Source organism: Setaria viridis, chromosome 5, assembly GCF_005286985.2.
Source record: "Setaria viridis chromosome 5, Setaria_viridis_v4.0, whole genome shotgun sequence".
Lineage (NCBI taxonomy): Eukaryota > Viridiplantae > Streptophyta > Magnoliopsida > Poales > Poaceae > Setaria > Setaria viridis.
In genome coordinates, this window is record NC_048267.2 from 44,005,488 (window position 1) to 44,256,901 (window position 251,414).

The 251,414-nt window shown below is 47.0% G+C and overlaps 36 protein-coding genes, 1 long non-coding RNA gene, 2 other non-coding genes and 4 pseudogenes across 43 annotated transcripts; 25 read left to right on the top strand and 18 right to left on the bottom strand.

The window, feature by feature from the left end:
- The first annotated feature begins 2,687 nt into the window (after positions 1–2,687).
- On the top strand, positions 2,688–5,833 carry LOC117857534 (uncharacterized). The gene is made up of 2 exons (XM_034740247.2): positions 2,688–3,133; positions 3,963–5,833. The coding sequence occupies exons 1-2, from the start codon at positions 2,859–2,861 to the stop codon at positions 5,335–5,337; spliced, it is 1,650 nt and encodes a 549-aa protein (XP_034596138.1). The 5' UTR covers positions 2,688–2,858; the 3' UTR covers positions 5,338–5,833.
- A 1,469-nt stretch (positions 5,834–7,302) lies between these two features.
- On the bottom strand, positions 7,303–10,102 carry LOC117857535 (uncharacterized). Of its 2 annotated transcripts, XM_034740248.2 has the most exons (3): positions 9,132–10,102; positions 8,816–9,036; positions 7,303–7,511 (listed from the first exon to the last, which is right to left on the bottom strand). In XM_034740248.2, the coding sequence occupies exons 1-3, from the start codon at positions 9,198–9,200 to the stop codon at positions 7,439–7,441; spliced, it is 363 nt and encodes a 120-aa protein (XP_034596139.1). In that variant the 5' UTR covers positions 9,201–10,102; the 3' UTR covers positions 7,303–7,438. The 2 variants fall into 2 exon arrangements, with proteins under 2 accessions (XP_034596139.1, XP_034596140.1); XM_034740249.2 differs by lacking the exon at positions 7,303–7,511 and having other exon boundaries at positions 7,781–9,036; positions 9,132–10,040.
- Positions 10,103–10,996: 894 nt separating this feature from the next.
- LOC117857873 (zinc finger CCCH domain-containing protein 12) lies at positions 10,997–16,977 on the bottom strand. The gene is made up of 7 exons (XM_034740768.2): positions 16,722–16,977; positions 15,995–16,155; positions 15,072–15,134; positions 13,432–13,551; positions 13,044–13,340; positions 12,390–12,686; positions 10,997–11,409 (listed from the first exon to the last, which is right to left on the bottom strand). Exons 1-7 carry the CDS (start codon positions 16,855–16,857, stop codon positions 11,206–11,208), a joined length of 1,278 nt encoding a protein of 425 aa, XP_034596659.1. The 5' UTR covers positions 16,858–16,977; the 3' UTR covers positions 10,997–11,205.
- A 7,621-nt stretch (positions 16,978–24,598) lies between these two features.
- On the top strand, positions 24,599–31,624 carry LOC117857686 (leucine-rich repeat receptor protein kinase MSP1). The gene is made up of 4 exons (XM_034740488.2): positions 24,599–24,805; positions 26,562–26,665; positions 26,877–26,961; positions 27,441–31,624. Exon 4 carries the CDS (start codon positions 27,463–27,465, stop codon positions 31,345–31,347), a length of 3,885 nt encoding a protein of 1,294 aa, XP_034596379.1. The 5' UTR covers positions 24,599–24,805; positions 26,562–26,665; positions 26,877–26,961; positions 27,441–27,462; the 3' UTR covers positions 31,348–31,624.
- A 3,673-nt stretch (positions 31,625–35,297) lies between these two features.
- On the bottom strand, positions 35,298–37,155 carry LOC117855037 (CRIB domain-containing protein RIC4). 2 transcript variants are annotated; one of them, XM_034737311.2, is made up of 2 exons: positions 36,295–37,155; positions 35,298–36,175 (listed from the first exon to the last, which is right to left on the bottom strand). In XM_034737311.2, exons 1-2 carry the CDS (start codon positions 36,416–36,418, stop codon positions 35,703–35,705), a joined length of 597 nt encoding a protein of 198 aa, XP_034593202.1. In that variant the 5' UTR covers positions 36,419–37,155; the 3' UTR covers positions 35,298–35,702. The 2 variants fall into 2 exon arrangements, with proteins under 2 accessions (XP_034593202.1, XP_034593203.1); XM_034737312.2 differs by having other exon boundaries at positions 35,298–36,172; positions 36,295–37,131.
- A 1,104-nt stretch (positions 37,156–38,259) lies between these two features.
- LOC117855717 (uncharacterized) lies at positions 38,260–39,724 on the bottom strand. The gene has a single exon (XM_034738094.2). The coding sequence runs from the start codon at positions 39,450–39,452 to the stop codon at positions 38,553–38,555; it is 900 nt and encodes a 299-aa protein (XP_034593985.1). The 5' UTR covers positions 39,453–39,724; the 3' UTR covers positions 38,260–38,552.
- A 2,938-nt stretch (positions 39,725–42,662) lies between these two features.
- Positions 42,663–46,316, bottom strand: LOC117859224 (protein XRI1). Its single transcript, XM_034742427.2, has 9 exons — positions 46,037–46,316; positions 44,927–44,982; positions 44,717–44,839; positions 44,120–44,208; positions 43,906–43,966; positions 43,717–43,819; positions 43,571–43,614; positions 43,401–43,481; positions 42,663–43,277 (listed from the first exon to the last, which is right to left on the bottom strand). The coding sequence occupies exons 1-9, from the start codon at positions 46,066–46,068 to the stop codon at positions 43,003–43,005; spliced, it is 864 nt and encodes a 287-aa protein (XP_034598318.1). The 5' UTR covers positions 46,069–46,316; the 3' UTR covers positions 42,663–43,002.
- A 2,293-nt stretch (positions 46,317–48,609) lies between these two features.
- Positions 48,610–50,753, bottom strand: LOC117858216 (small ubiquitin-related modifier 1). Its single transcript, XM_034741241.2, has 3 exons — positions 50,564–50,753; positions 48,990–49,139; positions 48,610–48,903 (listed from the first exon to the last, which is right to left on the bottom strand). Exons 1-3 carry the CDS (start codon positions 50,636–50,638, stop codon positions 48,832–48,834), a joined length of 297 nt encoding a protein of 98 aa, XP_034597132.1. The 5' UTR covers positions 50,639–50,753; the 3' UTR covers positions 48,610–48,831.
- A 2,421-nt stretch (positions 50,754–53,174) lies between these two features.
- Positions 53,175–55,165, top strand: LOC117858234 (uncharacterized). The gene is made up of 3 exons (XM_034741265.2): positions 53,175–53,628; positions 54,381–54,590; positions 54,725–55,165. The coding sequence occupies exons 1-3, from the start codon at positions 53,313–53,315 to the stop codon at positions 54,826–54,828; spliced, it is 630 nt and encodes a 209-aa protein (XP_034597156.1). The 5' UTR covers positions 53,175–53,312; the 3' UTR covers positions 54,829–55,165.
- A 313-nt stretch (positions 55,166–55,478) lies between these two features.
- Positions 55,479–58,930, bottom strand: LOC117858233 (protein CPR-5). The gene is made up of 5 exons (XM_034741264.2): positions 58,549–58,930; positions 57,507–57,563; positions 57,387–57,422; positions 56,639–57,307; positions 55,479–56,520 (listed from the first exon to the last, which is right to left on the bottom strand). Exons 1-5 carry the CDS (start codon positions 58,810–58,812, stop codon positions 55,984–55,986), a joined length of 1,563 nt encoding a protein of 520 aa, XP_034597155.1. The 5' UTR covers positions 58,813–58,930; the 3' UTR covers positions 55,479–55,983.
- Positions 58,931–59,327: 397 nt separating this feature from the next.
- TRNAA-AGC (transfer RNA alanine (anticodon AGC)) lies at positions 59,328–59,400 on the bottom strand. The gene has a single exon. It is a non-coding gene; the product is annotated as a tRNA-Ala (tRNA).
- A 3,247-nt stretch (positions 59,401–62,647) lies between these two features.
- On the bottom strand, positions 62,648–62,720 carry TRNAA-AGC (transfer RNA alanine (anticodon AGC)). Its single transcript has one exon. It is a non-coding gene; the product is annotated as a tRNA-Ala (tRNA).
- Positions 62,721–64,710: 1,990 nt separating this feature from the next.
- Positions 64,711–74,419, top strand: LOC117858793 (protein DETOXIFICATION 42-like; annotated as a pseudogene).
- Positions 67,027–68,592, top strand: LOC140223011 (uncharacterized). Its single transcript, XM_072294301.1, has 2 exons — positions 67,027–67,129; positions 67,760–68,592. The coding sequence occupies exons 1-2, from the start codon at positions 67,027–67,029 to the stop codon at positions 68,518–68,520; spliced, it is 864 nt and encodes a 287-aa protein (XP_072150402.1). The 3' UTR covers positions 68,521–68,592.
- Positions 74,420–76,503: 2,084 nt separating the features above from the next.
- On the bottom strand, positions 76,504–82,249 carry LOC117857684 (sucrose-phosphate synthase). Its single transcript, XM_034740487.2, has 12 exons — positions 81,541–82,249; positions 80,655–80,887; positions 80,378–80,441; positions 79,591–80,286; positions 79,314–79,445; positions 79,083–79,214; positions 78,682–78,858; positions 78,537–78,590; positions 78,379–78,441; positions 77,340–78,284; positions 77,119–77,246; positions 76,504–77,019 (listed from the first exon to the last, which is right to left on the bottom strand). The coding sequence occupies exons 1-12, from the start codon at positions 81,898–81,900 to the stop codon at positions 76,737–76,739; spliced, it is 3,267 nt and encodes a 1,088-aa protein (XP_034596378.1). The 5' UTR covers positions 81,901–82,249; the 3' UTR covers positions 76,504–76,736.
- Positions 82,250–90,238: 7,989 nt separating this feature from the next.
- On the bottom strand, positions 90,239–95,768 carry LOC117858481 (uncharacterized). The gene is made up of 4 exons (XR_004640972.2): positions 95,491–95,768; positions 94,596–94,891; positions 94,422–94,493; positions 90,239–94,340 (listed from the first exon to the last, which is right to left on the bottom strand). It is a non-coding gene; the product is annotated as an uncharacterized lncRNA (long non-coding RNA).
- Positions 95,769–97,583: 1,815 nt separating this feature from the next.
- Positions 97,584–100,616, top strand: LOC117857978 (uncharacterized). The gene is made up of 5 exons (XM_034740923.2): positions 97,584–97,772; positions 98,573–98,920; positions 99,055–99,127; positions 99,988–100,118; positions 100,211–100,616. Exons 1-5 carry the CDS (start codon positions 97,599–97,601, stop codon positions 100,427–100,429), a joined length of 945 nt encoding a protein of 314 aa, XP_034596814.1. The 5' UTR covers positions 97,584–97,598; the 3' UTR covers positions 100,430–100,616.
- A 4,530-nt stretch (positions 100,617–105,146) lies between these two features.
- LOC117857975 (uncharacterized) lies at positions 105,147–108,751 on the top strand. 2 transcript variants are annotated; one of them, XM_034740919.1, is made up of 5 exons: positions 105,147–105,357; positions 107,018–107,137; positions 107,241–107,354; positions 107,457–107,642; positions 107,751–108,751. In XM_034740919.1, the coding sequence occupies exons 1-5, from the start codon at positions 105,355–105,357 to the stop codon at positions 108,519–108,521; spliced, it is 1,194 nt and encodes a 397-aa protein (XP_034596810.1). In that variant the 5' UTR covers positions 105,147–105,354; the 3' UTR covers positions 108,522–108,751. The 2 variants fall into 2 exon arrangements, with proteins under 2 accessions (XP_034596810.1, XP_034596811.1); XM_034740920.1 differs by having other exon boundaries at positions 107,259–107,354.
- A 962-nt stretch (positions 108,752–109,713) lies between these two features.
- Positions 109,714–114,697, top strand: LOC117857974 (uncharacterized). Its single transcript, XM_034740918.2, has 15 exons — positions 109,714–109,891; positions 109,997–110,054; positions 110,157–110,212; positions 110,465–110,565; positions 110,716–110,785; positions 111,029–111,098; positions 111,470–111,526; positions 111,613–111,680; positions 111,754–111,834; positions 111,952–112,029; positions 112,128–112,283; positions 112,357–112,509; positions 112,698–112,762; positions 114,188–114,250; positions 114,351–114,697. Exons 1-14 carry the CDS (start codon positions 109,766–109,768, stop codon positions 114,189–114,191), a joined length of 1,143 nt encoding a protein of 380 aa, XP_034596809.1. The 5' UTR covers positions 109,714–109,765; the 3' UTR covers positions 114,192–114,250; positions 114,351–114,697.
- On the bottom strand, positions 112,913–117,880 carry LOC117857976 (probable auxin efflux carrier component 5a). Its single transcript, XM_034740921.2, has 5 exons — positions 116,846–117,880; positions 116,272–116,357; positions 115,601–115,758; positions 113,295–113,371; positions 112,913–113,201 (listed from the first exon to the last, which is right to left on the bottom strand). The coding sequence occupies exons 1-5, from the start codon at positions 117,544–117,546 to the stop codon at positions 113,129–113,131; spliced, it is 1,095 nt and encodes a 364-aa protein (XP_034596812.1). The 5' UTR covers positions 117,547–117,880; the 3' UTR covers positions 112,913–113,128.
- A 4,722-nt stretch (positions 117,881–122,602) lies between these two features.
- LOC117854782 (stearoyl-[acyl-carrier-protein] 9-desaturase 2, chloroplastic) lies at positions 122,603–126,649 on the bottom strand. Its single transcript, XM_034737034.2, has 3 exons — positions 126,309–126,649; positions 123,807–124,305; positions 122,603–123,490 (listed from the first exon to the last, which is right to left on the bottom strand). Exons 1-3 carry the CDS (start codon positions 126,434–126,436, stop codon positions 122,930–122,932), a joined length of 1,188 nt encoding a protein of 395 aa, XP_034592925.1. The 5' UTR covers positions 126,437–126,649; the 3' UTR covers positions 122,603–122,929.
- Positions 126,650–129,667: 3,018 nt separating this feature from the next.
- LOC117854781 (CBS domain-containing protein CBSX6) lies at positions 129,668–133,396 on the bottom strand. Its single transcript, XM_034737033.2, has 2 exons — positions 132,659–133,396; positions 129,668–130,771 (listed from the first exon to the last, which is right to left on the bottom strand). Exons 1-2 carry the CDS (start codon positions 132,979–132,981, stop codon positions 129,868–129,870), a joined length of 1,227 nt encoding a protein of 408 aa, XP_034592924.1. The 5' UTR covers positions 132,982–133,396; the 3' UTR covers positions 129,668–129,867.
- A 9,302-nt stretch (positions 133,397–142,698) lies between these two features.
- On the top strand, positions 142,699–145,297 carry LOC117857139 (uncharacterized protein At3g27210). Its single transcript, XM_034739642.2, has 3 exons — positions 142,699–143,203; positions 143,999–144,079; positions 144,702–145,297. The coding sequence occupies exons 1-3, from the start codon at positions 142,999–143,001 to the stop codon at positions 145,121–145,123; spliced, it is 708 nt and encodes a 235-aa protein (XP_034595533.1). The 5' UTR covers positions 142,699–142,998; the 3' UTR covers positions 145,124–145,297.
- Positions 145,298–146,079: 782 nt separating this feature from the next.
- Positions 146,080–148,608, bottom strand: LOC117857140 (transcription and mRNA export factor ENY2). The gene is made up of 5 exons (XM_034739643.2): positions 148,450–148,608; positions 148,204–148,291; positions 147,821–147,915; positions 146,819–146,895; positions 146,080–146,523 (listed from the first exon to the last, which is right to left on the bottom strand). Coding segments are annotated over exons 1-5 (339 nt in total). The 5' UTR covers positions 148,452–148,608; the 3' UTR covers positions 146,080–146,446.
- A 116-nt stretch (positions 148,609–148,724) lies between these two features.
- Positions 148,725–154,222, top strand: LOC117857138 (uncharacterized). The gene is made up of 16 exons (XM_034739641.2): positions 148,725–149,051; positions 149,141–149,255; positions 149,570–149,681; positions 149,815–149,859; positions 149,956–150,023; positions 150,206–150,260; positions 150,351–150,430; positions 150,535–150,618; positions 151,257–151,370; positions 151,600–151,718; positions 152,357–152,474; positions 152,559–152,689; positions 152,834–152,987; positions 153,098–153,177; positions 153,429–153,731; positions 153,976–154,222. The coding sequence occupies exons 1-15, from the start codon at positions 148,765–148,767 to the stop codon at positions 153,511–153,513; spliced, it is 1,647 nt and encodes a 548-aa protein (XP_034595532.1). The 5' UTR covers positions 148,725–148,764; the 3' UTR covers positions 153,514–153,731; positions 153,976–154,222.
- A 309-nt stretch (positions 154,223–154,531) lies between these two features.
- LOC117857137 (dynamin-related protein 3B) lies at positions 154,532–161,941 on the bottom strand. The gene is made up of 20 exons (XM_034739639.2): positions 161,360–161,941; positions 160,281–160,563; positions 160,170–160,198; positions 159,974–160,075; positions 159,370–159,438; positions 159,229–159,288; positions 159,029–159,142; positions 158,833–158,881; positions 158,588–158,697; positions 158,407–158,499; positions 158,218–158,310; positions 157,860–157,997; positions 157,374–157,484; positions 156,645–156,746; positions 156,495–156,537; positions 156,171–156,319; positions 155,947–156,093; positions 155,478–155,530; positions 155,269–155,368; positions 154,532–155,161 (listed from the first exon to the last, which is right to left on the bottom strand). The coding sequence occupies exons 1-20, from the start codon at positions 161,756–161,758 to the stop codon at positions 154,934–154,936; spliced, it is 2,472 nt and encodes an 823-aa protein (XP_034595530.1). The 5' UTR covers positions 161,759–161,941; the 3' UTR covers positions 154,532–154,933.
- A 2,210-nt stretch (positions 161,942–164,151) lies between these two features.
- LOC117855544 (uncharacterized protein At1g28695) lies at positions 164,152–165,903 on the top strand. Its single transcript, XM_034737925.2, has 3 exons — positions 164,152–164,562; positions 164,665–165,048; positions 165,243–165,903. Exons 1-3 carry the CDS (start codon positions 164,347–164,349, stop codon positions 165,726–165,728), a joined length of 1,086 nt encoding a protein of 361 aa, XP_034593816.1. The 5' UTR covers positions 164,152–164,346; the 3' UTR covers positions 165,729–165,903.
- A 312-nt stretch (positions 165,904–166,215) lies between these two features.
- Positions 166,216–166,769, top strand: LOC140222922 (uncharacterized protein At1g28695-like). The gene is made up of 2 exons (XM_072294047.1): positions 166,216–166,248; positions 166,410–166,769. The coding sequence occupies exons 1-2, from the start codon at positions 166,216–166,218 to the stop codon at positions 166,767–166,769; spliced, it is 393 nt and encodes a 130-aa protein (XP_072150148.1).
- LOC117856575 (uncharacterized protein At4g15970-like) lies at positions 166,406–167,240 on the top strand (annotated as a pseudogene).
- A 579-nt stretch (positions 167,241–167,819) lies between these two features.
- On the top strand, positions 167,820–170,221 carry LOC117858188 (uncharacterized protein At4g15970). Its single transcript, XM_034741208.2, has 3 exons — positions 167,820–168,240; positions 169,155–169,517; positions 169,636–170,221. Exons 1-3 carry the CDS (start codon positions 168,079–168,081, stop codon positions 170,140–170,142), a joined length of 1,032 nt encoding a protein of 343 aa, XP_034597099.1. The 5' UTR covers positions 167,820–168,078; the 3' UTR covers positions 170,143–170,221.
- Positions 170,222–170,353: 132 nt separating this feature from the next.
- LOC117856576 (uncharacterized protein At4g15970) lies at positions 170,354–177,604 on the top strand. Its single transcript, XM_034738911.2, has 4 exons — positions 170,354–170,995; positions 173,134–173,499; positions 173,606–175,480; positions 176,996–177,604. Exons 1-3 carry the CDS (start codon positions 170,789–170,791, stop codon positions 173,987–173,989), a joined length of 957 nt encoding a protein of 318 aa, XP_034594802.1. The 5' UTR covers positions 170,354–170,788; the 3' UTR covers positions 173,990–175,480; positions 176,996–177,604.
- Positions 177,605–178,212: 608 nt separating this feature from the next.
- Positions 178,213–179,568, top strand: LOC117856577 (uncharacterized protein At4g15970-like). The gene has a single exon (XM_072294294.1). It carries the CDS (start codon positions 178,972–178,974, stop codon positions 179,497–179,499), a length of 528 nt encoding a protein of 175 aa, XP_072150395.1. The 5' UTR covers positions 178,213–178,971; the 3' UTR covers positions 179,500–179,568.
- Positions 179,569–181,020: 1,452 nt separating this feature from the next.
- Positions 181,021–183,813, top strand: LOC117858568 (uncharacterized protein At4g15970). Its single transcript, XM_034741652.2, has 3 exons — positions 181,021–181,919; positions 182,101–182,463; positions 182,572–183,813. Exons 1-3 carry the CDS (start codon positions 181,665–181,667, stop codon positions 183,085–183,087), a joined length of 1,134 nt encoding a protein of 377 aa, XP_034597543.1. The 5' UTR covers positions 181,021–181,664; the 3' UTR covers positions 183,088–183,813.
- A 2,371-nt stretch (positions 183,814–186,184) lies between these two features.
- LOC117858210 (uncharacterized protein At4g15970) lies at positions 186,185–188,028 on the top strand. The gene is made up of 3 exons (XM_034741235.2): positions 186,185–186,560; positions 186,645–187,028; positions 187,194–188,028. Exons 1-3 carry the CDS (start codon positions 186,315–186,317, stop codon positions 187,680–187,682), a joined length of 1,119 nt encoding a protein of 372 aa, XP_034597126.1. The 5' UTR covers positions 186,185–186,314; the 3' UTR covers positions 187,683–188,028.
- A 1,976-nt stretch (positions 188,029–190,004) lies between these two features.
- On the top strand, positions 190,005–191,810 carry LOC117858185 (uncharacterized protein At1g28695). The gene is made up of 3 exons (XM_034741206.2): positions 190,005–190,357; positions 190,599–190,961; positions 191,042–191,810. The coding sequence occupies exons 1-3, from the start codon at positions 190,091–190,093 to the stop codon at positions 191,543–191,545; spliced, it is 1,134 nt and encodes a 377-aa protein (XP_034597097.1). The 5' UTR covers positions 190,005–190,090; the 3' UTR covers positions 191,546–191,810.
- An 841-nt stretch (positions 191,811–192,651) lies between these two features.
- LOC117856578 (alpha-glucosidase 2-like) lies at positions 192,652–200,828 on the top strand. The gene is made up of 22 exons (XM_072293942.1): positions 192,652–193,079; positions 193,486–193,559; positions 193,893–194,144; positions 194,382–194,556; positions 194,695–194,781; positions 194,891–194,959; positions 195,275–195,371; positions 195,640–195,722; positions 196,077–196,184; positions 196,391–196,512; positions 196,643–196,750; positions 196,842–196,915; positions 197,237–197,362; positions 198,365–198,432; positions 198,579–198,728; positions 198,834–198,884; positions 199,146–199,202; positions 199,290–199,436; positions 199,528–199,619; positions 199,944–200,053; positions 200,136–200,199; positions 200,298–200,828. The coding sequence occupies exons 1-22, from the start codon at positions 192,729–192,731 to the stop codon at positions 200,449–200,451; spliced, it is 2,619 nt and encodes an 872-aa protein (XP_072150043.1). The 5' UTR covers positions 192,652–192,728; the 3' UTR covers positions 200,452–200,828.
- Positions 200,829–200,971: 143 nt separating this feature from the next.
- On the top strand, positions 200,972–205,128 carry LOC140222812 (probable arabinosyltransferase ARAD1). 2 transcript variants are annotated; one of them, XM_072293944.1, is made up of 5 exons: positions 200,972–202,372; positions 203,731–204,027; positions 204,194–204,289; positions 204,368–204,451; positions 204,546–204,710. In XM_072293944.1, exons 1-5 carry the CDS (start codon positions 201,845–201,847, stop codon positions 204,558–204,560), a joined length of 1,020 nt encoding a protein of 339 aa, XP_072150045.1. In that variant the 5' UTR covers positions 200,972–201,844; the 3' UTR covers positions 204,561–204,710. The 2 variants fall into 2 exon arrangements, with proteins under 2 accessions (XP_072150045.1, XP_072150044.1); XM_072293943.1 differs by having other exon boundaries at positions 201,236–202,372; positions 204,368–205,128.
- Positions 205,129–208,113: 2,985 nt separating this feature from the next.
- Positions 208,114–211,302, top strand: LOC117854728 (exocyst complex component EXO70B1). The gene is made up of 2 exons (XM_034736957.2): positions 208,114–210,245; positions 211,063–211,302. Exon 1 carries the CDS (start codon positions 208,258–208,260, stop codon positions 210,235–210,237), a length of 1,980 nt encoding a protein of 659 aa, XP_034592848.1. The 5' UTR covers positions 208,114–208,257; the 3' UTR covers positions 210,238–210,245; positions 211,063–211,302.
- A 1,145-nt stretch (positions 211,303–212,447) lies between these two features.
- On the bottom strand, positions 212,448–214,722 carry LOC117854729 (SNF1-related protein kinase regulatory subunit gamma-1). Its single transcript, XM_034736958.2, has 4 exons — positions 213,692–214,722; positions 213,332–213,607; positions 213,080–213,237; positions 212,448–212,938 (listed from the first exon to the last, which is right to left on the bottom strand). Exons 1-4 carry the CDS (start codon positions 214,271–214,273, stop codon positions 212,659–212,661), a joined length of 1,296 nt encoding a protein of 431 aa, XP_034592849.1. The 5' UTR covers positions 214,274–214,722; the 3' UTR covers positions 212,448–212,658.
- A 163-nt stretch (positions 214,723–214,885) lies between these two features.
- LOC117854730 (probable mitochondrial import receptor subunit TOM20) lies at positions 214,886–218,605 on the top strand. Its single transcript, XM_034736959.2, has 6 exons — positions 214,886–215,128; positions 215,243–215,321; positions 216,319–216,488; positions 216,723–216,770; positions 217,084–217,164; positions 218,125–218,605. The coding sequence occupies exons 1-6, from the start codon at positions 215,027–215,029 to the stop codon at positions 218,260–218,262; spliced, it is 618 nt and encodes a 205-aa protein (XP_034592850.1). The 5' UTR covers positions 214,886–215,026; the 3' UTR covers positions 218,263–218,605.
- A 148-nt stretch (positions 218,606–218,753) lies between these two features.
- Positions 218,754–220,212, top strand: LOC117854731 (disease resistance protein PIK6-NP-like; annotated as a pseudogene).
- Positions 220,213–221,024: 812 nt separating this feature from the next.
- Positions 221,025–223,760, top strand: LOC140220151 (disease resistance protein PIK6-NP-like; annotated as a pseudogene).
- A 13,666-nt stretch (positions 223,761–237,426) lies between these two features.
- LOC117859326 (F-box protein At1g67340) lies at positions 237,427–239,432 on the bottom strand. Its single transcript, XM_034742558.2, has 3 exons — positions 239,033–239,432; positions 238,642–238,804; positions 237,427–238,515 (listed from the first exon to the last, which is right to left on the bottom strand). Exons 1-3 carry the CDS (start codon positions 239,284–239,286, stop codon positions 237,757–237,759), a joined length of 1,176 nt encoding a protein of 391 aa, XP_034598449.1. The 5' UTR covers positions 239,287–239,432; the 3' UTR covers positions 237,427–237,756.
- Between the last annotated feature and the right edge of the window lie 11,982 nt (positions 239,433–251,414).

The window sequence follows — 251,414 nt, forward strand, 5'->3', positions numbered from 1 at the left end:
ACATATGCAAACGCTTGGATCATTCTCTTCCAAGACTTCGAAAAAAAAACAGAGACTTGAGATTATTGGCACAAATAAATCATTGCAAGTTTGCAATTGCAACGTAACTCGTGTCATGCGCACATATTCTTGCTTTTTCTCGTGAGGGGGAAGGCACTCATGTTCATGTTCATGTATTATTATCTATCGTACTAGTGCAGATCATCCCTCAAAGATGGGGAAAGAAAAGAGAGATCGAGTGCAGATCGTATACGGCCGGTGTCTGATTCGTGATCACAAACGGTACAAACTTTGTATCCAAACCGTTGTACATACGCGTACTACGTATTTGTGTTGTCATTGTTGGCTTGTCGGTAGTGTTCATTGTTCATTGCAGCGCTCCTTATTAGCTGAAATGCATGCAAGTCTCTTGCATTGGTTAAAAATTAAGGGCAACCGAGCGGTCTAGGAGAGGGATTATTCAAGCACCCCATATACTTTGCGTACGTATAGTACATCGCTTTACTGCCGCCTGCGAGCTATCAATGTATTGTTTTTTGTCTCCAACGGCTACACCGTACATACACGTACACTAGACAGTTCAACAGGTTGCTCTGCATGAGCCCACATGGTAGACTTGCTAAGTTACCACTTACCACTAGACCTGCAACTAGTTCATAATCCTGAAGAAAAAGCGACGCAACCACTTTGAATGCGATTAGGGATGGCCAGATAAGATGGCCTTGGACTATGTTTTACCCCTTAAACTATGCTATTTGGTTCAACTTACACATAATGCAATTTATTTTTTTATTTCTCCATGCACAAGTTCAAATTTTAATTTGAGACTCTGTAAGGGTGGCAGTGGACATCGTAATCTATATTAAAAATATTTTATGAATTTTTCATCATTAGGTTATATATATTTTTTATCTTAAAAATAAATTTTATTATTTAATATCCTACCTATCAAAATAATGATAAAAATTTATGATCTTGCAAAATTTGAACTTAAGACTCCACCTGTGCATGGAGAAATAAAAAAGACAAATTATGTTAAGGTGTAAATGGAACCAAATAGTATAATTTAGGAGGTAAACTAAACCAAAATATAGTTTAGGAGGTTATTGGGCCTTTCGTTATATTTGAGGGGAGTAATTGGGCCTTTCCCCCTTCAAATATGAGGAAAGAGAGCAAGTGCAGATCGTATACAGTCAGCGTCTAATTACTCGTGATCACTTACAAACTCCATGTCCAATCCATTGTATGTACGTGTACTACATATTTGTACCGTGTTGTTATTGTTGGCCTGCCGGTAGTGTTCGGTGTATCGTGACAGTGCTCCTTAAACGAATGCAAGTCTCCTGCGTTGGTTAAAAATTACGGGCAGCCGGCTTGTCTAGGAGAGGGATTATTCAAGCACCCTGTGTACTTGCGGACGTGCAGCACGACGCTTTACTGCCGCCTGCGAGTTATCAATATACTGCCTCTTGTCTCCAACAGGTACCCGTACGTACACGTACCATACCACTAGACGGCTCAACGCCTTGCTCTGAGCCCGCATGTAGACTTGCTAAGTTACCATTTACCACTGGACCTGCAGCTACTTCACGAGATTAACAGCTAGCAATCCTGAAGAAAAAGCGACGCAACCACTTTGAATGCGATCAGGGACGGCCAGGTAAAGATCTGGGGTGCGCGAGCGGCTTCCTCTTTACAGGGCAGAGGCGCACGGCCGCTGCCTGCATGGGACGAATCCACCTCGGCACCTCGCTTTGCCGGCGTTCGTGCAGCTTCCGTCGCTCTGGTTGGTCTCGGTCCCCTCGTGTGTTTGTGCGCTCGATCTGCCACCGGTAAACAACTGTGCATCGTTGGGAGGGCACGGGGGACAACCCCTTTTTTCCTGCAAATTCCATGTGCCATGCTGCCATCTTTGTTTGCAAGTACTGAAGTACAAACATGCGTTGCCTCAGTATTACGAGTGGATGGCATTATGGCAAATGGCATGAACACATGCAGACTCCAAGGCCCAAGCTAAGCTAGATACGGTCATGTTCTAATGCTGAAAACTTGTTTTTGTGCAGCTAATATAGATCCAGTTATCATTGCTGTTATTTTTTGTATAGCCTTTTTTATTTTATCTGTATGGAAGCCTTGTGTCAAAAAGAGAGCATCTAGCTAGGCAGCGTGATTTATTTATTTAATTTAATCTGCCGAAGAACTCTAACTGACTGACCTCGCGCTAATAACCAGCCAAGTATCATGGTCTGATCATTACGGGCATGTTACGCCGAGAGGCGCAGACGCGACCAGTCGCGTGACCGGATGAAGCCACGCACTCGCCGACGACCCCACCGCTCAGCGCCGCGGGGAGCCGCTCGTGGTCCCACCTGTCACACTCACGCGCCGTTACAACCTGTCGGTGCGCGTAGCGGAGGTGGAGGCTCCCTCCCTCCTGCAGTCCTGCTGCTACTTCCCACCCGAAAACGAAACCGCAGCTCGCTGCGCCACTCCCTAATTAAGGCCCCACTAATTAAACCCTGCCTTCCCCGCTCACGCTCTCCTACTACCGACATGTGGGGATCCTGATACATTGGACCCACACGTCATGGGGTGTGGCTGGGTCTGCAAGGTGTGGCTGATCCCCGCCGCAGAAGGTGTCAGTGTGGTCAGCAGCTTTAAAATGAACCCAGCCTCAGTCCCGATGGAGAAGAAAACAAAACGGAACAGCCAGTGGAAGCCGCCGTGCCGAGGCGGACGGGAGGCTACCAACTCCGCCGCAGCCGCCGCGGCGCAGAGGAATGCGGCGAGGAGCGGTGGGGCCGCCGCTGCAACGGTAGCTAGCTGCTGGGCTCGGCTCGGAGCGCGGGAGGGGAGCAATGAGGGTGTGGAGGGAGGGTGCGGGGTGGTGCTTCTGCTCCGGCGGCGGCGACGACGGGGGGCGGTCGGAGCGGGTCAAGGCGGCGATCTTCTCCGCGAGGGCCTCCGCGCTGGCGGCCATCAATGGGCAGGGGCACGGCAGCGGGAGCGGGCTCCTGATCCACCGGAACCTGCTGCTCACCACGCACGGCAACCTGCCCTCGGCGGCCGCCGCCGAGGACGCCGAGGCGCGGCTCGTCCACGGCCGTCTCGTCGCCCGACTCGAGCCTCACAGGTGCGGAACTCTTCTTCCACCTCCTGACCTGACACCTTCCAAGATCGCTCTGCACTTGTCTACGATTGCTTGTGCTTGTGTGGGATCGGAGGCTTTGGTTATCTGGCTCTTGCAGTGATTGCAGTGTGATTAGCCTGAGATCCGCCCGCTCCGCCTGCGGCCGAGCTAGCATGACGAGTCGCTGCGAGCGGAGCCCCACGCGGCGGCATTCGGCGGATTCGTCGGTTGTGGTGGGCGAGCTGTTGCTAGTGCTCATGATTAGCCGTAATGCGGCTGATCAGGAAAGGGAATTGCTTCTGAATTGTGGGGTTTCTGTTGGGTAGTTAGTAGTAGCAATCTTCGATGTAATGATAGCGCCATGAGCAACACCTCCAGCAGGTGCCCACAAAGATGGGCGGTGTAAATGGTGCCTTTTAGTTGTAGCAATGGGCCCTGGTATTTTGGAGAAGGTTTGCATAGACCTTTCTTGGTTTTTGTTGAGTATAGTACTGTTTAAAGTTTGTTTCTTTTCTTCCTGAGAAAGTCTTTTGAGGGCATCCAAGAAATTTTTTGAGTTATGACACCCACAAGCGATAAGTGGTTCATGATGGAAAAAAGTCAGCAACCAGCAATCTTGGATCATGAAAAGTTCAAAGCGCCCTGTTTGTGCATTTTATGTCACCTCAGATGAACTTTGCTCCTCAGTCAGAAACTGGGTCTGAAAAGCTGAGCACATTACATTTGTATTCTTTTTTTTTGCCTCAATAAATTCTACATTATAGCCTTCCCACTACTTGTTGTTTATGAAACAAGCCTGATGTTCGTCTGAAATGATTTTCTTTTTGCACAGATTCTTCATTACAAGCTCAATTCTTGACCTTACAATAGTGGGTCTTGATTATACAGAAGGCGACTCAAATCTGCAGAGTCAGCAACCTCACTATTTGAAAACATGCTGCAAACCAAGCCTAGATCATGGAAGTGCTGTGTACCTACTGGGACATACGGGGAAAAAGGAACTGGTGATTGGTGAGGGAAAGGTAGTTATTGGCACAGACAATCTCATAAAGCTCGCAACAGATGGGATGACATGGTGCCCTGGGTCTGCCGGTTTTGATGCCCAAGGGAACCTAGCTTTCATGATTTGTGACCCAATGAAGCTGGCCTCTTCTCCGGCTGCAAGATCATCCTCAGCATCCTCGTCCTCATCACATTCGTGGAAGAAGGACCACCCAATGCAATTTGGGATCCCCATATCTGTGGTTTGCGATTGGTTGTATCAACATTGGCAGGGCAACTTGGACGAGGTTAGCAAGCCAAAGTTACCTCTTGTTCGGTTGATGTCCAGCAGGAGTGATCACTCAAGCACCTCATTCACTCGTCGTCATGTGTTCAAGCCTGACGACGAGAATGATGATGCCTCTGTTTGTTCAAAGCCTAAACATCAGCAGGCATCAGGAAGCTCAGCCACTGCAAGGATCTCGCATGAAGCGAATCCTCTAGTTGATCTGCGCACTAGCAGCGAGCAAGGGATTGCGACGCCAGAAATATATGAATCGCCAAGGCGAAGTTCTTGCCAGGCTCACAAGGATGCTGCACCAGTTCAACTTTTGGACATCAACTTCCCGCCCAGGGCTCCAAAGACTATCTTTCTACCACTGCCTCTGAAGCAAATGCTTTCCGATGAGAACAATGTCGAAACATCCAGGCCAAAAAACCGATCGAAAGGCAATGGTTTCCCATCAGGACTGATATGGCACCGTAACAGTGAGGCTGAGTGTAGGGACCCTCCAGTAGCTCTTCGGCATGAGGATTGCAGCAGTGAGGGGCAGTCGAGCTCATCACCTGTTGAGATACTGGAGTATGGAGGTCAAGATAATTATAGCAGCGAGGAGGAAACAATGTACTCAGCTGAAACCATGGAAAGCAGGAACATTCCAAGCCCCAGGGAAAAGCATGTGGGGAGGAGCCAGAGCTGTGTCACCTACAGCAGGTGGAGCTCTCCAAGAACCTCGTCGATGCAAAACGGAACCTTGCGAAAGCAGCATACACTGATCCCTGTGCGGAAGACACACTCGCAGAACACCGCTCTGCCGCAGAGGAGTCATGACTATTTAAGCCCAACGGTCTCCTCAGCTATGAAGAAGAGGAATTCCATGGAACAGCAACAACCCACAAAGCCTCGTCGGAGCGCTGTTCAGTCTTCGCCAAAATGGATGTTTTGATGGTTCTGCACATCTGGATTTGTGGGTGGTGACGATGAACAAAGATTTGCCGTTTTGGTGGGAATCTATTGCTCCTATGTTTCCTTCTCAAAGCTTATCTGTAAGTCGATGCTGTCTTCCTTGCTTTCTCTCTATATGAGACTCTATGCGCAGAATGGCTTGGATAAATAAAGAGAAACAGAAAGGAAAAGAAAAGGCAGAAAACAAGAAGAAAGATTACAGATCAAATGTGTTGAGGGCATCATGTGTGAGCTCGCTGTGAAGTGTTGTTATCCTTGTGTGTAGACTGGATGTCTGGATAAGAACTGTTACAGACTGTAGTATTCAGCTTACGGATTTTAACTAAACAGTTTAATGATGATATTTGTTTCTTTTTTTTTTGTTTTATCCATGGACATGAGGACTATAATCATTTTGTTTGCTGTGGCATTGCGGTGATGTGTATGTCCTGAATTGAAATCAGGAGTCTTAATAGGTTTGAGGGTTTGGCTACCAAGTGAGTTTTTATTTTCCCTTTTCACTTTACTACTTGAAGCAGATACTGCTACAGATCTGAATACTTTTTTTTTTTACCAGGCTACAGATCTGAATGCAGTTGAGGCTTTAGAGTAGATAATATTGTCCGTAATGCGTTGGTAGTGTGCCAGACTACAGCAATGTAAATAGCATTTATGGTGAATAATGTGGCAGAGTTCATTGTGGTCCTCTACTCCTCTCCTGTTTGCAGTTCAACATAATAGCTTGGGGCTGTCACCATTAGTCTGATAGGATCACTGACAGCCGGACGCCACCTGACTGAACCTGACGGAATTTATGTACGCATTTCAGTCATTTAGACTGAAATTCATCAGCTTCCTCCCTCAGAATTCAGAAATCCCTGGCTGAAAAAATTCAGCTCCTACTGTGATCAGGCACCCACACCATTGGTTTTGCGATGCCTCTGCTTTGTGTACGTGACGAGTGCTCCATTGCATGACCTACAGGATTTTGCACAACCGACAGGCTTGATTCATGAACCGTGATGCTGCGATGAGCATCTGGGACTCTGGGTTGCCTGTGCGACGGCAACGTCAACAATGCCAGGCAGGCAGCTGGACCAGTCACGACACACACCAAGCACGAGAGGTCAGGAGTCAAACCTGGGCAATGAATCCAACTAGCATGCATCGGCACTGCCTCCTGTCGAGTAATCTGTCTCCAGGCTCCGTTGATGCCCTGCGCACATGGAAACGCTGCTGCCACTCTGTCCCACAGGGACATAGCACGCTCAATCATTTCTCCATACAATGCATCTTCTATTCTTTTCACATTACATTTATACTTATATTCATATATGTCAGCGTATCACGCTCATTCATCTCAACATTTAGGAGTCACCTTCACATAAACACCTGCATATGTTTCCCGAAACAAAGACACATCTCCGTAGCATCAGAGTATAATTTACCCCAAAGGCTCACACAGCTAAGCATATGAATAGCTTACAGGTTATTCCATGCAGAACGGAAGATAATGAATTTGGGAATGAGATGAGATCCATCATGCTAGCTTTTGCAGCTGAAAGTCATTGTGTAATCATGAGCCTTAAACTGAACCTTTTGTATCATGAACGAGATTAGATGCAGGAGTTGCAATGAGAAGAAAGGCAGAGGTGGTGTAGTAAGATGCAAGTTTGAGTACTTCTGCAGCCAACGATCAGAGATGAGAAGAAAAGTTGCATCTTGATTACTTTGGAAAGATTTGCACATGAGCTAATCATTTCTTATGTGACTCAAAACATCACTTATGGGCAACTTAGGCGCTACTTTTTTTTTCTTTTCCTTTTGGCATGTTTCTGCCTTTATCTTGAACATCCTGAAGGAACTCTCTTTTACGAAAAAGAACATCACAATTTGGAAATAAACATATATTCGTCTGGAAAATGGATTTCTAAGTTCTAGCAACATATTAGCACCATCAGCCAGCTGAAATGTCAGAAGTCTTTTCTTTGATAAAAAGTTAAGCCATTCCATACAGAATTTTTGACAACATAATTAAGCAAACAACAGAATTTTCTCAGTCAACTTCGAAGCATGGACATATGATGAATGTTTATGCATATTCACTTTGGCAGGCAATTATACATCCTCTGTGCAGGAATGGAGGTGCACTGCCACTGCAACACCGGAGTCATGCTGCAAGTTCCAGAAATAACTAAGCTTCACCAGCAAAATAAAATTCATAGCTAAACTTAAGGTCAATTTGAAATGCACAGGGCATTATGCAACTTTTCTTCTAACAAATTGACAAGCAGAATGTCTTTAAAACTGGGTAATAGTAGAATAAATGTGAATTGGTCAGACATAAAGCGCACTAACAATATTTAATTAGCGTGTGTTGTTGATGGGCAAATTGAAGAACATGACTTGTAAATATCCCACATATTTCAAAATTGCCAAATCAGTGAAAAGAACATGGTTCCTGAAGCATGACTTATATCAGCATAGCGTGTAGCCATAATGTAGGATCTGTCAAATATCTTGTGAAGACAGAAAAGAGCAAAGGTGGGGAACAAATACAATAGATTAGCTGATAAGGTCCGGTCCATCCAGTCACTCTGAAAAAGAGCTGCCACGATTTGACGAGCCATCACATTCCACAACACGATCGGGGGGTGTTTGGTTCCGCGGACTAAAGTTTAGTCCCTATCACATCGAATGTTTAGATACTAATTAGGAGTGTTAAATATAGACTAATTACAAAACCAATTGCACAGATGGAGGCTAATTCACGAGACAAATCTATTAAGTCTAACTAATTCATGATTAGCACATATTTACTGTAGCATCACATTGTCAAATCATGGACTAATTAGGCTTAATAAGGCTTAATAGATTTGTCTCGCGAATTAACCTCCATCTGTGTAATTGATTTTATAATTAGCTCATGTTTAGTCTTTCTAATTAGTATGTAAACATTCGATGCGATAGGGACTAAACTTTAATCCGTGGAACCAAACACCCAGTGAGACGCTAGGGATGGCATCCACTAAAAGGCACTAAATCCCGAAACCTAAAGAAACCATTATTCCAGCTATTAACTAGCCACTATCAACAAGTAGTATCCTAGTCAGACATCCATGTGTCGTGTCCAAATGGATAAACAAAATCCCACAGGCAGAGGATAGAGATTGCTGAACACCCTAGCAGTGATCTCCAAATCAAACCAACCCCGTCCCTTTTTTTTTCCTCTCTCAAACAAATCTAGTGTAGCAACTACACCACGTAATAATGATCACATCAAAATACTAGCTAGAAGTAACAGCAATTGCCACTTAACTAAGCAGGTGGGGAATTTATACATATTCCTTACTACCCCACTCTCTCAACTCTTACTCTGACCAATTTAATGAATCCCGCGGGCGACAGCAGCAGCTGAGCAGCCGCGTCAGAGGTTGCATCCGAGGCAGTCGCAGGACTTGGGCATGAAGGAGCAGTACCCGAAGGGGCGGTTGGGGATGTTGCAGTTGATGGCGTAGCAGCAGGGCGCGAGGACGCAGGTGTGCCTGTCCCCGCCGCAGCAGGTGCAGGGCGCGCAGAGCTGGAAGCTCCCCCCAAGCCGCCGCCGCGTGTCGTTGAGCCCGAGCGCCATCGCGCCCAGCTCCCCCTCCGCCGGGGCCACCGGCACCAGCCCCCGCCGAGAAGGCGCCGCTCCCTGTGCCTGCGCGCGGGGCAACATGACACAATGTGAGCGGAATTGCAGGAAGTCCGAGCCAGATTCGGGGGAGATTCGGCGATTGGAGAACGCTGGCGTACCTGGGAGCTGCTGGAGGCCGCGGCCGAGGAGAAGAGCAGAAACACGAAGAGCGGGAGGAGCTTGGGCATGGCTGCTCGGCTAGGGTTTTTGTCCTGGGTTGTCGCGGTGCGCTGTTGCAGCGGGGATTTGGAGTGAGCGAGGAGCGGGTGGGATGGATGGATGGAGGAGGGAGGGAGGTTGAAGGAGGTGGCGGAGTGGGGTTGGAGGGAGGGATCGGGAGAGGGAAGCTAGCTGGAGGAGGAAGTGAAGTGAAGATGTGAAAAGGCGAGGGGCGCCTTGCCTGCCTCGGCTTCTTTTCGGAGAAAGCGAGGGCCGCCGGCTCGGGATGGGAGATTTGGATTTGGAAATGCGCCTCGTCGTCTCCCCGTGCGCACACGCACCAGCTGGCGTCATGATCTCTTGGCGTTGCGAGGGTTGATGGCATTTTGAGGAGTTACCGCAGTGCTGACCTGACCCAGCGCCAACAGCGGTGGCACGGGATGGAGAAGGGCGCTCGAGCCTCGAGGACTCGATCGACGTGCTTCAACGCTCGACGGGGGATCGAGCATAATAGGTTACAGCAACATGGTTGGGTGACATTTTACGGGGATGCAAGATTGCAATGCAATGCGGGAGATTCCTGCAGGGTTTGACGGCAAATTGCTAGTGGTAGTGCTATCAGATGTAGACGAAGAAGATGGGGTCCGACCGTCCGAGTCGCAGTGCTGGTACACACGCGTGAGCTTGATGGACGAATCTGTCGGGACCTTGGTACCGAGCAGGATCCGGTGGCCGGTCCTGACAGTCCGCTGGATTTACCAGGTTACGGGGAGGGAGATCCTCCTCTGCAATGATTCCGCAGGGTGATCTGCCTGTCCAGTCTACTGCCACGCCTAACTGTACAACCAACCCGAACGCGGGACCAAGATCACAACAGAAACATCCCTTTTATCTTGTCCGTGTGGTTTGATTTCTCGATGCTGCCATGCTGGAGATGTGGATCATCTTTTGAGTCTCAGTGCTTCTTCTTTTTTTTTTGATAAAGAGTCTCATTGCTTCTTTGGTTTGAGTTGCTTATTATAAGCAACTTAAAGTTGCTTATTTGAAGTTGCTTATTTTTAATATAGCTGTTTGGATACCCTTGCTTATGAGCATTGAATGAGGTGGATATTGTCATATTTGCCTCTTGTGTTGCTACCCCTCTCTGCCTCCACACGCTTCTTCTTTCCTGCACACGCTTGATCCCCGGGGTCGACGGCGGGCAGAGAGTAGCAGCAGGTGACCGGTGGCGGCGGCGGGGCGGGAGTGGGAGCGGCGGGCGGAGGCTGGCGGTGGCGGCGACGGGGCAGGAACGACGGGCCAGGGCGGGAGCGACGGGCCGACGCGGGAGCGGGGGATCCGGCGACGGGGAAGGGGAGAGAGAGAGGAGTAGAGTGCATTGAATGAGGGCAGAAGGTGTAAAGTGCACCTTTTAGTCCCCATAAGCAACTCTTGTGTTGCTTATTTGCTAAAAATAAGCAGCCCCATAAGCAACCCAATAAGTAAGGGTGATTGGTTTCATAAGCAAATAAGTTACTTATTTTAAGTTGCTTATGCATAAGCAACTCAAACCAAACAGGCTCTCGGTATTGCACTCTTGCTGTAGGCTGTAGGGATAAACTGTTCAAAGCAGCAAATCAACATTCACAGCGAAGAATGAATCCAGGTACCTGCCTAGTGTTGCCACGGCCCGCAAATGCAGGTTTCAAATAAATCCATGCGATGGTATAATTTGTAATATTGCAGAAGAATGATCACCGGCAGGCTTCGGCTCCTTTTTTTCGGAGCATTTCCTACCTCGCCAACTGTTAAATAGTGCAGCAAAGTCAAATAGTGCAGGCACACGAAAACTGGAACTCTTCCTTTATTCAGATTGCAATAGGTACTCCCAAAGATCTGGATTAACAAAAAAAAAAGGGCTGTACATCTCCGGTAGCAACTCAATTTACAGAACTTGATTCCGGCGGGGAGTTAGGAGAAACATTCACAGCGCCTGAGACGACGCGGTGGATTTTATACATCACAAGGTAGGTCAACAGAAGAAAAAAAAGGCGTCTAGGATGCGTATCCAGAACCAGATGGGGATCCCAGAAGGCGCCGAGCCATAGGTACATTAGTTGAAGCGGATGCAGGAGAAGCTGATGCTGAGAAACCATAAGCGTAGACTCCCATTGGAGCGGTCATTGGATGGTCGAACTTACAGTTGGCTCCAAACTTGCAGATGCCATAACGTGAATAGAATTTGCAGAGTTCTTCACCCTGGAAAATAAACATAGGATGGTGTATCAGCCTCTCAGGACAATCAAAGGCAGTAGACCATTCAAGGAAGTGCAGCAAAAGGTCTAGCTAAAGCCTAATCATGAGACACTATATGTAAGCAATACCCACTGTTCATTCAACAACTTGTATGTTACCAAATCAATAAACAGATATACTTAGAGTGTGTTTGGTTGCATGCACCACTTGATGTATGCATGGATGATCCTAGATGATGGAGTTCAATCAATTTGCTCGTACCATATGGTTCACTCTTATTAGTAGAATAATGTATTAAGTGAGATGGCTTCATCCTGGATGGGTTGATACAATTCATCCAACAAAAAAAAAAGGATCATTATTATTTTGAACAATTCCATACATGAACAAATGGTATAAGCAACCAAACACACCCTTAATACCTGCCCTAGAAAATTAATAACTTCTGACAATGCTCTATTCAGTCCAGTCATCAACAATGATGCTTGTCTACAATAGTGGGCTTAGTGGCTGAGCCCTCAAAAGTTTTTTATGATAAAACAGAGCTCAACCAACACATAACAAGAATGGTCTAATAATGGTATCTCGAATCTGCATCTTAAGCTTCTTCAGTAGTGTGCATTTTTTGCTACGAGAACAAATCAGACATCATTTGCAGAAAAATCATGCCACTGCAAATCAATCATCTAGCTGAGAAACAGCATGTACAAAACATCCTTCATTTTCTTATCTGCCACAAATCAGCTCTTTATACACACGCAATACATCTTTGATTTTAAAATTCTCGGACTGCAGAACTGCCAAGCAGTTACATAGATGAATATTCTCAACAAGGATGTGATCTGTGAGAACAGCATCCGCTGCTTCTCTCCCAAAAAGAGAGGTACAGCCATCAATGAATGCATATGCAATACAATTGACAAAACGTCTAAACGAATGATAAATATAACAGAAACAGTGAAGGGTTGTGGTTAATGACTTACTGGACGAATTGGAAGACCCATTGGACTTAAGACACAATCTGGAGGCGGCAGTGATCTCACCCTGGGATGATGGAACTTGCACACTGCACCAAATTTACAATCTCCTGTCTTCATGTAATATTGGCATTCTGGTTGATCAGGTCTCTCAGGAAATACATTCTCTCTCTGCAGCGCATATTGAGGCACAGGAAACGAACTAGATCTGTAGGGTGATAACATTCCCTGGTTTCCTGCGCTAGGTTCCCCTTGTTGAGAGGTTCCATAGGTTTGTTGAGCCCCTGGTGACTGCAGTTGACCCTGAGAAGATGATACAGATAGCATTTGGCCCTTTAGAGACAAGTAAAATCAGAAACTATCTACTACCCTAAAATTGGCTCCAATAATTTATGTAAGAACAGGTTTCAGTGTCACAAATTATGAAACAGATTAGAGAAAATCATTGCCTGATATGCAATTTGCAGAAGATCAAATAAGTGGGAGAAACAAGTTCAAATAGCTACAGACAATACTTTTGCACTCCCTATTCTTCTAGGGAATCTCTCAAGACTCCGTGTTTAACAAAGTTTTGAAGGAAATTAGTAGAACCAATTAGTGCAAATTGCAACTGCTTCATGATTTAAAATTGCACTGCATTACTAGAGCAAATGAACTTACAGGATATGAATTCCAGCTTGGCACTTGAACAAGACCCTGAGGTACAATCATTGGTGCATAATTTGAAGGACTTTGCCATCTGGGGCTTGGGATATAAGAAGCTCGTGGAAAAGCCCAACTTGCCATAGTTCCAGTATAGGATTGCGGACCAGCGCTTGCAGAGGAATGTACAGAAGGATAAATAGGAGAACCACGTGAAGAAGGCACCGCATTGAAAAGTTCCGGATGGTGGAATTTACAAGTATTTGCATATTTACACTGTCCTGTTTTTAAATAATATGCACACTCCTTTTCGTTCTACAAAAGTAAAGTGGACTTCTTTTCAGTACAGCAAGAAGAGACAAGCATAGAAAAGGAAGGATGTATAACTGCCAGCAAACGAACGAACCGGGCGGAGTGGATATCCTAATGTGTTTAGCTGCACCCTTCCTGCAATTCCAGCCTTTTCCCTGGGATGGTGAAATTTGCATGTTGGGCCAAACTTGCATGTTCCGGTCTTCAGATAATACTACATGAAAAATGTTCAGAAATTTTCAGCTTCGATCTTGCACAAAGTATAACCTAAAGATTGTACGATCAAACACAAATACCCAGGGAAATGTCAAGACTAACAGAAATACCCAAATGACTAAAGTATGAGTACAATCACAATCCAGATTATCGTTCAGAAATCTGAAGACTATGCCTCAGTTCCATTCTAGCTGCATGAATAACTAAGGGACCAGAACATTGATCTCTTCTGATCTTGTCTATAACTATATGAATCTTTTAGCTACATTGATATTCTTGTCTCTGCTTCTTTTTTAATTGAAAGTGTATGAACCAGCTAAGCAATTTCTTAAAATCATCCTACAAGAAAAACAGAACAGATTTGGTCAGTGACCACATAGGTAGTGATTGGTAGGCTGCACTAGTTGCTAGCCATGCTAACTTTAACCCAGGCCAATTTTGACCAGGCTAAATCAATGCAAAGTGCTCGTGTTTGGTTTGGTGGCTAAAGATAGCCTGGTTTGCTATGCTCATGTTTGGTTGGCTGCACAATGTGATAAGATGACCCTGTATTTCCTGGAGTTGAAGTTACCACCCATATCTCTCCCTCTTCTCTCATCTGCCCCGTCCTCGCTTCCACCTAGACGTGCCCCGCCACCGCTGACAGGCTCCTCGGTGCCCCATCCCCTACCTCCATCATCACCTCCTTCCCACTTCTCCTCCTCCAGAGCTCGCTCTCACTCATGCGGTGGTGGAGGTTGCGGCGAGGCCTTCAGGTGGAGGACTTGAGGAGCTTCGGCGAGGCTCAATCGAGTTCGAGCACGGCCCAATCGAGCTCCGGCGAGGCTCAATCGAGCTCGAGCACGGCCAATCGAGCTGGGCACAGACAAATCGAGCTCCAACAAGGCTCCTCCTTCATTAACGGGTGCTCGTCTCGCCAACCGAAGCGCTGCTCCCGCGCCGGCCGGAGCGCCGTGCTCCCACAGCTCCACTCCCGTGGCAGCTGCATCGCCGCTCCCGCGCCTGTTTTTGCTCCTGCGCCGACCCAAGCGCCGCTCGCGCGCCTGGCTGCGCTGCCGCGTCGGCTGCAGCGCCGCCGCCACACGGGGCTCCGCTGCCGCGCCGGCCTGCTCAATGGTCGGAGATGGAAAAAGGGGAGGTGAGGTGAGGAGATGGGAAAGCTACGGGAGGTGATGAGAAAGCAGAGCGCCAGAGCCATAGCTAAGCCAGCCTGCATTGCTGTAAGCGGATCTCATTCTTGTTTCCAGTAAGCCTGGCTAGTACCCCTCCCCTACATTAGCTAAGCCTGGTTAAAGGTCTTGTGCATGCTACCAAACACAGTGAAGCTGCATTATGGGAGCCTGGATAGGGGCTATGCACCCTACCAATCACAACCATATGGAACTGTCAACCACAAAACCATTGCCACAAGTAATACTTTCATGACTAAATCATGTTTCTGAAAACAATTACCACAAGTAACACTTTTATGACTACATCATGTTTCTGAATGATAGAAGTGTTAGTTATCAGAATTACCTGACATTCTGGCTGTCCCACTCTCTCAGGATATTCTCCCTTCATTCTGGCAGAGGCAATAGCCTAAAATTAAACAGATTCAACCTAATTTGAGAACAAAAAATGGGATATAAAGTAAAGAAACAACGATTAGTTCAATAAAGATGTAGATTTTACAAGGAATAACTAGCACCAACCAATGCAAAGCATCAGTAAAGAACACAATATCATAGCTTGCGGAGTAACTAAAAGCAAACTATAAGACAAATAGCTGCCTCTGTCCCATTAACTTTGCTAATATGGAATTGAGTTATTCTGGCAGATTGGGAGAAAACTGACAGCCACAGACAATAGATCATAAACTATGCTTCAAGATCATATCACCATACAAATAGAAAAAAAAAACGAGTCACATGGGACAAATAGCACCAAGCTCACCATAACATGAACAGATAGAAAGAAGGATGGAGCACAAGGGAAAATTAATCATATTGACACCCTGCAAGCTAAAAACACATATTATTCTGCATTATATTTACAAATTGTTTTATCTGCAACACACCACAGGACTAGCAGATAAACAGAAACATCAAACAGCACATAAGACAGGTAAGCACCTCAGGCAAAACCTTATCACCAGCCTACTGAAACCTATATCTTTGTGTGTTTCCCAATGGAAAAGCTTTTAAATATCAAGACATGCCATCACAGCTTTGCTTTTCAAACATTGCTCCTTGCATTTTGTTCAGTGGTGCAACATTAAATACATCAGAGAAGGACAAAACTTATAAAGGCTTTGGTCCAAGGGCAAATTCTTCAAGACTACACATGGTTCTACAAATAATGCTGAAAATGTACATAATAACAGGACGCCGGATAATAGCAAAATATCTGGTGATCCAAGAAATATGGCACATAAAGAGTTTGTAAAAGAAGATACTCACCAGATTCCTATCCGGAGGGTGATTGAACCTGCAGCTCATGCCAAATCTACACAATCCAGTCCTGAGGTAGTAAGTGCAGTCCGGTTCACCCGGCCGCTCAGGATATGGCCCAGGTTGCATAGTGGCACCGCTGTTCATGGCCATCTGTTGCCACATCCCCTCTGCAATCAACATTGCACATACACTCACAACTTGACTATAAACCAGTATAGTTTGAAAAACTGAGATCAACATGTGTGTAATGTGAAATTTTCACTTTAGGTCTCTTTGAGTGATGAAGCCATCCACATTTTTTCCACCGACGCTATTCATGCAAAAATAACCTCCAGACAAGAACTAAATCATCAATACCTTATAGTTGTTCAGCAAATTTCTAAGAAAGCATCCGTTAAATCCAGATGCTAGACAAGCTATAGCAAAAGGTAGAATCCTTATAAACTAGTCACAGCATCACACGGCAAAAACCCCAATTGGCCCAATTCCACGCCGACGCGAAGATCAGGCACCATACAAAACTGCAGCTCTCGGCACCGCTAAAGTAACTGGGATTAGCAACCCATGGTTGACAACAGAGTATTCCAGGAGCAACCAATGATTCCACCGAAAAACATACGGAAAAACAGAGCACCTGAGCTTAACCTACACGGGAAATTAAGCATCGAAACCCCAATTCACCGAACCGCACCACAGTTGGAGCGCGAGTGGAGAGAGGAGATGAAGCCCTAACCTCCATAGAGCGCGGAGGGGTCGGGGGAGGACGTGTCGGCGGCGGCGGTGGTGGCGGAGGGCGGAGGAAGCGCGGGTGCGGAGGTGGCGGAGACCGTCACCGCCGCGGGAGCGGATGCCCTTCCGGCGTCGTCCATCGGCGGAGAGTGGCGGTGTCGACTGCCATCACGCGATCAAGGCGGCGGGAGGAGCTGCAGCTGCCATCCCTGGGCTCCGGCGAGGGAGGGGAGCAGCGAGTGATCGGTGAAGAGAAGAGAAGAACAGAGAGGAGGGCCCTGCCCCTCGTATTTATTTCTCTCTCTATTCTCTCTCCACCTTTCGGAGCCGCGGTTTGCTACGTGCACTCGCGCGTGGCGTTGTAGTGCAACACGCGCCTCCTTTCTTTTGGGTTGGCACGGGAGAGTGTTCATGGCGTGTTTGGTTTATGTCATTAGCGCGCCGAATACCACATGTTATTGCAGCAAACCGTGGGCGGGTTTGATTCATGTCATTAGCGCGTCGCATACCACACGCAATTGTAGCATAACGCAGATGGGTTTGGTTGGTGCCGTGGATTTAGCGCGTCATATTGCTAATGCAGCCACATGGCTCATTTCGAGCGTCATTCGCCGCAGCTTAGCCGCATCCGCCGCATAGTACGACGTATTAACATCAGCATCCAAAACATGCTTCTAATCTTTGTTATTTGATTTAAAAATAAGTGCGGTTGAAAATATTGATGAAAAATAAAATTACGCAACTGTAGTGCTTGTCATTAACTTTTAAGTGTTAATTTAACCTAGAGAATAAAAAGAAAGAGTGATCAATAGAGTTGGAACAGTTCCAACATATATCAATAGAGTTGGAACAGTTCCAACATATATTTCAATAGTAAATTGTAGAGTGTAAAGTGATTCCATCTCATGAAGTTTATTTATGGAATATGGAGTTTTTATACGTGCTTTTTCAAGTTAAGTGGCAATTATCACCATATTATGATGAACAAAGTGAGATAGATTAGCATTGGACCTTGATTTAGGCATCATCGCTCGATTATCTTCAAGATATACGCTTGGTAGAGGCGTCATAGGGTACAAGTGGATTGTTCTAGTTCATAGATATAATTTATTTTCATTCCATCCTTCTACTTTAAAATTTTAGATTAATCTACTTTGATGCATTTCCGTGTTTTTCGTTCACTAATAACCCAAAGAAAAGGAAGACATGCATCCCATGCTCAGACCATATCACCAATTACTTTCTCGTATAAAAAAGTGTCTAAACCCCTATTTACTTCATATACGCGGAAATAACTTAGGCAAGACAAAACTACAATATTAACGAACAACAAATGAAAATGGAACGGTAAAATAGGCATTTCGATCCATGAACTTTGCACCAAGGGTCAGGTTCGTCCCTCAACTTTTATATTTGATCAATCTAATCCCTCAACTTTTATTTTTGATCAAACTCATCCTTTTTGCTGATATGGAGCTCCATATTAGCATGACACTGATGCAAAAAGTCCTTTATACCCTTAGATCCTTATTTCCCTCTTCAATTTTCACTGAAATAAATATGAGCATATAAGTATGATCCAAATGTGGAGCATGTGTACCGTACCGTAAGTATGTGAGCACATGTCAATTTTAATTTTAAAGCATGCTTACATATACTGAATTGTATATATACCAAAATAATATAAGTACATACTTGTTTGATTACATACATTTTGCATATCAAATTCTTATAATATGCAAAATGTACGTAATCAAATAAGTATGTGTGTGTGTATACTGCGTATATGCATGATTTAAAGAGTATGAGTAGATATTTAGAAATCATATTTTGTGTTAGTTAAAAAAATATATTATTGTGTGTATGTATTAAGGGAGTATGAGCACATACATGTTTGACCTACAAGAGCCAAAGGGTAAAAGTGACTTTTTGCATTAGGCTCATGCTAATATAGAGCCCCATATAAGCATAAGGACGAGTTTGATAAAAAACAGAAGTTGATGGACTAAATTGGTCAATCTAAAAGTTGAGGGACGAATTTATACCCTAGTGCAAAGTTTAAGGACCACCGTGTCTATTTTTGCCAAATGGAATGTAAGTCCATTTCCCACAAACCACGTAACGAATCCCGGTGGTGCACGAGCCGACGTGCAGCTAGCAATTTTGCAGTGCTCTTTTGTATGCATCTCGCAGTGCGGGGCTGCTGCTCATTTCCGCCTTTTCTTTTCTTCCTTTTCCCTTTCTCCTCAAGCTCGGCCCCGGCTTTTATGCGTTCGTTTCCTGGCCATCTTTTTGTTCGGGTGTGAATTGTGAGGAGAGGAGCAAGGGCATGCGACCGGAGTGACCTCAGCCAGTCGTTCCAGCTTCCCTTCCCCTTTTCCCCCGCCGCGGCCCCTCTCCCTTCTCCCGGCTTCTGGCTTTTTCCCCTTTTTATTTCCGCTCGATCGATGCCCGCGTATCTCCCCTCCGCTTTCCAATTTTCTCCCCCCTCTCCCTTTCGCTCGTGGTCACCGACCACTTGTGTCGTGTGCGATTCCGGCGGCTTTGGGCCTACGAGCCCGGTCCTCTTCCTACGGCTCGGAGTTGGAGGTGAAGTGAAGCGAAGCCGAGCTTGCATGCACGCGACGCGAGTGCCGCGCGTCGTGCTGTGCGGCGGTGGTCTCCACGGGCCTGGGTGGGAGTCGATGGATGCGCCATGTCGCCGTGCCGCTCGCTGCGGCGGCGGTCACTCGCGCCGCCCGACCGTGGTGCTGGAACGCTGGATCACACGGGAGCCGGACGCGTGCGGCACATCAGATGCGTGCGCGCGCCACTTCCGAAGGGAAAAGTGCGGCGGCACCGCGGCAGGCACGAAATCTCGCGGAGTGGATTTCGTCTTCCTGTGCCTTTCGCATCCCCTTCGTTTCCTTCACGATCACAACCGGCGAAAAAAAAGAGAGAAAGAACAATTGGGTGGGTGCTAAATGTCGCATTGGTGACTAGGTGAGGCCCATGGGCCTAACAATTCTATTGTCCGTCCACGGAACATTCTTTTGGGTGCGAATAGACCATTTTACAACCGCAAACAACTATTTGTTCTCGCTAATAAAAAATGTTCCGTACGAAAAAAATAAGTGTTGAAGAAGAAAGAAAAGCTTGCGATGTGTGGAAAAAAAACATATGACAGTCACATATGCGACAGCTAACAAGCCCTTCTTGTGTAGCGGTTTGCGATATGCTCCACGACCAGGCATTCTAAAACAATAAGAGTGAACATGCAAATATTTTTGGAGACCCTAAAGATAAAGATGGACAGACAATTCACTCGAATTGCATTTGCAGCCTTTTCGGAGCACGTCGTCTCCTGCAAGTCCCAACTTTAGGATCGTGTTATTGGAATGTTCTCAATTAGAGTGGATCATATAGGTTAGTTACACCTCAATCTCATCGATTTTTACATGACGTCTCTCGCATTAGTTTTTCTATTTACAACACATGAAACCTCATTATATCAATATCGTGAATATATAAGGAAAGGACAACATCTATAAAAATAGGGCACATGCCCTCCTCCCACAAACCCCAAGTCCCTAACCGCCGTATATGGATCGAAATGACCTTATGGGTTTCAACCTTCGACGCCCGTATCCGAGTCTCATCATGTTCACGGCACTGTGGTGCCAAGTGCCAACCCCAACATACCCAACAAAGCTACCCTCGTGGAGTGGATTTCTTCTTCCTGTGCCTTTTACATCCCTTCAATTTCTTCTTAAACACAATTTTGGGAAAAAAAATAATTTTAAGTGGCTACAAGCCCTTCTTATACGGCGGCTTGCGAAATGCTCTAGAACCAGCAAGAGTGTGGACACGCAATGTTCTTTTTTGAGACTCTATTGCCAAGGTTACAATGGAGATGTCAATCTCTGGTTGAAATGGTAAAGATGAATATGTGGACCAACCCCCTATTCAGTGCACGTGGTGTCAGTGTTTAGACCCGGCAACCTACCGATGGGGCATCTGAGGTAGTGTTTAATGTGTGGGGCTTGCCGAAGACCTGGAACTCGAAAGTGAACTCGAACACACGATTTAGACAAGTTCGGGCCGCTTATGTCGCGTAATACCCTACGTCCTCTGTGTTGGTTGGATTGTATTGATTGATGATGTTTGAAGGGGGTCCCTGCCTCGTCTTATATTGCCGGGAGCAGCATTACAAGTCGGTTGTTTTACAAGAGTACTAGTCGGATTCGACTAGAGAGTCCTACTCTAATTGCTACGAGTATTTTTCTAATCCTCGACTAGTTCTTGTCCTTCACGTAGATCACGCCGTCCTGCTTCGTAGTCTTCATGTCCGACATGTCTCGGTGTGCAGCTCCGTATGCAAGACTGTCCAAGCCTCCCGGTGGACCTATAGATGTATGGCTGACATGTGGGCTCATGCAAAAGCCCAACAATTCTAACCGGGCCGAAACCGACACTATTCACCCCCGGCGTTGGGCTTCACCGCCAAGCGAATCGATGACGAAAAATGATGGGCCCCTCTCATCAATCAACTCTTCTTGTCAGGCCGCAGGCCGAGAGAGAGAAATGGAGAGGGTAAAATGGTAAAATATGTGAGAACAGCATTAGTCTACGCTTGTTATTAGGGCATTCACAAACATCGGTTCTGCTGCCATCACACCAGGACCTTCGTATTAGTGGCAGTATAGCGCCATTTTTACTGGTTTAACTGCAGCAGATACCGTGGAACTCGCAGTCCGGCACACTTGTCTCGGCCTCAGCTCAGGTCTGCGCATTGCACTACTAGACACGAGAGGACGTAGTAGAGCAACAGCAAGCACGACAGGGGCCAGATTCGATTCGATGGCACGGCATGGGCGCATGGCGCTCGCCCTGCGTCCCTTTCCCGTGATCGCGGTTGCAGACGGGGCCCCCACCTCACAGGCACAGCGACTCGCGCGCGCCCTGTGCGCAACGCAACATGGGCTACATGGCAACATGCCACAAGCTGGCACGTGCCAGCAGCCAGAGCCCGGGGACGAGAGGAGAGAATCTCTCCCCCTCTGGCTCTCTCTCCTCTGGTCTCTCTCTGCACGAGGAGTCGAGCAGTTTCCCAGTTCCCTTCCGTCCCGCTTCTGCAACTGCAAGCCTGCACTAGCCACCAGCTGCACTGCTCGCCGCAGAACCCTGAACCCCCTGTGGCCCCCGGCCTGGAGTCCGCTGTGGTGGGGACACCGGGCAGGCGGGCTCCAGCTTTTCGCCATAAAGAAAGAAGACTCTGCCGTCCCATCGGCATCCCTGACCATGCATGAGCTCGTTCAGTACGGGAAAACATGCGTTAATCAGGATTAATTAGCGAATTAACCTTATTTATGTAATTATTTTTATTATTAATCTATGTTTAATCCTCCTAATTGTCATCAAACATGATCCGAGTTAAATTTTAAACATTCCCTCAAGCCTCGTGGTTCCACGGCACGCCAACCACTCCCACCCAGGCACCCACGGCAGAATTCTCCGCAGGTTATCCATGCCGTCTCCGTCAGGTCCGGGCTCCGGTACATGCAGCCGATCACGAGCCATGAACACAAGGCCCCAAGTGGCCAAGCCGTGCGCACCGCCGCGCGTCGCGTGGAACGGTTAACTCTTGTTCTGGTCCGGCCGTGAAAAATCTGATGGTCCGCCTGCTGCGTGGCGTGGCGTAGAGTGTTGAATGCGTGATGGAGGGGGCCAAGGCCAAGCGACAGGCGTTGAAGCGGAGTGGAGCACGTAAAGCTGCGGGGGACAAGCCGAGGCAGAGACGGCAAGCGTCCATCCGTCTCCCTCCCTCGTAGCCCTCGTCCTCTGCGTTTCATTTTCATCGCCACGCGCCCACGCCGCCCTAGTTCCAGAAGCAGCGGCAAAGCCGGCAAGCCATTGCCACCCAAGAGAGAAGGAACGACCGGGGAGCTCGTGATGAAATGAAATGTGGATGCATAGGGGTGTTATTCAGCTGAACTGGTTAACTTCGAAGCTGGAATGTGTGAAATTTTGAACCAAGTCGAATTGTTCCCGGTGAGTTCTGGTGGCATCTTCTCCGTAGAATTCTTGCCGCGCAAAGGGCATCCATGATCCATCCAAGGGACATCAACACGAAGGAACAATCATGCGTTCAGTGCCAACCTTTTTTTATCGTCATGCACGATAAAGAGATAAACTGGCAGTAGGCCAGGCCAGCAGCAACTGAAGATTAGATCAAAGCAAGTCCAGTCACAGTCAAAAGGGAGAATAGATCAAAGCTGCTCCGAGCCGTATGATTGTGCGACCCACCCGATCCGTGCCAAGTGCCATCATGAGATCGATCGCTGCCGTGCTACCCAGTGGACCCTATCGGCTATCGTGGCCGCTGCTGCTCTGAACCGACCGGTCCCGGCTCGAGCTGACCCGACCTGGCCCCGTACCCGTGCTGCACCGCACCGCACGGCACAGTGCCCGTACGCGATCCCATCCATCCATCTGCCCGTCGGACGGGTCACGAACCGTTCGGTCCCTTCGCGTGCTCGCCTCTCCGTTCTCTCCCACTGTGCGGCTGCGCCCCGCTTGGCGCTTGCCTTCACGGTTACAGCTTCAGTTCAGTTCGGAGCAGGAGCTCTCTGGCCCTGCCGCGATCACGGGCTCGGCCGCCCGGCGGTGCCCGTGAGCCTGTCTGTCAGCTGGGTGAGAATCTGCGCGGTGCGGTGAGGTGGTGTGGTCCTCGGCTCTGGGCGCGCGGGCGCTTGGCGTGTCGATATCACCCCGGCAAAATGAGGCAAGGGGTTTAACGAGCTAGGTGCCGGTGGCAGCACCTCCAATTAGTAACCAGTGAACGTGGGCGACGCAGCTGGAGCTTTTGACCTTTGAGATTTGGAGCCCTTGGAACTTTGAATTGGGGGGCTTCTGTTTTTGTGGATGGACCAGTGATCTGCATGCGTCAAGCCGATTTGATTCTGTATCTATTCAGAGCGAAGCCATTTTTTGAAGGGAGGTGGCTAGCTACTCAAGTCCAATCAGATACGTAGTTTCTTTTGCGGCTCCATTTGTGCTCAAATTCTAGTTTTCCGAGTTCAATTCAAATGCATTTTGGTGAGCAAGAACGTACGGTTCTGTGATGTGAGGTGACGTTGTTACGATTGGGGTCACAGTATTTTGTCCCATGCGTGGCGTGCGCACGTTCATGACAGTTACTTTGGCTCTAAGAAGAGACGAGCAAAAGATGCTGACAAGAAGACACTACAATCAACTACTTTTGTTCTTACCATTCAATGTTTTTGTTCAGGTTGTGCTTAGTTTATTTGACTGGAATTCCAGAAGAGACCTGCCAACGCTGTTATTAAATGTACCATATACTAGAAATAACGTCATAATACAAGATAACTCCTCGTTGTTGTTGGGCACAATAGGTGATTGCAAGACAAGGGGAAAAACAATGATGCAACTAGAGATCCAAGCGTAGCAAGATCGTAGTGTCGCATGGAGTCATCTACTCATCTACCCGTCTGTTGCTTTTTTTTACAAATATGAAACTTTTGAACAAAAGAAATAGAGAAAGTATTAACGATGGACCATGCATAATAATGAAATAAACACGTGCACAATTAAAATGGCAACCCTGTATAATCACCTAATCAATCATGTCATGCCGTGCTAAGCAGTTGCGTGTAGTGACTCCGGGCAGGAGAATGAACACGTATCACCGAACTGTGGGAACGGAAGACCACCAGCTAGAAACAAAACAAATGCTAAAAAAAAAGAGCTAGAAACAAAACAAAACATAAAACGGACGCGACCGCGCCTGCGGCTTTTTACCGAAAAGGAAGGCGATAAGCACAAAAAAACGAACGCGAAAGCCAACACCAAAAGGCAACCAGGAAAACCCACCGGCTTTTCCTGCCCAGCACCGCCTCCCTTCCCTCTCCCCCCCTCGTCGCCTCGCGCACGCACCCTCCCAGTCCCCAGTTCGTGAACTCCCCCACCGCCCCGTCTCGCCGCTCGCGCCTCACGCCTCCCTCGTGCCCGCGCCACGCCCACGCCCCGCAGGAGCACACGGCACCGCCGGCGGCCGGCATTGCGGAGTCCCCGCGACCCCCGGCCGAGGTAACGCATGATCCTCTCCTCTCCTCCCCGCTTCTCCCTCCCTGCTCGCTACTGCTGCGGCGCTACGAGGCCTGCGATAGACGCTGCGGTGTGGCCTTGCGTCGTGTGTGCTCGTGGTGGTGGCGTTGTTCTGCTACCGAGTTCTCTCGCCTGGTTCGTTCTCGTTGCATCCTCCCACTTGTTGGTGTGCTCTGCGCGCTTGTTCATGTCCCGGGCAGCGACGGAGTGCGGGGAGGACGATGCGGTGACATGGCACTGCCGCGGCGTGGAATTCTGCCGTTGCAGTCGTCCGGTGGCGCCACCGTCGGGCTTGATCCGGATAAAATCGTTGGGAGAGGAGTAAAGGGTTCAGACGATTTGGGCGCTGTTTGTACTTTGTAGCCTTTTGTTTCTGATGATTCTGTTCTTCGTGGTCTAAGGTTTTTTTGGTTTAATTCTTTTGCGATTTTTTGGCTTGGGAAAAAGGCGTTCCTTTTGCTCCTCCAAATTCCGCCCCCATTTCGCTCCCCGTGCCGTGGCTTCAATTCCTTCGTGCTGTCTCGGGCTACGTGCTAGCAGTGGTAGTACTGGCTGTTGTTTTAATGGAAATGCTGCTATTGAATGCGACTATTTAATTGTACTTGGTTGGTCAGCACACCCACACTCCCCACACGGACCCATAAACAAATCACAACCCAAATGATGGCCTAAATCAGAGGGGAAGAAACATACCCCAGCCGTCATGCCAGCAGTAGTTTGAGTATCTAAGAACAGGTCATAAATTAGTGGGTTTATGGGATTAACAGTTCATTAACCGGGTCAAGACAAAAAAAAGTCCGTGTCTCACTTGCAAGTTTCAGATAGCCCCCTGAAATTTGTAGCCACTGTGGCTATTTACATTGTCTGTTGATCTGGTCCAATTCTGTTGCTGGCTTCTTCCTGTCAGTGGGGACTGGGGAGGTGGGTTAAGAGATTCTTGTGGGGTTGTCATGGGGTTGAGTTTGCGGAGATTCTTGTGGGGTTTGCTATGCTTGCCTTCATTTAATCTGCAGCGGCGCAGGAGTAAATGACATGCCAGTGTCTAGTGTTTTGTCCACTTGAATTTTGCGGGTGCCTAGTCACTTGTGTTGGAGCTTGCGGGTGAGGTGAGATTTCAGGCAAGATGTTGTGTGTGGGGGTAGGCTTTCCTGTGCCCTGGAGTTTGGAGAGTGTGGTTGCTTCTTCCGAGCTTCTGTGGGGGGAGGCGGCATGCCTGTCCGCCTTTATGATGATCGGTTGGTTTTGTTTCATCTGATTAGATGTAAAGCTGTAGCACGCTGGATTTTGGTGTGAGAGATGGTGTAGTGACCCTTTCTTTTCTTGTACTACTAAAAAATAGTCGAGGGCTTATGATGGCTGCATTCATGGGCTTCTTGTGCCGGTCTGCCCTGGTTCTTTGGCTTTAGGGAGGGGTTTCCGTAACTTCTGCTCTTATTCGTGCTGATCTGAGATAGGGATAGACATGATGATGTTGTGCCTTTTGGGGGCCTAGCATGGTACTACTGCTCTGTATCTTTGTGGGAGAGAGGGTGTTAAACACAGCGCCATGGGCATTTTCCAAAGCGTCTTGACTAGATTTTCATACTCTGAATTTCTAAGGGAGATTGATATTTATTTTGGAACTTTCCGCTTATACTGTGTGATGCTCTGATTGAAGTAGGATGGGCGTATTTGCTACCTGGTACCTTGAGCTGATGATTATATGAAGCTGAGTGTTCCATCCTTTTGTTTTCTTCAGGGCATGTTTCTGGGAGATCATAACGCCCTAGATTGATTATGGTTCGTCTGTTGCACTTCTTTGGTAACTTGTGAGAACAGGAGAAAAGAGCCATAGTTCCAAAGGTAATTTGGTTAGTTCCTTCTTTTGAGCTGTATGCTGGTAGTTGTGGAGTTGTCATTGTGTTATGCACCTGCAGTGATTGATAGGACTCTGTTTGATGTCTATCATTACCTCTATTATTTTAAGAGGAAGCTATCAAATGTAATGACTTTCAACCAAGGCTAACCATCATATATTAAGTATATTGACATGGCTTTGACCTTTTTCGTCCAGGATGTGTATTAAGTATACATTGTCGCTTGGTTGTTGCTCCTTCTCTTCTGCGCCACTTGAAGGAAGAAGACTGTGAAATTAAAAGGTATTGACATGCAATTACTGTTCCATTTTGTCCAAAAGTGCATTCAGCTGTCTTTCAGTCTTGCAAATTTGCAAACATAGCTAGGGAATTGCATACATACAGTTCTGGCATTACAAAAATTAGGCATTATATGTTCAAATTCTAAACTCTGAGAAGGAGATAAACAAACATATTATTAATGGTCTCCTAGTCGTTTTAATTTGTCTGTGCTCTTCTTTTATGACCAACATAAGAAGAAATCTTAATGTTTTGTTGGAGGCTTTTGTTCTTGGACATAAACTAGCTATTCGTTTTAGGATCTGGCTGGTCCAAAACATTTGAAAACCAGATTGCCTCTTTATTTGACTTCTTTTGTATGTTGAGGAAAAGGTCTAGAACATATTATGTCCTGCAGCTCATGTTACATTGACATGATAAAATTATGCTAGACTTCTGTTTGGATCTTTTGCAGTAATAACTTGACTATTTTCTTCTTGCAGATTACAATCAAAACTGTTGGCAATGGGATCCCATGGTTTCTTCACCTTGATCCTACTTGTATGTTTTATCTCAAGCTCTGCCCTTGCTGGACATAGTGATATAAGTACCTTGGTCAACCTGAGGGACGCGATCACTGAAGGGAAAGGATTTCTCAGTAACTGGTTTGATTCAGAAACACCCCCATGCAGCTGGTCAGGTATAACTTGTGTGGGGCATGCTGTTGTGAAAATAGACTTATCCTCTGTGGCAATTTATGCCCCATTCCCGTCATGCGTCGGGTCGTTCCAATCACTTGTTCATCTCAACTTCAGCGGTTGTGGGTTTTCTGGTGAGCTTCCAGATGCTTGGGGGAACTTGCACCATCTCCGGTACCTTGATTTGAGTCATAACCAGCTTACGGGGGCCCTTCCTGTCTCATTATATGGACTGAGTAGGTTGGAAGAACTGAAGCTTGACAATAATTTCTTTTCTGGGCAATTGAGTCCTGCAATTGCACAGCTTCAGTACCTTAAGAAGCTATCTGTATCCATGAATTCCATCTCTGGTACCCTTCCTCCAGAGCTGGGCAGTCTGCAGAATCTGGAGTTCCTGGACCTTCACATGAATGCATTCAATGGGTCAATACCAGCATCTTTGGGTAATTTGTCTCGGCTGTTGCACCTTGATGCAAGCCAGAATAATCTTGGTGGGTCAATATTCCCAGGAATAACTGCAATGGCAAACCTTGTGACAGTCGATCTCTCTTCAAATGCCTTGGTGGGGCCACTACCTAGGGAGATTGGTCAGCTACAGAATCTTCAATTGTTAATATTGGGACATAATGGTTTCAGTGGAAGCATTCCAGAAGAGATTGGTGAACTAAAGCTGCTGGAAGAGCTTATACTCCCCGGATGCAAACTCACAGGTATCCCTTGGACAGTTGGTGGTCTCAGAAGTTTAAAGCTACTCGATATATCAGGGAATAATTTTGATACTGAACTCCCAGCATCTATTGGCAATCTGGGAAATCTGTCTCGTCTACTTGCAAAGGGTGCTGGGCTCAGTGGGAATATTCCGAGAGCACTTGGTAGCTGCAAGAAGCTTGTGCATGTTGATCTGTCTACCAACTCCTTTTCTGGCTCTATACCTGAAGAACTTGCAGGTTTAGAAGCCATTGCCAATTTTAATGTGGGACAGAACAATCTGTCTGGTCAGATTCCAGAATGGATCCGGAACTGGGTGAATCTTCGCTCCATATCGCTGGGGCAGAACATGTTTTATGGACCCCTGCCAGTGCTGCCATTGCAGCATCTGGTTGCTTTCTCTGCGGAAACCAACATGCTCTCTGGTTCTATTCCTGTTGAGATATGCAAGGGCAAATCGCTGCAGTCGCTGATATTGCACAATAATAATCTGACTGGGAATATCATGGAGGCATTTAAAGAGTGCAAGAAACTTACAGAACTTAACCTGCAAGGAAACCATCTTCATGGTGAGATACCCCAGTACTTGTCTGAGCTACCACTAGTAAGTGTGGAATTGTCCCAAAATAACTTAACAGGGAAGCTGCCTGAAAGTTTGTGGGAATCATCGACTATTCTGGAGATCGCACTCAGCTACAATCAGCTTACTGGCCCTATACCTGAAAGCATAGGTAGGCTCTCCAGTTTGCAGAGGCTACAAATCGACAGTAACTACCTGGAAGGATCTATCCCGCGGTCAATCGGCGCTCTAAGAAATCTGACAACTCTCTCTTTACATGGCAATAGGCTGTCTGGGAACATTCCACTAGAGCTCTTCAACTGCACAAACCTTGTTACCCTGGACCTGAGCTCTAACAATCTGTCTGGCCACATCCCAAGGGCCATATCTCAGTTGACATTTCTTAACACCCTGAATTTGTCTAGTAACCAGCTGTCTGGTGCTATACCTGCTGAGATCTGTGTCGGATTTGGGAATGCAGCTCACCCCGACTCGGAGTTTACTCAGCATCACGGCTTGCTTGATCTTTCATACAACCGATTGACCAGTCATATCCCATCAGCGATCAAGAACTGTGCTATGGTTACAGTGCTAAACCTGCAGGGAAATATGCTGAGTGGCACCATTCCACCAGAGCTTGGTGAACTGGCAAATGTTACAGCCATCTATCTTTCTGATAACACATTAGTTGGCTCGATGCTTCCCTGGTCTGCACCATTACTACAACTGCAAGGCCTTTTTGTCTCTAATAACCACTTAGATGGCTACATTCCTACTAATATTGACCAAATACTTCCCAACATTGCTAAGCTAGATTTATCAAGTAATGCATTTACTGGGACTCTACCCGAGTCTTTACTGTGCGTCGATGACCTGACCTATCTGGATGTTAGTAATAACAGCCTCTCTGGACAAATCCCATTCTCATGTCCTAAAGAAAAGGAATCCTCAAGCTCACTGATATTCTTCAACGGAAGCAATAACCATTTCTCAGGGAACTTAGATGAGTCTATTTCAAACTTCACAAAACTGTCTTCTCTCGATATCCACAACAATAGCCTCACTGGAAGTTTGCCTTTTTCACTTTCTGGTCTCAGTTATTTGAACTATCTTGACCTCTCAAGCAACAACTTCCATGGCGCCATCCCTTGTGGCATCTGCAATATATTTGGCCTCACATTTGCCAACTTCTCTGGTAATCACATTGGCATGCACACCTTAGCAGATTGTGCTGCAGAAGGCATTTGTACTGGAAATGGTTTTGATCATAAGATGCTTCATCCATCTGATCGAAGAGTTCCAAGAGGAGCAATTGTTTGTGTTAGTATAATCATTGCCATTGTTGTCTTAGTGGTTCTGGTGGTTCTTGTGAGATGGAAGCTATTGAGAAACAGACCATTGGCTCTTGTACCTGCCAGCAAGGCCAAGGCTACTGTTGAACCAACCTCAAGTGATGAACTCCTAGGGAAGAAGTTTCGAGAACCCCTGAGTATCAATCTTGCAACATTTGAACATGCACTTTTGAGGGTCACTGCAGATGACATTCTGAGAGCCACAGAGAATTTCAGTAAGGTGCACATCATAGGGGATGGTGGGTTTGGCACTGTCTACAGGGCAGCACTTCCTGAAGGCCGGAGAGTCGCAATCAAGAGGCTTCATGGTGGTCATCAGTTCCAAGGTGATCGTGAGTTCCTGGCTGAAATGGAGACAATTGGAAAGGTGAAACATCCTAACCTTGTTCCTCTACTTGGCTACTGTGTGTGTGGTGATGAAAGGTTCTTGATATATGAGTACATGGAGAATGGGAGTCTTGAGATGTGGCTCAGGAACCGGGCTGATGCCATCGAAGCACTTGGATGGCCAGACCGCCTGAAGATCTGTCTCGGTTCTGCCCGTGGGCTTTCGTTCCTCCACCATGGCTTCGTGCCCCATATCATCCACCGTGACATGAAGTCAAGCAACATTCTATTGGATGAGAACTTTGAGCCGAGGGTCTCTGACTTTGGCCTTGCAAGGATAATCAGCGCATGCGAGACTCATGTCAGCACTGACATCGCTGGTACGTTTGGCTACATACCTCCAGAGTACGGCATGACAATGAAATCCTCTACCAAAGGTGATGTCTACAGCTTTGGTGTTGTCATGCTGGAGCTTCTCACTGGACGCCCACCTACAGGGCAAGAGGAGGGGGAAGGGGGTGGAAACCTAGTTGGCTGGGTGCGGTGGATGATTGCACATGGTAAGGAGCATGAACTGTTTGATCCTTGCTTGCCAATATCAAGCTTGTGGCGGGAACAGATGGCCTGTGTGCTTGCCATTGCCCGGGACTGCACTGCTGACGAGCCATGGAAGAGGCCAACCATGCTGGAGGTGGTGAAGGGCCTCAAGATGGCCCAGACAATGGAATGTGGACCTCCGGTGGTGACAATTACTAGGGACGTGTAATGCCGGAGGTGAATGTTTTCTTGCTATTGATGTAATAATGTAAGTTCCTTGTAGCTGTAGAGTGAGCTGTCCGGTGGCTGTAATGAGAGAAACTAATGCTGCTCATGTTCAGGCTGTAGTTACTCATGTAACCTTTTAATCTGGCCCCAGTCAGTTTCTTATCTTGTATTCAATTGGCAGGGTGTGTTTCATAAGCTCAGAAGCTGCAGTGGCTAAGTTTTTCGTTTTCCCTGTGTTGAATTACTTAATAGAATTGACAGTACTAGATTCATCCTTATTTCTGTCAGATCCAGCTCCTGTTTTTTTTTCCTCCATTCTACTTTGTTGCCGTTTGTGCCGCTGCTTTGACTGAAAGTACTTCTTGCTGTTTTACCTGTATATACTTGAGTGCTAGGTCATTTTGACTTTATTAGATTCATAGATTTTGCTATCTACTGGGATATACCCTATGTCAAGATGCATAATAATATCTATGCATCTATATGCATCTTGAAAAGCCAAAACGGCCTATAATTTGGAACGGAGGGAGTATTACAAAACTGCTAGCACTATGCTCATAGTCCTTGCTCAGATTCAGCTCATGCTGTTTCGTCCTGATTTCCCAGGTATTGTTACTGGTGCTACTGCTGTGTAGGAATTATTATGCAACTTTGCCGGGCTGAAGCAAAAAAATGATTTAAGGACCCAGGGAGATGAGAATGAAGCACCGAAGCGGATGGACAAGTAGAGCACTAGCAGCGAAGTGAGGAAGTGCTCTTGTCTGTATTCAATCTGGCTCGGCGTCTGGGACCTCTACATTCCCTGAATCATGCAGACCACTCCACTGACTGCTGTGGTATTGGCAGGCGAAGAGAAGTGAATGTCCTCAAGGCTTCAGGGAGTCGCTGGGACAGCTGGGTGATGCAGCAATGGATATTTGAGCATTCAGATAGCTCGGATCATGACTCCAGAGTCATGACTGACTGGAGGGTCGAGCTTGATATTCAGGTGGCTCCGGTAGCTTACGGGTTGGAGCAGACCTGGAGATGCAATCTTACATTGCGGCAGCTTATATGCTTATTCACCTGGCGAAAATTGCAGCATCTGATGATGTATCCTGAAAGCCAAAAAGGAAAGGGGACAAATAAAGGCAAAACAAGGGCAAATTCGGGACAGGTCAAATTCTGCGGAGGCAAAGCAAGGCGGCCGAAACACAGCCGATTGCATCAGTGGGCTGGAATCATTTAGGCCCAATTAAAACCCACTGCAAATCCACTAGAGTCAGGCAAGCGCTCGCTGTGCTGCAGCTGCTGTAAGAAGATCCGCTCCCGCTCAAAATAATTTTTTTTTTGTGCTCGGTGCATGTTGAACTCAACTAATAAAACAAGAAACGGGTCAACAGGCAGGTGATAGATTAATAATCTGTAAACAAATGCCGTAGACAAAGCAAGCAATTAGTTCCGCAGGCGCGCTGGTAAAACACACACGGCGACCAACTAAACAAAGAGACGAGCGGCAGCTTTGTTGCGTATCCATGTGCGCATTGCGGAAGCAGACGGCATCGACCTGAGGTGGCAGCAAGACCAAGCGGTAGCCAACAAACGCCCGTGCCGGGGACTCAGTTTTTTTCAGAACAGGAACCGATGCCGCCGGCTCGAACAACAGACAAGAGCGTGGAGCTGCAAGTAGCCAACTCGGTAGCAGCTGGGACTGATTGAGCTTGACTGCTTGAGTGCCACAGGAGGAGGTAGGCAGGTCACCAAACCCTGAAAGGCCTGAAACCCATTGCCTACTGCTGCTGCTGATTGCGGCCACGCACGCCCACTGTTCCGTGGGACCCAGCGGTATCGTTATCGTTCGTTTCGCCTCGGCAAACAAAACCGCTGATCAGTGGGAGCAAGTGGTAATGGTAACTGGTATCGATATCGTACGATCGCATGAGACCCCAACGGCTGAGATGCACGCATCTGCAGCGACGGACGACGCTACAGCCCCGTTCCGTACGAACAGGGCACAGCCACAGCCCACAGGTACGCGTGTGATCCTACACGTGACCGGTCGTAAATGAAACGCGTCTGAAACCGGGTCACATGACGTTGGACGCGCGCGCGCGAGCGCTGGCCACCACCACTCCCCGTCGCGGCCTCGCCCATGGCCCGTTGCCTACGCGAAAACCCCCGTCACCCTGCCCCCGGATCGCGTAGCATCTGCCCTGACCCCCCGGCCCCGAGCGTAGCAGTGGAGTGTACTCCACACAAGTCCGTGTCTGATCGTATCGGCCGGCCGGCCGGCCGCCGGCCTAATTAATCGGCCACCAAACAAACCCTTCCTTCCTGGGGCTGAGCGTGAGCGCGGGGCCTGATCGGGAGGAGGGGGACGGCGAGTTAAGAGCGGCCGTCGAGGGTCACGCAGCGCCAGCGCGGACGGACGACGGCGCGTCCGGCGATGGGGTTTTATTGCTGTCACGGACACGTACGCCTCCGCAGCTCCGCTGCCCCTACGGGCGCGCGGTTTCCGTTGCGGACCAAATCCAGCAAGTACGGGACAGCAGCGCATTGGGGGGACGGGAGAGTACGGGACCATGGAAATTGAACAGTGCCTGTCGCCCGGACCTGCTTGGCAGTGATGTCGAAAAAATACCGAAATTTACAGATTCTCCGTGCAAGCATTGGTCGGTAACTTTGTGCAAGGAAAACTGTGAGATTCTAAATTGGGATCTGCTCTGCTCGCCGGAATGAGGACGGAGGAAGACGGCTTTGATTAGTTGAGGCGTCCCAATCGGGTCACGTGAACCGGAAGCGTCCAAGCCAACCAGAGCGAAGGCGGTGGTATGGCAGCACGCCATGCATTTGGAAGGTTTTGGGCCTGTGAGCGCGACGGGCACGACGCTGCCGCAGATGTCCGGGAGGAGCCAGCACTACTGGCGGGGGCAGACTGTTCTATCCTATCCAGTTTTCGCGTCAGATGCCAAGCTCAAGCCACGGACAGTTCGGATTTATAAGCTGGCTGAAAAGTTGAAACGCCTGATTTGTTGTGAGAGAAAAACACTGTTCAGTGACTGATAAGCTGGCTGAATAAGCTGAAGCGAACAGACCCAAGCCACCCACCCTAGGTTGCGATCACTGGCAGTTTGTGACCACGATGTGACCTCTGGGGTTTGCGCTTGTAGCGGCGAGCACTGGAACGTGTGCTTCGGCATGATCCTACATGCATGGTCAGGTCACGGGAGTGGACTTCAGATGCTGCAATGCTGCGTGATGGGTACAACTACAAGGCATAAAATTGGAGTGGTAAAACTCACTGGAAAGCTCGTGAATAGACATCCTGTGCAGTACACGAACTTGTACGAGCGGACAAATCGCCATGGGAGTTCTTCTAGCACTAGCACACACAGAGGAGGAATATTTCAAATTTGGATTGAGCCATGAGCCTGGAGAAGTCACCCCTCGAGATCAGAAAACCAGATTCCACACCCCAACCGCAAGCCAGAAGCCGGAACACGCACTCGCTCCCATAAACGGCATGCATGCATGGGCGCCGGCGCCCAGAGGATAAACAACGCCGCTGCTCCTTGGAGCTCACGCCACATGATCCGAACCGAGCACACCACCACGACGACCACACCTGGTACGTACATCCCCTGACGCACTGACTGACCCCTGGCCTCGTGACCGCGGAACAGTGGCCGTGCACGCGCGCATTCACGACCCCTCACATGGACGAAGCCATCGACGCGGCCGGGTGAAAGGGACCCGAGCCGAGCCGAGCGAGGCCAGGCCGGCAGCGGCAGCGCACGGCCGGCCGGCGCCGTGGACGCAAACCGCCGAGACGCGCGCGGCCGCGGATCACATGCGCGCGGCGCGCCCGAACCCGCGCCGCAACAGTCGGCTCGGCAGCCTAGCCCAACCAAACCCAACCACCGAGGCAGACCACAGAGTGAGGGCAATCGGACAAACAATAAACCCATGGAGTACCGTGTAAAGCGAACAATTAAGATTTTTTCGTAATGGCGGTAGTAAGGAACAGGAGGAGAAGTGAAGGCAACAAGTAGCAAGCCAACAAGAAAAATCCCCGGGGAAAAAGTGGGCTACGTACAGCGCACCAGCAGCAATGGCCAAAGCACAAGCAAACGAAGCATGCACCAACTCCGACGACACGGCGACGACCAGGACGGACGGAGAACGGGCGGGAGGAGGAGCCGAGGAAGGCAGCCACGGAGCCACGCACCCCAGGCGCTCCCTCGCTCGCTCGAGTCCGTCCCCACCCTGCTCCACATGGGGACGGTCGGAGGTGGACGGCAGAAACGGACGACGGCCTGTGACGACTGACGAGCCGAGAGCGTACCATGTACCTACTCCCCCTGGCTTGACGCGGCGCTAGCTGTGGCGCCGGTGGGGGCCGCTGGTGCCGGCGGCGGCCTGGGCGGCCATGGCGAGCTCGAACTGCCGCATGTCGAGCGCCGGCAGGGGCAGCGGGTACTGCTCCGGCGGCTGGTGCTGGTGCTGGGTCGCCGGCGCGGCGGCGGCCGAGGTGGACGCGGACGCGGACGAGGAGGAGGAGGATGCCGGTGGTGGGGGCGGCGCGGCGCGGTTCCAGGAGCGGAGGCTGGTGGTGGTGCTGGTGCTGCCGTCCCAGCCGATGTGCGCCACGTGCTTGACGTCCGTGGGGAGCCCGATCACCATCTCCCGTTCCTCCTCCTCATCGTCCTCGTCGTACACCGCGAAGATCTGGGACAGGTTCTTGAACCCGCGGAGGAGCCGCGCCACCAGCGACTCCCCCTTGCCCGCCGCCGCCGCCGCCGCCGGCCTCGCCGACGCGCCGCCCGGCACGACCCCGAACTCAATCCCTGCTACATGTCAATCAAATCGAGAAGCTTCAGTAACTTGCACGCGACACGCATGGCGGCCAGGCGGCACGGGAAAGAATCAAAGCTGCTTGTTCCTGTCAATTGGCACAGCACGCACGTACCTTGCGGGTGGGGCTTCTTGCCGGCGTGGCGCGCGGTGTCGACGACGTCGACGCTGGAGTGGGAGCGGCAGCCGGAGGAGAAGGGGATGGCGATGAACCGTCGCGGCGGCTGGTCCTTGCTCATGGCAGGCACTGCTGCTGGATTATCCACGTTTGGACAGCCGCGCGGCGCCGAACCCAACCGGAACTGCCCCTTGACCTGCTGACTGCTGTTGGAGCAAGCACCAAGCCGAGCAGATAGCAGCAGCGGCAGCCGGGCAGGTAGTGAGCCTTTACTCCAGCGAAAAGGGCGCGTTAGGTCCGCACGCGCGCGCCGCAGCACTGGCCCCGCCGGCCACTGGTCGCCCGCCAAGTTCGTTGCAGCGCAGCGCAGCAGGGGAAGAGGCGAGCGGAGCGGAGGAGGGCAGCCGAATACTATAGGCGTAGTAGGCGTAGAAGTGGTGGCGCCACTACCATGGCATACAGCCTACTGCTCCTACTTCTATATTGACGTGGCCGCGGCGCGGCGCGGTGTGTGCCACTGCCAGTGCTCTCCTCTGTGGGGGTAGGAAAGAGACGGGGCGCGGCGGGGCCGGAGTGGTTTGCGGATGGGGTTTGGGTTGGGTGGGTTGGTGTTGCTGTTGGGTTCGGTACCCACGCCACCCGAACCCCAACGCCTTTGCGCCGGGTGCAATTGCGATTTGCAAATGCCGCAGCGGGCAGGTCGCGGCAGACATGCGCACTGATGGGCGGATGGGCTTGGTTGGGTGTGCGCGCTGCAGCCGGAGCGAGCGAGCGGCCGCCCCGCCGGCGGCTCCGTTCGTGCGCCTGGGACGACCTGGACCAGCGCGAGCGCCCAACTGCTCCTCCACAGCCCTCGCATCTCCTCTCTCTCAGTGGCCGCCGCTCCGTGCCGTGGAGAAGGGCATCAGCAGAGTCTCCCGAAGTCTGAACCTTCGGTGGACCAATGCGGCGTGGACGCTCCCGTGGTCCTGGCGGTGTGACGGTGTTCATGTCACGTCCCGCGATGTTTCCAGATTCCAGCTTTGCCAGTGGGCCATTGGCACTGGCTACGGGGATGGATTTCCGGTGTCGTTTTACCTTGCTAATCGGCCTGCTCTTGTTTGTACTCGCGTACATCATTACTGAATACACAATGAAAGAAAGTCCCCGTAACATGAGTGCGATCGTATTATCCGTTTTGGGAGAAGTTCAGGTATGATAAAGACCTGCTACGCAAGCAAGCAGACGAAGTTTAGACGAGTTCCTTCGATAGACAAGGGGATACTGTTCAACGAAAGGAAGAAAGAATAGTGGCTCAGTATCTTTGCTTCTCTATGGAAAAAAAAATGAAAAAGGAATACAAGACAACCAGGATCCAGTAACAGTAAACTGTTGACTACCTCATGGGCTTACCCACAGCGAGATGGGCCGGAAAATTATGGACAAAAAATTTGTGGAGCAGCATGAAGCAACCGGGCGGGCTGTGACTTAACTTCTCTTGGGCCTAATATAACACTCAGATCAAGGGAAGGGCCCATTTGTTTCGAATAGTGTGTGTGATTGTGTGAATACGCGCATCTCTCAATCTCTTCTCCTCCATGTCACGTGGACTCTTTTACTCTGCCATCCTGCCCCCATTTCGGTGCCGTATTTTTCTTCGGAAGAGTATGCATAAGTATTGGGATGAACTGGTGGTGTTAAGAAAATGCACAACAGGGGTCGTGACTCGCGAGAAGACAAAAGCTGAGAAGATTAGGCTTAGAATTGGACCGTGAACAAAGTTTTGTTATCATCAGATGGTGACAGGAACAATTTGGCAGTTCAGTTCCAACATCCAACCAAGAAAAATAAGGACAGGGTAGATGCTCATGTGATCAAACAAGCGGATGCTTTGGAATAGAACAGGTATAATCATTGGCTCTTGGTGCTGGTTAGTCAAACCTAACAATCACTCTGAAATGTAGCTATACTGCTATACACGCATTGCGTAATGTCATTTTTATTGCATCGTAACATACTTGAACAATCAATCACATCCCAAAAAAAATTGTATGAAGCAGCAAACACCAGTTTTGGTGTTCGCCAGCTCAAACAGCTTGATCGATCATTTGAATTCACCTAAGGGTTTCAACTTCACGGATTCCATAGTGGCGGCAATTCACCGCTCACTTCCTCCTCTAAGAAGAAGCACAGGAAGATCACGGTGAAGGTGAGGATGCGATGGACGTGAAGAGAGCCTAGATAATATATAAGGCAACGGCGGCGAGCTCGATCCATCAGAAGATGTCGAGGATCTCCTGGATGAATCCGTTGCAGAGCGGGCAGTTGCCGCGGCTGACCCAGAGCTCGCGGGAGCAGAGCCGGCAGAAGGTGTGGCCGCAGGGAATGAAGGCCGCGCCCTTGTGCCGCACCATGCACACGCAGCACACGTGCACCATCTCCTCCTCCCGCCCCTCGCCGTCGTCGTCGTCGTCGTCGCCCTCGCCGTTCTTCCGCGCGCCGCCGCCGCCGCCCTCGTCGTCCTCGTCGTCGTCCCACTGGCTGTCCGACTGCTCCAGCAGCGCCATCAGCGACATCTGCGCCGCGGGCGCCTCCTCCTTGCCTTCCTCCTCCTCCTCCTCGTGTCCCTCATCATCCTCGTCATCGTCATCTTCCTCCTGGTCGTCGCCGCCACCGTCGTCGTGGCGTTCCTCGTCGAGATCGCGGAAGTTGTACGTCGCGGGGCGCCTGGAGCTGGACCGGGAGGAGGCGGGGCCGACCCGGGTGGACGCGACGCGCGAGAACGTGGGCGTCGCGCGGAGCGAGGGCGCGCGGGAGAAGGTGCGGGAGAACGCCGCCGCCGCCTCGCCGGGGGAGTAGTTGTACCTGTTGCTGCGGCTGTTGGCGCTGCTGCTGTTGCTGAGGTCGCCGCTGTTCGTCGGGGCATGGGCCGCGGGCGCGGGCGCGCGGGGCTTGGGCGGCGGCCATGCGGCCGCCGCGCGGCGGAGCCGGAGCCGGTCACGGAGCGGCTTCCAGCCACTCGTCCCGCCGCCGCCCGCGGCGTCTCCGGCCGCGGGGCTCCCGCCGACGTCGGCGTCGTGGGGGATCTTGAGGAAGTCGCGGATGGCCGGGTCGGACGTGGACAACTGCTCGGAAAGCGTCATGGTCCGCCGCATCTCCGGCCGCCGGCCGTCCATCTCTTCGCTAGGTCGCCGCAGCCGGTTGGTGCCTGGTTCGCGTCGATCGGGGGTGTTGGAGGCGAGTCGATAAGGTGGCGGTAGATGCGGGGAGGTGGCGTCTTATGGCCGGGTTGGATCGCGCGCGAGGAGGGGGGGAAGGAGAGAAAGAGCCAGAGAGGCGTTGTATTTGTACAGGGCAGGTTGGAGCGGGTCTCGCGGGCTTTTTAAACGGGGGCTAAACAATTACCGCAACGTGCGGGGGATGGGGCCACAATTACCGTGCTGCCATACTGCCATGCATGCGTAATCGCCGGCCTTCCTTTTTTAGGGTAGGGGAGTTCTCAAGATGTGTAGCACCATGCACCAATTTTGGGAGCGTCTGGGCTATTTGCAGCACCAATTTTAGGTGCCATATAGATCTGGAATTTCAATTTTCGAGATGATTGAAACATATGTTGGGACTTGGGACTGACAATAAACCAGAAACGCACCCAACTTTTGGTTTGTAGACACTCTCCTTGGTGAGAATTTTGCAAAAAACAAAAAGAACTTGACAATTTTTCTTTTGATTAGACAGCATGAGCTGGAAATTAAAATAGGCCTTTTCCTGAATCTTACTTGGTTACATATTTCTGTTTGCCACCTGCCAAGCTATGAATTTGAATCTACCCACAGTAAATTTCTAGTGTTCAGAGTACAGATGATAATCCGAAGAAGAGTAAGCATTTCCTGAAAGTAAATTTCTTGTGTTCACAGTAAATTTCCTGAGGTGGCTACTTGAACGGATTATGCGCGGTGCGTCTAAGCAACGGCATGTCGACAACGGGTACTGGTTTTTCGTTCTTTACTGTTAACCACGCATAAGAGTACGCTGAACCTCGAAATACGTCACAATTTTTTAACCGCTTTGACAGTGACAGAAAATAGTAGAAAAGAACAGATTGTACCACCCTAGTTCTTTTACGATTTCCTCAATCCAAAACTTCGTCAAAATTAAATCTTCGTGCGTGCGTGATTCTACCATTGAGCGTAGCTGCTCAAGTTTATGAACGTTTAGTGTCGCCGACTCAACGATGAAGTCCAAACAGGGGAGATGTACACTCGAAGCTCCCCATTCGTCCTCCATCAGAGCATCATGATAGCTGTCCGGTTTGGTGTTTGGTTGGAGAAGGACGACGACGACGACGACGACGACGTCGCTGCTACCAGATAACCTACCCGCATTATGTATTGTAGGTGGCCGCGTACGTGCGCGTGTTTGGCGGTATGTGCGGAAGCCTTCGATTTTGATAGGTCTGGCTGGCCATTAGAAAAAAAGAAAGCTCATAGACCCGCTCTGCACGCTGCCCTGCTGCTGCACTGACGCTAATCAATCCCTCTTGCAGATTGCTATTGCAACCACTCCAGTTGACCTCTCCACAGCTACTGATCGGGTAAGGCTTATTGGCACGGCCGGATCTTCACTGTTGAGGTGTAATTGGGGAGCGTGAAGGAGTTAGGTGAGGCGGCGTAGTCTGCAAGAGAATTTTACTTGCCATCTCCTGCTGCCCCGCAGTCTGAACTGAACGTCTGTCAGGTCCTTGCACATGATTTGCCATCAAGGTATTTTCATTGCAACATAGGGAAATAGGGAATCATTAGCACCAATGCACTATACTGGTTCACGAGAGCGATGATCCGAGCGACAGTGTTCCATGTGAGATGATGATTGCAATTTGGAGTGCCAATAATGCTCCGCGCTACGAAACAGAACAAGACCGTGCACTGGAGAAATGCCAAAACCAGCATTCGGATTGGATCCGGCGGAGCAGCAAAGTCTCGGCTGGGGCAGCCCTTGTTCTTCGCAGGAACGACACGAGGCGCCATGATGAGGAAGGAGGAGGGGACGGGTGGTTGGGCTGCCCCGGCACCTGTCGCTCCGCGCGCCCGGGAAACGCTGCGCCACCAACAAGCTGTGAGAGTCTCCACCGCCAGCCTGTGGCCGTTGTTGGCCGGGTTCGTTGCCTCCGCCTCCTCCTCCTCCCCGACGGCAACGGCGACGGCACGTGCGAGCTTGCTGTTATGGGCCGGCAGGGAAGCCAGATCCCGCCTCGTGTTCCCCCGTAGCGTAGAGCTTTGGCTGTCGTCTGTCTCAGTCTCGCAACCAAGTTGTTGTCATATCTTTAGAGGCGCCAACGACTTTGCTGCTGCCACTTAGTATGGATTGGGAAGAGATCCGTCAGCGTCTGACGGATGGGTGTTTAGTTGTTTGCAGAAATATAGTGAGTGGTATTTCCGTGTCCAAACGGCAACAGGTGGCGGCTACTTCAACTGACATGGCAGCACTGTCTTGCAGCTAACGGAAATGTTGTGTGATTTCATCGCTAATGTCCTGTTGCTAAGCCTTTGACAATGGCTGACTAGAAGCCAATAAGCCATACGCTCTTTGAGCAAGAAAGGAAGAAAGAAAAAATAGGAAAGGAAAAGGAAAAAAAAGGAGTGGTCACGTTTCAAAGAAAAGAAAGAGTGGTCGTATCCAAATGAAATTGAAACAGGACAGTTCCATTCAACCGGAACGCAGTGGCAGTAGACATACGGGCGCGTCAATCCGTGCCGCTGTCGCTCCCAGGTCCGGGCGTCCGGCCTTGCGCACGGCATCGACGGCGATTGGCGACCGTGCCGGGGCCCGGCTCGCCCGCGCGGCGCGGAGCTCAGGCGCGGGCTCCCGTTCGCCCGGGGCCTCCTGACGAGCCCTGCCCTTGGGCTCCGGCTCGTTCGTCAGGTGCAGTGTGCACCCAGCACCAGCAGCGTCGCTGTCACAAGGCCAGCAAAGGACACCAGCGCCGTTGCCGTGCCGTCGCCCGGACGACGAGCAACAGATGGACCAGCTATCGTTTCGCCAGGGATCCGGCATAAGATCTTGGGCGCACTTGCGAATCCTGACAGCCGCTCGCAAGCCAAGGACACAGGACGGGAGACGGGACCATGGATGCGTTTGCAAGGCTGCAGATGTCTCATGGACCGAGTGCCTCACACTGATCCAATCCGGACTCTTACCGATGAGCAGTGACACAACAGCGGCGAGCAGCCTGTGGGCAGCCTTGTTACTCTCCTGCTATGCTGGGAGTCCTTGCATTGGACAGACATGAACATCTGAAGCCATTTGAAGCCGTTGGACATCACATCTGATCAAGTTTCAGACATGAACAGAACAGCCCAATCAACAGGAAACAGAAAGGAAGTTCAGTCTGTCAGGCTCACATCTGGCAGATTTTATATAATATCACCAAACCAATATGTCCATACTTATCAGGTTACAACCAACTATTTAGCCTTTGAACAACAGAAAAACAAGCACACTTGCGACACCCCTAGTACATGCGTACACACACGCTCTATCTAATACCTATCCCATAAAAAGAAACAGCAAGCACGGGCAAATGCTCCCCAAGGGGGGAAATGTTACAATCACTCTACTAAGGCTAAGGGTATGCATTTCTTCGGCCACAGACCAATTGGGGGCAAACCCAGAGCGCCAGAAATGCAAAATCAAATCTCCTACTGGGCACCGTGCATCGCAATGGTCAGCTTAGCCTATGGTTCTGGTGATCGTGATGCTTCCCTTCCCCCCCTCGGTGTGGATCTTCGTCTTGTGGACCACGGGTTTCCCAGAGATAGCCGAAGCTTGGTGCGAGTTTGGTTCCTCGTCGTTCTTGTGCTTGATCTTGTATGGCGGCGGGGCGTGGATCTTCTCGTTTATGTCATTCAGCGTGATGTGGCCATTGATACTGCATGGCTTGATAAGCTCGAAAGGGAAGGCCACTGACGTTCTCACCTTCTTTGCTCTGATGATATTTCTTCCAGCTATGGAACAGATAAAAGTGAACGAGTTCAATAGGCAGGAAGTACGACCGATATGCAATGTTCTTGAAAAGGAAGAATAAAAGCCACGGTGCTTTAAGCAAACTGTACAAGAGTTAGGCACACCTTTCAGAGGTGTAGGTCCAGCTTGAGCAGGGTTGTTGCGAACTATGATAGCTTGTTCACAAGGCAAAGAATTCTGATGCACTGAAAATAAGCATAGCATTGATTTTATCAGCAACTTTGAATCTGCTATAAACGGCAATACTGAAAACTCATGAGAGGTTTGTACCAACCAGAGATATCGTTGACTTTTTCCACAGCAGTAGCAGGGCTAGTCCTGTTAAGGAGGTTCAGAAACCATAAGAAGCAATATTGAATCTTCAATGGCAATTAATTAAACAACTAATAAAGCCAAGCACTTATGGATCGGATTACGTACATTTCTTCAGCTGGGAGATGAGGCTCGCTATCTTGTGAGCAATTAACTAACCATTCTTCTGGCAGTTCATCTGTCCCGTCAGAGTTCAATAAACAGTTGGCACCTGGAGTTACCACTATAATTAGGAGGAACGGGAAAGAACGCACCCAGACTAAACACCAAAAGCCTAACAGAGATGATTGAACATACCTTGAAAATCCATCACTTGCAGACTTTCTGAAAGCCCACCATCAGTAATAGGACAGGTCATCTGGAATAAGAAAGGCATTATACCAAAGAAGTCAATACAACATACCACTGCATCTAATAATCAAATTGACACAGTTGCTGACAATAAAAACACTATGAAGTTCACTTCATTTTAAGAAGGGGGGCATTGATAGATCCATCATAGAGCATATACCTCAATATTTTCAGGACAGAACTGCAGCATGCGTCTGCGTTTAGCCTGTAAAGTTTCCTTCCCTTCTTCAAAGTCCTTGACGATGATATCTACATTCAATCTTAACTGTTTCAGAAAATGCAACTAATATTGAAGCACATTTTCAGTGTTTGACAAAAAGGCCAGACGAAATATAATTAGGAAATACCAAGTGGAATCCATTGCTATAATTAGATCACATCCTACATAATTGCATATAGGACAATTTTAACACGGGTTCGAAGTAAACATGTGCAAGAGGGAAATGACAACCAGCTGACTTTTTATTTTATTAGTCATTCTGCTTTGTATATGTACACTTGTGGAGTTACAAGTTACTATGGTTATTACGAGGTAGCGTCATTAACACAATTTCAGAGAGCTGAGAGAATTTGATAACATTTTTTTCTTGAACACAATTAGATAACATATTAACGTGCAACTGGTTGTATGCAGACTGGTTCAGTACAGGTCATTGGCAATTGAAAACCATTTATGCAGATAACTTGGTGAAATTGTTCAGAATATACATTTAAGGTGATAACTGTTGATTTCATAACCATGAGAACAAGACATTACCTCCTATATCACAGAACTGAAATTCAAAGTCTGTACAATGTTTAATTGGAGTTTGCTCATCAAACATGCTCCAATCATCACCCACACTGTTGCTTGCTTCAGCCCACAAACTGCTGCAGGGATCTGCCAAATCAGAAATACAAGATGCTCAGCTACTTTGGGTAGATACATATTTAGGGCAGAATGAGTGATGCAAAGTGTGGGGCAAACCAGCTAACAGATCTTTCTGCAGACAATACTCCTGACTTTGCCATCCCCAAATCTCTCTGTAAGAAGTTCCACAATGACAAGCGCAGTTAGAAGTGAGCAGTCATGCACAGACTTGAAGAAATTTTCAGATCAAGGAGTGAAAGCACAGAGTATAAAAGTCTGCCCAATCTAATGTTGTATGAAGGGTAAAAAATTTTACAGTGAATGATACTTAACACCTGAACTCAATGTTAAACTTGGGGAATATAGCTTGTAAAAATTTTCACAGTGAAATTATACTGAAAACCAGAACTCGATGTAAACTTGGGGAATATAGCTCATAAATTTTTTTACAGAGTTATATTGAACACCTGAACTCAATGCTAAACCTGGGGAATATATATAATGAACTCTGCAGCTGTGCTAACTACTGACATGAAAGGCAGAGACACGGTACAATTTCCATCTTGCGGACAAGTCAACATTGCTAGTGTTTCTTGTGGAATGCAAGAATTTTCAGAAATCTCAGACAGCAGACTTGTGCCGGGCAAAAGCTTGTGATAATAATCTAATAATGCAACGGAATATAACAAGAAAACCATAAATCCTTGGATAAGTAAGCAAATGCATAGAAAGTGCTAGCCAAAACAAGACCACACAGCACGAAATTTCTGATGAACACGACGAGCAGCAACCCGTAGCTAGGGTTTAACAGCAAAAGCCCAAAACACAAACAACTACTACTAACTGAGGCGCCGCAGACCACAAAAGGAGCCAACGCCACACCAAAAGCTTCGTACAAAAGAAAGGAAACCACGATCCTTGGCCCCCATAATTAGAAGTCTTTACCCCTTCTCCCTTACATCATCATCATACGCTACATAAAAATCACCGAAAAAAGGCGCAGTTGGTAGCAACTTGCACTAGTACTGCACCCAACATCCGTACCAAAGAGGGCGAAATTGGGGATCAACAAGGGCAGGAATCGAAGCGGAAAACAGAAATAAACCGCGGTTTCGTCCCCCAGCCCAGCCACCAAAACGCCGCCTTTTCCGCGCCATCCCGCCGTACGACCCCGAATCACGCGCGACATGATTAAGTATAAGCCCGGAGAGAGGGAGAGCAGCTCACCCCTGATCACCAATGGCGCCGTCGAAATCCATCCCCGCTCTCCGAGGGCCACGGATTGGATCCAGGATTCGGAGCAGCTAGCACTCCATCCACAGACAACGATAGCGACGAAAGGTTCTCCCTCCCTCCGCGCCAACGAGGGGGGGCAGGTGAGGAGGAGGAGGTGGAAGAAGAAGTGGGGGGTGGGCAGTGGGCAGTAGGCAAGGCAGTTTCAGCGCTCGCCGCTCTCCCTCCCTCTGCCTCCTGTCCCTTTCTCTCTCTAGACAAGTCCAAAAAACCGATGCTTTTATCTCCTCTCTCACTCTATATATAAATTTGTGTGTGTGTCTCTCTCTCCTCTCCCTCTCCAATGCGACAGCACAGTCTGCAGCGCAGCGGCACGGAGCCCGACGGAAACACAACGAAAGCAGCAAGGCACTGATTATCTTATGACTAATCCCAGCAACCGGTCCCTCCCCCGCGACGCGATGATCCTGCCGCGGACTTGATTAATTTAACCACACCTAATCGCGATTATTAAAAGGCGGTTACCGGAGCATTTGCAGGAACGCCCCTCGCCACTCGCCAGGCCGTGAAAATTGCCGAGGAAGCTGTTGACTGGGCTTTGGAAGCTTGCACGGGAAGGAAGCCAAAGCCCAAAGCAAATCCACGGGGTTTTATTTGGTAATTCTGGGCAATTACTGCTGGTAACAAGTTTCATGTACATCCAAAGCGGAAAGGGAGAAAATGAATCGAACGCTACTCCGTTTTAGTAAATGTTTTAGTGAATGCTACAACGTGTTAAATAATGATGAAATTTATTTGTCACGGCAGAAATGGCATGAGCAACAGTAAATGTGCAAGCGTCAGAGGTAGATCGGGGCATTAACTGCGGACCCTGAGAGCTCATGTGATCCGGAGCATTGAAGACGACGCTGTTAGGTGGGCCCGCTGGATCCATCTATTCCGTGGCCCACATGTCGGGAGGAGCTCCCTCCCTATCCCGTTGTGTTGTTACAGGCACATGGAGGAGCGTTGTGGCGTGAACAAAGTTCGAAGAATGTCAGCCCTCTCATTCGTCAGGCTCTGATTAATCAAAGGTTATCCGAAATCGCTTTAAGATTGGGGGCGAGATAAAAAAAAAGGGAAGCAGTAAGCAGTCTTGGCCGTGCGTGATGAGCTGGCGCGGATAGAAAGCGTACTTGCAGTAGTAAAACCGCTAGTACTTGTGCAGGTCGGTCAAAAAACTGTTAAAAAGGTGGTGCGGGCGATTGGGTTTGGATCTTGATCTCGGTTGTTATTACTGATGGGGTGACGGATCACAGATCTGTTTACCGGCGAGGTTCTTGACGGGACCATACGGCCTCGTGGATCGTGTGGCTACCTTTAATTTTCTCACGATTACACATGTCGGATCGCCGGAAGTATTCGCGAGGCGTTCGCCGGAAGTACAGAGGATCACCGTTGCCGTTTGCAAAGGAGATCGGACGCCGTGCGTAGAGATTAGAGGAGTATACGATAAATTCTAAATTCGGTGCATAAAAATTGGGAGTGTCTATAGCTCACTTAGGTGAACAGAGACTCCTTACATGAATTTCTGAGCTATTGGATTTAAAACCAGCAGCTTAGATCCCTCCTATCTCTCCATTATCTCCCCTTCCCACCCTCTTCTTCAGCCTCCTCCCCCCTCTTCTTCTTCCTCCCCCACCCCTCCGCCGCCCGCCGCCCAGGCCCTCCCCTACCCCTCTGGCGGCGTGGAGCTCCGGCGAACCTTAGCCCACCCGCGCCGGTTGCCTCCTGCCCCTCCCGCCGCTGCCTCCTACCGTCACCGTCACCATCGCCGCCCCCGCCGCCGTGCCTCGCCGCCCCCGCACCCACCACCTCCACTGAACCAGCCTATTAAGGCCGGCGGTGAGCAACCCCACCCGGCAATCCCCGAACCCCTAACCCTGAACCCCTAATCTCGCTGGAATCTCATCGGAGTTGGAGAAGAAAGTATTTACTACGAAATCAAGGGAAATTGGGATTTCAAGTTCTTACTATGAAATCAGGGGTTGGGACGGATATCATGATTCCTGTACGATGAGTTTTACATACGGTGCATAGAGATTGGAACTTCAGTTCTTACGAAGTTCGATGAAATCAGGGGTTGGGACGGTTCCTTATCCTCGTTCTGCACTCGCAAATTCCGTGAAATTTGTATTCATCCTACCCTTGCTATTACGTTTTCCTTTCCTAATACTAATATCCCGTAATGGATCGCATCAGGTGTACCATCAGGAGTACGTATTATATCCCCAACTCTCCGCACTTACAGGAGTAGCCCAATACAGACAAAAGTCAGGTGGCAGATCTGCAGGCAAAATAACAAACAAGCCATGGTATCCTCATTGCCTGCTCACGGTAATCACAGGCTTATCAACATCGAAATCATAACGGTGACACGTGCAGCTCACGATCTCCAACACCTCAGCAACAGAAAACTAACCATGACCCTCGCCTCCGTGCACAGGGCGTACAAAGAGGCTCCGCAGAACGGATGGACGGCAAAGCAAAGCTCGCTTCGAGGAGGCAAAACAAATCACCGGCGATCATTGGGAGTACACACAGGGCAAGATATATTAGGGGATAGATAAACGAGTCACAACACGCCAGAGTATCGAATTTCTTACTAAACAAGACTACTGATGTCCTTCAGCAATGGCACACGGAGAGCCAGAGCCTCACAAGTTGCCTCTCGAGACTTCTTTAGTTTCACTACGGAGGAAGGTAGAGCGCACGGCAGCGCTGCAAAAGGAGGCCGCAACAGGGGGCTTCTAAGCGCTAGGCACGTAGCCTCCGGTCTGGTGAAGCATGGCGTCGATCTCGTCGCCGTCCTCCATCTCCAGCTGAACAGTAGAGAAACAAAACATCAGTTACGCATTCATCTCTGTGTTAAGGGAGTTACTGCGAGCGAGTTTGCAGGCACACGCACCTCATCAGGGGTCTGCTCACCGCGAAGCCTGCGGCCATCAAAAAGGAATGCAATGGCATTCATGTCCACAGACTGGCGGTCGCAATAGGCATTCATCAGCTTCTTCAGCTGGGTGGACCTCTTGATGCGGAAGAACACCTCGTTGCCATCCTATAATACGAGAGTAAGAGACATAAAAAACTTGGCAATGAGAAATCAGAACATTGAAACCTAAAACAATCCAATCTGTAATGTAAAAATGCTGCAACATCCAACCTAATCTTGATCAGTAAAGGGAGAATGCAATCTTAATCTCCCAAATCAATTGATCGTACTAAAAAACTTAGTTAAATGCAAGTTTCAACTTTTTCATAAGACACATGCTTGGATTTCTGGATAATGCTTGAAGGATGTCTCAAGTTAAAAAAGAATAGCCAAGCAGAATACTTATATTATAAAAAAAAGAGCTCCACGACACTAAGTATAAACAAAGTTTTAATTGCACATGCTGAATGCCATCCAGCAAAACAACACAAACCCCAGACCGACTGAAACAGGTCAGTGTTGGATAAATGTTTCAATTGCATAGTAAATTAATATAGTCCAGGTAAACTAACCAATTAGCAAGCATGCAAGCTGATGTTCATCAGGTAAACCACTTATGAACAGGCAACTTCAACAATTCTTGAATGGATTGCAACAAGGGTTTCAGTAACCCAAGACTGACAAAGCTACTAACACTTCAAGCAACCTGAGCCAAGCGTGGCATAAAAAAACTAATATACAGGTGCAGATAATAATAACTAGTAGCCCACATCCCATACAACAGTATAAACAAGTATGATCCTAAAAACACAAAAAAAATATCCAGTGCTAAATTTTCCCAATCATGTTTCAACTGTTACAAATATCTACATAAACATAACAGAAGAGGATTCTGATAGAGTTCGGATTACATATTGACTAATCAGTTGAGTTATGCATATCAAATCGAATTAAACCACCTACACAAATGAGTACTTCAAGAATTAACAACTGCACAGAGGATCCGATCAACAGAGTTAATAACGCTGTGAAGTGAAGACCGGGGTAAGGTAAATTACACGTGAGACCAAGGCACCTAACTTTATAGAGTTCTAATTGCTGCTGTTAACAAACATCTATCAAAATTTAAAGATGAGCAGTGTGGCATTGTCCCTAGTACAGATAGACTAATCAACAATTGATGCCCTGTTCATACAGTTATTAATGCCAATAGTAGCAATCCAGTTAAAAATGGGGTCAACACAAGTCAATCTAAAACACAGAAGTGATTGATCGCGACTTGGGAAACTACATGCAAGGCGCAATCGCCGAGAATCTAATAGCACGGAGACTTGACACCCCTATCAGTCCCCAAATTCACGGAAACCCTAGTGATCTAAGCAACCACTACATCGCGATGATCGCCGCAAGGGCGAGACAGAGCCACCAAAATCGACTTAACCCTAAACAATCCTAAGCAACCGCTGCATCGCGACGATCGCCACAAGGGCGAAACAGAGGCTATTCTTTCGAAGCCGAAGGAGATTAGGGGGAACCGTCGCCGCGCATACCTGTCCCTTAACCTTGAGGTTGATGTGGGCGCCGCCCTCCGCCGGCTTCTTGTCCTCCTCTCCGTTTCCCGACATCGTCGTCGAAGGGCTCCGAGCGCAGCGGCCGTCAGATTTCGCGGCGGATTCCGGCGATCGATTGGTGGCGGCCGGAGCGGGTTGCGGGTGGGGCTCTGTGATGCGCCGGCGGACGCGGCTTCTTATAAGACGGCTGCCCACAACCGGATTTGATACGAGGTTCACGTCCGGATCCACCCTGCGCGGCCTCGTGTGGCCCGCGTGTACCTGGCCGCGTCCGCGCGCGAGGCTGTTCGGGATCCGGATCGGGTGCGGCCGCCGCGCGCCCGCCGGTTCGTGGGCCGGTGCGGTGCGTGGGTTGCACGCGGACGCGAACCGGGTCAATGGTCCGTGTGGGGCCCGCCTCGCGCCTGTACAGGTGTGCGGCGTGGGCGGGGAGTTATCCGGTTGGGTCTCGTCGCTTCGTCCTGCGGGGCGCGCGCGCGCGCAGGGGGGCGAAGCGTTCGGTGCGGCGAGACGTTTGCATCTCTTGGTCGTGCGATCGAACGGATGCGTGGGGCGGAGTGGATACGAATACGATACGACGCGGTTGCTCGTTAGAGGAGGAGGTTTAGAACGTCAAAGCGTATGTGCGTACATGATTGTACCTGTGGCCACATGTTTAGAAGAACACAAATTAAAATTGTTCACTTCAAAGGCACCACGGCATACAATTATTATCGCCTCCACAGCGGCCGCGCCTTCTTAATAGCCGAATTGGCTAGCTAATTGTTTTTTTAAACTAGCTAATTGCTTTTATTGACAAGAGTCACCGGACAAGAATCTCTTCTTTTTTACTCTAGCAAAGAAAGAAAAAAGAACGATATACCTAACACCTCTCTATTTGTGTATCATGTAATATGGTCACCGCGCTGTAAAAACGATAAGATGTTGAATATAAAAACCATAAAAATATAATAAGATTTATTAAAAAATAAAATAGAGATGGTGAATTACATGGAGAGTGACAATTCTGCATTGACATATAACGGTAAGAAGTTCTTTATTTTTCTTCATCTCGTCCCACTATCTTTTCTCCATAGAGGCATCCAGCAGGCAACAGCTAAAGGGCGTTTACACTCTACCAAGTTAGTTCATATGGTGATAAGCTGTAGAAAAATAAGATAGCTGGTGGCAGATGCCTACTTGCAAATGCTAGGTAAAAGGGAGGAGAAATTGCAAGTGTTGTGGATAGGGAATGGGGAGGGGGGCTCAAGCCCCCATGGCCTACTGAAACTTGTGAGATTAACTCTTTTTTTTTAAAGTTGGTGAGTGACTAGGATGAAATAGTAATGTCATGAGTAAAAATATGTTGCTTGTTTCATCCTCGTCGACGTTGCAACTTTAAGAAAACATCAGTTTACAGTAAATCAAATACATCAATACATCAGGTAAAATTTAGCTTGCTATGTTTAAAGTTAACAAAGTAGTAAATTGTACACCTAGTGGACATAGTAGAATATCAGGGGCCATTCTCATGTTAAAAAAAAACGAAGCTTCTTCCCGTTCTTCTTCATCCCGCTCTCTTTTTTCACGGAGCTCCAAGCATGAAGACTCTCGCAATACTCTTCTTTATCCGTAGAAATAGGTATGGTCATGATCTATATAAAAAAAGATAAATGGTGAATGTCCAGTTGCACGTGGCAATTCATGTTGGCAAACCATGGTAAATGTGTGAAACTGCTATAAAGCTTAGCTTAGGACCATACATCTGAACTCGTTGCCAGCATTAATGCGGACGATTCTTATGCTAAGTCGCTAAGATATTACCATATCAGATATAACTTTGTCATCACCCAACACAATGTGCATAACTTTTAAACTCCAATTTCTTAAATGCTACTGGGATCAGCCATGTAACCACGGCAACGACACCGTGCGATGCGCTTGTTGTACTCTTTGTTTCTTTTTAAAAAAACAAATTACTCCCTTGAAAATCCAGATAACCCTCTAACTATATTTTGGTTCAATTTACACCTAAACCATGCTACTTGGTTCAACTTACCCTGTAATACAATTTATCATTTTTGTCTTTCCAAGTTGAATTTGTCATTTTTGTCTTTCATAAAAAAATTCATGATATATTTTTTAACACGCCTTCCGTGTTTACTATTATCTTGCAAAATTTGAACGGAAGACTCCACTTCCGTGTTTACTATTATCTTGCAAAATTTGAACGGAAGACTCCACTTCTGCATGGAGAAAAAAAGAAAAAATATATTTAGGGGCAAATTGAATCAAATAATATAGTTTAGGGTAAACTGAATAAAAAATACTGTAGGGCTATTCAAACTTTGATAATACTTAGTAATTTGAATTTTTCTCTCTCGCGTGAGTTGGAACTTGGTTAGCGTTCTCGACGAACATGTTGGTTAGCGTTCTCCAAGGCCCACAGATTGTGTGTTAAGAGAAAAAGCCCATATGCAGGTAGGATTTGCGGCGGGCCGGGCTTACTGGCTGCCGCCGCCAACAAACGCAACTACGCAAGGCCGGACCCAGCAGGATTTAGCGACGGACACGGAGTCCGAGTCCGACCGCGCGGCGACTCTTCTAGATTTCCACCGTCCCACCAAAGGAAAGAGCACGCATCAGCAAGCAGAGCAGAGGCAGCGACCAGAGTCCAGACCGTTCTCCGCGCCTCTCCCCGCCACGCCCACGCGCGCCGCACCCTTCCGAAGCATCGTGCTCCTCCGCGATGGGCTCGCCGCCTCTCACCGTGCACCTCCGCCGCTCGTCGTTTTCGTCGCCGCCGGGTGATACCGTGGCGATCGCGGTGGATGGCAGCTCCGGGGTGGACCTGGCCCGTGTCGGCCTCGCGCTGGGGCTGGACCCCGCCTCCGTCCGCCCCAACGGCTACTTCCTCAGCCGCGGCCCTGGCCACGTCTGCTCCGCCGTCACGTGGCGCGCGCTCCTCGACTTCTTCGCCGCGCGTGGGCTGCCCACCGGCGCCGACGCCGCCGCGCCCGTCGCCGTGGACGGCAAGCCTGCCGCCCCTCCTGCCTCGACCTCAGGTGCGTTCAGCCGTTCAGGCCGCCCCCTCCTTGACGAACAGTCAATCCTTGATTGATTATTGATACGATTGCTTGGTCGAGAAATATGGAGCTATGGATGTTACAATGTGCGGTCGGGGTTCTAGAATCAAAAGGGATGATCGATGCCCGTGAACTTTTGTCTTGTATAGTATTCAGGATCGTTCAGATTCTATGCCTGGTTGATTCTTATGTGATCTTGTCAGCTTCATCCATCAATAACACCAACCGGGTTAAAGAAATTTCTGCTACTTAGATTTCAAACGGATTGGGGATTGAATACCACCCAAGTTCCTGAAGTTACTGGACTGCTCTGATGCTGCTAGCCTGCAATGGTTGAGATTGAGATTCTAGGTTTTATTCATAAGCCTATCAGTCCTGTCGATTTTCTTTGTTAAAGTCGATTCTGAATTGACAAGTAACATACACCTTGTTTTGGACAATCTTAGGCCAGACTAGAAAATACAAAATAGCTGACACTCGTCTTGTTTCAGTTTTCAGTATTGTTGATTACACGTAGTTTCAGTTTCTTTTTGGCCTCATGTAATGGGGATGCAGCAATTCTTCGTTAGTTTTTATCAAGTGTCACTTGTTGATCTGCAAATTGTTTTGTCATACATATTGCATATTTGCACGAGCATTTGAATATTATGGCGTATAATGCACTAGGGTGGAGATCATGTCAGACATTCACACAGTCGTTTAGTCTGAATCCGTGACACTGTATTATCCAGATCCTACAACACTCGTGTGCTCAAAGCGAAAATCTGGACTGGAAGTAGAAAGGCGTCCCAAGAAGAGCAAGCCTCAAGAGAACAGACCGGCTCTTTCAAAACGAAGGGATGATGTCCTTAGCGAAGAAATCGTCCTTAGTTTGAAGAGAAGACTCAGATTGGACGACACAATTCCAGCGAAGAAGATTAAGCAAGTAGAGTACGGCTCAGGTGAGTGACAATTGCCAAATTCTCAAGTGTTGACTAACTAGTGATTCATATTTATATTCCTATACAAGCCAGAACATATTCTAAACCCTTTTCTGTTTGCTCCTGCATTATTCGGTGATGAATCGACGGAGCAGACACACAGCAGCCGGTTAAATTCTCTTGCAGCTTTGTAAATGCAAATGGAAAGCGGCCACGGGATGAGATGATCACCTCACTTTCATGTAAAAGAGTTCGGTGATGATGGTGACAAAGGAGGCGCACAAGTCTTTGAAAACAGAAGTCACGCATCGGTTCACTCGAGACATCCTCTGGAGCTGAGGTAAATTGACATGCCCTGTTGTATGTTCCGGAGGCCATGTAGTCTTCAACGAAGAGCCATGGATTTTTGTTCGGAGGCAGCTGTTGTATGCTGTAACTGGAAAAATGTTACCTGTGAATATCACAATGCTTGTTATTAACTGGAATTACCTTCAGAATCCTAGCAGTAAGACGTGCAAGTCCATTTGCTGCTTGACAGCAGCTACAGTGATGTTTTAAGGCCACGTACTGCGGTACTGGCATGCTTTAAGGCCATATATGACGTGTCGTCAGAACTTGAATTATGTTATTCAGTTACAGCAACTCCTCCATCAGTTCTATGACATTTAATAACAGGATCGGTGTACGTGGTTTGAACAAAGCGAAATACATACATCAAATCTTCAGCAAACTCAATTCTCGAAAAAAAAACTTAAGCAAACTCACAATAATGCATATTTGGAGCCAGAATGCAAGTGCATGTAAAAATTAGTAAGTAGATGAACACATTCAATGGATGCACCAGCTTGTCAGTAAAACTTCAGGGTGAGTTCACTCAGGCCCAGAGATCTCCTTCAGCACACAACTTGGTAAACCAAGAGCCAGATTAGCCACATTGAGTACGCGTCCACCACTATAAAAACCTGACCTCTTGATATTTACAATGAACAAACAAATTATCAAGCTACAACAAAGACAACAAAAGGATTTTGCAAGACCGACAGAGTTTCCAACTGGTGGACAAAATCTACAGCCTACACTCCTCTGATTCGAGACCTTGCATTGTGAAACCAAAATGCCTATTGCAAAATGAGCCACTTGAAATCCAGTAGATGCAAGTTTTGACCTCAGTGGAAGGATGAAACCCATCCCGTTATATTAGGAAAAGTGGGAGTGCGTTGAGTTGGACAATATGCTTGTTGCTCCTGCTGAACTACGAATAACTTATCTTCCCTTATTCAATTGTGCCTTGAACTCCCATCCAATAAGTTTTTTTTCTATGAAACTATCCAATAAGTTTTCCTTGCTTAATTCTGAATCTTTCCATGCATAGCTGACACAAAAGGGGTGATCATGCCATTGCGACCAAGATCTTTCAGGCCTCAATTTCGTCACCAACAAAGATCGATTTTAGTTCTTTTGTGAAATGATTGAACCAGTCTGAAAGAGAAGCAAACGGCAGGAAACCAGTCAAGGCTGGGATAATAAACCCCAGCACAGCATAAAATACCCACCGACGAATCCAATATGGGAACCAAACAACTTCCTTGCTGTGAGATACTGATATAGGACCATGAAGAACACGGTACAAGACAGATGGATAACAATTTCCAAGTAGATGGATGGAACAAAGAACCTCCCAGCATATGAGCCAGATGTTCCCATCACCACCAAGAGTGTTGGCACAGAACCTTCCAGCAATGCCGCACATAACTCCCAAAAGAATGAAGTTGAAAGTTACTGGCATATTTGATCCAGACACCGCAGAACGCTGGAATGCTAGCCAAGCAATTGCCATAATCATTACTATGCCAAAGCCCATACGTGTTGCTGCTATGAAATGACATCTTAGGAAGAGCAACCCGGAATTGAAATTTGACACTGAATTTGGCATCCACCATGATTTAGGTCCCTGCATGAGGGGCAAGAGAGAAAACCTTTCTGATTACCACACAGGTTTGTTATGATTGTATTGTTCATTGACCACCGATGCAAAAAAAAAAACAAAACAAGACAGATGATAAGCTTACCCTTGAAGTGGCTGAGCATGCTGCTGTAATATCAGTTATTCTTTGGTATGAATAGATATAAGTTCCATAACCAAAGCATACTGACATGATAATCACTGCACTAACAAGAAAATCTATTAGTGTCCTCAGTATTTGTGCATGCCTTGTGTCCTGCATCTGAGTCTTGAATTTCTCCCCTCGGAAGGAAGCTTTCTGAAATCCCAAGGATATTTTCATCTTTTCTAACATGTGTGAGTAGGAGTTAAGTTCTAGTTGAGACTGTTTTAATTGCAATTTTCTCATGCTAAGGCCTATCTCAAATTCCTTGAGCTCGTTTGACCGTGTTTGCTCTTTTAAAGATCTCTCAAATGCATTAAGGATGCGCTGATCAGCTTCAGGAGAAGATATGCCACGAGTGCGGCGAGTCAGCTGCTGATTGCTTCCAGCATAAAGAACAAGCCGACTTTCCACTGAGTTCAAAACATCCTGCCTGATTTCCTGTGGGGGATTTTGTGGACCACCAGTGCTCAAAATGCTTGCTGCTGCAGAGTCTTCATGCTTAGAAGAACATTGGGGAATAGGACTTTGTTCAAAGACAGGCATCTCATTAACAAGATGAAGCGTCGTCAGTGTGCTGCTGAATGATTTCTCAAAATTTTTCATAAAACTCTCTAACTTATCACCATATATCTAGACAAAAGGTAAGTGAAAGACATCAGGAATTTTAGTAAAAACTGAGCTGTGCGATGATAAAGGGAACTATGCTTACATTTCTCAATGATTCCTTCACAGCCGATGTACATATCTGCATCAATAGTCCACACTCAGTTTCAGACTAAATTTTTTTGTGGTTTTGTATATACTTTTGGTCGAATTGTAGTACAATAACCTTGGAAAGGAGTGCAGGTTGTAATCTTTCCCCTGAATGATTCTTCACATTGACAACCTGCAGTAAGTGAAGGCATCTCCTTATTGCCATGAACCAAAAAAGACTTAACTAGTGCATAAAATATGATGTGATCATGCTAACATCAAGCCGTATGATGGTGAATTGGTGAAATATAGGATGTGCTTTGTTTCACTCTGTGTGTATTGATGGTGTAGCTATGCATGTGAACTCAAGAGTGGATGAACACATGACACATTCTGAGCAGATAATCACAACGATAGTTCATAGGATGGGTAGGAGAAAAGGCATCACAAAAATTTTAGTGGTCACTATGAATTTGCAATGTAAACATGTTTGACTTTAAATTGGTCAGCAAATGTTGCGATACTGATTTTGTAATACTACTTATTGTGGGAAAGCACTAGGTCTGCATAGCCCATACAGGCATAACAACAATTATGCTCCATTTCTCTCCTCTTTGAACCCATAACCAGTGAATATGAAAATTGTCTCAGTTTTGGCACTTCCCTGCATTCATGTGACTGTTTTGAAGCAGAAAAGGGTAATTCTCATGATCACTAACATCGAAGAAGGCACAAGTCATACAGAAGGGGATAACAATTAATTCTGTCGACCTGGGTTGATATTCAACTCATCCACTGGCCTAAATAGGAATCTAACTAATATCCAACATCCTGAAACAATGACAAGCAGGGGTCAGGGGAGCTATCTGGCAACTAGCAAACGAACCCGAATAGCTTCGAATCCCAAGCTCACAGAAACGCGAAAAAAATGACCATTTCTCAGCCACCGGCCCCAAGCTGCCACATCTCATTTGACGCGGCATTGCTCAGTACAAACTACTACAATCACAACGAAAACGAAATTGATTTCGGTAGTTCACCATGCGCCTCTTTCCGATTTGTAGCTATGCCTCGTCGGTAACAGCATCGCAATTAAGTACTACTAGAACGCTTGTGAAAGTAAAAATAAGGACACAAACATCGCTCGAGCCCTGACGATCCCTGGAAATGGAACGCACCTGCGCTAGGACGGCCGCGAACGACATCCCCAGGGGCAGCGCGAGGTCGTCCTGCACGCCGGCGCCGCCCGCGCCCCTAGCGGGCAGGGTTGGTGGCTCCTGCCGCCTTCGTCGCAGCCGGAGCCGGACCCCCCTGCGCAGGCGGGTGGCCCGGGAGGCAGAGCCGCCCGCGGAGGAGGCCGACGCCGCCGAGGAAGACGCAGCGTCGGCGTCGGCGTCGGCGCCGGAGGGGTCGCCGGATCGGTGGAGCCAGCCCGTGTCCATCTCGGCGGGGGGCCTGCGGACGGAGCAGACCGCAGACGGTGACCTTGTGGGGGGGGGGTTGGCCGGTGGCCTTCTGGGGTGTTCCTTTCTTCAAGGCAGGCTCCTGTCCCGTGATTCAGTTCCGTTTTGACTTCCTCCGTTGGGACGAGGACGGACGGGCGTGGGAACGGGAAAAGGGTGCGCCGAAGCGGCGTGGGAAATTACCGCGGGCGGCCGAATTAGCCGTTGTAGTAAAATTCTTGGAAACTTATTACAGCTCGGCAATTTGATTTTTTGAATTTTTTTTAAGATTTTGTCATTTTGGGAAAGGCAAACGGCGGAGAAGGGGAACAGGCACCGCGCCGAGAGACGGAGAGGGTGGCGCAGGTCTTGTGTTGATATGGGCCTGCGCGTGCCTGATCCGGCGGCCCAACGCTACTCCGGGCCCAGATTGCGGGCAGCCGGCCGCGTCCAGACATTAAAATTTTCTACTGGTTAGATCCAAAAGCGAAGAGCTACAAAAAAAATTATAGCAGTGGAGATGCGGGGTATCGATCCCCGTACCTCTCGCATGCTAAGCGAGCGCTCTACCATCTGAGCTACATCCCCAATGATGTCGGCACAATTCATAAAGTTATTCTAGTACGTTTATTATATAGATTTTTCCTTTGGCCACCGACATAACTACAACCTCGTAATCTGTGTATAAAAGTTGTCATGCAATGAAAGTATGTAGAATTATGATGTGGATTGCGAGCTAATCCATGGGCCACAATATATGGAATTATTGAGGGACATACGGCATTTGTGTGGCACCATCTATTTTAGCTTATGAAGTAATAAGAGATGCCCTAATCTCTTCGATGAGTAGACCAATGCTAGGATCAAAGCATATCATTACTGGTCACAACCACTTCCACTAGGGCCACCACAGGCGATGTTAAAGCCAGGCCCGTCAACGTTCCCACCAAGAACGGCAGCGTTGCAGCACTTTGGGCACCGTGACTCCCAACCTAATGGGCATGTCTTTTTTGTCAATCCTGTTGGCACCGATCGCTAAATATGCCTTTAATACGGCCGATGCATTATTGCCTTGCGTACAGCCATTGCCCATAAACCATATTGGTGCGTGCAAAACCATATTGGTGTGTGCAAGTCATGAGGTCTCGAGTTGTGCACCGCACCACCTACCTCATTGATATAGCTCTCTGGAAAGAAGGTCGGGACCAGAGTGTATCGGAAGTAGCCGATAGGTGTTTCATTCAAATATACTCACCATCGTTGCTAACCTGGAGCCTTGTGTATACTCATGGTGATGTAGGCAATGGCGAGGGGGGGGGGCAACGGTCCCCTCTGACTTGTAATTTTCCATTGAAAATTTTGAATTTTATCGAATTTTAGCATTGTTGGTCCTGTAACCATAGAAAAAAAATAAGTTCTTGGCTTCGCCCTAGACGCAGGATACACCATCATATGTTATGGAGGAGCGATGATCTTATTAATCGTAGAACGAACCAAGGGTAATGGCAAGAGAGGTTGAAGCACTTCCTCCGCTTGCCACCATCAATGTGCATGCAGTCAGGTCTTTTATTATTTGTGGAAGATCAATTTTTACATGGACAAATTAGACCCTATTCTTAGTAACTAATTGTGCTAGTGTGTTACGCACTAGAGGTTAGGATTGTCATTTCCAAAGAAAAAGTTGCTGGCCTGCATGTGCACGAGTACACGGCGTACCTTAGGAATTCTATCGGGTGCTTGTGGGGTTGTTTCACGTGCGTGGTATATACTAGTATATACTCCCTCTATCCCAAATTATGATTTGTTTTTGTTTTGACTGTTTTAGATACATAATTTTTATTATGTATCATTTTTATTATGTATCTAGACATAATATATATTTAGGTGTAGATCAAAAGCTATGTACTTACAAAAGCCAAAACGAATACTAATTTGGGATGGAAGGAGCAGCTCGCAAGACATATCAACTGTTCTATGGATACGTAAGGAGAGCACGTACCATAATTAAGCTCGGCATCAATCTGGTTGGTGGTATTTGGCAGGAATTCTCCAGGCGACCAACCCAATTCCTATCCACGGTTCCAGCGATAAGGCGATGACAGTGCTGGTAGTGGATGACTCGACTCAATTTTGGTCGGCCGCTACGATGGCAGCAACGGCGATGCGCCGTGGTAAGGCCAGTCCAAATCAAGCACCACGGCGAACTACAAGCACACGTATGGATCCACGCGATAAAATGAAAATGAAGTGAGATTTTAAGTTTTAATACCGAAGGCAAACCTAGTACTACCTCCCCTCTCCTTTATTTGACGCCGGCTAGCTCAAATTTGAGCTAATGAACGTAAAATAAACAAGAACGGAGGGAGTAGCATTAATTAAAGATCAACAGTCAACTTTCATGTAATCAATCTTGTTAACTAATAATATGTAATTCTTTTGACAGCCTAAGTGGTAGGAAGCTCAAATATAAAAGATGGGCTTTTCTAAACAAAAATAAATATAGAAGGTGGTAGTAGCTCCCACAGTTCCACTCCTATGCCATTCGTGCTCCAAAGGGTGGTGCAGTACCGCGGTCAGGACCAGATTGGCGGCGAGGCGGCAATCGGTAGCTGCAATCTCTCTTTAATTAGGGTTCGTTTGGTAGGGTTGTGGCTGTGGCTGAAACGGCTCCAGCTGTGGCTTTTTTGGCGTAGTAGCTTTTTTTAGCTCCAGCTTGTTTGGTTGGAAAAATGTTTGGCAAAACGGCTTCTCTTGGTAGTTTAAAATGGATAAGAATATAAAATGTTCATGATGCTCCTCTCTTTTTTCTTTCATTTTTTCTCATCTCTTCTTATTCTTTTTTTCCTTCCTTTTATTCTCATCTTATCCATTCATCTCTGCCAGATGGCCATCCATCTCTATCCTTTCTGCTCCCCGCCGACTGTCCTGCCTCCTGTTGGCTACCTCACCCCTGCCGCCGTCGAGCTCTCCCCCGCCCGCGACTCATCCATGCCGCTGTCGAGCTCCCCCCGCCCCCAATGCGCCCACGCCGCTGTTGAGCCCCGCAGCCCATTCACCTACGACTCGACGACCTAGTTGGAAAGTCCTGCTAAAGGGGACCTTAATCTATTCAAAGTTGCGTTGCAGCCTCGCAGCTAGCTGGCGCGTAAATCGATAATTAGCTTGGACGAATTGGTAGAGTGTATGGGTTTGTAAAAGAGCGTAATCTGAATTTTGTGGTTATTGGATAGGGGGTACTTTAGGGTCGGTTGCCGTTTTTCACTCTACATGTACGCACACATATCTTATGCTAATTAGTCTATCTACACTACTAGAACTAGTTGCCTGTATCTACTCAAAGACACCACGGTAACAGTTGTATCGAGATGGGATTGTGTGCATGCCTCCGCGTGGACATACAACCCATCACCATGTACCCGCCACAACGGCACGACGAGGAGATGACGAGCGGCCTAGCGGCGGCCGTGGAGGGGCTGGTTGAAGAAGCTAAAGCTCTTCTCAAGGTTAATGGAATCTGGTTATTAGCTCAGCGATCCGTTATTGTCGCAGCTTTATAGGCGGGCCGCGGGTGGAGTTCTGGGTGACGAAGCGACGCCAGCTCGCAGCCGCTCTATCGTGTGCCATTACATTGCTCGTGTAGTCGTGTGGGGTTGGGGTCGGTAGGAGTTGGGCCTGCGGTTAACACATTTGGATGCCTTGCTGTGTAGTTGTCAAGCATCCTTGAGAGTTCCCGCTGGCATTTTTGTAACTGCTCAAACTAACGTATAGCAAGCCCTTACTTTCGATCTGCTAAGCTGTATGAGGTGAGATTTTACAAAAATAAAAGAAAATAGAATGGAGATGCGGGGTATCGATCCCCGTACCTCTCGCATGCTAAGCGAGCGCTCTACCATCTGAGCTACATCCCCTTGTCCACTTGGTGATCCGCATTAATTAAATTTATTGATTATTTCCAATTGGCTAGTCTTACGCGGCGCCATCGGTCGTCTTCGATCCCGGGCTCCTTTTGTGCTTTATCTTGGTCTCGAAGCACTTGCATGACGACGACCTAAATCATTTGCTGCTTTGTGCTTTGCATGTGGCGGCCGTCAATCTAAGTGCAACTCGGCGGCAGTCCAACACGCTTGGCGTCGATCGATATTAAGCGGAGAAACAAGCTAGCAGGAACGAAGCTTCCTCCTCTCGATCGACCTGCTTTTGGCTCGTTGTTTACAGGAGAGAATTTTGGATGCATTGTCACAGCGGCATAGGGCGGAGCTTCAACTTCTCCAACGCCACCAGAGACACAGAGGGGATCTGAGTCTATCTCCGTCAGCTACTCCGCTTATGGCTCTTGGGCGGTCGAAAAAGCAGAGGAGAAACGTTGGCCGAGGGCTGTGATCTGAGCCAGGCGCTATCTCAGCGCGGCTCGCCCTTCGCCCGCCCGGCAGATCCATCGCTTACCGGGACTGCTGCTGCTACGGGCGACCAGGGGAAATGAAGGAAGACAAAACGTAAAGAAACGGATGATTATTCCTCCTCCCGCCGAGATCCGACGTGGTGACGCGGCGTCCGTACGTGCTGCCGCGGCGGTCAAACCGATCGCGCCACGCGTCCCTGCCCACCCGGCTGCCCGTACGTATCGGGTAGCGCCTCCCTCTCTCTATACGCATGACCGGGCAGCTGGATTGCAGCTCGCGAGGCCGGCAGCCTAGTAGGTTTGGTTATTCTAGTCTTAACTGAGTAGCCAGGTCGAGCAGGGCTGATCCGGGGAAGGCAAAGCAAGCCAGAAGCGACGCTCATCGGCCCGCCTGCAGCCGTACCGCGCCTGCAGGGGGAGGGGTTGCCGTGGTGCCCCCACCCTGTCCCCTGTGTCATTCTGTTTTGACCAGAAAATTAGAAGGAAGACCACTGCTGATATCATTTTTAGTCAACCGCTTTGGACTCTATGTGCTACTTCATCACCTGCATTCGTTTGGTTGTGGCTTTGCTCAAGCGTGCTTGCATGATCATATTGCACTAGATCGACGGTGGCCTCTCTAAATAAACAGTAAAAATAGCTAGGGACGTTATCATCTCACTAAACTTATAAGATGATTTTACGGTAGACCAGACCAATAATCTACCGTGGAAAAAGCTGTGGGCTCACGAATCGTAGTCACACCATGCATCTCCCTGCCACATGTCGGCACACCGGTAGGTAGCAGCTAGCAGTGCACTAGGGCTCCTCCATTTCAAAACGACCGGGCGTCATCTAGTGCAGGGCATGAGGGCACACCAACGCACACTCTCTCTCCATCTGTCAGAAGATCTCCACCAGCTCGCCGTGATGACGCCGTCTATGTAAGGATCATGGGTGCTCAAGGCTTGTCCATCACCGCTTGTTCGCTTCACCTACATCGAGCTTCCTCCCCATTTCTGCATTTCTGCCTTCATAAGCATCTCCATCCTTTCTCTGACTGATCACTAGCATTATCTTGGAACAGGACACTGTCAACGTCCACGCATTTCGTCAATTGTTGGTACTACTCATTCATCTTCTTTGAAAATTACTACTCATGCATCTGAGTCATAAACTATACATCAACCATAATTTGTTTCTCTGAACAAGTGGGCTGGGCGGGTGAGACAGTCGTTGTTAATTTCAGAATCCGGGGATCTGATGATGAGCCGGAGCCCCGATTTCGATTAGCTAAACTTGCATCAATGTATAGATCACAAGTCCTTGTTAATTTGATACGTAGATGTTCAGTAGAAGAGCAAGTGGGTGGTGAGATCAATGGTTGTTTTTTCTTGAAAATGCTGTGATCACCAGTCGTTTTTAATTTGACGCTCACATGCCTGCATGGAATCGAGAAGCAGGGGCTTTCAAGCTTGAGAGATCGAGCAGGGGGTTCCATTCGTGGACCAACCGAACGCATGGAGGAGCACCAGTCAGCGGCTCACGCCACGCCCGAGGCCGAGCAGCAGCCGCAGGTGGAGCTGGCGACAGCCGTCGCTCCAGCGGCGGAAGAGGACGGTGATGGGCCGGCCGAGGGTGGGGACGGCTCGCCGGCGGCGGCGGAGACCGCATTGCTTGGCCGGCCGCGGCGGACGGGGCTTCACCTTCTCGTCATGAACATCCGGAGCGTGTTCAAGCTCGACGAGCTCGGTGCCGAGGTGCTGGGCATCGCCGTGCCGGCGTCGCTGGCGCTCACGGCCGACCCGCTCGCCTCCCTGATCGACACGGCCTTCATCGGCCGGCTGGGGTCCGTGGAGATCGCGGCCGTGGGCGTCGCCATCGCCGTGTTCAACCAGGTGATGAAGGTGTGCACCTACCCGCTCGTCAGCGTCACCACGTCCTTCGTCGCCGAGCAGGACGCCATCCTCAGCAAAGGCGCCGCCGCCAAAGTCGTCGACGGAGAAGAAGAAGGGGAAAATCCAGGTCAGCACGCTGCTGTTGCCGCCACGGACCCGGAGAAGCAACAGTCACCTGAAGAAGCCGCCAAGAACGGCGACTCCAACGCTGAGCCCAGCGAGGCGCCGCCGGCCGAGCTCGCCGGCGCCGAAGAATGCGCCCCGGCCGTCATTGGCCGGAAGGGCTGCAAGAACAGGAAGTTCGTGTCGTCCGTGACGTCAGCGCTGATCGTGGGCGCGTTCCTGGGCCTGTTCCAGACCGTCCTCGTCGCTGCCGGGAAGCCGCCGCTGCGCCTGATAGGCGTCAAGCCTGTCAGTCACTGCGGCCGCAAACGGCGGCGACGTCCCCAGATTTGTCGCTGCAACCCATGCGAAATTCTTACGCATCAAGTGCTGACCAATTTTCAGGGTTCGTCGATGATGATCCCCGCGCTGCGCTACCTGACGCTGCGCGCACTTGGCGCCCCGGCGGTGCTCCTGTCCCTCGCCATGCAAGGCGTCTTCCGAGGCTTCAAGGACACCAAGACGCCTTTATACGCCACCGGTAAGACTAAAACCACCATTTCTTGAGCTTGCATTGAGCACCAAACCAATGTGGTTCGTTCCATTTCTTACCGTCCAAGACGATTGTTAACTAATACGGTTCCCTGCTAATCTCCATGCTTTGAATCTCCAGTGGCTGGTGACCTGGCAAACATCATGCTGGATCCGATCTTGATATTTGGCTGCCGCATTATGGGCGTGATCGGCGCAGCCATTGCCCATGTTTGTTAGATTAATCTCCTCCCCAATGGGCCCAAAGGCCCATCGGGACCCTGATCCGCGCCCTGATCGGGGGCGCTCACCCTAGCATTGGGTGGTGGGCCCCTGTCGCGCTGCGCTATATAAACAGGGTGGGGGCCTCGGCTCGGCTCACGAGGTTCGCCGTAGCCAGCCGCCCCACCGACACACCTACCGATCTAGGTTTTGCGCAGTAGCGGCGGGAAGTACCACCGCCACCTCACCGGGGATCGGACTCGGCACTGCGCGTCGCTGCCTTGCACAGACTTCCCCAAGCGAACCCGTGATGGCCAGCAGCTCTGCTACTTCCACCCCTAGGGGTGAAGGTATTCCTATCTCTCTCTCTCTCTCCCTCGGCACACACCAGAAACACCAAGTCCCTCGTGTCGTTTATGATCCCGACTAGATATGCATCTAGAGATCCTAGGCACGAGTCTAATAATGGTATCAGACACCTCACTAGAAGCTCTTCTAGATCGGGAAAAAGAAGTAGATCCAAAAAGAAACAGAAAAAGTAAAACCCTAACCCTAGATCTAAATAAAAGAGGGACGAGGAGCGGCTTACCTGCCGCCGACCTCACCGCCGCACGTCCACCGACGGCGAGCGGCAAAGGCCGGCCGAGCCTCGGGCTCGCCGGGGAAAAGCTCCACCGGAGCATCCGCTCGGGGCTCGGGGGGGGGGGGGGGGGGGCACAACCGCACCACCAAAGGACCGCTCGACGGCGGCGCGCCCAACCTCACGGTGGACGCGCACGCCGGCGAGGGGACCCGCGGTGGCGCCGGCCCTCCTCCATGGTCGCCATGGCCCTCTGGATCTCGTTTTTTTAGGAGGCTCGGAGGGAGAAAGGGGGGAGGCAAGAAAGAGAAAGGGGAGGGGGCTGCCGCGGCCGTGCGCCGGCGGGGCCATCCCTCCACCACCGCCGCCGCCGGCCATCGCCGGGCGCGGGAGAGACAGCCCCGCCGCCGCCGCCACGGCGGGAGCTCGCAGGGGGAAAAGAAAGGAAAGTAGCTAGGGTTGTGGGGGAGCCGGCCGTTCCGCCGGTTTTTGATCCGCCGAAAATGACGCTCGACCGTCGGATTTGGACGGGCGGTCGAGATCGTCCGGGCCAGATTTGGCCCAGGCGGGAGGAGGCGCTGGGCCGTTTCCGTGGCCCAGGCCCAGGTTGCGGCCTGCGAACCGCAGTCAGGCGTCACGAGCGAGCAGAACAAGCTTCGGGCCTGCAATTTGGCAGGCCGCCTTAGCGGGCCGGCGACGTCGCGCGAGCAGGCCGAGGACGGAAACAGACTGTGGGCTGTTTTCGCGATTGGGCCGAAAATAGAGTTTTGCACAGTAACGTTTGAAAATTAGTTTTTTCTATTTTCAGAAGCATTTAATTGATGTTTTTTTGCATTGTTTTGATCTCTAATCTAATTTGAACCAACGGGGTAATTTGTATTAGAGATTAATAAAGTTTACACAGTGGTTTTGCTTCTGAAAATAGAGTTATTTCACAGTTTCCGCTGCAAAAGTTAAATTTATTGCTCTATTTAAATTTAATTTGAACCAACGAGACAATTAAATTTGTGAGAGCATGATAAAGTTAATTAGATTATGGTACTGTTATTTTCTGACCAATGTTGTTAATAACTGTATCATGATTTAAAAAGTTTTTTGATGCTTTTATTTCTATTTCTGCCCAACGGTGATATAGTTTTAAATTGCATAAACAATTGTATGTTTTATTTTTTGACCAACGTTGGAAATAAATCATGCAATTATCGTTATGATCTCACCTTGGATTGCAAATTTCAGGATCATTCAACTTAATGGCTTGCCTCAAAGAGATACCCATTCTGAAAGGCAGCAACCATACAGAGTGGAGGAAGAAGATTGAATTCTCCTTCGTTTGTGGAGAAGTTGACTGGGTGCTGACTACACCGCGGCCACAAGCTCCAGAGAAGCCAGTGAGGGCTGAAGGTGATGATGATGCTACATGGCAGCAAAAGGAAAGGGACTATGCTCCACTAGAGTTGGTATATACCCTTGAAAATAAACAGTGGACCACTGCCAACAAGAAATGTATGGCTTTGGTAAAGAATACGATTGAGCCTGCAATTTTGGGCTCGATCACAGAGTGCGACTCCGTCGCAGAGTACCTCGAGAAGATAAGGAATCAGTTCACTGGTTCCTCAAAGATATATGCTACCCAGCTATTCAAGCAGCTGGCCACAGAGAGGTACAATGGAGGAGGGACTGGCATAAGAGATCACATCTTGAGGATGTATAACTTGGCAGCACAGTTGAAGCCAATGGATCTTGAGCTCAAGTCTGGGCACATTATTCACTTGGTTTTCGCTTCCCTGCCAAAAGAGTTTGACACTTTTGTTGTCAATTATAACATGCAGCCAGAACAGTGGGACATGGAAAAAATGATAGCCATGTGCGTGCAGGAAGAGGATAGAATTAGATCCTCATATGGGGGTTCATTGCACTATGTGAAGGATAACAGGAAAAAGAATGCTAACTCCTCTTTCAAGACACGAGGAAAGGCTCCCATGCAGCAGACTGACTAAAAGCCTCTCACAGTAGACAAAGATCAATGTGTACACTGCAAGAAAGAATGTCCCGACTGGTTAAAGTTGATAATGGCAAAAAGAGGTGAGAACACTATCTCCTTTGTAAATGAATCCTTGTATACACAGTATTCCAAATCTACTTGGTGGATTGACTCAGGTGCAACTGTTCATGTTGCAAATTCTTTACAGGGATTCCGTTCGACGAGGACTACGCAAAGAAGCGAAAGATGCGTTGAAGTCGCAAATGGAGTCCAAGCAGATGTTGAAGCTGTTGGCGATGTCTCTCTAGAGCTAGTTGATGGTTTCATGCTTGTACTTAGAGATGTACTTTATGTTCCTTCGTTACACAGAAACTTGATTAGCATTTCACGTATGGACCATGATGGATATGAATGTCATTTTGGAAATGGAAAGTGTGCCATTTGGTTTGATAATGCATGTGTTGGTGTTGCCATCCTTCACAATGAGTTATATTTATTATCACTGCGTGAAAAAGTAAATTCTGTGTGTGATGTGAATATGAATGTATCCTCGTCAGAGAAAGAAACAAAGAAAAGAAAGAGAACTCATGAAATATCGTTGAAATTATGGCACTGTCGTTTAGGCCATATTTCGAGGGGGAGAATAGAAAGACTAGTTAAGAATGAAATTCTTCCTCAATTAGAGTTCTCAGACTTAGAACAATGCGTTGATTGCATTGAAGGAAAGTTTGTAAAGCAAATTAAAAAAGGCGCTAAACGTAGCACAGGAGTTTTAGAGATAATCCACACTGATATTTGTGTACCATTTCCTGTGAAAAGCGTGGATGGCTATGACTCGTTCATAACATTCACAGACGATTACTCCCGTTATGGCTATATTTATCCAATTAAAGAAAGAGCAGAAGCGCTGGATAAATTTAAGATTTTTAAAGCTGAAGTTGAAAATCAGCATAACAAAAGAATGAAAATAGTAAGATCCGACCGTGGGGGGTACTATGGTCGACATACCCCATTTGGCCAAGTTCCTGGACCTTTTGCAAGATTTTTGCAGGAAAATGGCATAGTAGCCCAGTATTCTATGCCGGGCGAGCCTCAGCAAAATGGAGTAGCTGAAAGGTGTAACCGTACACTGATGGATATGGTGCGCAGCATGATGAGTTATTCCACCTTACCATTGGGACTGTGGATGGAGGCGTTGAAAACCGCCATTCACATTCTAAATAGAGTGCCAAGTAAATCGGTGCCCAAAACACCGTATGAACTATGGACGAGAAGAATACCCTCACTAAACCATCTGCGTGTGTGGGGGAGCCCAGCTGAGGCCAAAGTATTTAACCCAAACATTGGAAAGCTAGATCCCAAAACAGTAAGCTGCCACTTCATTGGCTATCCGGAAAGATCAAAAGGTTTTCGTTTCTACTGTCCAGACAGATATACAAAGTTTGTAGAAACGAGACACGCGATTTTCTTAGAGGATGAGATGGTGAGGGGGAGCATGGTGGCTCGAGAGATTGATCTTGAGGAGAAGCGGGTGTGTGCACCTAATCCGATGATTCAGGAACCATTCTTCTCACTACCTGTAATTCTCGCACCAATAGTTCCTGAGGTCGAGGTGCAAGCACCTGCTACAGTACCTGATATTGTGGTGCAGGCACCTGCTGTGATTCCACCCGTGGAAATGATGAGTGAAGTTTTGGAACCTGTCCTTCAGGAGCCAATTAAACTCATCATTACACACGAGGAAGAGTTGCAGCAGCCACCTCTGGATGATGTGCCACAAGCAGAGGCACAGAATGTGCCCGAAAGTGAGGGGCCTAGAAGGTCTCAAAGAGTTAGAAGATCAGCCATTCCTGATTACTATAAAGTTTATAATACAGAAGAAGTTCATATAGAAGGTGATCCCACTTCATATGAGGAAGCCATGAAAAGTGTTCACTCATCAAAGTGGCTAGAGGCCATGGAAGATGAGATGAAATCAATGAGTTCCAACAATGTTTGGGAACTTGAAGAGATTCCTAAAGGAGCCAAAACAGTAGGCTGTAAATGGGTCTACAAGACTAAACGTGACTCCAAAGGGAATATAGAAAGGTATAAGGCGAGACTTGTGGCAAAAGGCTTTACACAAAGAGAAGGAATAGATTACAATGAGACTTTTTCTCCTGTCTCATGTAAAGACTCCTTCAGAATCATAATGACACTGGTTGCACATTTTGACTTAGAGTTACATCAGATGGATGTAAAGACGGCATTTCTAAATGGGGATTTAGAAGAAAATGTCTACATGAAACAACCCAAGGGTTTTATCATGGAAAGCAAAGAGAATATGGGATGTCGTCTAAAGAAATCCATTTACGGATTAAAGCAAGCCTCTAGACAGTGGTATCTAAAGTTTAATGATATAATCAAGAAATTTGGGTTTCAAGAGAATATAGAGGACAATTGTGTCTATGCAAAGTTCAAAAATGGGAAATACATTTTCCTAATTCTGTATGTGGATGATATCTTACTTGCAAGCAGTGATATCAGTCTACTGCAAGAGACAAAGAAGTTTTTGTCCTCAAACTTCGATATGAAGGATCTTGGTGAAGCATCATATGTTTTGGGCATAGAAATTCACCGAGATAGACTGAATGGGGTTCTTGGATTATCACAAAGGGCATATTTAGAAAAGGTTCTAAAGAAGTATAATATGCATGCGAGTAAGGCCACACCTGCTCCCATAGTCAAGGGCGACAGTTTTGGGAATTTTCAATGTCCCAGGAACCAGTACGAGATCGATCAAATGAAAGCGGTTCCATATGCTTCAGCTGTCAGAAGCTTACAGTATGCTCAAGTGTGCACTCGCCCTGACTTAGCTTTTGTCACCGGGGTTCTTGGTAGATATCAAAGTAATCCAGGTGTAGAACACTGGAAGATGGTAAAGAAAGTATTGCGCTACGCGCAAGGCACAAAAGAACTCATGCTTACATATAAGAGATCTGATTCCCTAGAGATAAAAGGGTATTCAGATGCAGATTTTGCGGGAGACAAAGATGATAGAAAATCCACGTCTGGATACGTATTCACTCTCGCAGGAGGAGCTATCTCGTGGAGAAGCTCAAAACAGAAAGTAACTGCATCATCAACGATGCATGCGGAATTCATAGCATGTCATGATGCCACGGGGCAGGCGATGTGGCTAAAGAAATTTATACCCGGATTGAGATTGGTTGACTGTATTCACAGACCACTAAAGATGTACTGCGACAATGAGCCAGCAGTATTCTATGCTCACAACAACAAATCAAGCAATGCTTCCAAAACCATTGAGATAAAGTTTTATGTTATGAAAGACAGAATCCAAGATCGCACTATAAGTCTCGAGCATATAAGAACAAAAGATATGCTTGTGGATCCGCTCACGAAAGGCTTACCACCCAATGTTTTCAGAGAACACTTAGCCGGCATGGGTTTAAGGGAAAGCCTATGATTCCTGGATTGTAAAAGGCCCAAAAGAAACAGAATTGTTTCAAAATAGAGAGGTGTGTTGTAGCTGTTGATTCTATCGGCAATTAAGTTGTGACGATGAGGCATGCTCTACATATTAATCTACGATGAAACGAATAAAAGCGAAAAGTGTAAAGTTAAAAGTAAATGATGAGATCAAGGGGGAGAATGTTAGATTGATCTCCTCCCCAATGGGCCCAAAGGCCCATCGGGACCCTGATCCGCGCCCTGATCGGGGGCGCTCACCCTAGCATTAGGTGGTGGGCCCCTGTCGCGCTGCGCTATATAAACAGGGTGGGGGCCCCGGCTCGGCTCACGAGGTTCGCCGTAGCCAGCCGCCCCACCGACACACCTACCGATCTAGGTTTTGCGCAGTAGCGGCGGGAAGTACCACCGCCACCTCACCGGGGACCGGACTCGGCACTGCGCGTCGCTGCCTTGCGCAGACTTCCCCAAGCGAACCCGCGATGGCCAGCAGCTCTGCTGCTTCCACCCCTAGGGGTGAAGGTATTCCTATCTCTCTCTCTCCCTCAGCACACACCAGAAACACCAAGTCCCTCATGTCGTTTATGATCCCGACTAGATATGCATCTAGAGATCCTAGGCACGAGTCTAACAATGTTCTCTCTCAGGAAGTCCATCGATCTCAGCATGCGTCGTGTCGTGCCGACATGAGTTGTGGCGGCACATCCGACCGGCAGAGGCTGACAAGGGAGGAACTGTATGCAGGTACCTGATAACGCTGATAATGCTGAGCAAGCTCGTGAGGAAGGTCGATGTCGTGCCGCCCAGCCTGAGATGCCTCAAATTCCGCCGTTTCCTTGGATGCGGTGAGCATTTGCATTTGAATTCATCATCTACGAGACGAGATCGATTGACATCAAAGCATATGGAGTATGTTGTGAGGTGGTCTGGTGGTTTTTGACTGTGGAGATTAACCTCTAGCTCTAATCATCGGCTATTGCAGGATTCCTTTTGCTGGCCAGGGTGGTGGCCGTGACGTTCTGCGTGACGCTGGCGGCGTCTCTGGCCGCTCGCCACGGGCCGACCGCCATGGCCGCGTTCCAGATCTGCTCCCAGGTCTGGCTGGCCACGTCCCTCCTCGCCGACGGGCTCGCCGTCGCTGGCCAGGTTAGCAAGCTCTTCTGTTCTGCACTTGTGCTGATGACCACAACCAAAGCAAACACTAACTGGCCGAGTATGTTCCATCGCCATGGCTGACTTGTTGACCTCTGCTTGTGTGGCAATGCAGGCCATGATCGCGAGCGCCTTCGCCAAGAAGGACCACTACAAGGTGTCCGCCACCACCGCCCGTGTCCTGCAGCTCGGCGTCGTCCTGGGCGCCGTGCTCACGGCCGTCCTCGGGCTCGGGATGCAGTTCGGCGCCGGCGTCTTCACCAAGGACGCCGCCGTCACCAAGACCATCCGGAAAGCCGTTCCGGTAAGAATCACCCAACATTACACGGTAACCTCGGATCGATTAGGCCAAACTAATCAGCACTACGCTTAATTATCTCGGATGGATCCATGCATGGCAGTTCGTGGCCGGGACGCAGACGCTGAACACGCTGGCCTTCGTGTTGGACGGCATCAACTTCGGGGAGTCGGACTACGCCTTCTCCGCCTACTCCATGGTCGGCGTGGCGGCCGTGAGCGTCCCGTCCCTGATCCTCCTCGTCGCACGCCGGCTTCGTCGGGATCTGGATCGCTCTCACCATCTACACGAGCGTCAGGGCCCTTGCCAGCACCTGCAGGTAAGCCCGGTAGCCCACTCCACCATGCACCGAGCCACCGATGCACGATCCGATTCACATGCGCTCCAGGAATCGAATTGGGGGATTCATGGTCATCTTGTTTCAACAAAATAAGTAGATTAATGGTACGCGTCTAATTCCTCGCGCATGCAGGATGGGAGCAGCCTGGGGGCCATGGAAGTTTCTTCAGCAGTGAGCAGTCTTCGGCCCACTACTATTGCACGTAGCCATACTAGAATACAGTATACGCGCCTATGCATACCTGTGGGTATACGTGATGTACATGTACACCTAGACTTGTACACTTGCACTTACATATAGTATGCTCGAGGATATAATTTTCCATGGATGTATATACCCCGGCCGTACGTGTTGACACGGGTGCTGTGTTTATGACATGTGAATATCCATCCGTACTTGCACGTTCAAGCAAAAGGAAAACCAAGACATGTAGAAGGTTATATATAGGTGCATTCGGCAAATAGAAAAAGGTTGTCGATCATTTAGATGCAAAAATCAGATTATATACTACCCTCTAGTCAAATGAATCATATTTTATAAACTAATCGGCAAAATTCCGAGGGGAGGGGCACATGCCCTGCAAGCAAACAATTAAACTAGGTTAATCATCAACTAAAATTTGAGAAAATCTGGCTAGATTTAGTGTTTAGAGGTTCAAACTAATGTTACAGACTTACAGTCTTAAGTATGTGATGATATTTCATTTTCTTTTTCTAGTATTTGCAATGTAACTCGAACTAGATCTGAAGATATGAGTGCTTTGCATAAGGATGAATTCAAATATGGGAGTGTTTGTACTTTTAGAAGTGCTAAATGTGGATTAGCTTAGATAGTGGGCATGATTGTTTCTTTTACCGTCACTAATATTAATTCTATGTTTTTGGATGATATCACTTCTATTGTTCTTTCATTGCCCTATTCTTTCAAAGGTTTGCAATCCATGTGGAGTAGATGTGTACAAAACACCGAACGACCATTTGTCACTACACAGTTCGTTAATTAATCCAAGAGTCACACACAAGAATTACAATCGGTGCCGGTGCGTGCTTACATGCAGCCGAAACCAAGATTAATCGAACCAAAAAAATGAATGAAACACAAGACCAATTCAAAAAAAATAAATAATAAATTAATAAGCACGAGACTCTGACAACCCAGCAGCTACGCCGATGGAGCTCTCCGGTTGACGCGATCCCACGGTCGCACGCGTAGTGAGGCCATGAGTGTGGATCATCGTGACCGCGCCGATTAGACGCCCTTGCCACCCTTCCTCTCGGTGTCGTGTGAGTTCATGCTGAAGCTGTTGAGCGTGCGGCCGCCGGCGGCGTTGAAGCTGAAGCTGTTGGTCTTCTTGCCGGTGGCGGCTGCCCCGGTGGCGTTGACGGGCGCCGCGTGCTGGCTCAGCAGCAGGAGCCCCATCAGGGCCACGCACAGCAGAGTCATGCGCAGCTCACCGGACTTGGACGCCATCGCGGGACTGGCACGGATATGACGGGATTATTGGCAGGGATGGAAGTCTGATGTTTATTCGGATGGATCGCGGCTTGGTTATGGTGGAGATGGTGGTGTTCTTGGAGGCTCTTTTTATAGCGTGGGAGAGGGGAGCTGAGCGGTGGCGGGGAGAGGTTTCAGGGGCAGCGTCCGTGATGCTGCGGCGTCGCTCAAGAGTAGGCCCGATGCTGTGCGTTGGCCTACTAAATTTGGGGGACCTCACATTCAGAATTAGGCAATTGGCATACGCATCGCATGCGTGGGTGGGCTTTTAGTTTTAGACTTCTACTAGTTTTTTTTTCTTTTTGAATTTAGATGCATGGCGATCGTATTGTCTCAACTTCATTACTAGATTCTGCATCTCTGTACAACTGTGCTGTCAATCGCAAAACTCAGGAAGTACCAAGGCATTGCCTTTTCTTATTCTTTGTGGAGCAATCTAACACAATGCAGGGGCATGGCACTGCCTCAGAAGATCAATGTCCAATACGCTCTTGAAAATGGGAACAAAGTTGTGTACTACAAAAATCTATTTCAGCACTTTGAGTTACCAAAAATAAACAGAACTATGCAAAATTCAGCAATGGGCCAGGTTAGCTATTGCTTACCAAATTGTTTTTTACTATTTGTTTAGGATATGAATATCTGCAGTACCTCTAGCTAATAGTACCACTGGTGAAGAATCTAATAGTGTGTTCTCTTGTGTATTCAAGAGAGAAAAACAGTACTGATGTAATGTTTGAGGTGCCTTCTCCAATCACCAATTACAGAGTGTGGGCCCGTGAAAGGGAACGACCAGAAAGGACCCTTAGAGCAACTCCAAAAGGCTGCTAATCTTACCCCCAATATCCTTTTTAGGGAGAAAAAGAGAAAAAACGAACTCCAACAGTCCACCCAAACCACCGCGTATATTTTAGCGTTGGCGTTCCTCCCCCAATCCTAATTCTACTGTATGAAGCGTTATTTGTGGTCTGGGGTCGGTTGAGGCATTGTTTCTTTTCCACCTCTTGCCATCCATTCGGAAAAAAAACAGAAAGGAGGAAAAGGCTATCGACGGGAACAGTTACAAAAACAGTAGTATAGCATAGTGACTCTTATCATTCCGTTTACTTTGCAAATACCAATTATCATTCCTTTTCCTTTAACTGAATTTGCAGATAATCGCATTTCTGACTAAGTACTGAAATTATGATAGTTAGAACTTGGAACTTTTTGAGAAACAGTAAACAATCTTTGTATGCTCTGAATACAGCTATTCAAGAAGAATAACATTATTTAATCACTGTTCACAATCAGGTGAGCCACCGCCCACCGCCCACCAGTAGTAAAATTAGCAGTGTCCTAGTTATTTTTCACTGCAAGACATACAGTCACGGTACTTTGCACAAGTTATGTAGTGAAGAAAAAGGTCAAAACGAGTATGCCTTTTCAGTTATGAACAGCAAGAATATATCAGAGACCAGCCTTCCTAGCAGCAAATTTACGTGCTGCTGGTAGTCTTAGAGACCTGCTTTAGAGCCAGAATGATCTCGTCAGCTTTCAGATCTGTGTAACAAACCAAGGGGCTCTCGGATGGAACCACGTCTGTCCTCTGGTAGCTTCCAGAGCTCCTCAGCAGTGCTTCCGAGCCCTTCTCAGTGACACCCCGGAGGATCACCGTCTTGTGTAACCCAGATAGCATCTCTTCAGCATCGGTGTCGCCATGTTCCCCAGTGATCAGATACATGTTCCCCATGAACAGACCCCAACGAACGAAAAGATACCTGAAATTGAATTTTCGGTAACAGGTTGACAGGCAGGCTATCTACTTTTGTTGTCCGAAATTCTACAGCAGCTTCGAGTTACACACTGCATGCTCTTACCTGAGTGCCTGTGATCTTGATGCTAGCAGAGGGACGACCTGAAGTCTTGTCGAGTTCCTGCAGTACATGATGTGGCACCGGAGACCACGCATCCTCAGCCTCTCCCTCATCTCATCGATTGTTTTCACCTAACCAGTCAAATGGAATTCGAATTCATATATACAGCAATAAGTTATAAGTAGGCATTACAGATATACATGCAAATTAAAGAATTGGCCAACCTTTTTGGGATCTTTGATGAGGAACGAGACGCAGTGCGGATTGCTGGACGCCACGTCCCGCTCGATCACGTCACTTGAACCATCCTGTGCAACCATGAGCTTAGCTATGGTCTGCTTTGCGCCGTCATGGGACCACCGGTGGCTGATGTGCATCAGGTAGTCCTGATCTGGGCGCAGCTTTCCTTCAGCATCGATGCAGTGGGCTGTGCCAGGATAGTACACCTCGCTGCCGCTGCCACAGATGAGCGCGTCGAAGTCGGTCGCTGGGATCTTGCCGAGTTGCAGAAGCTGGAGCGCCTCGGACAACGGCATTGCAGTCGACAAAGCAAACCCTGAGATCTTGGACATCTGGGAGTCCGACCGGACCGCTCTGAAGACCTCCTGGATCACCTGCAGCATCTTCTTGCTAGCGCGGCCATCGTCTTGGTAGCAGTCCACGGCGATGACGAACAGGCGCCGGCGACGGCGCAGAAGCGGGTACTTGTTCACGATGCTGCCGGTGGCCTCAGCTGCATTCTTGGCACTGTCGACTGAGGACATGGATGGTGGAAGCGCTGACGACTTGTTGATCTTGCTCATGATCCTCTGCACCTGATCCTGCGGGTCCGATGAAGGTGGCTCGTTAATGCACAGGGAGCTCTTCTCTCCGTCGATGGACAGACGGAGCGACAGGTCCTGGGCGTCCATGGAGTCCTCCAGGAGCTCCTCCTCATCCGCACCGGCGTCTGCTGGTGTGTCCTTCAGCCACCTCGGGTTCCTTAACCGGCACCCGGCAATCCTTGTGAGGTACGTGCGGCAGTGCTCCGGCCACGAGTAGAGGTGTATGTTGCGCAGCCCGTTCCTCCGGCATTCCTGCCACAGGTTCTTGTCTGCTACAAGCTTCAATAGCGCGTCAGCAATGTCATTCTGGTCGTGCGGGTCAACTAGCAGCCCATTGTTCAGTGCCTGTCAGTTCCATGTACGCACTCATTTAGCATTGTTTGCAAAAGTGAGTTGCAGTGGGCTTCCCCCAATTACTGTGCGAAACATGAATTCTCACAGTTGTAATGTCGACCGGACCGCCGTTCTTGGTGGCAACTATGGGGAGTCCGTGTGCTGCAGCCTGAAAGCCACACAATGTTTCAAAGTCAAATTTAATTTATCCCCTAAAGGCTATAGAAATGGGAAATATTTGATGGTTAGAATACAGAATCTTACCTCGATCAAGGTAAGACCAAATGGCTCGACGAGAGCAGGGTTGATGAAGACGCCCTGCAGGGAACAAGCAAGCGGCAATATACCATTGAGTAATGAGTAGTGTGAGTTGCCAAAGCTGAATGAAGATTCATGGTATGCAGCAAACCTTCATTTTGGCCGCAAGGCGGTAGATCTCTGGAACATCAGCCTGGTTGTGATGCTTGGGAAACGCCACACTTCCGTACAGATCATACTTGTCGATCAGCTTCAGAACTGTGGTGAGGACACTTGCGTTGCCAGCAGACATATTGTCGATGTCATCTCTGTTCCCCATGATCAGAGTCTGAAAACAGAGGAAATTCCTTTACATGGCAAACAGCAGGTTTCATGTACTTCCTACATTGTGATCATGATGGATGGCACTTGATATTTAAAAAATTTGAAGTACAAACTTTATTTGTTTGGATTGTACTGATAAATTTTTCCTTTTATGAACACGGATGCAGATGAATGCACTACTGAATTTTAGTTATGAGAAAATTCTACTTCAGATTAACTGTTTCTTACAAGGTTTGCAAGTTCCCTGAGTGGGCGGCACTCTCCAAAGGCTTTGACGAGAGTGGTGATGTTCTTCTTTGGGTCAGGCCTTGACAGTGCCAGGATCATTGGCTTGTGAGGATTTGTTAGGAACCGCATCACCTGCCACAAGCAGTTGCAATGCAGCGATTTTAAGATTTATACTACATGTGAAAGGCAATTGCTGTAGGTCTGCAGATTGATTTGGAATCAAGCACCAACCTCAGCCCAAATTGGGGGCATTGACTTCGGTGAAGCGCCCTCCAAACTAACGATATCATCTTTGCTGTCACCATCTCCATCAATGTCTTCTGGAACCACGACGTTGCTGAAATCCATTCCAGGAGGGATCACCTGCCAATAATAATATTCTCCAATCACCACAATACAGATGAAATAGGTAATTCTTTTGTTAATCACATGAGTCGCCACAAGTACCCAATTTGCCGGATGATGAACAGTGCTTACTAATTGCTACGACTGAGTTTTGAATACCTACCACCATCCTAGGCATGAAACGGCCATGGCAGCTAACTCCGCGCCTCGCCCGAGCCCTCAACACTTTCTCAAGCTTGACATCGAATCCATCGTATAATCCCCATTGCTCATCAATCTCCTGCCTTGTACTCGTGATGACAAGCTCTGACGCATCCAAGGCCAGCTCCTCACCCTCAATACGCCTCATGATCTTGTAGGTTGAATCAATCTCCTCTTTGGACATGCGCCCTTGCTTCAGCAGTTGCTCCAGCTTGTTCCTCCCAAGGGAGTGACCAGTGAGCACCATTGGTACATTCAGTGCCCCGGAAAGAAGTGCAGCAACATCTCCAGCGTCAGCATAGTGGCCATGGATCACATATGGCAGGACTGGCCTCCCACCATTGCCAACCTGGTCTCCCAGAGCCTTGGACATGTTCAGGATATGTTGAAGAGCTCCGTCGACAAACTCTTGGAGGTAAGGCCACAGTGCTTCCTTCTTGAGATACTTGTCCTTTGGCCCGCACGGTATACGCACAATGTACGCTCCGCCACTCTCACCCAACCCCTCTCCATCAACGGAACCAGTGGTTAACATCTCAGTTGGCTCTGCATAACTCCAGTCCACGTCAGGAGAGGACACTTGACGAGTGAAGAGGTCTACCCTATAAACGCCAGGCATCATTGACAGCGCTCTAGCGAGTTCCACAACATATTTCACCTGTGATGTTGTAAGATCAGTGACTCTCAGCCATCAATCTTGGTTCAACAGGAGGACAATCTCTTCTGAGCAAAAGAAATATGATGTTTACCTGGCCACCTGTATCTGAATCCCGACCTAGTTCCATGTTTTCACCACGGACAAGACCATGCACACTGCAAAAGAAGAATGCTGTTATTTGTGGAACTCCATGGATTAGCCAAGAGGATTAGTTTATCCTTAAAAAAATTATCAATATTTTAAGTAGTCTAAACTCTGTACTAGGACGAGAGCAATCAAATAAAGCTAGATTATTTTTCTTTATGGGGCTTTAGCAATTTAGGATAATATACACGGCAGAAATATGCAAGTTCAAATGGTGTTAAGACCTGATGAGAACAATATAAAGCTTCTTCTCCCTATTGTCATCAGACCAGACAGTGAGGTCAGAGAAGTTCCTCTGGAACTTCTTCTTGGCCGTTTCCACTGGCGCCAGCTCGCTGAGGGTGTCCCCCTTCTCGCCTTCTGACAGATCCTCGGCCAGGTCCTCCGTTGCCTCACGGCGCCCCTGCTCCTGCTCCTTCCTCCTTGCTATCATTCTCTGGAAGCCCTCAAGTTCCAGCTGCTCATCGCAAAACTCAGAAGCATCAGCAAACTAATAATTTCAGTACAAACAAGCAGAACAGTATCAGCCCACTTGTCGGCCACTTCTTCAAAGAAATTTAATACGCAAAGCTTTTCGAAATTGAAAAAAAAAATAGAACTCTCTGCTCTCGCAGCCAGCAACGTGAGTTCGACTTCGGCAAAAGGAAAAGGGAAAGCAAACTCAAACCGTGAGCATACCATGTCGGCCTTGATGCATGCTACATGATACAGAGAGATACTTTTCTATGTACAACAGTGAGACAGGGGAGATCCAAATTAAAGTTTCTTTTTAGATGTGACATCAGTTAAGTACACAGTTCTGAATTTCTGAAAGCACAACACGCCATGCAAGCCTGATCTATCATCACCCTTAAACATCAATAAAAGAAACTATCAGAATTTTCCTCAAATACTATTTAATTCGCGCATGCAGGGTGCGCTTCAATAAGCATCTCCGCAACGAAGAGGAACACTGCAAATTTAACGGAACGGTGACCAACCCACGGGAAGGAAATCGCAGAGACACGAGGGAAAAAAAAAGAAAGGAACATACAGATTAGAGAGAAAAATAACACAAATCCAGAGATGAAAGTGATAAAACAAGCAGAGGGAAGAAATAGGAATCCGGACCTGCTTCTTCTTTCGCGCGAGGTGCCAGATCCGCCAGCACATGTTCTCGAGCCTGGTGCTGCGCTCGCGCGCGTTGCGGGTGGCGACGACCTTGATCCATGTCCGGTGGAGGTCGCTCTCGTCGACGCCCTTGACCACCTCCTCCACGAAGTAGTGCGTGGGGTTGAAGTTCATGTGCGGGCCGCGGGGGCTGGTGGCCCCCGTCGGCGACGCCCCCGCCGCCAGCGACTTCGGGTCCCCGCCGCCGCCTCCCACTCCCACTCCCCCTCCCCCTCCTCCTCCTCCGCCGCTGCCTCCCGCCGCGGTGCGGCTGTCCAGGATCGCCTCCAGGTACCCATTGATCCACTCATTCCCCGCCATCCCCTACTTCTCGCTCTCTCCTCCGCCTCTACGCCGCTCTCTCAGATCACTACAGGAGCATTAACCCAACCGCCCACGCCTCTCTCTCCCTCCCACTTTTGCGTCTCGCGTGAACCCTTCCTGGCCGTTGCTTGGTTTCCTCCTTTGGTGCGGCAGGGAGAAAGCGCCCCGCCTGGTGTGGCGACACGAGGGAGAGGAGAGATGGCAAGTGTTAACCGGAAGCGATCAAGAGAGAGAATGGGGGAGGAGGGGAAAAGGCGCGCACGTCCCGCGCATCGGAGGACAGAGGGAGAGAGAGACAGAGGAAAGGCTCGTGCCGTCCATGCGGTTGCAGTGGCCGCGGTTGTAGGGGCCTTCCGATGCGGCGGACGGAGGAGGAAGGAGCGCGGGGGATGAGAGGAGAGGAGCGCGCAGCGGCCGACACGTGGCGGGACGTGGCCCCCCTGGCTGCGCGGGCCCGCTCGATCAGTGAGGCGACGCGCCGAAGCCTGGGCCCCGCCGCCTTTGCCTTGGCTTTGATCTGCGCGCCCGGTGGTTACGGTTTTACCGTGCCACAGTTGCCGTTAGGATTTACGCGGTTGCCGCACGCTCGTGCGGGTGATGCTGACGTTGGTGGACGCGCTGCGTCACCCGGCCAAATCCTTTCCGCAACCACCCATGCAGCAGGCGCCCGCTGGAGGCCGAGCCGGCCGCCGAACGCATGTCCTGGCGGCAGTGACGCGTGCATCCCCGACCACGGGCGTCTGCCTCCCTCCCGTACAATATCCACAGGCGCTGCGTTGTATTCCACGTGACCACGTAGGCGAGGATATATCATAATATATATACGTATATATATATAAATAATATGAGACGGGACGCGACCGAAGGATGATGATGAGAAGGACATGGCGGTGGGCAAACGTCAGGGGAGCGCCGCCGCCGTCGCCACAACTTTCGCGCGTTTGGCCCGTAGCGGTGAGGCGGGCGGGCGGGCGGGGACAAACCGCTCGCCGTCGCGGCGGCGTCGCCTCATGCCCTGTCGCGCCGGCGCATCGCTATCCCTCCTCATCTCCGTCGAGCGAGTACCGCCTCGGGACACTCAATGCACGGCGCTGTCGCCGGAATATTCACCGGATATCCCATTTTCTTCGACAGGAAATACCGGGCTGAGACTTATCGGTAACACGGTACATGTACCTGTATACTATAGGTGTGTATTGTGACGTCTTCTTATACGAAAGGCTACAACAACAGCATGTTGGCGCTTCTACTGTACGTGGCCCAGCTTGATGCACACATGGGCCAGGCCGTGCCAAATAAGCCTCGCGGTTTCTTCGACCCAAGAAGAAGAGTCTACTAGTGGGCCAACACCAGGAACGGGTTGGGGGACGAGCGATCGACGTATCTGTGGGCACGTTTGGACGTGCTAGTTTAGTCTATATAAAATTTAGCACTATCCATTAATATTTCCGTTTGGAGATAGGACTGATAGAACTAAAGTTTATGAAATATCACTTTTGTCCTTTTATCTCCTCACCTTTTTTCCTTTCTCTATCCAGAAAAGTGGGGCATTGAGAAGATGATTGCGATGTGTGTGCAAGAAGAGGAAAGACTTAAGGGCTCACATGGTGATTCTATCAACTACCTAAGCTAAAATAAAATTAGGAATTATCAGAACAATAATTTTAAGCCACAAGGGAAACCTCAGTAGAACAATACCTCTTCTTCTAAGGCACATGGAAATGCTCCACTGAATCATCACCATCAAAGATCAAACCATGAACAGGTGGTGGACAAGGATACTTGCAAGTGGTGCAAGAAGAAGGTACACTACCAGAAGGATTGTGTAGAATTCCTAAAATTTTTGTGTAAGAGAGGTGAGGATCTTATTACATTCGTAGATGAAACCTTGTATTTAAGTTATGCAAAATCTAATTGGTGGATTGATTCAGGTGCAACTGTTCACATTACAAATTCATTACAGGGCTTCCATACAAGGAGAATCCTGCAAAGAAGAGAAAGAAGCGTCAAAGTAGCAAATGACGTCGAAGCTGGAGTCGAAGCCATTGGAGAACTCCCATTAGAATTAGCAAATGGTTTTGTACTTCGTTTGAGAGATGTTTTTTATGTACCCTCTTTGCGTAGAAATTTAATAAGTGTATCGTGCTTGGACAATGATGGTTTTGGTTGTCATTTCGGTGATGTACAATGTAAAATTAAGTTTAATAATAAGTTTGTTGGTCTTGCCTTCAGACAAGACAAGCTTTATTTGTTATCACTTTGTGAGAATGTGAATGTTGTAAGCACTGACAATGGGAATGCCTCCTCGTCTATGAATGTAACAAATAAGCGGAAAAGAATTGATGATGTATCTTCGAAATTATGGCACTGTCATTTAGACCATATTTGGAGGGGGAGAATTGAACGGTTAATTAAGGAATCAATTCTTCCACCTTTAGAATTTTCAGATTTAGAGCAATGCATCGATTGCGTTGAGGGAAAGTTTGTTAAAAAAATTAAGAAAGACACCAAACAAAGTACAAGAATTTTAGAAATAATTCACATAGATATCTGTGGTCCATTTCCTATGACATCTGTGGATGGTTATGATTCTTTCATAACATTCACAAATGATTATTCACGTTATGGTTATATTTATCCAATTAAGGAACGTTCAGAAGCATTGGATAAATTAAGATATTTAAGACTGAAGTAGAAAATCAGTATAGTTTAAAGATTAAGATAGTAAGATATGACCATGGGGGAGTACTACGGTCGACATACCCCATATGGCCAAGTTCCTGGACCTTTTGCAAGGTTTCTACAGGAAAATGGCATAGTTGCCCAGTACTCCACACCGGGCGAGCCAAAACAGAATGGAGTAGCTGAAAGACGCAACTATACCTTAATGGATATGGTGAGGAGTATGATAAGTTACTCCACTTTACCGATTAATTTGTAGATGGAGGTGTTAAAAACCTCCATTCACATTCTTAATCGAGTTCCCAGTAAGTCATTGTCTAAAATACCGTATGAGTTGTGGACTAGACGAGAGCCCTCACTTAATTATTTGCGTGTGTGGGGTTGTCCAGCTGAGGCTAAAGTCTTTAACCCAAATATTGGAAAATTAAATCTTAAGACAGTCAATTGTCATTTCATTGGCTACCCAGGCAAGTCAAAAGGTTATCGTTTCTACTGTCCTGACAGACATATCAAGTTTGTAGAAACAAGATACGCTGTCTTTTTGGAGGATGAGATGATAAGGGTCAACAAGGACCTCGAGAAATTAGCCTTGAGGAGAAGCGGGTATACGTACCTACTCCAATGATTCGAGAACCCTTTTTCTCAATACCTGTTGCTGTTGCACTGACAGTGCAAGACACTATGGTGATCAGCACCTGTTGTTGGTTCTCCCGTAGCAATAACAAATGAGTATGAGGAACCTGTCCTTCAGGATTCTATAGAACCTGTTGTTACACATGAGGAAGAGCTGCAACAACCCTAAATGGAGGATGTGCCAAATGTTGAGGCCCCCAGAAGGTCTCAAAGAGTTAGAAAGCTAGCTATTCCTAATGACTATGAAGTCTATGTCAACGAAGAAGTTCAAATGGAGAGAGATCCCACCTCGTTTGAAGAAGCCACGAGAAACGCTCACTCATCAAAATGGCTTGAAGCCATCATCAAAATGGCTTGAAGCCAGGGAAGATGAAATGAGATCTATGAGTAGCAACAAAGTCTGGGATTTAGGAGAAATTCCTAAAAGAGCCAAAACAGTAGGCTGTAAATGGGTCTACAAAACAAAATGTGACTCCAAAGGGAATGTCGAAAGATATAAAGCAGACTTGTAGCAAAAGGCTTCACGCAAAGAGAAAGAATAGATTATAATGAGACTTTTTCTCCAATCTCAAGTAAGGATTCTTTTAGAATCATAATGGCTTTAGTGGCGCACCATGTTTTAGAATTACATCAGATGGATGTAAAGATGGCTTTTCTCAACGGAGATTTGGAAGAAAATGTTTACATGGCACAACCCAAAGGTTTTGTCGTTGAAGGAAAAGAACGTATGGGATGCCGCCTGAAGAAATCCATTTATGGATTAAAACAAGCCTTCAGACAATGATACTTGAAGTTTGATGAGACAATAAAAAAGTTTGGGTTAAATGAGAATGGGACAATTGCGTTTATGCAAAGTTTAAGAGTGGTAAATTCATTTTCCTCATCCTATATGTGGATAACATCCTACTTGCTAGTAGTGATGTTAGGCTGCTACTGGAGACGAAGAAGTTATTGTCCTCAAACTTTGATATGAAAGATCTCGGTGAAGCTTCATTCGTTTTAGGAGTTGAAATTCACCGAGATAGAAGAAAGGGGGTTCTAGGATTATCGCAAAAGGCATACTTAGAAAAGATTCTGAAGAAGTATAGTTTGCATGCGAGTAGACCTACACCTACTCCCATAGTTAAGGGCGATAGATTTGGAAAATTTAGAGTCCCAGGAACCAATATGAGATCGATCAAATGAAAGCAGTTCCATATCCATATGCTTCAGCTGTTGGAAACTTAATGTATGCTCAAGTGTGTACGCGTCCTGACTTTGCTTTTGTAGCCGAGATACTTGGCAGATATCAAGATAATCCAGGAATAGATCGTTGGAGAATAGTAAAGAAAGTATTGCGTTATACGCAAGGCACGAAAGGCCTCATGTTAACGTACAGAAGAACCAATTCCCTTGAAATAGAAGGGTACTCAGATTCAGATTTTGCGGGAGATGTAGACGATAGAAAGTCCACATCAGGTTATGTATTCACTCTCGCAGGTGGAGCTATATCATGGAAAAGCTCCAAGCAAACCGTCATAGCATTGGCCACGATGTATGCCGAGTTTGTAGCTTGTTGTGAGGCCACGGGGTAGGCAAAATGGCTGAAGAAATTTGTACCCAGGTTGAGAGTGGTAGACAGCATTCAAAGACCAATTAAGATGTACTGCGACAATGAGCCAGCAGTATTTTATGCTCACAACAATAAGTCAAGTGATGCTGCCAAACACATTGACATCAAGTTTTATGTTGTGAAAGAGAAAATTCAGGATCATACCATAAGTCTAGAGCATATAAAAACAAAAAAAATGCTCGCGGATCTACTCACGAAAATCTTACCGCCCAATGTGTTCAGAGAACACTTAGCCGGCATGGGTTTATGAGAAAGCCTAGAATAAGAATCTATTTCAAAATAGAAAGTTGTGTTGTAGCTGTTGAATCTGATAGTACGTAACTGACTATTATGACAAGACATGCTCTCTACACTGATTTGTGATGAAATGGGTGCTAAGTTAAGTTTAAGACTAAGTTTAAGTATGAGGTGAGTGTTAGAGTGATCTCCTCTCTAATGGGCCCAACGACCCATTAAGCCCTTGACTCGCGCTGATCGGGGGCGCCCACCCTAGCATTGGGTGGTGGGCCCCTGACACCTGCGTCATATAAATAGAAGTGGAGGTTGGGGCACACGGTACGAGGTTCACCGCGTCGCCAGTCACCCACCGACAAACCCTAGACCGATCACGGGTGGCGCACCAGTGACGGGAAGCTCCGCCACCGCCACATCAGCGACACGACATGGCACTGCGCGCCGCTGCCTAGCGCAAAGCTCCGCCACCGCCACGCCATGGCACTGCACGTCGCTGCCCTAGACCTTCACCAACAGAACCTGAGATGGCCAGTGGCTCTGCCACTTCCACCCCTAGGGGTGAAGGTACCCCATCTCTCTCTCTCTCTCTCTCTCTCAGTTAACATGAACGTTATGAACACAAGGTTAACTAGATATCCCAGCTAGATGTGCGTCCAGAGATCCTAGGCTACTCCCTAACAATAGTACCAGAGCCTATCTAGAAGTAGATCTTAGATCGGGAAGAAGAAAAGAAAGCAAATCGAAGAAAAATCGAAAAAGAAAAGAAAAAGGAGAACCCTAACCCTAACCCTAGATCTAAACGTGGGAGAGTCTTACCTCTCACGCCGCACCCCTCACCGTCGCACGTCCAACGACGGCGAATGGCGAAGTCCAGCCGAGCCACCACTCAGCAAAGAAACTCGACCCAAGCCGCCGGAGCGCTCGCTCGGGGCTCAGAGCTCAAGGGCACCACCGCCGGACCGCTCGACGGCGGCGCGCTCATCCTCGGGTGGACGCGCGCGCCGTGAGGGGACCCGTGACAGCGTCGGATCTCCTCCACAGCCGCCATGGCCAAACCCTCAGGATCTCGTGGCTCGGAGGGATATGGGGAGGGAGAAAGTAGAGAAAAAAGAGTGGGGGGAGGCGCCGCGGCCATGCGCCGGCAGAGCCATCCCTCAACCGCCGCCGACAGACCTTGCCGAGCGCGGGAGAGACGACCCGCCGCCGCGGCGCAAGCTCGCGCGGGGGAGAAAGGAATAGGGCTAGGGTTTGCAGACGGATCGGCCGTCGCCGGTTTTGGTCTGGAGAAATGAACAAAGAGCCGTCCATCAAGATGAGTGGCTCAGATTGACTGGACCGAAATCGGCCCAGGCAGGAGGAGGCGCTGGGCTACTAGGCTCGCGACCCAGCTGGGTGAGCGGCTAGTAGGCCGGGCTACGCGAGCGGGCCGAGCGCGGGAATGGGCTGTGGGCTGTTTTCACTACTGGGCCGGAAAGACAATATGCACAGTAACGTTTCGCAATTTTTTTTCTATTTTCAAAGGCATTTATTTGATGAATTTTGTACAGTTTTGATCTCTATTCAAATTTGAACCAACGGGATAATTTGTCTAAGAGAATAATAGAGTATTAGAATGGCTTTGCTTTTGAAAATAGAATTATTTTAAAGTTTTCGCTGCAAAAGGCTTAAAGTGTTGCTCTTTTAAATTTAATTTGAACCAACAAGATAATTAAATTTGAGAGCATGATAAAGATAATTTTTTCTTAAAGAATTGATTATGATGCTGTTATTTTGTGACAATGTTGTTAATAATTGTATCATGATTTAAAAAGTTCTATGCATTTATTTCTATTTCTGCCCAATGGTGATGTAGATTTAAATTGCATAAACAATTATATGTTTTATTTTTTGACCAATGTTGAAAATAAATCATGCAATTGTTGTTATGATCTCACCTTGAATTGTAACTTTCAGGAGGATTCAACTTAATGGCTTGTCTCAAAGAGATACCTATTCTGAGAGGAGACAAACATACAGAATGGAGGAAAAAGATTGATCTTGCCTTCGTTTGTGGAGAGGTTGACTGGGTGGTCACCACACCATGGCCAATACCTCCAGAGTCGCCAGTGAAGGCTGAAAGTGATACTGATGCTGCATGGCAGGAAAAGCAAAGAGATTATGCTCCTTTAGAGTTGGCATATACTCTCGAAAACAAATAGTGGACCACTGCCAACAAAAAGTGTATGGCCTTGGTAAAAAACACGATTGAGCCTTCCATTTTGGATTGTAGAGTACCTTGACAAGATAAGGAATCAGTTCACTAGTTCCTCAAAGATATATGCTACCCAGTTATTTAAGCAGCTGGCTACAGAAAGGTACACTGGAGGAGGAAATGGCATAAGAGAGCACATCCTGAGGATGTACAACATGGCAGCTAAGTTGAAGCTAATGGATCTTGAGCTTAAGCCTGGCCACATTATTCATCTGGTTTTTGCTTCCCTGCTAAAAGAATTTGATACTTTTGTTGTTAACTGCAACATGCAGCCAGAACAGTGGAACATGGAAAAAATGATAGCCATGTGCGTGCATGAAGAGGATAGAATCAGATCTTCACATGGTGCTTCTTTGCACTATGTGAAGGATAACAAGAAAAAGAACACCAATGCTAACTCTTTCTTCAAGGCACGTGGAAAGGCTCCCATGCAGCAACAGCATCACCAAAAGCCTCTCATAGTAGACAAAGAGAGGTGAGAACATTATCTCCTTTGTAAATGAATCCTTGTATACACAGTATTCAAAATCTACTAGGTGGATTGACTCAGGTGCAACTGTTCATGTTGCAAATTCTTTACAGGGATTCCGTTCAACAAGGACTACGCAAAGAAGTGAAAGATGTGTTGAGGTCGCAAATGGAGTCCAAGCAGATGTTGAAGTTGTTGGCGATATCTCGCTAGAGCTAGTTGATGGTTTCACGCTTCTGCTTAGAGATGTTCTTTATGTTTCTTCATTACACAAAAACTTAATTAGTATTTAACGTTTAGAGAAAGATGGTTATGAATGTAATTTTGGACATGGCAAGTGTGTCATTTGGTTTGATAATGCATGTGGTGGCGTCGCTACCCTGCACAATGAGCTTTATTTATTATCGCTGCGTGAAAAAGTAAATTCTGTGTGTGATGTGAATGTATCCTCATCAGAGAAAGAGACAAAGAAAAGAAAGAGAACTCATGATATATCATCAAAATTATGGCACTGTCGTTTAGGCCATATTTCGAGGGGGAGAATAGAAAGACTAGTTAAGAATGAAATTCTTCCTCAACTAGATTTCTCGGACTTAGAACAATGCGTAGATTGCATTAAAGGAAAGTACGTAAAGTAAATTAAAGAAAGGCGCTAAACGTAGCACAGGAGTTTTAGAGAATCCACACTGATATTTGTGGACCATTTCCTGTGAAAAGCGTGGATGGCTATGACTCATTCATAACATTCACAGACGATTACTCCCGTTATGGCTATATTTATCCAATTAAAGAAAATTGGAAGGGCTGGATAAATTTAAGATATTTAAAGCTGAAGTTGAAAATCAGCATGACAAAAGAATTAAAATAGTAAGATCCGACCGGGGGGGAGTACTATGATCGGCATACCCCATTTGGCCAAGTTCCTGGACCTTTTGCAAGGTTCTTACAGAAGAATGGCATAGTAGCCCAGTATTCGATGCCGAGCGAGCCTTAGCAAAATGGAGTAGCTGAAAGGTGTAACCATACAATGATGGATATGGTGCGGAGCATGATGAGTTATTCCACTTTGCCATTGAGATTGTGGATGGAGGCATTAAAAACCACCATTCACATTCTTAATAGAGTATGAAGTAAGTCGGTGCCCAAAACACCGTATGAACTATGGATAGGAAGAGTAGCCTCACTAAACCACCTGCGTGTGTGTGGGAGCCCAGCTGAGGCCAAAGTATTTAACCCAAACATGGGGAAGCTAGATCCCAAAATAGTAAGCTGCCACTTCATTGGCTATCCTGAAAGATAAAAATGTTTTCGTTTCTACTGCCCAGATAGATATACAAAAATTATAGAAATGAGACATGCTATTTTATTAGAGGATGAATTGATGAGGGGGAGCATGGTGGCTCAAGAGATTGATCTTGAGGAGAAGCGGGTGTGTGCACCCACTCCGATGATTCAGCAACCATTCTTCTCACTACCTGTTGTTCCTGCACCGACGGTTCCTGAGGTTGCGGTGCAAGCATCGGCTGTGATTCCACCCATGAAAATGATGAGCCTTCAGGAGCCAATTGAACCCATTGTTGCACATGAGGAAGAGTTGCAGCAGCCACCTTAAGATGATGTGTCACAAGCTGAGGCACAGGATAAGCCTGTAAATGAGGGGCCTAGAAGGTCTCAAAGAGTTAGAAGATCAGCTATTCCTGATCATTATAAAGTTTATAATACAGAAGAAGTTCATATGGAAGATGATCCCATTTCATATGAAGAAGCCATGAGAAGCACTCACTCATCAAAGTGGCTATAGGCCATGAAAGATGAGATGAAATCGATGAGTTCCAACAAAGTTTGGGAACTTGAAGAAATTCCTAAAAGTGCCAAAACAGTAGGCTGTAAATGGGTCTACAAGACTAAATGTGACTCCAGAGGGAATATAGAAAGGTTCAAGGCGCGACCTGTGGCAAAGGCTTTACACAAAGAGAAGGGACATGTTACAATGAGACGCTTTCTCCTGTCTCATGTAAAGATTCCTTCAAAATCATAATGGCATTAGTGGCACATTTTGATTTAGAATTACATCAGATGGATGTAAAGACAACATTTCTAAATGGGGATTTAGAAGAAAATGTCTACATGAAACCACCAAGGGTTTTATCATGGAAGGCAAAGAGAATATGGGATGTCGTCTAAAAAAATTCATTTATGGATTAAAGCATGCCTCTAGATAGTGGTGTCTAAAGTTTAATGATACGATTAAGAAATTTGGGTTTAAAGAGAATATAGAGGACAATTGCGTCTATGCAAAGGTCAAAAATGGGAAATACATTTTTCTAATCCTGTATGTGGATGATATCTTGCTTGCGAGCAGTGATGTCGGTATGCTATTGGAGATAAAGAAGTTTTTATCCTCAAACTTTGATATGAAGGACCTCAGTGAAGCATCATATGTTTTGGGCATAGAAATTCACCAAGATAGAAAGAATGGGGTTTTAGGATTATCGCAAAGGGCATATTTAGAAAAGGTTCTAAAGAAGTATAATATGCATGCGAGTAAAGCCACACCTGCTCTCATAGTCAAGGGCGATAGTTTTGGAAATTTTCATTGTCCCAAGAACCAATACGAGCTCGATCAAATGAAAGTGGTTCCATATGCTTCAGTTGTCGGAAGCCTACAGTATGCTCAAGTATGTACTCGCCCTGACTTAGCTTTTGTCACCGAGGTACTTGGAAGATATCAAGATAATCCAGGTATAGAGCATTGGAAGATGGTGAAGAAAGCATTGCGTTACGCGCAAGGCACAAAAGACCTCATGCTTACGTATAGAAGATCTGATTTCCTAGAGATAAAAGGGTATTCAGATACAGACTTTGCGGGAGATAGAGATGATAGAAAATCCAAGTCTGGTTACATGTTCACTCTCGCAGGAGGAGCTATTTCGTGGAGAAACTCCAAATAGAAAGTAACTGCGTCATCTACAATGCATGCAAAGTTTCTAGCATGTCATGAGGCCACGGGGCAAGCGATATGGTTAAAGAAATTTGTACTCAGATTGAGAGTGGTTGATTGTATTCATAGACCACTAAAGATGTACTGCGACAATGAGCCAGCAATATTCTATGTTCACAACAATAAATCAAGTAATATACCAAAACGATTGAGATAAAGTTTCATGTTGTGAAAGACAAAATTCAGGATCGCACTATAAGTCTTGAGCATATAAGAACAAAGAATATGCTTGCGGATCTACTTACGAAAGGCTTACCACCCAATGTGTTCAGAGAACACTTAGCCGGCATGGGTTTAAGGGAAAGCCTATGATTACTGGATTATAAAGGGCCCAAAAGAAACAAAATTATTTCAAAATAGAGAGGTGTGTCGTAGCTGTTGATTTTATCGACGATTGAGCTGTGACGATGAGGCATGCTCTATGATGGATGGAACAAATAAAACGAAAAGTATAAAGTTAAAAGTATATGATGAGATCAAAGGAGAGAATGTTAGATTGATCTCCTCTCTAATAGGCCCAACGGCCCATTGAGCCCTTGACTCGCGCCCTGATCGGGGGCGCCCACCCTAGCATTGGGTGGTGGGCCCTGTCACTTGCACCATATAAACAGGGGGGGGTCGGGGTGCATGGTACGAGGTTCACCGCGTTGCCAATCACCCACCGACAAACCCTAGACCGATCACGGGAGGCGCAGCAATGACAGGAAGCTCCGCCACCGCTATGCCGACGACACGACACGACACTGAACGTCGCTACCTAGCGCAGAGCTCCACCACCGCCATGCCACGGTACTGCGCGTCGCTGCCCTAGCGTAGACCTTCACCAACAGAACCTGAGATGGCCAGCGGCTCTGCCGCTTCCACCCTACGGGTGAAGGTACCCCATCTCTCTCTCGGTTAACACGAACGTTATAAACACACGGTTAACTAGATATCCCGGCTAGATGTGCGTTTAGAGATCCTAGGCTAATCCCTAACAGTGAGATCAAGGGGGAGAATGTTAGTTTGATCTCCACCCCGACTCATCCCAACGACCGAGTCGGACCCTATCTCGCGCCAGATCGGGAGAATGTTAGTTTGATCTCCACCCCGACTCGTCCTAACGACCGAGTCGGACCCTATCTCACGCCCTGATCTGGGGCGCACAACCAATCCATGGTTGTGGCCCCCGTCGCGCAGCGCATATAAAAGGAGAGGTGGGGGCCAAGGGCACGCACGCCCAAGTTCGCTGCCGTGCCCTACTCGCCCATCTACAGAAACCCGATCTAGGCACTGTTAGCGGCGGAAAGCTCCGCCGCCTCCTGCTACACCACCCTCGCCACGCCGTCACTACCGCCATTAACGTCGTCATCGTCAAGCCACCGTCACCTTCACCGCCATGGCGAGCTCCAGCACCAAGACCGATGGTTGACCCTCTGATTCTCTCCCTCCCTCTCTCTGTTTTCTCTAATGTAGATCTATGACAATGTTTTAATCTATGAACCCATCACTTGCCATCTTCATCGTAACAGCTCTTACAAAATCACGGGGAGATTCCTTTCTTTTCACTCCTAGGCTGTATAAAACATAACTTTATTAAATAATCATCCATTTTATAGAAACATGCAATCAGTGGCGGAGGACAGAAAATAGGTACCTCTCAGGGAAGTATAGGTGCACATAATCACAAATCACAGTCTTCATAGCATATTCTTCAATTGGTGCCTTGCTGCATTAGATAAGGCATCAGAAATGCATTTGGGAAAATGTTCCGAAACAAGAGAATATAAATATTGCCAAACAAGAAAATGCAGAATTAAATACAACGTACCAAATTTTCACACAGGCCTCCAAGTACTGAACATCTTGTGCCAGGTCAAGTGGTAGATAGAGATCATCATCTTGATCAAGGTTTGAACTTTTTCATTGAAAAGTGTTCTTGATTCATCAAACTTTTTATTCAGGATAAGATTCCCAATTCTGGCTTTGTAAAGTGTGTACACGAGACCCGAATGAGAGTGGAACTCAACTTGGACATCTTTCAAAAACTTCTCAATATAAGTTTCAAGCCCTTCCCAGTTCCTGTTAGCAAGATATGTTTCCACAGTAGTGACCTCAAACTTTAAACTGGAAAATAGAGTGTATCAGCCAAGTCGATTGAGTATATGACCAATATTATAGCCACAAGTTCTTGTGATAATATCAAAAAGGCAAAAAAAATCAGTTCCAATTAAAATTATCGTTCATTAGGGCAGCAGGAACATGCTCAAGTCTGTAAACTAAACTAAATACACAGATTGCATTAAAAACGTTTAGCAAAATCTTATTGGAATCATAAGAATTCATCTATAGAAGTTCACACGGCGGTTTCTCCGCATAACTAACAAGAGACAACTGAACTTTTAATGAACTATTAAAGAATCGCCTGACATGACAAGCAAGTTCACACAATCACACCACGGTTTCATCGCATGACTAACAAGACTACTGAACTTTTACCGAACTATTAAAGATAGGCGTGAATATTGCATCTAAACGACTGACAAAAATGATGGCACTCTCATAAGGCCACGCCTCCAATCCAAACGACCGACAAAAGTTGCCACTGAACATTAAAGGCAACAGATTAAGTTCCTGGCTACTCTAGATATCAACGAATGAAGTCAATTGAACACTGAAATTGAACAAATTAAGCCACTCGTATATACAAACTAGAGTCAACTTACATATCCGGTGAGGCGCCAGCCATGATTGTAACCCCAGGGTCCCTATCATACAAGTCGATCAGGAACCCGGAGACTGAGGACCCGTCGGCCATGTCCCCGGTGACTGGGGTCGAGGAGGATGGCGCCGCGAAATCCTCCTTCGCCAACGCCGCCTCTTTCGACGTCGCGATCTCCTTCGCCAGCGCAGTCGCCGACTTGACAGCTGCCGCCCGCTCCGTATCCTTCCGCTTCGCAATCGCCCTCGCCAACTTCGCCCTCTCGCTCGCTGCAGCAATCGCCTCCCCCGCCAACTCCTTGGCTAGGTTTCATAATATATAGGACTGTGAGGGGATAACAGACGGCCGTGATTCGTAACCCTGATGATCGACGGTTAAGCCGAGACCGTCTAAGCTGTCTCGTGGGCTGGGCTGGGCTGGAGCTGAGAGCTGACTACATTATCAAGCCTTTTCAGCCCAATTTAGGCCACAAAGACCGTCCGAAGATTGCGATGCAGCCCAATCATGTCTCACCGGTCAACGCACGTCGTCATAGTCAGCAGTGTGAAAATGGCAAAAGGCTACAGGGTGGTGTGAAAACACGCTTCGTTTGTTTCTCTCAAAGTCAAAGCGACCATCGTGGCAAGGTGGCGCGTCCATGGTGCGAACCTGAATAAGCAGCACGGCCACGGTGCATTTAGCTTGGTGTCACCGGTGGGTGACTCTACTGCTACTGGTCCAACAGCCCAATAGGGCGTACGTGGCTAAAGGCTAAAGCTATTATGTTCGACTTCTAGTCTTCTACTAACAACGGATCTAAAAAAAGACTTCTACTAGCAATGCGTTTGCATTGTCGTTCGATGTGGAATTGGGCTAAAGGTTGTCCCGTCAATTCGCTCATTGAGCCAACCAAACTCCTCCAAGCGAAGTGGTGAATATCTAATACGGAGTAATCTCAAAATTGTGAATAAGGCTCACTTGTTTGTGATGGCAAACAAGAGCAGATGCAAAGTGCATCACCTATATCGACAAAAACAAGCTGAGAAGATGAGAATGGCCACTTTTTTTGTCGTTGTAGTGATGGCTTATGAGATTAGCCTAGGAGCAATACTTTAGCAACAAATAGCTCATATAGAACGTGTCACACTGCCGTCGGAAATGATATACCCACGAATAAAACATATTAACAATATTCTGGGAATGGCGGGCGCCTTCTCCAGCTACTAAAGTCTGTAATATAACATCGTGGACAAGCCTCAAAATAACACATTGGTTAGTTGGGGGGGCAAATTATTTTTGTGAGTATAAAAAAGTTGGGATGGATCTAGAAAACTAAGGTACATGATCATCACCTAAAAAAAGACTATATGCGTATTTGGCTTTTTATCGATAAAGACCAAGCTAAGCACTGATAGTGCGATTGAATTTGGCTACTTTTTATTTGTAATTAAATGGAGAAACTGTGAAACGTCCTAAGAATCCGGTAACGCCCCCAAAACTTTCCGCATCACATTTTTAGCGATTGTGATTTACAGCATAAGCAAAATTTCTCATCACCCAAGTTTAGCTTAGTTTATTTAGAAAAAAAAGTTTAGCTTAGCTCCCTCAGTCCCCAAAAGAATGCAACTCTCGCTTCTCGAGGAGTCAAACAGTTTCAAGTTTGACCAAATTTATAAAAAAATACTAACATTCACGTTTCCAAATAAATTTATATAAAAATATATTACATGATTTATCTTTCAATATTTATTTTGTATAAATTTGATCAAATTTAAAATTAGTTGACTTCCGTGAGTTTCATTCTTTTTAGGATGGAAGGAATACCTTTTTAACCCACACCAGATGAGCTCAAGTAAACCCTAAACCGTAAACTGGATTCTGAGCCGAACCTACCCAATCCAACGTGACAACGTCGAACTGCATGGCTGTTCACTGACAGTCCTGGGTCCACATTCAGTCACCAAACAGCCCCGTTCATTTCGCACGTAGGCGCTGGCATCACCCTGTCTTCCAGATTTCCACCGCGTCGCTCACCATCCCCACGTTATGGTCACCTCCCTCCATGCACCGGGCGCACGGACCGGACCGTATACGCATGGATCTCCGGCTTCTCCGCGCAGTCGAACGGCCAGGATGAGGCTCTTGCAGACCCGGTGCACGGACCCGCGTCAGCCGCGTCTGGTTTCTTATTTAAATCGCCAAAAGGTCGGCGGGCAGAGGAAAAAGCCCACTAGTCTTCTTGCCAGCTCGCAGCCGCGAACCCTAGTCGCTCCGCGCGGCCCAGACGACGAGCCCGATTCGTTCCTGGTAATTCTTCCCTCCCCCTAGCTGTACCTGTATCCTTCTGTACGGATTGGGATTTCCCCCAATTTTTTCTGATTTTTCTGGGGTCGGATGGTGCCGGGGGCCGAGGAAGTGTTTGGATTATGTCGGATTTGGGGGATTTTGGACGATTTCTGGACGAAAGACGGGGTTTTGGGGGGTGGGGGGGGGGGGGATTTAGGGTTCTCTCTCGGCCCAAGTGTTTTGGGGTTGGGGAATTGGGGAAAGCGGCGGAAAGGTGCGATTTTTTTAGCCCCTTTTGCTGGAAGCGGTACCTGGAAGGCATTTGGGCGTAAAGAGGCCTATCCGAAAGGTTCGATCGAGTTTATGGATTCCTTTTTGTTGGTTGGAGTTGGTCTTGTAGGGGGAAGAGTTAGAAGATGATTCATTTAGACGGTTTGCAACTCCGTCAGGTGTAGTTTATTTCAGTTGTGGTCCATGTATGTTGTGTATGCCAATTCCTGTAGAGAAGATGGGTAAAGGATGCTTCCATTGATACTGAATTCTGTTCTATACGTTCTTAAATCATGTTAGGTAGGTCGTATCATGCCATTGATTCTGAAGTTTGTTTGATGATCTTTAGAATACAAATTTTTTTGTTAAATCATGTTATACATACTGCCTCCAAACCATAATACTTGATGTTGTAGTTCATTTTTGAACTAACAAATGTCAAATAAAACGATATGGAGGTAGTAGAATTTTGTTCTATGTTCTTTACCTTTTGTGTTTCAGAACTGTTGGAATTGTGCTTGTAATTGATTCTGAAGTTTACAAACATACAGTGTTCTATTGGCTTCGGTCAAGCCTGTATCTTTTACTGCAACACTATGAACTCCCCTGGTGCTGGAAGGCGGATTCAGAAGAGGCGACGAACTACAACAAAGTCTCTCTCACAGCTTTTGGACCTGAACTGTCCCCCTGCTGAAGGGGCTGAGGGGGGTTCACCTTTCAGCAGTTTGCCTGTCTCACACAATGAGGCTTCCAGCAGTATGACTGTACAACTCAACCAGGCTTCCAGTAGTATCCCACCGGCTACTAATGAGCCACACATTGGCATGCATAGTTGCCCCATCGATGTTGAAGCCATCGATGATGATGTTGTTATCTATTCTTCAACATCGCTCCCTCAAGTATGTTCTTCAGCCTTGTTTTAGTGTCTATTTGTAGATTTGCATATTTATTTGAGTCCTTTTTTATTCTTATATAATTGTTTAAGGAGGAACAATGACAACTGATAATCAAGTTTTTTGCCTTTATGTTTCAGGCAAGACAACAGTCGACCAGGCGTATTACTGTGATATTAGATGATGATTCTGATACAAACCCAGAACCAGCAGGTTTGATGATTCTCCAGCATGATTTTTTTTAACCATTCCAGTCATTCGAATGCAACCGTCTAGTTGTTTTGTATGAAAACTCGTAATTTCATTTTTACACATAATAATTTATACTTTTGCTCTTCTGGACTTCCCTCCTCTACATTCTCCAGTAGTTGTGATATTTTGTCTGCTATCAGTAGGTAGCATCATGATATAGCTTCTGTTACTTACAGTTCAGCTTGCTAAGCATAAAAAAAATCTGGCCTGTGTTAGTATCTCATAATGTAACTCTTTTTTCTTTTAATGTGGATACTTGTTAGCTGCCCATGTAACAACGGGGTATTGTTGGTATGGCTGATATCGTCCACACGGTTCACTTAGCATGTTAGCACTTCATGGTATTGCAATCGCAGATGTTTTTCAGTGGGCTGAATTTGAAACTAAAATTTGATACCTCCAAAAAGTCTTGGTTGGGATTGTTCGGTTGTTCCACTGGAAGTTGAATAGCACGAGCATATTCACATAACCATTTTGTGTCGCATTAGTGGTGTTGGATATCAATGTATACAAGAACCATTGTAGTAGAAGCTGTGTGTCTATGGAGCACAGTTTTCCCATTTCAGTTGGTTTAGACTGCCTTGTAATTGTGGTTTGCCTGATCAGTTGTGCTTGCACTAAGTATTTAGGTAATATGACATGATCATAGTGTTAGTAATGCATTTCCTTGTCTAATAAAATAAGTGCTAAATATCACCTTATAGATTTTCTGTTCTTAATTTTGCTCAAGTATGCTAAGCATGAACAAATGGAATCTAAGAGACTTACTCTGTCTTTCTGTTTCATATCTAATAACTTGGTGCATGTTGCATTCTTTTTAGGGGATGCTCTTGATGAGCATGTGAACACACTGCTATCTCTGGGCACCAACCGCAGGCATGAGCCTCCAAGTGCAACTAACACTTTTCCTGTAATAAGTTTAGTGGACACTCCAGAAGTCAACTTCTTCAAGGTAAGAATTCCAGTGTGAACTTGATCTATGTAACATCAGTAAATATCAGCTCTGTATCGATCGCTTAAACAATTCTACCAACATCCACCCAGGCACCCCCTGAACCTGTGAAGGAGGTCCCGAAGGAACCAAAGTTCACCTGCCCGATATGCATGAATGAGCTGACGGAAGCGGCATCCACCGTCTGCGGTCACATTTTCTGCCAGAAGTGCATCAAGGCTGCCATTCAGGCTCAGAAGAAGTGCCCTACCTGCCGAAGGACCCTTAATAAGAACCAGCACCACCGGGTGTACCTCCCAACGACGGAGTAATCCGGTGCAGTCATTCTGGTACAAGTTCTGCAGCACGCCTTCACCACATTGTGGCGATTGCATGTCAGAGCTAGTTAGAGACTTATTGAAAGCATAGAGTATTACAGCGATTTAACAAGTGGTTTTGCCCTCGGCATTTGGGACATCATACCAAGCTGTATCGTCAGTAAAGTAAATCCTTACATCATCTGGATATGGGTGTTACTATTATGGTCGACGCAGTATCTTATCCTTTCTGTTTGGGATGTGAATTGTGATGCGATGTGAAGTTATACCGGTGCATCCCCTGGAATATGGCCGTATGCTCTGCTTGTGTGGGCTTGGCCTGATCTGAAGTTTTGGGCTTGGATATTGTCAAAGCCGGACCGACCTCCTCCAATGGGCCGGGAGAGGGGTATGTTGCAGATGTATCCACAAGCTATTCAGCCCATTACCTTTCTGCTAGCATCATGATCGAAAATTGCCATCCGTTTATCTCAGAGAGTTGTACTAAAAAAAAAAGTTTATCTCAGAGAGAAAAATTGGTCTTGTTTGGAACATCGAAGTTTTTGGTTCTCCTCGATTCATGTGAGATTATATCATTATTTTCGAACGATCTATGAAATTCCTACAAAATCGCTGCTGCGTTTTGGGTTTTTGGCATCTTTTGCTAGCATCACAGCTCGATCCAAATCAAAGCAGAAGCAATCCATCGATCAATCATCAGTCAGCTGCAGAAGAACCTCAGACCCGTGACGCTGCCCACTGATTTGATCAAAGGCGATCTCTTGCGTGCCTGAACAATACGATGCATTACCGAGACGTCTTCATCGGCGGGTGCTTGTCAGTTGCCGTCAAGTTTAGCCCGAAGCAAGGGGCACTCACTCGGTGGGCGCGGGGATAAGGAGGGAAAGCGGTGGCGGAAATGATGCCGACGTTGACGCCCGCCACCACGCGGCCACCATCCCACCAAGCACGTACCCATCGCCCGTCTTCCTCCTCCGCCCATTTGCGTCAGCGCCCCCAGGGTAACGCCTCCCTCCCTCGTACAGCCGCCTTGGCCTCCCTCTGAATTAGAAAAATACCTGCCGTATCCTTGCAAATCAAATAACCAATCAAGTAGAGCGGGCGCCAATAGCATCGAGTGCACCATTTCTTTAGTAATCGGGAGCGCTTTATTTTTTTCCAGAGTGGTTTGGGCAGTTCTGTACTGCTACTCTGTTTTTCTAGTCTAGAATAAAAAAAGTTTGCTTTTGGGATTTAGACAGCTGCTGGAAAAACTTTGGGGATTCGAAAAGTATTAGCGCCTTTTCGAGATGCAAGATAAATATTCTGAAGAATATCGATTGATCGTTTTGTCAGTGTCAGGTTATTAACTCCAGAAGCAGCGAAGCACACAGCTAGAACTGGACTTGTTCTTCCATGGCTGGCTGTGAGCTCTGAACATTTCAGTTGAAACACTGGTCAGGATAGAGGCATGTTAGCATGTAGAAATTGCGGCATGCCACGGACATCTCGTCGACTCCCATCGTGCATGCAAGTCTCCTTTGGCTGCTTACCAAGTCAACGCACGGCGTGTGCCGGCGCAAGCACGTTGTGTTGGAAAGTTGGAATATCGGGTTGGGCCTCAACAGTCGTTAGGGGGCGTTGAATGGACGGAATGATTATGTTTTGAACTTATTTTTCAGGAAAAAGTAAAGTGCCTATGCAAAATTCCATGAACCTCCTGTGAATAAATGATGCCTTTTTTATTTAAAATAGTAATGCTCCTTCTGTGCTGTGGAATTCAAAATTAAGAATCGCCAAAATTTTGGTAGTCTCCTCCATCACTTGTTGGTTGAACTATCGTGGGCCTGTTCGCTTCAGCTTATAAGCCGGCTGAAAAGCTGAAACGGCTGATTTGTTGTGAGAGGAAAAATACTGTTTGGTGGCTGATAAGCCGACTGAATAAGCTGAAGCGAACATGCCGTATGATTTTTTTTCGTCTGTTCCGATGCCTTGGGAGACAATGATACTGTTTGAGTTATGGCAGCTCCAGCCCCAGTTTATGTACTTCAATTGAACGACCTCCCAACCAAAGTTGCAAAATTGTCTCGTTCCGGTGCTGACGCGTGGCTGCTCTACCCTTTTGCATGCTCCTACCTACTTGTCCACAGCTCACAGCTACCTATTCAAAAGTCACAGCTCAACCAAACACACCCTTTACCACCGATGGAACTGCTTCATGGTTGTCCAGGTCCCTGCCAAAATTAAAAGTAATTTCTCAGCTAGAGTGCTCATTGCCAGCAAATGATTGTTCTGTAAGTTTTTTTTTTAGGTTTAGAGACACGAATTTCATGATTCCATATGTTCTAAGGGAAATCTGCAAAATTATCCTGATTTAACTTTTATGCTGTCAATCTGAGAACCCAGCAGGACTGCAGGAGTGTTCATATCGCTGATTTTTTCCCTCTTTTTTTTTTCTTGTCTCATAGCTTGATTAGGGTCGATTATTCATTTTCTTGATGTCGACATGTCTCCACCGCAAGCGACGACTGACGGGGACATAACAGAATACACGTTGCATGCCGGTCAAATGAAACAAAATACAACATATAGAAAATAAAGGTGATGGCTGAGAGATGTGTCCTTTTGAAGACGATGGGAATAATTTCCTTTGGTATATTTTCATTCTGCATATCCTCATGTCACAATGACTTCATCTCAGTGGTGGAGATAGCTTTCTCATCCAACTGGGTGTGTTTAGTCTACTTGTTCTAGCTTTCTTTAGATAAAATGTATAAAAAGTTACTTGTTCAAGGTACAACTTGAAAAGGTCACAACTTTATGCTTCCTTGAGGGGCCTCTAGCTCTAGCTAATAGTATTCAATCTTATCATTTACTGTGGCAGAAAGAACCGCTGCTTGCAGATATATATATTTTTTGCATGAATACGATACTTTCACATCTTTATTACAAAATTACTGAACCCATGTTGACTCATCGTATAGTTTGTGATTTGTGTTAATTTGTGAAATTGAGCCCTCAGATTTAGTTTATTTTATATCACAATTTGGAAATTAGCGGAGGAGCCAAATCTTGAATGCCTCTTGTGGGGTTCACCTTATAATAACTCCTTCCTCGACCACCAAAACTAATCACACACGTGCTTCTCAAGATTTCTAGCTGACAAATTTCACAATATATAGAAAAGTTTATTGTTGTGATCACAACAATTTTGGAACTAGCCCTAATTACTTGCTTTATTATCCATTTATTAGTCCCCAAAATTTTGACTGGTTTAACCTCTTAAACTATTTACTCGGGCCAAATTGCCCTGTTATGATTTTTTAAAAATTGTTTTTTTTTGCCAGAATAGCATCATAGGCTTCCGTGACACAATAGTATGTTAGGAACTTTCATGACTATTTTCATAGAATGAGAGCATCAGATACCGGTTTAGATATGAAAAAATGAATGAATAAATAGATAATGTAATGCTTTTGTAGCGTAGGGCATCATAGAACACTAGAACTTAACCACAATATATGAGGATAAACTAAACAAAGGCAAATTTCACTTGGGATGAACGAGTCTAGTTTGAATAGTTTGGGACTTGGGAGGTTAATTGACTCATCATTTTGTATGAGGGGTTAAGTGCACAAATAAGATAGTTAAGTAAAATAGGCTTTTTTATTTGAAAAAAATGGAAAGGTGGTCATATATCAAAGATAACGAAGGAGATCTGTACCTTTTCCTATTCTATTTGTTCGAACATTATTGTTACTGTTAGAAAGGGACTAATAGGCGTCTTGGGAGAAAGCTGATGAGGCACGGGTCCTCGTTGTAGAATGTGGCCTGGTGCTATCCATTTGACTTCCACGAGTGGAATTCCGGCATATTTCGCAATCATTCCCTTGGCTTTCGCAAAATTTGTAGGGTACGCTCACTCCGCTTCTGCAATTTATATGACTCATCTCTTTTTTTTTTTTGATAAATTTATATGACTCATCTCAATTTGTTAAGGGAAGCTACGGGTACGGCTCTAGCCTATATACTAAATAAACAGTACAACTAGTTCCGAAGTGGAATAGTGGGTAATTGATGGGAAATGAAATATGCAGGTGCAAATTCATCTCTCAACTTTGACTCCGCTTTTCTAAAAAAATAACTTCATATGAGTAAATAACTTAGATATATTTTTTATGTATTTTACTTGTGTTTCAGAGTCATAGATGCAAAGAGTACGTGTACTTCCCAAAGCCTTAATATATTCCTCCATTAAAGGAGAAGGAGACACATCTCTAGTAGATATAATTTACTATTTGTTAGTATGGTTTTGTTCCAGGTGGTACAAGAAAGTAAGGACATATGATTAATAAAATGTTAAGACACAAGATCTGCCGGTGTAGTTTCTCGGTGTGCGTGAGTGTATACATGAAATCTCATGCCAATTTGTTTAGAGAATTGTAAATACATAGAAAAATACGCATATGATCTCTTTAATTTACATGCCAATCAACATATATATTTTAAAAACAGTTGATAGGTATCCGATTAGCTGCGCCAACAAAGACTACCAAAATCAGGAGTGTACTGTACTACTGTGTAGTCTGTCCTAGTCTACTAAAACAAGACTTCAACCCAAAAGTACTTATTAAACAAACAAAAGTGGAATCTCATAAAATCGAAGAAGTATCAGGGGTGTAGTAGAAAAACGCACCAGTAGCATGAAATGAAACTGAAAGCCACGAGGGGCTAGAGTACTAAAATATCCCTCCATTACTCTCACGGTGCCTCGCATCCCAAACTCCTCTTCCTCTTCCTCTTCTTCGTTTCCGATTCCAGCTTCTGTTTCGCCGTCACGGAAATTCCGATTGCGGCGCCGTTCCGGATTGCTCACTCCAGCCCGCAAATGGTCATCATCATCGGCAGCAGCTTCTCGAAGAATTCATGATCCTTCAGCGATGGTATGGCGATTCCCCCGTTCTCCTCTGTTTCTCTCTACCTCGCCAAAGCCTCCATGCGATTTCTTCATCGGTCTAGCTTCTCCTACGGGTGTTTCGATACGAGTTTGATTGAGAGATGTTTTCTTTTGGGAAGATCATGAGAGTTTAACCGCCTCCGCTACTGTCGCTTCTTTTGGGGTTTCTTCGGATTGGAAGTCGCTCTGCTTCCGCTACTGTCGCTGTTTTTCGGTTTCTTCGGATTGGAACTCGCTCTGCTTCCGCTGCTGTCGCTTCTTTCCGTTTCTTCGAATTGGAACTCACCAGGCTTTAGCAAGTGCTGATTCTGGAATGAATTTATTGCCAGAATCCACTGTTTGATTGCTTTTCTAATGGTGAAGAGTTTGCCGGAATCTATTCGATTCGCTTCTGCAGTATGTTTGTCCTGCTACTATTTTATCATTGATTTGATAAACCGAATCCACTGAATTCCGTTCAGAGAATGAATTTTTACGACAATCAGGAGAAATATTTTCTTCCGATGACTGTTATTGAGCAGAAATTCACTATTCTATCCTCTGCTCCTTCCATTTTCATTTTGTTTTCCCCCGTTGATATAGTTGTTAGGTTCTTGAACTGGCAAGTTCATTATGGGGTGTTAGTTTAATGAATCAGAAACTGGTCTCCACAAAAATGTTCTGGCTTGCTGCTTGTGGGGGCGGAAGTTGAATGAATCAGAAACTACTTTCCTGCTTTAATTCGACAATTTCAGTTAACTCTGCTTTTTCTGCATGAATATGGGGTTCGTTTTGTTTTCTTCTTGAACAGGTGCGTTTTGTTAAAGTTTGAATTATGTGGTTGCTTCCTCCTCTTTGTAAGCGCTGTTTTTCACCGTGCATCAATGACCCCCTTTACCCCTTCAGTTTCATAACTTTAACTTTTTGGCCACGAAAACCCGTGTTAACAGTTAGGCATGCTTTATCAGTTAGCTCGACTGCAATTATAGAACTAATTTCCTTCTATTATAAGTAACTTCCATTATGTTGCAAAGTTCAAAAAAAAAAGTTTTCTTGTCGCAACTTAACCCGGTTTGTTTCTCCACACTGTTAAATTCTTGATTCCAGTATCTGAAACCTGTGCTGAACTGATTATAACATCATACTCCCTCCGTCCCAAATTACTATTTGTTTTGATTTTTCTAGATTCATAGCTTTTGCTATGTACGTAGATATATGATATATCTAGATACGTAGTAAAAGTCATGTATCTAGAAAAGTCAAAACGAATAGTTATTTGGGATGGAGGGAGTATTTCTGTTTGAAAATTGAAGTAGCCGCGCACCTGTGCATGTCTTTTGGATGCTTTCCCTCCCTGAAGTCTGAATACAGCTCGTGCAGCAGGCTGGGGTTGCTGAGTTTTTAACCCTTGTTAGTTTCTTTGCGTAGAGGTCACACTTGCAGTAGATTTCAGAGTGAGTTTTAGCATAGCTTACCTTCCTGGAATGGGTTTCCCGGGAATATGAGTTTGCCTCATTCTTCCTGAACCGATTTCCTCCTTGAGAAGTCCTTGCTTCCTGGTCAAGTCTAGTTTTCAGCAGTTCAGACATGTTGAATCTTGATGCAATGCAATTGCAACTGCATGTACGATGTCCTCACTCATTGTTCCTTCTGACGACCTGCCGCAGGGTCCGATCTCCAATGATACGTCGCATAAGAGGTTCTTCAGCATCGCGCCACGGGCGGCACTGATCTTTTTCGTGCTAATATTCGTCGCAGGCGCAATATTCACGCTTGATCACAAGGAGGTGCGTTCTGGCAGCTAAGCATGTTTCTTTATTTCTTGGATGTTTTCAGCAGGTGTACACTCTGAATTCTGGAAGCTCATTCCTGCTCAAAATGTTTCTTCAGAACTTGTCGATATTGCAGTTGCAACGGAAAGAAGTGTTTGCAACTGAGGAGATCAGACCTCCAGCGACGAGCGAGTTGCATGCTGAACCAACAGAGGAACCCAACATCTGTGAGGTTAAAAACATATCCATTTGCTGATATTATTCATGGCGATTTAACACCTGAGAGTAGTACAAGAGCAGTTACTGAAGAACTCTTATTCTGAAAACTCTGCAGAACCAATGCAGACCTTCAGGCAGCGAGGCCTTGCCAAGGGGCATCGTGCAGGACATGTCAAACTTCGAGATGGAATCCCTGGGTGGCAACCCTGACCGGAGGAAAGACCGCAGGCTGTCGAAAAGCCTCCTCGCCATCCCCGTCGGCATCAAGCAGAAGTCCGTCGTCGACAAGCTTGTCTCCAAGGTAACCTCCGTCTGAATTGCGATACATTTCGTTGCCCTCAATTGTTCAGCCCTGCTGCTTCATGTAGTAGCACCATGCTCTTGCCTGACTCAAGTGATCACCGTGTAGTTCCCAGCTGCCAACTTCATTGTGATGCTGTTCCACTACGACGGCATGGTCGACGGTTGGCGAGACCTCAAGTGGTCCGACCGCGCCATCCACGTCGCCGTGCGCGACCAGACCAAGTGGTGGTTCGCCAAGAGGTTCCTGCACCCGGACCTGGTGGCAGAGTACGAGTACATCTTCCTCTGGGACGAGGACATCGAGGTGGACAGCTTCGACCCGCTCAAGTACCTGAGCATCGTGAGGAGGGAAGGGCTCGAGATCTCGCAGCCGGCGCTCGACCGCCGGTCGCTGATCCACCACCGGCTCACGGCGCGCGCCCGCAAGGGCGACGTCCACCGGCGGTTCTACAAGACGAACGGGCACGGCCGGTGCTACGGCAACAGCACGGGGCCGCCGTGCACGGGGTGGGTGGAGATGATGGTGCCCGTGTTCTCGCGCGCGGCGTGGCGGTGCGCGTGGCAGATGATCCAGAACGACCTCATCTACGCGTGGGGGATGGACTACAAGCTCGGGTACTGCGCGCAGGGCGACCGGTGGCGCAACGTCGGCGTCGTCGACAGCCAGTACGTGCTCCACCGGGGCATCCCCACGCTCGGCGACGGCGGCAAGGCGACGGTGACCGCGTCCACGTCGACGTCGTCAGCGACAGACCGGCTGGCGGTGAGGCAGAGGTCCTACACCGAGCTGCAGGTGTTCAACAGGAGGTGGAAGGAGGCCGTGGCGGAGGACGGGTGCTGGACCGACCCTTACCCGAATCCCGCAACCAAAGGCTGAGTGGCTGACCGTCCGACGGGAACGAGATAGCTTAAGCAGGGAGGTACAGTAGTCAGTAGCTGTTACATTGACGTTGCCTAGATGATAGATTATACACACCATATTTACAGGTTCAGAGAGCTCAGAGCAGGGCTCATATATGATGTACAGATTGTTTTTTTTCCCTCTCTGATCTCCAAGGGAATAAGCAAGCGTGAATAAAAAAAAGATTATGTGATTTTTTCCCCTTACTTTTTCAGTAGTGAGATGATGAATGCAGTTTCGACATTTAAAAAAAGTTGACCAACCTAAGAGATGCTAGCTTCATATGGAGAAGAATATTTTGGTACAAACGAATTGCATATTCTTTTTTCGAATTTGGTTAAAAGAATTTCGCTCGTACAATATTTATCTCTTTGATATTTTGTTTCTGTGTGAAACAATCAAGCAACCTGTGCCTTTGCTATTCGTCGGAAAAAACTTGTTCCTTTGCTGACCTTTTGTATAGGAAGATCTGCAGGCTGCATTTCCACAATCCCTTACAGCTCACATCATTGATCTGAGATTAGTAGCTCTAGCTGAAGTCAGATGTTCTCGTTAGACATCATCAACGAGACAAACGACGATGCAGCGGAGCTCACGGGGGGAAGCAACACCGGTGACTAGAGAGAGCTTTACCAAGTGAAGACAGCCGGACGCAATATATCGCTGACAAAAAAAGCAGTTTCTCACTTTCACTTATGCATCTTGTTTCTCTCGAAAACATTGATCATCCAAAGATTGTGATCCAGTAAAGATTTGTACATCAGCATTTTGTTTTGTTTGACTGGGTTAGTTATTGGGCTGATTCTTTCCCAGTTACTTAGTGGGCTAAAATTGTAATGGACTTGTCTCGCCTCTGTCCTGTAACTGCCACGCAGATAATCCGCAGTGGCCCATACGGCCGGGCCGAACCGGACCAGGCCACACAGGCAGGACACAGCCAGGCGGCGGCGGGTGTTTGTTGGGCCACTTCCTTTTCGATTCTGATGCTACATATTGGGCTGAACTGTTTCATGGGCCTAACCGTGAGGCTGGCTATCCGTCACAGGATGGCCCACAAAGAAAAATGGGCTGCAGGAGGTGACAGTTGGGGCCCAAGCCCAACGGAGGTTGGAGCTTGTGGCGGAAGGCACGCCAACCAAGCAAACCCTATCCCCTGTACGCCTCCTCCCTCCAAAACACCAACGGAATCGGATTCCCCATGGCAGCATCCACCACCTCCCATGGCGCCGCCGCTCGCCGTAGTTGGCCCCGCCTTAGCCGCGCCGAGCTTCCGCACCGCCCTCCCCTTCCGCCTACGTCCGCGGAAGATCCCCTCTTGGCGCCGCGCGGCCCTACCCAACGATGAGGTCTCTCACGGCCCCAAACCCACGCGCTGATACGAGCGGATCATGTTTCCATGCCGCATTTGTGATCGGTGGTTTGATTTTATCGTGTGTTGACGTTCTGTATAGGATTACTACTTGATCGATGCGGAGGAGTCCATTGGGGACGGCTTCTCCTTCAGTGGAGGTTAGTGCTTGGGAATTCTGAGATTTTATCAAGCGGGTTCCATCCATTCGGGTTGCTTAATATTGTTTTTGTTTCGTTCTCGTTAATGCGTTATTGGTTCAGGGAAGTACGGCGAAGGACCAAGCAAGTCGGACGAGTGGTTTGCTCAGGGGAAAATGGTATGATGCTACTCTGTAATTGGTGAATGGTTCCATCTGACATTAAATTTCACAATCGGAAGCTGAGAAATGGACACATGTTGGTGCCTTTACCTTTGTAATTTAGTCAGATGCCATGAATTTCTGGTTTTATCAAGTGCCTGCAGGGCGCATTTAGATGTTCATTTGCGCGCGCGCACATGCCGGTGTGGTGTGATTTGTTGTGGTTGCATTAGGTGACTTTTGATCTGATCACGTTGAATTGTAATGCAGATAGATGCTTACCCAGTATACGGAGACAAAGGAAAGGCAAAGGACCCCTTCTTTGGCCTGACGATGGGATCAGGATCTCAACCTTCAGATGATGTATTCAGGTGAATTGAGCTATATTGGTTAGCAGGGTGTCAGGTACAAAAATGTGTATCGCATTCAATCTTGTACTTTTATGCCGTGTGTCTACTTTCTTGAAGCATGTTGACACATTACAGAAGACAGCTCTTGTTTCCATTTTCACTGTGATGCAGATGGTTCTGCGTGGAGGCTGGGAACTCTTCTAATCCTAAAGTGCTTTTAATTCATGGCTTGCCATCACAGGTGAGGTTTTATCTGCTTATTGCTTATTTCTTGCATGATTAACAAACTGGTAGATATGACATATGTCTTTACCTCAGTTTCATGTATCCTACTGAAGTTTGGCTAATGTCAGAACAACAAAATGATGAGTCTATAATTGAATTAGCACTTTTAAGTTCTTCAAAACCTGCGTTTGCTTTATATGATCCCTTACCGAAAGTGGCTGAACTGATTTATATGATTCATAACCACACTTGGTTACAGGCGTACTCTTATCGCAACGTGCTGCCTGTACTATCGGACAAATATCATGCCGTTGCTTTTGATTGGCTTGGTGAGTTACACACATCTCTGCTGTTTGATCAATGCAAAAGGGTCTGATCTGGCATGTGGAAAAGAACTCACGCATATATTGGTGTTGCTGTTGGCACAAAATGTTCCGGAAAGTATTGACAGTTTTGGTTGATGAGTATATACCAACACAGAGTCGTCACCTGTACCAAATATCATCTTTTGGCATGAAAACTCAAAAATAAGCCAGCATTTGGTTATAATCTGACACCCGCAAATTCTACCAAAATCATGCAGAAGCATTATAACCTTCTAAAAACGCATAAATCTTGCTGCTCTGTTCTCAGCTATTGGGATTGGGGGCAGAATGGTTTTATTTATCTAATTTGAATGCGAAGAAGTTTATATCTGCAGGGTTTGGATTTTCTGATAAGCCTCAACCAAAATATGGTTTTGACTATACACTTGATGGTAAAATGATCGAAACATACTGATAATTCTGTTTCAACCAAATATGCATACTCAGCAACATAATGACATCAACTCCTATGTTTCAGAGTATACTGCGTCCTTGGAATCTCTAGTCAATGCTGTTGCTCCTGATAAGCTCTCTATTGTTGTCCAGGTTCTTCTCATTGTGACAGTGTTTATGTATGTATCTCTATGATCTTTGTTGCATGAGAATGTAAATTTTTCAGGGCTACTTTGCTCCAGTTGCAGTCAAATACGCTAGTGAATATCAAGACAAATTGAACCATCTTGTTCTAGTTAACCCACCGGTTAGTTCTTTTTTGAACTAGTGTATAGATTATGCAGAGACTTACATTCATAAATACAATTCTTCCTTCACAAGCTTCATAGTCGTACACTGATCTTAAAATATTTTTATATTATAGATAACTGATAAACATGTGAGCCTGCCATCTCCCCTGGCTTCATTCAGCAACTTCTTGTTGGGAGAGATATTTTCTCAGGTTAGCAGACATCATGTCATCTGAGTTTAGCCCTATGTGACCGATTTGGGTTTGCGACTTTGCGTTCGGATGTAATTCCTTTGCTTGAATTCTTTCAGGATCCTCTCAGAGCTAGTGATAAGGTATTGACTAGTTGTGGCCCATACATGATGAAGGAGGAAGATGCTATGGTGTATAGAAGACCATACCTTGTCTCTGGTTCCTCTGGGTTTGCACTGAATGCAATAAGCAAGGCTATGAAAAAGGACCTTAAGGTGGTTCCCCATCTATCTCATTGTGTTTGCTTCATTGAGTTTATATGTTCTTAATTGGATGCTTCTAACACAGGCTTACATTGAATCCATGAGAAGCATATTAGGAAGTGATTCGTGGAAAACAAAGACAACAATATGCTGGGGCATGAGAGATCGTTGGCTCAGCTATGATGGGGTGGAAGAGTTTTTTGGTGGCCTAAACCAGAAGATTGTAGAGCTGCCAATGGTTTGTCATGAAATCTACTATTTTCAAGTTTAATAATTTTCATGCTTGTTTGTGGCTAGGAGTGGTGTGGTTTGCGCTGCATCGTAGGGACACACGTGTTGTGCATGAATGTCTAATTCAATTTCTGGATTTGTTTCTTCATTTCATATTGTATTAATTCATATTCTCTTGTGCAATGACTTATGCAGGCAGGACACCATGTGCAGGAGGATCGTGGTGAAGAGTTGGGCAATATAATAAAAAGTATATTGAGGTAATCCTGTTTTTGTTTTTCTCCTCTGGTATGTCTTCAAATGAGCAAACTTAGGTTGGCAATCCAGTTAGGCAATAATGAAATATATTCATGCCATTTTTTTTGTAACTATCAACTTTTCCTGCCTAGACTGGCTCGGTGATAACAAACTCAAAACCAAATCTGCTTGCTGCACATTCATTTTAATAACAGAATGAATAGGCATTCTTCTTACATAATACATGTTAAAACATATTTGATATTACTCAGTAACTCTTGCCGTTTTATGCAATGAGGAAAGAAAGCAGGAGGCGTTTCTTAGCACTTGTTGTCAGCTTCAAGAGAAGAACGTATTTCGTCATTAGGCTTAAGGCTATGCACCCTCGTCTATCTAATTAACTCTAAAACAATATAAAAACCAACTAGCAATGGCAAGGAGACAAGCATCCCAAAAATAACCCTGCAAAATTGAGCAACAATATGGTTAAGACTGAGAAATTGCAGGAGCAAGCCTTCGACAACCACCAAGGTGTAGCAAGATCAAAATACTTACGCCGTACTGAGAACATCAGCATGCAACCCATATTCTTTTGCAAATATAAATGATGTGATGGATTGAGGTACTGCAGCCTGCAGAATGTTTGTACAAATGTTAGGCTATGCACAAGTTCCATACTTTAGGCAGAAAAAAAATCTCAGGAGATTAATATCATACACATGTGCTCTCATTATTCACTGGAAACAAGAACACACTGGGGCACCAAACCGACTCTCAAAAAATAAACTGGGTTTGATGCTTAATATCGGGCCTACACAACCGTAGCATCAGCTACCAGCTGATAACCTTACCAAACCTTGGTGCATGTTTGAAGGCCACTTTCGAAGTAATGCTTGCCTAGGTAACTCCAGCATGACAAGCAGAAATAATGTTTATCTTTGAACATCTGGAAGCTCCTATCTCCCCAAAGCAAAACTGATACCATTTTACATTCTTTTATCATATTATATATAGGGCTAGAAGTGTCTAAAGTCTAAATCGGGTATTATGATGGAATGACAGTGACATCAGTCAAAGCGGCAAACAGAACAAATTATTCTCTTCTGTTATTTGACCGTGCTCCACAATAAAAGAAAAACTGCTCCCCCCAAGAAAGCAAACCAAATATTTTGATCAAGTTGAGGTTAGTTCATCTCCAGCTAAATGCGCATTAGCTGGCATGATGAATAGATATGCCCTGGTGCATCTTACAAGTGGAAGCTCCACAGCAGCAACTACTGGGTTTTAAAACCTTAAGCAGAATTATGTCATTGGACTTTATATATATTTCTCTTAATATATTGGAGCTGGTGTTTAATTAATATAGTTTCATCCTCATTATGCATCTGATGAGTGGTTGGTGATGGCTTCCTGAGTTGATGCTTCTGACATGGCATTTTGCTTAGCAGATGACCACGAATTGTGTGGGGACAGTCTCTAGAACATGCCAAGAACAGTTGCGCTACGCTGGTGTAATGATCATGCTGCACTTTCTTGAACAAAGTTCTGTTTGCTGAGTACGTTTTTTAAAATGAGATGGATTTCAATGATGTTTTCTCTTATCTCCGGCAGGAGTCAAAATGTGGCAAAGCAGTTTCAAAAAAAAAAAGTGGCAAAGAAAAGTGAGGCTGCACCGACCCATTGAAGGCCAACCCTCCGGCTGGATAGGTTTATTATGAAAACACTACCTAAAGTGACGTTCTACATCTTTGGACAACAACAGCAATACCGGTTTTGTGTTCCATGTTCTCGGAATAGGATTCATGCATATGGTTTAGTGTTGGAAAATTTAACGTTTGACTTATTTTTCTGCATGATATGAAATTATGAATGCTCTTAAACAAGATCAGGGTAACCAATATATTTATACTGAAACGATGATGATAACAACCGTTATCTGGAATGCGCACTTGCATAAACATCTGGAGTTTGGGACTAATTAATTACTCTGTTATTGCGCCTTTGGGCACGCTTAGTTTATTAAGCTACATATAAGGTTCATGTTTATGGCTGTGGAAGCAACATTGGTCTTAAAGCACAAGTGGGTAAGGTTAGTGGTGATGTGCTGTCCTAGTGCTGACAAGCTAAGCTCAAATCTCTCGTAGTGAAGTCTGGTTTTCACATCAGATCCTCCATTTGTTGAGGTATCCTTCTTTTATCTCGTGGCATTGCCTCTGATTTGCTGATGACCTTTATTCTTGGCACGTCTACACAAAACGGTCGGGCGGCTTGTGTGATAGTAGTATTTTTCTGGGGATGCAATCTAATGTCGGTGAAATGCAATCATGATGTATGACCTTGGGAAATCGTCTTTTTTTTCAAGATAAACTACTATATCCAAAAATGAACTAAATATCTAGAAAGGTCAGTGATTTGTTCGTGCATGTGCCTATCAGTCGTGCGACGCGACGCTCAATTGGGACAAGGGACGTTTGTCAAAAGTAAAGTTGCGAGACTTGGGTCTAAAGTGTTGCTAAAAGTTAGGATTACACGCCTACAGAAGATCGACATCATCATACCATCAACTCTACGTAGCAAAGAACCGGCAGAAACTGCATCAATGTAACGTAACTACATGTGCAGCTAGCATAGCAGAATCCTGAGGTTTTTTTAAAAACAAATTCATAAGCCTGAGGTCCCCATATTCATAAGCAACTTCTTACTCTGTTTACTAGATCCATATTCATAAGTGAAACCTTTGTGCAGATTTCTTTCTTAATTATGAAGGGTAACATATAACTATTTCAAATTTCAATGGTAATCCAAAGAGACGAGTACTAAACTTGATAAGGCATAGCTAGTGAAGTGGCGAGCCAGCCTACCTGTATGATGGCGACGCGGAGGACGTCGCCGCGGAGGCCGACGGCGATGGAGCCGATGGCCATGGCGGCCGGGCCGAGCGCGAACTTGAGCACGAGGCCCAGCGCCGCAAAGCACGGCCCGCACGCCAGCACCTTCTCCTGCTGCGCCATGAACAACCCTGCATGCGATGCAGCCGAAAACGACGTGCACGCCGTCAGAAAGTTACCAGTCACCAATCACTGTGTTACGAGCAAACACTTTGCTTGCCCATGTGGTAAATCTGTTCACTTTTCACTTTCTTTTCAGTCAGGTTATTGCAGCACGAAGCAGATAGAATTTATGCCCTTTGCTCGGTTCCTAATCTGCTCTCTTTTTAGGGGGATTACATTATTCCTTGTATATTTCGGCGATTATCGAATAGAATATGTATTTCTGGCTGAAGTATAGGATACGAGAATTAAACGGGAGTGGGAATAATGAGTCATTCAAGAAAACGAAGATGTAGTGTACATGTATGGTCGACATTAAGCATTATATTTGCTACTAGCTTTGCTCTCTGAATATTTTTGACAGGTCTTATCAATATTATTCTGTCCTATCCGACAAACTGCTAATTAGTTTGCTAGTGCTTAATTGTAGCATGAAATATACGCACATATATGTTTTGCGTGTAGTCAGCCAGTGTACTCACCCATGCTAAACATGGCCATTCCTGTGCCCGACTTGGACATGATGAGCACCGAGCCTTCGAAGGCGCTGGGCAGCTCGAGGTGCAGCCTGTTTGATTCAGGGATCGACAACAATATTCCATTGTCAGACATATGCATTTTCAGAAAAAAAAAACTGATATATAAACTTGGTGTAATAAGCTCGCATCTATATCATGCATGCATTAACAGGAGCCAAGAATTAAAGAAACTCAATAGTAGTATTAGTTACAGCACGATGGATGTGGAGCCGGCATTAGCTCGAGCATCAGAGCAGCATCACCATATGCATCTAGTGTCACGTCAGGTGTGCTACACGTCAGATCACAATTTCTGGCAGCTAGCTACCTGGCTACCACGCATTTCGCACTAGCCAAAGCCGGCCGGCAAACCGAACAATCCCTGAGCAACAAGCCATCGATCGAATCACGCATGTAGCATGCATGCATATGCATGTACTGCGATAACCTAGCCTTTTCCAGTTTGCATATATGATGGTTCGTTGTATTAATTTATATATATGTTATATATATAAGTATATATGTACACGTGCGTTACCTGTTGGCAACGCAAGCCCAGGTGATGCCGACGAAGCTGGCGTAGGTGTTGGGGTTGCGCGACAGCTTGTGTGCCACCACCTTGACGAGCGCCCAGAGCGACGGCTTGCCGCTGGCGACGGGGACGACGACGACAGCGGCGTCGGCGGGCGCGGCGTCGGCGCTGGCCGCCTCGACGTCCTTGACCGGCGGCTCGGCGGCGACGTACATGCCGATGGCGGCCTTCCTGACCTCAAGCACGAAGAGCAGGAGCGTGAGCCAGACGATGGCCTGGAAGACGGAGAGCTGGACGACGAGCTGTTGCGCCCACTCGCCGTACATGGCCCGGGCCAGGGGCACGCCGACGACGAGCGAGTTGGTAAGCGTGGAGAGGGAGAAGCTGGTGATGGACCAGCCGGCGGCGGAGCCGGCGCCCTTGGCGGCGGCGAACCGGGCCCAGACGGCGATGACGGCGACGATGACCGCCTTGGAGATGACGTCGGCGGCGACGGCGCGGTAGTTGACCTGGAACGGGTCCGTGTGCAGCGTGAACTCGAAGGTGAAGAAGGGCAGCGCGAAGAAGGCCACCAGCCGGTTCACGGCGTCGCACTGCTCCCGCGTGAAGATGCGCCACCACCGCACCGACCCGTACCCCAGGAACAGCGCGAAGTAGAGCGGCACCGTCGCCGCCACCACCTTGTACACGTCGCCCCACCCGATCATCTCGTCCCGCGTACGTGTGCTTCGATCGATTATATTCTCTCTAGCTCTGCCTCTCTCTCCTCCGATCCTCTCTCTAGCTTGCAGTGTAGCTGATGAACTCGATCGTAGCTAGCAGAAAATTGAGCTATGTGTATGTACTTAGTCGATCGCAAAGGAACAGTGCGAGTGGATCTGCAGTGTGAGGGGCAGCGTGTGTGGGGTGGCGAGTTTTATAGAGCGCGAGCTAGAAGAAGGGAAGCCGAGGACGTCAGGTGCATGCAGCTAGCGTCAGAAACAAGGGACACTTAAGCTAGGGGTGCATGGGTCGGTGGATCGTGGCCGTTGAAATGAGAGCAGGGAATCATTATCAGCGATAAGCACGAAAGCGATGTGGAGGTTAGCAGAACCGCGATGGGAGCTGAAGCTAGCTCTAGAGAGTCTCGGCTCTGAGATAAAGTTGACTAGTGTCTTGATCTATTTATAATGAGTGATTGACTGGATGATTTGAGGTTTTTCCAGTTCAGTCCATATTTCATATGTGCATGTTTATGCTAACGACTAACTGGAGGTGTTGTGTTGAGTATGTTATGTTGTGGTGTGTGTAAAACATATCTTGTGTGTTGTGTCTCTTGGCTTGTGATGTGCAGGTGTAGGATGCGACATGGCGGTCGACGATATGAGGTGAAGGTCAAGCAAAAGGTTTATTTCGATGAACTTAGGGCTATGAAGGGTGGACACGAGTAGACTTGGACCGAGGGACCCCAAGAGTCCGGGTGGAGTCCTGGTCGATCCACATGGTGCACAGAAGAGCAAGAGTACACAAACGGGATGGAGACGGTGTCGGTTGAGTCAAGCGGGATGGAGGTGAGTCGAGTAGGCAGCCCGGGAGCGGAAGCGAAAGACTTAGAGGCATCGAAGGCTTGACGGAGGCTGGACACGCGTCGACATCGATGAGTCACGCCTTGCGGGGCGTGCGAAAGGGTTTGACCGGTTTGACCTCAAAACCGGGGGTGAGTCACGCCTGCGGGGTGTGCAAGAGGGTTTAACCGGTTTGGCCTCAAAACCAGAGGGCGAGTCCGGTGCGGTCGGACAGCGTTGAGTCGGAGGATGCGTGGCACCATCGTGAAGCTTGCGTCGAGTCGAAGCGAAGTCATGAAGACGTTGGGTCCGTCCAATGTACCGATAAAAAGTTGAATGGTTTTATCCCTGTGGGGTATTTGAGTTGTACGCTTCATGTAAGGGTATTTTGGTCATTTTTTGGATGCCTGTATATGTGGAGAGGGCTGCTGGGGGCAGCCATACATCTCTAGGGCTCTTTGGTGGTGGGCTTCTCATTTTGTTTTGTGAGAGCCTTTGATATTTGGTAGGTGAGAGAGGGAGAGAGATGAGTGGATCTTTGATTTGATCTTTTTGCCATCCAATGCTTTGATTTGGCTAGGAGTGGCTTAACATGGTGGAGTAATCCAAAGATCAATTTCATGCCATCTTATTCCATCCTCTTTGAATCTGAAATTTATCTTTTTGTATTTTCGGAGGTATTTTGAGGGATTTTTTGTTCTTCGTGTTTGGCTACGAAATCCGTAAGATTTGTTGGGGGCTTTTGTTGCTAGGACCTTGTGAGCAACTTTGAAGTGTTTCGCTCCTCCAATCCCTCTCGGATTTAGCTCGATTTAGTTTTCCCAAAAACTCTCTCTTTCTTGTGTTCTTGGCCAAGCATATGAAATTCATGGTGAAGTCTTGATCTTCTTGGAGAGATCTTTTGGACAAAGATTCACCATATATATGTGAAGCTATAGCTGAAATTTCGTTCGTCTTGAACCCTGTTTGACTCAATTTTTGAGTTCTTGGAGTTTTTTTAGCTCTTTGTGCCCCTCTCCAAATTCTTTGAATTTGGTGAGCAATTCTTGAACTTTTTTAAGTGAGCCTTTGGGAATAACCTTGGTACGTTGATGTGAACCTACAGTTCAAATTTTGTGATTTTTGAAGGTCGTTTGATCAAGTTTCGAATTTTTTCCAACTTCTTCACTCTGGCTGTTTTTGGAGTTGCGGAAATTTCGGAGATTTTTACGGATTCTCCAGAGAATTATCCGAAAACTCCATAGGTGCGGATTCTCCGGAGATTTGTGCGGAGTTTCCGTACTTCTATGTTGATTTTCGAACCTCTTCTTCCGACATTTGCTTGGGTTCATTTCTACTTCCGTTAGTCTTTAAATTGGTTCCTAGCATCATTCCTAGGTCCATTAGCTCTTGCATAGCTAAGGGAACTTGATATCGCTAGAAGAGAGATTTATGGATTGGTTTGGGATTTAAGCCGAGGTGCGAAATTTGAATCGGCTCCCTCCAGATGTCCGTCATGGTCCTTCAGTTTCTGGTGGCCATGCCGTGCCGGTCGATGGAGCACGTTAATGGGAGGTTGATGGAGAAAAGAGAGGGAGGGAGACTGAAATGGGCAAATGGCCATACGTGCACGCGCAAATTCAGGAGTGCGCGCGTGACAGTGGCCGAAAGCCGAGTCTGATCCGTGCATACACGTGTGGTCTCGCTAGCTTTCGGTCTCATGCTAGCTCTCTAAGTCTCTAAGAGTGGCGACCGCCCGGTGAACCAACGCGCGTGCGTGTGTGCTTTTCACATTGTCGTGATCTCGCGCTAGCTTCCCACTGAAAATATCAAGTGTGTTCTCGTTCTGAAGTATACTACCGCTTCATTATCCTACTGGAAAATAAAGCACTAAAGCACACCCAGCTCGCTTCCTACTGAATTCATTCTCTGAATCTCTGACGCTTCAACATCGGGGTGGTCAGTATTGCTGCAAAAGCGCCCTACGACGAGTAGTAGTATCTCTCCTGCAGGTAGCCAAAGCAAACCCTAGCTAAAATTCTCGAGCGCGCACATATTCGCACGTACTGGAGCAGAGACAAGGAGACGTAATCGTGTGGAGGTTCACCAATGCATCAGGGGAATATATTGGCTAAGCAAGGAACTAACAGGGTACGTACAGTGGTTAATTATTCACTTATTCTTCTTGCTAGCCCTTGCATGTTGTCCAAACTATTGTTTTTCACTGTTGGTACTTCGATCATGCCTGCATTTTTTTTCCATGCGACAAAAGGTAAATGGCATTGATGTGTCACTTGTATTGGCTTTCAAGAGTGATCTGGAATATATACTCGTATTGCAATTTTATTTTATTTTCTTGTTGTTACCACACATTACAATCTGTCGACAAGTTAAGCTACATATATGCGCATGCATATGCCAAACTATATCAGGTATAGCATATATGCTTACAGGGGTGAATCAGAGAATTAATTAGGTAGGCACAAAGGTTCTAATTATAATGTATAACGTAATTACTATTGGTAACAGGGATAGAAAATAGTAATGCTAAGGAAATTCTTCAGAAAATAAAGGGCCGTTCAGATAAGCTCAATGGAAACTACTATCATAATTACGGAGACTACGGTAGAGTATAAAGTTTTACTGGTATAATTGCTCTGTGTGGTTGGAGCTCTAACTTTTTATTACCTCATATGAATTTTACTCAAAAATTTAAAATTGACTACGAATCCAATACAAACAAAAAGATTTGAGACATGTGAATTTTCTTACGTCATATACCCACTATCCTAAAGGCACAAATATGGAGACCTTTTTTTTTATCCGTCGACGTGCATTCTTTTTTGAGAGAACGATTGAGGGGATGAGTATACCCATCTGAAAATTTACCACTGATCCACATAAGAGATTAGCTTCTGCAGCCACGTAAAGATCCACCTTAATTATCGACCATCGATGATTCACCCGGCCTAATTCAGGAACCAACGTAATAATATTCTCCTTTTTCTTTACGAAATAGGAATACTTTATCAAACGAAGTAAAGGAAGAGCAAGCTAGCTAGCGATGTCCACAATATATATTCCCAGTCCCGGCCCGTTATCCCGAGAGGATTAGGGAATTAATCCCCCCCCCCCCCCAAAAAAAAAATTAATAAAAAATAAAATACATGCATGGAACCATTTGCTGACGCCTGTAGGCCACATGATGGGCAAGTTGAAACATCTGGTTACGCAGGAGAAGAAGCTTCAATCCGTCTCAACGCATGTCCCGTTCCCGTCGATAGATTAGCTGCGATCGTGCAGCAATTGCAAATGCCCCCGGCAACTTGCGATGGGCGAATGGCTTCCTCCTCTTCGATGGCGGAGGGAATTTTGCCTCGAGCGCCGGATCATGCCCCCTGAATGCTTCGTGACAGCATCCGGCACGATCGCGCAAAGGAATTGTTCGGCTTGTTCCTTTTCTTCAGGTGGGGCCAAAAGGAGCCTTTTTCGGAGCCCCTCTGTCAGTGCCTTCTAGTAAAGAGCTTGTCAAGCGCGTTCAGTCATTCAGATTGGCTGGCTGGATTGCATTTCAGTTCACCGACTTCTTAATTTACCAGCATTTTGAAGCTTTACCCAAAAGAATACGAATTTCGCATTTTTTTAGCAAATACTTGCACTCGCAGAATTTGGAACAAATGCATGGTCTCAAAACAGAATGTGAAGGAGTGGCAAGCTAGCACAGCTCAGTTGCTGCAACCTGCAAATGGAAAAGGTCAGAAGCCGTTTTGGCCTAGCTCTGCTCCACCTCCACTTGTACTGTATACGGCTGTCATACGAAGGGAAGCGAATATCAACTGCTGAGACAGCATATTATCTTGGTACAGCATTTCGTATATTTCAATCTGTATTCTGCATAACCACATGAGTGAGAGAGAGAGATGTGCAAATTAATTTGTTTTTTTAAAAGAATTGGGAAACATATTGCATGGAACCGTTTTGATCGGATAATATTCTCTTCTCCATAGACCAGAGTCTTGTCGATCTGATATTCTAAAGAGCCTTGTCAGATCTCTCAAGTGCACTAACAATGGTGTCCGTGTAGCCACATCTCTCGATGCAGCGAGACAGCAACGACAGACTTATGCAGATACTAAACTACCACTGAATGAACTGACTGGTGAATCATATGCCGCTTATCTGCAGACAGAACGATAGTTACATTACATAGTTGGAGCTCATTGTTTGCAAGATTTCAGGCTGGAACACGAGAAGCAACAGAACTTCATAGCCCACAAAATTTCAACAGATCTGAACAACAGAAATAACATACTGAAACACACCACGGGCGACAACAGCATGCTCGCTCCATGTCCATTTCCAGTTCATGCGGCCATAGGGGGTTGTACATTAAAGCAAAAAACAAAGCTAGAACACAGACCAACGTTCTCCTATCCCTCTACGAGATGTCACCAACCAACAGATGCTCCCAGACCATTTGGTCAACCTCAAGAACGATGTTGTGCGCCACACCAGAGGTCATCTTCGAGTTGCGTGGAACTCATGCAGTCGCAATGACACTCCCCGCTTACAGTTGGACTTCCCTACCATACACCCAGCTGAAAGGCATCGTTCCAGCTTTCTTGGTTCTGCTCTGGGCCCTCTCGTCCAGCCTCCTGATCCTTGGAGCAAGGGTGCAAAGGTAGTCCTGCGCCTTGTTACCCTCACCGGACAGGCCACTAAGGTCTGCCACCTTCCACCTGTTGACAAGGAACTCAAGGATGTCGGCATAGTCCCTGGCGGTGTACACGCCAAGCCTCTGTGCGACCATGGAGAAGTGCTCAAACAGCTTGTCGTCCTCCCCGTCGAACATCAGGTGGGCAGGCATTGAGATCTTCTTCTTCATCATGTCAGCCAGAGCAACCACGGTACCATCAGGGTCCATCTCAAACAGCTTCTCAACAATCTTGGTGTATGCTGTTTCATGTCGCTTCTCATCCGAGGCGATGATGCCACAGATTTGTGCGAGCTTCAGGTCACCATAGTCCTTGGCATGGCGAGCAGTGTTCCCATGTGAGATGAAGGTCGCACGCTCTTGGAAGGAGGTGTAGATGAAGCCAAGATAAGGGTTGTTCTCAGTCCTAGGATCCTGAAAAGGGCAAAGTAAAGAGAGTATACATTAGTTATTTATAATCTGTAGCCAAGACAGACAAAAACTGAGCGAGAGAGAATTAACTAATGACATAGCTGAAAGCTGAACCACAACTTGACAATTTCACAACAGAAGTCGCTCAAAAAGCATGGCGCATGGTGAATAACTATCAAAAGAATTTCATGAAAGAATCAAACTCTCAACTAGCCAAAATAAACGCTTCAGAAGCATCAACAGCTGAATGAACATGCCAAGGTTCTATAAGACATGTTAAATAGGCAAGAAAAATTGGAAAAGAAGAAGAATATGTTACCATTCCAGAGCCAATAAGATACTGAATTGTCTTCTCAATTTGCCTCATATCCACCCTCCCAGTGAGGTACAGATATTTGTTTAGGAGATCACCATGCCGGTTCTCCTCAGCAGTCCATGCCCTTGTCCAAACTGCCCAGGCAGTGGGGCTTGCACCTGTCTCATCCCTGACACCATCAAGGGTGTTAAGCATAGTCTGGTATGTTGGAAGCGCCTCCTCAGTAATCATGTCCCCAACCAAACAAACAAGGTAATCATCAGGGATTTCCTTGGCCCGTTCTCTGAGTTCCTTAACTTCATCATGAAATCCTTCAGATGCTGGGTCAGGGAGGAAATCCTGTGGCTGCCAACACTTCTCGACTGGCTTAAGATGTGTCAAGAGGTTATCTCTAGCCCAGTCATCAAGAGACTTGAACATTTCAATCTTCTGAGGTGGCATTGAATGTGTAACCTGGACATGTACTTCCCTGGGAGGAGCAAATGGCTTCTTATTCTCAACCCTGGAACAGTTTTGTGGAAAAGGGTTTGATTAGTTACCAGTTACATGATGAATCCATCCTATTCCCGTACTATGAAACAAGTTTAGACTTCAGGATGTGGACACGGTCAAAACTGGTAGCAAATCTGGAACAAGTGAGCTTGTGGTTATAAAATCCAGCCAGATTACATGCACACTACAAATCACTAATGAAACGACCAAAAGAAACATCTAAGCCCCAGCAGACCCGTGGAGATGATCATCACTACTCTCCAATTTGTTTCCACTGAGCATATTTATATGCACTCAGAGATGCAGACCGCTTTGCTGGCTCATGTTAGCATGTATACGGTATGCTCATGCTAGTGTATGGTGAACCACATGGTTCATATATGGCATAAACAGCCATACTTGTTCTCCTTTGTATTGAATATAAAAGCACTGTGCAAGCAAGACTGGCCTTAAACTAATGAATGGAATGCACATGAAGAGTAAAAGTCATGACATAAAAACTGAAATCCAGTAGGAATTAAGCTGGCACTCTTTGCATTGGAACTGGTTGACTATAGTTCTCTAACCTTCCAGCCAAATCTATCACAAAAATCTACATGTGGCTCGAAGTAGTCTTGATTAAGTTAGAATTAGCAGTAAAACCCACTTCTATTTACAAACTTCACATAGCAATACCCCACCGATCATGGATTGTGAACCACCTCTTGATAAGAAAATAAATAAATTTGTCCTGGATAGAATCCTGGATGTGCTTCCATTTTCAAATTAATATGCCTATGATATGGCAGAAGCAGTTTGTTATATTCCACCGTAAGAGTGTATTTATTGACTTCATAAACCCCGTCATCCCAAGCAGATGAACAAAAAAGAGCTGTCATGAATCAGCTACCTAAGAGCCCAATGGTCACCGATCATGGATTGTGAACCACCTCTTGATAAGAAAATAAATAAATTTGTCCTGGATAGAATCCTGGATGTGCTTCCATTTTCAAATTAATATGCCTATGATATGGCAGAAGCAGTTTGTTATATTCCACCATAAGAGTGTATTTATTGACTTCATAAACCCCGTCATCCCAAGCAGATGAACAAAAAAGAGCTGTCATGAATCAGCTACCTAAGAGCCCAATGGTCCTGTGGGGCAAATCAAATTAAATTCCACCAAACTACGCCACCGAGAACTGTACGGGCTACCAAATCGACCAACCTCGACAACAAACACACATCTTCACCTCCGATGCAAAACTAAGAAAACCAAGGTGAGACACCCTCATGGCTCTTGGCACTCGAACGGCAAACTTCTATAGCCAGTACAACCACTCCACAGTGCAGTGCAATTAAACGGTGATATGGTACCCTGCCTCCAACAATTCTAGAATGCAATCATTAAGAGGTACACGGAGAGGACGAACTGCCAGGGTCCCCGGTCAAGTAGAAGGTCCCAGGAAAATTTAATGCCGAGGAGTAAACACGGCATCAAAAGAAATCTGAAAGGGACCGGCACAGCAGAAAGGGGCTCGCCTTCGCTTGCGGTCGACGGCAAGGCAACCGAACGCTCAGGAGCCGGGACGGCGCCGGTCCCCCGCCGCGCAAAGAAAACGACCTACCCATGCAGAATTTAATGGCGCGGCTGCGACCTTGGCGCCTGATCTACGAAGGCGTCCCCCATGTGAGGGCGTTGCCGCCACCGAGACCGGTGGAGCTCGGCGAGGGCAGGAGCGAATCTGACAAAGCCTGACACGGGCGCCAACCCGGAACGTCGGGAAGTAAAAGGTGAACAGAGAAATCGAATCTAATCCGACATTGCACGCGGAGGCGGCGGAAGACCTCGCGAGAACGACGGGGTAACCCCCGCGGATTACCAATCCAAGCACGAACGCGCCTAAATCGTTCGGCGCAGACACGTCGCCGCTGGACGGAGCAGCCGGTCCGTCCAATCCGAGGAACCAACCAATCCATCTATCAATGGGGGGAACACGAGCTCAGAGAGAGACGAAGGGGGGCCGGGCTTACTGGGTGGAGACGGTGGAGGCGACAGCGAGGACCTTGACGCTGCCGGCGCGGCGGCGGCGGCGGGTGGCGAGGGGCGGGGAGGTGCAGAGCGTGACGTCGTTGAGGCGGAGCGCCATCCTGGAGGCCATCGGGGGGAGCCGCTCGCTCAGTCCGCCGCCGCCAAGGAGCCGGGCGCTGCTGCTGGTGGTGCTCCTCGTAACCGAGATTGGGATGTGGGTGGTGGTGGTGGCAAGAGCGAGGGCGAAACAAACGGCGGTGCGAGAGATGGGCTGCCCCCCCGTGCGATCTCCACCTCAGGTTTGGGTTTCGCAGAGGGGAGGAGGGAGCCACCACCGCTGCGAGACTACTGGATGCCACTCGGCACGGGCCCATATTTATGTCTCTTTCTACCACTGGAATTACCGATTCGCCCCTCTGGTTTCACTTTCCAGTAGGAGGCCGCTCTAGGACTCGGTAGTCACCAAGTTGTTCTTTTCTTCACCGAGGGAGAGCCTAAACACTTGTTCGTAATTGCTTTGAGTGAGGATTAAGAAATGAATGGAAGCACGCGTCCTTGCTTCTTAAGAGACAAGCCAACGAGGCCTTAGGAGTATCGAAATCCTCTAGATCCTAGCAGATGTTCGCTCCTGCTTTCACGTTAAATAACATCTAGTCATCAACGATGGACACATATGCACATAACTACGTAGTTATTTTCTTTGGTGGCACACGGCGGTCTCTTGATAATATAGGCCCCCTCCAACATGATATGACTGGGGGAGGACGGGACTTACGGTACTTACGTAATTTTGTTTGGACCTATGTTGATTTTCATACCTAGATCCAGGCTGCAGGCTGTAGTCCGGATCCTAGATCCGCCACTGTAAATAAGTGATGTTTTAAGTTAGCTCAAGTTATCATAGGAATGACATCTCTTAGATATCTAGGAATAACTTGAGTAACTCTTGAAATGTACTTTGACTGATATCGTTAATGAAGTTGAATTTTCATGTCACGTGAGTGTGGAGGATTACACTGAATTTTCATGTCATGTTGGTTAGCTAACAAAAACATGACGATCTTTGAAATGATTGCACATGATTTTAGTCTTGCACTGGATATCTCCGCTAAGCGCATTTATGGTAGCTGAAAAACGTGCGGTCGTTGTGCAGTCCTTGCTGGAAAAATCGCCGTCCCTAGGCTCTAGCACCGTGGAAAAAAAAACGTTTGGAGAACGGAGAAAAACGTGACGAGGTGGGTGGGATTAATGGATTATCTCCAAGACTCCAACGAGTGCTAGATAAGATCGCCTTTGACGATATCTGAAAAGCAAGTGTGCTGCCTTTAGTTTAACAAAAAGCTCACTCCTACTTTTTTTCGTTCTAAATTGTACAAATTATAATTTGGAATAATTTATAATTTGAAACGAGACCCTTCTCGTGGGGTAAAGTCGCGAGGGCACCACCGGAATTCCCCGCTCGAGAAGAATCCCCTGCTACTGGAAAGTCGCACACGCCGGGCCCGTCCAAGATTTCGTTTTACCGGCGTGCACCGTGCGAGAACGAAACCGCCGTTACCACGGCCCACGGAACGGGCACGGCTCGCTTCCCCGGTTTCGTCCGTTCGCGCTGACGCACGGGGACGTCGTCGAGACGGGGCGCGCGGTAGTGGACGAGTAGGTGGCGGGCGGCGGGCAGCGCCGCGCGATTTGAGGGTGCTTGCGAGATAGACTTTAACCCTATCACATCGGATGTTCGGATATTAATTAGGAGGACTAATATGAGTTAATTACAAAACTAATAGTAGAACTTCTAGGCTAAATCACGAGACGAATCTATTGAGCCTAATTAATTTATCATTAGCGAATGGTTACTGTAGCACCACATTGTCAAATTATGGACTAATTAGGTTTAATAGATTCATCTTGCAATTTAGCCTAGAGATTGTGTAATTAATTTTGTAATTAGTCTAGATTTAATACTTCTAATTAGTGTCAAACATTCGATATGACGGGAGCTAAATTTAGCCCCCTCCTCCCAAACACCCTAGGCTGAAGGCTCTCCGGGCGTCGTCTCGCTGCGGGCTGCGGCGCAGTCACGTCACGTCTCGCCGCGGGGCACGCAGCCCCATGCCACGCGCGGGGCAATCGGCGGCGGCGCGGGTGCCAGCCAGAGCCGAGCCACCGCGGACGGACACGAGGCACCCCGGTGATGACAGGTGTGCGGTGGCGCTGCCTCTGCGGGCAGCCCAGCCGCGCGGGGCAATCCTGCGTGTGCGTTGGATTTGCCAGCCGCGCGGGTGCTCGGCGCGGACGCCGCAGCAGCAAGAGGCCAAAAGGGGCGCGGGGCCAGAAGCAGTAGATGCCAGCCAGCCCCTGGCCGTGAAAACAAACGTTTGTTGCCCGCGGAGGGCGGTCGGAGCCGAGCGGGTGCCGTCCGTCGATGAAACCGAGGCTGGAGGCGACGGATCGGAGAGGGAGAAACCCAGAGGGAAAGGGAATGATGCGGATCCCGTCCACGCCACGCCGGCGCAGGCAGGCGCACCCAGATCGCGACGCGCGTGCGTGTGTGTGCATGTAGGACACGCTGCTCCGGCTCCGACTGATGAGCACCAACTTCCTGCATTGACTAGTTCTGTTGCACTGCTGCCATGTCCTGAATGGCTGAACCGTACGCTGCCGGTGGCCGGCGAATTGGGTGAAGTTAGTACTTGTAATGGGGAATGAAGGCTCTCTGAATTCCAACCTACCTTTTGCAACTCAAGAGGAAATCATTTGTGATGGAATGGTGGACCGACGTAGCAGGAGTGATTTCGATCGAACAGGTACAAACTGCGGAGGCAGGTGTCGTGTCACAAATAGAAAGAAAGTTACTTTAAAAAAACAAACAGAAAGAAATTCAGAATTGCGCTGCCATCTGAGGAACCGACGGCCCAAAGCTTTCGGACCGAGCCACAGACAACCCGAAGACGGCCCAAATGACTCCTCGCCTTTTTTTTTAAGAAAAAACTGCAAGTGAATCTTAAGCTGTGCTCACGAATGCACCATCGTTTTGTATTTTTATCAGATGCAACCAGGGGCGGATCCATAACGGGGCTGCGCCCCGGGCTGAGCTGTTGAATCACACCTAAAATAGTCTAATTTTGTCTCCTAAACCTCATTTTATTAGGCTAAACAGCACATAGGTTAAAGGGACTCCATGATCTCGCCCCGGGCTGCAGCCCGGGTCCTGGATCCGCCCCTGGATGCAACCATGGAGAAGAACTTCTCAGGTACTCAACTATACATGTGAAAGCCGTTCAAAAAAAAATTATACATGTGAAAGAGTAAGGTATCATCCATACGTACATTTGGCAGCTGCAGGGGAGCATGCAAAATGGTGTAGGCTCCCAGGCAAGTCCTAAACTTTATTCGAATGCAAACAATATATACCACAAGTCTTGCGCTACGCAGACCAAGAATATCTAAAAACTCTCCAGACAAACCAACAGATCAGACGACTACAGTGTACAGTTCGGTGCGAGGCCGTGCACCGGGGCTGACCACCAGGATCAAGTCTACTGTACAATACAGTGCGGTGCATCAAGAAGACGGTGTCGGGCTCGGGGAGGCGCTTCTGGTGGCGGCATAGAAGATCTCGGTGTAGCCCACCACGCCGACAAGGACGCCGTCCTCCTCCGACTCCGCGTCCGTCACCCAGACGTGCGTGGCCCGGTGGGACAGCATCTGCGCCATGACCGCGGCGAGGGTGCTCGTGCTCTTGCACGTCAGCGGCGTGCTCCTGCCCCGGTGGAACGAGCTCCGCGTCCGCCATGCCGACATCTGGTTCGCTTGGAAACCGATGCTCCTGCTGCTGAACTTCTTCGCCCTGGGCGAGCGCCCGGGGCTGATCTCTTCCACCGGTGATGATGGGCTGATGGGAGGCTCCGGGAGGACAGAGATAGGCGTTGACCCGTTCTCGTCGGCGCCAATGACGAACTGCCCGGCTGACAGGTTTGCCAGAGCCCATGCTGCTGAAACATAGTCACATTTCCACAGTTTGTAAGTAGAGATGTCTCCTAGTATCTTACGGGTTCCATCTGGAGTCGTCTCCACTACGGCAACGGCGCATGGGTCTTGAGGGATCTTCTGAATTGCTTCCATGGCGGGCGCAGATGCTTCTACGTAACTGTAGTGTGGGTTGATGGCTCCAAGGGAAGATATCTGAGTCAATGGGATGGGCGCGAGAGCACCGAGGCATCCAATTAGAAACCGGAGAACATCTTCCCTTGAGAGGCAGCAAAACTTGTCTGCAGAAGCAGAACCAGTAGACGAGGACAACTGCCTGCTGCTGCTCGCTGCGCTTGGAGATGTTGATTCCATATTCTTCAGCCATTTGCCATTATAAAGTACTGAAAACCTCTTGGTAATGCCTTTCCAGCTCCCACTCTTGCGAACAAGGAAGCGCTTCACTCCGTGCCTCATGAGCTCCAGCGCGTCAATCAACCTTCGAAAGCAAAAGAAACTTATTTGAGTAACAGGCAGTAGAACACAGTACATTTCGAAAGGATCTACTTTCTTGAAAGTTAAAAAAATACTATGCAGGGAAATATGATATAGATAGACTCTTTTTCTGAAACGGATAAAACATCACCGGAAATGCAGGTTCAGGTTGCGGAAAGATTCAGAAGTTCTTTCCTTTTTTTGCAATCGAACTATTTGGTGTTTTGGTTACCTGTCAGCATACGAGCTGTTGTCATTTCTGGATATTTCCGAATCACTCTGACACATGATTGGACTGCATTGCATTTGCCATGCACTCATGCGTTCATGTATTTAACGTTATTGTATTTACTCATGTATCTACCTTCCTGTTTCTGGCATTACATTGTGCAATGGAATCATGTCCCCACTTTGTTCCTCTTCAGGCAAATAAAATCAGAAAGACAAGTGATGTGCCACGTGAAACCCCATCCGGATTGTGTGAGTTTGGAAGAACATGCCAAACAACTGGAGTTGTCCACATCATATTACAATACGAAACTGCTGTTTTCTGTTTCATGAAGAAAACTTGCACAGTTCAGCACCGGATCGTTGGGGTCCGTCATTATACTGAAATTGTAGCTACTGACACTAAATATCTTGGTGTTTACCTAACAACTGAACTACAATCAACAGATAAGAGAAGTATTTGTGAGGCTGACAATTAAGGGTTTTTTTTCCTGATATTGTGCCATTCAGTTGCCAGTTTGTTCTTAAGATATAAGTTCAGAAGTCAATAAAAATTCAAGCCATGCCATCTCAATTTACCAGCGCATGCAGTAGGATACACGTAGCACAAACCTGACCTATTTATAGTGTTTGACAGTTTGAGTAATCTATTTTCATGATGGACTAAATAATCTTTTTAGTGAACAAACACTTCTACATTACACACATAGCTGTAATTAAGGTAGCTGATTGCCTTTCATGGATGACTTTGCTTTGCCTATCAAAGGAAAAGCCTAAGGCTTCTGTGACGACTGATCCAATCTACATGGCCACCAAGGCACCTATACAAACCAAAATTGAAAACCTAAAAGAGACCTCTACATTCATATTAAATCTTAAGATCAACCCTAAAATCAAGGATCAAATTTAAAGCAAAATGAAAGTCATATTCAACTGTCTGTCTAAGAGATGATGAATGGTTCTTTAGTGCTGCCTCAAAAGCAACCTGATCTGTTATGTGATGTGGACTACATTGATATACTAGCAAACATGACGTAACAGACTTCATCCGACCCTCAGAAACCATGACAAAAAGAGGAAGGTAGGCAGCTGCGGTAGTCAATTAGCATCTGCATTCAGCTAGAGCAACCTGGCAACCCGATCTCAGGAGTAATTTAACCACAAACCCATGTGATCTGTAAAAAATCAGATGGGCCTTTTGCCCGCATCTTCCTCCAAAGCTGAAGCTACTATACTAGTAAGATTAAGATAAGACAAAGATGAACCACAGATCACACTAAAAAAAGGCTAAAGCAGGAGCAGTGAAAAGCAGAGATTGATCCACAGAGCAGGAGCCGCAGTAAATAAACTAGAACACTTACGGGCACCACCTACTACGTGAGATTGCATCCTATGCCTATAGATAGAGCAGCATAAAACCAAAACATGGGAAGAGTCCATTCCGCTCACGGATCAGTGAGAACACATGGAATCGCGCACACGTATTGATCAGTTCAACACTCCACCGCGTATGATTAGAGATCGGGCATCATAAGCATACCATTGCTAACGAATCAGTCGACGCACGCGTTCGAAGCCGAATTTTGTGGATAGATAAGCGCTCGAGGACAGAAGCTAGAAGAGATCGCGCATCGACAAACCACGGATCAAGCAGAGACCTCACCTGGTACCCGGATCGATCTCCCTGAGCAACCCGGGGTTGGGCTGCACGACCTCGCCGACGACCGCTCGCATGGCCCTGTCCCCGACCCCCGCGGTGGCGACGAACGCGGCGATGTCGAGAGCGGAGATCATCCCGATGAACCTGACCCCGGAGGGCGGGTCCTCAGGCGCGGCCCGCGGGCGCCAGACGGGCACGGCGCCCTCGGGGCTGGAGGCGATGGCGCGCGCGGCGTCCTCGAGCGTGTCGGTGTCGTGGAGCTCGGAGACCTCCGGCTTGCCGCAGGTGAGGTCGCCGACGACGTGGTGGAAGAAGACGGCGGCCATGGGGGCGCGCGCAGGTGCCGGCGTGGGGCGCTATAAGAGCGAGTGGAGGAGGAGCAGGTGGAGCAGGAGGCTGGAGGGGCCGAGGCTGGGGCTGGGGCCGCCTCCTGCAGCGGCGAGGAGGGAGGCAGATGAGGGGGAGGAGGGGCGGTCACCGGCGGCGCGGGTGCGGAGATCGCCGGCCATGTCGGAGGGAGGGAAAGCCCATTAAAAGCCGGGGTCAGGAGGAATTGCAGGCGGCGGAGTCCGACGAGCGCTGCGCTCTGGTGGACGACGAACGATGGGAGGGAGCGAGACGAGCCGAGAGAAACACGGCCGAGCGCTTCGCGGAGGTGGGGGTGGCCGCGCAGGGGAAGAGAAGAGATTAGAAGAGGCTGACAAAGTGTGCGGGTGGGCAGCTAATGCGGGGTGCTTAAGCTTAAGCCTGGCTCATCGAGCAGTTTCTCGAGCGATTTTTTAAGAAGCCGTGCCAAAGGATCAACCTCAAAATGGGTCACAAGCGGAAGCCGGGCAGAAGCCTTGAAAATCCTGCTCTCTGCGTTTCTCTACCGGGGAGGAGCAAAAATAGTGGCTCATGCCGGCTCCTTCTCGTCCCAACAGGTTGTTTTCCATCTTTGTCCCCGAAGGAGGAGCAATGGACGGTGCCGGTGCAAGACGGACGACGATGGTGCGAAGTCCGGCTTGGGGGCAAGCGTGGCCGGTGCAGCACGCTCGCCGTAGCTGCTGCACACGGCGACGACGCGGCGGCAACCATGGGGCCAGGCGCGGTCGGGGCAGCCAGCGGCATGGCTGAGCGGCGCACCCGCATGGGGCTACGGTCGGGGCAGCTGGCGGCTCACAGGCACAGTTGAGCGGCGCGTTCGCGTGGGGGCGCGACGTGGGGGCATGGCTGCTGCCTAGGTCTGGGCGCCTGCTGAGAAGAGAGGGGAGGCACCTGAATAGGGAGAGGGAGAGGCCGACCGGATAAGGAAGAGAGGAGGGGAAAAGAAAAAAAGGGGATGTCGATGTTTTATACCCGGTTACCTATCGAGGGGTATCCCGAGGTAGTAGATTGGTTAGTGAAGGATCGTCAGACCTGAAACTTTAAGGTAAAAGCGAGGACACAAGATACAGATTTATACAAGTTCGAGCTGCCAGAGTAGCGTAATACTCTACATTCTGTTTAGGGTGTTGTATATTGCGCCCTGTGCTTGGATGTTGTTTGGTGTTGAGGATTTGGTCCTCTGTTGTGGTTCTATAAGGTCTTCGTCTCTGTTTGTCTACCGATCTAGTTACCCCTGCCTTCCTTTATATACTTCAGGAGTGGAATTACTAGTCGATTACAAGGAGAAGTCCTAGTAGGATTAGTAGGATTACAGGATATAAGTCCTAGTAGAATTACAGGGAATTCTAGTAGGAGTCCATCTTCTTCCTTCCTTGCGAGTACTGGGGATCTATTCCCGACAAGCCTCCGAGCGCTTCATAGTCGAATGCAGCAGCCTTCGAGTACTTTTCAGATCCTCGCCGAGTAGTTTAGGTGCTCTTCGAGTACTTTGTCTGGTTGAATCTTCAAAATTCCTCAAAGCTGCATGAGGCTATGGTGTGCTCAAACTCTTGATCGTCTTGATTTTGTAATTTTCATCTTTGGAATGTAATACGAAGGGTGGCGGAAGTCGCACTCCATATGAAGTAGCCCCCCAGCCTTAGATTGAATCAAAGAATCAGACCGAGGGTCTATAAAATCTTGAATCTTGTTCTTTCATCTTGAAAAAATCAACTGCTGTATGTAAGCCCCTGAGCCTTGGAATGATTAAATAATCAATCCGAGAGTCTTTAGTCTTCACGCCAGTCATCTTTTGAGCGGCGTCTAAACCCGAGCTTATACGCCAGGTGAGCCGTGGAAGCCACGTTTAGTAGTTATTTGGCACTTAGCCTCCGAACTTGGAAGCTAGTTTAGCCATTTGAGATATTCCGAGTAGTAATTGCCGCTTAGCCCTCGAGCTTGGGAGCTAGCGGAGCTATTGTTGGTATGCTGAGCGTCCTGAAGAGTCGTCGCCGAAGCTTGACCTGCAAGAAGAGATGCATACGTTATATAGTATATTTGTAGAATTTGGAACTACTGAAATTTATTCAGTGATGAATATAATGTTGTATGTCATGCTCTTATTTTGACCATATTTCTCTCGAGTAGTTAGCCTATTACGTTTAGACTCTCAGTCCCTATTTAGCCATTGCCACTGTGTGTGAGATCTTTGTCTCGTGTACGCGTACTGACATTGCTGCTATGGAAATCTTTGTCTCGCGTCCTAACATTTAGGCATGACAGAAGATCCGAGGTTTTCACGAATTAAGGCATGTTCTGCTCGAGGATATTAGTGACCACTAAGAGAAGACAGTGAAAATAAGTAGTCGGCATTGCGACAAAAAGACTGCGCAATTGCGCGTAAAGTAGTCATTGAGACTCTTCTGCTTTTTTGGCGAGGAGAGCGCTTGTTGCTGTGCATATGATTTGTGTCTCCTTAGGGTGTAGCCGCTGCAAGCCTCCAGCACTCAGTGCACCAAACCCGTGACCGTAGCCTCCGAAATTTGATATACCAAGCCTGTTGGCAAAGCTTCCGGAAATCAGTGCACAAAACCTGTGGCTATAGCCTCTATAATTCGGTGTACCAAGTCCATGGCTGTTGGTTCACATGCCTAGGAATAATTGGCAAAGTGTAGCTCTGGAGGGTATTTTTCCATCGAGAGGCGTACACAAAAAAGTACTCGGCGTGCTGCCCTGCATAGCTGGAAAAATTATATTAAATAATTAAAAAAGTGACTTAGCTTGATTCATGGATGATTGTCGATGAAGTCGTGTCGATTGTTGATAAAGCCAACTAGTTGGAGTCGATTCCGACTAATTGTTGATCACGTGGAACCCGCCCTCGACTAGTTTTCTAATCGAGACGAGTAGTCGAAGTAGACTGTCCTCGACTAGTTTTCTAGTCAAGATGAGTAGTTGAAGTTGTCGTTGGTGACTTGATGCGGCCGGACGTCAGGGTAGCAAAAGTAGTTGATTGCATCGTCGAAGAGTTTTTGGTGTTGCCACGCAAGCTAAAGTCCTTCTGGTAGCTTTTTTGGCGTGTGCATAGCTAAATACACCATTGATTTCCAGCGCCATAGGGAACAACGACATCTGTTTCTTTATTTTGATGCTTGGCGTGCTTTTTCGACTCCGATCAACAAAGTTGGTCTCCGCTTCGGACTCGACTAAGGAAATCGATTCCCTGTAGGATTCTGTCTTGACACCGTCCAATTCTATTCCATCTCGATCTTGATGCTTGGAGACAATCAGCGGTAGGTGAATTACTCCACTCCACGCTCCTTTTCAAATTGGAACTCGGCGACTTGCTTCTCATCGAATAGATTGATTTTGAAGATGAGATCCTTCAAGCTCGCCCGATGATATCGATGATCACCCCTACCTAGCGCGCCAGATGTCGGTGTTTTATACCCGACAGCCTATCGAGGGGTATCACGAGGTAGTGGATTGGTTGGTGAGGAACTGCCAGATCTGGAACTTGAAGGTAAAAGTGAGGATACAAGACATGGATTTATATAGGTTCGGGCCGCCAGAGTAGTGTAATACCCTACGTCATGTTTGGGGTGTTGTATATTGCACCCTACGCTTAGGTGTTGTTTGGTGTTGAGGATTTGATCCTCTATTGTGGTTCTATGAGGTCTTCATCTCTGTTGGTTTACCGATCTAGATACCCCTGCCCTCCTTTATATACTCCAGGGGGTGGGATTATTACATAGTATGAGTCCTGATAGGATTACAGGGGAATACTAGTAGGAGTCCGTTTTCTTTTTTCCTTGCGGGTACGGGGATCTATACTCGACAGGGGAGAAGGAAAGAGAAATAAGAAAGGAAAGAAAAGAAAAGTGTAATGAAGAGAAAAAGAAAAAGAAAAGAGGAAGAAGAAACAAGAAAGATAAGGGTACAATGGATATTTCACATCTTCTTTCCAATCTAAAAGTTAGGAGAAGCTATTTTAGCAAATATTTTTCTAACAACACAAACCAGAATCAGAAAAGGCTGCTTTATCAAAGCAGTCAGAGTCAAAGCTATTTTCGCACGAGCTGAGAACCGTGCCAAACAGGACTTTTGGCTATTTTCGCACGGGCTGAGAACCGTGCCAAACGGGGCCTAAATTGGCTCCGCGCTTTAAGATTCGAGCCACTGGCGTTTCCTTCTTTCCTTTTCTTTTTTGCGATCCAGGGAGGGATGGAGTGGGTGTTGATTTGTTTTAACGGCTTGACGATGATTTGTTAGAAATTCATCACATCAAGGCTCTAGAGCTTTCGCTTTTCTTCCTTCGCGAGGTTACTGTACGTTTGTACAACTAACTCCAATCATTTCCTTTCCATCTTGTCGTCTTGTTATTTCTGTATGCCCGCCCCGCGGCCCCCCCCCCCCCCCCCCCCCCCCCCGCTCTCGTTGTGCACATAAAGTACACTATCGCCATGTCCATGTCATAAAGTACAAAAACTGCCTTTCTTGATGGATAAATAGTTTCGTAAAAAATTACCATCCAATTCATCTCTATTCTCTCTTCCTTTTCTCTCCCTACTATCTGGTTATCTCCCTTCTCTTTTTACTTGGTTCACGCATATGCAGTTTCTTTCTTTCTTTCATGAAAAATCATTTTCATCTTGTCTCCAACTCCTCCGAGGATGTCTAAAAATGCCTTTTCTTCTTCGGGATCTATTAATGCTTCTGAGGACGTCTAAAAATGCTTCGGAAGCCAAGAATTATAATAATTGAATACAATACAGACAATCAAGTCAAACGTATCATCGCAACTCGCATAGGGATTGATAAATACTCCATCTGTTGCAAATTATAAATCGTTTTGAGTTTGCTGGATCGATATATTTTACTTGCATCTAGGCATAGTATATATTTAGGCGCATAGCAAAACTTATGAGTCTAGAAAAATCAAAATGATTCATAATTTAGGACGGAGGGAGTAATTAATTTTAAGGCTATATCTGAGCGTTACCGTCAAATGTTGTTTTCATCAGCATTGGTGCAAAATGCATGTTACTATTGCCCTCCTAGCGTTCTTATCCACCGGTTAATGTTATGTACACAATATACTTTTTAAAGTTAGTGCTCCACCATATATATAGCGAAGTATATATTTTTACTATATGATAATGAAATATATTTCAGTATATGGTAATGAAATATATTTTTATAGTGCATTTATTTAATGGTATAATATCTTTTGTTATAAATGCAGTTAAAGTTAGATAAACTTGATTTAGAGTAAAATTAAAATAAATTATAATTTGAAATGGAGGAGTATAAGCTGCTTTAGTGCATCAAACCTATGTGCGAACGTGGACTTGAATTTATTTGCCAAAACCTATCGTTTTCGATGGTTCACTGTCTCTCCGTTGGCCTGTCGAATGGCTCGATGTACGTCAGAGGCTCAGAGCCGATAATAGTCGCCGGCAACTCATTCAGGAACACCAGTTCGGTCTGCGGCAACGATGGCGTAGCTAGTTTCGTACGGATAATTCCTTATACTAGGAAGAAGATCGCTCGATCCGGGAAAAGGTATTGTACTTGCAGGATGACTCGCAAGTGAAGAAGAAGTCTTCCATACTTCCCCGTCTATCGCTCAGCTACATAAAATAAAGCATGATCCAAGGAAATTGGCAACAAATCCTTCAATCGTGGATGCATAGTGCATGCCGTCAGCCAATCATGCATGATGATCGGGGCAGTTTGGTGCGAGATCCGCCCCGCGGCGCGCCGAAAGGACGCTTTTTTTCCGATCCGGCGGTGCTGACTTGTCACGGATCGATCCGCCGACGTGGGGCCGACCGTACCAGAACTCCGGCAACCAGCGTGGCGTTCTTTCGTCGGAAAGAAACAGAGCTACGGACGGACCTACGGTGTTTTGTCCTGTCATGCCACCTGACCCGACCTCAATGCATGGCCCGGAGGCAAGGCATCGGTGGGCACGACGGTCGGACGGTGATAGCCGGCGGACGGATTGTGCTCCGGCGGTGATCGCCGTCAATCGGATCCGGACGTGTGCCTGGAGAATCCGGCGGCGGCGGGCGGGTGGAATCTAGAAGCCGGCGGAAGCAGTGGCCGTGGACGCGCCACGGCGATCCCGCCTGGGTCCGGTCCGATCCCCGGAACGAACGGTGGCCACACACACCACCAACAGCCGACGTGCCCGGGCACGTTGAGTGAGACGCGCCGCAGCAGCCACGCACGCGGGCTGGATGCCGAGCCGCTCGCCCGCGCTCCTCGGCCGGCAAGAGGAGGTGGATCCGTGGAAGCAGCGCCGGGCGGGCGCGGGCGCGGCGGGTGCGTGGTCACCACTCACCAGACACCAGCAGGCCTCCGGGTCCAGTACCGCACTGGTTGGTCAGTGGGTTGGCGCGGAAAACGGGCCGCTATTTTGATTTGCCCACTGGGGGAAAACGGGCTATATTGTGGGCTGGTTCCCACTAGGTCGGAGGCATACCCGTGGAGGCCTGTGGGCCTCATTCTTCTATCCATGCCGGCCTCAGTCGTACTAGGCTTGAGTGAGGATACTCAAGTCTAGTACGAGTTTTTTTTTTGAAGGGTCCCACAAAAAAAAACTCGTAACTGAGGAGGATACAGCTTCTGCAGTGGTTATTATGCTGCTAACACTTTGATTGAGATATCACCACCTGATCACGACCAGTTGGCAACATGAAAATTGGAAGCAAACTTGCAGATGACCGTCCTGAGTCTTGACCAATCGAGCACTGCATCAACCCTGATCCAAGAGTTCAGTCAGCCACTGTGTCAAACCGAGCACTCGAGATCTTTTTCGCTCAAGGTCCCTCTCAGCCTCTTCCCTGACACGCAGGTTGTTACTCGCCATCATGTCACCCATGAGCCAATCACAAGACGATTGGCCTTTGAATCCTACTACGAGACATGGCCATGTACACGATGCGTCTGCAGTCTACACCCTGACGTGCGCGGAAGGAGAACATGTAGACGAGGGGGGGTCGTTTTCCATCATCCAGACGCACCTGCCCCGTCGTATCATCCGACCTAAATTATGCCATGCAAGTGGGTGGTGGCATGCGGCATGGCACCCTCTTGCTCGTGCTCCCTTCCCTTCCTAACCCTTCGCTATACAGACGCAGGCAGGATGCTAGCTGCCTCTGCCCGCGTGTGTCCATGCCCGTCTGCCGATCGATGAATCCATCGCTCTGTTCACGTCAGTCCATCGACTTCTTTTTCGTTGCCGAGGACTTGACATCATTCATGTCGCTGGGTGCTTCTTCGACGTGTCCTCTATGATTTCTGTCTCGACGACAACACGGCCGCTTATCTGGTTGATCATCCCCTGCTTGTGCGGCGACGACGATTTTGAGGTGATTCTGCATGATGGTATTGGGATTGATCCTGGTATTTTCTGGACTCAATAATGGAGACACTCCATCTTAGACGTGTCGTTTATTAATTCTAGAGAGTTTAATTTGATTCAGTTAATGTTCTTTATTGGAAAACGGTGTAGTCTCTGTCAGCATGAGAGCGAGTTTATATCGCTCTCCTTTTTTATCTAAAGAAAAAGAATTCGTGTATTTTTGTCTCAAGAGAAAAAGTGAAGGTGTCAGGCATATATAATTGTGACAGCATGCCCTTTCCATGTCACCTAGTAGAATTTTCTCCTCCATGTTGGTTCCTCTATTTTGTCCTTCACATTCTGAGCGTGGAGATGGAGACAAAAGGCGCTCCATCAGCAGCCAGCATTATTGTATTCTGTCACCGCCCAGTGGAGATTGCCGGGCCTCTAACACCTTACACCTAAGAGGATATCATTGGCTACTCTCTTCTGAATCTTTTGGCAGTTTGGCACTAAACACTGGTGAACACATCGACAGGTCTATGATTGAGGCAGGTTTCCAGTGTGCTCACCACTGTTAGCACCACATGTCAACAGGATAATTTCGTGTCTTTTGTTTTTTTAAAAAAAATCGAGATAGGAAAGCTCCTCGAATTGGATACTAGCTAGGAAACTTTAGCAGTGTCACATCGAATGTTTGGATGCTAATTAGAAGGATTAAACATGAGCTAATTATAAAACTAATTGCAGAACCCTTGGACTAATTCGCGAGACGAATCTATTAAGCCTAATTAATCCATCATTAGCAAATGGTTACTGTAGCACCACATTATCAAATTATGGACTAATTAGACTTAATAGATCTGTCTCGTGAATTAGACTCCATCTGTGCAATTAGTTTTATAATTAACTTATGTTTAATACTTATAATTAGTATCAAATATCCAATGTGACAGGTGATCAAACATCTCTACCTGTCGTACAGGTAGTCCTTATCGACAACCTTAACTGTGGCGCCGTATCGTTTAGGACAATCAGTTGACATTGCAGTTGCAGGCAAAAGACCATTCAATTTTTCTACCGTGTTTAACGCTCAGAAAGAAACCTGAAAGATAAAAGCTCACGTTTCTTGTGGCCTGTTGGTAACTCTGAACTTTGAACAAACACAACGAAAGTCTATGTTCCTTTGATGTGTGAAAAGTTAATGAAATTAAGGATGCAACAGGACCCAAATACAAGTGATCATCCCACCTCTACATCGACCAGCGTCTCACATGAAGAGAAGAGGCACGACACGAGCGAGAGCGATGTCTGAAGCTTGAATTGATCAGGGAAGTGAAAATATCGATGCTGCTCTCTGCTAAAAAACTGCAGGAACCCGTGGCCCATGCCCAAAGATCACGCACATCTCGCCAACAAGTCTCGCTCTCCACGCCCAACGTCGTGGGTGGACGTCGCGCTTGGGCGAATCGGCGTGGTTCCAAAATGTCACGGTCTATCCCCCGCCCTGTCGCCATTCCGCTCAATAGGACAGAGGGAGGACCCCGCTGAAACCTGACAAAGAAATTTGTAAACTTCGCTTTCATGGTGTATCACCTGAATGAACTGCTCCCCTATTTTTCTCGAATTTATCTGCTAGCAGCTCGTTTGTAATTTGTTGAAAGGGCGGTCTTTATGTCACATGCATATCTACCACGGATTTGTAAAAGGTTTTGCTATAACCAAGGATTTGACACCTTGGTCCGGTTGTCAACACTCACGAGCTAAAGTTACTTTGGACATCAACACGGTCTTGGAAATACTATAGTTGGGTCACCAATTCATCCAATTTTATGTTCGCAAATGTAGTAACATGACAATCAAACAAAAAATAGCCCTTGTGAGTCGGATTAGATACGGTTCGTTGTGTCCGGGATGAAAATGGCGGCCGAGGGACAAGAAACAAGATATTGGAGAAGGAATTCCACGTCTTTGCATAAAGTTCTTTTTTTTTCTTTCGTAGAAATGTGTGCTTTGACCAGGTCTCAAGAATTTTCATGTTGATTGTTGGATGATCGTTTTATTTGATTTTTTGCCATGTTATAGGTGTTCTATGGATATTGTTGATGTTTTGTTTATTTTTAGAGGAAATATTGTTGAGGGTGTGCTTCTATATTTTATTTCGTGAAAAAAAAGAGCACAGTCGAAAAATACTCTATCCAACTCCCAAGGTCCATGTAACAAAGTCTAATCTTATTCCCTCATGTACTATAGAAAAAAAAAGAAATATTGTGAGCTATGGAGTACTACCATTAATTATTTCATGAATTAGGACGCCACGCTTGGCAGTTTCAGAATTGAGCCTCCCCAGGTCTTTCCCACGCCCGTATCTCAAAAAGGAGAGGCATGGCCGCCCCGGCGTCGCCGCACTGCTCCCACTCCCAGTAAAGAAGCCTACTCCCCTTCCCCTCCCCTCGCCTTCTCGCCTTCGTCTTCTTCCCCGCACGAGCATCCGCCTCTTCACCTTTTCCTCCCCCACGTTGATCCTCCTCTCGCCCCCTTTCTCGATTCTTTCTCCGTAGGATCTTTCGCTAGGAGTAGCCTGCCTCGTGTGCGCGCTTGAACGGACATGCTTATTGTTGCGGCTTGAAAGGGGAGAAAAGCGGGGATGGGTTCTTGCGCTTCGGTTCAAAACAAGGATCCAGGCTTCCCCAAGAAGCAGTTTCTTGCGTCGCCCACCAAGGCGAAGGCCGCCAACGGCAAGGGCGGCGGCGGCGGCGTTGCTCCGCTTGGCGATGGCTTTGGTGATCTCAAGTCCAAGGCCGAGGGGGAGCAGCAGCGGGTAGGTTTTGACCCCAAGAGCCCGGATTCTGGTACGCGTGATGAATCTTTGCTTTCTTTGGTTGTTTTCTGAAGCGAGGTCCCGATCTTTATCTTTTCAGTCAGTTATTACTATAGTTTAGAGAGGATCTTTGGAAGTAAAGAAGCAGATGGGCAGTCAGTTCTTTATATGAAAAGGGACTTTTTGGGTTCGTTTATTGATTTATTGGGCTCTGGAAGATTTGATAGCCAAGTGTAGTGTTATCGCTGCATTAATCTCTTCTGGAGATCAGTTAGCTTCGTATTTTTGCATGGGCTGACGATCTTGAACGGAAAAGGATATTTGTTGATATACTGACTGATTTTGGTTTCTTTTAATGGAGAAGGAGTTTTAGCTGTGACAATTTGTTCTTGAAAATTTAAAGCTTTCTAAATGACGTTGCTCTCTTCTATCCAACGTAGATTACTCTATTGACTGAAGGCTTTTTACAGCCTGATTATTTCTGTTGTTTCGTTAGGATGGAGGAGTTTTTTTTTGTGCGTGTAAAATTGCTGACTAAATCCTAAATTGAAATGGCACACGGCTTTGTTGAGCGAATCAAGATCTTGCCAATAACCCTTTGAATAGCTTAGTTGCAATGGGCTGTGCTTCAATGTTTCTTTTCCCAAAAATCAATTGCTAGCTCTTGATGATTCTGAATTTCGCTTAGTTGAAATTGTTATCTTCACTGGTACACACTCATATACCAAGCTGGTTGAATTTATCTCTCCGCTTAGCTGAAAGTACAATAACATGAATACAGGGACTCTTTTAATCAAGAGTGCAACTTATGGAATTTAATTTGCAGGCAGCAAGGATGAAGTGTTCTTCGAGTCTCGAGCTTGGTTAGATTCGGACTGTGAGGATGACTTTTACAGTGTGAATGGAGGTAATCAAACAGTTGACATGTTTAATTGGTAACTGCCTAAAGAAGCTTCAATGTAGTTTTAGATAGGCATAGACATAGTTTTCTTCTATACTTGTGTTGTGTGCAATTGTCCTGGCCCATCATACTGTGATTACTTTTGCACCAGTGCTTTAGTTTATCTTACCATTCCCTTTTTTAGGTTGTCCTATTATTATATCAGTAGCATGTGCATGTGGATTGTTCCACTTGTTGCGCACAAATTGCATGTGCTGTGATAGGTTCTTGATGATGCAACCTTTAATTGTCTCTAGAATCTAAGGGGCCTAATTTATACTTTGATTGGCTATCGAAACAAAAAGGCGATGCCTTTGATTTTGTCTTTGGGCACTATCATGTTTCTTAGCATCTAACAGTTATGGACATGGACCCCCACCTTAAGTTTCATAACCTATCCCATGTGGTCCTTACCAAATCACTCTAGCAATATCCTGGAAACATAACACATTCATTCATGGGCTTTGACGTTGTAAGGAGAGTTCTGATGCATAAGTTCAATAGTTGAACAAGTAGATATCCCTATCAGCCCATGTGATGTGATTTGCTTCAGTTGCTGCATAATCTAAGTTGTGCTTTTCTTATGCAGATTTCACTCCATCTCGTGGCAGCACACCGAACTACCAACCTAGAACGCAAACAGTGATGACCAACATCTTTCAACCGGACAATTCAGACAAGTCCAAATCACCAGAACCTTCTCCAACTGGCAGGAGGAAACTAGCCGAGCTCCTGCAGGAGGCGATGCAAAATGGCCCTGAAGAAAGAACCGATGTCAGCAAGAATGAGAAGCAGCAGTTGCAATCTGTCGCTGCAGACGGGAAGCCGGTGTCTGAATCCACATCCAGCTCCGCTTGCAGCACGGAACCAACGCCTACCGTGGTCGCCAAGAGCCGGAAGGAGAAGGCATGGTACTCCGGGCGCTGTTGCCTGCCGAGCTTTGTTCATAGCCTGACCTTAGATGAGAGTGAGAGGGGGCAGAAGATGAGCTCTAGGCCATGTGCTATTTGACAGTGGTGCTCCAGTGCCCTCCTGCCCTGAGCTGTATTTAGCACGATATATTGCCCGATCTGGACCCTGAAGCTACTGTAAAGAAGTGGGGGAGTATTAAGAGTACTATATCCTTGTAGGAATCAAGTGGATAATAGCTACCCGTTAAATTGATGTGCACTGCATGTTGATCAACTGCAAGAGTAGAACATCTACCCTATGCATATCTTCTCGAATCTTCATGGATATATATATATATATATATATATATATATATATATATATATATATATATATATATATATATATATATATATTTTCAGATGTCAACTGCCAGCATAGCTAGGGCATGTCAGCATGTGACATGTGGGATACCATGCCTTTCAATAGTTCATATAACGTGATTGAATTGTGATGCCCTATTGGCACTTGCATGATTGACGCCAAACAAATGTATTGCTCTATCCTGTATCAAGTGTACCTTTTTGTTTGCCCCTCGGATATCTGCAATGGTCATGGCATAAATTGAGAACTTTATCTTTCAAAAAAATGGTCCTGGTGTCATGGATCAAGCCGGGTGCGTGTTTTGCAGCACACTGATGGAGCTTGTGACAAGGACAGGCTATCTGCTCAGAATGTGGAAGATTACACCTCTGCGTTCGTCATTCCTGTTCTTTCCTAACCACCAAACAATGATTCAGGGATAATCGTCAAAGCATTCATGGATGACTAAACGACCCGCAAATCCTGTTGTCCTGACATGCAAGTCTGAATGGACCTGCAGATATTATACACATCATGGACGCAGAACAGCAAATTCCAACACAGAAGTGAGCAGCAGCCATGAGCCCATAAGATCAAACATGACAAGGCAGACAACTCATGCGACGAACGAATGCCAGGCAATATTATAGCATCCACGGGTATCACAACACAATGACAAAGTGGAATCTATTCACGTTGGACCCCACTGAAGATGACCCAATCAGGTTTCACATGATGCACATTCATATTATCATTTATATCAAGATATTTCAGTTTTCTAATCCTGAAAGCAAGCATCAGTTGAGCAATGACAACACAATGCAGCATTACACGCTGAGGTTCCTTTAACAATACAATATTCAAGGATTACAACTCCGTGTCTTGGTACACCTGAAAATCGCACCAACTGCCTGTCTGACCAAGGAGCATGTGGACAGCATCATGAAGATCGCCCTGGTTCGTTTTCATGCTCACACTATTGCCACATGCACTGTTTTTTCTGCACCTTTGGTCCCAACAAGATCAACCTCCCAATATTCGTACAATGGTACATGTTGCTCTAACCGTCACGATAAATGACTACCGAAGTGAGGTAGACATGAGGAAGGACCGGATACGTTGCAGCAGTTCTGCCTTCACTGAATCAGGCACTGATGCTGTTTCACATGTGAAATAAATTGAGAGCGCTGTAAGAGGGGCCACAGCAAAGAGAAACATTTTTTCTCGACCAGGAAAGTACAAGTGTAAAACTGCCCAACAATGGGCATTTTTAAGGGCAAAAAGAAAGAGGATGAGAAACTTTCAAGCATTACGAATTGTCCATTTGTTTTGTTCCAAGTCTAGTCATAGTACGCAAAGAAAGATGAAGGCATATGAAGAAACACTCCAAATTGTATTTTTGAAATCTAGTGAAATCAGTGAACATAATTCCAGGCACAAAAGATCACTTACCTCTTCCTTTTGGAGTAATAACATGAATAAGATCATCCACTGTCACATTATTTCTTCCTTTCTTCCTTGCATAGGCCCTACACACAAGCACATAAAGGAGATGTAAAAAAACAAAGAATGATGAGCACAAGGAAAGATATATATTCACCAGTTAAAACCACACCTATTCCCAACCTATGGAATGTGTAATATAGCACTCATTTCAGATGCTCTAATGTGGCAGCTTGGGGTTTTGAAGACTTCAGAGTTAGACTAATTTGATTAGCATAGAATTTGGACAAAGTTAGTAAAAGAACCCACTTTCAGCTGGAACCTGTCAGCAAAAGATTTTAACATGCAATAACTGTACACGTAAAAGAGTATGTGCTAAGTGGGTTCTCAGAACCTCTAATACTTGCGACAGGTTCATCTGAAAAGAAACTTTTTGCAGGAAACATAACGAACAAAGAAACAAATTGCACATGCTGCATGGATTGTTATAACTGCAGTAGCCATCTACTAAAATAATATTTATTTACCAGAAAAGTTTGAAAAATTAACAGTAAAATGTTTCCATGGAAACCAACTTGTGTGCGCATCAGATTTTACAAAATAACCAAATTTATCAGGGAGTAACAGAACCCCTGCAAGTTATTTTCACGAGGAAACTACTTGCTTCTGCTTCAGAATTTAGCTGTACTTTTGACAAGATAGAACTAAGGGTTTTGACAGATTAACGTGTACCTTTCATGCATTTTCAGTTATAATTCATCAAAGTCAGTTGAATTGAAACAATAATTGGTAAGTTGGACACAAACATCATGCTTTCTCAAAAAGTCCAAAAGTTTGCTATGCTTAAATGCACAGATCAGAACCCTAGGAATATGAAGAATTTGCTCACCACCGATTGAATACAAGCATATGAATGCGATTTATTACTATGAACCATTAAACATAATTTGTCAATAACAAACATACACCCAGCACGAATGATATTTGAGTTTAATGCGTGAGAAGCCAAACCTGCATAGCGCCTTCATCTCATCCCTCCAGCCGCACTCGACGAGCCGCTCACGGAGGAGCTCCATTAACTTCTCCTTCTCCCCACTCTCTACCAACTTCACAAACCAAAACCCACCTCATTGTTACCACACCCAAGGAACAACAGCTAAGATAGAAACAAAACTAATAGCTTCCTCTTCGTTTCAACTACCCCAGAACCTCCTCTTCCCTTTCAACCAAACCCTAACCAAATCTTACTGAGACTAGCCACTTGGACCACTCGCCAGAAGCTAAAACTCCAGCTCGTGACCATCAAGGCCTCTAGTTTCGAGGCAAATAAATAAGAAAGCCAGCGGTCCACGATTTTCCTGCTCGATTTCAGCAAAGGAGATGGGGAACAGTACCTTGATGTTGATGACTTCTTCGAGGGAGGGCTCCTTGTCCCGATCCTGCTCCGCGCTCGGCGTCGGCGGCCGATTAATCGACGCCCTCCTGCAAGAAACCATCGCCCCGCCGCATCACAGTCAGAAAATTTTCTCAGGAGAAAAAGGACGGGAGCAGAAAATTTTCGAGTAACCATTGGCAGAGCAGTTTGCAGATCAATCTAGATTGCGCATACGAACAGCGGACGATTGTATTGAGCCGCTTACATGCTTCAAGTCGGGTTGATGCGCCCTCCTCTTGCTTCCTCGCTGCTGCTTTGTTTCTTCGTCGTCGTCGTCGTCTTCCTCGGGTTTGTGGTGGTGGAGTTCGTCCCGTCCCCTCATTATGTTTAGGCCTTTTGGGAGTTGGACGAGTGGTTGCTGGGCCGTATCCGCGAAAGAATAACCAGACCTGGGCCCCCACTGAAGGCTAAGCCCACTGAAAAATATCTGTGTTCCGGATAATCCAAAGAGGACTCCTCTTATCCCAACCCCATTTGCCCCTCTTCACTTCCCGCCTCCCCACCTCACCGCCGGCGAGCGATGCCTCCCCCGGCGGGGCTGCTCCCCTGGCCATCGCCGTCGACGACGCGCCTTACCACTCCAACCCCAACTCGCCCTCCTCCTCGCACCACCCGCGTCCGCCCGCCTCCTCCTCCTCCCCCCTACACTCGCGTCCGCCTTCCTCCCCCTCCGCCTCCTACAACGCCACCACCGCCTCGCCTCGAGCCCGCCGCGCAACCAACCACCGCCTCCACCCCACTGCCTCCCTCCACTGCCTCCACCGCGTCTTCGTCGTCCACCTGCCTCGATTGCGTCCACTTCGGGAAGTGCGTCTCGCTCTCTCCACATTGGCACCTACACTGCTACTCGGAAAGCTCGCTCGCGTGAGTTAATTTGTCGTTGACTCAATTCGTAGGTGCTCAGGGTGCACGCACGAGGTGGACCTCGACAAGCCGCCGGTGCTGCAGGAGGTGGAGAATTTCTTCAAGGGCCACGGGGTCGGAGATTTCACCTTCAGCAGAGGCAGGCTGGTACGTGTACCCGATTCAGTCATGTTGCTTCTGAAAACTCGTGCTGCATCCCATCCCAGTCCCCGTGCAGTTGTATGCTGTTTGGGCGGTGTGTTGGCGTCTGCTCCAATTTTGTAATTAGCTTAGCCATTGTGAAGCCTGTAATATAGTCGTTTTTGTGGTTCTCGTTCAAATTGGAACTCACTTTGGTGTATCGAACCTCGAAGCTAAAATTTCTTCCATGCTTGAAAGTGTATATTATCTGGCCAACTGAAGTGGACATGTTGTTACTTGGGTGCTTTTGCTTCTTGCTAAATGGACGGCTGTGTTTTCAGTCCCAATGGCGGTGCCGGGCAAAGTTAGCAGTTCGTGGAACACCAGAGAACCCGTTGATTGGTTTATACCAGGAAGGGACGCATGTTGTTACAGATATTCCAGAGTGCAGAGGTTAGCAATCATTATTTACTTTATCATAAATTCGTAATATTATTTAAAGAAGTTATCGAAACTCGTTTCACCTCTGGCCCTACATATTACTGTTGTTGCAATATAAATCCATTTTATTTTCGCAATTTTTCAGCTCACCACCCAAGCATTAATGCTGCTGTTAAGCTGCTAAGGCAAGGTATGTTACCATTGTAGCTTCATGCTTTCTTCAATGGATGTGCATAAATACTGTCTTCAGCCTTTTCAAGTGCGGCTTAATATATTGGAGTTGTAGGTATATCCGAGTTGAATATCCAACCATTTGACGAGGACGCTGGAACTGGTGAACTCAGATATGTTCAGGTAATTGTTAGTTTTTTTTAAAGTAACACATAACCATATGAATGAAACTTTAGGTTTTTCTAGGCCCAGCGTTATACTCCACCCGTGATTGTGTAACTTCTGATAGAGAATTCAAACACCATATAGAGTGTAGCTGGCTTCCCTGCTGCAATGGAATTTATTTCTTTTGCCATGTTCTCCAGATGGCTGTGACAACATACAACACATCTATTCCAGTTGATAAAAGATATGAGCAAGGTTAGTCTGATTCTCCAGCTGTTCATTTGCTGAATGCGTGTTCATTGATCTCCATGACCAAAGTGGTTGAAAAATCTCATTGCCATGCAGGGAGAGTCCAAATTTCGTTAGTTTGGAATTCAAGAGATGAGCGTTCCCAAAATGCAGAGAAGTTGGCTTTATTGATAGAAGTAAGTGGTTGAGACTGAGGTTCTGCAACACATGCAGCCATTTCTTCACATTCCACTGCTTTACCTGTATTCTTAAATCATGGTGAACATGCTTCTTGTGACAGTTCTTGTGGAGAAATGGTGGGCCAAAGAGTAGTGTTCATCTGATCCATTCCATATGGGCCAATTTTCAGACATCAACCAGCAATGTAAGAGACCTTTCTCTTAGTATTTGTGAATGTAAACCATGGCTACACTTCTTATACTGTTGCATGCAAATAATACGTGTCCACTGTTTAGCATTATCATTACAGTCACTGTAAATGTGGTTTCCTTTCCATCGAAAAAGAAAGTAATTGTAGTTTTCTGCAAAGGAAGACAATCAAATAGAGTGAAGATGAAGTTAGGACTTAAGAGTAGATAATCCCTATGGACTTAAGGTAACCACGCCACATCTCAACTAATCAAGATATCATTGCCCCACGTATAAGCAGCAGCTAGTAGAATTTCAGCTGGAATCAGATCATGTCCTTGATTGGAGTTTCCAGGTGTACCAAGACCACTTTTCCTTGTCATATAGGATTGCCATATGCTAGCAATCACATTTATGCAAGTTGTATGTATATGTACGAGATGCACAGAGCAGGTAAAAAAATCCTGTTGGATTAGGAATTGTCAAAATTTCAAGGCTATGTTGTCCTTCCTTCTTGTTGTTACTCTTAACTGTTTGCCTTGATCAAAGATTAGCTGCCAGATCTGTTGAGAAACCAATTTGTTCACTTCAGTTTGTGATTTTCTTTACTGGAAAAGGGAGTTTTTTTTTCATAAAAATGTGTCGCTTCTGCAGATAATTTTTGGGCACAAATGGAGACATCTCAAAGGGGAGAGAGACCTGTGGGAGCGTTATGGAGGAGTTGATATTTCGCTGGACCCATGTAGCTTTGGCCAGGCTAATACTCTGGTATGTCCGATTAAATCATTCCTACTGATGTAGAACTTCACCAAGCATAGCATGCTCAATTTCCTGACTAAATTGTCTTGGCAATTTGATTCGCTGCAAGCTACTTGATACCTAGAGAACTCCATATGCCACTTGTATTGTTGTGTACTTGCGCAAATATCTCAAATATGTTGAGCTATAGTTTCTTGTGCTGTTTTCATGCTAACACAGTGCTTTGTTTTGTTTGCAGTCATTTAACTCTTTGCTGCATAAGCTGAACAAGTATGTACCGCGTGGTTCAACAGTTGTTGATTTGTACTCTGGTGCTGGTGTCATTGGACTATCAGTTGCTGCTTCAAGGAAATGTCGGTGAGTAGATAAATGCATTCTAAAAGGGACATATGTTATTTCTGTTTTGCATGTGATATATCACATATGCTGGTCAGTACAGATTCAATGGTATGCAGAGAGCCACGTTTCAATATGCTTTCACGTACTGAAATATTTGCAACCTGATGTGATGTCTTAATGCATGCATTAATTCTAAGATCTTTTGCTTCCATATGGTTTCAATATATCCTTTGTTGTCAGGACTTTGGCATCGCATTATATGTGTTATTAGTGGTAGGCAGCTAAGCAAGCCAAAACCAGTGGTAAACGTTACCGAGCCTGGTCTTGCTCAGACTTGATTTCCAAAGGCCTGGGCTGAATAGGCCAGAGCTCAGAGCCCAAGTCTGGTCCCCCCTTAATGTGATTTGGCCGCAAGCCCAGCTTTTTTTTTTGGAAACCAATTATTGGCTAAGCTATAAGCATGAGAAAGCAAACTAGTTTCCTAAGAAATATTTTGTGAACAAATCTGACATTTATTAATATTTCTTTTGGGCCTTATGCTGCAGTTCAGTGCTGTTCATATCCAATTGGACATATGCCTACTTTCAGCACATTATTTTAGGTTGCATGCTTTCCTATCTAGTGTTTTTCATTAAAAAAAGGCATTCCACTTCCAGGTCTGTGAAATGTGTTGAGATTAACAAACAATCGAAGATGTCTTTTGAGAAATCAGCAAGCCGACTTCCAACGAACCTGGGTTGCACCATCACTTGGCACAATACTGATGCTTCAGTTGTAAGCAGTCAATCTTGTCTTTCTATTGCAATATATTATATTTAGGCATTCACTGGAATATGCAATTCTGCATTATGGCACCAGGAACCTGTTCACTGGCTTGAAGGGTCAAGTGTCGTTATTGTGGATCCTCCCAGGAAGGGATTGCACCCATCTGTTATCATTGCTTTACAGAAAGTTGCGTTGTCGGAGCGCAAGGCATACAAGGCTAAAAGGTGTAGCTTGCAGCATTAAATTTTGTGTGCCTTCATGCTTTTACCTCCAGTAATATGATAAATATGCGTGCTAATTTTCTGCGATTCAGAATACCTTCTCCTTGAGGTAACATTATTAATAAGATATTAATTTTATGAACACAGTTCACTTGCAAAGGTTAAGGATGAGAAGAGACCATGGATCTTACGGGCAAGGGAGGCTGCTGTTCATGTTGATAATACAACGACAGAAGACAGCAGTGAAATCTGGCCTGAAACCCTTATATACATTAGCTGTGGGTGGGAAAGTTTTAAGAAGGTGTGACCCGAAACCTGATTTAGTTATGTAACTTCTAAGCAGTCCTCAATTTTTACCCTTTGGACTCAGTTATGTTACAGTTCTGGTATTTGTAATCATTTCCTCTGCAGGACTGCAAAAGCTTGATATCCAGCAAGGCCTGGCAGTTGGAGAATGCCCATGCTTTTAACTTCTTCCCTGGCACAGATAGGTAACTATTTCTGCTACTTGACTAGAAAGCACTAAACTACATTTTACTGCAACAGATATCCTTATGCATTGCGCCAAAGTTTTGGGTCATTATAGACTTGAATTTTCTGTACTACAGTTGATCATTCTTGTGTGTTGTATTCGTATCTGGAATTTTCAATGAACTTTGTCATCGGTTCATAGTTAGCCAATGTGCTTTGTGATGTGTATACCATCTACTTTGAATTGCACTAAATGAAATTGCTAATGCAGCATTGAAATCCTCGCGATCTTCAAACGGGAATCAGAAGCTGGTCAAAAGAAAAAGAAGAAAGCAAAAAGGAAGAAGGCCAAGTAGACTAACAGAAGGCTGACCGTACTGTAACTGGAAGGCTGACGTGGTACGGCCATAGATTTTCATGCTGTGGGTTTTGCAAACCTTTTTTGAAACGACAGTTTTGCAAATCTCTAATGCTGGTCCAGAAGAATACTTTCATTGGTGCTCTGAGGAATTTTACACGCTCCAAACCAATCAACTCAGTGATCTGTGACTAGCGCATCGTAATTGGACACAAGGTAACTCGAGAAACTTGCTCAATTATACAAGTCTTCCTGAACAGGAAATTCTATAGCAATCGGAAACTTCTATTCTGCAGCACGATTTTTTTTTTAAAAAAAACAGACATTTGTTTTGGGGGCACCGAAAGAAGCCCCTTTTATTCAATTATGAATATTCAACTTTTGATTTGCTATATCTAATAATTTAAATGTAGCCGTTCCAAAGGGCCAGCTTTATCAGATTGCGTTTTTGTGTGTTCAGGTTAGGCTAGGGTGCTCATGTGCGAAATGACTGTCCGCACCTCCTAAAGCAGACAACTCAAGGCGGGAATTTCAGACGGCAAGGAGTCCGTATGTATAGATACTGCTAAATTGCTAATAGGCCGTTTGCCTGAGTTTGCAGTCGCTTAATGTAGTGTGTTTTCTTGAATGTTTCTCTGTAAATTCTTCAGACATTGTATTGTAATAAACAATTTTGTACTTCTTTCGAAAGGGTAATCCTTTGCACAGTTGCACTCCTTTATTAGTTTAGGAGTATAGATACTCAAAGCAGCACTGCGCCGTGCTTGAGGACCAAACCCGAACGCCACTTCGTTTGTTATCTGCAGAGCTATACATCAGCCGTTTCAATTTAGACTCCGCAAGTTTGCAATGACACGATTTGAACTATTTTTGCTTCCGTTTCACTTTCACTCATCCTGGAGTTAGTTCGGTTTCACAAGTACATAGAAGCATTATGTTAAAACAAAGAACATTATTCGCCAAATCACAATGCTCATTGACAATCACATTATTAACAAAGGCCCAACAAATCAAAATAACGAAAAAGGTAAACAAATTCTTGCCACAACTTTTTTTGCACCACCATACCAGCCATGTCATATTTTGCACGGCAAATCCGTGGTAACATACAGGCACTTGGCACTACTACACCTAGCAGAACTTTCCATAGCTTCTTCCATGGGTCCGAACAAAACTATACCCATCACCGATATCATTTTACGACGAAATGACTGGGCAAAGATATTACTGTACAAAAAGCGAAATGACAAAACTCGCACCATGTCAGGCTTCATCGGCGCAGCGCTACAAAGAATATAACTAGAAAAAACATATATCTATGGGTGCCAACAAACTCGATGCAGAATAGGGTGTGCTTGCAGCACATCAGTTGGTTTTGGTTCAATAACCAATCTGGGAGGCCATGGCAAAAGGTGACATCAAAAACCATTGCCACTCATGTTGGGATTGAAAGGGGGCTGCTCCCCGGAATGGTTGGATCTCCTTGACCTTGATTGCTTTGGGGTTGAATATGGTGAGCTTCCATCATTGAATCCATGTAGGGATGAAGAAAGCCCATGGGCCCTTGGTAGACCAATCACATCAGACTCGAGGGAAAAGCCACCCCTCTCGACTGCCTCTGCGTCGAGTGGTATCTCATCCAAAGTCTGAATAGTGCAGAAGAAACGTGAGGCAACAAAAGCAAAGTGCTGGTGAGATCAAGTGGCACCAGAGGGACTTTTGAATGTTGGAATTAAAGAGTCACGAAACATACTTTGTAAGCTTGCTGAAGGACCTTAAGATTTTCACGTATCTGCTTCCTCTTTATGGTTATCTCATCAGGTTCTTTGAGCAAGTCCTCCAAGAGATCTTCTCTGGATTCGGCAATAGAGAATATTAATTGTACCGTAATAGCTTATAACTTTTATTTGCTTACATAAAATAGAGTTTCTTAAAACAAAGAGTAAATAAACATTTGCCTACCTATAAAGTTTTGTTATAAGGTAATTATGCAGCGCCCTTTTTGTGTGGTTAACCTGCAACAGAAATCAATGTCACAGATAAGTGAAATGAAAAGGGCAAAGATTTACAAGACAGCTTTCTCAAATCCATCCCTCGACACTAAGAAGTCTGGAATTCTGGAGCAATCTGCTCGCTCAAATGCAATGTTTAGCGCTGATAAAGAAGAAACCAATCACTTAATGAAAGAGGAATTGACATCAATGATCATCATGATCAATCCAGAAAAATAGTGGTGCTTAACACTATCCGATAAGGACAGCAGTGCTATTGGTATGTAACCATACTTGGTATAGTTTGACACCATGAATTCAGTGTTCAGTAACATTCCATTCTAACTAAGCCTACGCATGCAATAGTACATGGATTGCATAAGAAATGAACAAACACAGAAATAGGCATCTTGTGGACAAATAGGTCAGTAATCACATACCAGGAAATGCATAATTGCTTTTGGTATGAAGTCCTCCACATTTTTCCTCACTATATTGTAATATGACTTCAATAGCAATTTTGTTATTGCTATTTCGAGTGCCTCCTGCTCAGACTGGTGTTCTGATGGTTTCAGGACAGCTGGTGGCTGTTCAACAAGGGTCTCCCATCAATCACTCAGTGTATGTGAATAGCATTAATGAGAAAATAAATAAGATACCTCACCTCTCTTAACTGTATCGTGGAGAATGAATGCTCCAGGTTGGGTGTAGGTACAGAATAAGATCTGTTTGCTGAGTTATCTTTTGCAGAAGCATGCGTTCGGTCCTCATTGGAAGTAAATATTGAATTCCAAAAGGATGTGCTTCCACTACCTAAAAGATACCAGGTAATTGGACACAGATAAATGGTTTTGAAAACACTAGGATGATAAAAGATACCAGGTAACTGGACTGAGATACATGGTTTCGAAAACACCAGGCCCAAATAAAAATGCACAGGGAAAGAATCACCAAAAAAACCCCTCAAAGATAGAAAAAAATTCCTTACCAGAAGATCCTGGTCTGTCAGCCTCAGCAGCAGGCCTTACACCCTGGTAAGTTACACGACAAATGCAGAGAAAGAGTCAAGATACAAGTGCCCAAAAATTCCACCAAGTGAACAGACGGATAACTGCTAAAAGAAGATGATGAGAAAAACCTGGATGTGGTCAGTAACCACTCCATTTACACTTCTACCCAATACCGCACGCGATTTTTGAGTTTTTTCAGAAGCTTGCACCTTATCAGCATCTACTCCATCCTGCAATTCAATATTCTTATAAATACTTGTGGATGGGGATAATGAATCGGTAAGATGTGAGCTAACTTGCAAACATCATCTGAGAACTTATGCCTCCAAAAAAACTACTTCCTCCTTTTTAAAAATATATGATGTTTTAGCTTTCCCTAAATGTAATAAAGTTAAATCAGGAGTACGTAAGAGAAACCACTCTTTCTGCACAATAAAACTCCAAAGGTGCATGTGAGTAATAGCAAACTTGGTGGATATCTTCATAAAAGTAATACAACTTGGAAAAAGCATCCCAAAGATAAATAATAGGCTTTCCCATTAACAAGAAACAGCATGTGGTCACAACTCCAATTCTTCATTCTAGCACCACGAGTTCTAGCATGGCCGTACAAGTTTGCTTAGACGTTTGCCCAAACCCATTCCAAAGGGAAAAGACATAGTTGACTTTGACATCAGTTTATTGATGTCCATTATGATTTGAAGCATAAAAGACTATCCTTGTCATGCACCATTCCAAAAAAAACAAGAAAATTCATAGACGTGGAACATGTGATGTTACTATGTTCTGGCCGATATTGATTTGAAAGGTCGCTCGTAATAAGATTTGTTATAACAGTAGACACAACAGATGCATACCTTCCTTACCACCGCTGCTGACATTTTAGCAGCTTTAACTTGCTGTTGTGCTTGCTCAACAGCCTTGCTGCCACCTATAAAATTTGGGTGTGATGTGTTTATGTAATCCTCCTGCACAATTAATACCATCACTAGTGAAGAAAAACAAGAAAGATGTATGAATGCAAAGAGTCAGTAAATAATCATGCAGATGATTGCACTCTGTTTGGAAAGGTCGTTTTAGGATCCTACTCCCTAGGATTTAGTACAAAACTAAACTAAACCCTAAAAATTCCTAAATCAATCCATGTTTTCCAGAAAGGCCATTAGAATAGCTGAAATCGCACAGATTTACCTTATTGTTCTTAAAATAGTGACACAATTTGATGAGATCAGGAATAATTCTGAAGGTTCAGAACTTCTGATGATGGATGGGCAAGCATATCAAGTTTCAGCAGGTACCAGGAAAAATTTAAGTTAATAACCAAATAGCAAGAGGGTATGTACCTCCATCTCAATAATGTGTGCTATCATACTTTCTGCTGGCTTAAGCCCATCCCGCAAAAACTTCCCAATCACTTCATCCATGCTTCTGCGAAGTATAGGAAACTGCTGCAGCTCTGTTGCAAGGCAGCGATGGCTCATCTACAGCAAAAGAGCAAAGTTATGAGAAATAGCAATAGTACAGCAGTATGGTAGATAACATTGTGCATATAGTGCTCAAACAAGCACACATTTCAGTCTTCAAAAGGTACTGGCCTGGCCCATTTTGGGAGAATTTTCATGCCTTCTAGATATATCAAGAAATCATTACAGTGTAAGCTGTGTAATCCAAGGCAATCTGTCATGCCATAGAAGTACATACCTTTACTAGTTCATCATATATGAACTGTGCACACTGTAGACTTGGATCAAGCAATCTGCTGATCTGCCTACGTACAAGGACTTCAAATGGTACCTAAAGATTGTTAGAAAAAGAATTGTCAGCTAAACTGTCCAAAGACTAACTGTATGTCTCTATAATGCATGCAAAACAGAGGCAGGTGCGTCTTACTTCAGGTACAAACAAAGCGCTTCTAGGACCAGTTGCATTTTGGATAGCCATGCGGATATCTTCATCGGTAACATCCTCACAAGGGTCAACCTCCTGTAGAGACAGATTTTATACTCATGTTATCGCACATATAATGAAAACCACTAGCATAGAGAAAGAGAAAGAAAGCTTAACTACACACCTCTAAGCTTTTGACAAAGATAGACTGAAAAATGTAATGGATTCTTGCTCCACCAGAAAGTTCAATGGTCGATATATCTTCATTTTTTCCTTCGACCATTGAAGAGAAAGCTACAGGATACAAAAGTTAATAACAATTTCGTGTTTAAAAATAAAGACACACCACAGGAAAGTAATAGGCAATTCTATCTATTAGAGGTATACATAGTTTTCCATAGTAAAAGATGGCCATGGTTCAGTAATTACCTTCACAGTACTTAGCTAGGATGTTCAAAAGCTTAGCACCTTGCCCAGCCTGCAACCATGAAACAAATTGATGGGCCATCACAAGGAGACAAAAAGAACAAGAATAAGGATGAGCCAGACTTGTTTTAACAAGCACCAGTCAAGTAATTAAGTTTATGTTATCACTTTATCCAAAAGAGAGTTAACAAAAACAGACCTTAGAGTCAACAGGATCACCATACACAGCAAGCTCCTTAGCAACAGCGGTCAATTGACTGCTTATGCGTGACTTAAGCCCCGGCAGAACTGTTTTTATATGTTGAACCAGAATCTGAAACCATACAAATGGATTTAGTTTCAAATTCAAATCACAATATACAAGCTGGATTACAATGGACATCTCATTCACGACCATACCTGGTTTAGCTTCTTTGCTAATTGTGGTATACCACAGTACTGGGTAAGACCATGATATGCCTAAGAAGGGGCAAACAGATTCCTTCAATATGGAAAATGCAATATGAAAAAACAAAAAATCGCAACCGTAGAGCAGCATACTGGTTGAGTACGGAAGAATTTTTCTTCGCGAGCCAGAGCATCCTTGATACTGAGGTCTGAGTTGATATCCTGCATCATTAACAAAGGTGTAAATAAAAACCTTTTCAAAAAACCAATAAAATGCATATATTTGATGAGTAAAGCAAGATTTGGATAATGATCGTTCATCTTATTAACTATATTAACTATATAAACATAAAGGGTTCTTTGATAGTTTAATAAAGCTATACTCCCTACGTCCCAAAATACTATTCGTTTTGGCTTTTCTAGATACATAACTTTTAATATGTATCTAGACATAATACATATCTAGGTGCATGTCAAATGCTATGTATCTAAAAAAACCACAACAAATAGTAATTTGGGACGGAGGGAGTAGTTTCCATCCACTCTACATCAGTAACAAGAAGGCAGAAATGCCACAAATTGTTGCCTGAATGTTCCAATAATCCAAGTAATGAACGATTGAACAATAAATTGATAACAAAATCGAACTATTTCAACAAGATGGCAATGGCAACAGCAGAATCGTTAATGCAGTAGAACCCTTCAGTTAAGACAGACTTGTGTGAACTGATGACCTTTCCAAGATAGAGAAAAGTACCTGCTGACTTCGGTTGACCACGCCAACATAACCAAGTTTCAAGGGGATAACGTTTCCCAGCAGAAAGTTGCGGGCATCAGTGCCCCTGTCCATTATGTCCAACTGGAAGAAATAATAACAGACAAAACCGCGATGAGTGGGACTCATGAGATACAAAAATAATCTGTAGCTTAAAAATTAAGGCTCGGGAACAAACCTTTGTGATAACACCAATTGTTCGAGAACCTACGAGAACAATAAATCAGTCTAATAAGATACAATTCTGAACTGAAATGTTCTAGACATGGATTTTGCAGGGCACACATACCATCAGGATCAGCAACCCGAGCCATTTGAAGAGCATCAGAATTTGCTAAATCTGCATTTGCTGGTGAAACAGCTAAGATGATACATGTCTTGTGTCTGATGTATGACATAATCATAGTCCTTATTCTGGCCTCAATATCAGTTGGTTGGTCACCAACTGGCACCTTAGTAATACCAGGCAAATCGACCAAAGTAATGTTAAGAACATTTGGTGAAAAAATCTTCAAACGTATCTGCCTATCTGATACACCCTTGTTACCACCCGCCTCCCGGTCCGTTTCTGCCTGCATAGATGCAGAGGAACATTTAACAATGGAGTCGTAGAATCTGCGGAGCACTTATCACTTTACCCACACTAACTAAATAAAATATGAAAATTGAACTAAAACAATATACCAAACAAATAATGTTGCTGTTCTATCAAACACTGGATGAACCCAACAATTCTGTACTCCCAAATTCCAGTTCACTTATCCATATATCTTCCTAGCAGACACTAATAGCAACCTAATTTGTATTGCAAATAGCATCAAAACCTATATATCACATGAAACACCCGATGATCCAAAGAATCTCAACATCCAAACAAACTGTTAAGACACCTCAACAAGTGCCAACCTGAAGATGACTGAGTAAACATAAGATACAATATGACATACTGTAGTCTGAAACAACCACAAAATCACCCAAGGAACCAGCAACAAAACAACATCAACACTACCGCTAAACACCAGAGATGATGCCACATAACCCAGCATTGCCATCGTTACTGTCCTAGAGCACCACCTCACAACCCAAAAGCATGTTATAAGTTATTAAGACAGTACCAAATTGTGTTTTAATCCACATTATTCAACTCATGCGCAAATCATAAACCAACTCATGATTCATCAAAACAAATGCAGTCATGACACCTAAACAAACATCTCAAACATAGCGAGCAGCCACAGCACAATATTACTGTCACTAACTCCCTAGCAATAATACTATCCACTGAACGCATATGGCAAAACAACTGGTCATTCCAAATCCCAACGGGCCCAATCACCCCACGCGGCGGTGAGGGAAGGGGATACCGACCTGGATCTCACGCCTGATTTCTCGAAAGTCGTAGAAGCGGCGGCCCGAGAGGTGCAGGAACTCGCCCCACTCATCGGCCTCGGCGTCCGTGGGTCGCCGCGGCTGGTGCACGAGCTGGAGCACGAGGGGGCGGCGCGTGCAGATGTCGGAGCCCCGCGGGAGGAAGTCGCGGCCGACGAGCGCCTCGAGGACGCTGGACTTCCCGCTGCTCTGGCTCCCCACCACGGCCACCTGCGGCAGGTCGATCGTGGAGCTGCTCCCCAGCTGCGCGAAGATGTCCTGCAGCTTGTTGACGATCGGGATCACCGACGAGCCCACCGCGGCCGCCGCAGCGGCCGCTGCGGTCGCCGCCGCCGACGGGGCGGCGGACGACGCGGAGGAGTAGTGGTCTTCGGCCATGGTCCGGTGCGAGCGGGCGAGCTCCGCCGCTAGGCTGGCCTAGGGTTTTGGGGGAGGAGGGGAACGAGAGGCCGGGAAGGGGATCCCTAGATCGAGAGCTTTTCCTTTTTCCTCTTCTAATTTTTTTCGATTTCGGGGTGGGGGATTTCAAATCGAGTCGAGAGGCGTCGAGGGGGGGATTCCGGATGCCGGGGAAGGAGACGTGCGGGCAAATTACGTTTGTAGCCCCCAGCTTCTTGGCTTAGGGAACAAGAAGAACGTGCTCCTCTTTGTAGGCATGGAGAGTGGATTCCGGTACAAAGACGCCTGTCGCGTTTTACTGTTTAACTTGAACTCAAACTGATGTGACCGTGTTTTCTTGTCGAGGAAGAATTGCAAAGGTGAATAGGCAATCGTGTTTTCTTTAAATTATACTCCCTCCGTTCCAAATTATAAGTCATTCCAACTTTCTTCGAGAGTCAAAACATCTCAAGTTTGACCAAATTTATACAATAAAGTGCTAACATTCATGATATCAAATAGGTACCATTAGTTTCTTCCTTAAATATATTTTTATAATATATCTATTCGATGCCATAAATTTTTGTGATTTTCTCTATAATTTTAGTCAAACATAAAAATGTTTGACTCTCCAAGAAAGTTAGAATGACTTATAATTTGGAACGGAAGGAGTACACGAACTACCGTTGTGCACGATCAGGAGATCAATGTGCTTCTTAAGTTTGATGGACTACGTATCAAGGTGCAAGCATCTTTGAATTTATGTGTGTGTCAAACTCACAGGGGATTGTACTTACTATGTCACAATTTTTCTACTGCAGATTTTACAAGTCATCAAATAACGCAAAATTTTGAAGGGTAAAACGGTAAAGGCCAGTTTACTCGTTTCTTGCGTGGCCCCGCCGAGTCTCGCCGACTCGCCGGAGCAGGGGCACGGACACGGACTCGGGGCGACCGAGCAGGTGAGCGCGACGTCCCCGCGCCGCTCGGGTAGCAGGGATGCGGCAGGCAGGCACCTAGCGCCATCCTGGCCGTCCAGCGAGAGAGTGGCCACGCGATGGCCGTCCACTTCAGGAAGCCCGGTACGAGGGCGGCGCTTGCCTTGGGGAGGGAGGGACATGCACGACTGCACGAGGCGGCAGTGCGGCCACTGGCCACCAGCTGCGTGTGGCCCTCCACGGCACGTCGGCACCACGGCTCCAGCCAAAAGGGCCCTCTGCCGGTGGGGGCCCCTGCACTGACACGCGAGCGAATCATTTGGGAAACTAGTAGTGGTCAGCGGCGCGCGAAGCTTGGATGACTTGGCACTTGGCACCACCGCACCACTTCTTTGGAATTTTGCCGCTTTATTAAGGGAGTCGATGGCCTGCGATGAGTGGGCCGCTTGGTCCAGTTGGAGTGACAAAAGTGAGCGCCATTGCCTGTCATCAATGGGCTGCACGGCTGCACTCCAACGTGGGCCAGACCTTAGTTGGGTCAAGTTATTTAAGAAAGAAACCCCCAACGGCGAAGTCCCGGCCCGGCGGGAATCTTTGGGTGCGTTCTTCCCACAAGCCTTCCGGAACCAGTCAATCGTGACTTTCTACCGCTACTTCCATTAAAAAAAAAAGACTTTCTACAGCTACTTTCCTCAAGGTCAGTGACCCGCGAAGAGGAAAAAAGAGACTGCCCCGGAAGATGAGTAGGTCACCAGCATCTCGTCAACGCACGGTGCCATCCGAGTTTGACAAAACCGATCAATAATTTAGCTGGAAACTAACAACGAACAAGCTCGACCGGAATCGCCCACAGTTAGAGGACGAACGTTATCTTAGCGATGTCCGGGCTTCGATCAGCACGGGCCACGTGAAATCTGTACACGATTAAGGAGTCGTTAGCGAAAGGAACTGAAGATGCTAGTAATAAATCACCAGTGGATCGATCACACGTGGTAGCGTGAAGCGCTGAACAAATTGAATTGTCTGTTGTTTATTACTCAAAAATATAGTATAAAAAATATGTTTTTGCACTTGCCAAAAGCTCTTGGAAGCAAAACACTGATGACTCATGCATAGAATCTTTAGTTACTTTGAACCCGCGTAAAGAATTACCATTTCAGAGAATGTACAGCACGGAAGGCTGCAACATTTGCACTCTAAAGAATGATGGTTGGTGGCGACGTACGTACAACATACCCAGACACCCAGTAGGAAGTTTCTGAATCCGATGCACATGGACCAACAGCTTCCAGGCTCAGATTACTGAAGAAGCGCAGAACGTTTCCATGATAAGGCCGAGAAGGTTTGACCCTCCACATGAGCATTAGAAATGCACATGTAAGACAGCGAAACATAACCGTACACCAATATCCTACACCGTGTGTAGCACAGCAGAATCGGTCGCAGCGGCTAATGTCATCCTCCTTGACAAGATCAACACCCCAACACACCAAATTGTTAAGTTTCTTCAGTAGGATTTTTTAAAGGGAAAGGAAAACGAACCGAAGAATACTAGACCAAGCAGTTTCCCTCCACGGCACTCCTCTCTCTGCGCCCCTTCTCTGCTCTTGGGCTTCTCTCGGCGGCGTTGGGCAGCAGCTCGATCTTGCGATGGGGAGCCAGCAGAACGCGCTTCACCAGCTCGTGTCCTTCATTCTCGGGGCGTCCGCCGCCGCCGTCCTGCTCTTCTTCCTGACGTCGGCGAGCAGCGGCGCGCGTTTCACGGGGATATCGAGCTGGGCCAATGGAACCGCGGAGTTTGATGCTCCCGCCCAAGAGGCGAATCCGGCAAGAGAACCTCCTGCTACTGCTCAAGCCGAAGCCAAGGTTAATCCATCAGACCAGTTCCGAAAGCAGCAATTTTTGTTGATTTTTTATCCGTTTCTTTGCATCTGATTTTTTTTCTTCCTTTTTGGATCATCGATCCAGGGGTCGCCGGCGCCGGAGCAGCAGGAGGACGAGCTGGAGCGGCTGCTGCGCGCGGTGGCGGACGAGGACCGGACGCTGATCATGACGTCGGTGAACGAGGCGTGGGCGGCGGAGGACTCGCTGCTGGACCTCTTCCTCGAGAGCTTCCGCACGGGCGAGCGGATCGCGCACTTCGCGGAGCACCTCCTGGTGGTGGCGCTCGACGGCGGCGCGCTGGAGCGGTGCCGCGCCGTGCACCCGCACTGCTACCTCCTCCCGGCGGCCGCCGGGCGCAACCTCTCCGACGAGAAGGTGTTCATGAGCAAGGACTACATCGACCTGGTCTGGAGCAAGGTCCAGCTGCAGCAGAGGATCCTCGAGCTCGGCTACAACTTCCTCTTCACGGTACGTACGCCCGCACGCGCCAAGCAGTTGGACTTTGAACAGTTGTCTTGGTCCAATCCAATGTGCGCTCATTTACAAAGCTACCCTCCCCGATGTTACCTTACCTTCCTCTGATCAAAAGACTGAAACTTCTTGCATGCATTACATAGTAGCTTATATTACAGTGCGTTAAAAAAAATAAGTTGGTTGTGCAGGACGTGGACATCCTGTGGTTCCGCAACCCGTTCGAGCGGATGTCAGTGGCGGCGCACATGGTGACGTCGTCGGACTTCTTCTTCGGTGACCCGTACAGCCCGATGAACCTGCCGAATACGGGGTTCCTGTACGCCAAGTCGAGCCGTCGCACGGTGGGCGCGTTCGAGGCGTGGCACGCGGCGCGCGAGTCCTTCCCGGGGAAGCACGAGCAGCAGGTGCTGAACGAGATCAAGCACGAGCTGGTGGCCACGCGCGGCCTCCGCATCCAGTTCCTGGACACCGAGCACAACGCCGGGTTCTGCAACAACACGCGCGACTTCAACACGCTCTACACCATGCACGCCAACTGCTGCGTCGGGCTCGGCGCCAAGCTCCACGACCTCGGCAACCTGCTGCGGGAGTGGCGGGCGTACAGGCAGATGGACGAGGAGGAGCGGAGGCGGGGGCCCGTGCGCTGGAAGGTGCCCGGCATATGCATCCACTGATCGGTGTGTGAGGCCACCCGGCGGTACGTGCCTACGTGGTAGCGCAGCGTGGATCAGTTTGTATTGTAATTTGTGCTTGTACAGATCGGGGGAAATGAGATAGCGTGCACTGTTCGCTTATTCTTTGCCGAATATCGTTCATGTTCAGTAAAAGAGCTATGTGGATTGCAGTGGAGGGAGATGACTTCTAGAGAAAAACATAGTAAATGCAAACAATTGTTCTAACTTCATAACGAAATTGTTTTACTATCATGAAAAAAATATTTCATCCAAATTTAGTCGGTCAGTCTCGTGCGCTACCCGCAATACCCCCTCCGGTGTGGCGGGGGCGCGAGCACGGTTCGTGCTGAACCACGAGTAGGCAGGCCATTTTAACGAGATCAAGCGCGAGCTCGCCCACGAGCTGGGCGTCGTGCATCAAATCTCACAAGCGACGGCGGTTCAGCGCCGGCCGGAGACGAAGAGGTTAGGTTTTGTAACTCTCGCAATGCGTGATATTTCTATGGGCCGCAGCGCTTCTGTGAGCCAAGCCCACACATCCTGGGCTGTCTGGCGACGGGTTGAAGTACGACTGGGCCATGTTTCTGTGGGCTGCATGCTTGACTTAATTCGATCGAGCTGCTGCCGAGTGCCGAGTGCACGTCGGTGAACGAGGGGTGACCTCTTCGCCTCTTCCGCGAGAGCTTCCGGAACGGCGAGGGCATCGAGCACCTGCTCAACCATACCCCCATAATAGCCGTCGCCGTCGACGCCGGCGGCTTCGATCGACCGCTGCAGGGCCGTGCACCCGCACAGCCGCACTGCTACCTCCTCGAGGTCAGGTCCGCCAACGTCAGCGCTGCCAACCTGTTCCTCAGCAAAGGCTGCCTCGAGCTCGTCTGGGCCAAGCTCTCGCTCCAGCAGCGCGTGCTCGAGCTCGGCTACAACTACCTCTTCACGGTCGGCACCTACGTGATTCATTTGACAAAGAACCCATCTCTGAATTGGAGTCTGGAGTCTCTACAAGTTAAATGCATGCTGATCGATAGAATCATCATTTGAGTAGTACGTGCAGGATGTGGACGTGATGTGGTTCCGCGACCCGTTCCGGCACATCAACCTGTACGCCGACGTGACCATGTCGAGCGACCATTTCTCCGGCAAGCCTGAGTCCCTGAAGAACACGCCCAACACCGGCTTCTACTACGTGAAGTCGACGGACCGGACGGTGGAGATGCTGCGGTGCTGGCGGGCGGCGCGGTCGCGGTTCCCGCCGCACCACGACCAGACGGTCTTCGACAAGATCAAGCGCGAGCTCGCGGGGAAGGTGGGCGTCCGGATCGCGTTCCTCGACACGGCGCTCTTCGGCACCTTCTGCGAGCTCCGCGACGGGATCGACGGCGGGCCGGGGTCTGTACGATGCACGCCAACTGCTGCTTCGCGGCGTGGAAGAACTACAAGGGCCTGGCGCCCGCGGAGAAGAAGAGCGGCAATAAGGCCAGGTGGGCGTACCCGAGGGCCGAGGCGCTGTAGACTGTACGGCGGCGCGCCTCGCCAAACCGGCGCCGATCAACCAGGCCGGTAATTGCATAGCTAGCAAACGACCGTATGTATGTAAAAAATGACCTTGAGAATTTACATGGTACATATATGAAAGCAAATTATAGAGGGAAAATTCACATTGCAATTCGAACTGAACAGGCACGTTTCGTGGAAACGCTCTTGTAACTCGATTTGGTAAACCCACACACCAAATTCTGAGACTTTCTCGGTAAGTTCAAGATGGATGCAAACTCTGACCTGACTCTATCGTTCGAGATGCTCCCCTAAGGCTGTAATAGGAGTAGTTACAAGAAGATAGTCCAAAGTAGAAACTTCACCTGAAACGTACACGAACACACGGTCCCATGGACCAAATGTTCTTCGGAAGTACTGTGAATCGTTGACAAGTAAATGGACCAAATGTTCTTCGGAAGTACTGTGAATCGTTGAAAGTAAATCCGGCTGGGTACCTGAACCTTCACCGGCCGGCCGGTCAACTCTCATCACGCTGGACACAAGGAAAAAAACGCACGTCCGAGGACGTACGCCGCTGGCTGCCTGGCAGCATGCGCCTGGCGCGTCGAAATCTTTGCGTGGCGTGGCGGAGCACCCGTCCTACTGGAGGCTGATCGCACGTTGTTCCTTTGAAAACGAATCCACGTACGACCCGATCAGCGCCCGGCCGGGCGTTTAAGTGTGTAGAAATGGAAATGGAATAGTAGCCGGGGAACAAGTGTGTATACATATTTTGTATGCATATCTTGTGTTCTTGCAGATCTCGGCCACCTCGCCCAGTTGCAGGTCGCGTGGCTTTTCTTTTTTGAGAGACATGGGGCTGGGGTTTGGGAGCAAGGAGGCTGGCAGCCACGCGGTGTCCTTCCTCCTCGGCGCCGCGCTGCCCACCGCCCTCCTCTTCTTGCTCGCGTCCGACCGTCTCGGCGAAGGCCTGTCCAGCATCTCGCGCGCTCCGGCGGGCGACGGTCCAAATGAGGTAGGGCGCACCTAATGTTATATTGAACTCCATGACCATGAGACACGCCCCAGCTTGTATGCGCGCGTCATATGCATCGGCAACTTGTTCTTTCACTTTGCATGATCTTCTTTCTTGTGGCCAAAGCCCATCTATTACCCTCAGCAATTTTATTTGTCTATTTAACTCTCGAAACAAGATATCGACTCCATTTACTCCGACGAACAATAATTCAAACCGGATCAAGTCACTCCCTAATGAACTTTGTATCTTTTTTGGTTTCTCCTTGTACAAGCTATATTTTGGGTTCAAAACTGGCATCATTAATTACTATGTCACAATTTTTTTTCAGAAATTGCCCTATTATTTTTATCAACTGGGACCATGAACATACATGAGAAATAACAAAAAGAAGTCGTCAAATTATTTTCTAACATATATGATGCAACTCATTATAGGATGAACTGGACCAATTTGAATAGTTTGAAATCTGAGGGAAATGGATGTTTTCCTGTTTTTGAGATCATTTCATTTTGCATGATTTTGTATTACCAAGATAGCTAAACGAGACTTAGTTGACTTGTGCCTGTACTGCATCCTGGTGCGTTTGCGGATACTGTCGTACTAGTGATGGCATGATGCTTTTTCCATTTGAATGAGTTAGATTTAGAGAGAGGGCAATGAACCTTTTCACCGAACGAGTTGGCCCAAATCAATGGGTCAGCACTCATCAGCCAGCAGAGGTTTTAAGTATCGAATGAGTAAGTAAGTAGTACGTCGTCTTCTGTTTTTCGGCCGGTATGTTAGTAAATGGGCCCTTTCGAGACAACCGGAGGGCCCAGATTTAGATAATCGCATATGAAAAAAGCCACCGTAACTGTAAATCTTGTGTTTTAATCGGTCTAAAACTATTTATTTTAATATTTCACATGCAGGTCTTATTCAAGGGCCTACCCGAGCTGCTACCAAAAGTGGCCATGGAGGACAGGACAGTGATAATCACTTCGGTGAACGAGGCATGGGCGCAGCCCGGCTCCCTACTCGACCTCCACCTCGAGAGCTTCAAGAACGGCGAGGACATCGCGCACCTCCTCAACCACCTCCTCGTGGTCGCCCTCGACGCCCGCGGGTTCGAGCGCTGTAAGGCCGTGCACCCTCACTGCTACTTCCTCAACGCCACGTCCGTGGACATGAGCTCGGCCAAGGCGTTCATGAGCCCGGACTACCTGGAGCTCGTCTGGACCAAGCTCACCTTCCAGCAGCGCGTGCTGGAGCTCGGCTACAACTTCCTCTTCACGGCAAGACCATACTCCAGCACTTGTATTTTCCATCTTTATTTTTATTAACCTGCAATTTGTGAATGCAAATCTGAAGACCAATCGATGGCTGATGCATAGTACACTGCTGATTGATCAGGACTGCGACATGGTGTGGTTTCGCAACCCGTTCCGGCACTTCCCCGTGTACGCCGACATGAGCTGCTCGTCGGACGACTTCAAGCCGTCGCGCGCGCCGCTGGACAACCCGCTCAACACCGGGCTCTACTACATGAAGTCGACGAACCGGACCGTCCAGATGATGAAGTACTGGCGGGCGGCGAGGGAGAGGTTCCCGGGGCAGCACGACCAGTCGGTGTTCGTCAACATCAGGCACGAGCTCGTGAGCAAGCTGCAGGTCAAGATCGAGCCGCTGGAGACGGTGTACTTCGGCGGGTTCTGCGAGTACCACGACGATCCGGAGAAGGTCTGCACCATCCACGCATGCTGCTGCATAGGGCTCGAGAACAAGGTGCACGACCTCAAGGACGTCGCCGCGGATTGGAAGAACTACACCAGCCTGACGCCGGAGCAGAGGAACAAGGGTGGTTTCAAGTGGACGTACCCGACTAGGTGTCGGGATTCCATGGGGTGGCGTAGGCCTTAGAGACGTGAAAACCTGAAGCGGAGTTCATATAATTTAATATTAATACTCCACTCTTTAAATTGTGAGATGCTTTTGGTAACTTCGTCAATTTCATGATCAACTACCTAGATGATCAACAACCTAGTCGAGACTCTTCAAAATGCTCGTAAAGGTAAGTTGAGAGTGAGAGAATTCATAGGACGGATGCGCATGCGTGTTGAGTGTTTGTGTAACTCTGCATCGTGTTTTGGAAAAAAAAAATCATGCTACTTCGCTCCAAACTCATGGCATACAAACTATATACAAGTCGATAGCCGGGAAATTTCTAATCAATCGTGTAGGAATGAAGGGATCAAAAGTGTTCGAGGCCATACATGTTCCCACTTCCCGAATCAGCACTCAAAGCGAGCTAGCCACCTGAGCTGCGCCGTTCTTCACTGCAAGAAGGGACACGCGGCAGGGGTGGAGGGGACGCAGAACTACCTCGCGCGTCAAACCGTTGCGTGGCCTGGCGGGGCACACATCCTATTGGCTCATCGCACATGTGTTTTGCTTGACAGCGAGTCCACGATCTGATATGGTCGGTCGAGCAGGGCGTTTTTAAGTATAGAGACCGATGTAACAGTAGCCGATTTGCATTTGCAGCTCGTGAGTTTCAGAGGCAGGCATGGGTCTGGGGTTTCGGAGCAAGGAAGGCTGCAGCCATGCGGCGTCGTTCCTCCTCGGCGCGGCGCCTTCTACTGCCCTCCTCTTCTTCCTCGCGTCCGACCGCTTGGGCGAGGGGCGCCTGTCAAGCATCTCGCGCAGCTGGGGCAGTACTGGGAGGACCCAGCTGCCCATTGCTCATGGTGCTGCTCCTACCCGAGATCAAGAGGTGACCGTAACTCATTATAAAAGATTTGACAATAATTATAAAAAATATGATGTATTTTGTAACATAATTATGGTTCCAATTATCATCCAATAAAATTTGAAGGTCCGTTCCACCTCCAGTGCGGCCTATTCGGCCCCTCATTTAATCTTGGTCGCTTACTTTCTGTAGTAGAACCTTAGCAAACGCTCAAGCGCTCCTTATGCGCGTTGTTGTAAAATGTTCACTCTTTCTATCTTAATATGAAGATGCGTAATTCTCTTTCGTATTCGGTAAAAATAAAAATTTGAAGGTCTGTTTGCCCAGTAACAATGGAACCCACAGCTACTTGTTTGACTTTCAAAAGTGAGTAAATTCGGAATGTGGCACAAAATTCAAACTCAAAACAATAGAATCTTACTACTACTAATTGGAGGCTCATTTTGAAATCTCCAGGTGAAGCCACCTAGGATTCCTAGGTGGACACTCTAGAAAAAGAGAGAAATCATAAAAATTCTCACAAAAAAGCAAAACATCCGACCATCAATCGATAGATTCAAATCATCATAGCCATTGGATCTATTATATTTTCTAAAAAATTACCCACCTATGCCATTATGAAAATAGCCTAAAATAACCCCCTAAATCTATATATAAATTACCCACCTCTGCCATTATATAAAATAAACTAAAGTAACCCCCTAATCTTCATCAAAATTACCCACTTATGCCATTATAAATAATATTTAAAATAACCTCCTAATTTGCTACCGAATTGCCCACCGCTATTACTTAAAAATTTAAAGTAACCCGTTAAATTTGCATCTATATTACCCGCACATACCATTATTAAAAATAACATGAGAACCCTGTGTTTGAATCAAATAACCTTAATTAAAAATATACAACAATATATGATTCTAAATCATCTATATCTTGCACTATTGGTATATGATATAATAATTAAGGTCTATACCCATGATGTGTATCACCATTTATAAAGATATAGAGGAAGTGATGAGAATATAGATTTCCATGTTAAAATTGTATCACAAACTTAGGGTTCATTAAACAAATTCAAGCGCATACTGCGATGCAAAGTGAAAAGTTAAAGATTATAAATGTGGATGAAAATATTATAGAGTAATTACTAACTAAAATCTATCATAATTGGATGAAGATAATAAGTATATATCTATATAAGTATTGTGTTTGAATATTTAACAAACGAGAGGTAGCTTATGGTAATATTTTTTTAGCAATGCAGTCTCATTTTTTCCATTGGAGACAAGATAGAAAAAAGAGACAAATTCTCATAAAAATCAAAAATATCAAACACCAATCCTGTGAACTCTAATAATCATAGCCTTTGATCTATTATATTTTCTAAAAATTTACCCACCACTATCATTGTATAAATATTCAAAAATGAGCTCTAAACCTATATCTAAATTACTGAGCTTAGCTATTATAAAAAATAATCTAAAGTAACCCATAATCTTCATCCAATTTACTAATACATATCGTTTTAAAGCATAACTTAAAATGTCATTTCTAAAATTTTATCTATATTAAAAATAACCTAAATTAAACACCTAAAGCTTAATCTAATTATCTTCATACGCATCATACAGAGATGTCAAAAAGTAAACTAATATATGATTCTAAATTACCTATTTATGACATTGTTAATATAAAAAATACTAGGTTAAAGTATATACACATGATGGGTGTTACCATTTAGACCATTTATACATGTATGTGAGGAATCGATGAAAAATATTGATTTGTATGCTAAACATAATGTACGAAGGATTGGAGGTGCGATACAAAATGGAAAAAGTATGAATATGGATGAAAAAGTTCATAGAGTAATTATTAATTAAAAATCAATCTCAACCGGAGAAAGATAGGTACATATCTATATAAGTATTATGCTGACGTATTTAAAAAATAAGAGAGTAGTAGGTAATCAATTTTGATTATTAGCAGGAGTTTAATTTCTAAATAATTTTCAAATACAATAGTTTCTAAAAATATTAGCCCGTGCGGGAGCACGGGTTGATGGACTAGTTTCTAACCAATTATGTTCGACCTCGACTAAAATTTATTCGTGGAATTTTGAAGTTCAAACTACTACTGTATAATTTGACACCCAGCAGGTCGAGTTCGCGGGCCTAGCTGAGCTACTACCGAAGGTAGCCATGGAGGACAGGACAGTGATACTCACGCCGGTGAATGAGGCATGGGCGCGGCCGGGCTTCCTGCTCGACCTCTACCTCGAGAGCTTCAAGAACGGCGAGGGCATCGCGCACCTCCGCAACCACGTCCTCGTGGTCGCCCTCGACGCCCTCGGATTCGACCGCTGCAAGGCCGTGCACCCTTACTGCTACCTCCTACAGGTGACAACAAATGCGAACATGAGCTCAGCCAAGGGGTTCATGTCCAGGGACTACCTGGAGCTGGTCTGGACCAAACTCACCTTCCAGCAGCGCGTCTTGGAGCTCGGCTACAACTTCCTCTTCACGGCAAGATCGATCAAACACCAAACAATTTTCAGCTAGCCCAACTCTGAAACTCTGAAGGCGGTAACACTGATAGCAGTGTGGGTTGACGATTAATTGCTCTCTGCAGGATGCAGACATGGTATGGTTTCGCAACCCCTTCCGGCGCATCGCCATTTACGCCGACATGAGCTGCTCGTCGGACCACTTCAGGCCCTCGCGTGCTCCCCTGGACCAGCCGCTCAACACCGGGCTCTACTACATGAAGTCGACGAACCGGAGCGTCGAGATGGTGAAGTACTGGCAGGCGGCGAGGGAGAGGTTCCCCGGCCGGCACGACCAGTGGGTGTTCGTCATGATCAAGCGCGAGCTTGTGAGCAAGCTGCAGGTCAAGGTCGAGCCGCTGGAGACGGTGTACTTCGGCGGGTTTTGCGAGTACCACGACGACCCGGAGAAGGTCTGCACCATCCACGCCGACTGCTGCGTCGGGCTGGCTTGTGATGTGCAGGTGTAGGATGCGACGTGACGGTCGACGGCGTGCGGTGAAGGTCAAGCGAAAGGTTCATGCCGATGGACCAAGGGCGGTGAAGGATGAACGCGAGTAGGCTTGGACCGATGGACCCGAGGAGTCCGGGCGAAGTCACGACGATCCACATGGTGCACAGAATGGCGAGAGGGCATGACAGGTTGGAGACGGCGTCGGTCGAGTCAAGCGGGAGGCTTGGCGGAGGCCGGACACGCGTCAATGGACGGTTTGGGTGGTTTGGGCCTCAAAACCACCGCGCAGGCAGGTTTCCCGGTTTGGGCCTCAAAACCGGGGGGAGCCCGGTGCGGCCGGAGCTTCGAGAAGGAGGGCACGTGGCGTCATCGCGAAGCTTGCATCGAGGCGAAGCAAAATCGTGAAGGCGGCGTGTCCGTCCGATGTGCGGATAAAAACTTGGACCAAAATGCCCCTGTGTGGGTAGTTATCTTAGTTGTAGCTGTAGGGGTATTATAGTCTTTCGTCCTGGACTATAAATAGGGATGGGGGGACTGGTTATTTTAGCACCTCTTTGCTTAGCAACTCATTATCTATTTGCTTAGAGGCTAGTCATGTGCTTAAAGTGAGAGGAGAGAGGGAGATTAGAGAGTGATTACTCTTTTCTCTTGATTTCTTTATCTTTAGTGGGTGGATGAAGGGAGGAGGCTAGTCCTCATCTTGTATAGAAGATGTTCTCGTGATTTAGCTTTGTTTGTTGTCTCAAATCGTGCTAAATCTTTGATTCCCGAGCGTTTTTCTTTTTCCCTATTTTCGGAGCTATTTTTGGGGAATTTTCGTTCTTCGTGTTTGAGCCGAATCTTGTGAACTTGGTTGAAGGGAAATGATGCTAGGACCTTAGGGAGCATTTTTGATTCATTCCCCTTCCGAATCTCTCACGGATCCGGCTTGGATTTTGAATTTCCTCCAAATCGTGTTGTTGAGTTAGGGTTTCGGTTTTCTCCAAGATTAGTGATGAATACTTGAGCTTTTCAGGATTTGTCTCATGGATCTATTTGCCCTCGGGGCATTACATCCTTGTCTCAAATTTCATCTTGATCCGTGGAGTATCGAAGGAGTTCTCGTGATTTGAAATTCATGCGTTCTTAGAACTGTTCTTCCTGTTCTCCCTGTTCTTCGTTGTTCGGTCTCTGTTTCTTGCGCAGGTCACTCGGGAGGAGGAAGCACGCACAGCAGCCAGAGCAGCGAGCAGGCCCGCGACAGTGCAGCAGTGGGTGGCGAGCCAAGCCACGAACTTGGCCCAGGCAAGGCAGTAGCAGGTTGGGTGCATCGCGGCAGCCCAGCAGGAGCCAGCGGCCCAGGCCAGCGTGCTGGAGTCAGCAGCCCAGTTTGCTGCCAAAGCAGCTCGCGGCCCAAGGCGTGAGAGACAGGAGGCCAGCAGGCCATTTTTCCTTCCTGGCCCATCAAGTAGCACGGCACAGTCACCAGATAGTTTTGGCACAGGTCAACAGCGCAGCACACAAGCAGGTCAGGCAACTCTGGTCTAGCAGTTCAGTTAATTGACGAAAGCATCAGGTAGCGTTGTTGTGCTTTGAAAGGGTTGCTATCTAGCTACAGTATTCAATGATTGGACTCTCATTACTTCTTACGTGATAGCACTGTTATAATCTTAACACTTGGCTTGCTAATTCTAGTACTCGCTAGTCATGCTTAGTTTATTTAATTAATTGCTAATCCTTTCATGCATGCCTAGTTAAGTAAGTAATTAGCTAGTTAAGTAAGTAATTAGTAGTGTTCTTATTTTGTCTCTTGTGTGCAAATATGATGGAGTCAAGTACATGAATTATGTTTCCGCTGTGATTGAGCATGTCTTATCGTTCCTAGGGTGAGCTTGTCACGAGTTGACTAGTGTCATCTTGACGATATAACACTCAGTGTGCTTTGGGGTTGCATATGGGAAATAGGCCTTGTTCTCGTTGATAATTTTTATAGGCTCCCATTCACCCCTCCTCTGGTCGCCCTTTCGGTCCTTCAAGAGTGCATGGCAACCTCCAAGTGACCATTATATATTTTGATACAGTCGCAACATGACTACATGATACAGATTCTGGGCTCGGCTCAAAAATTTGTACGTCTCCAATGTAATAGCTGCCAGAGTGGCAGCTAGTTTTACACCATCGATCGTGCATTACACCATGTAACATGTAGCTCATGTCACAGTTGGACCAGGCTAGTGGGTCAACAATTTGAAGTACCATGCATTGGCATTGGCATGATAGTTTTAGAACTTTAGTTCCAAAATTGGAAGGGTAGAGTGAGTGAGACCAACTTAAACAGCTAGCTCTAGGAAGCATTGTAACCTTGGGTTAATTCTTCTACGCGAAGCGAGGACGAAAGCGTGTGGTCCACTCCACGTGCAAAATGGCTGCTCTACTAGTTCAGAACCTTTAGCGAAATTAGAAAGCATTATTTTGGTCTAGATGGGTCAAGTAGAGCATCGATCAGAGTATTAAACTCACCGTGTTTCGCGCTCTATTTTTTGAAGCACCATGTTCCTGCAGAACTGCTCATATATTCTGATGCACACTTGTAACACGGTGTAGATTCCTGCGCTCGGCTCAAAAAATTTGTACAGTATGATGGAGTAGTCTCCAATAGCTGGCAAAGGTTCCTATGATGGAATCCTGGCCTACTAGCTCGTCAGATACTTATGCATGAACAACTCAGGCCTCCTTTCGTAGAGTTTCTCAACCGGCTTCACTACCGGCTTTTTGAGAAGCCTCTTATTCATGTTACACAGTTAGAAGAAGTTGTTTTGCCAAATATTTTTTCAATCAGAAAGTCGAAGTAAAAAAAAGTTACTTCATCGGTACCAAATTTTTTGATGACCTTCTTCTTGCACGTAACATTGATGTAATGCAAATTTCATTTTTGGTACAATCATCGTGCCGTTTCATTTGATGCAGGTTTTAGAAACCTCCTCGTGCAGGGGAGGTGCTGCTAAAATTACGACTTGACAGTTCTATATTTCTTTTCTTGCAGGAGAGGCTACGTTACCGACCATGACTCGTCACTTTGCAGGATAGGAAGGTGAGGCATCCTACACCTCTCTTTCCGTAAGATGTTCGTAGACCCAGGTGGAAGCAGCAAGGAAGCAACAAGAGGAGATGGCGGCGAGGATGGAGCAGATGGTTCAGCAGAGGATAGAGGTCGAGCGGCAGAGGATGGAGGAAGAAAATCGGATGAGGATGGACCAGATGTTCCAGTACATGCAGAATTTTGCTTCGAGCATGGGTCAATCTTTGTCACGCCACCGATGTTGTTCCCTCCACCTCAGCCACCCACAACTATTCCTCTGAGTCACTTGACACATTGTGCTTAAGATTGAATACTTTAATTTTGACAACTTTAGATGTTAGCTCAGAATGTCCTATCCTATGTGCAGAATCAATCGGCGGCTTCGAATAATGAAGACCAAGATTTGTCGCAGTGGTCTCCTTGGCCTCCATGGATTTAGACTTTGCATTTGTGACTTGAACTTGGATGAAACTTAGTTGTGACTTGAACTTGGATTTATGGCTTGTTTCATGCTTACTTTGGATTATGTCTGTGATGTTTATGAATAATGTTTGTAATGGTGGTTGTGAATTATGCCTGTGATTGTTTATTATAAATGCCTGTGATGATGTGTATTGTGAATTGAGAGGGGTCCGTTATACATGACAAATTAGGTAAAAAGGGGGGTACTGTCCACTTTTCCGAGTGTTACACTCGGCCAAGAGGGGCTTTGCTGAGTGTTTTAGCTTTAACACTCGGCAAAGGGGGCAGTTGCACCACTATCTGGTGCTTCTTTGCCGAGTGTATTGGCTTAAACACTCGGCAAAGAAGGCATAAAATGCTCCCGATGAACCATGTTTGCCGAGTGCCACGACCCCGACACTCGGCAAACGTTAATTTTTTTACCAAGTGCCTCGAGGCCGACACTCGGCAAACTTTAATTTTTTGCCGAGTGTCTGCCGTCTGACACTCGGCAAACTTGCCGTTAACCTGGACGCCGTCACTGCCGTTGTCGCCGAGTGTTTATCTTCGCCGAGTGTCTTTTTGGCCTTCGGCAAACCTTTTGCCAAGTGCGCGATGTTTGACACTCAGCAAACACCTGTTTGCCGACGCAAAATTTGCCGTGTGCTGAATGCTGAGTGTTATACTCGGCAAATACTTTGCCGAATGTTTTTGGGTCTTCGCCGAGTGCCTGTGGCACTCGGCAACTTTACCACCTGGCGTCCTTCCTCCTCGGCGCGGCTCTGCCCACAGCGTTCCTCTTCTTCCTGGCGTCCGACCGCCTCGGCCAGGGCTTGTCCAGCATCTCCCTGAGCTGGAGGACGAGCAGTGGAACCCGGCAGCCAGCTGATGGCCCACTGGCTCAGGAGGCTCGTGATCAAGAGGTAATTAATCCAGCGTAGATTCAACTCCATGTCTGATATGGCTTGCCATCATCAATTGCATCTTTACAAGCTGTGTTCATATGTCGCAGGTCGTCGGGTTCGCGGGCCTAGCTGAGCTGCTCCCGAGAGTGGCCATGGAGGACAGGACGGTGATCCTCACGCGGGCGAACGAGGCATGGACGCAGCCCGGTTCATTGTTCGACATCTACCGCGAGAGCTTCAGGAACGGCGAGGACACGGAGCGCTTCCTCAACCACGTCCTCGTCATCGCCGTCGATGCCGGCGGGTTCGACCGGTGCAAGGCCGTGCACCCTCACTGCTAGCACCTGGAGGTGGTGAAGTCGACCAACCTGAGCTCGGCCAGCAAGTTTATGACCAAGGAGTTCGTGGAGCTGGTGTGGCTCAAGCTCTCTTTCCAGCAGCGCATCCTAGAGCTCGGCTACAACTTGCTCTTCACGGCAAGATCGATGATTTCCCAATTAAAACTCATGATGAATCGTTTAATTTGGCCTACCACGTACTCCGTACAATATTAGCATCTAGTAGCTCGATCAACTTTTGACCTGATCATTTGTCATGATGCATCGCTTGCAGGACGCCGATATCATATGGTTTCGCAATCCGTTCCGGCACTTCTCCGTGTACGCCGACATGAGCTTGTCCACCGACTACTTCAGGGATACATTTGATCCCCTGAACAACGAGCTCAACACCGGGCTCTACTACATGAAGTCGACGAACCGGAGCATCGAGATGATCAGGTATTGGCGGGCGCCGTGGGCGAGGTTTCCCGACGGCAACGAGCAGGATGTGTTCAACAAGATCAAGCACGAGCTCGTCAGCAAGCTCCAGGGCAGGATCGAGGGGCTCGAGACGGCCTACTTCAGCGGGTTCTGCGAGTTCCACGACGACCTGAACAGGGTCTGCACCATGGACGCCAACTGTTGCATCGGGCTGGCAAACAAGGTGCTCGACCTCAAGGATAAAGTCGCGGATTTGAGGAATTACACGGCCCTGGCGCCGGGGGAGAGGAAGAAAGCAGGGGGTTTCAACAAGTGGACGCCCCCGGCTAGGTGCTGGAAGACAATCGGTAGGAGAGTGTAAATTGTCGTCGACGAGTCTCATTAGATTAGCACAACTAGCTGAGCTGTTCTGTGAATACACATGTTCCAAATGTTGATTTCTGAACACTGCGAACAAATCAATGTTGTTTTTCAAAATTTTGCGAATTTCAAATGGGTGCCGCACGAGCCTGTACAATACTCCATATGCAGGAGGGAGCTAGGATTTCGACATTAGGATGGGCATGCAAGGCATGAAGCCCACCCTAGCCTAGATGCTATGTGATGCTACCGACCGCCTCTACTAATTTATCCTACCCGGGATTAATTGTCTGATTGGTTATTATGCGTTGTGCACCACTGATCACTTGACTAGTTCAGGTGCGGTGCGGAGGCAGAGACGCCGGGCAGCGCGGCGACAGACAGACTCTCTCTGCACGCGGTGCAGCGGAACTGGCGAACTGCGGAACCTGGATTCGTTGGTGGGCTGTTGGGCTAATTGTTAGTTGAGGGGGCACATACAGGCTTAATCCTGGTAGTTCCCGGCCTCCCTCACACATACTATGTGAAATGCCCTGATCTCTCTCGGAAGAAAAAAAAAGCCCTTGGTGTTTGAAAACAACGGATCCAAATGAAGTCTTGAAATCCGCTCAACACGTCGATCATTGACAGGGAACGGCAGCCGGCCACATGTCCCTGGCCGGCCGGCCGAATCAAGGTTGACTCGAGGACCAACGGCTTCCTGAGCTGGTATTAATTACCTGAGCTGGCGTCGCACGTCGTGTCGTCGGTGCATCAAATCAGATGCACATGCGGGCAAACCTCGTGCTTTGCTCAGAGTAGCGTATCGTACTCGCCACCGTGTGCTCCTTCATTAACTGCGCACGCACTAGTCAATTGCTTGCGAGCGCGGAGTTAGGCCTGCTAATGGGGCTGTTACCCGCCCCTTGTCCACCCCACCCCGAAATTTATGGAATTCACCCCACCCCAAAATCTCAATAATTAACCCACCACTCCGTTTAAGCGTGGGTGTAATCAAAGCACGCATGAGTGGGTTAAACCCAGAGATGCGTTCAAGTTGTGCATCTCAACTGAGCGCCGCTCACTTGCCTGACTTGCCATACTTGCTCAACCCAAGGATGTTCCAATTTGCATTCCATTGTGTGTAAAAACAAGTGTGGCATGCCATACTTGCCAGCTTGACTGAAAGAATCGGAGAAATATAGCTGCACAGTCAACGGCAGAAGTGGACCTGCTAACAGTCTAATACTGATGATCATGCAACTAGAGCACTCATGGTGCTTCTCAGTCTACGGAGGATGAGGACTTCTGCTCTTCAACACATTATAGGATAGGGGTACTTGCGAAATTTGATAAGAAACGAATTACTTCCAGACTCGGATTAATTAGAAATTTAGCTGTAGATTTGTCCAATTGTCCTGACTCCAAAACAAACACTTGCTGGAAGCAAATCTAAATTAAAGAATCCCTGTGTATTAGGAACACTCATCGATGGACCAGGCAAGAACGGAGTTGCTCACGGGCTACCGCCAATCTGGACCTCCTTGGCGAGCCGCACAGATCAAGAACCTTCTCCCGCAGACTAGCGAGGCCACCGTTATAGGACTCGATGCCGGCGCTGGAGCAGTTGATAGCCAAGTCAATCTCTAGCAAGAAGGGAAAGGGGGATGAGGAGAAGGGGAACAGGATGATGCGGAGAAGGAGATGGTGGAGGGCAGCTAAGGATGCGCATGACTTTTTTTGCGGGAGAGGTGGCAACGGTAGTGGCTAGGTTCGACGGCAGCGGTTGTGGTTGGGGCCACCGGCGATGGCAGGCCGTTTTGCTATGCGAGCAAAGAGATGCAGCTTTCCTCGGAACGAAACTAAAACAACACACGTCCAACTCACCTTGCAGTAAACCCGCCCTACCCCGCCCCGTAAGCAACTACAACCCATTCATACCCATCCCAGTAAACCCCATCTCAGACCCTGCCCCGAATCCCCGTTTCCACCCGCCCCGTCAGCAGGCCTAGTGCGGAGTCACGGAAACGACGACGATATAGGAGCAGAGTCAGTGTAGCTTCTCCTTCAGTCCTCCTCCGGCCCTGGAGACCTCGACCGCCGGTCGGCCGGAACAAGCCAAGCAGGGGTTACTTGCCAGCTTCCATTTCGTACGTGGGCTTACGGGCTTACGGCTACCAAAACGGCATGGGTCTGGGGCTCGGAGGCAAGGAGGCCTGCCAGCACGTGGTGTTCTTCCTCGTCGGCGCGGCGCTGCCCACTGCCCTCCTCGTCCTCCTCGCGTCCGACCGCCTCGGAGAGGGCTTGTCCACCATCTCCAGTAGCTGGGGGCCAACTCCGACCCAGCTCCCGGCCTCGGCTGTAGGCGGCCCGCCGGCTCAGGGGGGCAACACTACTCTCTCAGCCGGCGGCGCTGCTCCAACTGCTACCCACGCTCAGCAGGTACGACCAGACCCAGCGATTTTATTAGTAAGATCAATGATGTCAATCCATTACTAGAACTTTCAACCATTACTTCAAAATTTCCGGAAAGCATTGTTATTAGCAGCAAAGTGCTTCGATCCCTTTCTTTTGTTCTAGGTGTATGAGAGAAATGGTGTGACTGATGCAGCTGCACCCTCAGTCCGAATTTGCAGATTTGGCCGAGCTGCTGCCCAAGGTCACCACCGACGACAGGACGGTGATCATCACGTCGGTGAACGAGGCGTTCGCGCGGCCCGGCTCGCTGCTCGACGTCTTCCGCGAGAGCTTCCGTGCCGGCGAGGGGATCGAGCACCTCCTCAACCACGTCCTCGTCGTCGCCGTCGACGACGCGGCGTTCGCGCACTGCAAGGCCGTGCACCCCCACTGCTACCTCCTCGAGGTCAAGTCCATGAACCTGAGCTCCGCCAACAAGTTCATGAGCGAGGCCTACGTCGAGCTGGTCTGGACCAAGCTCTCGCTGCAGCAGCGCGTCCTCGAGCTCGGCTACAACTTCCTCTTCACGGTACGCATAACAAACGATCGGATCTGAAACGGACTCGTATTCAGTTAGCATCTGATCTGACGATGCATGTCTGATGTCGAAACTGATAAGCTCGATCTCTGCATGCAGGACGTGGACATCGTGTGGTTCCGCAACCCGTTCTGGCACATGAGCATGTTCGCGGACATGACGACGTCGAGCGACATATTCCACGGCGACGCCAGCAGCCTCGACAACTGGCCCAACACAGGGTTCTACTACGTCAAGGCGACGAACCGGAGCGTCGAGATGCTGCGGCGGTGGCGGGCGGCGCGGGCGAGGTTCCCGCCGAACCACGAGCAGGCCGTCTTCAACGAGATCAAGCACGAGCTCGCCGGCGACCTCGGGGTGCGTATCCGGTTCCTCGACACGGCGCGCTTCGCCGGCTTCTGCCAGATCTACCACAGCGACATTGGCGCCGCGTGCACCATGCACGCCAACTGCTGCTTCGGGCTCAGTAACAAGCTCTACGACCTGAGGGAAGTGCTGGGGCAGTGGAGGAACTTCACCGGCTTGACGCCGGAGGAGAAGAGCCGGAAGTTCTTATGGAAGGATCCCACCAAGTGCGGTTCGCCGGATAAAAAGAACTGGTCGATAAATCCGTGAGAGCGCCTGTACAAGTGATCGCTTTGTTGCACTACACTTATACAGTTGCCTTAGAAATGGCTCTGAGTTCGTGCTAGAGCTTTGCCGCACAATCTCGAGTGAGCTCCGTTGACAATCTCAAAGGCAATGTTGACCATATAGATGGTATGTCCAAATCGATTTGTAGAACTGAGCCCTGGTCAAGCTCCGCCAGGAAAGGCAAGAACACTGCAGGAGTCAGCTCCTACAAGATGACGGAGTCAGTTCCATTACACGATAGAGTCAATTTAATTGATGAACAGCAGTATTTACCATTTTTTCAATTTTTTGAACATCGGAAGATATGTACTTTTTTCTTTTTCGATGCACCAAAGCCCAACAAGACATGTTTGTATATCCTATCAGTGCAAACCACCTTCTGGGCGGAGCAAGAAAACCCCTCAAAAAGCTATACTCAAACTTCTGGGTGGAGCATGAAAACACCTTCTGGGTGGAGTATTACAAATTTTGGAACGATGTGCATCCACAGTATAGATGTATGTTGGGGATCGATAAAAAACTAGACACTCTTGAGCGCCGTTTGCGGGTAAAAACTCTCTAACCTTGCAACTTATTAACCAAGGAATAAAACTTAGTTAACATCGCAGCTTCTTATGAAAACCATTCTGTCAGTAAGACTAGTAATCTCGCATCTTCTTTGTTATTGGAGGGACCCGAAGCTAGCAACTGATAACTGATGACCAAACTCCAACTGAACTAACTCTCGAGTGTTCGGGGTCAGTCTCGAACACCGAGTTTTCAACTTTTTACTATTTACTCAGGAGCGGGAGTTGAAGGAAGATGTCGCAAAGTCTCTTGGAGCAACATAACAAACCAGGCGCCATGAGGTTGGACATCTATCTCGGAGCGAGGGTGAAAGCACGAGGCTGGAGGATTGATCTGGCGTGAAGGTGAAGTCCCGAGGTTGGAAGGACGGAGGCGTGAAAAATATGACTACGTGGAAGAATTCAATTTGTATACGTTACCCCCAATAATCTTTGTGTACAGCATATCCTAGGAATGTAGTGGTTGAGGAAGGATATTTTTGAAATGTAAAGGAGCCCTACCCGTTGTAAGAGGGACCTATTATTTTTCCATTTCTTCAAGTGTTATCTCCTTTTATCCACAAATCTGTCTTGTATCAAATTTTTTTGAGACCGACAATGTACTTTGTGGTAAAAGTTGCGATACAAACTGAAACTAGAAAATTCAAACGAGAATGGCAAATTCCATGTGCATGTGCACTAGAAGACAAAGTTTCTAAGAAATGGTCTCCTAGTGCGCATGCACTTGAAATTTGACATTTTCAGTCCAAGGAATACATGGAGCTGGTCTGGCTCAAGCTCTCTTTCCAGCAGCGTATCCTCGAGCTCGGCTACAAATTCCTCTACACGGTAATTAAGATTATCTGGAACTGGAAGATGAAACTCATCGTCAATTTGACCAACCATTGATTCTAGCGACTGATCAGCTTCGAATTACCATCCATTACTAGTGATTGTACATTGATACTCATCGTCGATTGGATGGGCGTAACTCGGAGCGAGACTCAACAGAGAGTAGGAATATATTTCAAGGTGCGCACAGCTGAGGGAGATCCATGGGACAGCGAAAATTCACTTTCAGTACAAACACTTGCAGAGGAGCTATTCGGAATAGAGGGGAAAATTCCCTGTTCCTGGAAGAATTGGGCAGTTTTCCTGCCAAATTTTGGCTGAACTCATGCACTGTTCCTGCATTCAAAACATGGTTGCTAGTTGCTACTGCTAGTTTTCTGAACAAGAAAGGTAGATTGCAATTTATGCAGAGGTCAGAGAAAGAGACGACCATGTGTATCGCCTTCCCTTGCAGTGCTCCTTGAGTACTACTACTTCGTTGTGGACAAAAACATTACAGTTTCAGAGAAAGGCCGGCACGTTCTTTCAGAAACCTGTCTCGGTGGAAACGAAGAATGGGTCGCGAGTTGTTGCTTTCGGGTCCCCGTTTGTATCAAAATTTATGTCACATCGAATATTCGAAGACTAATTAAGAAGATTAAATATGAGCTAATTATAAAATAATTACACAGATGGAGGCTAATTCGCAAGATGAATCTATTAAGCCTAATTAATCCATCATTGACACATATTTACTGTAGCATCACAATCATGGACTAATTAGGCTTAATAGATTCGTCTCGCAAATCAGCCTCCACGTGTACAATTGATTTTGTAATTAGTCTATGTTTAATACTACTAATTAGTATCTAAACATTTCGATGTGATAAGAATTTTAGGAGCTTAAAAAACCAAACAACCCTTCGTCTCCAGATCAACGATTGGCTTGTTCCGTCGTTGCTGATCTCTTTGTCGCAGTGGCCATATTGCCTGATCATCATAGCACATGCACTGCGCTTCAATTCGAGCTGTTGCACGTTAAATCATTAAGCATGTAGGCGAACAGACTTGGGCGGGAGTCGCCTACTGCATAATGGAAAATGGCATCGATCGAAGCTCTTACAGGTAAATGATAGGGACAGGGCTTCCCTCGTAGCGACTCGCGTCATGCGTGCACACAGCAGCCTCACACCTTCTGTTTGAATTGAAATAATTTTATGATGCTAATAGTTGTCTGATCTTTTGTTCTGTATGAATTCTTAGTAGCATAGATAAATCTCCAACAACCATGCAATTTGCAGTCTGAATATTTGAGACGCGTATCATAGTCTCGATCGGTTGCAGAAGCTTCAGCAGCTAGAACCTAGAAGTTGATCCTACATCCCCAATGATGGAACCATGTACTATATCAAATTGTTTGCTTCGAAAAATATACATGTAATAAAATAAACTGGGCCTAGGATCCGATGATTGATGAATCCTCACGTGCCTAAGCCATTCATCCGTTGATGAACGGCCATGGCATCACGTTTTTTTTTTCAATGCAAACAAGTACTCCGTACAAAGGAAGGCCCCAGAATATATCTGCGCCTTTTCCCGTAAAAAAAAAATCTGCGTTTGGCACAAGTGATACCAGACAGGTCGAATAATTCCAGAAAAATTTTACATGATGAAACGCGAGGGTTGGGCGGCACGAACTGGCACATCTGTCATGGCTCTACCAATCTCCACGAAAAGTCAAGCTCGCAACAGAACTGATGCACGACGCACACCAGCACATCACATGTTAAATCGAGTATATACGAGTAGTAGCATTATTGGCTCGCAGCAGGAATGGCGACCTCCAAGGCCGGCACCTCTCTGTCTCCGGTGGTCATCTTCCTCCTCGGGGCGGCCTCAGCCACCGCGCTGCTCCTCTTCTTCCTCACGTCGTCGGCGAGGCCCGAGCTGGTGAACGGCGTTCAGAGAAGAGGGGAGGTGCCAGCTGGATCGGCTAGCGTGCGTTGCAGCACTCCACGAGCCAACGCCACGGTCGGAGCTGAGCAACACGCCGGAGCAACAGCTTCTCCGGCTAATGAGGTAATAATGCACACTCCTCCGGCGAACGAGCAGAGCATATACATGCTCTGACGTTATTGATCGGTGTTGTGATTTCGCTTGCAGACGGGCGCGGGCGGCGACGGCGAGGCGGAGTTCGCGCGGATGCTGCGGCGGGCGGCGATGGAGGACCGGACGGTGATCATGACGTCGGTGAACGAGGCGTGGGCGGCGCCCGGGTCGCTGCTGGACTCGTTCCTGGAGAGCTTCCGCGTGGGCGAGAACGTGTCGCACTTCGTGAAGCACGTCGTGGTGGTGGCCATGGACGACGGCGCGTTCCGGCGGTGCCAGGCCGTGCACCCGCACTGCCACCTCCTCCGGCCGGAGAAGGAGGGCCTCGACCTCTCCGGCGCCAAGAGCTACATGACCAAGGACTACCTCGACCTCGTCTGGAGCAAGCTCAAGCTCCAGCAGCGCATCCTCGAGCTCGGCTACAACCTCCTCTTCACGGCACGTACACACCACACTAACCATTTCCATCGTCGATCGATGATGAATGCATCAATCTCTATGCCATCCTTTTCGTAACTCGTTCTTCCTTTCGTGCTCGCACGACTCCCTAGTACTCGGCGTTGACTGATATGATGCGGTTTGTACTGTACATCCGTCGTGCAGGACGTTGACGTGGCGTGGTTCCGGAACCCGCTGGTGCACATCACGATGGCGGCGGACATCACGACGTCGAGCGACTTCTACTTCGGCAACCCGGACGACCTGGGCAACTTCCCCAACACGGGCTTCATCTACTTCAAGGCGACGCCCCGGAACGCCCGCGCCATGGCCTACTGGCACGCGGCGCGGCGGCGGTTCCCGGAGAACCACGACCAGTTCGTGTTCAACGAGATCAAGCGCGAGCTCGCGGGGAAGCTCGGCGTGCGGATCCGGTTCATCGACGCCGCCGACGTGAGCGGGTTCTGCCAGCTCGGGCGGGACCTGAACCGGGTCGCCACCGTGCACATGACCTGCTGCATCGGGCTGGAGAACAAGCTGTTCGACCTCAAGAGGGTGATCGCCGACTGGAAGCGCTACATGGCGCACCCGCTGTGGGAGCGGCGGACGGGGAAGATCGGGTGGACGTTCGAGGGAGGACGCTGCATACACTGACGAGACTGACGATACTACAATTTACGAAATGGTATACACTATACGTTAGTTCATGTATGTATTTGAGTTTATGGAAGACATTTGTGAATTTGGATTCATATACTACAATGTACTGGTAGTTCCGTACGTGCCTGGATTGGCTTGGATTCAAATCTGCAGGACTTGCTCAAACTTCAGAACTCCAGTTGGTTTGGATTCAAGTCTGCCGGGGTGTTGAAACAAATAGTAATCAGAATCTGGTTTAGCCGTCTCCGGTTTCAGGCTTTCAGCCAACCCGGTTTCGACAGGTGCCGGACTTTTTCATCAGAATTCCTGAGCAAATAATCATCTTCGTGTCTCAACTCAATCATGCATCATGCGCGCCGTCCGTTTCTCTTCCCACCGAACTATTTTTGTTCGTCTGGTTATACTATATACGATATGATAGAGGTGCTCTTGTTGCTTCTGAATGACTAGCGTGCGTGAAGGCGACTAATTGGATTCATTGTTAATCCAACAGAATGAAATGAGGGCTAATGACGTATCCAGTACTAAATAGGTCCGTAACACTATTGACTAGGTAAGCTAAACTGTCTCATACGCGAGCGATCACTGTATTAGGTTAGTGGGTGTTTGGTTCCTTCCCTATCCCTACCCTATTTTGGTTCCATGGACTAAAATCTATTAATACAGTTGAATAAAGACCTTTTACCCTTGCTACCCACCGCCTGGTACCCTTGTTCTAGCGCCAACTTCTGGTTTTGGGCGCCTGCTACACACATAGTCACATACACAACCATCGTCTTCCAATCCAAGCCGCCATCAAAATCAAAAGCTTCCCCAGCAATAGCATTGATGTACTGAAGCAAAGCAAAGCAAAGCGAAGGGGGCGCCTTCCCTGGAGAAAGAAACCCCTCCCTTCCCCACCATTCCTCCGCCCACATGGCGCTCGAGGTACAGGCCTCCTGTCGTTGCGCCGCTCCCTGGATGCGGCGGCGGATCCTCCGGCGTGCAAGGTGGCGGCGAGGGACGAGTGGCTAGACCCGGGGGATCCCCCACCGGTGCCGCCACCACCCCGTCAGGCTCCCCTCATGCGGACCCCTCCATAGCCGTCGTCGTCGCGTCGTGGCACCACGCCTCAGCCGCCAAGTACCTGCCGCTGCACGCCGTGTCCTGCACCGCCGACTCGGACCCCGCCCGTGCCCGCGGGGTGGTACTCGTGGAGCGGTGACCGCGCGGCGGGAGGGAGGCCGGCGGCGGGGGCTAGGCGGGAGGGATGGCTGGCGACGACGGCGGCGGGCGGGAGGGAGGCTGCTGGAGGGAGCCGGGTGGGAGGAAGGGCAATAAATGAGGGGCGGGGGTGTCCCCAAGACCCTTTAGTCCACTTTAGTCCACCCATATAGACTATGGACTAGAGGACTAAACACTCTAGTCCGTATTTTAGTTCACCTGTTTGCCACTTTAGGGACTAAAAGTGTCAAAAATGAGTAGACTAAGGGGTGTTTGGATCTTTAGTCCGGACTAAAATTCATGTCACATTGAATATTCGGAGGCTAATTAGGAGGACTAAACATGAGCTAATTATAAAACTAATTACATGGATGGAAGCTAATTCACGAGACGAATCTATTAAGCCTAACTAATCCTTCATTAGCACATGTTTACTGTAGCATCACATTGTCAAATTATGGACTAATTAGACTTAATAGATTCATCTCACAAATTAGTCTCCGTCTGTACAATTGGTTTTGTAATTAGTCTGTATTTAATACTCCTAATTAGTATCTAAATATTCGATGCGACACAAACACCCCCCTAAACAGGCCCTTAGGCAACTAAAAAAAAGCTTAGATAGGCAACTATGGGCGTATGGGCCCCAGAATGACGAAATCATCTGGGCCGGCAGTACCATTCTGATTCTGTACGCTTCTGGGCCCCCAGAGTAGTATTCAGCCCCCAGATAATGATGAACAAGAGGCCCAAGGTCCAATCTAACATTCCAACGAGGCCTCTGTGCGACTGTGTTGATCACCGGCGGCGGAGGGTGAGCGGCGGCGTGGTAGCGCATCGTGGCCGCGGCAGCAGCGTCGGCGGCGGGCGTAACGTGACGACGAAAGTTGTCCACCGAAGTTTATCCCTGTACTTAATTGCGCATTAATTGTCCCGCTGAAAGTCCACGCCGTGGCCGGATCGAGATCAAGCTAGTGTGTTTAAGTATCGGACGGCGACGAGTAGGGAGCGCGAGCTACCATGTCCATCGGATCACAACACGTGCGCGCGCTGCCTGCCTGCGTTCCGATCCGGGCAGACCGTCGCAACCTCAAGCTTACATATAGCATGCCAATTGTCAGCAGCTACCACTGCACGCTTGCACTGCCGGGACCGTCGTCGCAGCAGGCAGTTTCAGTCCGGCTGCCCGGAGACGAGACATGGGCCCGGGGTCCGGCGGCAAGCTGCCGCAGAGCGGCAGCCACGCGGTGAGCTTCCTCCTCGGCGCGGCGCTGCCCACCGCCCTCCTCTTCCTCCTCGCGTCCGACCGCCTCGGCGAGGGGCTGTCCACCATCTCGGCGAGCTGGCGGGGGAACGGGACGACGACGACCGTGCTGCCCCAGATTGCCCCGGCTAATAATAAGCCGCCGGCGGCCGGCACTCTCGCCGCCGCCGACGACCGTGCAGCCCCTACGCAAGATCACGAGGTGCGTACCCGTAGATTAAGCCCCACCGCTCTCGTGCGCGCTGCACCCGATGCTCTTGGGCAGTTGGGCCGTTCCGTCTCTATGGCCGCGCATTACACTAGTCAACATGAACAGCGATGTGTTCTTGGGCTCCGCGTATTATCTTCGTATAACTCATGAATTCGACTTTCGACTTACCTTTGTCTCCGCTCTAAATTAAAAATAAAGGAAGAATATATGAACTCATGAGTTCTACACGCAGGTGGAATTCGCGGGCCTCGCTGAGCTGCTCCGGAAAGTGGCCATGGAGGACAGGACAGTGATAATGACGTCGGTGAACGAAGTTTGGACGCGGCCCAACTCCCTGCTCGACATCTTCCTCGGCGGCTTCAGGAACGGCGAGGACACGGCGCACCTCGTCGACCACGTCCTCATCGTCACCGTCGACGCCAGCTCGTACCGCGGCTGCAAGGCCGTGCACCCTCACTGCTACCTGCTGGAGGTGAAGTCCATGGACATGAACAGGGCCAGGACGTTCGGGACCAGAGAATACGTCGAGATGATCTGGCTCAAGCTCTCCATCCAGCAGCGCGTCCTGGAGCTCGGCTACAACTTCCTCTTCACGGTAGGAACGATGATATGGGAACGATCTGTAGTCTGAACATTGATTAGCAGCTGGACTCTGAACACGTTGGTCTCCTGCAGGACGCCGACATCCTATGGCTTCGAAATCCGTTCCAGCACATCTCCGTCTACGCCGACATGAGCTGCTCGCTGGACAACTCCAAGATGGCGCCTGCTCTCCTGGATTGCGAGAACAACGTGGGGTTCTACTACATGAAGTCGACGAACCGGAGCGTCGCGATGATCAAGTACTGGCGGGCGGCGAGGGCGAGGTTCGACGGCGACCCGATCGAGCAGGTGGTGTTCAACACGATCAAGCACGAGCTCATCAGCGAGCTCGGGGCCAGGATCCAGCCGCTGGAGACGGAGTACATCAGCGGCTTCTGCGACTTCCAGGATCGGCTGGACAAGGTCTGCACCGTGCACGCCAACTGCTGCATGGGGTTGGAGAACAAGGTGAGTGACCTCAAGAACGTCGCCGCGGATTGGAAGAATTACACCAGCCTGCCGCCGGAGGAGAGGAAGAAGGTGGATATCAAGGTGACGGCCCCGAGCAATTGCCGGAAATCCATGGGATGGACGTAAGCTAGCTCTGAGGGAGACTCACCAGAGAGTGTGAGCTTCAGGTTGGCAGTTCGACCGATCGCTGTGCCCACTCCTTTTTGTTTTTTGAGTGCCCATTTGTAATATGAGCTCGAGCTCTGAATAAACAGGAGCATGTCAGGTAGTAATCTGGAAAGGATATTGCAGCTTGTTACTCCTCTATGAAGATGCCGGATAATGGTATGTCGCTGAAAAGGTTATCGACAGCTTGTTACTACTCTTCTATGAATGCCGGAAAATTGTGCGAGGGCGACAGTAGTCTTTTCAGAGACCTGTTGCAAAGCAACAGGATGGGTCGCGAAGCGCTTGCCAAGCACTTCTCTTGAGTTGCTTTCGTTTCTGGATCAATAAACACTTGTTGATCTATGATTAGTGATCTACTCTGTTTTTTTTCCTTTCAGTGACTAGCTTATTACAAGTATTGAAACATTAAACGTGAACAGGGCTGAGCACACTGCCAGTCTGCCACGTGGAAGATGGCGTCAAAATTCTAACAGAAAGCTTAATATAAAAACATTAGTGTTGTCCCTTCTGTCTGCTCACACTACAATCTGCGCACTGCTATTGTAGAAATAAGCATAAAATACAACCGTGCATTCCCAAGTCTGAATGTTTTAACCGCACATGCTTAGTTTCGGCTGCAGCGATAGAAATGGATCTCCTATTCTTGACCGCGGAGCCATGTGCTATCAGACCTAGGGATGCTCGAAACTCGAAAGTACGGAGTAATTTTCCTTCGTAATCTTTTTTTAAAAGATCATCTGTCTTTGTAATCTGAATCCTATCTTTCGCACGGTGATGGAGCCATTCATCCCAATCCCATACAGTGATACAGACAGCTTTTTTTTTTGTGTGTGTGTGAGGGTGATACAGACAGCTTTGAACACTGATCCAGATCCTTTTCGATGGGCTTAAAGGCCTTACAGTATTTGATTTCTTGGGCTGTAGATGGGTAAGGCATAGGCCCAACTAGCACATTCCACCACGGACTACGCCGTCCGCGACCATGTCGGTTAGGCGTAAACACAATATACGTAATCCCAGTTTACGAGGCGGAAAGATAAAGCAACTGCCAAATCAAACCCCTCCAGTCTCCCCCAAGTGACGACTCGACGGAGTCACGGTCCCCCAGCAGAAACGCGAGATCGCCGGCGAGAGTTTCCCGATGACCGGCGGCGGCAGCAGCAGCACCCGGCGTGCGGCCGCCGCCGCCAGGAGCCGAGGGAGGCCCTCCGACGCCTCGGAGCCGGAGCCGGACGCTCGCCGAGCCGCGGCCGCGGCCGCAGCGGCGCGGCGCCGTGGTCGCGGCGACCATGGGCCTCTTCGCCTCATGTACGTGAGCACTCGAACCCTCGCGCTCCTGGGGATTGTTTCCTTCGCCCTCGCGTCGGTCGCCTTCGTGACGTATACTGGCGGGTGGTGGGAGGAGGTGGAAACGGAGGGCGCGGCCACGCTGCGAACGGTCATGCGTTCCGTCACGCCGCTGTCGGCACCCAGGATGATGGATCTGCCTCAGGTGATAACCATTGGTTTGGCAATTGCTACGTTGTTTTATATTTTGTAGCACTGTCTAGGACCTGAAGGTTGGAATGGCACAAGGGCTAAGCTAGCAGTGAAGCACGGCACGGGAACCTGTAGTTGATTTTGGATTGGTCGGTTGTTTTATGTATCAGCCGTTAAATAATGGTGATTACTGATTTAGCATAGGTGATATTGTTACCAGGACCTAGTAGTTGTGCATCACTTGTTTATATTTGATTGATGATGGAGTTATTTGAAATGTGTTAGTAATTGCCAATGATCAACAAGCCTATCAGTTGTTCTCAATGATGCATATTCGAAAGGCTCTAATTTCTTCGTATCATTAAGTTTTGGTTGTAAACAGGTCAGCTTTCTGATGGTTCATGTTTAACTGGTTGCAGTTCCAAGGTGATCACAAGGAAAGCTTGTATTGGGGTACTTACAGACCAAATGTGTATCTTGGAATTCGTTCAAGGTGCTTAACTTTTGCAACACCTCCCTATTGTCCTGTATAACATGTTGTCTACAACTCTGGAATACATTTGAAAGTTCATGGTTCTCGTATCTTTAGTTGTGATGATATCTTCCTACTCTCATGAAAATTATCGAAACTGAGGAGTTTCCACCTTTCTACTTGTCCATATTTGCATTCATGTGGAGTAATTGTATTGGTAATTCCAGTACTGTGCCTTTTAGAATAGCATGTCATGCTATTTTCTTTCAGTTGAAAGTATCATTTGTATGCAATCAAAATTCTGTAGAATCAAGCATTTTTGAGAATTTTATGCCACTATTACTTCTATTTCAGAACTCCTCTGTCTCTAATTGCTGGATTGATGTGGATTGGCTTGAAAAATGGACAATATTTTCTTCGTCATGTTTGCCAAGATTCTGATGAGCTGAGCACATATGGGTGGACAGCTCACAATGGTAGGGATTATGGACATCAAATGCTAGTTGATCATGGCCTACTCTTGACTACTAGTTTTCTGAAAGAGAAAGGGGAGGGCAGTGGTTATGGTGGAGACTGGGCAGTTCGATTGGGTGCTAACAGTGAGAGGTAAGCATACATTCATTATCTGCAAATAAAAGAAAGAACATTTCAATTTGTACTGAAAAGATGTAAGCTTCTCAATTTCTAAACATATTAAACACAGGATGGGAAGAAGGATGATTCTGGGTTGTTTATTGGTTGCCTGATCCCAGTTCAGTAGGATATCACCTGTCATTAGTACTCGCAAACATGGAAAATTATCAAACCAAAAGAACTTATTCCATGCTGTTAATCTTTATCTAGGTCTAGTTTAAATGATGCTCAAGGAAGCACCACACACCTGTTTTTCTACATTGCTGACGAAAGCGGAAAGTCGATCACTATGGCCTCACATGTACCTTCATCAAGAGGCCCTGTTCTTTTGGCATCTGGGTCGCACGATGAGATTGGTGATTGGGAATTGTACTTGAGATCTGAGGTACCCATATGTCTTGATAGTTTCTGACCTTGTTAGTCCTTGTTAGCTCTTCAGTATTGCCTCCTATTGGGATGTGCTGATACAACTCCATTTGGCTAACTTTTATATGGATGTATATGTAACTCTGTTTTCTCACAGGACGATTTGGAGATTCATAGAGCTGGATTCAAATCAATGAGCATGCATAATCTGAGTGACCTAGTACAACAGGCCGTTGCTACTAATGTATTTAAACTCTTCATCATCTACCTTATTATTTGGCGAAAAATTCTGCACAGTCAATATTTTATGAAGTTACCTTTCCATGTAGCTACTTATGTGGACTTCTCTCTAGGCAATGCAAACTGGGAACCTTAACTTGCCAGACATGACTGAAGATTCATCAAATATAATGACCTATCAGGTAATTATAAGAGGACAAGGAAATTTGTTCCGTCATTATAATGTATGTATGCTCATGTATGTGTGAAGTCTTATGATAGAAAGAATTGTCAACATCCTCTTATTAACTTTTGTAAAAGGATAAGTGATGCGCAACATGTACTCGCTCACTGTTATGTAGTATCATTATGTAGGATGAATTTCACTCCAAAAAAATGGTATGGATTTAGCACCAAGGAAGATATTGTTGTTTGCACTTCTGATCCATGTTTGTATTGATCTAGGCCTTATGTCATTTCTTGTGAGCAGTGTATGATTTGTACTTTTATTTTCGCAGGTTTCCATAAAGACTCCTGCTCAAATAGACATAGTATTCTTGTCAGGGTCTGCCTCAAAGAATCCAAAGATTGAAGAGCGGATTAGCAAGCTAACAGGTGATTCTGCTGCATATTCATACTGCATACTGGTACTTTCATTTGTGTTTGTCATGGGGTGCAAGGACACCATCCGCATTTTCTACGACACTGAACGTTTAAAACAAATCTACTTGGGCTCTTGAGTCTTGACGTGTTCAGTTGTTCTACATCCTTGCATAGTTCTTCGGATCTGTTTTACCTACGTCCTATGCTTTCAGTGAATCTGAAATTCAAAGAATGTTGGAAGCACAATTATATTCATTGTCTTAGTCCCTGATGATGTCAGGTCCCATGCTGAGCACCCGTCTTGAATCAAAACAAAAGGAATTTGAAGAGAGATATGATCAAATATTCAATGTAAATAATAAGGTGGGCTCGATTGGATGATCATTCTGTTTTCCATTCCACATTTTTTTTGTTTTTCCAGTATCTGCAGTCGTTCTCTTCCCATGGTATATTACTACTTCCTACAAATCACATTTTTGTAATTTCTTAATCAAATGTCTTCCCGAGGGATGACTCTTGTATTTGTTTGTCTATATATCGGTTTGTGTGATAGTGTCATTCAACTATAAGTGCCTGTGCGCTTCATTTTACAGTCTAAAACATTTTAAAAGTCAATTGGTTTTTTTCTGTGAGATAAGCAATGCTGTAAATAATTGGTAAAACTTGACTAAAGTTTTGTGCTGGACCTATGCTGATGTGGTTTTTACCTTGATTCAGATTGACTCCAAAGAATTATCTGTTGGTAGAGCTGCCTTGTCAAATCTTCTTGGTGGTGTTGGCTACTTCTATGGGCAGTCCAAAATTGCGCTTCCGAAAGGTTTTACAGTAAGTTTTAGGGCTTCACCTGACATCAATTCTATTTTGCTTGTATGCTTCCTATTTCTAAGGAATAGCTATCTCAGGGCACTATCATTTCTCTTATTGGCTATGTGTTAGTTTTATATTGTCAATAGTACTAGCATGTTGCATCTGAATCCTAAGCTGATTACAAGTCACAGACAACCAGAACTTAATGCTTGTGTTTCTCTCAGCAAAAGAATGCGGATAAATACATTCCATATTGGCCAGCTGCGTTATATACAGCTGTTCCCAGCCGCTCATTCTTTCCAAGGGGATTTCTGTGGGATGAGGGCTTCCATCAATTAGTCATCTGGTAATTATTCCATCATTTCAATGTTCAGTGAAGGGTTTGTGCCAATCCAGTTCATTATCAGCAAGTTTGTTGGTCTGTGCTGGTAGTACCACTTTCTGCTCTAACACACGTCCTCATTGGTGATGTACAGGCGTTGGGATGTGCATATATCTATGGATATCATTGGACATTGGTTAGATCTGCTTAATTCAGATGGATGGATTCCTAGGGAGCAAATCTTAGGAGCTGAAGCTTTAAGGTATTTTCTGCTATGAACTATGGACTATGGTCAAAACCAGTGATAAATTTAGTGTGACGTCTTATATCATCCAAGTTCTGCAATCATGCAGTAAAGTTCCTGAGGAGTTTGTTCTGCAGTACCCTTCCAATGGTAACCCTCCAACTTTATTTCTCGCGATACGTGGTAAGACATTATTTTCTTTCTTTGTCTTCACATTGACGATGTGTTTATTTTATCAGTGTTGAGATCTCTATTTCTTTGTTTTTCTCAATATTTACTGCAATTTGCATGCAGCATGCATTAATTTGAAAAATGTGAAGAATAACACATAGAATCAATTATGTTAGTTTGTACAGTTCTGTGCATGTTTATCAAATTATAAACATCAAATGCTAAGAAATTTTGTTGACTGACAAGCACCACAGGTCTGTTAAACCTATGGAGGTCTATAATCAGCATTCAAGTATTCGATTAATTTGCTGTATGCCCTTTTTCTTGGCACAGATTTGGCAAGTGGAATACATGCAAAACAGTTTTCAGGCAATGAAGCTGAAAAGATTTCTTCTTTCCTTGAAAGGGCTTATATACGGCTGAATTCTTGGTTCCAGTGGTTCAACAGTACACAATCAGGTAAGCTTACTTGTTCCACTTGCATTTTCTGTACTCTGTACTGAATAGTGTGTGGGTTGGAGTTTAATGCTATTGCCATGATTATTTTCTTAGATCCACAAACGTGCCAAACCTACTAGCTGTTTTATGGTTTGTGGACATGATAGTTTGAAAGCCTAATGAGAGCCACTAGCTCAGTTGACTATTATTATGCGCTAGGTGTGGTTGTATGATACAAAAAATCAGAAATGATAGAATTTGGCGTTCGAAGCCTTCATCGGGTACTATTAATTTTTTACGCTATATTTGGACTGGGGAATTTTATTCAGTAACTGTTGGCTTCAGTTCACTTATTAGTCAACATAATTTTCTGGTAAAATTTGAACCTAAGCTTGATCAGAAGTAAACTATCGACACAACTTACAAAGTCATATCGGTTGATCAGCTAGACTTCCTTTTGTTCTTGAGATACACATCATATTTGCAGTAGTGATCACTGGGTGCTCCATATGTTTTTCACCTCAAGTTGGTGAAAAAAAATGGTTCTCAACTATATTTTGCAAGTGTGGTCCTCAACTAGTTAAGTAGTTGTTACATCACAAATCCACTGTTCCAATGTGAAAGAAATGTGACTGAAATTTTAGTCTTTAAAGCTTGAAATACTTGTGTACTTTCTGGTTCGTCCAACTAAGTGATCTGATCTGCTTGTTCACAATGGGAAGCATGCACTTTAGTTTTTTTGAATAATAACATGCACTTTGGTGGGGAACAATTTGTGTGTTTTGATGATCCTCTTAGAAATAAACACCGTCTAATCGTCACGTGGCCTCACTTTGCGCACTAGAGCTTTCTACAAATCCATGTACGCTGTAAGATATGAGATGTTTGTCCTATAAAGTTGAAGTAAAAGCTATACCCTTGTGAAGGCCAAAGGACCATGGATATATGATTGCTTGTCCATATATGATTCTACTTGTCATGTCAGTGCTTCCCCCCTTTGGCTTATTTGTCCTAAATTGTTAGGTAAATACGAAGGCACCTTCTATTGGCATGGAAGAGACAACATGACAACAAGGGAGTTGAACCCAAAGGTTTTCCTTTTCTTTTTGCATAATTCATTGTTGCTTGCTCCTGTACTACTGATCAATTGGTCAAAAACTTGTTCATCGAGCCCTTGTCATGCCAGATTAGAGTTCCTTCACTTTGTTCTCACCTGATGTTCCCAAGTACTTTACAGACGTTGACATCTGGATTGGATGACTATCCTCGTGCATCTCACCCTAATGATGAAGAACGCCATGTTGACCTTCGTTGTTGGATGCTTCTAGCTACAAACTGCATTCGTTCAATTGCAGAGTTTCTTAAAATGGACAGCGCTCTTGAGAAGGTAGTTCCGTATGGATGTAGGAACATGAATTGCTAATTTCAAGTTGACTTGTCTCCAACCATTGACTTTGGCTCTTTTCTGAATTTTTTTGTTGAATTTTTGTAGGATTACTATAAGATGTCAAATCAACTTTCAGATTTTAGAACGCTTAACAAGGTATGTGCTGTCAATTCCTTGAATTTTTGTATCATACTAGAATTGTTTTTTGGAGACCTCTTAAGTATTTAGGCCTGTCTTAGCTCCATAAAACCTAACTTCTCTCCTCCTGGGAGTTGACCTCTCAATAATTTCGTCCATATCACTGTAAATGATCTTTTACAGAATTCTACATTTATCAAAATTCTGCCCCGAGACATGGATTTTATTTTGTTTTATATAATGGTGTATTCAGTTCTGTAATTACCGGCATTTTTACAGTTGCACTTGGATGACAAAATTGGCGCTTATTTCGACTATGGTAACCATACTGAAAAGGTTAGGCATTGCTTCCTCTTAGTTTTGGCACTTTGTTTGCCACACATTATTCTCAACTTTGATTGTGAGGGGAGGTCATTTTTGTAGGTCCGACTGAGATGGTATGATGTCCAAGATAAGGATACTATGAGACGAGAGCTCTTGCGAGAAACATTACAACCCCCTCAGCTGCAATTAGTACCCCATGTTGGTTATGTCAGTCTCTTCCCATTCATGATGGGGGCTATTCCACATGTATGCTCTTTACTTCTGTCTGTTTGTTTGTCACTTCAATGATTTTTCTGATGTTCATCCTAAGTAATAATCGCCATTTGACTCTCCTCAGGAATCATGGGTTCTTGACAAGCAGCTCGATCTAATATCTAATACCTCTATATTGTGGACAGATTACGGCCTTCGGTCACTTTCTAGAACAAGGTACGGCTGTTAAGTTTTGTTCTTTTACTCTGTAAAGTTTTGAAGTATGACTATGAATAGATTGCATGATTCTCCCCCAACAATTTAAGTTTGGGATCTCCGGAGCAGATTTGCGAGATAAAACAATTCGACATTAGGAGTGTTAGGCTGCTATGGCCTGCCTACCTTATCAATGCATAGGCTTCAACCTGGCCTGATGGAATTGTCAAACATGCATGTGCCTGACACCTTAGTATTGTAGCTTTTGGCGAGATGGTTATTATAACATCATTATTTGGTCATCCAACTACTGGGGTCTGAATTATCTGTTGATACATGGTTCAGTTCAATATATATGAAGCGTAATACAGAGCATGATCCCCCATATTGGAGAGGTGCCATTTGGATAAACATGAACTACATGATTCTTTCAGCACTGCATCACTATGCAAATGGTAAGCCTCTTGAATTGGCTGCTTTATCCCCTCTGCAAATCTCTATGTTGGCACTAAGATATAAGATTGTGATTTACTGTAGAGGATGGCCCGTACAAGGGAAGGGCAGGAGAATTGTACGACAAGCTAAGATCAAATCTTATCCGGTGTGTTGATTTTCTCTTCCATTGAAGCCTAGTGAATTAGCAGAATTGCAGCTTGTGTAATGTATTGCTGATGCCACTTTCTGGCTCGACATTTGCAGGAACATCGTGCAGAATTACCATGAAACTGGATTCTTCTGGGAAAACTATGACCAGAACAACAAAGGAAAGGGAAAGGGTGCACGGTCGTTTACTGGATGGACTTCACTTCTTGTTCTGATCATGGCAGAGTCCTACCCAACATTGCATAGGTGAGCTATACATCGCTAACAACCACAGAAGACACATGGCAGTTGGAATGGAGAGGCTGGCAGCTGGCCTTTTATTTAGCTCAATTTCAATGAAAACAGTGGGGAAACTTGATTCGTAGCATACTAGCATTGCTGCTTTAATCATGAAATTTCTGGCAGTTACCCCTGGTCGATCTGTTTAGAATCGGATACACAGCAATTATGATCACCCCATTCTTCTGACGCTGTAAATTTTTAGTTCCTTGAGAAACTCTTTTTTGGGAGTTTTCTTCGAAACCACCCTGGGAACTATGAGCTTATAGAGACTGCAAACAATTGAAGTCTGTTCACTATTACTTTTCTTTAAAAAAAAGTTGAAACTGCGTGGAGCTGTACTTGCTATTGCTATCGAGCCTCTGATGAAGGTAACCTGCTACTGCCCTTAGACCCTTACCATGCTTGGCTATTCGCATGCTGCATGATGGCCAGAGTGTGTAAATAATACCTTGGATCCACTCGTTACAGAATTAGTTGTGCCACGCAATGCATAACATGTGTTTATCAATCCTTTTGAGACACTGCAACGTAGGCCCTGTGTGTCACTGCCTTGCTTGTTGTGTCTGCAAGCATAATCTGTGCCCTGTCTTGCAAGTAAAGTAATGATCCTGAAGACTGCATGTGTCTGCACTTCTGAATTATAATCATCGTGAGGAGCGCTAGATCCGGAGCTAATGTTTCCTTCCCCTGATAAGTTTTTTTTTCCTTTTATTACCTGCTGAGCAACACCACCGTGATGGTAGCAGTCAGCTAGATTTATTAGAGCATTGTGGTACTCAACGATCAAGAGGGGAGGCTGTGACTGTTCTGAGGTCGTAGTCCTGCTGGAGAATCAATCTCTTGCGATCAATTCACGGAATTCCTTGCCAGGCCGCCTGCAGTTGATCTCTTTGATGCACGCGTCAGCGCCATTACGGAGGATGCTAGTACTGTTCCTCCAAAGTAGGATTGAACAATGACATCGAACCTTTGTTGCAGTGTCTTTTTGGCTGTGCCATTGCCCTCCTCTATGAGGTGTTCGAAGTCGGAGCTTGCTTCCATTATTTTCACTTGCTTAGACTGCCCTGTTTCGGCAGAAATAACAAGCGATTAGTGCCCCGGTCACCACCGTGGTCACGGTTCAGAAAACGAAACGCACACACGAGCGCGCACAACAGAGCCAGAGCCGTCACCATCGCACGCGGACACAGTTGGCTCCACCCAAAACCGTTCATCAACTTTTAACCGTATTCCCATCCCCCCGACCCTCCGACTACCACCACCACGCCGCCGCCACCACCACCAGCAGCATTCAGTAGCCAGCCAACCACCGTCCCGCGGACGGCAGGCACAGTGCGAAGCCGGCGGGCGGCGGCGGCGGCATGGGGGCGCCTAGCAGCCGCGCGGTGGCCCTGGGCGCGGCCTTCCTGCTGCTCCTCGTCGCGCTGCCCTCCGCCTTCCTCTACCTCACCTCCTTCGCCGGCCCCGCGGCCTCCCGCGCCGCGCTCCTCAACCTCAAGCCCTTCTCCGCCAGGTGCCCGCCCTCCGTGGCGGCCCCGCCGCTCCGCGTCTTCATGTACGACCTGCCCCCGCGCTTCCACGTCGCCATGATGACGGGCGCCGCCGACGCCTCCAACGCCACGGCGGGGCCGTTCCCCGCGTGGCCGCCGTCGGCGGGCGGGATCAAGCGGCAGCACAGCGTGGAGTACTGGATGATGGCGTCGCTGCAGGACGGGGGAGGCGGAGGGGGAGGGGGAGGGGGAGTGGGATCGGAGAGGAGGGAGGCGGTCAGGGTGCGGGATCCCGACGATGCCGAAGCATTCTTCGTGCCCTTCTTCTCCTCGCTCAGCTTCAACGTGCACGGCCGCAACATGACCGACCCCGACACCGAGGCCGACCGCCTCCTGCAGGTGCCGCAATTCTCAGATTCTTTTCCCTCCATTGTCATGTGATCTATGATTGATTAGCATTTAGTTTGGCTCAGATTGAGACAGCTCTGTATAAGTTGTGCGTTTGGGGAAAAAAAATCATTGGCTATATAGTAGGATGCCAGTAAGAAGACACTAGGACACACACAAAAGAATTACAGGAAAACCAATTAACCATTGAACACAATAAAACACATCAAAATCCCCAGAAAAAAAATAATAAGCACATTGAAGATAACACATAGAGGAAAAATCTGTTGGCATTTGGACAACTCTCTCACTAGTTGGTGTTCAGTTGCCATCAACTATGCTACCAATACGAGGTCTTCCCAAATTCTGATAGGCTGACCATGTCCCCTTTGCTTGATGATATAATGTGGCATCTTTATGTCACTGCAGTGGTTTCTGTATGGTTTTGCTCGCCCAGATCTCCTTGCAGGTTGAGCTAGTTCTAGATTTTGGGACTTAGTTACTGTGATCTGGGTGCTTACACCTTGATCACTGCTAAGAATGTTTCCAAAGAACTGAAACCAAGTGAGTTACCTATTTCCTGCTAAGGTTGTCGGTATTTGCGAATGGTTAAATCTGTCGTGAAAAAAATTCTTGACTGGATATGCTATGATGCTTCCTATATACATCTGTTGCTCCTTGTGAACAGGGGACCTGCAGCTGACTTGATGTGCACAAGCACAACTAATACCAACCTCTGCAGACTTACAGCTGGCGATCAAGTTATCCTTTTTTTATCAGGATGATAGATGGCAGTCAGATTTATAGTAGTCACTGCAATTAAACTTTCTACTGTGATGTGCACATGTGGCTGTGTGCAAGTACTTCTACTGTTCGATGTTGCTGAGAAAAAGGGCACTGCACACTTCATGCCCCTAGTGGCTTCTTTCGAGCTCTTTGGCAATATAATTTGGGGTTGAGGCAAAGAAAATCGATTGCAAGAAGATAATGCTACATTTTGTCCCCTATTTCTTATTTTTTCACCAAAATTGACACCTCCCTCCCCTCCCAACCCCACCCAAACACACACACACCAAAAAAAGAAGTAATCTGGCAGATACAGTGCTCAACTCTTGCAAGGCACAAGGCATGTGTGCGAAAGAAATAAATTGGTTTTAACTCTGGTATGTTAGAGTTGAGTTATGGTGGTGTTATAAAAGGCAAGAAGGTCATTGTTATGAAGTGTCTTGCCTTGTGAAGTATATGGTTACGTCCCAGTTTATTTTAGCAACAACAACAAAGACTTTTAGTCCCAGTTCATTGTAACATTAGGAAATGTAATTTCATGTAATCAAACTGTTTTAATTGATCTTGCTATTACTCTCTTGTAGGTTGAACTTATGGACATTCTATGGAAGTCTAAATATTGGCAAAGATCTGCAGGCCGTGACCATGTGATTCCCATGCATCACCCCAACGCTTTCAGATTCCTGCGAAATATGGTGAATGCATCTATTCTTATAGTTGCAGATTTTGGGAGATACACAAAGGAACTGGCTTCCTTGAGGAAAGATGTTGTAGCACCATATGTGCATGTTGTGGCTTCCTTCATTGATGATGATGCACCTGATCCATTTGAGGCTCGTCATACACTGCTTTTCTTTCGAGGCCGTACTGTCAGGAAAGATGTATGGAACTGATTTATGATAGTAATAACTCCCTCTGCCCCTCCTCTAATTTTCTATTTTAGTTCGCTGTTTTTCCCCATAGTGGAATTTGTCTAGATACAAAACAAAATTAAGATTAGAGATTCAGAAATTTGACATTTATGGCATTCATTTTGTATTTCCTCAGGAAGGGAAGATCCGGGCAAAACTTGCAAATATATTAAAAGGAAAGGATGGTGTGCGCTTTGAGAATAGCTTTGCCACCGGTGACGGCATTAAAATAGTAAGGCGCATTTCTCATTTCTATTAAGGCTTCTTGATAAGGGAACATGAAATTTACAAATCTGTTTGATTCTAACAGTCTACAGAAAGTATGCGGTCATCAAAGTTTTGTCTTCACCCTGCTGGGGACACTCCTTCCTCGTGCCGCCTGTTTGATGCCATTGTCAGTCACTGTGTTCCTGTGATTGTGAGCAGTCGCATAGAGCTCCCTTTTGAAGATGAGATTGATTACAGTGAATTCTCCCTTTTCTTCTCAGTTGAAGAAGCTCTAAGACCTGATTACTTGCTCAATCAACTCAGGCAGATCCCCAAAAAGAAGTGGATGGAGATGTGGTTGAAGCTAAAAAATGTATCTCGCCACTATGAATTCCAGCATCCCCCCAGGGAAGGTGATGCTGTGAATATGATATGGCGGCAGGTGAGGCACAAAATCCCTGCAGTTAATCTAGCTATTCACAGGAATAGAAGACTAAAAATTCCAGACTGGTGGGGATAATAATTGGTGACTAGTGTACATATTACCACATCCACTGGTAAACCTGGTTATTTTTGGTGTCTGATAGAAACCATGGTGGTCATTCTGTGTGAACCAGGTGCTCATCTTAAAATCCAAGGACTGAGTCCAGAACTATTCTCTGATGGGAACTGACATTATCACCCTTTTTTTGGTACATTTTTGTGACAGGATAACTATTTTTCCCCTGATGCTACAAAATAATGGGAACAAATAAACCTATAGTGATATTATTTATAGAGAAGACTACCTGACAAATAGGATCTCTGTATCTTCTTTGTACTAGCATATTGAAAGTTGCAATATATTCTTTGTGCTGTTAGATATACTGTTCATCTCAGTGTTTGCTATTACTTTGATCTTTGGATCTGTTGACTTCAGTTGCGGAGGTTTCTGTATGCTTAGATGAGCCAGGTCGCCGACATTGGGCTTTTAGGCTCCGAAGGTCTTGGAAGCCTGTTGTTTTCTGTGGCACGTCTGTTGTAGTTTCTTAAGGGGGTATTTGGATACGAGGTGCTAAACTTTAGCAGGGTCACATCGGATGTTCAGATGCTAATTAGGAGGATTAAACACGAGCTAATTATAAAACTAATTGCACAGATAGAGTCTAATTCGCAAGATGAATCTATTAAGGCTAATTAATCTATCATTAGCAAATGGTGACTGTAGCACCATATTGTCAAATCATGGACTAATTAGGCTTAATAGATTTGTCTCGCGAATTAGACTCCATCTGTGCAATTAATTTTATAATTAAACTATGTTTAATACTCCTAATTAATATCTAAACATCCGATGTGATAGGTGCTAAGGTGCTAAAGTTTAACAGAGTGTATCCAAACGGGCCCTAAAGTGTGTGTGGTGTTCGGACTCGGGTGGGGTTTGCTAAACTCGTGTATTTGTATCTGCCTTAATAAAATGACACGCAGCTCTCTTGCGCATTTTGAGAGAAAAAAATGTATGCTTAGATGCTACTGAATTTCACCTTGCGTTGGTAAGTTGGTGTGAACTCTATTGGAACCCTCTTTGGTTTGTCGGATCCTGCGTTAAGCAAACCCGATCATGCGACATGCAGCTCTCTTGCGCATATCGAGATAAAAAAATGTATGCTTAGGGTGTTTGGATCTTGGAGCTAAAGTTTAGTCTGTGTCACATTGAATATTCGGAAGCTAACTAGGAGGACTATATATGAGTTAATTATAATACTAATTACACAGATGGAGGTTAAACGGCGAGACGAACCTATTAAGTCTAATTAATCCATCATTAGCAAATGGTTACTATAGCAGCACATTATCAAATCATAGACTAATTAGGCTTAATAGGTTTGTCTCGCTGTTTAGCCTCCATCTGTGCAATGTGTTTTGTAAATAGTCTATGTTTAATACTCCTAATCAGTTCTAAACATTCGATGTGACAGAGACTGAAGTTTAGCCCTAGGGATCAAACACCCCCTTATTAGATGCTGCTGAATTTCACCTTGCGTTGGTAAGTTGGTGTGAACTCTATTGGAACCTTCTTGGTTTGTCGGATCCTGCATTAAGCAAACCCGATCATGCATCAGATGTGAATCTGAGAGCCAGACTGTAATGTCAGAGGAGTGGCTGTGAGAGGGAGGGAGAGGAGAGAGAAGACCGGCTTCACTGATGAAAGGAACGTTTCTTCCGAGGCGCTCTGCTGCTCTGAAATCAATCATTGTTCGCCTGTTTTTTATATCATTGACTTGGTAGCACATGCCTGCTGGGAAGCATATAATTTTGTGTTCAAGTTGCAATTTTTCAAGGACCCTTTTCCAAGCTAATCTGCAGTTGGGCACTTGATTAAACACAAGAGGCATCGGGTACCTTGCATATGGGGATGCAGGTGCAGACACGTCATCACACAAGAGCTTCGTTCGTTTATGCTAGTTCTTTATTTGTCCTACAAGCTCAGTGTCTTTTGCTTTTGGATTAGTAAACGATAATTAGGATGCAAAAGCACTAGTAGTTGAGAACCATGACATGTATGAATCGTCTGCTTAAACTTTTGACTCGCGGCGCCAAGTACTGTACTAAGATCTCTATAAAGCTGGCTCCAGAATGAGAGCGCTGACCATTGGCTAACAGGTTGACCGTCAGGATCAGGAGCAGCAGCAAACAGTAGCAGACCCGTTGACACGACCACGACGAGACCTGCTGCTGCTGCGAATGTGAACAACCACAACAAGAGCAGGGGTGCTGGTGTGCATGCACACTTGCACACATGACATTAGCATGACACCACCCGGCATTAGTGGTGATGCAATCACTGGAGGGAGGGAAAAGGAGACAAGCAGGCGGCGACAGCAGAGCAAGCATTCTTTTTGTCAATGCATGCTTCCTTGCCCATCCCCCCATGATCCTTCCGGAGGACAAGCGAACAGCACGGGCACGAAGCCATGTGCCTGAGAAAACTTTGGTTTACTGCAATGAAACAACTAGAGAATAATGATATTAGTTGGCTGGGTTAGGAGGCTAGGATATCGTCCTGCAAGCTGCTTCACGTACCGGATGAACATGTTCCATTTAAGCGAGACATTTCCTCCCAAAAATGGCCAAGCAAGAGCACGATGGTGGCCGTCGATCGGGCCACATTGTCGAAAGCAACGGCACTGTTGGGTGCTCAAGGTGTCTGGTATTTCCTCGTATTTTTGTTTGGTTTGGATAATGGAATTGATTGATCCAGCACCATCTGATCCTGCACATAGTTAGCTTAATAACGAAGAATGCGTTTGTGGCACCAAGATTTATGAGCACTTTTTTTTTGAAAACTCATGAAAAAAAACTTTATAATTTGACAATTCCATTGTAGATGAGGTGATTCCTCGAATCAAAGAACTTGTATGGTACCACGACAATCAGTCATTAGGGGTTTGGCATCAGCCACCAGGCAAGGGAAAAGCAACAATCATAAGATGGACACGTTTTTTCTTTCCAAAGACCAGATAAAACACGTAATTTAGCTTACTTGCAATTAAACGGCTCCAATTGGTAGCCTGTCTTCTTTGGTTTGCCCTAACTACTGTACGAACGTACCCTGAGTGGAGTATCAGATGCTAGCATGCTGCTGCTGCATCTTTTGCTGCTACAGAGAGAGACTGGCCCATCTGTAAGCAGTGTGGCCGCTCTGTTGCGGTGGATGAGAATGAGATGCTGCCATCGGGCATTCAGAGGCGTATCCCATCCGTACGATCAAAATCGAGCGGTATCAGCCAGCGTAAGCAGCGAGTGAGGGAGAGCATTAAGGCAGCAAGCAAACCACCCGGCGACCGATTCAAAACCGCCCAACTCAGCACAGCGGGCGGATTAGTAGTCGACTCCATTTCGCTTCCCATCCATTCCCCTTCGCCCCGGCTTCCCCCATCCCATCCCCTTCCCCTCCCCAGTTGGAAGAGCCGGCTCTCGCTCCCTCCCGATCCAGCCAGCAGGCAGCCGGGGATGGCGGCGGCGCCGCCGGACGGGCAGGAGAAGGTGATCGCGGCGGCGCAGCACATCGTCAAGTCTCTCGCCAGCTCCAAGAACGCCGCAGACGACATGATCCGCATCCTCTCGGGCTTCGACAACCGCCTCTCCCTCATGTCCGACCTCTTCCCCCCGCCCCCTGGCGCAGCCGCAGCCGCCGCCGCCGATTCCATCCTCGAGGAGGACGAGGGGACCTCCCAGGGGGACGGGCACGAGGAGGACGAGCCCGACCCCGACGACGACGCCGCGGCGCGGGCCGAGGAGGAGTGGGACGCCGCGGCCGAGGTGATCGAGCGCTGGGAGTCCCCGGACGCCGGAGACAGGATGGTGTTCGGCTCGCGGGAGGATGCCGAGGAGTACCTCGCCGCGGCCGCCTGCCTCGCGGGCGCGCCCGGCCCGCGCGCCGAGGCCGCGCTGCAGGCCGCGATGGCGCGGCTCGAGGACGAGTTCCGCCACCTGCTCATCCGCGGGGGTTCGCCGCTCGCCGCCGAGGACCTGCAGGCGTCCCTCCTCCGCCGGCTCTCGCTCACGGTACCCTCCTTCAACTCCTCCGCCGTAGACCTAGATTGCCCCTCCTTCGCCATCCACGCCGGCGAGGGCGGAGACGAGTCTGGCGGCAGGAGCTCGGTCTCCGATGACGAGATCTCGCCCTACCTCATCGCTCCGGACACCGTCGGCGCCCTCAGGGACATCGCGGACGTCATGCTGCGCGCGGGCTACGCGCCCGAGCTGTGCCAGGTCTACGGGGAGGTGCGCCGGGACACGCTCATGGAGTGCCTCGCCGTGCTTGGGGTCGACAAGATGAGCCTGGAAGAGGTGCAGCGGGTGGAGTGGGGCATGCTTGACGGCAAGATGAAGAAATGGATCCAGGCGCTCAAGGTCGTCATCCGAGGCCTTCTTGCTGAGGAGCGCCGCATCTGCAACCAGATCCTTGCGGCCGACCCAAACGCTGAGGAGGAGTGCTTCACTGAGGCGGCCAAGGGGTGCGTCCTGCAGCTGCTCAACTTTGGTGATGCTATTGCAATTGGGAAGAGATCATCAGAGAAGCTATTCCGCATCCTTGGAATGTATGAAGCGTTAGCTGAGGTGCTACCAGAGCTCGAGGGTTTGTTCTCGGGTGAGGCCAAGGATTTCATCAAGGAAGAGGCTGTGGGGATACTTGTACGGCTTGGAGATGCAGTGCGTGGTACGATTGCTGAGTTTGCCAGTGCCATACAGGGAGAGACTTCTCGGAGACCGCTGCCCGGTGGGGAGATCCACCCCCTCACACGTTATGTTATGAACTATGTACGGCTTCTTGCAGATTACAATGCCTCGCTGAATCAACTTCTTGAGTATTGGGACACTGAGCTGAATGGGGGCGATAATCCAAACATGACTCCGTTGGGGCATTGCGTGCTCATGCTGATCACACACCTACAGAGCAAGATTGATGAGAAATCGAGGCTGTATGAGGATGAGGCACTGCAGAACATATTTTTGATGAACAATCTGCTGTACATTGTGCAGAAGGTGAAGGATTCAGAGTTGAAGACATTGCTTGGTGATAACTGGATTCGCAAACGCCGTGGTCAGATAAGGCAATACTCTACAGGGTATCTCCGGTCATCGTGGGCTAAGGTGTTAGCTTGCCTGAGAGATGATGGGTTGCCACAGACAATGGGTTCGTCAAGTGCACTCAAGGCTGCACTGAAGGATAGATTCAAGAACTTCAACTTGGCTTTCGAGGATTTGTACAGGACACAGACATCATGGAGGGTCGTAGATCCTCAGTTAAGGGAAGAATTGAAGATTTCCATCTCGGAGAAGGTTCTTCCCGCATACCGTTCGTTTGTTGGGAGATTTCGGGGCCAACTAGAGGGAGGGAGGGGTTCTGCAAGGTATATAAAGTACAACCCTGAGGATTTGGAGAACCAGGTCTCAGATTTCTTTGAAGGGAAAAAGCCAAATGCTTGATGGTCAAGGTGAGTGCTAAATCCCAGACTGTGTTTCCATATAGAAGTCATATACATTATTAGAAGGCTATTTAGCCTGGCCCTTTTTTATGTTCGCTTTGTTGGATCTGTAAGAGCAAGTATGAAAACCCCTAACTGTTTATATTTTACAGGAATTTTATCTTTAGATTACCTTGTAGATCATGAAATTGCAGGAAACAGTCATAAATTTTCGATAGTTTTCTAATTTAGTAAGCAATAATTGTTGTAGATTCTTCATAGTTTCTAGTTTTCGTACTTATTGTCCTGAGGGATTCTGATACCTCAGTTGACAAAAATTTGCTAGCTCTTATCTGCAAGTTTGAATGATCCAAAGAATTATCCTAGAGAACTGAATGCTAAATCTCATAATATGAATTCTCTCCAGCTGTTTTTCCCAGCTGCCTTACTTCCAGAAGGGCGTATCCCCGTATGTTTCTTGTAATCCCTGCAGTTGAGAACATCATGTTAATGAAAACCACAATTTATCCTCTAAGATGCATTTTTGCATTTCAATGGCCTGAGAACATCATGTTTACTGAGGACCACAGTTTAGCCAGAGCTCTGCACAGTGCCTTTAGAACATCATTTCAGGTTTATTTTCCTTTCATCTGCTTCTTTTAAGAGAATACTGGCATGGCATATTGTCATTCATAGATGGATTATGGTCACGATAATAAAATTGCAAACTTAATGAAAGGGGTGATTTTTTCCACAATGTTATCATTTAACGTTAGTAATTCTGTAGTCAGAGAATCTTCTGTGAATCTGGCCAAGAAGCTAATCTTCTGATCCTTTCTATGTTCAGGGATGGTCATATCAATGGTGCAATCTCCTTTCTATGTTCAGGGATGTCTATATCAATGGTGCAACCTCCAAGTTCCATGCAGATTTTGATGATGCTAGTTCCAAACCCCGTCCAAATTTTATTGGCACTACTGTACAGGGAACTTGACCTTCCAAACATCTTTTGAAGGTCTGAAGATGGAAGCATAAACTTTTCCTGACTGACAGAAATGGTGTGAACTGCAAAGCAACCAAAATTGAATGATTTAGCTTGTCATCCTTGATCCTGCCAAGGTGAGTGATGACATTATTGAGGCTTGCACATGGAATTATGACAACTGAATCTGTCATGAGCTGTATAATTCCAATTCTTACATTTTGCCCTTCTTTTGTTGATTGTAACATCTCGTGACTATTGTTTGACTTCAAAGAATGTTGGTGCTTGGCATTTTTATGTACAATTATACTAGCAGTTATGTCCACATTTAACTTGTTGCAACCATTCTTATGTTCAGCAGTGTCTGTTGCAGCCTTTTGTTATATTCATTTGTTCGTGATATACAAAAAGTATAGTTACCTGTCAGGCAACTAATGGTGCTAACATGCTATTGATTGCATTGTCTTGTCAACCTCTGATCTCAAAGCAGCAACTTCATGATGACTTATGATGTTCTTAATCTTGTCAGTTCATAGGTGTTCTCGCTTAGTTCTGTTTGTTATTGTGCATTTGCTATCTGATTGATGACTTGTGACCTTTACTTTAATAGCCTACTTCCATACTTTGATATGTGCCTTCTGAATCATTTTTTTTCCTATAGATGCCTGAGGTTGCCTATTGTGGTCGTATGGACCACTGTTCATATGCACAAAATCTTTGATGAGTAAATATCCGACAAATGAAGTCTCATGTGTCTATTCATTACTTCATGTATTGCCTATTGTATATAGATACATGGTAGATATCTATATACATACATGGAAACTACAAATACTGAAATACTAGAAAAAACGTTTTGGAAAAACAAGAATTGATATGAAAATTTTGAACAAAAGGAGAAGAAGATGTTATTCCTAATTCAAACTGTTGAGAGTGATTAGTGTGAATTTTGACAAATAATAAACCACAAACTCTATAAAATCTAGAAAACCTTTTCAGTTTACATAGTAAATTGATACGAAAATTTCTGGAAAAACAAGAAGATGTGCTTCCTGAGTTCAAACTGTTGAGAGTACTTAATGAAAATTCTGAAAAAAAAATATAAATCAAAGGACAAAGGAACTAATAAACATGGCAGGCAAACTGTAGATAAGCTGTAATCTAGTACCTAGTCCCAGGAACAGGATATATAGTAATATGGAAATAAGTGAAGCTATCATGGCTAAATTCCAGGTATAGGACTTGTTCAACTTAAACATGATCAGAGGCTCGAAGCATTAGTGTTCCACACATGGAAGCATTATGATAATTGATAAGCTATCTATCTACATAGAAGTGATAAGGTGAGCTCACTAAACACTTATGAACACTAGAAATGGGAAGGAAAAAATAATCAAGTTCTACAGAGAATGAATCAATAGAGAGCATGGCAAAAAGTAATTCCTGATTTGACTAAACTTTTCAAACCCTGCTGTTTTGTGGTAGAGGGATAACACCATTGAAGAAGTCCCCAAAGTAGCCAGGTGGCTCATACACCAACTTGGCGATGATATCTCTGAGGGTGATCAACCCGTCCAGGTTCCCTTCCTCGTTGATCACATAGATCCTCTGCCTCTTCTCTGCGTCCAGCTTCATTATTATGTCCTTGACACTGTCCCCTCTACTGCACGTTATGATGCTCATTTGCCTTTCACCGGAGCTCTGCCTTGCATTTGCAATGAATTCTTTCGCTGTTAGCGTCCTGCAGATGGTAAATTGTTAAGTATCCAGCCCTTCTGTGTTGAATATTATGGTCGATTTGAACATAGTCTCTGGATCCTCTATGGTTGAACAATGTTTCTGAAAAGTGATGATGTTGCCATGTAAACCATCAATATCTGACCTGTAGTCTCGGTTCTCCGATGCCGTAAGGAGATGCTTGACATCCTTGATCATTATGCTGCCTACCGCCCTGCCGCTATCATCCACAACCGGTATGCCGCCAACCCCTTTTCTCCTCATCAGCCGGAAGGCCTTGAGCGCCGGCTCGTCCTCGCGAACCTGCCAATTTCACCTCCAGGATCATCACCGGGAAGGCGAAAAGCGCCTTTTCGCAACCACCGGAAAACAGAGTATCTGAATCAGAAATGTGTACCTTGACGATCTTGCTGAGCCTCATGATGGGCAGGCCGATCTCGGAGAGCGTCTTGGTGCCCCACTCCTCGAACCAGTGGAGTCCGACGCACTCGGAGAGCATGTGCACGACGGCGCCCTGCGTGATGACGTTGCTGATGGTGCCTTCGCCGATGTCCACCACCGGCAGGCTCTTCATCCGGTACTTGGACAGCAGCAGCAGCATCGTCAGGAACGTGTCGGAGCTCTGCAGCGCCAGAAACGGCGCCCACCGGAACGACCCGGAGATGTCCTTCACCTGCCACGTCGATCAAGCCATCAGCGTGGATGTGGAGGAGATCGATGGCCATTGATCTCACTCGCAAGGTTGCGAAAAAAACACCTTTGTTTTGTTGAACAGGTCTGAAGACGGCAGGGCTCCGAAGACTTCTGCGATCGCTCCTTCAGACTCCGCCGTTTTGGGCTCCCGCACGTTCGCGGCCGCGGCGGCGGCGCCCTCCAGGGTGACGGTGCCGAGCTTCGCCGCCAGCTCGTCGGCGCCGACGTCGGCCTTCGCCGCGGCTTCGGACTGGTGGAGGAGCCAGACGGCGATGCCGGCGAACTCGACGATGCCGATGTAGCGGTCGATCCAGCTGGCGTCCTCGGGCGCGTCGACGTTCCTGACGGGGGCGCTGATGATCCTGTTCCGGGACAGGATGTCGACGGCCTCGGCGAGCGTGGCGTCGGAGGGGATCTCCACCAGCTGCGCGCCGTCGAAGGTGTGCGGGAAGGAGGCGACGTTGATGCTGTCGAAGCAGCTGTTGAGCTTGTCGCCGTGGCTGATGTGCTGCTGCTCCACGTCCAGGCTGCCCCAGATGTCCTCCACGCGCATCCCGATCTCCGCCTCGGGGCTCCACGACCGTGCGCTCGCGAGCGGGCTCGCCTGCACCGCCGCCGCCTCCGGCCGCGTCCGCACCGCCTGCATGGCCCCGTGCTAGCTGCTGCTGCTGCGTTTTGCCCCTTCCCTGGCTTCTTCTACCTCGCCACGGTTTGTTTCTTCTTGGTTTTCTTCTTTCCTCATGCGCCGGCCAATCTGTGGTGTGCTCATCCAGTCACCCTATTTTGGTCCATGGTTTGCAGCCGAGAACTGAGGGGCGCGCGGATCTCACTCGGATGTGTTGCTCGTGACCATCGGCTTCGCGGGGTCGCAGGAAGCCGGCAGGTGCTTTGCAACCCGGCATGTGTGGATACGGCTGCGACTCTTCTGCGTACGTGCTGCATGCGGATGCTGAGACGCAGACATATGGGCTGGGGAGGACCATGAGACTACCTGGGCCTTTTTACTTTTTCCAAGAAATAACCGAGCCCGTTCCATTCAATGGGCTCAGTTCTGGTGCTTCGGCCGCCGTGCTGGGCCGCGAGATATTTTCGTACCCAACCCCTTTTACAAGTCATCCCTGCGGGATCCGTCCCGTTCTCTAACCCTCTGACATGTGAGTCCCGCAAGACCTCGGCCCACACGCCAGCGTCCGGCTGCGGTCGTGTTGATCCCCAGCTCCTCCTCTCCTCCCCCCGAAGGGCTACGACTAGTACACGCCCACGTCCCCACCGCCCACCGCAGCTCCGGCCCTCCCCAAATCTCAGCGAGAAATAGCGAGAGAAACAGAGAGGCGAGCCTAAAACCCTAACCCCCCGAATCGGATCCCGCCGCCGGAGAGCGGAACCCGCCGCCGCCGCCATGGAGCTGGGAGCGTTGAGCGACAGGGAGCGGATGTTGTTCTTCGAGGCCGCCTGCAGGAACGCCGAGGCCGCGTACGCCCAGAACCCCCTCGACGCCGACGTACGATGCATCTCGAACACTCCTCCTCCCGTTACCTTTTTCCGCCGGTTGGCTCGAGCTCCGCGCGATCTGATCTGATTTTAACCTGGTGGTGTGTTCGTTCCTCTCGCGCAGAACCTGACGCGATGGGGAGGCGCGCTGCTGGAACTGTCGCAGGTGAAAGCCGGGCCCGAGAGCCTCAAGTGCCTTGAAGGTATTCCTCCGTCTGATTAGACGATTCCGCTGGTCATAGATTGGGCGATTCGGATGAGCCCCTTTTTGTGAATTTTGTTTTATGTTAGCGGCCCTGTCTAATGAGTTTAGGATCTCAATGTGCGCTTTACGAATCCATAAATCCGCGGTTCAATCCCTGCATCATTTGTTAGGCCCTTGAACTGTATGCTGGCAGGGTTGACCCCCTACGAATGATTGCTGCGTGACCCATTGCGTTGTGGTTCCAGGCGTTCAGGAAATCTGTGACTCAATTCGTGCTACCTTGCTCGGAAAACTGCTGCTGTACTGGTGGTGGTTGGACTAACAGACTGGCTGCTAGAGTGATTTTTGGTCCCCTCTTTTTTATGTCTCACTAGTTCATCTTATGGATGGGTATCAAGTGCTCTAAGCTTTGAGTATTCACTGGAAAATTTCTAATAGTATATGGAGAGCTGATACTCGATAATAATTTGTATTTGGCACATTGAGTCATTACTGATGAAATCCAGTGGCACTTTTGAATCCGTAAACAGTTATGAACCACTTCAGGTGGTTATTGCTTATGTATCCATCAGGGGACTGGCTGCTTGCTTCCAGTTTTCTTCTGGTTGCTTGTTTGGTATAGTGAAGCTTACAGGGGCATTATTTATACCAACTACGTCTTAAGTATATGACGTTTAGGGCAAGGTATTAGTTGAAAAATGAACTAATTTGCATGTCCTAGTCTTTATTATGGTTGCTCACTTCAAGTTTTCTGTTGATTGCTTGCTTTTATTCATATTTACATGCAAGGTACCGATTTTCATATTTATGATGCATTTTGCATTGTTAAATGATAGCAGTATTGCTAGATTTTACTATTTGAGAGTTCATGATAGGATTATGTTGTGTGCATGACTGATTTGACCTTGTGCATGCGTGTAGGTTTCTGTCTTTTAATAGATGTTACTGAACAGGGTTCTAAATGTTTTACTAATTCAAATTGAATCTTGTTACAGATGCGGAATCCAAGCTGGAGGAGGCACTGAAAGTTGATCCCATCAAGGCTGATGCACTCTGGTGCTTGGGAAATGCTCAGACCTCTCATGGATTCTTCAGTGCAGATAACGAGAAGGCAAATGAGTACTTTGTAAAGGCAACCGAGTGTTTCCAGAAGGCTGTTGATGTGGTATGTGTACGCTGCTAGTTTGTGGGCTTCATTTATACAGATTTCCATCATTCCTTTATGTAACCTTCTGTATGTGGCCCCACCGCCACATGAAGTCAGATTGACATGGAAAGCATCTGGAAGAATGTTCATGGAAGAACTAATTTTATGTTTTACCATCCAAACTGATGTTTCTGCTGTTGTCTCTTGTTTGCTTTGGTTTAACTGGAAATTAACGTGCACTCCTGTTTGTAGGAACCTGCAAATGAGCTATACAGAAAGTCTTTGGACTTGTCATCTAAGGTGTGTTCTGCTCTCTCCTTTTTGTTCTGCAGGACATATATGCTGTTAAGCATGCATCCGTGCAACTGTTACTGGAGTCTAAACTAAGAAGATAATCTTACTGGATTTTAGTTTTGTGTCAGAAATCACGTTTCTTTTCCTTTTAACTTATTACATTCAACTGTTGTGCTTGTTACAACTTGCAGTGATAATAACAGAATGTTGAGAACTTCAATTATGATGTTTCATTTTAGCCGCATATTTGTATCATGCTTGTACGAGTGATAATCACTTGTATAAGATTGTTATTGTAACATTTGCTTTCAATTATCAGGCACCTGAACTGCATTTGGAGATTCAGAGGCAAATGGCATCTCAGGCGGCATCACAAGCATCCTCAGCCTCAAATCCAAGGGTAAATCTATCTTGCTCTGAAGGACAACTTAAATGCTTGTTTGCTTGAGAACAGTTCCATACATCATTTTTTGTATATTGGACTTGTATGATCTTATGACTAGACTTTTGTTAATAAGCCTTCAGATTTGTTAATTTGATAATGCAAACTATTGACTTTGTTGCTCTTTTAGATTTGGCAAAAGTACCTGTGTAGCACAACCTGATTTGCAAACATACTACTCTTTCAGCTTAGATTGCTCACCCTGCTGGCTCATTCTATTGCATGCATTGATCATAAGAATCTAAGATCCCACCCTTTGGATACTAGCCAACTTGCAGCATGAACAATGAAAAAGAGAAATTGTGGGGGTTGATTCGGTAGCCTTTTCCTAATTGATACTAAAATTCTTCTGTTTTACTTTTCTCATTAGTCATTACAAGCTATGTTATATTTCGACTAGCATTTCTGCTGTGTGGTTATTAGAAATAAAATGCTGTTCCCTCCTTTTTTAGTTACACACTTACGCTTCACTAATCCAGTGTATGGTATTCTAGTTCTTACATGAGTGTGTTCAATTAAGAACTAAACAATGTTGATTTTCTTTCCAAATGTTTTGATTTCATATGCCATTCTTCAATATGATTGTATATGCCAGTCAATATACAGTGTGAGCACAATAGAAGAGGGTGGATAGATTCGGGCAGTGGAACCAACATATTAGGCCAGTCACTGAGATTTTGCCTCTTGTCTCCACACTGGAGGGATTGCAGTGGGATTCAGATGCTGCTTTTAACTGAGCCATTTGGGGAACTCAATTTCCTATCCATTGAGCCCCTGTTCTGAGTTCTTGATTCCATGAATCTTTCTGATAAACAATTCGTCGTAACTCATAAAAATTATAAATCATCTAGACTTTTTGTAGTGTTGTGGTTTCACACTTGACTTACCCTGTCTAAGCTGACAATATTGTGTTTTCAGCAATCAAGGAAGAAGAAGAAGGATACTGACTTCTGGTACGATGTGTGTGGATGGGTGATCCTTGGTGTCGGCATTTTTGCTTGGGTTGGGATGGCCAGATCAAACATCCCCCCTCCACCACCGCCCCCAGCCAGGTGAAGGTGAACTGGATGCATCGCAGACAACCTTGCACATGGCATGCCTATGTTAAGTGCCTCGGACATGAATCTTGCTAGGAGTTAGTTTGTGTATGGAGAGCCGAGGGGATGGTGTTTCCATGTTACGGTTTGGTCAAATTTTCATGCCAGTTTTCCTTTCTACCCTTGATGAGGTTTCCTCTTTATCATCGACATACGGTGCTGGATAATTTTGTACTTGCAGAGGCAAAAACCATTACATGCTGCGATATTTGCTTTGTTCACTTTGATACACTGGATGTTATCAAAAGGTACCACACATCACGCGGTATCCTATTTTAGCAATGCATAAATAATTCTATGTATGTTTTTTTAGCGTTCGACAATTCAAGCTGCGTGTAAAAGATGATCGAATCTAGAAAGGCTGCGCGAATGCTGTAAGCACAAACACTGATAAAAGCTAATCGAATCCAGCTGTAGCATAAACACTGATAAAAGATAAAACGAATCCTTATGTAGCACAGACACTGATAAAAGATAATGGAATCCAGAAAGGCTGCTGGAATTCTGTAGCACAAACACTATCCATCCTTCAATTATTGGGCTCCAGGTGAAGGTTATTTGATTGCCTACAAAGTACTAATTCGTAATACTTCCATAGAACTTTTTGTTGAGTTCTACGAAGGTGGTCTATTTTTGTTAGGTACATGCATTAAGTTGAATGAGACTCGGATATTAACTGCCGCCCAGCACGATCAAATACGTGTGTCCGGCATGGCAAGTTGGGAATCTTTTGGCTGCTGGCCTGCCGCCTGCGTGAGGCGTGACCAAGAGGGCCCTTACGAAAAGCTTGCAACTTTACGAAGCTGTATTAGCACCCAATTGATGCTTGCTCCTCTCCCAATCTTCCCTCGTTTCTCTCCACTCCTAGCACACCAAACACACGAAACAATGGAGGCGGTGAGCGCTTCGCATGGCGCGTTGGGCCCCCTACTGGGGAAGCTCACCTCCCTGCTCGCCGACGAGTGTGCTCGCCTCAAGGGCGTCCGCCGCGAGATCCGGTCACTCCGATCCGAGCTCATCAGCATGCAAGCCGCCGTCCAGAAGTACACCAACCTGCAAGATCCTGACGTGGGGCGGATCCAGAACGGGGCTGCGCCCGGGCTGAGCTGTTGAATCATATCTAAAACAGTCTAATTTTATCTCCTAAGCCTCATTTTGTTAGGCTAAACAGCACATTTATTAAAGGGACTCCATGGTCTCGCCCGGGCTGCAGCCCGGGCAGCCCGGGCCCTAGATCCGCCGACTGATGTCCAAGTGAAGGCATGGGTATCACTGGTGAGGGAGCTGGCCTATGACACCGAGGATGTCATCGACAAGTTCGTCTACCATCTTGGCAACGGCAGCCCACCATGACCATGGTGGTTTCAAGGAGTTCTTCCGCAAGACCGCTCGCCGGCTCAAGACTCTCGGGTCTCGCCGCGGCATCGCCAACCAAATTGACGACCTAAAGGCTCGTGTCAAGGAGGTGAAAGAACTCAAGAGCAGTTACAAGCTGGATGACGTTGCTTGTAGCAGCACCTCTGAGCATCCCGCAAAGGATCCCCGGTTGTCTGCTCTTTTTGTGGAGGAGGCACACCTTGTGGGCATTGATGGTCCAAGAGATGATCTTGCCCATTGGATGGTGGAAGAAGAAAGTAGTTCGACAAAGCATCGCAAGGTGCTGTCTATTGTCGGGTTCGGAGGATTGGGAAAGACAACGTTGGCGAGGGAGGTCTATCGCAAGATCCAAGGGCATTTTCATTGTTGGGCTTTCATTTCAGTCTCTCAAAAGCCGAATGTGAAGAAAATTATGAAGGATTTGATCTCCCAGGTACCTTGCAAGGAAGAAGATTTTACAAAAGATATCGACACTTGGGATGAAAAGAAATTTATCGAGAAGCTAAGAGAACTACTACAAGATAAGAGGTAATTTCAATTACAAGTCGTTGAGAGCACTTTTTCTTAAAAGAGAACTTCATAATTTTCTTCACATTCGGCAACATCTGCAATAAGTATATGGTACATTTTAATTCACTAGATGAGTACTTTTAGCTTATATGACATTATACTATCAGGTTTGTTTATTGCTTTCTTGATGAATTTTCTTTATTAACATCCTATTGAAGGTCGTAGTGTTATTTTTATGTATTCTAGTCAAATGATGTTGATGTCATATGTTTCCTACTTGAACTCTTTTTCTTAATTGGTTAACAATATTTCCTTTATATCTATTAGGTACCTCATCGTTATTGATGATATATGGTCTGCATCAACATGGGACACTATTAAATATGCTTTTCCAGAAAATAATCTTTCTAGCAGAATCATAGCCACTACAAGAATTGTTGATGTAGCAAAATCATGTTGTCCGCATGGTAATGACCGCATCTACGAAATGGAAGCCCTAAGTGATCTTCACTCCAAAAGGTTGTTTTTCAAAAGAATATTTGGTTCTGAGGACAGTTGCCCTGATGTGCTTAAACAAGTTTCAGATAAAATATTGAAGAAATGTGGAGGCCTACCATTGGCAATTATCAGTATATCCAGTCTACTGGCAAACCGACCGGCAGTCAAAGACGAGTGGGAGAGGGTCGCAAGGTCTATTGGTTCTGCATTGGACAAAAACCAAAGCTTAGAGGGAATGAATAGCATACTACTATCCCTTAGCTACAATGCTCTTCCACCTAATCTGAAGACCTGTTTGTTATATTTAAGTATATTTCCGGAGGATTATGTCATTGACAGAGAGATTTTAGTGAGGCGATGGATAGCAGAAGGCTTTGTCTCTGAAGAGCGTGGACAAAGCAAACAACAGGTTGCCGAGAACCACTTCTATGAGCTAATCAACAAAAGCATGGTCCAACCAGTGCTTGTCAAGTCCACGACATGATGCTTGAGCTCATTATTTCGAAATCGGTTGAAGATAACTTCATCGCTTTAGCGGGTCACGGCCAGACTGATCTGGCAAATCGCCGTGGTCTTATTCGGCGACTGTCGGTTCATTATATTGACCAAGAGCTTGCATCTGTATTGGTAAATGAAGATTTAAGTCATGTTCGATCTCTAACAGTGACACAGCATCAGCTTGCGTCAAACACTTGCCTAGTCTTGCTGAGTTTGAAGCTTTGCGTGTGCTTGATTTTCAAGGATGTCAAAGTCTGCAAGAATATGATATGAATGGTATAGATAAGCTCTTCCAGCTAAAGTACTTGAGCCTTAGGGGCACTGACATTTCGAAGCTACCATCAGGAATTTCGAGGCTATATGGTCTTGAGACGCTAGATATTAGCGACACACATATCGAAGAGTTGCCATCAGAGATTGTTCAGCTCATTAAGCTACAGCATCTACTTGCATGCAATGGGCCTGGACTAAAGGTATAAAGAAGATACCAAATGGGATTAGAAATATGAGGAACTTACGGGTGATCTCAGGCTTTAATGTTATCAAGAGTTCATTAAGTGCAGTGGAGGAGCTAGGAAATCTGACAGCTTTACAAGAACTCCATCTACAGATGGACGGCCAAGGATCTCAGGAATACAAGAGGCATGAAGACATGTTACTTTCCTCTCTATGCAAGCTTGGCAGATGCAAACTCCAGTCTTTATGGATACGGTCACTCCGGTTCTTAGATCCTTGGTCCCCTCTGCCATCTTCTCTCCAAAGATTTCGGATGACCACTAACTATTTTTTTCGAAGGATGCCAAAGTGGATGGCACCACAACTCACCGCTCTTGCATACCTAGACATTAAATTACATGACGCAACGGAGGAGGATCTGCGCATACTTGGAGAGATGCGTGCCTTACTTTCTCCGGAGTTAACATTCAAGGGTGTCCAAAAAGAAAGGCTTATTGTCAGAAGCCATGTATTCCCATGTTTGAAGGAATTCTGGGTTATTATTAGTCCTTCCAAGGGCAACATATTTGAAGATTGAAGAAGGGGCGATGCCAAAGCTTGAGAAGCTTGACGTGCCATTATTTGTGTCAGTGGTAAAAGCATCTTACTATTACTAATTACTCCCTCCGTATAGGAAAAGAAAGTCATTTTGGACAAGGTTTGGGTCAAACATTGGGAATATAAATCATGAATAACTTTTAAGTTGTTGAGTTTGTAAATGTGAAAGCCATATAAATAGATTTGTCTTGAAAAATACTTTCATAAAAATATACATATATCATTTTTGGATAAATATTTTATAAAAATAAGGAGTCAGAGTAATGCTTTGGAGACCGTGTCGCTGTCCAAAACAACTTCCTTTTCCTCCAATTAGTCGTTAGGGTCCAGTAAATAAATTCATGCGCGTACCTACGATGCAAGGTGGAAATTTAAAGATTATAAATGTGGATGAAAATATTATAGAGTAATTACTAGCTAAAATCTATTACAATCGGATAAAGATAATAAGTATTGTGTTCGAATAATTAACAAATGAGAAGTAGTTCAAGGTAATAGTTTTGTAGCAATGTGAACTCATTTTGTTTCCATTGGAGACTCCACATTACTTCTCACGGGATATGCTATAAAAAAAGACAAATCTTAAAAATTCTCATAAAAATCAGAAACATCAACATCAATCCTATAAACTCTAATAACTCTAATAATCATAGTAATTGATCTATTATATTTTCTAAAAAGCTACTCACTACTATCATTATGAAATTGTTCTAAAGTGAACCCCTAAACCTATATCTAAATTACCTAGCTCTGCCATTATAAAAAAAGATCTAATGTAACCCCATAATCTTCATCCAATTTACCCATGCATATCATTATAAACCATAACTTAAAATGTCATTCTAAATTTGTATCTAAGTTACCCACGTATATTATTAAAAATAACTTGAAGTAAACGCCTAAATCTTAATCTAACTATCTTCATGTTTATCATAAAGAAATGTCCAAAAGTAAACTAATATATGATTCTGAATTACCTATTTATATCATTGTTAATATACAAATATTAAGTTAATGTATATACGCATGATGGGTGTCACCATGTAAACTATTTATATATGTATTTGAGGAAGTGATGAAAAATATCGATTTTTATGCTAAACACAATACATATGAAGGTGCGATACAAAATGAAAAAGACATGCATGTGGATGGAAAAGTGTATAGAGTAATTACTAATTAAATATCAATCATAACAGTATAAAAATCATAACAGTATAAAAATAAGTACACATCTATATAAGTATTATGTTGAAGTATTAAAAAAAGAGAGAGTAGTAGGTAAACAATTTTGATTATTAGTTAGGAGTCTAATTTCTAAATAATTTTTTAAATACAATAACTTTTAAAAATATTAGCCCGTGCGGGAGTACGAGTTGATAGACTAGTATGGGTTTAACTTAGGTATTAACCATCTCCCATGTCTAAAGCATGCCAAGGTTAGACTTCGTACTAGACACGCGACATCTTCCGAAAGCAAGGCTGCAGCAGCTGCCATAAGGAGCGAAGCAAATGCCATCGGAGAAATGGAAGAAGACGCGGAAGAGAATGACACTGTTGAGGAATTGCGTCTAGGTGAAATTTTACTCCTGCAAATGCGGGATGTTGCGCTGCCTGCTTGAATGAATATTGTGGTGAAGCTTTAAGGTGCCATTCGTTTTTTCCTTTCAGACAGGAAAACATATGCGGAAGCTCAAATTCGGATGTCCCAGAAGAAGTGGTCTTAGTTCCATTCGGTTATGTTGAAACCTTGTATCAGATGTCCTATTTAAGTACTTGTGTGTAACTTAATTTGCTGGATCATGCATTATTTTAAGTCGAAACAGATGGATTGATGTCATGTTTCAGAGATGTAAAGGTTTGGTCACTGCTGTAATCTGAACTGCTACAAGCTCACCTGCTGACTGCTGTACCAAAGTCTCAGAGATGTAGAGGCGGGCGGGACCTTGGGCCGGGTTTGGACTTTGGACTTTGGATGCAAAGCATTTTGAAAACCTCAGACCTCAGATACCACACAGTTTTTCACATTGTGGGCGACATAGAATACCACAGTTTAAGAAAACTTTTTTTTTTCTTTTGCAGTATTTTATTTCAAAAACAATGGAGTGTTCGGCGATCACAGTATTTTGCAGACATCAAGTTTATTCGTTCATGCCGATCCTATCTTACATATAGATCAAAATCACCAGATAAAACAAGCACCAACCAGTTGCTCTTACGTGATTATCGTTGTAGCATGTGGTAGTAGTATTAGCGAGTAGTGTTTGGATTTAGATCATAAATTCATAATGCATTCACACGTTCGAGCAAGAAGCAGCAGCCCTGCTCCTCCACGTCGGCCAGCAAGTTACCTGTGGGCCGGCCTAGGACGGAGGAGATATTGGGCCGGCTATTTGAAAATTATTTAGACCGATGGGCCGATGAATGTTCAATTCATTATTTATTTGTTGTTCATCATTGTTTCGTTATTATATGCTCGATATTTTTGGGTGGTAATCATTGTTTCGGAAAGAATGGTGACTGCAGTTACTTTTTATCACTGTAGATGTACTAAAAGTACGATTAACCTAGCAGAATGCCCAAAGACGAGGGGTAGCCTGCCAGACATGGGATGGGCAATTTGGGGAAGTAGTGGCCAGTCTTTATCGCCGCGACTGACTAAAACCAGGAGGAAAGGAACGCTATTGGTCGACTGGTTATTTTCAGACGATCTGGTCTGGTGTGCAGCCGGTCTCCCCATCAGTCACCCAACCGCTCACGCGGCAAGTCTCCCGGTAGGGGGCGCGGCGCACATGCCCCCGCGGCGCAATTTTCTTCGTCGCCGCCGCGTGGGGAGCTCCGTCCCGTCGCCGTCGCCGTCGCTCGGTCGCTGGCCCCCCATGAGCCCGGCCGGCCGTGATTGCTGCATGTTAGCATCCCATCTTCCCGTCACCTACGCACACCTAATCCCAGCCCCAGGACAGGCGTTCCTGGCAGACCACGAAAAGCTCCCCTCCCCCGGCCCCGCCCGGACGCGGCCTATCATCACGGACGCAACGCGATGCATCCCCTTTTCCCCCGAGCCCCGGCCAATCGGACGCGCCAGAGTGTCGCGCTCGCGCCGGTGATGAGATGAGTTGGTGCCGTAACTGCAGGTACCGGCCGGTCTCCTAGGACCTAACTCACGTCCACTCCGGGCATCACTCATGGCCGCCGATGATCGCGTCGCGTGCGCGCTGGCCCAGGCAGCAAAGAGCGCCTTCAACGATCCGTGTCGCGGCTCGGGGTGGTACTGGTGGGGATCCATCCATCATCCATGGACGGACGGGGCGGACGACCGAGACGAATGCTTCCTCCTCACGCCTGCTGATTGCGGGCGGGGAGGAGCGGCACCGGCATGCATGCAGCAGCGGCAACAGTGGCGGCCGGACCATGGCGCGCATGCATGGGCGCCTACGCCCTACGCGGCATGGGGCCGGCCGCAGCGCGTGGCCATGCCTCATCACCACTCCGTGTCGGACGATCTATCCATGCATGCTTATGAGTGCGTTGCACGCAGCGTCCGAGAAAGAGAATGTACGGCTCGTCGATCCCCCCTGGTGGCATCTCGTCGTCTCACGTGAGGACGAATGGAGGGGCATGCATGGCCGCCATCAGTTCAGGCTTCGGCGTACCAAATTGATTGCGTTTTTGTCAACACATTCAGCAATAATAGAATGGCTCGGGTTCCTTGTGCCCGACGTCAGGCTCGGGCATGCGTCAGAGGACATTTACGCTTCAGATCTCGCTCGCCATTGCTTCTGCCGGCGCCGGGTCCCCTTTTTCTCGGAGCCACCCAGCCAGCGACACCTGATCATTTCCTCTCGTGTTGACCTGACGAGTAGTCAAGAATCAGATCGCCGAGCTGGAACAACAGGGCTCGCTCCTATACCTACGAGAACGAGACTAGTGTGCAGCAGCAGCAACAAAGCGGCCAGCTGCTGAAATGGTGGTATAGACAGAGACCCCCGCTCGCTGTACCCAAACGAGCCCCGATTCAAACCTGATGGTGGCCAGTGACAACAACCATGGCGCCCTGCACGCACACCAGAACCCCTGTAGACTGTAGTGTACGGTACCAGCAGCATCTTGCAACGCATTGCCACAAGCAGTCAAGCACACATATACACAGAGAAGGCGCTGCTGCTGAGAGCCGATCAATGTGACACTACACATGTAGCATGAGAGCCGATCAATGTGTTACTGTGTCGTCCTGCAACGATCGAATCCAGGAAACAGTGGTTTTCCCTTGTGATCAGGGCAACACAACCACGCCGGCCATGGCCAGGCGGCCACAGCTGCTCCCCGCGTCCATCTGTCCTGGGGGCCCCCAGGCAAAGAGTGCTGTTAACTGTGGATCTAGCCACAAATGACAGTTGCAATGCATGTGAGCCGCCATCATTTCCATGAGATGTGAAGGAAGCTCCCCATCCGTCCATCCATCCATCCATTCATCCATCAGGGGGGCCACAGAGCGCTGCAACAACTGCAAGCATATGCATGTGAGATCACAACCACACACACACTGATCACAGCTAGCTTTTGGACGGTCATGCACGATCAATTCCCCGTGTTTTCCTCTCTCTGCACTTGTAAGTAAGCAAGTTAGCAGGGCATGCTGGTGGTGGCCCGGGCAGCAACATTTCATGGGGCCACGGCCCTTTTTCCTTCACTTGTGCTCTTCTTTCCCCCTCCCCCCCCCCCCCCCCCCCCCCCCCCCCCCCCCCCCAGTGCCGGCCTTTGCTGCTTTCGCTGAGATAGCAAGGAAGCTGATTAAATATTGGACAGCAACGGGTAGATGCCCTTGACTTGAGTGTTCCTCTCTCACCTCAGATCAGTTGGGGGCCCCCTAAACCTAAAACCTTGCCCTAGCTAGGACTCACTCACCAGGTCACCAGTCACTGCACTACACTTGTTTGGTGGTACAAAACCCAACCAGCCAACCAACCCTCGGCGCCACTTTTGGACTTGATGCGCGTCCTCCAGCCTCACATGCATGCGCCATGCAAGCAGAGATTATCAGCCCTTCCTTTTGTTTTAAGTTTGGTACCTGGCTCTGCCAAAAAAATGATCATAATTTTGTGTCAACTTTTGCTTTTCGATAGTACTTGCATATATGTGCTTGATTGAACTAAAGGGGAAAAAAAGGTGCCTTAAACCACGTACTTAGTTTCTCTGGTTGTTTGATTAGTGGTTTTCATACAAGCTTTTGGTTGATCGCTGGTCTTGTCGGCCTTGTTTGGAAATGGTTGCGTTTCAAGTTAAAGGCAGCTCAAGTCTAGGTAATGTCAAAATCAGCTTGACTGTTAAGGCAAAGCCTAGGTTCATTTTATACCCAAGAAAAGAGTCGAAAAGTCGTAAGAACAACACCCCCCCCCCCACCCCCCCCCCCCCCCACACACACACAACACACACACCTGTTTCCAGCCCTCCATGACAACACACTCTAGGAGAAAGATACTGTGTGGATTATTCTTCCTTCAAAAAACATACTTGCATTTTTTTTCTCTCTCTCTCTCTTGTCCACCATGTGGCAGCAGAGCAGTTCCACACCAACCGATCCTAGATCACAGGCACTGATCAGAGGAAGGGTTTCAGACAGAAAACGTCAGAAAGGCAGCTAAGCTAATCTGTTCCGATTTCGTGCGCTCTAATCCACCTCCGGCCTGCCTGCCGAGCTAGCGAGCGAGGTGCCCTTGGGGTTCGAGGCGATCGATCGATCGATCATGTCGTGCGTGCCGTGGCCACGAGACCCCACGCATTCATGCGGTGTGGTGGCCGGATCAGACCAGCCATACAGATATGGCTGCCTGAACTTGACCTGAAGCAACCAAACCAAACGCCAACGCTGGCCGGTGAGCTAGGAGCAGCTGCAGCCTGCATGCTAGGTCGTAGCAGTCATGTGGTGCGGTTAAAGGCGCTGCAGCCTTTCGGTCTTGGGCGCCAACCACTGATAACTGCGCAGAGGCAATTGCCAATTGAGGTCCTGTTTAGTTGCTCCTAAAATTCTAACTTTAGCACTATGCAAAAAGAAGATTCCCCATCACATCAAACTTGCGGTACATGCATGGAGTACTGAATGTAGACGAAATCAAAAACTAATTGCACAATTTTGTTGTACTTCACGAGATGAATCTTTTGAGCCTAATTAGTCGATATTTGGACGATAATTCATAAATACAAACGAAACGCTACAGTGTCGCATTTATGGCAAAATGTCAATTTGGCACCTCCCAACTTGGGAAGTAAACAAGTGCAAGGCCTGATGTGGGTTGGGTTGGGTACTTGGGTTGGGTTGGGTAGGCAGGCAGGCGGCAGCCCAGCAGCAGCGGTAGATTAGTGGAGTACTCGCCTATCCTAAGAGTACAGTCAGAGACTAGGGCCTAGTACTGCCTGCCACTGCCATGTTGTAAGTTATTGGAAGGCCATGCCTTTGCTTGGTGCTTGCACATGAATTAGGTGGGTGTTTGTTGCTCATTGCGTGCCTGATTTTCAGAGTTAGGTTTAGCTCCCTCTCATCTCATCACATGCAAAAACAAAGGCATTGCAGCTGCACTGCACATGACCATGATCTACTTAAAAAGTACCATAACCCACCAACTAGTAGTCTACTAGTATCAAATGCGAAAATGGTGATTCTTTTGAAAGTTTTCACCGAGTGGCAGTAACTTGTTTATGCTCTAAAACTGTTTTCTCTTGATACAAAAGCATAAATGTGTCAAGGCCCCTCAATGTCCTCCTGTCTGTGTACCTGCACTGTGCACCCAAACGTAATACTAAAAGCGATGTGAGCAGCTGCAGTCAGGTACCAGAGGTACACTCCCAGTCTCCTCTCCCTATACTCTGCGCCTGCATGGGTGTGGTACGGTGTGCCCCCCTCTGCTCTGCCGCTATAAATTGAAGCCATGTACTCATACACTCCATTGTTGCCATAAACAAAAGCAGCACAAAGCACGGATCCCTGCCTGATTAAAGACCCCCAAAGATTTGCATTAAACTCCAATCATCCTCTCCAAGCTTCATCGTTTGGCTTCCAGTTCGAATGCTTAGCTCCCTGTTGCGATCCGCGCGCCCTTTTCTAGCTCACTGTTAGGTGAAGCTCTAGCAAATGCAAAGCAGCTGCAAGTGAGTGAGAGTAGTGGTCCTCGTCGTCGTCCTGCTTGCTGATGATCAGATCTCCAACTCTCAAGCAGAGTAAACGCCCGCTCGCACCCTTTTTTCAGATCAGTCCTGTGGCTTTGACAACACGCTTGCTCTATGGTAGGGGGTTCATGCGTCTCACCATGAAATGGATCCATCTGCACTGCAGCCATGTTCACCGGTGGACGATCTGCCCCCTTATCGGCTGCTGCTAGAACGTTCCTCGAAGAAAATTGGTTGGGTGTGGTGTCTTTGACCACCTTAGTAAAATTTTTAGATCATGTTTGGATTCACCCAACTAAAATTTAACTAGCTAAAGTTTAGAAAAAAAAATTTAGCTAGCTAAAGTTTGGTTAGGATGAGCTAAATGATAGTTGAAGAGTTATTTGTCTATCCTACCCCTCTCTTCCACTTTAGAAACTTTTTCCGAGAAAGGTGGAGGGACAATTTAGTTTTTATCAAAAAATCTTTAGCCAACTAAATTTTAGCTGGGTCTCGTTTGGATCCATAGCAGTTATAATTAGCCAACTAAAATTTAGCTGGTAGATTCATATAGGATCTTAATGTTATTACAACCCTTTTAATGTCTAATTTCTAGCAAGCATACCTTTTTATTCAATAATTTTGTTCTCTATCATTCCATCTTATATGGGAGTAAACTGTAAATCTTTACATGAGTTTTTCAAAAAAGAAATAAATCTTTTTACATTGAATCAGTCTCGGTTACAATTTGGTCATGCATTCGTCACTAATCGGCTGCCATGGATCTCTGTCCCCCTCCACAATTCACAATTGGATATGTGAGAAGTTGGTTCATGACAAGCCAGTGGTCCTCCTTTTGTTAAGAAAGAATGTGGCTCGCCACTTGTGGGAGTGGCTTATGACTTGCGAAAGCAGCTTAGCTTAGCGGCTTGATCCACACGCCTGCACGTGCGACGACCCAAGCAGCCACACCACCACCATGAGACGGCTGCTGCTGCTCATCTGCATCCGCTACTGCAGCTGCTAGTGGTTTGCAGCCCGACTCCACTCCGGAACGCAGAGAACGCCCTAGGCCTCTGCTAGTAGTGGGCTTGAAATCCGGATAAAGAGAACTCGGTGCAATGGCTTTCCCTGCCTTATCTCGATCCAAGAATATTTTTTGGTGACGCTACATGAGTAGTAGCTTTTTTACTGCTTTTTTTTAAAGGCCTTTTGCTCTGCCCATTGTGTGATGATGCTGGAATCGAATCTGAAAATGACTTTGATTGTTGGAAGGAGGAGAAGAGAAAACATTTGATCCTTTCACCTCTCTCACAAGCTGCTTCTCCTTTTTACCCGTTTTTTTTCCCCTTTTGACAAAGGCTTTTCCGGTTTTGTTTGGACCAAAGGGGGGAAGCGGTGGGAAAGAGAGAATGTGAGCAGATAGCGCGGATCCGATGGTGGGCATGTGTGCGCGCGCTTTCCTGGCCTCTTTCCAGGCCTTGGATTCCTTGTACTGCTCCCACTACCATTTGTCCCTTTCTTACCCATACCCCACCTCCTCCTCCTATATTTATCATGTCACTTTTTTATCTCTTCTTTTTTTTTTTACATTAGCATCACAGGAGCAAATTGTAAATGTTTACGGACAGTTTCCGAATGAAAAAAGAGGATAAAGAACTAGGACCATCTTGTTTCATGGCCCGCGCAAATAGCGCAGCTAGCTAGATTTCTTAATACTAACATTTGAGCTCTTTTCTTGAAAAAATCATTTAACTAATTTTGTGTTGTTGTTTCATTACTGTTGCTTTATCCAAATTGCCTTTACCAAGACATAATCTTTTTAAAAATTGTATTTATGGCGTCAAACATGAATTTTAAATAAAATGGAATACCTTGTTCAAAAATATAGTTTTTTTGTTTATTGAAACTAATATATATTTTTTGTCATGTGATGTGAATTTCTACTGGAAAGTTTTAGGGACCGATTCGTTTGAAACCAAACCTTGCCACACTTTGCCACGCCTAAGGTTGTCGAGTTTGACCAAGTCAGCAGCTATTTGGTTGTAGCCACAAACTATGACAGGACTTCTTTTCTACCATATCGGTCGCACATACCTGTGATTAAAAAAAGTGTGGCAAGATACTCCTATGCAAGCCAAAAAAAGTGAGCAAACAATTTAATGAACTGATTATTGGCAAGAAATTGTGACAAACATTAACAATCTTAATATATCAACCGAAGAGGCTCATAGTTATGGTGACATATTATATATATTCTTAGATTTTAAGAAGAAGATACGGGTGAGTTTGCTGGACGTAGATTTGCTTCTTGGCAAGCATTGAAGTTGGCCCCCGAGTGTGTTTACGTGGAGATGTTGATGTATTCCAAAGGGTAAGCTAGCTAGAGGTTTGATCAAAACGTTGGTTATTCCTTATTGTGCATCCACTCAAGTCTCAATTTTTTTTGTTCCTTTCATATATTTCAGATACGTATAAATTTTTTTTCCTTTTATATATTTCAGATACGTATAAATAAATGCATGGACTTGTATTTGACATGGGCTCATACCCTTGTTCCAATCACGGAATCACTTTCTAATTTCCTTGTTATTTTAATTCTGAATTTATATATTTATTAGGTGTATTTAATGTGGACTCTTTAGGTTGATCTAAACCGTTGGATCATTATAAAATCCTACGGTGCATGTTTAATGGACTCTTTGGAATAATCTTAGCCGTTAGATCATCATAAAATATAACAGTGTGTATTCTTTTCTTTTTTCCGATTAAGTAGAATAATATGAACGTGGTAATTTCTAGGCCCTCTCAGTGAACGTGGTGGCTTCTTTTAACACTATTGTATTAAGATAATAGATTCCTCACATCAAGGAGAGATGATCATACATCATCTTATTAGGGTGGTCCTTTTTTCAGGCAATGCTCCTATTTCAAATCCAGTGGACTAGCATTGACACTCACCAAACAAAAGCTTATCATCAGCTGAATGCCCCATTTGGAACGTGGGAAACCCTATCACTCTACCACCTAGGAAACCCTAATACCCATTTCCCATCTGGTATAGCCCCCCTTCAAGATGATCATTACCGTGTTCTTTTTGACCGGGGTTCGGGAAGTCCAGTGCTCTACCACCTTAACCGCGACGCAAAGGCAATCATGAAGGGCGATTGCACTTGCCAAAAGGCAAAGCCAGGGCGGGGTTTCACAGTGAAAAAGCAGGCAAGGCCATCATCAAAGTCACCAAAGCGCCTCACGCCTCTCGTGCATCTTCGCTTGGACTTTGGGAATTGAGAGAGAAAGATAGTAAAAAAAAAGAACAAAAACAAACAACAACGCCACACACATCACACATGTGTGCTTGCACGCCTTCCTTCTCTGCCGCTTTTCCTGTGAACCCCTGATGTCTACTCCTCGCGCACAAGTAAACCTAGCTTTTTTTTCTTTAGGGCAAGTGCACGAGGACTAGACGAGATGGTGCGGTGGTGCCTCTTTCCCCTGTCATTAACTCGTGCGTAACCCCGTTGTTTTCGTGTGCTTTTCGTTAACCCGGCGAGCCAGGGCACTCAGCAATAGCAAACCTGATGGCGCCTTCAAGTTTTTCCTGATGATTTTGCCGCACGCGTGATGGATCAAGTCTTCATGGAAAGGAAAGAGGAGATGGGCCATGGTCCATGCCTCCATGGAGAGAGAGCCGCCGTGTGGATGCTGCTGGGTCGCCAACATGTCTCGCTGATGTGACTCGGTTAGATCTGCGAAATCCTAGAAGCCGCTTTTGGCCTTGGATCGCTGTAGTAATAAATACTACTCCTGCGGCGCTGCCCGAACAAGCCTCCGATCACAGCGCAACGCGCGGTGTTTTTGACTGTTATTCAATGCCTTCCTCGATGCTCCGTCGCCAGGGTTGATTGTTACTGCTACCGGCAATCCATGCCTGCTCACGCCAAAGAAAACGCATTCCCGGGTCTCTCTCACTGTCACTCCAATGCAGCGCTGTCGCGCTGTCTTCTGAATCAAAACACTACCTACGTCATAGGGTACGTGTACCGTCAGTTCGAGGGGCGTTCGGCTCCGGGGCCAGCGGATTGCTCTAGAAAAGTTTTAGAGCTCGATCCGAATTCGTTGCTGAGAATCCTTGAGATTTGAGTCCAACCATCGTTACCATGAAATAATGCGCTAATATAAGAAGTAATATGTCCTGCCATTCCAAGATTAAAAAGATTTGCTCTCCAATACAGTAATAACAAAAACACCGTCGGTTCCTCCAGCCCTGCCGATCCAGCAGTCCACGCATCCATCCGACTATCCGAGCACAGGCACAGCAAATGAACTGGCTACAATAATGCGAATGGCATGTCGGGCGCGGCAAGGCACGAGGGCGATGGCATCCGCTCGTGAGTCGTGATCTACTAGGGCTCACTCCACATCCATGGCTCCATGCTATTCTACTGCTAGCGCTACAACCAGCGACCAGTGCTTCACTGCTTTGCCCTGTTGACGAGTATGGTACCGCACGCATTGGATTCCTCCCGATCCATCCAACTGCAGTGCAGTGCGGGGCATGCAGCGTGGTAGATCGACCAGCTTCAGACCAGTCAGAGATCAGCCAGATCAGATGGTACCTGCTGCTGCGAATGCGCAGCTCCATCAGGCATCTCAAACGCAGAGAAAAGAGGGGATCAAAAGGAGAGAAAGAAAAGAATCAGAGAAACAAAGGAAAGAAATAAAGGGGAAACGAATGAGCAGTGGCATTTTCGCGAGGTGCATAGCTTCTTTTCAGCTTTATTCCGGTGCATGCACGGTTCTTGCTTGCATTTCATGTACTGCTGCTTTGTTCTTGGCCTGACACCCTTCTTTTTCGGCTTTGTCAACGTTGCAAACAGGGTGGTGATCAAAGTACAGATTAGTACTAGTTTAATCACTGTTTCAAATAAAAAAGGGAAATAATAGTAGGAACTGAAATATTTTTTTTCTTTGTTATTTTGGTTCAGTTTTGCAGTTGAGGTTTAGCTCAAAGCCTCAAACCTGTCATGGTGGCACTACAGACCCACCTGTTCCAACTATGCAAGTGGCCGCGACCCTACACGAAAGCTCCCTGGTCAAATGTCTCAGCATGCTGCGCAGAATCATTTGTCCGCTGTCTGCTAGCTGCTCCCCTTCCGATTGCTTGCTCCCCTGCATATGGCACATGATGGAGGGGAGGGCTCCGGTACTGCGAAACCATTGACAATGGGGGTGATGGAAGCCGGGAGGGAAGAATAATGCGGTGCGCCGGCCATGATCTCATTTACATTGCTTACAAGGAATAGAGACCCTCGGGATTTAATACACCTCTTAGTCTTCGAAAATGATATCGTTACACTTCTTCTTCTTCTTCTTCTTTTTAAAAAATAATGCATATGTTTCGTTTTAACACATGGACCGGTTGCAGCAAGCACGGTGCGTGTGCATCAACGAGACTTTCGTACTACACTTCTTTTACAAGATTCCCATTGCACACGCCTTGTTTGTGTACAGCTCAAGGTCTTGCAAAGGCCAAAAGAGGGGGGGGAAAGAAAAGGAAGAGCCGGCAGTTCGTTCATGTGACAAAGAGCAAAAGCTAACGCCAAGGTCAATTACCGCAAAGCTACATGGCACCCGGCACACACGCCCCTCAGGAGATGCTGTCCCTTGGTAGGCATTGACCACCGGAGCAATGCAAGATCATGGCGCATCAGCGCGTTAATTAAATCTGTCCCTTGAGGGGCTCATGACTCGAAGCCGCATCTTCTATCATGATTGACTAAAAAAACATAGTCCCAATTACTAAGCCAGAGGTATCATCGATCGATCACGATCATCTAGCTTGACCAACGAGAAAAAATAATATTTTATTTCGCCTATGCATGGGCACAAATTTTATTTTAGGGAACGCAAATTGCATGGACATATAAACAATTGAAGTTGCGTCCTCCTCCGGTGCAGACAGAAAACTTTTCGACTCGATGGGGGTCCCGATACACTCCATTCCGTTACGGCAAACATATGCGCGGAAAGCTCATGTATAAACATACATACGCGTACTGACTTACGGCGAGCATATGCACGCAAGTACCGAATTCCGTATAAACCGGGTCATTTCCTTTTCTTTTCTTTTCTTGTAAACGGAGTTCTACGGGCATGCGCGGTATTGGTACATTTCTTCCTCCTTTTGCTACCGTTCTGAAAAGAAAATTCCTTTTGCTACCATGGATGCGCACCGTCTTCCTACACGTGGGAGACTCGCACGAAAGCATGATTCACACACTTGCTCAGCACTTAAGAATGCCCGCAAACGCAACCGTCGCGCGCTAGGCCCCACGAAAACAACCAAAGGGTGGGTCGATCCTCCCGTATTCGATTCCTCTCGCCATGCAATGCAACCACCACCATATTCCCGATCCCAATTCGCGCGCACGATCCCGGGCTCTTTGTTCCTCCCGGCCTCCACGCTTACTTCCACGGCACAGCTCGATACGGACCCCGACAAAGTCCTCAATCCTGTGCCAGATCCCCGTTGCCCACACGAACCAACGGCGATCCGATCCTTGCAAGCCCGAACGGCGCCGTGGGAGCAAACTGTGCGTGCCAGGGCACAGCGACGACGGTGCTCGCTGTCGCTGGCATCTTGTATTCTTGTTCCAATTTCCAAGTCGGCTGGCGATCGCATAGACGAAGGTACGAGGCGACGGAACCCCGCCCGGGACGGGGTCTAGACTCTACCGAGATGGGATCCGCTAGGTTTGGATCCCGTCAGATCATGCCGGCTCGGCCGAGAATTTTTTGTCTGCGACTGCGACGCGACGAGAGCGTACGCACGCACCGCTTCCTGATTGGCGATCCGTGCCGCCGCGGCTCCCGTCCGGTGGCGCTTCTGTTGTTGCCGCGCGCCGCGCTGTGCCGAGTCCGCTGCTCTGACGCGGCCGGCCGGGTTCACTTCACCCCACGTGTACAGGGAACTCGGCAGCCGCTGGATGTCACGTCGCGGGAAGACCCAGGCCACCATGCCGGCGGGGGTGGTGGGGTGGGGGCCGTCGCGTCGCATGGTCGGGTCGGTCTCTGGCGTTCCGGACGGGGCGAGGCGTTTGCTTCCGTTGCTGGGCTGTGCTGCTTCCTCCTTTTCTTTCTCCTCGCGAACTTCCTGGTGGTTCAGCGTGATGCGGCGGTATTCGGAGACTCCAAGTTTTGTGCTACGACTTTAACTCTACCGCACCCGTCGTTGCTTCGCCCTCGTTTTCCATTTGGTGGATGTCAATACCGTCACTGTTCTCTGATAGTGGGACAAGAAGCTAATGTGGCCGTCTTTTTGCAGGTACTGGTTGGATACAGTACAGCGCCGGTAGGTTTCACATGAGTTCCAAAACGTCACCCAATCCCAACTTCAACTTCATTTCGTCGTCCTGGGTGTTTCATACGGCAATTTTAAATGTACCACTACTAGTTTTTTAATTAAAAAACTGGTGTACGAGAAATCTTTTACCAAGAAATTGTAGCCAGTCCACAGCACTCCTCCTAGTACTAGGAGGAGTGCAGCCAGTAGGACGTATCTTTCCTACCGTATCGTGCCGCAGGTATAGCGCCTTGGGAGCGGTAAAGGCCGGCCGCCACTCATCACCGTGGCGCGCCTTTACTGTAGCCTAGGGGATAGAACAAAAACACCAGCAGTAGTACCACTAAATTCACGTCACTTTTGCAGTCGCCTACTCGGCTACTCCTACATGGCTACCACCACCACCTCGTCACGGCTCCCAACAACATGAGCAGCCAGAGAGAAAGCTCCAAACCTCCCAGGTCCCGAGATCAAAAAGATGCGACCACGCAGACGCTGCACACACCCCAACCGATTGCTAATCACCCCAACTCGATGCAGCCGAGCTGTGCCTCCTGGGCTCTTGGCCGTACCTCCACAGCGTCCTTCCAAAACTCCAAGACACAAGGCGACAAAACCCAACGAGACCTCAACTCCAAAACTCGATTAGAAAAAGGGCTTGGAATTCTAGGGTAACTTAATTGAGACAAAAACAAAAGCTCAAAAAAAGAAACGGGCGCGGGTATTCCTCGGCTCCTCTTCCCTAGTAGAATACGTACATGTGAGGTGTGACAAGACGACGACACCCATCCAAACAGCACCGAGAAATCTCAAGTCTCAACGGGTGAAAAGGAAGGAGGGGGAGGCAAAAAGAAAAAAGAAAAGCCGGAACGCATTCCATCTGCTGAGCCTGCGCCTTGCTTGGCTACGCCGGGTCTACGCTGGACCGGTGGCACGGATACGCAGCCGTGGGCCTGTAGGGGACTAGTACTGGTACGTCATGTCAGCCGTTGGAGGGAGGGTGCGCCGCCGGCCGCGGCGGTGGGTTCTTCCTCACTGCGGGGCCTCGCCGGCGTTGGCGGCGGCGAGGAGCCACCGGTCCATGGGCACGCACTGCGCCTTGTGCGCGCGCTTCCAGTCCAGCGCCTGGCACGCGCGGGAGCAGTAGTTGGCGGCGCCGCACACGGAGCACCGCCGGAACTCGTGCCGCCGGGTCTCGCGCCGCCCGCACCGGACGTGCGAGCACAGCCGGAGCTCCCCGCCGTCGCTGTCGCTGTCGCCCGTGCCGGCGCCGGGGCCGAGCTTCTTCCCGGCCGCCGCCTGGGCGCCGCGGGAGGCCCACCAGTCGACCATGAACTGGTTCGCCGCGTGGGGCTCCGCCTCGGGGAGGCTCCACCCGAAGTCCGAGAGGAGCGGGCAGCCGCCGGCGCCCGCGGCAGCTGCCGCCGCGGCGCCGAGCGGGACCGCGGCGGCAAAGGGGTGGCGCGAGGCGGCGGCCGCGGCGAGAGCGAGGGTCAGCTCGCGGGCGTTGGCGGCCACCAGGAGGCGCCGGCCCTCGGCGGGGTCGCGCCGCACGCCGTAGCCATCCTGGAGGCAGTGACCGAGCTCGCGGAGCGCGTCGACGTGGCCCAGCGCGGACGCGCGCGCGCACAGCGCCGCGCCCGCGCGGAGGTCGCGGTCCGACTTGGCGCCGCCGCTGCCGTTGAACTGGATGACCGCCAGCGAGTAGAGCGCCGCGGCGTGCCCGCCGACAGCCGCCCTCGCCAGCAGCGCCGCGCCGCCGCTCCGGCTCCCAAGGCAGTAGAAGCGAATCTGCAGGCAGAAGCAAACGCAACCGTCATCAGCACTCGTCCCCATCACGTACGCAAGGTCGAGTTGAGGAGCAGAATCAACTCGATCAACTCCGCTAACTTGTTAGGGTTGTTGGGCGTGGCGTACCATGCCGAGAATGTAGCAGGCCTCGAGGTTTCCGGCGTCGGCGCAGCGCTTGAGGAACCTCTGCGCCGGCTCGGACCACGCCGCCGCCTTCACGGCCAGCGACGCCGGCGAGGCCTTGGCGAACACCATCTCATGGCCGCCCAGCTCGTTGAGTCTCTTGCACCTGAAAACGCCAAGACGTCAGTGGCCAATACTTTCTGCCTCCACCTATATCCCCATGACCCCGCCTCTATGTTTCCGTAAACTGCAAGATAATCCCCACTCCCCCACGCATTTCAAACACTGAAACGCGCGAGGGATGGGGAACGCTTGCAATCCGAAGAAACACGAGGGGCTTCCTCCTCATGGGCAAACGGATTGATGATGATGATGATCAGGGGCGCGGACGTACGTGAGGTGCACGGACAGCAGGTCGGAGGGCGCGGAGGCGGAGGCGGCGAGCTTGGACAGGATGGAGAGGACGAGGTCGTCGGGGAGCTCGTCCAGGTAGTCCGGCCCTCCCGCGAGGCGCTTCCGGCGACCCTGGCCGGCGCACTCGCCGGCGACGGCCGACTGCCCCAACATCGGCGCCGACCTCTTCCTCTTCTGCCCCACGGCGACCTCGCCTCCGTTGTTGGAATACAGAGACCCGCTCCTGGTCCTCATCTCTCTCCCTCCGCACGAGTCGTCGTCGCCGCCTGGACGGGGACTGCGCGCAGGCGGAGGCGGGGGAAGCGGGTGGGACGGCCGGGCGAGAGCGAGCGAGACGACAGGGGAGCGCGGTGCGGTGCTTGTGCGGAAAAGGGCGAGCAAGCCGAAGGGCTTTTATATAGAGGGGGAGCGTTTCATCCGTACCGTGGGCCGTGGTGGGCCCGGATTGTCAGGAGAGGAGGTCGCTTCAGTTTTTACTGCTTTATTTATGGTGCCCTGCCAGTATTGAGCTGACCGTATGAGTGCTGCGATAACTCTACGCGCGGCTCAGCGGTTGAATGAAAAGCATCAATGCCATAGGCTCCCTTCCTCCTTTTTACCGTCAGCTTTTCTGAAAGAAAGCCTGCGAGAACAAGGACGGTGCAATGGGAGTTTCCTCTTCTTTGAGATGGCGTTTGCTTTTTACTTTGCTGTACGTTACTCCTTTTTTACCTTTTCCTATTTTTTTTCTTGAGACGTCCGGAGTGGAGTACTACGGCCTTGTTTAGTTGGTCAATTTGGGAGATGCAAAATTCCTGTTCTAGCACTGTAGCACACTGTAGCGTTTCGTTTGTATTTGTAAATTATTGTCCAAATATTGACTAATTAGGCTCAAAAGATTCGTCCCGCAAAGTACAATAAAACTGTGCAATTAGTTTTTAATTTCGCCTACATTTAGTACTCCATGCATGTACAGTAAGTTTGATGTGATGGGAAATCTTCTTTTTGCATAGTGTCAAAGTTGGGAGTTGGAGGTAACTAAACATGGCCTCGTACAGAGTACCTCGACAGTACTGCAGTATAGCGCTCGTAGTCGTAGCAGATGCCGATGAATGATGTTGTCGTGTACTACGGGGGGCGTTTGGTTCCTTTGCTTATTTTTAAGCAAGTATCACATCAATGTTTAGATACTAATTAGGAGTATTAAACGTAGGCTATTTACAAAACTCATTACATAAGTGGAGGCTAAACAGCGAGACGAACCTATTAAGCCTAATTAATCCATCATTAGCAAATGTTTACTGTAGCAACACATTGTCAAATCATGGACTAATTAGGCTTAATAGATTCGTCTCGCCGTTTAGCCTCCACTTATGTAATGGATTTTGTAAATAGTCTATGTTTAATACTCCTAATTAGTATCTAAACATTGATGTGACACTTGCTTAAAAATAAGCAAATGGAACCAAACCAGGCCACAGTCGCCTGCTTATTTTTCAGATGGAGAGCAGTAATTTGTGTGGCTTAAAAGCTTGCCTGCTCAGTTGATCTTAAAAAAAAAAAAAGAGCACATGGCTCCGTGCATCCGTGATCTTTTTTCTTTTGGTTAAAAACAAGGCTTGTCGTCGTGCAGTGTACATGCGGAAACTGTTTCCCGCAGAAGCAAAGCCGCGGATCGGGCAGTGCTGCATCACATTTCCCCGATAGGGAATCGCAGCGGCTAGTTTATCTGCCGCGGCACGTGAGTCGTCGATGCCCCGGCGAGGAGGCACATGCGGCCGCGCGTGGAACAGGACAAGGGGGAGCTTCCTTTTCTCCGCATCGGTGAGGCAGGTGGGCGTTGGCGGGAGCTCCCGGCCGGCCGGCCTGACGGGGCCCCTGGATGTGCGAGCGAGTGAGCTCACCTCGGCCGGCCGGCCGGCGGTGGTGGTGGTGCTGGTTGGGTCGGGGTGGTTGGGTTGGGTTCCCCTCTGCTCGTCTCGTCTAGGGTGGGTGGGTCGACCAGACCAGACCAGAACCGGATGAGCCGCGCGGCGCGCGCATGGCGCGATGCTGCTGATGCGGGGCGCTCCATGTGTCGCGCCTCGGGTCCCTCCCCCACCCGAGCGGCCGCGGCCGCCCTCTGACCCTGAACCGCCTTCTTTATTGCCGCCATCCGTTGCCATGTCCGTCCCCTACCCTCGGTCTTTATTGTTTCCCCAGCATTCACTCGGTCTCAGTCACTCGGGACTCGGCTGCCCATCCGCTCCGCCGCTACGGCCATCCGCTCCGAGCAGCGCCACGGCCTTCACGAGAGCAGGATTGATTCCCATGCGCTGCGCGGCAGGCACAGTCAGCAGCCAGCACTCAGCTCAGCAGGGGGGCAGGGAGTAACACGAAAGTAGTTGCAGGGGGGGAGTGGCTCCGGTCCGGCCAACTCCATTTTCTTTTTCCAGGCACGCTTGTCAGCATGGGCTGTCAACGTTTTTTTTTTTCGAAAACTATGGGCTGTCAACGTGACTTGCATGTCTCCATGCGATCCGTATGGTATGGCACAGGGAAACCGTCAATTCCTCGAGAAGATGGCGGAGTAGCGCTGGATGCGAACGCTTGTGCTTCGGGACAAATGGGTCTGCATAGACTCATCACAGGCATCTTTCGCTGATCTACTACGGAATGGGCGAAATCTTGTGCTCTTCCCAGTTCTGCCCTCTTGGGAGTTTGGGACGTGGACATCGGCCCAATTCATAGAGATCATAATCAGCTTCTCCTCCGGTTGAAAAAAAAGAGCGTTGGATTGGATCGGATACGGATTTGAGAAAAAAAAAGTGCAATTTAATATTCTATTTGAAATAATCATGGCACATTGGCACGGTGTGCTCAAAACATTGTAGCCGGTGTTGTGCATTCAGGCCTCTTTTACCTTTCAAATTGTTTTTTAATAGATGAAAGAAAGCTATCTTGGTAGCAATATACCGTGCTGGTCTTCTTTGGAAGCAGACTTATGAGAATATGACATTTTCGGGTTTGGGGCTGAGAATGCTTAGGAAGATTTTCGTTAGAGAGGAGCCGATCTAGTTTCTTGGAGATGCTTATAGGTTCGGTGTACACGCGTGTGTTTATATAGAGTATGCCGCTCAAGCATTTTGCCTATGCTTGTGTCTCAAAAAAGAAAAAAAATATATCTACTCCTTGATATGTTGTTATAATTTACTAATTAAGTCTGAATTTTGGCTGGGACAAAATGGAGATGGTTCATTATTACTCTTTAAAGAAAAAGGATTTTGAAGTATGTAAAGTAAACATAGCAATTACTCCCTCCGTCCCATAAAAACTGTTTGTTTAGAAACTTTTAGACAAGATAGTAGCAATGCTAAAAGTCCAATAATAGGATGAATTACCGAGTAGAATTAATTATGCATACACGCTTGCAGTAATTGTTGGATCTATTAGCCTTCCTTATTTAGCAAATCTGGCTCAGGCATCGATGGTGGGAGTAAATGATCGATTCGTTAACTATACCAGAAGGTATTAGGAGGACTTTGTTGGATGGTCTAAAAATTATATAAATACTTTTTGTGGGATAAACTTTGGAGGCTAATGAACAGTCTTTTTGGACGGAGGAAGTACTTCACGAGATAACCGTGCTCGCTAGTCGCTACCTTACTTTTCCCCGCTTTCAGTCACGCTGGCTCGATAGAACCCACAGCTTGACCAATAACTATCCGTTGCTATCCCGGCCACGAATGTTCTCCACCGGATCACATCAAAGGCATCGAGCCACGGGCAAGCGCCACCGAAACCGCACACGATATTTCCCAGGCCGGCGTTTAGCCACTTCGTCCCCGTTTCACCATCGGCACACGATAACACCCAGACCCAAAAGCAGCAACTGGTCAGAAACGCCGCGCCGCTCTGGCACCTGAGGATCCCGAATTCCCGATTCGGCAACGGCAGGGGAAGGTGCGGCGCAGGTGGGTAAACGTGGAGGGCTAGTAAACCCGGCGGGTGAGAGGCCGCCCCGCGTGTGGCTGCCGTCGCGATGAGCCGCCGAGACCGTGGCAGCCAACCCGGACCCCGCGCCGGATTGCGCGAGCCCGGCCAGCGGATAAGGCGGGGTCGCGGTGCGCCACTGGCTCGAACCCAATCCATCCGCGCGCCCGCCCGGGCTCCCCGCGTCCATACGCTCGATTCCCCTCCACGCTGGTCACGCGTGCGCGCACGCGAGACCCTCGCGTCGCGTCGCGCTCCGATCCACCTCCTCCACCCGTCGTCCGTCTCTCATCCGCATGGACCCCGCGGACTCACCCGCGCGGCCGCCGATCCGGCTCACGGAGCCCTTGGGGGTTCTCGGTTTGTTTGCTCGTGCCGTTCCGTCCTCGGCTTTGCCCGGCGAGTTGGCATGTGCCATGTGCGGGGAGGATGCATCGGCCGCCGTCCTCCTCCGTCGCTTGCACCAGTGAAGCTAAGCTAGGCCTATCTTTATCCGTGGAGATCGCGGGCGGGGCTTTAGCGATAGGACGGGCGGAACAGGTCGCGCTGCCGGGATTGCTGCTGTTGTTGTTGCTGCTGCGTCCACGATCGCGCCATCGCGGGGGGATGGACAGTTGGACATGGTCTGTGCCGTAGCCCAAACATTAGCCACTTGTCATTGCACTGCACCGGGTTCCCCTCCCCTCCCTAGTGGCGCACGTCCGGTCCGACCTGTACCCCACTGGCACAAAGCCGGCCGCCTCAGTTCGTGGGCGGTATATACAGAGACATCACAATGGAAAAGAAAGATCGCCGAGAAAGAAAGAAAAGGAACAAGATGTGCGTGCGTGGATGTGCCGAACGAACATTATGTTGCAAAAAAGGAGGAAGTTGTGTTCGGTTCTCTTCTGTCATGCTTACATCAAACGAGGAGGAGCAAGAACGGCACTGCTTCTAGATCGACCACATGCTGGGGTTTTCCGACGTAAGACTGAAACCAGCACCATGCAATCATGTACTACTACTGATATTCATCACTCTAAGAAATATGCAACAAAAGACCGCTCAAAAGAACATGCTCGAGTCATAAAGGGAAAAAGGGTTAAAGGGGTCGTCAGTAGTAGCGTGTTTAAAATGTGTGATTTAGTATGTGTACTGTTCACGTACAAAAAAAAGGGCGAGATGGAGCTTGCATTGCATCGCTCGCGGCAAAAGCCTACAACTTTGATCGATCGACGACTAGCTTGCTTGCAAAGAAAAGCGGCAAAAGGATACATTTTAATTGCTCGCAGCATGATGCCAGATAATCCAACGCAGCGGCGCGGCGTCGGTGCATGGCTGGGATCCATTGGTTACAACCAACTTGGTACGCCAGATCCTCCTGCTCCTGCTGAACCCTCCAAAAGTAAAACTCACAGTACACCTTCCCAAGCACAGCAGTACCATAAAACCTTTTTTTTTGTTGTTTGAGAATAATACAAAACAGAAATGAAGAACATGTATGCTTTCTTGTGTATTACTCGACGTTGCGAATTTCGTAGCCACAAATCTTGCGGATGATAATCGTGTTATCGTCATGAACTCACTGGGCGGCCCACATGTTATCCGTCTTCGGTTAAGCTACCTTGCTTGCAAAATGTGTGGTGTTCGGAGGGCTAGCCGGGGCTGAAGAAAGTTCACTGTCATTAGGTGTGCCCACGGCGCCTTAAACTAACGGATCCGCTATAATACATCGCATCCCAACAAAGCAGAGGGCGTTAAGTATTCAATTGGAGGGTAATGGTTGCAAGCAACACTGTTCATGTGTGATTAGATAGGATGACGTACCTATCTCTGCAAATTCCTAAAAAGAATGCCGTCCAAACAACTACCATGCATGCCATCTAGAAAAATGAGTTGCATTACCGTTGGCGTTTATGCAGCAGTGTCCGGTTAATTTTTATTCTCGTTCTTTTCTCTTTTCTTATAATTATTAAAACAAGGTTATATTACTTTTCTGTTTGACCAGTAGTAACTAGTCCATCACTCATTGATCTTATTGCTTGGAAAGTCTGCCGATGATGATGTCCGCATCGTTGCTGTTCCAATCGTTTCGCATTACGGCCGAGTTCGAAATGAATTCCGCGGTGACTTGAGCTCGATTGAAGCCGACATCAGAATTATATTGAAAATACTGAATCTTGTCCCCTGGTTTTCACTGTCAACTGATGAGGTTTCAACTGTAAATTAGATGATACATTTGGCATGAGCTCCCAAGTTGTCATGAATCGGCATGCGTTAGACATGGTCTTAAAGCATAATTTACTTTAGTGTTTGTTTTTGTGTGGGAGCAAAAGAGTTGGCATGAACTCCCAAGTTGGAGTTTCATATGGGGAGTTCAGTTTGGCAGACTTGAAGAATCTGAAAGTAACCTAACCGATGGTATCTATATATCTACTGAACAGCACAGAACTGTATAAACTTTGCTTCCATAATATCGTTGGAGTAGATGTGACGGGTTACGACTTCGGACAAGATCATTCTTCTTCTTCTCTTCCGTCTTCAGGAAGCATTTGTGCGAAGCAAATGAGAGGTGGAAGGAAAGCCGAGACGTTCCTTTACCACAACAGTTCATAGTTGCAGCTGCAGAGAAGTATCTGTCTGAGTTCTGAGTAGTGTGTCTTTTGGCCACAGTTGACAGTTGCGTAGGAGATTGTAGGGTTTGGTTGCCTAAGGTGTTACTGTCGCATAGATATAGTGCAGGAGATGTACACTCACATCGCCCCTCTCCATGTGCTGGAGATGTACACTCACATCGCCCATCTCCATGTCAAGATTCCAGCTGTGTTGCTGTGCACATTTTCTCCATGGAACCGGAGTTTGACAAGAAAAGCAACATTTTTCCTCTCTTCCTTTCTTGCTCTTAGATCTGTCATTCTCACCGAAAACTGTCAGTTGGAACGCTAAAACTCCCTGTGAAAGACAGTTAGTAGACAAATTATTAAATGTCCTCAAGATTAATAGCCAAGGCCAACCTGCAGCCAGTTCTTGTATGAATTTTTGCTGTTTTGTTAGTACTACTGACCGATAACGGACCCAGTGTTACACTCTGAAATTTTTGAATTTCAAGATGTGATTTGAAAGAACAATTAAACAATGATTTTCTCTTAATTTTTTAAAAAAATTCCAACATTTATTATTTTTTGATAGGAAATTTAGTATAGGAAAATAATTAGTTGTTTTTCTAAATTAAAAAGTGTTGTTCTGTGTGTTACATTCATACCAATGCATCTTAGTGTTTCTTGAGTGTAAAAATATTTTAAAATCCGTTGAGTCGATGACTAGGTCCTTCTCAGAATTTTCCAGCTTTTTTTTGGAATTTATTCTCATTTTTCTAGAGCTAAATCCAATTTTGGAAGGTTATAAACTCCTTTTAATGAGCTCCAAATATTTTATTTGGATTAATCGTGTCCAACTCTATCTCTAGGATTTTTTCTGGAATTTTTGGAATTTTCAGAGTATTTTTTGTGATTTAAATAATTTATCTAGAATTTTTTGGATTTATCTTTACACGCGGAATTATTTCTGAAAAAACCTATCCTATCCTTTTGGGCCGAGTCCGTAGGCTCGACCCGCTCCTGCCTAAGCCCAATTGCCAGCCCAACTAGAGCCCATCCGAGCCCAGCGCACAACAACAGAGGCGCGGCGCTGCCGCCGCTGCCGCCACCTTCTTGGCGTGCGTGCCATGGCCGGCCTCGTGCCCTGCGCCTATTTAAGGTGAGTCCGAGCCCCGCAGCCCTGCCGCCCCACTTGCTCCTCGCCTTCCTTGCGCAGTGATGTAGTGTCGTCGCCCGCAGAAGCCGCGTGAGCCGAGCATCGCCGTTGGCAGTCGGCCCGCTCGATTTCATCTCCTTCCTCGACCGCTGGATGTCGCCGACACCACCATGAGAACCGGGAAGTCGAGCTACACGTCCGCCATCGCCTACTGTCTGCCATCTGCCGTCGGAAGAGGTCCGCCGCGTAGAAGCTCTGTCCGGTCGCCATCTCCACTACTGCAGCCCGGTTCCGGCCGATTCACCGCACCTGCCGGCCGCCAGAGGATGCGGACACGATGAGGAGCTCCACAAGGTCAAGCCGCACATCCTTTACTGGCCGCCGCCGTCCAATCATCGCCGGAGCGCCACCTGCTTGCTTGAAGCCCGTCGCCGCCATCTTTCAACGCGGCTCCGATTCCGCCTGTTGTAGCCGTCCTCCACTGTCGGTGAGCACATCCTCGAGATCCCCTCGCTCTCCTCGACCGTTTTTCCGCCGCAGCAGAGGCGATTGTCACCCAAATCGCCGACGAGCCAAGCGCCTAGGACCACCGGCCACCATGGCCAAAAGCCTATGAGCTTTTGCAGATTAGACCCCGAGAACCCCTATAATTTCTTCAAGATCTTTGTGTCTTGGCAAATCTGCAGATAACCCCCTGAAGAGATTAGATCCTTTCAATCGAACCCAAGCCGTGAACTTTTTAGATCTAACCCTACTCTTTATCGTATTCATGAGGGATGTTCAATGTGTCTGAGGAATCTTCCCTGCTAGTCCCTAATATCTACAATTAACCTTTACCTCGTTTTAGCTCTATTTAACCTCGTTCTTGTTGCGTTAGATTCTTATCAACTTAAACTACATGTTAGAAGCAAGGTTAATCATATCCTGTGTTTTTGAAATTTATTTAAAATATTAATATGATTATTAGTTGTTTATACACTTGTTTTCTAATTAAAATCTATTTAGATCTTTACCTCGCTTTCGTAATTAAATGTTAACTTGATTAATACCTGTTAAACTAGTTTTTATTAATAAAATCTAATTAAGTGCTACACCACGGTTGTTCATAAGTAAACTCAATTTGATTAATGCTTATTCAATTTGTTTTATAAATAAAAGCTACATAAGTTATATCTCGGGTTTTCATAATTACATGTTAATTTGACTAATATGAATATAAATGTTTTTTAATTATATTTGGTTAGTTCAACCTGAATTATAAAGTTGTACGCTAAGATGCTTTTACATGCTGCTTTTAAAATCAAATATTTAATTTGTTTAAAACTGTACTTAAATGTTTATAAATAAAATTGGACTACGCTTTACATCGTCTTTTCATATATAAATATGACTTGATTAATTCCAACTAAGGATATTTCTCTAAAATATCCTTACATTATTTTTCTCAACTAAAATAAATGCAGCATATAGCTCTTGTCTTTTCCTTTGGAATCAAAGTTTCCCTGATAGATGTATGTTTTCAATGATACCATCATTCTTAGTGTTTCACGCTCCTTCATGATCTTAGAATCGAGCCCTATCCTTGAGTACGTTCTTTTAAAACTTTTCTTTGATTGGTGTATTGTTCTTAGTTGTACTTGTTTGTTTGCTTTGTATGCTCGTGCCGATGATTGCTTTGAGTAGAAGGATCGTTGTTCAAAAGATTTGAAGATTAAGAGTTTGAAGATAGCAAGAGCTGAAGAGCAGTAAGAGTAACTTTTCGTTGGAGAAAGGCAAGTGTCCCTAACCACCCTTCTGTCTATGCTTATTTATAATATCATGATAATGTTAATTGGAACATGGAGAATCACCCAGGAAAACAGTGTAACTATAAGGACTATATGGATCTGATCTTGGCCAATCAATTAGAAACTCTAGTTTGTGGTAGCTTTACCTGAAAGGGGCAAGAGGGGGAGACAGTAGTTGGTGTATAGCCCGGCCCTCAAACTGATATGCTCTATGGTAGCTTCGCAGTTTGAGAGAGGTTTATGCATTGCGGTGATCATGAAACCTTAGCGAGCTATCCTTACTAGGGAATCTTTGTAAATGCCTCGTAGCGTCCCTATGCAGTCACACCTCGGTAGTGTGATGAGTGCCTGATCAGCACATCATAGTTGGGTCTAAAGTTCTTCTAAACTTTTATGCGACTTGTGGGTAAAGATATACAACCTCTGCAGAGTGTAAAACTGATATATCAACCGTGCTCACGGTCAAGAGCGGCCTGGACCCTCACATGATTAATAAATTTGAAGATGGATTTAAATCATTATTCTTGTTATTTCCAATGGCGTGTCTGTGTACTCACCCTTGCTTACGCTGCTTAGAAGAGAAATGTGTGTGAAGTTTTCTGAAGATGATGCTGAGTTCTAGGCGTACACAAATCGAATGTGAAGTTTGGAGCCTCTGTTTCCAGGATTAAGCTGTATATCTCTAATAGACTCATAAGTCATAATTTATATTCCTTTACGTGATATTGTTATTCACTGATGATGTCAAAACTAGATCCTGACATAAATATAGGTAGCACTTGGTTTTATTTTAAAATCGGTGTGACACCGAGCGATATGATAAGGTTTGCCATGCATGCTTGGGCTCATTTTATTTTATTTTTCTTGCAAAGTGTGAAACTAATCAATCGTAGCACATCATTGTATTATGCTATTTGCAAATACTAATTAAGTGTGGTACTAAATTAAACAAACATGACGGATCCTCAAGGTAACTTGCAGGAGTTGAGATGGTGGACATGTCCAGGAATGTTCCTTTCATGTCCTGCCGAAAAAGCCCTGAAAACCGTGGCAACCTATGCTTTCATGGGGGGCCGACCACACACAAAAAGCAGGAGAATGCTACATGGGGGCAACCTACCACAAATCTGCAAAGACCAACTCTTCAAACCTCAACCTAATTAAGATCTAAATTAGGTTTTGGGCGGTCATTATAGCCAGCCAAGGTTACCTAAAAGAGGTGTTAAATAGGGAGGTGCAATTTATATTAGATTACCAGTAGCATGACTGGTCCATGCAAATGCAAGCAACAATATAGGAGATGTATGTCAGTCCCCCAAACTTAGGAGACAATCTTTTTTGTTAAATCATCGCCGTCAGATCAGTGAGGAAAACAGACCAGACCAGGGTTGAAATAATAAAGGATACTTGCAAAGGTGGTGAATGTGGGGTTCATGTCACATTGGCTCTGAGAGCGAGATGTCATGGCAGCCAGCGCTCCGGAGGCGCCGGCATACTGTCACTGTGCTTTGAATAAGCGGATTGAAACGGCGAGCGATTGGGGCACGCATCTCATCTGATTAGACATGACGTCCAATGGCTTGAAAAGGAGACCTTCGAGGTATAATTATTGGGCTGTAACATGAACTTGTCCACGACTATGAGCTTAACATGATGATTAAGGTTTTCATCTATAGGCATATAGCCAATAGGAAGGCTACATGTGTGTTCTTGCAAGCTATGATTCTCTGTTAGTAGAGCCCTAGGTTTGTGATTGTTGTTTGAGAGCCATGAAAGGTTCCAAAAGGGCATCTCCAACACTAGTAGTTTGGAGGAATTTTAAGGATCCGTGTGGCTCTGGCATCAACCAGCAAGGATCGGATCGGACGGAGCAGTAGTTTAGTGGTTGCACGAGTTAGCTGTAGCAGCTGTGCAAGTGTGCATAGATTAATCAGATCGCTCTGGCACTTTAGCTTGATGCTGATTCACTCACATGTAGATATAAATGAAATAGTATAACTAACAGATGCAGGCGCAGTGGTGCTTTGTTCTTCAAGGAAGAGAGAGAATCTAAAGGAAGAGGATGGAGAAGAAGATTAACTAGTCTCTTTGCTTTTGCTTTGATGACCTAATTCCTCATGCTCGAGTACTGCTTCAGAAACTGCGGGAAAAGCCAACAGAAATGCGTGCGTGCATCTGCTCCACCACGCCTGCGCTTATCTCCCTGCAGTGACATGAATTAACTATTGGCCAGTGCTAACCACTGCATTAACAATGCAGGCTTCAGTTTCTCTGACGAACACTCAGAACTCTTGCGTGAGAAAGAAAAGGTTACGAGAATTAATTGCAAGGAATTAATGGATCAATCGATCGATGATGCGAAAAGGCGACTGTGTACTTGCTTAGATTGGACGATGCGAAATTAACAAGTCAAGATGAGAAGAAGTGTCGTAATTAATATCGGAGGAAGACAATGATCGATATGCAACGAAAAAGAAACGGTCGAGGGCGGATTTGGGAACTGAAAAATAAAACAGCTGATCGGTGTTGCTGTCAGGGTCATAACTGGCTGATGAAGGATAGTACAAAGTTGCCGTTCCAGTACAAATCCGATCAATGACGCCTAAAAATTGTAGAACACAAACTGCTAATTAATCTATTTGTTCCAGGTATTCGATACGCATCAAACCCAATCATGATAAGGACTAGCTTACAGACACAAGTAACTAACCTGAAGACTCTACAATTTTGTAGCATATACTACCTGAAGCTAAGGTTATGACTTCTGACCAATCCTTAACGATGTGCTGACACCACCACCCACACCACAACTCCTTGATCGGTTCAGAGATAGATGTTGAATGGATCGCTTCAGTTCCAACCCATGTAAAGCCATATGTCCACAGCTGCATG

Coding starts and splice junctions, on each gene's coding strand:
- LOC117857534 (XM_034740247.2), top strand. CDS start 2,859: ATGAGGGTGTGGAGGGAGGGTGCGGGGTGGTGCTTCTGCTCCGGCGGC. Junction 3,134..3,962: donor GCCCGACTCGAGCCTCACAG/GTGCGGAACTCT, acceptor CTTTTTGCACAG/ATTCTTCATTACAAGCTCAA.
- LOC117857535 (XM_034740248.2), bottom strand. CDS start 9,200: ATGCCCAAGCTCCTCCCGCTCTTCGTGTTTCTGCTCTTCTCCTCGGCC. Junction 9,037..9,131: donor CGGCCTCCAGCAGCTCCCAG/GTACGCCAGCGT, acceptor CCCCGCGCGCAG/GCACAGGGAGCGGCGCCTTC. Junction 7,512..8,815: donor ATCCCCAACCGCCCCTTCGG/GTACTGCTCCTT, acceptor TGGAACTTGCAG/CATGACTCCGGTGTTGCAGT.
- LOC117857873 (XM_034740768.2), bottom strand. CDS start 16,857: ATGGACGACGCCGGAAGGGCATCCGCTCCCGCGGCGGTGACGGTCTCC. Junction 13,552..15,071: donor TGGGACAGCCAGAATGTCAG/GTAATTCTGATA, acceptor TTTTTCATGTAG/TATTATCTGAAGACCGGAAC. Junction 11,410..12,389: donor TGGGTCTTCCAATTCGTCCA/GTAAGTCATTAA, acceptor TTTATTTTCCAG/GGTGAAGAACTCTGCAAATT.
- LOC117857686 (XM_034740488.2), top strand. CDS start 27,463: ATGGGATCCCATGGTTTCTTCACCTTGATCCTACTTGTATGTTTTATC.
- LOC117855037 (XM_034737311.2), bottom strand. CDS start 36,418: ATGAGCAAGGACCAGCCGCCGCGACGGTTCATCGCCATCCCCTTCTCC. Junction 36,176..36,294: donor CAAGAAGCCCCACCCGCAAG/GTACGTGCGTGC, acceptor ATTGACATGTAG/CAGGGATTGAGTTCGGGGTC.
- LOC117855717 (XM_034738094.2), bottom strand. CDS start 39,452: ATGGACGGCCGGCGGCCGGAGATGCGGCGGACCATGACGCTTTCCGAG.
- LOC117859224 (XM_034742427.2), bottom strand. CDS start 46,068: ATGGATTTCGACGGCGCCATTGGTGATCAGGG. Junction 43,820..43,905: donor GCAAGTGATGGATTTTCAAG/GTATGTTCAATC, acceptor TGGTAACTCCAG/GTGCCAACTGTTTATTGAAC. Junction 43,615..43,716: donor CATCTCCCAGCTGAAGAAAT/GTACGTAATCCG, acceptor CCTCCTTAACAG/GACTAGCCCTGCTACTGCTG.
- LOC117858216 (XM_034741241.2), bottom strand. CDS start 50,638: ATGTCGGGAAACGGAGAGGAGGACAAGAAGCCGGCGGAGGGCGGCGCC. Junction 49,140..50,563: donor ACCTCAAGGTTAAGGGACAG/GTATGCGCGGCG, acceptor CTCGTATTATAG/GATGGCAACGAGGTGTTCTT. Junction 48,904..48,989: donor GTGAGCAGACCCCTGATGAG/GTGCGTGTGCCT, acceptor TCTACTGTTCAG/CTGGAGATGGAGGACGGCGA.
- LOC117858234 (XM_034741265.2), top strand. CDS start 53,313: ATGGGCTCGCCGCCTCTCACCGTGCACCTCCGCCGCTCGTCGTTTTCG. Junction 53,629..54,380: donor CCCTCCTGCCTCGACCTCAG/GTGCGTTCAGCC, acceptor TGTATTATCCAG/ATCCTACAACACTCGTGTGC. Junction 54,591..54,724: donor GCAAGTAGAGTACGGCTCAG/GTGAGTGACAAT, acceptor TCGACGGAGCAG/ACACACAGCAGCCGGTTAAA.
- LOC117858233 (XM_034741264.2), bottom strand. CDS start 58,812: ATGGACACGGGCTGGCTCCACCGATCCGGCGACCCCTCCGGCGCCGAC. Junction 57,564..58,548: donor TCGCGGCCGTCCTAGCGCAG/GTGCGTTCCATT, acceptor CACTTACTGCAG/GTTGTCAATGTGAAGAATCA. Junction 56,521..56,638: donor CATGCTCAGCCACTTCAAGG/GTAAGCTTATCA, acceptor CCCCTCATGCAG/GGACCTAAATCATGGTGGAT.
- LOC140223011 (XM_072294301.1), top strand. CDS start 67,027: ATGACGCTCGACCGTCGGATTTGGACGGGCGGTCGAGATCGTCCGGGC. Junction 67,130..67,759: donor TTTCCGTGGCCCAGGCCCAG/GTTGCGGCCTGC, acceptor TGCAAATTTCAG/GATCATTCAACTTAATGGCT.
- LOC117857684 (XM_034740487.2), bottom strand. CDS start 81,900: ATGGCGGGGAATGAGTGGATCAATGGGTACCTGGAGGCGATCCTGGAC. Junction 80,287..80,377: donor ATTCAGATACAGGTGGCCAG/GTAAACATCATA, acceptor ACAACATCACAG/GTGAAATATGTTGTGGAACT. Junction 77,020..77,118: donor TCAAGATCACAGGCACTCAG/GTAAGAGCATGC, acceptor ATTCAATTTCAG/GTATCTTTTCGTTCGTTGGG.
- LOC117857978 (XM_034740923.2), top strand. CDS start 97,599: ATGAGGCTCTTGCAGACCCGGTGCACGGACCCGCGTCAGCCGCGTCTG. Junction 97,773..98,572: donor ACGAGCCCGATTCGTTCCTG/GTAATTCTTCCC, acceptor ACAAACATACAG/TGTTCTATTGGCTTCGGTCA. Junction 98,921..99,054: donor CTTCAACATCGCTCCCTCAA/GTATGTTCTTCA, acceptor TTTATGTTTCAG/GCAAGACAACAGTCGACCAG.
- LOC117857975 (XM_034740919.1), top strand. Junction 107,138..107,240: donor TCACGCTTGATCACAAGGAG/GTGCGTTCTGGC, acceptor ATGTTTCTTCAG/AACTTGTCGATATTGCAGTT. Junction 107,643..107,750: donor TCGACAAGCTTGTCTCCAAG/GTAACCTCCGTC, acceptor ATCACCGTGTAG/TTCCCAGCTGCCAACTTCAT.
- LOC117857974 (XM_034740918.2), top strand. CDS start 109,766: ATGGCGCCGCCGCTCGCCGTAGTTGGCCCCGCCTTAGCCGCGCCGAGC. Junction 112,030..112,127: donor TGGGAGAGATATTTTCTCAG/GTTAGCAGACAT, acceptor GAATTCTTTCAG/GATCCTCTCAGAGCTAGTGA. Junction 112,284..112,356: donor CTATGAAAAAGGACCTTAAG/GTGGTTCCCCAT, acceptor CTTCTAACACAG/GCTTACATTGAATCCATGAG.
- LOC117857976 (XM_034740921.2), bottom strand. CDS start 117,546: ATGATCGGGTGGGGCGACGTGTACAAGGTGGTGGCGGCGACGGTGCCG. Junction 115,759..116,271: donor AATGGCCATGTTTAGCATGG/GTGAGTACACTG, acceptor CATCGCATGCAG/GGTTGTTCATGGCGCAGCAG. Junction 113,372..115,600: donor TCCGCGTCGCCATCATACAG/GTAGGCTGGCTC, acceptor AACATTCTGCAG/GCTGCAGTACCTCAATCCAT.
- LOC117854782 (XM_034737034.2), bottom strand. CDS start 126,436: ATGGCCTCCAGGATGGCGCTCCGCCTCAACGACGTCACGCTCTGCACC. Junction 124,306..126,308: donor GCCTCCACCGTCTCCACCCA/GTAAGCCCGGCC, acceptor AAACTGTTCCAG/GGTTGAGAATAAGAAGCCAT. Junction 123,491..123,806: donor ATCTTATTGGCTCTGGAATG/GTAACATATTCT, acceptor TGCCCTTTTCAG/GATCCTAGGACTGAGAACAA.
- LOC117854781 (XM_034737033.2), bottom strand. CDS start 132,981: ATGGCCGCCGTCTTCTTCCACCACGTCGTCGGCGACCTCACCTGCGGC. Junction 130,772..132,658: donor GAGATCGATCCGGGTACCAG/GTGAGGTCTCTG, acceptor TTGCTTTCGAAG/GTTGATTGACGCGCTGGAGC.
- LOC117857139 (XM_034739642.2), top strand. CDS start 142,999: ATGGGTTCTTGCGCTTCGGTTCAAAACAAGGATCCAGGCTTCCCCAAG. Junction 143,204..143,998: donor CCCCAAGAGCCCGGATTCTG/GTACGCGTGATG, acceptor TTTAATTTGCAG/GCAGCAAGGATGAAGTGTTC. Junction 144,080..144,701: donor CTTTTACAGTGTGAATGGAG/GTAATCAAACAG, acceptor TTTCTTATGCAG/ATTTCACTCCATCTCGTGGC.
- LOC117857140 (XM_034739643.2), bottom strand. Junction 146,896..147,820: donor GAGATGAAGGCGCTATGCAG/GTTTGGCTTCTC, acceptor GCTTGTGTGTAG/GGCCTATGCAAGGAAGAAAG. Junction 146,524..146,818: donor TATTACTCCAAAAGGAAGAG/GTAAGTGATCTT, acceptor CATGTGAAACAG/CATCAGTGCCTGATTCAGTG.
- LOC117857138 (XM_034739641.2), top strand. CDS start 148,765: ATGCCTCCCCCGGCGGGGCTGCTCCCCTGGCCATCGCCGTCGACGACG. Junction 149,052..149,140: donor GATTGCGTCCACTTCGGGAA/GTGCGTCTCGCT, acceptor CTCAATTCGTAG/GTGCTCAGGGTGCACGCACG. Junction 149,860..149,955: donor TGTTAAGCTGCTAAGGCAAG/GTATGTTACCAT, acceptor TTGGAGTTGTAG/GTATATCCGAGTTGAATATC.
- LOC117857137 (XM_034739639.2), bottom strand. CDS start 161,758: ATGGCCGAAGACCACTACTCCTCCGCGTCGTCCGCCGCCCCGTCGGCG. Junction 160,076..160,169: donor CAATTGGTGTTATCACAAAG/GTTTGTTCCCGA, acceptor TATTTCTTCCAG/TTGGACATAATGGACAGGGG. Junction 156,538..156,644: donor TGGTTACTGACCACATCCAG/GTTTTTCTCATC, acceptor GTAACTTACCAG/GGTGTAAGGCCTGCTGCTGA.
- LOC117855544 (XM_034737925.2), top strand. CDS start 164,347: ATGGGGAGCCAGCAGAACGCGCTTCACCAGCTCGTGTCCTTCATTCTC. Junction 164,563..164,664: donor CTGCTCAAGCCGAAGCCAAG/GTTAATCCATCA, acceptor TCATCGATCCAG/GGGTCGCCGGCGCCGGAGCA. Junction 165,049..165,242: donor GCTACAACTTCCTCTTCACG/GTACGTACGCCC, acceptor TTGGTTGTGCAG/GACGTGGACATCCTGTGGTT.
- LOC140222922 (XM_072294047.1), top strand. CDS start 166,216: ATGCGTGATATTTCTATGGGCCGCAGCGCTTCT. Junction 166,249..166,409: donor CTATGGGCCGCAGCGCTTCT/GTGAGCCAAGCC, acceptor CTCTTCCGCGAG/AGCTTCCGGAACGGCGAGGG.
- LOC117858188 (XM_034741208.2), top strand. CDS start 168,079: ATGGGGCTGGGGTTTGGGAGCAAGGAGGCTGGCAGCCACGCGGTGTCC. Junction 168,241..169,154: donor CGGGCGACGGTCCAAATGAG/GTAGGGCGCACC, acceptor TTTCACATGCAG/GTCTTATTCAAGGGCCTACC. Junction 169,518..169,635: donor GCTACAACTTCCTCTTCACG/GCAAGACCATAC, acceptor CTGATTGATCAG/GACTGCGACATGGTGTGGTT.
- LOC117856576 (XM_034738911.2), top strand. CDS start 170,789: ATGGGTCTGGGGTTTCGGAGCAAGGAAGGCTGCAGCCATGCGGCGTCG. Junction 170,996..173,133: donor CTCCTACCCGAGATCAAGAG/GTGACCGTAACT, acceptor GACACCCAGCAG/GTCGAGTTCGCGGGCCTAGC. Junction 173,500..173,605: donor GCTACAACTTCCTCTTCACG/GCAAGATCGATC, acceptor TGCTCTCTGCAG/GATGCAGACATGGTATGGTT.
- LOC117856577 (XM_072294294.1), top strand. CDS start 178,972: ATGATGCATCGCTTGCAGGACGCCGATATCATATGGTTTCGCAATCCG.
- LOC117858568 (XM_034741652.2), top strand. CDS start 181,665: ATGGGTCTGGGGCTCGGAGGCAAGGAGGCCTGCCAGCACGTGGTGTTC. Junction 181,920..182,100: donor CTGCTACCCACGCTCAGCAG/GTACGACCAGAC, acceptor CTGCACCCTCAG/TCCGAATTTGCAGATTTGGC. Junction 182,464..182,571: donor GCTACAACTTCCTCTTCACG/GTACGCATAACA, acceptor CTCTGCATGCAG/GACGTGGACATCGTGTGGTT.
- LOC117858210 (XM_034741235.2), top strand. CDS start 186,315: ATGGCGACCTCCAAGGCCGGCACCTCTCTGTCTCCGGTGGTCATCTTC. Junction 186,561..186,644: donor CAGCTTCTCCGGCTAATGAG/GTAATAATGCAC, acceptor TTTCGCTTGCAG/ACGGGCGCGGGCGGCGACGG. Junction 187,029..187,193: donor GCTACAACCTCCTCTTCACG/GCACGTACACAC, acceptor TCCGTCGTGCAG/GACGTTGACGTGGCGTGGTT.
- LOC117858185 (XM_034741206.2), top strand. CDS start 190,091: ATGGGCCCGGGGTCCGGCGGCAAGCTGCCGCAGAGCGGCAGCCACGCG. Junction 190,358..190,598: donor CCCCTACGCAAGATCACGAG/GTGCGTACCCGT, acceptor TTCTACACGCAG/GTGGAATTCGCGGGCCTCGC. Junction 190,962..191,041: donor GCTACAACTTCCTCTTCACG/GTAGGAACGATG, acceptor GGTCTCCTGCAG/GACGCCGACATCCTATGGCT.
- LOC117856578 (XM_072293942.1), top strand. CDS start 192,729: ATGACCGGCGGCGGCAGCAGCAGCACCCGGCGTGCGGCCGCCGCCGCC. Junction 196,513..196,642: donor TTCCATCAATTAGTCATCTG/GTAATTATTCCA, acceptor GGTGATGTACAG/GCGTTGGGATGTGCATATAT. Junction 199,203..199,289: donor ATGGTAACCATACTGAAAAG/GTTAGGCATTGC, acceptor TCATTTTTGTAG/GTCCGACTGAGATGGTATGA.
- LOC140222812 (XM_072293943.1), top strand. CDS start 201,845: ATGGGGGCGCCTAGCAGCCGCGCGGTGGCCCTGGGCGCGGCCTTCCTG. Junction 202,373..203,730: donor AGGCCGACCGCCTCCTGCAG/GTGCCGCAATTC, acceptor ACTCTCTTGTAG/GTTGAACTTATGGACATTCT. Junction 204,290..204,367: donor CCGGTGACGGCATTAAAATA/GTAAGGCGCATT, acceptor TGATTCTAACAG/TCTACAGAAAGTATGCGGTC.
- LOC117854728 (XM_034736957.2), top strand. CDS start 208,258: ATGGCGGCGGCGCCGCCGGACGGGCAGGAGAAGGTGATCGCGGCGGCG.
- LOC117854729 (XM_034736958.2), bottom strand. CDS start 214,273: ATGCAGGCGGTGCGGACGCGGCCGGAGGCGGCGGCGGTGCAGGCGAGC. Junction 213,608..213,691: donor ACCTGTTCAACAAAACAAAG/GTGTTTTTTTCG, acceptor TCGACGTGGCAG/GTGAAGGACATCTCCGGGTC. Junction 213,238..213,331: donor GGCTCAGCAAGATCGTCAAG/GTACACATTTCT, acceptor TGAAATTGGCAG/GTTCGCGAGGACGAGCCGGC.
- LOC117854730 (XM_034736959.2), top strand. CDS start 215,027: ATGGAGCTGGGAGCGTTGAGCGACAGGGAGCGGATGTTGTTCTTCGAG. Junction 215,129..215,242: donor AGAACCCCCTCGACGCCGAC/GTACGATGCATC, acceptor CCTCTCGCGCAG/AACCTGACGCGATGGGGAGG. Junction 216,489..216,722: donor TCCAGAAGGCTGTTGATGTG/GTATGTGTACGC, acceptor TCCTGTTTGTAG/GAACCTGCAAATGAGCTATA.
- LOC117859326 (XM_034742558.2), bottom strand. CDS start 239,286: ATGAGGACCAGGAGCGGGTCTCTGTATTCCAACAACGGAGGCGAGGTC. Junction 238,805..239,032: donor CTGCTGTCCGTGCACCTCAC/GTACGTCCGCGC, acceptor TGGCGTTTTCAG/GTGCAAGAGACTCAACGAGC. Junction 238,516..238,641: donor CCTGCTACATTCTCGGCATG/GTACGCCACGCC, acceptor TTCTGCCTGCAG/ATTCGCTTCTACTGCCTTGG.